This window comes from Nomascus leucogenys, chromosome 14 (genome assembly GCF_006542625.1).
Source record: "Nomascus leucogenys isolate Asia chromosome 14, Asia_NLE_v1, whole genome shotgun sequence".
Lineage (NCBI taxonomy): Eukaryota > Metazoa > Chordata > Mammalia > Primates > Hylobatidae > Nomascus > Nomascus leucogenys.
In genome coordinates, this window is record NC_044394.1 from 22530596 (window position 1) to 22818953 (window position 288358).

The window sequence follows — 288358 nt, forward strand, 5'->3', positions numbered from 1 at the left end:
AATACTATTAGTTGATAAAAATCAAGATGTGAAACAGCAAGTAAGGTATTATCTGATTAACGTAAAAATAAAACAATTTTAAAAGCTATTATACAACCTACATCATCCTGGCCAGTTTATACCCTCATTTTGAAAAGATCCTCACATAGGATCATATTCCAAGAAACAACTCTCCTGCAGCCAAAGATAACTGAAAGCAATGTGCATCCTAATTGCACTTCCTCAGAACATTGCCAAAAAGGGAAGTACATTCAACTCTTAAAAATGCTCTTTTTCTTTCTCTTTCAGTCTCAGTTATCTCAGAGCAGCTGTTCTCCACAAAAAACTTTCATATTCCTCTCTCCTTATTCCCTAAAAATTTCTCCTACATCCAATAGATTGAATTCTTGTCTTTTCTGTTTCTCCTCTAGCCTTCTTAATTATTTTTCTCCCTAGCATTTCTTTTTAGTTCAATATGAATTCCCTGGCTTCCTGAGATCACTCCTTGTCTCTCCCCAACTCATTACCCCCATAAGCATATTAAAGACTCAGGATTTAGTGACTAATTGTTTAAGGATAGGGGATAACGACTGATGACTGGAGAGGGGAAAATGTGTTATACTGTTAATTGAAAAAAGCAGAATAAAAATATTATATACACACAATTTGAGTGTGACTATGGAAAGCATATAACCTAAAACCTTTTACGGGATAAAAAATAAAACACTGAAAGGAAATGCACTAAAATGTTAACAGAGATTATTTTAAAAAAATTTTTATGGGCAATTCCCCCTCTATAATTACTTCTTGATATTTTCTTAAATATTTACTATAAGCATGTATTTTATTTTTATTTATTTTTTTTGAGACAGAGTCTCACTCTGTTGCCCAGGCTGGAGTACAGTGTTGTGATCATAGCTCACTGCAGCCTCAGTCTTCCAGGCTCCCAATCCTCCCACCTCAGCCTTCTGAGTAGCTGGGAATACAGGCACACACTACCACACCTGGCTAATTTTTTTTACTTTTTATTAATAATTTTTGGTAGAGACAGGGTCTCGCTATGTTGCCCAGGTAAGCATGTATTTTATAATAAGTAGATTTAAATATTGGTATATCATAAGTAATTTGATAATTGTATATCTCTCAGCTGGAATCTATATTTTTCACTCATTTCTAGATCCACAGACATCTGAGTTTATTTGCCTGAAATAACAAGGAGTCTTCAGTGAGATAACTCAATATAACAGGTAACAGAATGGGAAGTCAGGAAGACTAGGTTTGTCCAATGACTTTTATGATATCTAAAGGAAAATAAATCTGAATATAACATAATATCTTTCATTTGTTGTGTCCACTAGCTCCCAACTGCATGCTTAGGTCCTGAAATTGGCAGTGAGACTTAGAAGAAAACCTAAATGCACTGTTTACATTAAAACATTTGTTAGCCCCTGTAGTGGAAGTAGTAAAGCAGTAAGAGAAATTGTGACCCAAAGGGACAAGAGAAGCCTTTGCTTCTGTGTGGACCACAACTTGGTTTAAGTGTCTTAAGGGCTGCAGAAAACCCAGGTCCATTTTGATACCTTGCAAGCTACAGGATGTCAGAGATACAGCTGTGTGGAGGAAGGCAGCTAGCAACATTAGCCAGGTACTTCCACCTAGTTTGTTAGGTAAGCTATGTCTCAACAGTAGATATCAACCAAAAGGTTCACAGTAGGAGAGACAAAGTGATGGAGCACATCTGAAATAGTCATTGGGAATGGCCAGGAATATTTGGGGAATAGCAGGTTCTTTCAAGATCCTTAGAGGATGTTGTTGCAATTGCATGAAAGGTAAGCCTAAAAGCATGACTTACATGACACACAGGAAAACTATTTCTTACCTCTCCTCTGAAGGCGTCAACTCTATTCTTACTGAACATTCAGCTTCTGCTTAAAAATCATTCGGCCAGGAGGCTGAGGCAGCAGAATGGCGTGAACCCGGGAGGCGGAGCTTGCAGTGAGCCGAGATTGCGCCACTGCACTCCAGCCTGGGCGACAGAGCCAGACTCCGTCTCAAAAAAAAAATCATTCGGCCAGGCCAGCTCCTCTTCTCCTCCTTATCCAGCTCATGTTTGTGGTTACTGCAGGGATGTTAACTGGGGGGACAAAAAGGATGTAGAATGTAAATATAGTCTTATAGTTAACCTTCTATGGCGCTCATATTTGGGGAATGGACAGGGTAAGAATCATACCACTTTTGGCTAGTCAATATTTAGTTTACTACATTCAATTGTTTGAGAGATAATCTGATACATATTTACATTTACATTGTTTGGCAGCAGGTTCTACAAATTAATATCCTTTTTATTGAGCCTTTTAACTATAAATAAAAAATAAAATTTTAAGCCCCCAAACTAACTGAATGGACCCCTTTTTTCAGCCAAGGGCATTCCAAAGTTAACTGGAAACACCAGTTCAGGCCATGATGGAAATGGGTGGTTGGGTACGCATACCCTCTTCCCTTTGAAATTCCCACACAACTGACCAGCATTAATATTAAAGCACAGACCTTTAGACTCACAAGACAGACTTTTTGTAGCAATAAGATACCAACATGACAGATAGCAGGCCCTGAAAAAAAATGAAGCAGTTTACCCCCAAATATATTTCTTTGACATGTTTTGAAATGGCCCTGCAAACTTTCTCTTGTGGAAAAAATCTACATTCTATAGAGAATCCCCTTCCCTTTCCAAGTCTTTTTCCTGATCCAGAAGAGAATTAACTAAGAATCTGGCATCTTTTTAAGTCTGATAAGAAACATTTAAAGTCTATTCTCTCTGAAGCCTGCTACCTGGTGGCTCCATCAGTAAACTAATACACAACCCCTTATCTTAACCCAGATATTCCTTTCTGCTGATTCCAGGTCTTTAGATAAACTCAGAAAATCTTTGAATCCACCTATGACCTGGAACTCCCCCCTCCCACCCCCCTTTCAAGCTGTTGGCCCTTTCCAGACTGAACCAATGTACATTTTACAAGTATTGATTGATGTCTTCTGTCTCCCTAAAACATATAAAACCAAACTGTAGCCCAACCATCCTGGGCACATGTTCTCAGGACCTCCTAAGGCTATATCCTGGGCACGTACTTAACCCTGGCAAAACAAACTTCTAAATTGAGACTTAGCTCATATACTTTTTGGTTTACATGACATATTGATATGACATTTCAAATTATTTTTAATATTCTAATCCTTCATTTATATATACAATCAAGAATTATGTCATTTGGATGATTAAGTTTATACTTTGTAATGATCTTATATGTAAAGAATGCAGAGGACATAGATATTTGGTCTGATTTTATATCTAATGGGCTTGGAATTCCATTTACCTGAATTCTATTATTTTCAAAATTATTAATTTCAAAATTTCTATGTCAGGAACTGCTTAGCTGTTTAGAGATTGTAAGTTTATGAGTGCAAATGGCCTCCTGATTTTTATAGAACAAAAATACTAGCTCTTCTTTGGCAGGCAAAACACTTTCACTGATATGATCTCCTAATCTCACTTTAAATAACAAAAATTGGCTTTTTCTGAATGTTTTGTCTATGCATCATCTTTAACATTTTAATTGATTTGAAATGATCTTGGCCTTGTAAAGTATGCTTACTAAATGGTTGGGTTTTTCTTTTTCTTTTTAACCAGTGTAAGCATTTTATAGCACCCAGTTCTTTGAAAAGCAGAACCCATGCCATACCTACAAGTTGGCACACAGCCAAGAAAGTCCTTTTGTGTGTGTGTATTTGTGGTAAATCATTCATAGCCTGTAAGATCTATCAAAATAGCTTTGTTTGAAAACCTAGTTTTCCCCATATTTTTTTTCTGATGACTCACACTTCAGTGCTTTCATGTCTAGATTCTCTTTTCTTTCTTGTTTCTCATCATGTTCATTCAGAAGATGTTCTTTCACTAGTTCCAAAATTTGTATTTCTATATTCTGTCAGTTTTCATCTTGAAACATACACACAGCAATATGCTCTGAATCATAAAATTCTGCATTAAATCCCAACACTTAAAAAAAACCACATATTCTCAATATAGGTTTACCTGCTCCTGTTGCCATTTTTATTTAGTACAAATTTATTAACATTTAAAAATCATTGGCACTTATGAAACTTGAAACTTTATTTTACTGTTAGGAAGATTTTGGCTGCAAGAAATATAAAAACCAAAGCTAAGTGGTTTAAATCATAAGAACACTTAACACTTCATGGATGAATATGAAAATACGGTGATTCAGGATTAGTTGAATTAGTAGTTCAATTATGGCCTCAAAGACTCAGGATCTTCCCATCTTTCTCTTTTGCCATTCTTTTAAATCAATTTTATTAAGGCATAATTTATATATAATTCAATTTTAAGTGTATAACTAGAGGAATTTTGACAAATGTATAATAATGTATCTATTACCACAGTAAAGAAATTTAACATTTGCAACGTTTCAGCTCCTTGCAGTCAATCCCAGCTCTTCGATTTCGAATAAATTATTATATTGTATATACTCCTTTGTGTCTTCTTTTACATAGCATCGTGTTTTTGATGTTCATCCAGCTTATTGACTGTATTGGTTCTTTGCTCCTTTTTATTGTGAGTGATAGTTCATTGTATAGTAGATATATTATAATTCGCTTATTCATTCACCAGTTGATGGAAATTTATTTCCAGTTTTTGGCTATTATGTATGAAGCTACTCTAAAGATTCCCCTACAAGTCTTTGTGTGGATACAGGTTTAGATTTATCTTGGGTAAATATGCGAATGCTGGGTTGTATGTTAATTATATGTTTGACACTGTAAGAACCTGCCAAACTGTTTTCCAGAGTGGCTGTACCATCAACAGCAATAAAAGAGAGTTCAAAGTTGTTCCAAATCCTTGGTAACTTATTAGTATTTTTTGAAAAGCAAAACTTTTTCATTTTGATGAAGTTAAATTGTCTATTTCTTCTTTTAGGTTTCCAGCTTTTAAATTTTTTATACTTTATAAGTACACACATTTAAATATTATATAGAGTTTCTGCTAAGTTTTCTCTAAAAAGTTTTAGATTTAGATCTTGTATTTAGATTTAGCTGTATGATCAGTTTCAAGTAAATTTTTACATGGGGTGTGAATTAAGGGTTGAGGTTTCTTTCTTTCTTCTTTTTTTTGTATATATGGATGTCTAGCTGTTCTAACATTTGTTGAATATTCTGCCATTCCTGGGGCTTTAGATTAGTACTTTTTCCACCTTCGTGGTCACACGATGACTGCAGCCATTTTAACCATCATATCAGAGACTATCTCTTTCAAGAATGTGTCCAGGAAACTTCTTTTCACCTCTTGTTACCTAGACTCAGCACATGCTTATTTCGTACTGTCTAAACCAATCATGGGAATTGGAATGGGGCCAGCATGATTGATTTATTCATTGAAGAAGGAAATGGTTGTCCATATTCTTTCTAGGGGTTGGGGATACAGTAGTGATGAAAACAGGCAAAAATGTTGCCTGACCTCGTGAAACATACAATTTACTGAAAAAGATTATTTGTCTTTTGTCAAAATAAATAATAAACTGTATAATATATTGCTGTATAGCAGTAGGTACTGGGGAAAATACAGGGAAAGAGGCTATGAAATATTGTGGGTGGGCTGAAATTTCAGATAAGATGTTTAGGAAAGGTCTCACTGAACTGACTTTTAAATAAAGACCTGAAGGAAGTGATGGAGTAGGCCATACAGATACCAGGTTGGAGAGTGGTCCAGGTGGCAGGAAATGTGAAAAGTTCTTGAGAACAGCAGGCCACTGTGGTTGAAGAGAGTAATAGGAGATTGGGGAGTGGGAGTGTATAATAGGTAGATCATCACTGTTGTTTACAACGAGTGGCAATTTCGGCAAAATTTGGTCATGTTGGGGGACATTTTGGTTGTTATAACTTGTGTGGGAGGGAGCACTGAGGAGACCAGGGATACTGCTAAATATCCTGCAATGCACAGGACAGCCTACCTCTCAATCCTCCTCCTCCTCCTATACCCCCAACAAAGAACTATCCAGGCTGACTCTCAATAGTGCCCAGGTTGAGAAATGCTGTTTAAAGTCATAGTGAAGACTGGCTAATTGTGAATAAATTGGAATAACACTGAATTGTTTTAAGCTCAGTAATTATTTAAGCTTTAAGGATCATGTGGCTGCTTGTTGTGAACAGACTAAAGGGATAAGAGGGTATAAAACATTTAGGAGGGTAATACAATTACCTAGAGAAAAAATATGGTTTGGGCCAGAATGCAGGTAAGGGTGCTAAGTGATAGATGCTGGATATATTTTGAAGGTCGAGCCAACAGGATTTACTAACACTGGATACATGCCTGTAGGGAGAGGAACCACCTACAAGTAATCTGCTGTGGCTGCTACTGGAGTTGTGTCTTCTCAAAAGGGAGCCGGGGAAGTGGTGGAAAGCGGAATAAATTTGGAAAAGAGGAAAGAGTACCCAATATGGATATTAGGATCAGTAACCAATTGCATCTGTTACATAAATATCTTACGAAAATAAGAAAGGACACTGTTGGACCAGTGAATGACTAAGGGCACAATTATTCCTAGGCTAAGTTTCTTTAAAAATACTTTTTTGTTTGTTTTTAGAAACGTCTTCTCATGCCATCTTTCATTTTGGTGACAGTCTGAAAGATGTAGGAAGTCCCAATTTCTTATTCTATCAAAGTCGTTAAAGGGCTCCAATTTTCCTTTCAGTATTTGCATCCCAACCAATTATTGGTGGTTCCTATGTAGAATGCTGACGTATTAATAATCTGTTTCTAAGCATTTGTTTGGTTTAGTCTAAAATATAAGCTTACTATAAGTCTTTTTTTTCTTTCCTTCGAGACGGAGTTTCGCTCTTGTTGTCCAGGCTGGGGTGCAGTGGCGCGCTCTCTGCTCACTGCAATCTCCGCTTCCCGGGTTCAAGCGCTTCTGCCTCAGCCTCCCGAGTAGCTGGGATTACAGGCGTCCGCCACCACGCCTGGCTAATTTTTTGTATTTTTACTAGAGATGGGGTTTCACCATGTTGGCCAGGCTGGTCTCAAACTCCTGACCTCAGATGATCCACCCACCTCGGCCTCCCAAAGTGCTGGGAGTATAGGCGTTAGCCACCGTGCCTGGCCCCTATGAGTCTTTATGTATTAGAAAACTGCTTAATAAAGTCCTCACCTTATTGTCATAATCTTATAACCAATAGCCTTATAATCTAATAACTAGGGTTATTTCCATTTCACAGACAAAAAAACCCTTAAGTTCGTTAATTACGGTGTTAAATTATCCAACGATTAATGGCAGAAATAGGTCCTGAACCAATATGCCTTTGAGAATTTAAACGCGGTGAGTTACATACAGGCCCTCCTAAGTCTTCGCTAGTACTAGTTAGTTGCTCGGCGACAGCTCGATAAGGACTAGCCATTTGGAAGCTCGTAGTACTCAGGTTGTGGTACAGGAGATCTAACACTCCTCTTACACAAATGCATGTCGTGCTTATTTCGTACCAAACTGGTCTGGCGGCGGCTCTTCGTCCAGACGCTGGCGGGCCAGGGTGGAGGTAATAACACAGCTCCCATTCCCCATGTAGCCGCGCCCTCTCCTCCCCCTGGGCGTCTCCGGGGCGTGGACAGGTCGCTGAAAGGAACCGGCTGCGGCCTGTGTGAGGCTCCGCGGGCCGCTGCACTGCGAGGCCGACGCAGCTGCAGAGAGGTTAGGTCCTAGGGAGGGCCGGCTCGAGTGCTGGGCCCGCCTCCCCGCGGGTCTGTAGGCCCGGGGGCTCCGCCTCGTCCCAGCAGCAGGCAGGAGGCTGTGCGCGCGGCCCGGCGGCGGGGGATCCTGAGGACTGGTCAGTCTCTTGCTCTGGGGTCTTGGGTGGCGGGCGGCACCTCCGCTTGCAGTGCCGGAGCCGCGGCCCCGCCCGGAAAAGGGCTGCCGTCGGAGTTAGATGCCGGGGACTCCGGGCCGTCCCAGCCCCCGGACCTCAGCCCGGGCCCGGGCAGAGTCGCTGCTTCCGCGTTTGGTTCCTTTTTCCCCGCTGGGAGTGAGAACAAGGCGTCCCCTTATACTCGCGTTTGCCAAAAGCGGGGTCCGACGTGTTAGCGGAAAAGTGGGTGGAGTTTCTCTTTTTCCTGGTGCAGAGAGAACTTGTGGCGGGAAGTTGGGGCGCGGGGCTGGCCGTAGGTCCCCGGCGTGCTAAGGGCGGACGGACCAGGCGGCTGGGCCGCGCTGCTTCTCGTTACCTTCCGCAGGGTCAGGGGCCGCGGCGGGGTTGGAGGTCAACCCAGGCACATGTTAATCCCTGGGTACGAGTTTGCCCGGAAACTCGTGTTGAGGACTCATCTTGGCCCTGGGAAGGTACCCAGACCCCGAAGGGACACCCCTGACAGGGACTGGCCCTGAGAGGCGACTGTCGTTTCCCTTGGCAGATGAACTCGGGACTCGCCCCCAGGATGTGCGTTTCGTAGTCAAGAGTCTCCCTTACCGCCTCAAGCCCTGAAGCCACTGCCTTGCCCCAAAATGTATTTATCCTTTTTATAATTATTTAGAATTTATTCCTTAATCAGTAGTTTACACTTCGGAGACTTTGTTTTAAATCAGTAAATCTGTAATAGGCACCAGCCTATATAATGTACTGGTCAAGGGAAACCTCCACAAAAACTTTTCCTGCTTTATGATACAATCAATGCTCTAGGCATAGTTCACCATCCAAATTCCCAGCTTCCCTTGTGTGCCTATCAGGAGGAGGAAGGTGAATATTCTTAAAGATACACGCAGCGACTCTACCTGGGACGATGCTGCTAAGTAAAAAAGCAGTTAAGTGAAGGAGGAAAAACCTGTTAAAGGAAAAACAGATACTTTCTCTTATGGAAGATAGGAAGATCATATTAAGAAAAGTTTACATTTACGTATATATGTTTTTAATTAACTTTCATGTCAGAAACTGTTAATAGTTTAAAATACTTAGAGGATCATGGTTACCTTCACATTTAAATTATTTTCAGGCATGTATGCTGGCATATGTATATTCCCCTAAGAAATTTTCTCTTTCAACTCAGAATTTCCCATTGAGAAATTTGCTAACCTATGTACAATTATAATTAATTGATTAAAGTTGCATGGCTGTGCTATGGAGATTATGCTTTTGTTGTTGGTGGCACAGTTGTAATCTCTAAGGCAGGACTATTTTCACTGTGATGAACCTCAGAGAGGGTAAGAAGACAAATGCTGAGAATATTTTGGCAGCCCGGGAACTGATGGCCTAGTATTCTGCTAAGTTGCATATCCATGAAAATCCCTGGCTCATTTAACAAATGTTTACTGAGTACCTACTCGGTGTCACGTGCTTTGCTTGGTGGTGATGATGTCCATTGCCATTGTCTGTGTCTTCCCAATCCAATTCTGTGTTCTTTTCTAGTGAGTGAGGACCTTCTCACTTTTAATATTTTACATTCTTAATGAAAGCAATATTTCCATGTACATGAAATTTATTTTCTTTTTTCATTGGAAATTGTTAATTTCTTGTTTCTTAAGGTGTATCCTGCACTGTTAATATGTGCTATAGACCCCCAAAATGAATTTTGGATGAAATTTGATTAGTTTGCTTCTGTTTTTTTAAAATATCCATACCTCTTAGATCTCAGTATTGTAATGTATGTGAATTTCTAATTTGAATATAATGTGTGGGCTTTTCCAAACTGAATTAACTTTAGAATCCTAATTTCTGGGAACCTGGGAAAGTTCCCCATTGAAGACATTTTGGGAAATGTATTTTAAGAGTTTTGTTTGTTTGTTTTTATTTTTACCCATTTATCTCACCCTTTCTGCCAACAGAAGTGATGCCACCAAAAAGAAATGAAAAATACAAACTTCCTATTCCACTTCCAGAAGGCAAGGTTCTGGATGATATGGAAGGCAATCAGTGGGTGCTGGGCAAGAAGATTGGCTCTGGAGGATTTGGATTGATATATTTAGGTAAAGTAAAACCTTAAATTACCAATTATTCTTATATCTGTGACTGTAACTGTGATTACTTAGTGATATTTTAAGAATGGAAATGTGGAATTCATATGTGTACTTTATTAAAATTCATGATTGTACTTGATTAAGTAATAATATACTACAGTGTCTAGGTTCAAGACATCACTGACCCACTCCTTGTTGTCCATGTTTTTCTGAGTAAATCTTAGAAGTCTTTTTGGAGCATAATTATACAATCTGCCAGACAAAATGCTAACTTTTGTTTTTTTGAGAGTTTGTTTACTTAGAAACATGCTTTTTTCAGATGAGAAACCACAACTGTATAGATAAAAACGCTTTCTGTTTGTGAATCTTAATCATTAATATTTAGGCAATACAAGAGTCTAGTCATTTCTTAACTGGGCCCTACTGGAGAATTCATAGATAAAACTTAAGGCATCTATTCTGTGAAATGAATTAACTTCTTGTGCATCTAGAGTGGTCCTAGGGATGTGCCATTCTTGGGATAACTGAAAAAATAAACACTCAAAATTATTTTCTGTGATCTGTGGTACAGGTAAGGAACCATGGGCTGGGTAGGCCTTTACATTGCATTTAAGCATTTAAAAATTACACTGAACTTTAATGGATCATTGAGTTAGAATGAGGAGGGGATATCCATGAAAAGATTGATGAATAAAATAAGGAAAATAGTAGTGATTTTTAAAAATATGCCCTCAAGGATAAATTCTCCTAAATGTACTGACTTGAGATCACATCTATTTCTATAGGAGTTTAAGGAGTTGATAAAATACCTCCGTTGAGGGAATCTTGGGTTCTCATCACATATTTCCAGAAAAACATGCTTCATGGATCCTGAAACATAAAGATCCTCTTCTGATAAAATTAAGATTGTAGTTTTGAATGAATGAATGAAATCTGGTCAATAAGTAGCTGCTTATTAAATACTTAAGTGTCTAATCTAGTTGGAAAGACAAGATCAGCACAAAAAATTGTATGGGTCGAGTAAAGGACCCATTTAAAGGGTTTGAACTTTCTTGAAATTGCTTGAAAAAATACTATGGTTATTAAGTGCTAGATTGAGTGACATAGTCAACACTGTTCAATAGACATGTAATACAAGTTACATATGTAGTTTAAAATTTTCTAGGAGCCACATTAAAATACGTTGAAAGAAACAGGTGAAATTATTTTAATAATATTTAATCCAGTATATCAAAAATATTATATCAGTATGCTCTCAACATAAACAAATGAAATATTTTACTTTTTTAAATGAAAGTCTTTAAAATCCAAGGTGTATCTAGTCTCAAGAGCCCAATTAGCACATGTGGCTCATATGCTCAGTAACTACATGTGGCTGCTGTATAGAATAGTGCAAATAAAGACTATGTGAGGATAAGTATTGTTTGAAACTTGAACTTAGTGAATTCTCTTTCACAGCAAAGAGTTAAGATCTCTAGTATACTGTCTTGACTCAAGGTTGAGGTACAGTGTTGAATAAATTATTTCTGATGTGGCTGAGCTATAGCCTTGGATTCCATAGCTTATCACTATTGGTTTTCTAATGTTTGTATTATTTGAGTAATTTCAAAGAACTAGAGAAAAATATTGAATGTGTTGATCTTATCTCTTCGATTTTCTTGAAATGTAAATATTATATGTATTTAAATTCAAGTGAATGTTTAAGATTAAATAGTGTGTGTCTGTATACCTGTATGTATCTATGTGTACACATAGTCACTATTGTTACTGTTATAATAAAGGAATATACTTGCATAGGCATGTGACTTACTTGTCCCTATTCAAATGCAGAAAAATATTTGCTTCTTTCAGTCTAAGTACAGTGTCACATATTTTTATTTATTTATTTATTTTTTTGAGGCAGAATCTCACGCTGTTGCCCAGGCTGGAGTGCAGTGGCTCAATCTCGGCCCACTGCAACCTCCACCTCCTAGGTTCAAGCAATTCTCATGCCTCAACCTCCCAAGTAGCTGGGACTACAGGCACCTGCCACCCTGCCTGGCTAATTTTTGTATTTTTAGTAGAAACGGGGTTTTGCCATATTGGCCAGGATGGTCTCGAACTCCTGACCTCAGGTGATCCGCCCACCTCGGCCTCCCAAAGTGCTGGGATTACAGACGTGAGCCACTGTGCCCAGCCTACTTATTTTTTTTTTATTACCAAAATAATACTATTTGTTTTACAATATATTTTCAGGGTTCAGTATGTAATGGAACATTCTCTAGTATCTGAACTTTAGAACCTGGACCCTACCTAGGAAGATTAGCAAGTGCACACCATTGAGGAAGGACTTTAAAGAAATATTTAGCTATTTTCAGAAAAAAGACTCCAATACTTCAGAATTTATAATAAAGATGTGTATTCCAAATGTTGTAACTGTTCCATTAAAAGTGATGCTAATGAATCATAGAATCAGTTTAACTTCACTAAACTTAGTTTTTACTATTTTCAAAGCTATACAAACAAATCAATATGAAATTACATCATGTTTTTGCATTTTACCATGGTTCTCATCACTTCCTCTATATAAATGAAGAGAAGAAGCAGTAAAATTCAAATTTTCCTGAATACTTTTGTGTCCAACGACATTCATTGCAGTTCTTTCCAGATACCCTCTTTCAGCAGACACTTGATCAGCATTTACTGCCTAAGGCTGAGAAGAAACTAGCCGCTCTGTCTAGCTCATTGTACATGTACAACTGTCCTCTAGCTTTGAGATCAGTAGCCAGGGCCTTTTGGTAATCAGCAGCTTACAGTTAAGGGGAAGGGGCAGAGAAGTTTGGTATTTACTCTTGACTTGGAGAAATAATGTGCCTCTAGCATTAATAGAAATAGCTATAAGAGTGAAAAGAAAAGTCTGAATACAAGAACAAAGTCAAAGTTCTTTCTTTGAATGTGAAAAGAGAAGGGGAGGAAAAACGAAGAAAGGAAACTGGTTTAGGGGATGGGAAAAATTGCTGTCATTTTAGTATCAAATGAGTGAAAAAGTTTTTTAAACTTCAGGAAGGAGAGAAAACTGAGGGTTAGAATTTAACTATAATGCTGGGTATAACATAGAACCAAGTAAATTAGGGGAGAATTGCATAAATAATAGCAGAGGTTTTGGCATTAGGCATATCTGACCTGAATCCTGACCTGATGAAGCCACTTATTCATCTGGTTACTTAATCCTTTGGGTTCTTTGTTTCTATTCTGCATAATTGTGATAATAATAATTGTGAGGAGAATTAAATGAGATTTTTTTTAAGGAACTTGGTAAGCATTTAATAAATGTAATTTATTTATTTATTTCCATAGACTTTCCCATTCTTAATACTGGTGCCATAGTGGGGCCAGGCACAGTGGCTCATGCCGGTAATCCTAGCACTTTGGAAGACCCAGGCGGGTGGATTGCGTGAGCTCCAGCCTGGGCAACTTGGTGAAACCCCATCTCTACTAAAATATAAAAAATTAGCTGGTTGTGGTAATGTGTGCCTGTAGTCCCAGTACTCAGGAGGCTGTGGCATGAGAATTGCTTGAACCTGGGAGGAGGAGTTTGCAGTGAGTCAAGATTGCACCAATGCATTCTAGCTTAGGTGACAGAGTGAGACTGTCTCAAAAAAAAAAAAAAAAAAAAAAATGCTGCCATAGTGGATTAAGATGATGACAAAGAACTCCATTGGAAGGATGGATTTTCTATTTATTCTACTATGAATTTTGGTGGATTTAACTACAAATGTGGTAAAACTGAGAACATAGAGAATGTCAGCATAAGACTTTATGACATTTTACTGACTGATAAAACCTCCCCCTAAAATTTGCTATAGTAGTGGAAAGTTCTCATATAAGCTGTATTTAATCTGCCTCAGATATTAAAGCTATTGGTTTCAGAAATTATTCAAAATTGAGAATAACAGAATTACAGGATAAACTTTAGCCACATTCTTTTGAAGGCTGATTATATAAGTAAAAGATATGATTTATCTGTAGAAGTTTTAGTTTTTTGAAGGTGGCACGGTGATGACCATTTAGCATCTTTGAAGTGTCAAGCACAGAATAGATGTTCAACAGTTATTTGCCTGAGAAATTGAGACTGAGATTGGAGTACTTAACCCACACAAGCTAGTTTGCTTTGTTCTCTTCCATAATTATAGATGTCACTCTTCGATCTACTCCTACAGATTAGTATCCTTAGTCACCAGGAAAGTTGAGACAAGGCAACTATCATGACATCATCTAAAAGAATGTGCATATGCTTTATTGACAGGACATCAGTAGCAATATCTTTTATAAAGATATTATTATCTCAAAGCTTTTATAAAGAATAACACATTGTTATAACTAAAGTTAACTGTGGTGAAGCCTGAAAATCAGATCATTTATCCATTGACAGATGTTTAAATTTCATCAAAGTGACTGCCAGACATTTTTGGATCATGCTGTCAGATTAGCCTAATTTTGTACTTTAGAAACATAGAAGGAATCTTTTGTTGGGGGATAGGTTTTTAGAAATTACCAAAAGTTTAAATCATTTATTTTACTGATAAGGAAACATTTATATTTAAAACAAGTAAATATAAACCACATACATAGAATTTTTTTACTTCTTCATAAAATAATTTTTTATTTTCTTTATAAATAGTGAGCTGTAATAGATTGATTTTAAGGTATGCAGAATGAAGTTTAGAAGAGCCCAATGATAGTGCTAGCAACAAAGTAGTGTGTTGGAATACATATTGCTTCATTACATATTACGTTATTAAATGTTATTTTGGTAGTGTTTTATAGAGAGAGCTTTGAGATAAATAGCCTTATTTGACACAATGCAACATTGCGGTGCCACTGCAATTGTTATTAGGCAATTCTGCAAATGATACTGTGGGAGTGAAGAGAAGAATAAATGTGAAAATGAGAATAATTTGTACTAGGAACTATAGTGTGTATGATAAATTAGTCTCCAGAAGGTGTAAATAATAGGTAATATAAACTCAAAACGAGGAAGGGATCACTTGGAATTTTGTAAATTTAATACGTTTGTTGGACTTACAGACAAGAAATAAAAGTCTCTACAAGATGTATTTTAATTTTGTTTATATTTAAATTTTGAGTTTTTAAAGAGATAGCAGTACCCAATTATCTATCAGTTAAGAAATCTAGGTGTTTAAGAAAGTTTGGGTTCCTTCCATTAAAAGGGAGACTTATAAGACTTGGCTTTTGCTTGGCTTTTTCATTTTTTTAAATATCCATTTTTTAAGCATATTTTGTATTACGGTTCTTCTTCATTTTCAACATTTTACTGTCAAATTCTTTTGCCTTAAGGGAAGATTTATAAAATACTCTATTCTTCAGTGCATTTATATATTATGTCTCTTCCACTGGACCTGTTACTATCTTGTAACTGTTTACAGTGGTCAAGGTGTTTTTTTTAATTTGAAACCTATTGCTGTGGGGAAATTTCTTCTTCCTGAAATGAGCTCACCTCTATTGCCACACAATAAAAGAATTCTCAGCTTTTGAGAGCTTCTGGCTTCCTTATGAAATATGGATAGACTTCTGCTTCTGAAGTGTTTTAGGTTTTTTTTTTCTTTAGATGAAGAAGAGGAATAAATCGTATGAGGTGTGTTTCTTCTTTTAAGACACAGGAATATCTCTATCAGATAAATGAGAAGAAAATTAAGAAACTTTAAAGCTCTAAATGAGAGAGCTCATTAGAAATTAGCTACTTGGATGATGAAAATTTGTTCATCATCTACACTTAAAGGCACTTACGGTTTTTATACTGCTTAGATACTTGATTTTGCAATTAGTATTTCTTTAGAATGTTTGTCCCTGATAGCTCCATCACATGGACTGAGTTATTCCTGAACACTCTGTTGTATTCTCCGTGAAAAAATATTTTAGGAGAAAAGATAGAAAACTCAGCAATTATTTCAAGATAATTGTTGAGGACTTCCCTTGTTTCTTTTAAAAGCATAGCCTTTTGTTAGCCAGGTGGATTTATCTTTTCTTTAACATCTTCGATCAAGTAATACTTGAGGGAAATATTCTGTAGAAAGACATCCATTGAAGGCCAGAAACATCTACAGATGCAATGTGATCCCAAGCAATGAAGCATGTGGCCCTTCATTGGCATTATATGATAACAGGAGGATCTTCTGGCAGAAGAACTGACTTTTGCTGCGTTCTGCATGCTGCCCCTCCAAACCCATCTTTGATTGGCACCTATGCCCTATTGAAACTGGCATCACACCTTCTGAATGGGCACAGTGCCAGGCTAGCAGATGGGTATGGGCAAAAGCATGCCAGAAACCCAGTATGTGAATCACGTTTAAGTATCAGGGGCCCAAATTCCCATCCAGGGATATAAAAACTACAGTCTGTTGAGAGCTTTTTGTGCTTAAGGTTAAAGGACATGCCATTTCTACTCCAGCTTAGAAGTTGATTAATTTTGAAAGTCAAACAGCAGCTCCTGTGGCTGTGTCAGGCAAAATCCTATCTTTGGTGACTGAGAATTACTACTTCATGTAGGGAAGAGAAAGTATTGTAATGAAGTTTCCAATGAGAGTTACTTTCTTGCAAGTGCCTCCAGCACTTAAGCAGCATGCATTCAGTGGAGATGAATATTTCCATTCTCCAGCAGAGCCAGGTGCAGTCAAAGCCAGATCTTCAACCTGCTGCAGTAAAGAACCCTAAATTTAGAAAGGGCAGGCAAAGTTTAGAAGAACTCCTTGGTGGCAGGCAGCTCTTTCCGCTATGAGCTGATGAAGCTTCACAAAATTGTATAAAGGAGATGAAGGGAAAACTCCAAATAAAAGACCTTCAGAAAATTTCATCCTGAAACAGAAAGATTTTTAACAAACCAAAGGAAAAAGTTTAGTCCTTTCTCCTCAATGCAGAAAATCTTCTGAGTTTTCTATCAATAAAAACTTAGTTAACCAAAATGTTAGAACCAACTTAATGCATAAGTAACAAAACTTTCTATTTTTACATTTATTTCATTGCATGTCTATCATGTATATAAACTTTGCTTCTTGAATAATGGATTTTGCATAAAATTGAGTTCTAAACATCGTATTTCCTTCTGATTGTCTCACACCCACTACAGAACTCCCTTCCCCCACCCCCTGAAAGAGGGCACTCTTCCTTCTGATCACTTTAATCATATCTTCTAAATGCTCTAAAATTTACAGGAATGCGTGTAAGACCAGCTGTGGCCAAGAGAAGCTTTTCCTAATCGCCTTATAGCCGTTGCTTTTGCTTTTTCGCTGTGTAAACTTTATCTATGGAACAGATTCCATGAGACCGTTGTGAATACTTCAACGTATTCAAAACATATAACTGCCACAAATTAAACTACTAAAACTAAAGCTGGTGCATTGTAACTGCCAAGTAAAACTGGCACGTCCCTCTGTCAGACTGCAGGAGAGTGTGCCATACAGTCCTCGGAAAACACAATTCATCCAGAAGCACTCTTGTCACTTGCTCTGATATTAAACCAGAGAAAGTGACATTAATTAAAGAAGTGACTTGAGCCAACAAAGGCAATGAATTCTCAGCTTTGGCTCATGTGCAGACCTTAATCCAACCTGTTCTGCTTAGGTAGTGTGGCTATTTCTGAAGAGTAACTAGTGTGACTACTCTCACCCCACCTCCTCTCATCTTCCCATTCTGCAACACATTTTTGAGGAACTAACATTTTATATCCAGAGTTGGACTGGTTAATTGGTATACTGGTAGTCATTGCAGGGCTTCCCAAAATAGTAGTGTGGTGGCATGTGATGCTTTTATTGTACTTAGTAACGGTGTGAGATGTACAACTAGAGGTAGAGTAGAGTTGCTCTAACAAAAAGGCAAGCAACAGCCAAACAGCAGAATACCTAGACTTGGTAGAGTGGAAGCGAGGAGGGTCTGCTGCTAGGACTGGTTGTGGAAACAAATGGTGGCTTGGTAGGCTTTATGAAAATTCCAAAATGCTAAAGAGGCATGCTAGGGAAGTGTTCATAACTTCTCTCTTTCTTTGTTCCGATGGTGTGCTTTCACACAATGCTCACCTCATTATTTCAGATGGTCACTATTTTGTATGCTGTCTTTTTAACCTGTTTCCCCCAATATGTGTGCACGCAGACACTACATTATAAACTGCTTACAGGCAGTCACTCACAGTGCTTAATATGGCCTTGCATGTTATAGTTCTTAAAAAATGATTTGTTAAATTAGCTCTAGAACTGTTCTATTATGATTTTCCCAATAAATAGGTTGCCTGAGACAAAAAAATTCCATGCTCTATCCTACATGTGACCTGTGTGTAGGGCACTGTACTTTCAGATTTAGATAAATTCTTTTGTATCTTTTGGGGAGTTTGAAGGGATAAAAGTATGTGTTTATTCTCTTTTCAAGTATATTTTTAAAATACAAGAAGCTGTGTACTTAATCCATAGATTATAGAATTTATTGTGAAGGGTCTACTCTGTTAATGCATAGTATGGAGAGGGTACTAAAAAATGGACATTGTGTTAAGACAAATCAGTTTTCTCTTTCTAATAAAACAGTTCTTCTGAGTAGTATTTAATTGAAGTAGACCTAATAGCAAGTATAAACGTTTGTGGGGAAAAGCATGGTGTTTACTATAAAATGGATTGACTTACGGGCACGTAACATGCATAAGAAATCAACTTTTAAAGAATGTAAGCACAACGTTAACAGAAAATAAATTATTGGGATTTCTTTTAATCCAAGTCTGTGAAAGGTTTGATTAAGGGTTTTGTACATAGTCAGAAGCTTTTGTTACGGTTTCTGGGCAGGGGTATTTTATGTTTGAGATCAGGAGTTTTCTATCCACATAATTAGTCATGAGGTTTAATGTACATTTTTTTTATATGAGGCAGACAATGTCTTCAAAGAGACAGCAGTGCTGCAAAGGAGCAAGAAAAGAAGGCCAAAGTTGACACACAGAGAGGCAAAACAGTGTAGGAAAAATCAACACGTTTTGCAAAATCAATCATTGAAAATGTGTCAGCATTCAGGAGACTCTCTTTAATTTGCAATCCAAGTGAAATAGAGTATTTAAATATGAGAGGCAGTATTATTGAGCCCAGCATGCCTGCTACCACTTGTTTGACTAGCTCAGAATAGAACACTGAGAGGCAAGGGCTCAAAGTTAAATGAACATTTATACATTTTAAAATCAAATGAAAGATTCAGAGTATATTCATGAATTAATTTTTTTTTCAAAACCCTAAATTTAATCAGCTGGAATTACTTTAAAAGTGTCATTCTATTTAACTTTTGGGAATGATGAATTTGCCTTTTAATAGGGATGCTGTATTTTATCATGAAGATGAAACAAACTGTCTTTTGTTAATTATTCCCCAGAGACACTGGCCATTTTTCTCTCTCCAATGCTTAGTGTGGAGTAAAGGCAGCTTCCCGCAAATTTATTTCAAGCAAGAGCAATCGGAAGCTTCAACATGTGTGAAAGAGGTGCATAGAGAACATAGCTTCCATTTCAGGTATTCTGAGTGCCACCTAATGAACCTCTTAGAGATAATGTTACCAAAGCCTCACTGATGAGGCCATGAACATAGAACACAGAAAAGTAAAAAAGAATGAAAGAAGAGTCTGGTAAAGAGTAGTAGATGTGTCAAATGTGTCTGTAGTATCTGATAAATGCTGGGACTAGTTTTTGAATTCTTTTTTTAGGAAATTATCATATTTATTATCAAGTACTAAAATCTTTCACTTAGTATGTGCCAAGCTCTGTGTTAAGTGCATTGCATGAATTATTTCATTGAATCCTCTCAGCAGCTTAACTAAGGAAGACATTGAGGCCTAAAGAGGATACGTAAATTACCTCCTGGCCACAATTTTAAAAATGTCTCTTCTATATTTGAACTCCGGTCCCTGCCCTACTGATGTCCCTTGTCAAAGAACACTTGAATTTATTGTTAGCCAGATAAAATAGTGACAAATGGCATGCTTATGACAAGCTCATTTCTAAAGTAACAGCAAAATATGTAATTGATAGTATTGGCAGCTAATTTAAGAAATCTGTTAGTGATGATGCTAATAATGGTGTCATTTTCATTCAGATTGACAACTCAAGGCATAGAGCATCAGTGATATGTTTTTGATATTATTAAGATCTCAAAATCTGTGAAAGAACATCTGATATTTATAGTAAACCTAATGTTAGGCACTGGAAAAATTACATTAAAAATGTACCATACCTCAAACAATATTTTTATGGAAAAAAGTGTGAATAGTCATCCAATAGTTCATGCAATCTGATGAGAAAGATTTGTTGGATTTTCATGCCTTTGCAAAACTGAATACATTTGTCTAGTTTTATACATTTTATACATTTGTTTTGAGTCAAATAAGCAACAGGAAGATCTAAATAGACCTGTTTAAATCCCTATGATATGATTTCAATAAGCACCATATAAAAATAGATACCTTTATAAATATTGAATGATTCTTGACTTTTTTTCATTGGATAATAATTTAAAGATACACTGCTTAGAAAAGTAGCTCTTTTAAAGAGTAAAACAAACAGAAAATACTTAGGATAAATAGGATCGTGTTAAAGAACATATCCCTTTACAGAATTTGTTTCAGATACCAATATATTTTATTTATAATAAAAGTCTAGGTTTTGGAAAATTATTTTTAAATAACTAAAATTAGTTATTTCAAGATATTATACAGTAATAATGATTTATTACATACTCAAGGGTGATTTCATGAAGAAGTTAGAACATTTCATGTAGCGGTAAACCTTTGGGTGTTTATAATAGAGAAGAGATAGTTATTAGCTATTACAATGCAAAATTTTATACTAGAATACTTTTTTATTTGGTGTATACATATTTAGCAAGGAATAGAATGAACAAACACAAGTTACTACATTAAATACATGTTCTTGAGCAGTTACAGGGATATGGGATTATTAATTTCAAATTCTGGAGAATGTAAAGAAAAGCTATTCATTATACTTGATCTTGTTTCTATTAAAAAATCATGTATTACAGTTCTGTCTTACATCTCCAATGTCAAATGTATTATAATTGAGAATGGAGAATTCGTTATGTAAACCCTTTATCTTACACAGTGTAAGGAGGATAGTAGAAGAAAAAGTAGTAAAACTGACAAAAAAAAAAAAAAAAAAAAATCCCACACAAGACACTTCAAGAAAAGTGAGAAGAAAACAAAACAAACCTGTATAGCTAGCAGGTAAATGTTGCTGTGTGATGAAAAGAGGAAGAAAAAATTGTATAGTCTTCCAGAATAATCAGAATGTCTACTCTAGCAGAAAGCTTTTGAGCAAGATAAATCTTCTGAAATTAACTAGTTTAATGTAGATTGACTATAATAAAGAATTGCTGTAAAAAATAAGTATTTTTTGGGGGGGGGAGGGAGCACTTTTAAGTTCCTTCTGACTGTGAAAACCTGTTAAATCCTGAAAGATGGAGTTAAATTTATAAATGATCTGTTGATATTGGCACATGGATAGAGGCCTTAAGGAAATAATGGATGCAGCTGGTAAAGAAGCAGATCTCAGTCACAGAAAAATGAGATAAAGAGACCATCAAGAAGAAAAAATAATGGTTCTATTATCTGTTTATGTAGTGTATCTTTGGATAGTAAGAATATCACATGAAAATGTAAAGACATGCAAAATAAAGACCATAATGAAAAACGTAAGAAAGATTTCCCTTATTTACAGCCTAATTTCAGCATAAAGATTAGAAAGTGCTTCAAAAGAGCAGGAACAGGGCTAAAGATTCTTACATACTAGGTTTTTAAACCTAAATTACAGAATTTACAGTATTATTTAAGGAAGGGAGGTCAACTACTTCAGCCCTCACTTCATACACTTTGAAAATAGAATTTATGATGGCTAAGAAAAATAATAGCTCTCATTCTATTGTATGGCCAAATTGAATGTCTCTTAGGAGGTAGAAGGAAACATTTGAGGTCTTAGTAAACCTGAAATCATTTCTTAATAGATTATCACTAAAATAGGCTTGAAAGGAGTGTATGATTGAAAATGACTTACAAGAGATAAATGAGTTAAAATATTAAGAAAAGATTTGATGATATAAAGCAAAACCAGTTTAGTAAAACTTGGGGGATTTAAGAACTATAAGTTATGAATATAGAATTTCATAACAAAGTTCAAATTTCTAAATTGATGAACTGTGGTTCAGAATTATAGGGTTAACAGTTAAGTTACATATCAACCCTTTAGGGAAGCTCAAAATGTATTTAGTTAATAATAATAAAAACAGCTAAGTTAGAGTTTATTAGTGTTAATGTTTGAGAAATAGATAAATGGGTTGGAAGATATAATTTGTGGTAAAATGAAATAAGTATGTAATATAAACCACAACCAGTAAGTAACTGGCCAAAGACAGCAAAGAAAAATAACAATTATATAAATTAGTATATTATAATAAAATTGTCAGTTAACTACATTGGAGAAAAAGTCTGTAAGCCTCAATTAAAGAAGATCACTGACAGAACTTCGTAATCGGTTGCCAAAAGAGCAATACTTAAAATGATAAGATATAAAGACACGAAAAGGTTAAGGTTTTTCATGCACATGTAAGTAAACAGTAAAGCAATAGTAGGAGCTGTTATTATTTTATATGCCACAGTGAAAATCATTAAGAGAGCTAAACAAGGATGTATATAGGATAAAAGGTTAGTAGAACAAAGTGAAAATGTAATGATAGAATATAATATAATGAGAATGTTATTGTTTATTTTTATCCTTGAAGAGAAAGCAGACCTTCAATAAGAAATTATAAATATGACTGGAGATATTATAAATAAATTCAGAAAATGACAAACCAGTTACCACTAAGTCTTCACACTGGTCTCTGTGGAACCCAGGTGTAGAGGTGAAAGGGGTAAGGGTTCTGGTCTCCTGTCCCATGTTTCAACTTTAGCATTTCTGCTTTATCTGTTCCATATTCAGGCTTACCTTGTCTTATTGCACATCACTTTATTGTGCTTTGCAGATACTGTGTTTTTTTACACGCTGAAGGTTGTGGCGACCCTGCATCAACCAAATGTATCAGTGCTATTTTTCCAGCAGCATGTGCTTCATGCATGTCTCTGTCACATTTTGGTCATTTTGACAATATTTCAAACTTTTTTGTTATTATATCTGTTATGGTGATCTGTGATCAGTGATCTTTCTTGTGACTATCATAATTGTTTTGAGGAATCATGAACTGCACCCATACAAGACGGTGAATTTAATCGGTAAATGTAGCACATGGCCTGACTGCACCACTGACCAGCCATGCTCCCATCATTCTCCCTTTCCTCAGACCTCTCTATTCTCTGTGATACAGCAGTTTTGAAATAAGGCCAATTAATAACCCTAAAGTGGCCTTTAACTATTCAAGTGAAAGAAAGAGTTATGCATCTCTCACTTTAAATCAAAAGCTAGAAATAATTAAGCTTAGTGAGGAAGGCATGTCGAAAGCTCGGATAGGTTAAAAGCTAGGCCTCTTACACCAGTTAGCCCAATTGTGAATGCAAAGGAAAAGTTCTTGAAAGAAATTAAAAGTGCTACTCCAGTGAACACATGAATGATAGGAACGTGAAGCAGCCTTACTGCTGATAAGGAGAAAGTTTCAGTGGTCTGTATAGAAGATCAAACCAGCCACAACATTCCCTTAAGCCAAAGCCTAATCCAGAGCAAGCTCCTAACTCTTCCATTCTGGGAAAACTGAGAGAGGTGAGGAAGGTGCAGAAGAAACGTATGAAGCAAGCAAAGGTTGGTTCATTAGGTTTTAAGGAAAGAAGTCATCTCCAAAACATAAAAATGGAAGGTGAAGTGGCAAGTGCTGATGTAGAAGCTGCAGCAAGTTATCCAGAAGTTCTAGCTAAGATCAATGATGAAGGTGGTTACACTAAAAACAAATTTTCAGTGTAAATGAAACAGCCTTCTATTGGAAGAAGATACCGTGTAGGACATTCATTGCTAGAGAGAAGTCAATGCCTGGGTTCAAAGCTCCTAAGGACAGGCTGGCTCTCTTCTTATGGGCTAATGCAGATGATGACTTTAAGTTGAAGCCAGTGCTTACCATTCAGAAAATCCTAAGGCCCTTAAGAATTATGTTTACTATCTATTCTGCTTGTACTCTGTAAATGGAACAACAAAGCCTGGTTGACAGCACATCCTTTTACAGCATGGTTTACTGACTTTTTTTTTTTTAGTTTTATTTTTCTTATTTTAAAAATTGTGTATATTTAAGGCATATGTCACAGTTTTTTTTTTTTTTTTTAACATATGAGTGAGAACAACTGTCCCTCACCCATTTTGGGAGAGGAGGGGAGATGAAGAAGAAGTAGGTTAAAGGGTACAAACATACAGCGAGCTAAAAGGAATGAATTCAGTGTTTGATAGCAGAGTAGGATGACTATACTTAATAAAAATGTACTGTACTTGGGTAATGGGCACCCTGAATACCCTGACTTGGTCACTATGGCTGTATGCATGTAACAGATTTTCTCATGTACCCCATACATTTGCACAAATAATAGAGTTTACTGAATATTTTAAGCCTGCTGTTGAAACCTACTTTTCAGAAACAAAAAAATTACTTTCAAAATATTACTGCTTGTTGACAATGCACTTTAGTTACCCAAGAGCTCTGATGGAGATGTACAAGGAGATTAATGTTGTTTTCATGCCTGCTAACATGGTGTCCATTCTGTAGCTCATGGATCAAAGGAGTGACTTTAACTTTCAAGTCTTAATATTTAAGAAATAAATTTCATAAGCTTCAGCTGCCATAGATAATGATTCCTCAGGTGGATCTGGGCAAAATGAATGGAAAGTCTTCTGGAAATGATTCACCAGTCCAGATGCCATTAACAGCATTCATGATTCAGGGAAGGAGATAAAAATAGCAATGTTATCAAGAGTTTGGAAGAAGTTGTTTCCAACCCTTGTGGGTGACTTTGCGGGGTTCAAGCCTTCAGTGAAGAAGCAACTGTAGATGTGACAGAAATTGCAAGAGAACTGGAATTAGAAGTGAAAACTGAAGATGTGACTGAACTGCTCAATCTCATGATAACATTTAACTCATGAGGAGTTGCTTCTTAAGAATGAACAAAGAGAGTGGTTTCCTGAGATGGAATCTATCCTGGTAAAGATGCCATAAACATTGTTGAAATGACAACAAAGTTTTAGAGTATTACATAAATTTAGCTGATAAAGCAGTGGCATGGTTTGAGAGGATTGACTTCAATTTTGAAAGGTCTGTTGTAGATAAAATGCTAACAAACAACATTGTGAGCTACAGAGAAATCTTTTTGTGAAAGCGAGAGTCAATTGATGTGGCAAACTTCACTGCTATCTTTAGAAATTGCCACAGTCACCCCAGTCTACAGCACCCACTACCCTGATCAGTCAGCAGCTATCCACATCAAGACCCTCCACAAGCAAAAAGATTATAACTTGCTAAAAGTTCAGATGATTGCTAAAATTTTTTTTAGCAATAAAATATTTTTAAATTAAGGCATGTACGTTGTTTTTTAAAAGATACTGCTATTGTACCCTTAATAAACTACAGTATAGTGTAAATATAACTTTTATATGTACTGGGCAACCAAAAAATTCACACTACTTGCTTTATGGCAATATTCATTTTACTGCATTGTTGTGGAACCGAACCTGCAGTATCTCCAAAATATCAGGATTCCAAGAAACATTCCATTACTAAAAGAGTTTGAAGATAACTGATTGTGCTATAATAATAAGTTATAAAGTGAAATATGTAATAGGAAAAGTTTTAATTTGAAGGGTTTTTAACAGTGTTACAGAGAATACACTTTTTTTCAAGTATGCAAGAATTTATTTTAAAAATATGTGTGATTTAGAAAATATAAAAATTTTTAACATGTCATAGTTTTGGAATCTAATCCAGGAAACAAACACCAGTATCACTTTGCTTGTTCTGTTTTTCTCTTTATCACTTACCTTCTTTCTTATTTCTACATATTCAGTTTGTGCTCATTTCAAGTCCACCTTCCCTTGAAGCCTGCTGCTTTTCTTTGTGCATTTTCTACCACAGTTTTACATTGTGTATTTATTTTCTGCAATATTTTTGCTTCTATTTTATAACTAAGCATATTCTATTTTGTATTATGATTATGTAGTTGTATCTTTTTTCTTATTTATAAAAATAAACAGAAAAATATCTTTGTACATTTCTGTGAATTTTAACACACCCACCAACATAATTAGGATACAGAACAGATTCATCACCCCTAAAATCTTCCTCATACTATCCCTTTGTGACCATAGTCTCCTTTTACCCCTAATCTCTGGCAGCCATTGATCTATTCTGCATCACTATAGATGTACCTTTTGGGGAATGTACGGGATTACTATAAATGGAATCACGTAATATGTGTCATTTGCGATTTTTTTTTCCAGTTAGTGTAATGCCTTTGAGATTGACCCAAGTTGTTGTGTGTGTCAGCAGTTTTTTATTGTCAAGTAGTAGTCTGTTGTATGAATGTGTCACAGTTTGTGTATTCTACCATTGAAGGACATTTGGGTAGTGTGATTCTTTTATCTTTTTCTTCAAAATTGTTTTAGCTATTTTAATTCCTTTGCTTTTCCATATACATAATGAATTTATATTTCCAGAACAACGACAAAAATTGCTGGGATTTTAATTGATATTGAGCTAAATCTATTGATATCTATTGGGAAAATTAACATTTCTACTATGTAGAGTCATCCAAACCGTAAATACAGCATGTGTCCCCATTTCTTTAGGTACTCCCTGATTTCTTATATCAGCTTTTTGTAGTTATTAGCATACTAGTCCTATACATGTATTGTTGGGTATATATTAATATATACATTTTTTGGAGCTGTTGAAAATGTTCTTTGTTTTTAATTTTCAGTTTCCATTTGTATATTAGTAGCATATAGAAATATGATTGGTTTTTGTGTGTTGACCTTACATCCTATGAATTTGGTAAACCCAGTTATTCTAGGATTGGATTTTCTTTTGTGGCAGATTCTTTGGGAATTTCTACGTAGACAATCACATCATCTGGAGATAGGGATACCTTTCTTTCCAAATGTGTGCTTTTCATTTATATTCTTAACTTACTGCATTGACTAGGACTTACAGTGATTTATTGAACAGAAATAGCGAGAGTGCTCATTTTTTACTTGTTCTCATTTTTAGGGAAAATGTATTCAGCTTCTCACTATTTAGTGTGATGTTAACTGTAGGTTTTCATACCTGTTCTTTATCAAGTTAAGCATACCGAGTTTTGATCATAAAAGGGTATTGAATTTTGTCAATTGCCTTTTCTACTTCAATTGATATGATCAGGTGGTTCTTCTTTAGATTATTAATATGGTAGATGACATTGATTTTTGAATATTGAAACATTCTTGCATTCCTCAAATTAACTTGATCATGGTGTATTATTTTTATATATTTCTGGATTCCATTTGCATTTGCTTATATTTTGAGAATCTTTCCATCTTTGTTAAGGAGGACTATCAGTGTATACTTTTATTTATTTATTTATTTCCCCTACCATCTTTGTCTAATTTTGTATCAGGGTAATGCTGGCCTCATAAAATTAGTTCTGAAGTATTCTTTCTTTTGTTTTCTGGAAGTGAATGTGTAGAATTAAGTGTTACTCATTTTGAAAATGTTTTGTATAGTTATACAGTGAAGCTAACTGGGCTTAGAAATCTCTTTTTCAGAAAGGCATTTTAAAAAAAAAAAAAAGGTTTCACTTTTGTTAGTATTTATTTAGGACTAATCTGGTTATTTGTTTTAGGTAACTTAGTAGTTTATGGTTTTTAAGGAATTGCTCCATTTGTCATCAGTTGTGATGGTTAATATTGCCAACTTGATTGGATTGAAGGATGCAAAGTATTATGCCTGGATATGTCAGTGAGGGTGTTGCCAAAGCAGATTAACATTTGAGTCAGTGGATTGGGAGAGGTAGACCCACCGTCAATCTGAGCGGGCAACATCTAATCAGCTGCCAGTGAGACTAGAATAAAGCATGCAGAAGAAGGTGGAAAGAGCAGACTTGCTGAGTGTTCCAGCCTTCGTCTTTCTCTCCTGCTGGATGCTTCCTGCTCTTGAAGATTGACTGACATAAAGACTGCAGGTTCTTCAGCTTTTGGACTCTTGGACTCACACCAGTGGTTTTTCAGGGGCTCTTGGGCCTTCAGCCACAGATTGAAGGCTGCACTGTTGGCTTCCCTACATTTGAAGTTTTGGGACTCAGACTGGCTTTGTTGCTTCTAAGCTTGCAGACGGCCTGTTGTGAGGCTTCACCTTGTGATCATGTGAATCCTTAATACACTCCTTAATAAACTCCACTTCATGTATACATCTATATGCGTCTATTAATTCTGTCCCCCTAGAGAACCGTGACTAATACAGTTGTCAAATTTGTGGGTATAGAATTAATATTTATTATATTTAAATGTAATTAGGTTTTATAGTGATAGTCTCTCATTTTTGATGTTGATCTTTCAAATCAGGTTTTTTTTGTCTTGATACAAGCTTATAGATTTTATTGATCATTTCTGAGAAATAGCTCTTGGTTTCATTTACTGTATTCCATTTCATTGATGTCTGGTTATTTTCTTTATAATTTTTTTCCATTAAGTCCTACTTAGGCTGCATCTCACAGATTTTTATATATTGTGGTTGTCTTATGTATTATATCTCCATTCATTGAAAATCCCATCAGTTCATGTTACACGTTTTGCTCCATCTGTTAAATATATTTTGAAGAACTGAAGAAGAGACACACAGTCTATTACATTTTCCCATGTTTTCTCTTCCTTTATTCCTAATATTCCAAATTTCCTTGTATAACTTTTCTTTTTCCTCAATATCTTTTCTTTTCTTTTTTTTTTTTGAGGCAGAGTATCACTTTGTCACCCAGGCTGGAGTGCAGTGGCACAATCTTGGCCCACTGCAGTCTGCACCTCCTGGATTCAAGCAATTCCCCTGCCTCAGCCTCTCAAGTAGCTGGCACTACAGGTGTATTGCTACCACGCCCAGCTAATTTTTGTATTTTTAGTAGAGATGAGGTTTCACCATGTTGCCCAGGCTGGTCTCAAACTCCTGACCTCAAGTGATCTGTCTACCTCGGCCTCCCAAAGTGCTGGGATTATAGGCTTTTTTACTTCAATAATTTTCTTTAGAAATTCTTAACACAGCAAGTCTGCTGACCATTAATTCTCTTAGTTTTCTTCACCTGAAAATGTCTTCATTTAGTCTTCTTTTCCAAAAGGTATTTTTGCTGGATGTTGGATTGATAATTTTTTTCCCATCTTCATCATTTCTGATGATACATTTGCAGTCATTTGAGTCATTGTTCCCCTATACATAATGCATTGTTCACTCTGGCTGCTTTCAAGATTTTTCTTTGTTTTTAGATTTTAGATTTGACTATAATGTGTCTGGGCATTGATTTCTTTGGGTTTATCCTATTGAGGGTTCTTTGACATTATTGAGTCTATAGGCTTATGTGTATATAAAACATGGAACATTTCAGTCATTATTTCATCAGATGTTTTTTCAGTATCACAAGCTTCCTTCTCTTCTTCTGGGATTCCACATGTTCAATGTTTTGTTACTGCCTATAAGTTTCTAAGGTGGTGTTCAATTTTTTCGTAGTTTATCTCTCTGTTGTTTAGGTTGGATCAGTTTCCTTTGATCTATCATCAGGTTCAGTGACTTTTTCTTGTGTCATCTCCCTAATTGTATTGTGCCCCCTCAGGAATTAAAAAAACAAAACAAAACAAAAAACTCGGTTATATACCTTTTAGTTCCGAAAACATCATTTGATTCTTTTTTGTGTTTTCTGTCTTTGTTGCATTTTTCTGTTTTTCCCTTTGTTTCAAAAGTGTTTGTCTTTATTTGTTGAAACATTTTTATAATAGTTGCTTTAAAGTCTGTCAGATAGTTTCAACATCCCTGTCATTTTGTCATTATTATCTATTCATTGTCTTTTCATATATGAATTTTTTTCTGCTTCTTTGTATGCCTAGTAACTCTGAATTATATCATGGATATGTTGAATATTATGTTCTAAGAATTTGGGTCTCTTATTTCTAACAGAGAATACTGATATTTTGTTTTAGCAGATAGTCTTCCTGGTTGCATTCAGGCTTCAAGTTTTGACAGGTCTGTGTTTGGGGTACAGTGTTCGTTTAGTTTTCAATAGCAAAAGTATTGTTCAGGTCATGTGTGTTCCATTCAGTGACCAGCCTGGGACTTGGGTATTGGTAGTTTACTTATCAAAGTCTGTATGTGCTATTTAATGTTAGCTCCACGTATACACAGCTTGTGAGTGAGTCCAGGAGTTTATAAACAACTTCTTGTGGTGACGTTCCCAAGCTCTTCTCCCTCCATAATCTCCTTGGTACTTATTCTCTGGGATCTCCTTTTTAGGTTCTCTGACCAGAAATCTGGGCTTTTATTTACCCTGCCTTGCCATGCACCTGTGTCTGGGGAAAATGGCAAGAGGGTATAGAGTATAAAAAGTTATTAGATACCCTTCTCTTTTGGGACCACAACTCATTTGATTGGAGAGGAAAGTTTCCTTCCTTGAGAGTTTCAGATCTCTGTGTGTCCCTGCTGCTGCTGCCACTGTCGTCACCACAGAATTGTTTGGGTGCTGGGATGGGAAAGAACCCAAAGGTGAAAAATAGGAAAAAAGAATAATGGCATTTTCTGCACTCTCTGACTGTTAGGATAGTCATTTCCTACTCTTCTTAACTAGAGAGCTTCTACTGGGGCATTTTTTGTTTGCCCTAATGTCAACTTTCAAGGTTTGGGCTTCCTTGAGTTCTGACCGAAGGATACCAGAGGGGAAGAAATGGAATATCTGATTCAAGTATGATACTACTGTGAATTGTGACCTTTTCTCATAATCTACCTGCTATTTTATTATTTTTAATCAGGAGACTCTCTTAGAGCAGTTTCAGGTTTGTGGAAAACTGAGCAGATAGTACAGAACTCTCATATACTACCTCTTTCTCCCACTGTTGTTATAGTTTTCTTTATTACTAACAACTTGAATTAGTGTGGTAAATATGTTATAATTTATTAAACATTATTGATACATTATTATTCACTAAATAAAGTCCATAATTTAAACTAGATCTCATTAGTTGTGTTGTATAATTTTTTTGTTGTTATTTGTTTTTTCTTGAGATGGAGTCTTGGTGTTTTGAACTCCTTGCTGGTCTTGAACTCCTAGGCTCAAGTGATCCTCCCACATCAACCTCTCAAGTAATTGGGGTTATAGATGTGCATCACTGTGCCCAGGTTTTATGTTATATAGTTTTAAGGGTTTTGGTATATGTATAATATCATGTGTCCACCATTACAGTCTCATACAGACTAATTTCACTGCCTTGAAATTGCCTTGTGCTACATCTATTTATTCCTATTCCTCCCTGCCCCTAAACCTCAGGCAACCACTTCTCTTTCTCTTTTTACTGTTTCTATAGTTTTGCCATTTTCAGAATGGCATATAGTTAGAATCCTACAATATGTAACCTTTTCAGACTAGCTTCTTTCACAAAACTGTATGTATTTAAGGTTCCTCCATATCTTTTTGTGGCTTGATAGTACATTTCTTTTTATGGCTAAATAATAATATCACAATTTGTTTATCCATTCACCTATTGAAGTATGTCTGGGGGTGGCTTCCAGTTTTTGTCAGTTGTGAATAAAGTGGATATAAATGTTTATGTGCAGATTTTTGTGTGAACATAGCTTTCAACTCATTTGGGTAAATACCCAGGAGTGCAGTTCCTGGATTGTACAGTAAGACTGTGTTTAGCTTTGTAAGAAACTGCTAAACTGTCTTTCAAAGTGGCTGTACTATTTTATATTCTCACCAGCAATGAATGAGAATTCCTGTTGTGCTGCATCCTTGCCAGCATTTAGCATTGTCTGTGTTTTTGGATTTTAGCCATTCTGATAGATGTGTAGTTGTATCTCATTGTTTTAATTTGCAATTTCCTGATTATGTATGATGTTAAGCATCTTTTCGTATGTTTATTTTATACCTTTACATCTTTTTTTAGAAGTTTCTGTTAAATCTTTTGCTCATTTTATTTTTTATTTTATTTATTTATTTATTTTATTTATTTATTTATTTTTTCGAGACGGAGTCTCGCTCTGTCACCCAGGCTGGAGTGCAGTGGTGCAGTCTCACCTCACTGCAAGCTCCGCCTCCCAGGTTCACGTCATTCTCCTTCCTCAGCCTCTCCAAGTAGCTGGGACTACAGGCGCCCGCCACCATGCCCGGCTAATTTTTTGTATTTTTAGTAGAGACGGGGTTTCACCGTGGTCTCGATCTCCTGACCTCATGATCCGCCCACCTCGGCCTCCCAAAGTGCTGGGATTACAAGCGTGAGCCACCATGCCCGGCCTCTTTTGCTCATTTTAAAATGAGTTGTTCATTTTTTATTATTGAGTTTTAAGAATATTTTGTATATTTTTGATATGTCTTGTCAGATGTTTTGCAAATATCTCCTCCCAGACTGTCATTTATCTTACTATTTTCTTAACAGTGTCTTTGACAGAGCAGAAAATTTTGAATGTTAATGAAGTCCAATTTAACCGTTCTTTTCTTGCATGGATTATGCTTTTGGTATTATATCTGTAAAAACTCATTACCCTTACGTCGCCCAGATTTTCACCTGTGTTATCTTCCAGAAGTTTATCGTTTTTGCATTGTACGTTTAGTTTTATGATCCATTTTGAGTTAATTTGTATGAAAGATCAGTGTCTAGATTCACATTTCTGCATGTGAGTGTCCAGTCCTAGTACCATTTACTGAAAAGACTACACTTCCTCTATTGAATTGCCTTTGCTTTTTTGTAAAGATTGACTGTCTATTTATATTTGACTATATTGGGTCTATTTCTAAGCTATCTATTACATTGATCTATTTGTCTATTTTTTTTTGCAGTACCACATTTTCTTAATTATTGTTTATAGAAAGCTTTGAACTTGAATAGTGCAAGTCCTCTGACTTTGTTCTTCAGTATTGTATTTGCTGTTCTGAACCTTTTGCCTTTATGTACAAACTTTAGAATCAATTTGTTGATATCCACAACATAACTTGTGTTTTTATTAGTATTGCTTTCACTTTATATATCAAGTTGAGAAGACTGACATCTTAAGAATATGAGTGAGTCTTCCTATTTATGAACATGATGTATCTCTCCATATCATGAAGAAGATTTTCTTTCATCAGATGTTTGTAGTTTTCCTCTTTTTTTTTTTTTTTTTTGAGACGGAGTCTCGCTCTTTCACCCAGGCTGGAGTACAGTGGCGCGATCTCCGCTCACTGCAGGCTCCGCCCCCCGGGGTTCACGCCATTCTCCTGCCTCAGCCTCTCCGAATAGCTGGGACTACAGGCGCCCGCCACCTCACCCTGCTAATTTTTTGTATTTTTAGTAGAGACGGGGTTTCACCGTGTTAGCCAGGATGGTCTTGATCTCCTGACCTCGTGATCCGCCTGCCTCGGCCTCCCAAAGTACTGGGATTACAGGCTTGAGCCACCGCGCCTGGCCAGTTTTCGTCATTTGTATGTATTTTGTTATATTTATAACTAAGTGTTAATATTTCTTTTTTGGTGCTAATATAAATGGTAGTGTGTTTAATTTCAGATTCCAGTTGCTCATTGCTGTTATATAAGAAAGAAATTGACTTTTGTATATTAAATTTGTATTCTGCAACTTTGCTATACTGATTTATTAAGTCCAGGGGTTTTTTCATTGATTCTTCTGGATTTTCAATGTACAAGATCATGTCATATGTGAACAAAGATGGTTTTATTTCTTCCTTTGCAGTCTGTTTACCTTTTACTTCCTTTTCTTGTCTTATTGTATTAGCTAGGACTTTCAGTATGATGTTGAATAGAAGCAAGAGGAGACATCCTTCCTTTGTTCCCAGTCTTAAGATGAAAGCATCTAGTTTCTCAGCAGTAAGTTTAATTTTAGCTGTGGTTTTATTTGTAGATGTTTTTTATCAAGTTGAGAAAGTTTCCATCTATTTCTAGTATTACTGTGAATTTTTATGATGAATTAGATTTTGCCAAATGGTTTTCTGTTTTTTAATGTGATTATATGATGTTTCTTTTGTGGCTTATTAATGTGTTGGATGATGTTAATTGATTTTTGAATGCTGAAGCAGCCTTGTATACCTGGAATAAATCCCATTAAGTTATGGTGTGTAAATCTTTTTATGCATTGATGGATTTGATTTGCTAATGTTTTGTTGAGGATTTTTGTATCCATCTTTATGAGAGATATTGATTTGTAGTTTTTTTTTCTTTTAATGTTTTTATCTGGTTTTGTTATTAGGGTGATGCTGGTTTTATAGAATTAGTTGAATGTTCCTTTGCTTCTCTTTTCTAGGAGAGCTTGTAGAGAATTGGTATTATTTCTTCTTTAAGTGTTTGTAGAATTCACCAGTTAGCCCATCTAAGCCCACTCATCTCGATTTTCTACTATGTAAGTTTAGATAATTTATTTTAGATCTTTCTCCTAATCAGATATATGTATTCAATGCTATAAATTTCCCTTTAAGCACTACTTCTGCTGCATCCCACACATTTTTAGAAATTATGTTTTCATTTTCATTTAGTTTGAAATACTTTTTAAAATGTACTTTGAGTTTTTGGATCCATGTGTTATTTAGACATATATTGTTTAAATTCCAAATATTTTGACTTTTAGTCATTAATTTCTAATTTAATTCCGTTTTGGTCTGAGAACATAATTTGTATGATTTCTATTCTTTTAAATTTGCTGAGGTATGTTTTTTGGCCCAGAATGTTTTCTGTCTTAGTCAATATACTATGTGAGCTTGATAAGAATGTATATTCTGCTGTTGTTGGATGAGGTATTCTGCAAATGTCAGTTAAATTCCTTGATTGGTGGTGCTGTCAGTTCAACCATATTCTTACTGACTTTTTGCCTGCTGCATCTGTCAATTACTGATGGAAGTGTGTTTAAGTCTCTGGCTATAACAGTGGATTTGTCTATTTTTCCTTCCAGTTCTCTTAGTTTTTGCCTCATGTATTTTAACATCCTGTTGGTAGTATATACACACTAAGGATTATTATGTCTTCCTGAAGAATTGACCCCTTTATTATTATTTAATATCCCTCTTTATTCCTGATTATTTTTCTGGCTCTAAGTCTGCTGTATTAGGCTTCTGTAGAGGGGCAGAACTAATAGGATATATATATATCCTATTTTATATGTATATATTTATATAAAAGGGAATTTATAAGGGAGTATTAAACTCACATGATCACAAGGTTCCACAATAGGCAATCTGCAAACTGAGGAGCAAGGAAACCAGTCTGAATCCCAAAGCTGAAGAACTTGAAGTTGGATGTGTGTTCGAGGGCAGGAAGCATCCAGCATGGGAGAAAGATGTAGGCTGGGAGACTAAGACAGTCTAATCTTTTCACATTCTTCTGCCTGCTTTTATCCTAGCCACCTTGGCAGCTGATTAGATTGGGCCCACCCAGATTAAGGGTGGACCTGTCTTTCCCAGCCCACTGACTCAAATGCTAATCTCCTTTGGCAACACCCTCACAGACAGGTCCAGGATAAAGTCCAGTCAAGGTGACATTCAGTATTAACCATCACATCTGCTTTGGTTGATATTAATATAGCTACTGCAGCTTTCTTTTGATTTGTGTTAGCATGGTATATCTTTCTTTGTCCCTTTACTTTTAATTTATCTGTGTTTTTATATTTAAAGTGGGTTTCCTATAGACATCATATAGTTGTCTTATTTTTTTAATCTACTCTTTCACTATCTGTCTTTTAATTGGTGTAGTTAGACCATTGACATTTAAAGTGATTGTTAGTATATTTGGATTATTATCTGCTATATTTGTAACAGTTTTCTATTTGTTATGCTTGTTCTTTCTTGGTTTTTTATCTTTTTTTTTGCCTTCTCTGTTTTTAATTGAGCATTTTATATGACTCTGTTTTCTCTCCTTTCTTGGCATATCAATTCTTCTTTAGAAATTTTTAGTGGTTGATTTAGAGTTTGCAGGGCAACATTTACAACAAGTCAAAGTTTACTTTCAAATGACACTATACTACTTCACAATTAGTGCAGGTACCTTATAATTATTCTCTCCTGTCTCTTGCTGTAATTCATTTCACTTATTCATAAGCTATAATAACTCAACACATGGTTATTTTGACAAACTTTTTGCCAATTAAAATTAAAAAATAAGCTTTTATTTTACCTTCATTTATGTCCTCTCTGGCATAGTTCATTTCTTTTGCAGATCTGAGTAATAACATGTATATTATTTTCCTTCACTCTCAAGAGCTTTTTAGAAACATTTCTTGCAAGGTGGGTCTACTGTTGATGTGCTGGTAAGGTGTGGGAGAATATGAGGCCTTTTATAATCTTATGACTAAATCTGTTTTTTATTTTTATTATTTAGTTTCTTTCCAATTTTATTTTAAGTTCAAGTGGTACATGGCAGGTTTGTTACATGGGTAAACTGTGTGTCATGGGAGTTTGGTATACAGATAATTTTGTCACCTAGGTAATCAGCATAATAGGTAGTTTTTCAGTCCTCACCCTTCTCCTACCCTATACCCTTAAGTAGGTTCCATTGTCTTTTGTTCCCTTCTTTGTGTCCATGTGTACTCAGTGTTTTCCTTCTGCTTATAAGTGAGGACATGCAGTATCTGGTTTTCTATTCCTGTGTTAATTTGCTTAGGACAATGGCCTCCAGCTCTATCCATGTTGTGGCAAAGGACACAATCTGATTCTTTTTTATGGCTGTGTAGTATTCCATAGTGTATATGTACCACACTTTCTTTATATAGTTCACCATTGATGGACATCTAGGTTGATCTTTGCTATTGTGAATAGTGCTGCAATGAACATTCATGTGCATGGGTCTTTTTGGTAAAGCAATTTGTATTCTTGTGGGTATATACTCAATAATGGGATTGCTGGGTTGAATAGTATTTCTATTTTAAGTTCTTCAAGAGTCTTTCAACTGTTTTCCACAGTGGCTGAACTGATTTACATTCCCACCAGCAGTGTATAAATGTTCCCTTATCTCTGAAACCTCACCAACATCTATTGTTTTTTGACTTTTTAATAATAGTCATCCTGACTGGTACAAGATGGTATCTTGTGTTTTTGATTTAGATTTACCTAATGATAAGTGTAAACCTGTTTTTTTTTGGGGGGGGGGTGGCCTATGCCCCAGGATGTGACCTCCACCAGTATTTCTCAGCTTCCTATACCCTACTTAGGTGAGATAGGAAAGCTAGAAGAGGCTGGAGTGGTTATTTTTCTTCTCCCATGTTGATTAGGTTCTGGCAAAGTAGTTTCCCCTTCCCCTGCTGGAAACAGGAGATTTTTCTGATATTCACTGTGAGAACATGGAGGGCTTATGGTAAAACTCTGCCCCAATAAGATGTGATTCTCTGTATTCACTTGTCTTTCCAGTTGTTGGGCACTGATTTGCCTTGTAACCTCAGTTCTCTGATAGATAGATTAAAGAAAAGCTGTTGATTTTCAGATTGTTCAGTTTTTTTCTTTTTTTTCCCCCTTGAGAAGACAGGAGTAAGGACCTCCAAGCTCTTAATATGTTGAGTGGAAACCTCTCTTTACTTTTTAAGAGCCTTCTAATAGCTACTGTCTTTTTTTTTGGTCTGTATTTTATAGCTGTTTTCAGTGGGAGAGCTACAGTTGAGTGTTCCTACTCCATCTTATCTGTACAGATGTTCCTCACAGTGGGATTGTGTCCTGATAAGTCCATCATAAATTGAAATTATTGTAAGTCAATAAGGCATTTAATACATCTAGTCTACTAAACATCATAGTTTACCCTAGCCTACCTTAAATGTGCTCAGAACACTTTTATTAGCCTACAATTGGGCAAAAACACAAAGCCTATTTTATAATAAAGTGTTGAGTATCTCTTGTAAGAGTATCATACCTCATATCACTAGCTTGAGAAAAGTTCAAAATTTAAAAATTCGAAGTATGATTTCTACTGAATGCACAGTGCTTTTTCACCATTGTAAAGTTGAAAAACCCTGTTGAACCATTGTAAGTTGAGGACTGTCTACATTTTTTTGAAATACTGATTTGTTTCCTTTAATGATTATGTTTCTATTTAGGTTTTTTATTTTCTGAATTATTTCAGTAAATTATATTTTTTTCTAGGAAATTGTCATTGTTTCCAAGTTTTTAAGTTTACTGATGATAGTTTTTATCAGTAGTTTATCTTTTTCAAAATCTGATGCGTATCTATGGTTTTGCTCTCTTTCCAGTGCTCGCACAATTTTTTAAGAGGATTGTTACCTTTTTAAAGAGAAATCTTGAATATCACCTATTTTGTTTGTTTTTATACTTTAACATTTTATTTTGTAACTTTTTTTAAATTTTAAAGAGCTTGCAAAAAAAGAATGTTTCCATATTCTCTACTCGACTGCCCTAAATGGTAATATATTACAAAATAGCGCATAGTACATTACATAGTTATCAACACCAGAAAATTAGCATTGATACAATACTATTAACCTATTTATATACTTCATTAAAATTTTGCCAGTTGTCCTACTAATGTCCTTTTTTGGTTCAAAATCCAAGATGACACAATATGTGTAGTTATCATTGTCTTTGTAACTCCCTCTGGGAAAATTCTTCAATCTTTTTTTGTCTTTTATGAGCTCAGCACTCTTTTTTTTCTCCTCTAAATTATTTATTGAAATATTTTCTTTATAGGCTTTAAATACCTTAGTGTAAGCAGAACTTGAAATACAGAGGACAAACATTGTGTAGAGCCTAGAACACCCTATCAGTTCATTGAATCATGATTTCCTCCACACAAGTCCTTGGAGTCTTAATTCGTTGAATTGATCCTGGGCCTTTGTTGTCTCAGGATATTTTTCCTAAATCCCAATTGATTGACCAGTCGTAATCTGAAGAATTCCTGCCCCCTACCCACAATCCATGTAGGTGAGTTATTTTTCTGTCTCTTAGAGAAGGTTAGACTAGGCTGCAAAGAACCCATACCTCTAAGGCTCTCCTCCATTTTTTTTTTTTTTTTACCATCTTTAAATATATTTTTGGGTGTTTAAATGGGATTAGAAGTGTCATCTGGCCCCCAAAAGTGCCCACTCTTAAACTAAAGATATTTCCATAATAAACAAAGCATAGTAATTTTCTGGGAGACTTCTCACTTCATCACATCCTTCCATACCCTCTCTGGCAGTTCTCTTGAACTTATCCCAGTGATTATTCTTCCTATTGAAAAAGATAGCGTACTGCCACAATTTACTGTAGAGTTCTGTTGTTAGTGGGATAAGACCAACAATACCATACAGAATTCTGTTGCCCTTCCTTCTTCATTCATGGAAATTTATCTAAGTATTGTTAACTCCCTAGATGTCTCTATGCTTCCAGCAAAGAGATAGCTGGCAACATAGTTTCGTCATTTCTTGGACAGAACTCTTTTTCTTCTCAGGCCAATGTGATAGCTTCTTAGCTTGCCCTTTTTCAGAATCCTTGTCTTTGGTAGCCCGTAAGGCTGCAGAATTTTTAAAACTGTGTTTGTATATACAGTTCAATAGTGTTAAGTATATTCACATTGTTGTACAGCAGATCTCCAGAATGTTCCCATTTTGCAGTACTGAAACTCTATATTCATTAAACAGTAATTCTCCATTTTCCTCTTTTCCCAGCACCTGGAAACCAACATTCTACTTTTTTGTTTCTATGAATTTAACTACTCTAGATACCTCATAAATGTAGAATCATATGGTATTTGTCTTTTTGTGTGTGATGTGGCTTATTTTACTTAGCCTAATGTCCTCAAGGTTCATTTATGTTGTAGCATGTGACATAATTTCCTTCTTTTTAAAGGTTGATTAATGTTCCATTCCATGTATATGCTACCTTTTGTTTAATTATCTGTCCATGGCCATTTGGGTTGCCTCTACTTTTGGCTAATTGTCTGTAATGCTGCTGTGAGCATGGGTGTGCATGTATTTCTTCAGTATCTTACTTTTAATTATTTTCAATATATACCCAGAAATGGGATTGCTAGATCATATGGTAATTTTATTTTTTTTTTTGAGGAGCCGCCATACCATTTTTTATAGTGATTGAGTAATTTTATAATCCCATCAACAGTGCACAAGAGTTCCAATTTCTCTGTATCCTTGCCAGCATCTGTTATTTTCAAAACTTAAAACAAATTTTGTTTGTTTTTATAGTAGCCATCCTAATGGATACGGGGTGATATTGTGGTTTTGATTTGCGTTTTTCTAATGACTAGTGGTGTTGAACATGTTTTCATATGCAAGTTGGCCACTTGTATATATCTTTAGAGAAATAGGTGTTCAAATATTTTGCCTATTTTTTATTATTTTAGAGAAAGGGTAACTCTGTGTTGCCCAGACTGGTCTTAAACTACTGGGCTCAGGCATTCTGCCTGCCTTGGCCTCCCAAGTGCTTGGATTACAGGCATGAGCCACTGCACTGAGCTGATTTTGCCCATTTTTAAACTGGACTTTTGTTGATGTTGAGTTATAGGAGTTATTTATATATTCTGTATATTTACCTCTTCGGTGATTTGCAAAGAGGTTGACACTTTTGAAGAGTACCAGCTAGTATTTTGTAGAATGTCCTTCAATTTGGGTTTGCGTTAAATTCAGATTATGCGTTATTTAGTAAGAATATCATAGAAATGATATTATGCTTCTCCCAGTACTATCAGTAGGTGCATGCTTTATTGTATATCATTAATAGTGACATTAACTTTGATCCCTTTTAATAATTAAAGTGATATTTGCCAGGTTAGCCTGCCATAAATTCATTATTTTCCATTTACAATTAATAAGTGTCTTGTGGGAAGACATTGAATGTATTTGCATTATGTTGCTTTTAATCATCCATTTGCCTGTTTTAATATCCATTAACAACTTTTGCTTGCCCCAGTTATTACTGTGATGTTTTCCAAATGATGATTTTCTATTTTTATCCTTTCTTCTACATTTCTTAATTTATATTTATTAATTTATTTCAGCTGCAGGAAAGAGCTGTATCATCTCTCTCATTTATTTGTTTATTTATTTACTTACATCAGTAGACAATGGATTTTTTTTCCTATGGGTTATAGTTCATTACTATTAGGTTGGCACAAAAGCAGTCATGATTAATTTCAATGGCAAAACCATGATTATTTTTGCACCAACTTAATATTATAAATTTTATTGCTTAATTTGCTTAGTTTTATTTTCTCTGTCTCAACTCTGGAATCAGCCATTTCTCCAAGGAGCCCTGATTCATTTTATTGAAAATGATATTTAGAAACCGTCATATGGGTGCTAGGTGTCCTCATTTCTACTGAGAGATTATTCCTGTAGGCCTTTTCAGTTTCTTAATAATTTCTGGTTATGTTGTCATTTTTCTAGTTATTAAGGGGAGCACTTAGCTCACTAATTTTTCAGTTTTCTTAAAATCAAAATATTTAGTGCTATAAATTTTTCTCCAGGTAACTTTTTTATTCATTAATTTATTCACCAAATATTTGATACATGCCTGAGGCTCTATTTTAGGTGCTTGGAACACATCTGAATAAAGCAAAAATATTTCTTTATTTGTGGAGTTTACATTCTAGCAGAGGAAACAAGTAATAAATACACATTTTAACTGCATTCTAACTAGTTTTGATATGATATTTTTACTATTCAGCCCTATCTATTTTCTAATTTCCATTGCGATTTCCTTTTTCCCCAGAGAACGTAGCCTTAATAATATGCTTTGATATTTGTTGAGGCTTGTTTTCTGGGTGAAAATATGAACAGTTTAAAAAAATATTTTAGATGGGTTTGAAAAGAATGTTTTTAATTATTAGTGTTTTTAAAAATCTGGCATGTAGAGAAAAAACTTAATTGCATTGTTTCAATGTATTTATTGTCTGCTTGTCTATACATTATGGGATTGTATTAAAATCTTTCACTATTTTTGTTGCTATGTTGTTAATTTTTTTCCTGCTAGTTATTCTGCTAGTTTTTGACATGTATTTTGAAATTACATTTTTAGATGATTTCAAGTTCATAATTATTATCTTTCTGTTGCACCATTCCTTTTGTGATTAGGTTAGACTAAGTTTATAACTAATAGTTCTTTTTTCCTGAGATTTATTTGGTTTTGAAAATATTTGTTCTAGTCTTTTAAAGTTAGTTTGTACTTACTAATTTATTTTCTATATTTTTACTTTGTTCCTCTACATCACTAGATTCTAGGTTTGTCTCTTATAAACAATATACATTTATATTTTTAACAGTCTGACAGTTTATTTCTTCAGCTGGTGAACTTAGTGTATTTAATTTTATTAAATGTATTATAATTACTGACATATGTAATCAAACCTAAGATATTATGTACATATGTGCAGCCCATATTAGATGCTTAAAAAGTTCAGAATTGTTACTTCCTCTTGAATAATTTCTTTTGTGTTTCTGTAGGACCTGATTGAGATCTAATACCTAATGCTGCCCATTAAACTGTGACAGAAAACCCTTAAAATTTGTCTTACTTAAGGAACTCAGAATACTCAATTGTTGCAATCATATCTTAATAAACATTTTTTTCACTGATATCAAATTCATGGCCTGCTGCTCTGTTTTGGGCTGGTTAATTACCTTTTCTACATACACAAGAATTTTTCTTCTCAGTGCCAAATCATTAAGTTAAACTCCACATGTAATACTATCAGCTTTGTACATAACTCAGTTAAGTAAAGACAAATGGACAGGCAGGATTGAGTGTGTGTGTGCATAAGCAATAAAAACTATGTCATAACTGTGTGTGTTCAACAGCAGCTGTAAGATGTCATCACTTTTAAGATGCGTTCAGATTTCAGAGATGTTAAAATACGAAAAAAATGTATGGCTAAAAATTGATTTATTCAGATATTTTAAATTTTATCATATTTTGTATCTTCTTATTTATTCTAAATGTGTTTTTTTTTTTCTTTAAACCTTTTTTTCTTGCCATCTATTAAATTGTTTAGATGTTCTTTGTTATCTTCTTTTCTCCTCTACTGATTTTGGAGTTACGAACCTCTGTTATTTTAGTGTTTACCCTTAAAATTTCAAGGTATTCATTCTATTTAACAAACCGTAAGGTTAATCACTTTCCTGCTTTTTTGGATAACTCAAGGGCATTATAGCATTTTAACTCTGATTATGTTTTTTATACGTTGTGTATTGTTTTTGTCAATGTTTTCAGTCTACTGTATTCTAGATTGCAGTTGTACATTTGTGTATGAGTATTTGATGAATGTGTATTTAATGATGCGTCTTATAATCCAAGACATCTTAGATTTCTCCACCAGACAGCAAAAGCATATACCATGTCCCTGTGTGTGTGTGTGTGTGTGTGTGTGTGTGTGTGTGTGTGTGTGTTTCATCATTTAATTTCACTAGCTATAATGGGGCTTGGCTTACAGTAGAAAATAATTGTTTTATTAATTGATTATTTATTCTACTATAAAAAGACCCCTGTGGTAACCAGAACAATCTCTTTGTTCATATGAAGCACCCGTCTCTAAGAGCTTTCTAGTCTATTGATTTTAGATTTAGACCCTCCAATATAATCTGACTTGGAAGCTTATAGAGAATATTGTGTAGCTATCAAATCATGACCGTAGAGATTTTCAGATATGTATCAACACATGATTATGTTCATTTGAAATGTGAAAGGAAAATTCAGATTATAAAGTATTAGGGATATAATGATTGAAATCGGCAAGGAATCAGGCCTTGGACTGGTTGGACATCTTTTTTTTCCAGTGGTAACATAATCTGTTATTTATCTGTTTGAAACTCCCAATTTTCTTCTGTACTTTTTAGCTTATTACATTCTGTTGGGCTTAAAGATTTATTTGCTGCTGTGGTCACTTGCTTTTAGACAAGAGGCAAAAGTTTCTACTGACATCTACCTCAGGTAGCAAAGACAATTGCCTAGAGTAGGTACTGTTTTATGTGGGCCAAGATTGGAACAGGGTATTTCTCCTTAGCCTTGGAAACCATACTAGTAAAATAGTTTGTCATAGGGTGGGAACAAAGGTTTTCTCACCACTTCTTCTATACCAAGACTGGACTCTGTGCCCTGTGTATACTTTCTTAAGTTTTCTTCTTAGAAGAAAGCAGATCTAGCTAATCCACTCTTCCTGCAGTTTCCTTGGGACTATTGCATGGGTAAAAATGAAATAACATGAATGAAGACAAAAAGATCATTTTAAGTGCTATAAGTAAGTTTAGTTTCTTTGTTATTGTAGAGAGGTCTGGGTTTACCATTTAATATTAGCTAGAATTGAAATAATACTTTCTTCAGCTGGTTAGTAGCATTACTGATATTTAAAAACTTTGGAGAATGGTTAAAAAATGGTGTATGATTGGCTCAACTGTAATGTACAATTTATATATTTTAATAAATTTGTGACATATTTATATCTAAGATGTGAATTAATGGAAAAAAGAGAACAGCTGATAGAATTAGAAAAGGACAATATTAATAATAGGACACAGCATTTTAATAAATATATTGAATATGTAGAAATACGTTGTATCTCAAGAATTTGATCCTGTTCTCAAGTCTGTTTCTTACTGATTTTCAATTGTAGTCAATACTAGTTCCACCTTTTTTCCTTTCCCTTTCCTTCAGATATCATCCAGACATTTAACACAGTGCCTGGCATATTCTAGCTTCTTGATAAATATTTTAGCTATTTGAATGAGTAAAGGAATGAATGGATTGAGAGTGAACAAATGAACGAATGAACGAATGATAAAGTTTTAGTCTTTTGCAGTACAAATAAGTATACATGTAAATTTATTGAGATTTGAAAACAGTAATCTTTTAATAATTTAGGTAATGTAGAGGAAAAGATTAATTTGTTTTAAAATGTGAACACTGGAGTTTTTAAAAGTAAGGTTATACCATCTGAACCACAAATGGAAAATAAGAATTAAATGAAGGTAACTTGAAATTGAAATGAATTTATGAGATATGTATTCTTTAATGTAAAAGTAATTGATTAGTAGGTTCAGAAGATATTTTTACAGACTTTATTCTCATTTTAACCTTGCTTATTCTAGAATTTTGTCAAGTATAAATTGTTTTGAACTTTCTACTTAAATTGAATCAATTTTTATTTCTGAATCATTATGAATTCTAATTTAGTGCAATTGAATCAATGGATTTTACTGTGTATTATATATTGGGTTTAATGCTATATATCTATAAAATATTTCCCCCCACATTTTGGATCTATATGGTTCATATTGTCTATTGATTCTGTATTTAAATATTTGAATATGGTTTATGATCAAGTGTATGGGCTGTGATGTCAGGCAGATTTGAGTTTCTATCTCTAATATATTACCTCTTAGTGAGCAATTTATTCATTCAACGTCTCAAACTTCAGTAGCATCTTGTATAAAATGGGGATGATTGATTCCTACTACCATAAAAGGTTGTTGGGATGATATAATAAACTTACATATGTAAAATGCTTAGCATAGTGTTTGGGATATGGTAGGTATTCAGTAATTGGGAATAACTATTTTTCTCCATTGTGTTTTTTTTTTTTTTTCTGCAGCTTTCTCTACAAATAAACCAGAGAAAGATGCAAGACATGTAGTAAAAGTGGTAAGTGTTGCTCATAGATTTGTATTTCACATATATTTGACTTTTTCCTTTTCTGCTTTAAGAATGTTTTTCACATTAATTTTTATAACTGTTGCCTTATCAGTAAACCTAATGTTATGATCTATTTTCACATTGTTAAAACATTGAAACTGGAGAACCTTTGTTTTTCTGTATTGCCAGCTATTACCCTGGTGTGTTATCTATCTAGCTATTCTTTCTCTTTCCCTCCCAGATGCCCTCCCACCCTCTCCACCTCTCTAATCAAGATGGTAAGGTCCTTAAAGGCAAGCATAGGATTTTATTTCTTTTTGGTGTCCCCTGTACCTAGTATAATGAATGAAATACAGTGGACCATTCAGTAAAGGTATCATGTGTGAGTGGACCACAAGGAGAGTTTGCTGTGTATCACCTGGACGTATATGTTGGTATACAGTGAGTGTTGTGTATGTTTATGTATACAGTTCTCAGTACTTCTAGTAAGTGTTTTCTGTAAGAAAACTACTTTTATGTGTAAGACTGTATAGGGATAGTGGTACAATATGTTGTTTAAAAATTAGATGCTTCAAGTTTATTTAGTGTTTTCTGAGATTTTTAGTGGAAATCTGGTGCCTATGTTTTATAAAAAGTGATTCAAGTACTATTATATACTACATATATATGTTCATATTTTCACAGTTTAAATAACAATTCCATCTTTGGGATTATTTTTTTCTAGTAAAATTAATTATTCTTTTTTTTATAGGAATATCAAGAAAATGGCCCGTTATTTTCAGAACTTAAATTTTATCAGAGAGTTGCGAAAAAAGACTGTAGTAAGTAAAATTAGCAAAGCAAGCTACTTCCATATATGTGCTTGCTAAAGTGAGTGTTGATATTTTGGTCTTTTTCTGGCCTTCTGGAAAATTCTTTTCAATAGAAATTTTATTGTAAAGTGATACAGTTAACTGTTACAACATATAAAAGCAAGGCAGATGGTATACAAATCTTGACATGACATACATAATGGGTTATATATTTTAAGTCAAAGTTGTTTCTACTACTTTACATAAAATGTTAGGTTGTTAATCTAAGCTACCAAGAGTTCCCTAAGTGTAAAAGATAGTAGAATGAAATTATTTCTTTTACAGTAAACCATTTGGATAGGATGGCTATAAGGAAAAAACATTAAAATGGGAAGTAGGTATATGTATAAAAAAGGAACGATTATAGAATGGATTGGGGCAAGGTGTGTGGAAATGTGGAAATGATTAAGATGTTTAAGAAAATGTTAGAAACTTGAATGCTGGAAAATTAATTGGAGCTGAATACCAAGTGTAAGAATGACCAGTTAGAAGATTTGAATGGGAAATGAATATGAGCAGAGAGGAAAAATAACAGCATTTTATAAATGTGATATAGATGGGCTAAGGAAAACATTAAAGAAGTAGACAGAAGTAATGACTGTATAGTCAAGGTCCTTTACATCATGTTTAAGAATAAGAGTGATGGGTCTGGCCTCAATATTTAACTTAGTTTTTCTTAGTAAAGTCTTCTAAACATTAAGACTGTAGTCTTTACTAATTGCTTAAACTATGTCAGAGTGACAAATAGAATCCATTAAACTTGATTGTTTATCAGTAGAGCTGTCTTAAACATAAAAAACATAGGCTAGAGTCATGAAACAAATGATGAAAGTTAACTATTTAAGTGGATTTGATTTTTTGTAAACTAATCAAAACCAGTTTTTGTATAAAATTATTTCAAAGTAAGATGGTTTTTCTGCCCAGTTTCTGCTTTTTTTTTCTTTTTTTTTTTTGGTCCATTATGGTTTTAGATTTTGAAGTAATAGGGAAGAAAAAGCCATCTCTCTACTGATCCTTTGGTGGTTAATATATGTTATATTTAGAAATTTAGCTAGCATATAAGATAATGAATTCTTTTTATAGATTGAAACATTAATATATGTTTGTATATGGTATCAATATACCAATATATGGTATCAATATACAAAGACTGACTGTTTTTATTGATTTAATTTAAAAATTTCTAATTTTTTGTTAATTATAGTGGTAACAGTTTGAGGCCATTAGATAGGGATGTTTGATTGAAAAAAAAATATCTTCTAGGAAGATATAATTACTTTTTTGGTTAGCTAAATAAATTTGTCTGTAGAAAGGTGACAAGTATCTTTTCAAATAACATGAATCTTTTTAAAAATAAATTTGTCTTTGTAGTCAAAAAGTGGATAGAACGCAAACAACTTGATTATTTAGGAATTCCTCTGTTTTATGGATCTGGTCTGACTGAATTCAAGGGAAGAAGGTAAAATGGAATTATTATAATCAAATATTTCTTTATAACTATTCCTTATGTGGTCTATGAGTTAACTATTGCCATGTAACAAATCACGAAAACATATTGGCATATAACCACAAACTTGTATTGTCTTAGTTTCTGTGGGTGAGGAGACTGCAAATGTCTTATCTGGATGATTCTTGATCAGGATCTCTAATAAGGATATATAGTCAGCTGTCTGCTGGGTTACATTCATTTCAAGGCTCATCTGGGGAAGTATTTGTTTTCAGGGTTCCTCATGTGGCTACTGGTAGGCCTAAGAAGATCTGCTTCTAATTTACTTATGTGATTGTTGGCAGGCCTTCTTACTTCCTGATCATGTGGGTCTTTGCATAAGCTTACCTGAGTGTTATGAAAAATAGCTGGCTTTCTCTAGAGCAATTAATTGGGGGGTAGGGGGAGAGCATGCACACAAGTGCATTCAAGAAGGAAGTCATCGTTTTTTGTAATCAAATCTTAAAAGGGATATTATCACTTCTGCTTTATTCTCTTTGCTAGAAGCTAGTCACTAGATAGAGCCATTGGTTCTGAGAGGGGAGAATTAAGTTCTATATCTTGAGGAGAAGCACAACAAATAAGTTATAGAAATATCTTTAAAACCCACCAAATATGGCTAGTCCTATATATAATTTATTAATAGTGTTTGAAAAAAGAAAAAAAGTCTGTCATTTTTTATTTACCCTTTTGTGCCAGAGATTTTTATATACTTTATCTTGTTTTGTCCTTTGAATAGCCTATTAAAATAGGTGATATTTTTATTTCATAGATGAGAGAATAAGCTCAGATGTCAGTACTTTGTTGAAATGGTCTCTAAATGCTTTAAATAAAAAAAAAAAAATGAGCAAACAGTAATCTTGAAGTAAAGGACTGCCACTAGGGGACTGAATGGCTGATTGAATCATGGTACATCCATATCATGTCATATGTACCCCATTAAAGAAGTCCGTTAGAGCTATACTAGTTGCCTTAGAAGGATTTTGATGAGATACTATTGAAAAAAGTAAGATGGGGAAAATACTTATAATATGATCACATTTTTGTAAAACAAATTCTTAAACGTGTGTGTTTGTGTATGCATACATAGATATAGAATAGGGGCTGATGTGGATATATAAATGAAGGGAAGGAAAGAAGGTATGGAAGGTGCCAAACAGAACAGAAAAGGAAGAAGTGCACTTACAAAAAGACATGTTTATAAATGTATAGAGACGGTAAATATGATCTTGTCAAGAAACAAACAAATATAAAATTCATGTGGCTGGGCACGGTGGCTCATGCCTGTAATCCTAGCACTTTGAGAGGCTAAGGCAGGCAGATCATGAGGTCAAGAGATCGAGACCATCCTGGTCAACATGGTGAAACCCCGTCTCTACTAAAAATACAAAAATTAGCTGGGTGTGGTGGTGCACACCTGCAGTCCCAGCTACTCAAGGAGAATCGCTTGAACCCGGGAGGTGGAGGTTGCAGTGTGCTGAGATTGCACCACTGCACTCCAGCCTGGTGACAGAGCGGGACTCTGTCTCAAAAAAAAAAAAAAATTCATGTGTGGACGATAATTTGTTCAAGGCCATATGGCAAGAAAGTCATGGAGTCAAAATGAATTGCATTCAGTACCATCTAATTTAAAAAGATTTTTTCATTATGTAAAACAGTGTGAATGGTTCAGTACAGCATTCTGTTATAGAAAACCAGCTGCAAAGTAAATATTGAGCAGTTTCTGCAAAAGAATAGCAGAATTATGAATGTGCATTCATTCTCTAATGGTTTAGATTGCATTATACCTAGTTGTTAGGTTGAGCGTAATTTTTCTTGTTTCAAATTAAATAGTTTCAAGCATTACTTTCTCAGGATGATCTCTTTTTGATGCTTATTTCTTACAGTTACAGATTTATGGTAATGGAAAGACTAGGAATAGATTTACAGAAGATCTCAGGCCAGAATGGTACCTTTAAAAAGTCAACTGTCCTGCAATTAGGTATCCGAATGGTAAGAAAGAATTACTTATTTCGCATGCTCCATTTCCAAATTATTTACTTCTTACAATATAGAAATCTTTTCCTTTTGTGGAATTATTAGAGAATGAAGGATTATTGCCCTAGAGACATCAGTTATTAGGAGTAGAGGCTATTTTGGTGAAATTGATAACAATGGGCTCTGTAAGTGACAGAATATGCTGTATCTGGCACTGCAAACTCAATTAGGCTTTCGTTCTCCAGTCTGATCTTATTTTTCCTTAGAACTTTGTTTTACATACCAGAACAAGCTTTCATTGCTGTAAGAATAACCTTTCTTTTGTCAGTTATAACAGTGCAAATTATGGCAAAATATATTGTCAGCCATTTTAACCATGTGATGGTAGGGGTGTGCTATAAAGTTTTTATTATGAGTTTGGGATGGTGGCAATAATTAGTTGTGGCAGTGAATAAAATATACTTTGCCAAATCAGAAGCAATGAACTCTTAATAGCACTCAGGCACACATTTGTTTATACTACATATTTGTCTTACATATTTGTATTTGGTTTAAGTCTTATTTTTTCACTTTGAGTAGCATGAAGCTGCTTATGCCAGATTGGAATGCAGCAAATAGAATGCATTAATTTTCTCATTTATCCATCCTCGAAGCCAGCAAATGTTTATTGAGTACTAAGTGTATGTAACATGCAAGGCTGAAGGGCTTTAGAGATGAAGCTAAGGAGTTTTCTATTACCATACAGAGGAAGAAAACCTTTCCCTTTGCTCATGGACATGGCATTTTTTTCTGAGACTCTCAAGGCTTGATTTATAATTATTGCTTAGGTGAGGAATTGCTGAGTGGGCTTCAAGATTATTTCACCATAGATCTCTGATTTTATGCTATGTTTTTCCTCTTTGTGCAGTGCGGTTTGGCTACTGGGCTATCAGGAATTAGGCATAAGCATCTTTGAATCCTGATTTTCTTCCTTCGGAACTTCAACTAAAATACTTGATTTTTGAGGATCGTTTTACTTTTTTCTAGAATGAGCAACCAGAGATGTGATGTTTTAGAATAATTAACCAGTAATTGTGAAATACATCGCTTTGTCATTGTTAATATGAAAAAACCCATGTTATTCTATATTCAAAATGTTGAAATTGATCATAAGTTCTAAATAAGTAGCAGTATAACCTTATTTTATCTATTTATTTTCACAGTTGGATGTACTGGAATATATACATGAAAATGAATATGTTCATGGTGATATAAAAGCATCAAATCTACTTTTGGGTTACAAAAATCCAGACCGGGTAAATATATACTTTTGCTTATAGTAAAGGTCTTGAATTATGAAACTGAAACATTCAGAAAACAAACTTCTAATCCAGAAGAGTTTACAAATGAGGGCATAACATGATGAATGTTGTAATTTATCTTACCTGCTTATCTAATTTAATCTTTGTACCAAACTAATGAGTAATTAGGATGAGAAACTGAGAGTCAGAGGGGTTAAATAATATGTTAATGGGCACATAGTTAAGAAGTGGCTGAGCAGGAATTTGAGTTTCTGAGCAAATATAGATAAACAAAGAACCATCAAAATCCAGTGGGAGTAGAGATGGATTTATGTAGAGTTTAAAACGCTGTCATATTAGTTCATCATTTCCTACTGTATAACCAATTAAGTTTTAAGCAGAGAGGCCAGGCACGGTGGCTCATGCCTGTAATCCCAGCACTTTGAGAGGCCGAGGTGAGTGGATCACCTGAGGACAGGAGTTTGAGACCAGCCTGGCCAACATGGTGAAACCCTGTCTCTACTAAAAATACAAAAATTAGCTGGGTGTGGTGGTGGATGCCTGTAATCCCAGCTACTCAGGAGGCTGAGGCAGGAGAATTGCTTGAACCCAGGAGGCGGATGTTGCAGTGAGCTGAGATGGTACCATTGCACTCCAGCCTGGGCAACAAGAGAGAAACTCCATCTCAAAAAAAAAAAAGTTTTAAGCAAGCTTTCTTAAAACTTTGTGTAATGATGAAAATATTCTGTTTGATTGTCCAATATGGTAGCCATTAGCAATATGTGGCTAAGTACTTGAACATGGTCAGTACAGTAGCAACTGCTGATGAGTATTTGGAGTAACAGGAACTCTTATTTGTTGCTCATGGGAATGCAAAATGATCCAGCCACTTTGGAAGACAGTTTGGCAGTTTCTTAGAAAGCTAGACACTCTTAACATACCAAGCAGCAATTGTGCTCCTTAGTGTTTACCCAAATGAGTTGAAAACTTACATCCACACAAAAACCTGCACGTGAATGCTTATAGTTGGTTTATTCATACTCATCAAAACACTGAAGTAACCAAGATGTCTTTGAGTAGGTGAATGGATAAACTGATACATCCAGATACTGGAATATTATTCATTGCTAAATAGAAATGAACTTTTGAGCCATGAAAAAACATGGAAGAAACCTAAATGTATTTTACTATGTAAAAGAAGCCAATCTGAAAAGGCTAGTTACTATATAATTTCAACTATATGACATTCTGGAAAAGGCAAAACTATAGAGACAGTAAAAAGATCAGTTTTTTACTATCTCCATAGGTTAGAAGGGAGAGGAAGGATGAATGAGTGAAGCACAGTGGATTTTTAGGTCAGTGAAACTATTCTGCATGATACTATAATGGTGGATACATGTCATCATTTGGTTAAGATTCAGAATGGACAAGACCAAGAGTGAACATAATGTAAACTGTGGCTTTTTTTTAATTTTTATTATTTTATTTTTTGAGATGGAGTCTCGCTCTGTCGCCCAGGCTGGAGTGCAGTGGCGCAATCTCGGCTCACTGCAAGCTCCGCCTCCCGGGTTCACGCCATTCTCCTGCCTCAGCCTCTCCGAGTAGCTGGGACTACAGGTGCCCGCCACCACGCCCGGCTAATTTCTTGTATTTTTAGTAGAGACGGGGTTTCACCGTGGTCTCGATCTCCTGACCTCGTGATCCGCCCGCCTCGGCTTCCCAAAGTGCTGGGATTACAAGCGTGAGCCACTGCGCCCGGCCGGCTTTTAGATGATAATGATTGTCATTGTTGGTTCATTCACTGTAAAAAATGTGCCACTCTAATGAGGGATGTTGATAGTGGAAAGACTTTGTGTGGGCTTGAGGTATATGGGAACTCACTGTATTTTCCACTCAGTTTTACCTTCATTGCTCTAAATTTACCTAAATCAAACCTAAAACTTCTCTAAAAAATATAGTCTGTTTAAAAAACGTAGATTATATTTTTAATATTAAAATATTAATATTGAGAAACTGAATTTTTAATTTAACTTAATTTAAACTTAAATAACAATATACCTAATTGTTACTGTATTATCACGTTTAAAGAGTTAAATGATTGAGTCTATAAAAAACTAGGAAAAATGTAATTGAATATTTGATCTCTGCATGGGTTAAATTTCCAAATAAAAATTTTTTCAAAATGAAAGGTGAATGAGAAACTGGGAAATAGATATATAACAATTATTTGAGAATATCTGGCCGGTGCTAAAAAAAAAATAAGAAAAACACTAAATACCTTGTTAAAGCGATGATCAAAAAGAATGAATAAACAGAGCAGAGAAGGAATATGGACTGTCCTAGAAACAGGAAAAAAGGCCACCTTTGTGAAAAATGAAAAGATAAGGAGACCAAAACAGCAAGGCACCCTTTTTAAAGGACTTATCAATTGGAGAGGTCTAAAATAATAGTCTGATAATATTGAGGCTGGTAAAGGTACCAGCACTTTTAGAATGCCCTTTGGGAATGTAAATTAAATGGTATAAGAAAATAAAGTTAGTGGAAGGGAAATTTGGCAATATCTGCATACTTTTTAAAGATTAGGTTTTTTGAGATATAATTTACAAACAGTAAATGTCACCCTTTTAAATGTACAGTTTGATATCTTTTGACAGATGTATATATCATGTAACCACTACTGCCACCAAGATGTAGAACAATTCTTTCATTCCCAAAAGTTCTCTCATTCCTGTATAGAGTCAGTCCCCTTCTCCTGGCATTGCTCCCAGCCCCAGGAGATGATTTCTGTCCCTATATTTTTACATTTTCAGGAATGGTATATAAGTGGAATTATAAGGTATGTACTGTTTTGTGTCTGTCTTCCTTCACTTAACATAATGCTTTTGAGATTTATCTTTGTAGGTCATTAGTAGTTCATTCCTTTTTATTGCTGAGTAGTATTCTATTGAAAACTGCTACAATTTCTGTTCATCTGTTGATGGCTATCTGGGTTGTTTTCAGTTTTTGACAATTATAAATAAAGTTGGTATAAGCTAAGCATTCACATACAGCCTTTTGTGGAGACATATGTTTCACTTTCTTTTGAGTAAATAACTAGGAGTGGAATTTCTGGGTCATATGAAAGTGTATGTTTCACTTGGAAACTGCCAAGTTGTTTCTGGAGTGACCGTACCATTAAACATTCCCATCAGCAATGTGTGATATTTCATTTGCTGCACCTGGTTTCATTTTATTTTTCATACTTTAAGTTCTAGGGTACATGTGCACAAAGTGCAGATTTGTTACATATGTATACATGTGCCATGTTGGTGTGCTGCGCCCATAACTCGTCATTTACATTAGGTATATCTCCTAATGCTATCCCTCCCCCTTCCCCCAACCCCATGACAGGCCCCGGTGTGTGTTATTCCCCTTCCTGTGTCCAAGTGTTCTCGTTGTTCAATTCCCACCTATGAGTGAGAACATGCAGTGTTTGGTTTTTAGTTTTTGCAATAGTTTGCTGAGAATGATGGTTTCCAGCTTCATCCATGTCCCTACAAAGGACATGAACTCAACGTTTTTTATGGCTGCATAGTATTCCATGGTGTATATGTGCCACATTTTCTTAATCCAGTCTATCATTGATGCACATTTGGGTTGGTTCCAAGTCTTCGCTATTGTGAATAGTGCCGCAATAAACATACGTGTGCATGTGTCTTTATAGCAGCATGATTTATAATCCTTTGGGTATATACCCAGTAATGGGATGGCTGGGTCAAATGGTATTTCTAGTTCTAGATCCCAGAGGAATCGCCACACTGACTTCCACAATGGTTGAACTAGTTTACAGTCCCACCAACAGTGTAGAAGTGTTCCTATTTCTCCACATCCTCTCCAGCACCTGTTGTTTCCTGACTTTTTAATGATCATCCTTCTAACTGGTGTGAGATGGTATCTCATTGTGGTTTTGATTTGCATTTCTCTGATGGCCAGTGATGATGAGCATTTTTTCATGTGCCTGTTGGCTGCATAAATGTTTTCTTCTGAGAAGTGTCTGTTCCTGTCCTTCGCCCACTTTTTCATGGGTTTATTTTTTTCTTGTAAATTTGTTTGAGTTCTTTCTAGATTCTGGATATTAGCCCTTTGTCAGATGAGTAGGTTGCAAAAATTTTCTCCCGTTCTTTAAGTTGCCTGTTCACTCCAATGGTAGTTTCTTTTGCTGTGCAGAAGCTCTTTAGTTTAATTAGATCCCGTTTGTCAATTTTGGCTTTTGTTGCCATTGCTTTTGGTGTTTTAGACATGAAGTCCTTGCCCACGCCTATGTCCTGAATAGTATTGCCTAGGTTTTCTTCTAGGATTTTTATGGTTTTAGGTCTAACATTTAAGTCTTTAATCCATCTTGAATTAATTTTTGTATAAGGTGTAAGGAAGGGATCCAGTTTCAGCTTTCTACATATGGCTAGCCAGTTTGCCCAGCACCATTTATTAAATAGGGAATCCTTTCCCCATTTCTTGTTTTTGTCAGGTTTGTCAAAGATCAGATGGTTGTAGATGTGTGGTATTATTTCTGAGGGCTCTGTTCTGTTCCATTGATCTATATCTCTGTTTTGGTACCAGTACCATGCTGTTTTGGTTACTGTAGCCTTGTAGTATAGTTTGAACTCAGGTAGTGTGATGCCTCCAGCTTTGTTCTTTTGGCTTAGGATCGTCTTGGCAATGCAGGCCCTTTTTGGTTCCATATGAACTTTAAAGTAGTTTTATCCTATTCTGTGAAGAAAGTCATTGGTAGCTTGATGGGGATGGCATTGAATCTATAAATTACCTTGGGCAGTGTGGCCATTCTCATGATATTGATTCTTCCTATCCATGAGCATGGAATGTTCTTCCATTTGTTTGTGTCCTCTTTTATTTCACTGAGCAGTGTGGTTGGTAGTTCTCCTTGAAGAGGTCCTTCACATCCCTTGTAAGTTGGATTCCTAGGTATTTTATTCTCTTTGAAGCAATTGTGAATGGGAGTTCACTCATGATTTGGCTCTCAGTTTGCCTATTATTGGTGTATATGAATGCTTGTGATTTTTGCACATTGATTTTGTATCCTGAGACTTTGCTGAAGTTGCTTATCAGCTTAAGGAGATTTTGGGCTGAGACGATGGGGTTTTCTAAATAAACAATCATGTCATCTGCAAACAGGGACAATTTGACTTCCTCTTTTCCTAATTGAATACCCTTTATTTTTTAAACTTAAAGCTGTCTTATTCATTACAGTTTATTATAAGTGGTTTTCCAGTTTTTCCAACACTATTTATTTTAAAATATGTCTTTGCTTCAGTAATATTAGTTGCTACTTTTATCATATACTCAGTTTCCTCATGTCCTTGGTTTTATTTCTGTACTTTCTGTTGAATCCCACTGATTTGTCTATATAACAATACCAGCCATAAATACTGGTGCATTAATTTCTGAAGCTTTATAATGTAATTTAACATTGGATTGGACTAGTAGTTCCCTGTAGTTCTCCTTTTTCAGTGTTATCTTAGCTATTTATACTGGATTTTCTGTATTATTTTGTTTAGTTTCATTTAAAAAGAATACTTGTGCTGGGCGCGGTGGCTCACGCCTGTAATCCCAGCACTTTGGGAGGCCGAGGCGGGTGGATCACGAGGTCAGGAGATCGAGACCATCCTGGCTAACACGGTGAAACCCCACCTCTACTAAAAATACAAAAAATTAGCTGGGTGTGGTGGAGGGCAGCTGTAGTCCCAGCTACTTGGGAGGCTGAGGCAGGAGAATGGCGTGAACCCGGGAGGCGGAGCTTGCAGTGAGCCAAGATCACGCCACTGCGCTCCAGCCTGGGTGACAGAGGGAGATTCCGTCTCAAAAAAGAAGAAGAATACTTGTTGGCATTTTCATTGAAATTGTGTGAAGTTTTAAAATTGATTTGGGAGAGACCTCTCATCTTTATGATGTATAGACGTTCATGTAAGAACAAGGAATGTTTTTGTTTTTCATCAATTTTGCATTAGGTCATTAGGATTATTTTAAAGCTTTCCTCTTACTAGTTTTGCGTATTTCTTACTATGTTTGTTTTAAAATATACCTTTTTGTTGATATTGTCAGTGGATTTATTCTATTATTTCTTATGATTTTTGTTTATATATATGAAGAATTTTTATTTCCATGCATTAATTTTATATCCTGTTAATTTATGGAATTATTTTGTGGTTCAGAGTAGTTTTAGTAATGGTTCTTTAGAGTTTTCTTACAAAACTGTCATATGCAAGTAGATACAGTAGTTTTTCTTCTTTTACAGTTCTTGTATTTAATTTGTCTTGTCTAATTGCATTGTCTAGTACATTCAATACAGTATTAAATAGTAAGAAACGTAATCATCTTTTACTCTTCCTAACCTTGTTGGAAATACCTGAAGTATTACCCCGTTAAATGTGATGGTGGCTTTAGGACTAAGGTTTGTGTATATGTTTGTGAATATATGTGTGAATATGAGTGTGTGTGTATCTGTTTATAAAGTCAAGAAAATGTCAGCGCTTATGTTCTTGAATGTGTTTTATTTTTATGGAATGGGTATTGAATTTTTTCAGAGCCTTGTTTAACATCTATAGAAGTAATCATATTTGTCTCAAATCTTTTAATATGGTATAATATATTGCTGAGCTTCTAATATTGAACCAACCTTACTTTTAAGGAATAAATCTCAATGTGTTATGGCATAATATTAGTATAGTGTTGAAGTTCACTAATATTTTATGTGATTTCATATTGATATTCATAAGTGATATTGATCCATAGTTTTCTAATTTTGTTCTGTTTTTATCATATTTTGGTACCAATATATTTGGTTCATAAAAAGAATTTGGAGGTTTCATTTTCTGTGTTTTAGAACTATTTCTGTTACATTGGAACCATCTGTTCTTTGAATGTGAAACTATTTGATTCTTTTGCTTTTCTGCAAGGTAGTTCTTTGTGATTCTCTACTTTTTTCTATGGAAATTGATTAAGTTCTTTATCTCTATTTGAGTGTCTGTTTTAGTTGTTATTCATGTTATCTATTTTTTCAATTTTATTTGTGCGGCGGTCTGCATTGTAGTTTCTTATGACTTAAATTTTTCCTACTCCAATGATTGTTTCTCTCTAGTTATTTTAAATTTTATTTTGCTTTCTCTCTTTTTCTATCCTTACGAAGGTGGCCAGTAGTAGTCCCTTTTGTTAATTTTTCAACGAAGTTTAATTTTGATTCATTAATGAGTTTTTTCTTTTTTCTTATTATTAATTTCTGACTTTTTCTTTATCATGTCTTCATAGGTACTCTTTTAGTTTTACCTTTCTCTTCTTTTTCTAGTTCTCCAATTGGGTGTCCTTCCATAAGAGTTTAAGGCTATGAATTTTCCTCCCTTATTGTTTTATATTATGTCTAATTGATTTTGATATGTAATGTTTTTGTTCTCTTTATTCTTTTGGAAAGTTTGTATTTTTCTTTCACCAAAAAAGTAGTTCAGTAGGAAATACTTAAATTTTTATGTGGAAGGGCCTTTAAATATTGTTTTTATTAATGCCTAGACTTATCACAATATTATGATATTGTTTATAATAAGTTTACTCTTTGGAATGCACTGATGCTTTTTTATTTTATTTTATTTTATTATTATACTTTAAGTTTTAGGGTACATGTGCACAACGTGCAGGTTTGTTACATATGTATACATGTGCCATGTTGGTGTGCTGCACCCATTAACTTGTCATTTAGCATTAGGTATATCTCCTAATGCTATCCCTCCCCCGTCCCCCCACCCCACAACAAGCCCTGGAGTGTGATGTTCCCCTTCCTGTGTCCATGTGTTCTCATTGTTCAATTCCCACCTATGAGTGAGAACATGTGACGTTTGGTTTTTTGTCCTTGCGATAGTTTACTGATTTCCAGTTTCATCCATGTCCCTGCAAAGAACATGAACTCATCATTTTTTATGGCTGCATAGTATTCCGTGGTGTATGTGTGCCACATTTTCTTAATGCAGTCTATCATTGTTGGACATTTGGGTTGGTTCCAACTCTTTGCTATTGTGAATAGTGCCGCAATAAATATACGTGTGCATGTGTCTTTATAGCAGCATGATTTATAGTCCTTTGGGTATATACCCAGTAATGGGATGGCTGGGTCAAATGGTATTTCTAGTTCTAGATCCCTGAAGAATCGCCACACTGACTTCCACAGTGGTTGAACTAGTTTACAGTCCCACCAACAGTGTAAAAGTGTTCCTGTTTCTCCACATCCTCTCCAGCACCTGTTGTTTCCTGACTTTTTAATGATGGCCATTCTAACTGGTGTGAGATGGTATCTCATTGTGGTTTTGATTTGCATTTCTCTGATGGCCAGTGATGATGAGCATTTTTTCATGTGTTTTTTGGTTTAATTGTGACTTAAAAGCTGCTCAGTTTTTGTCAATCTTCCATGTTTGCCTGAGAAAAAGACAGTCTTATTTTCAGAGTGTAAAATGCAGCAAAAATCAAAAAAATCTACCTTATTCACTGTATTGTTAATGTCATCTCTATCTTTATTTACTTTTTGTCCACCTAAGCTGTTTTGTACTAAGAGTGGTGTTTAAACGTCTACTCTTATTAGTGTGTTTCTCTCTGTCTCCTTGTTCTCCTGTAGTTTTTTTTAAATAAAAATTATTGCTGTGTTATTTGGTATACATTTGTTACTATATTTGCTGTGTTTTCATCTTGTTTTATGTGTTTTTTTTTAATCTTCTTTCAAGTTTTTTAGGGGGAGAGGGACTATTTATGAAAGTTTGTAATTTTTATTGTAGTACTTGCTACAACAACAGTGGTCGTATCATATTTAGCAGAAGAAATGTAGTTTGTCCCCTATACTAGTTTGGTTAAAAATGTAAATTAAAAATTAAAATTTAAAATTAAATTATACAGTCATGTACCATATTATGATGTTTCAGTCAACAACACACCACATATACAACAGTGGTCCTGTAAGATTATAATGGAGCTGGAAAGTTTCTATTGCCTAGTAATATCATAGCCGTAGTAATGCCATAGGGCAACACATTACTCATGCGTTTGCAGTAATGCTTGTATAAACAAACCTGTGCTGCTCTTTGTATGAAAGTATAGCACGTAACAATTATGTACACTATATAGTACTTGATAATGATAATAACTATGTTACTAGTTTATATGTTTATTTTACTATTATTATTTTAGAGTATATTCCTTCTACTTATATAAAAAAAAGTTAACTGTAAAACAGCCTCACACGGGCCCTTCAGAAGGTATTCCAGAAGATTGTTTGTTATCATAGGAGAGGACAGCTCCATGCATGTTATTGCCCCTGAAGACCTTCCAGGGGGATGAGATGTGGCAGACAGTGATATTCATGATCCTCACCATGTGTAGATCTAGGCTAATGTGTGTGTGATTGTGTCTTATTTTTTAACAAAAAGGTTTAAAAAGTAAAAAAGAAAATAAATATAGAAAAAACCTACAGAATAAGGATATAAAGAAAGTATTTTTGTACAGCTATACGTGTGTTTAAAGCTAAGTGTTATGACAAAAGAGTCAAAAAGTTTTAAAAAAATAGTTTATAGTATGGTAAGCTAAGGTTAATTTATTATTGCAGAAAGAAAAAAACTTTAAACACATTTAATGTAGCCTACGTGTACAGTGTTTTATAAGCCTACAGTAGCATACAGTAATGTCCTAGGCCTTCACATTCACTCACCACTCACTCACTGACTCATCCAGAGTAACTTCCAGTCCTGTAAGTTCTATTCATGGTAAATGCCCTATACAGCTATACCATTTTCAAATCTTTTATACAGTATTTTTAATATACCTTTTTTATGTTTAGATATATTTAGATACACAAATGCTATTGTGTTACAGTTGTCTACAGTATTTACTATAGTAACATGTTATACAGGTTTGTAGCCTAGGAGTTGTAAGTTGTACCATATAGCCTAGGTGTGTAGAAGGCTGTACTATCAGGGGTTGTGTAAGTACACTCTAGGATGTTCATACAATGATGAAATTACCTAACAATACATTTCTTAGAACATATCCCTGTCATTAAGCAATGCATGACTGTATTAAGAAACATGTACTTACAGAAGTGATACGTCTTTAGAAAAGACAATAAAAATCTATTTTAACTAACTTTTTGGTCATTTATTGTGTTAGGCATTATGTCGTATGCTTTAATAATATTATGTTTATAATTAAAAATTTGTGCTTCATTGATAGGTAGGTAGATATTATCCTCTTGGACCACCTAACCTAAATTTTTAAGCTCTCTTTGAAACCTTGCTGATTTTGGAATATGATATGGTGTTGCACAATTGATAACTAGAACGATGGCCTTATAAGGGCTGATCTAGTATTTGGAAAACAAATATATCCTTCTGGTTTCCTTACTTATAATGGAATTATCAAAAATGATAGTGGTGTTTTGAGTAATGCCCACTTGCCTGTATCTCCCAGTATCACTTGAAGGAAGTTGATGATATGGTGTTGCAGAATTGATAGGTACAAAGGTAGCCTTATGAGTGCTGATGTAGTATTTGGAAAACAAATGTATCTTTCTGATTTCCTCACTTATAATGAAATTACCAAAAATGATAGTGGTGTTTTGAGTAATGCCCACTTGCCTGTATCTCCCAGTGTCACTTGCAGGAAGTTGATGCAGTTTGAGATTACAACTTTTATTTCAGTGGTGCAGATGCTCACATCTGGAAAGGCACCTCTTTGTTTATCAGAGACATATTCTTTTCATGCAACAGCTTATATGAAGCCTTAATGATTCTGGTCTATACTGAACTTTTCCTTTTTCTAATTTCTTATAGCTCCTAATGTATATTTTAAGCCTGTGAGTGCTGAGGTCTCACTTGCCTTCGTGTTGTCTTACATTCCGAACTAGAGTGAACTCCTTGAGATATACTTCTTTTATATTCCTCACAGCATGTATATTTGTATTCCTTTCCTATAACCCTTTAAGAAATACTTTATTGACTGCTTAAGGCATGAGGCCAGTCTTGATGCAATATCTGTCATCTCAGTGCCAGGAATACCTTGATTGTAGAGCTCCTTGCCCCATTATGCTGCACGTGTTTCTGTTCTCAAGCTGCCTAACTAGGTCAAAGAGGATGGCCCTCACAGATAGAGAATAATTCTTCATGTCAACATGTGGATGTTAGTATACCTGTGTTCTTTAAAAACACTTGTCACAGTGCCTTCTTGATTCCTGGGAATTGTGGTGGACTAAGAGTCAAGAGACTAGGTTCTAGTTTCAGCACTACCATTAAGCAGAATTGCAGATTACTTAACCTGTATAGGTTTTGGCTTTCTAGTGTATAAAATATGAGATTTCAACTAAGTGATCTCAAAGGTTCCTTCTAGCTCTAAAATTCTGTGATTTTATGAAAATGTGTTCTCCAAATACTTAAAGCTCATTGCAGAAGGTAATGTTTCTTATAGTGTTTCCAAGTGTCTTACCTATTGTTGTACAGTTAAGGAAGTTGAAAAGTAGAAAAAAATTAGTGATCTGGAAGAAGGAATTGTAATACCTGACCTGTATCTGGTGGCAAAATACTTACTTTCAAAGTTCCTAGGATATTCATAGGGCAGGGTCATAAGCCTCATTAAATCCACTTGTTTACTGTTTGCTAAAGGGAATTCTAACACAATCCATTTATCAATCCAGGTTGCTTGTAAAATGGAGTGTGAATGTGTTTGTAAGAATTTTGCATGGAATGTGCACATAATATGGTCACTATTTAGGAGTAGTGTTTCTTGTGTTGAACATCTATAAAATTTAGTTTTAGTCACTTCTATATATAAACAATATAAAATTTACTTACTGTAATATCTCTGTATTTTATTGTCTCCAGAATAGTGTTATATATTTTAGCTTAATGATACTATAATATTACTAGGTGGTATAGCTGGTGAGACTCCTTTAAAGTGGATAGGGTTTATGTGGATAGGGTTGTAGTATAGATTAACATGCATATTATTCTTCCCTTCCTAGTGAGGTTCTGCTGTATATTTTCAGATAAGCAAAGAGACTTTGGAAATAGTTCCTGTGATTTTAATTATTTGGACTTTTAAAATTAATATTTTATGAATTTTACATTAATAGGATTGTTTTAAAATTATATACTTTCACTGAGTTTTTCTTTGACTCAGTATAACTGTCATATGAATACATTGTTTTTGAACTTTGATAATTTGCTATATATCTAGATTTCATGGATCAGTTCTATAAACTGTTGTAAGGTTCTCTCAGTATTATTTTTCAAATAAAAATATACTCTATCCTAAATTTTATTTCCATCTAACTTTGTGTAATGTGTTAATACTGTTTTACTAAACATCAATTTGTTTATTAAAGTATTTTAAAATTGTTTAATCAAACGCATTTTTTAGGTTAATAGGGTTCCTATTGTCCAAATATATTCTTAACATGGGCCAAACCAGATTAGAGCCATATTAAAAAATTCTTGTTTTGAAATCCTATGTAAATGATAGCTATCTGAATATGGGCTACTAGAGTCTTATTATTATTGGAGGGTAGTGATGGATGGAAAATATTGAAGAAAACAGCATAATAATTATGATTTAGAATCCATGGTTTCGATATTTAAAATATTTTGTGAGGCTTCTTTTCCAGTGCTCATAAGAGTCCGAGACAAGTGAGAAGCTGTTAGATATATAATTTTCCCTGTAGAACAAAATGATTTTTTCAGTTTTTTATTTTGAAAATTTTTAAACATAATTGAAAAATAGAGAACTCCATATGACTATCACTTTTAAATTTTTTATCTGTTTGATGGAAATAAAGTAAATTATAGATATCATTACCTAAATACTTTAGTATGTACGCATCTCCAAAAACTAAGGATAATTCACTATATTATCAGAATGTGATTACTACTCTTAACAAACTTCACAGTCATTCCTTAATGTCAGGTACAGTTTTATCTTCCATTTTCTTCTTTATCGTAAAACATGAGAATATAGAAATACAGATAATTATTCTAATTGTACTTAAGCTCTCTTTTTCTTTTTTTTGTGACTTTTTTAGTGGACTTCTCTATGCCACACTTTCTGTAAATCCAGCAGCCTAGATCATGTGATTTCTTTGGTCCCTTTTATCTCTCATAGCCTCTGTCTGACTCACTGGGTAGAACTGGTTGTTAGCTAAAATCTGATTTAGGAAACTACTGGTATAGAACCAGGTGAATGTGATTTCTTTGATATATATGTACATCAGGAGAGCATGTTTCTTATCTTATAAATAGGAAAACAGGGATTGTGTTTATTTCAACTTACATTTCCAGAAGCTGGTATAGAGCATGAAACATAATAAGCATTCAATAAGTGATGAGGGCACAATGAGAAATTAAATAGATTAATGCATAAATGAATTTATTAATCAATGTTCAGGAGTAACAGGTCAAGCCAACCAAGTAGAGTTGGATATAGTGTCTATAGCCAGGTATAGTAACTAAGTCATTTGTAGATTTCTTAAATTCCCATTGGGAAAGATGTACCCAATGTGTCAAAAGATCTTAACTATTTAATATAGCCATTATGACTATTTCCTTGCAGAAAACTCTATTAGCACCTTCACATAGAGAAACTGACAGTGGGAACTGCTGTGGGTTGAATTGTACCTTCTCAAAAGCTGTTAAAGCCATCATGAGGAAAAAGCCCTCACATATTAATATTAACCTTGAATATAAATGGATTAAATGCTCCAATTAAAATACACAGATTGCCAGAATGGATTTTTTTTTAAAAAAATGAACCAACTGTATACTAGTTACAAGAAACTCACCTTGCTGGTAAAGACACTTATAGACTAAAGGCCAAGGGATTGAAAAAGATATTCCATGCAAGCGGAAACCAAAAGCAAGCAGGAGTAGCCATGCTTATGTCAGATAAAACAGGCTTTAAATCAAAAACAGTTAAAAAAAAAAAAAAAAAGACAAAGGAGGTTATTATATAATGATAAAACAATTCAACAAGAGGCTATACCAGACATAAATATACATGCCCTGAACTCAGGAGCAGCCAGATTGATAAAACAATATTACAAGACCTAAAGAAACAGATAGCAATACAATAATAATGGGGGACTTCAGCACCCCACTCACAGCACCAGACAGATCATTGAGAAAGAAAATCAGCAAGGAAACTAGACTTAATTGAACATTAGATCAAAAGGATGAAATAGACATTCTAAGAGCTGCAGAATATACATTTTACTCATAATTACAGGAAAGATTCTCCAAGATAGACTGTATGTTAGGCCACAAAACTAGCCCCAATACATTTTAAGAAATCAAAATCATATCAAGTGTCATGTCAGACCACAGTGGAATAAAACTAGAAATTAATACCATGAGTAGTTATTGAAACTATACAAATACATGGAAATTAACGCATTCCTCACTGATCTTTGGATCAATGATGAAATTCAGATAAAAATTTTAAAATTTTTTGAAATGAATGAAAATGGAGACACAACATACCAGCATCTCTTCATGATAGAAACCCTCAACAAACTAGACATAGAAGGAACATACCTCAAAATAACAAGGGCCATATATGCCAACATCATACTAAACGGGGGAAAGTTGAAAGCAATCTCCCTACAAACTGGAATAAGACAAGAATGCCCACTTTTACCACTCCTATTTATCATAGTAGTGGATAGCCTAGCTAGAGCATTCAGGCAAGAGAAAGAAATGAAATACATCCAGATTGCAAAAGAAGAAATCAAATTATCTCTATTTGCCAACAATGTGATCTTATATTTAGAAAACCCTAAAAACTCCTGCAAAAAACTTAATTTTGATAAATGAATTTAGCAAAGTTTGAGGATATAAAATCAATGTATAAAAATCAGTAGTATTTCTATACATCAATAACAGTGAAGCTAAGAACCAAATCAAAAAGGCAATTTTATTTACAGTACCTACAAAAATGAAATAAAATACCTAAGAATATATTTAACCAAGAAAGTGAAAGATCTCTACAAGGAAAACTACAAAACAGTGATGAAAGAAATTGTAGATGACACAAACAAATGGAAAAACATTCCATGCTTATAGATCAGAAGAATTGTTAAAATGAGCACAGTGCCCAAAACAATCTACAGATTCAGTGCAATCTCTATCCAAATACAAGCATCATTTTTCACAGAATTAGACAGAACCGTCCTGAAATTCACATAGAACTAAAAAGGGGGCCTGAATAGCCAAAGCAACCCTAAGCCCAAAGAACAAAGGTGGAGGCATCACATTACCTGACTGCAAATTATACTGCAAGGCTATAGTAACCAAAACAGCATGGTTCTGGTATCGAAATAGACACATAGATCAATGGAACAGAATAGAGAACCGAGAAATAAAGCCACATATGTACACCCAAGTGATTGTCGATAGAGTCAACAAAAATGTATACTGGGGAAAGGACACCCTGTTCAATAAATTGTGCTGGGAAAATTGGATTGCCATATGCAGAATAATGAAAATGGACCCCTATCTCTCACCACACACAAAAATCAACTCAAGATGGATTAAAGACCTAAATGTAAGGCCTGAAACGATAAAAAATACTAGAAGTAAAACAAGGGAAAGCTCTTCTGGACATTGGTCTAGGTAAATAATTATAGACTAAGACCTGAAAAGCTTAAGCAACAAAAATAGACAAGTGGGATTTAGTTAAACTGAAAAACCCCTGCACAGCAAGAGAAACAATCAACCGAGTGAACAGATGACCTGCAGAATGGAAGAAAATATATGCAAACAATGCATATGACAAAGGGCTAATATCCAGAATCTATAAGGAACTTGACAAGAAAAAACCCCATTAAAAGGTGGGCAAAAGACATGAACAGATATCATTTAAAGTAAGACATAAAAATAGCCAATAAGTATATGGAAAAAATGCTCAACATCACTAATCATCAGAGAAATGCAAATTAAAACCACACTGAGATACCATCTTATGCCAGTCAGAGTAGCTATTATGAGAAAGACAAAAAATAACATGTTAGTGGGGATGCAGAGATAAGGGATTGTTTATACACTGTTGGTGAGAATATAAGCACAACCTCTGTGGAAAATAGTATGGAGATGTCCCAGAGAACTAAAAATATAGAACTACCATTCAATCCAGCAGTCCCACTACTGGGTATCTACCAAAAGGAGCAGATATCATTGTATCAAAAAGATACCAGCACTTGTATGTTTATTGCAACACTATTTACAATAGCAAAAATATGGAATTAACCTAAATGTCCATCAATGGATAATTGGATAAAATGTGGTATGCATGTACTATGGAATATCATTCAGCCATAAAAAGAATGAAATCCTGTCATTTGCAGCAACATGGATGGAAGTGGATACTATTGTTATCTGAAGCAATTTAGAAACATAGTCAAATACAAAATAATATTACACATGGACATAGAGTGTGGAATACCGGTCATTAGATATTTGGGAGGGTGCAGAGGAGGGAGGGATGAGAAATTACTTCTTGGGTACAAGTATGACTTGTGTCCATATAAAAAGGGGAAATTTGAACATGGAGACACACATGCATAGAGGGAAGACAATGTGAAGAGATGGGAAAAATACCGTCTATAAGCCAAGAAATGCCTGAGACACCAGAACCTAGGAGAGAGGAATGGAAAAGATTACCCCTCACAGCCTTCCAAAGGAACCAACCCTGCTGACGCCTTGATTTCAGACTTCTAGACTCCAGAATTCTGAGGCAATACAGTTTCACTGTTTAAGCCACCAGGTTATGATACCTTGTTTCAGCATCCTTGCAAAATTAATACAGGAACTTAGAAGTCTTTGGGTGTGGAGGTTAATATAATAAAATTTCCAAGTAATTTTAATAGAAATCTCAGGATAATGTTCTGTTCCATGTAACTTCCTCACACATTACCATGAATACCAGTTCGTACACACACACACACACACACACACACACACACACACACACACACACACACTGTGGGCACTAGGATAGGGAAAGAGAAAGGAAGGGGAGAGGTGAGAACAGAGGGCAGAAATAGGCATCTGCTTTTATTTTGCCTGTAGCCACGTGGGACCAGACCAGGTAGTGTTTCTAAAACGATTTGTTTTACACGTAAGGCCTGCAGGCACTTCTTTAACATGTGTGTTGGGATCTCCTCTTTATTATATAGTCTACTTATTTATTCTAAAGTTGTATTCTTATACAGGATCAGAAAGAAGATATAAAAAGAAGGGTGTTTACCTTCTCTTAATCCCAGGCAAAAGGTTCGATAGAAGAAGGTTGGGACTATTTTCTAGAGTCATATTTTATGTAACTTTCAATTTTCAGAATTCAGTCTAGGATATGAGTTCTGGAATCAGACTCTCTGTGTCTAAGTCCTGGCTCTACCTCTTGTTACCCCTGTGTTTTTAGCCAAGTTATTTCACCTCTTTGATCTGTTTCATCATCTACAAATAAGGATAATAGTATCTCACTCGAAGTGGCATTAGAAGAATCAAATGATTTAAACATGTACAAGTCTTCAACCAGCATCTGGCATGTAGTAAGCACTCAGTAACAGCTGGAAATAATAATATTTTTTATGATTGGTAAGCTGATAACAAAAGACACCTTTTCTTATTTTGCCCTATAAGAACTCTTTAGATTTATGAAACAAGACATATATTCTGGTCAGATTAAGAAAATGGTAATTTACTAGACTTCGTAAATACAGTTCTTCCCAGGTATGTGGTTTGATGATAGATATCCCTCTAGTTATAGGAAATGGAACTATAAGGGTTTAATTGCTATCATAAGGGGAAATGTGTTTACATTTTAGTAGTGTGTATACTTTAAGTAGATTGTGGTCTACTTAAATCACCTATCCCCAATAATAAAGTGTAGTTCCCAATAAAGTTAGTGCTTTGAAAAGTTAATGTTTGATTGTCTACACTCAGTACCTGTTTATTGAGTGTCCACTGAATCCACTGGTTATACTTCTATTTTCTAAAAGCCAGATGCATACATGACCAAAGAGCAATTTATGACCAAAATATTTGAGCATCCTGCTTCACAAAGTGTTACATATAGGCTTTTTTTTTTTTTTTTCAGTTAGTGTGGGAAAATGGCATTTCTGATTTTTCAATTACTCCTTGAACTGTGTACATTAAATGAATTAAAAGGTGCCCTTTTTTAGTGGCTGTTAAAAATCATGGAACTCCAAGGGGCTATGCAGGTAGCACTATTCCTAGTGACCTCAAATACTGTCTTTGCATTTAATAGAATATGTAATTAGTGTAAACCAAGTAGGCTACTTCCAATGCTGGTTAGTTGTTTTATGTAGACACAGCCTATGTATGTTGAACCTTTTTACAATACACCAATGACAGTTGAATTGTATCAGCTAACATTTTGTGAGTGTCTGCTGTTTACAGATATACCAAGCTCTGATAATGCTTACTGATATACTGAAAAGTCTTGATTAGGTTCAGATTTGAATCAGACAAAGAGGAAGACCATTAAGCCAATGCAATCCAGATTCCCCTCTTCCATTGCTTTTTTAATTTTGTTAATATACACACAGGTTATGTGTCTTGATTAGGTTGGAAATTGAGAGTATCATAGGTTTTTTCTTAAAATCCTTGAGAACTTGTGTCAGAAGGACAAGTTGGAAATAGACTGTAATTGGAAAGATTTTCTATAATAGGTAAAGGTATTTTTAGTAACGAGGCAACTGCTAGCCTATGAACTATTGAGGGAATTTTCCCCAGAAGTCTGGAAAGCCTATTAAGTCACAGTCCTATTTAATCAAACAGGCTTTGATGTTTTGCTAAAAGAACCAGGTTAGAATGGAAAAGCAGATCATGAGGTCAAAATGCTATTATCATTTAGAATATTACTAAATATACATCAAGGTTTTGTTTTGATGCTTGAATTTATGGCAGTATATAAGGCAGTCATAGTCTTGGTCCTAATGGGGCAGTAGATGGAATGACGCAGTAATAGCGGCACAGCTTTTCTGGTGGTTATCCAATATAATCACTTCATGAGCATGTCATTAAGTCTTTCACTCTCAAAAAATATGAAAGGATAAAATTTTCAGTTTGTAAATATGAATAGATAGTTACAAGATCTGGGAAGAAAAAGTGATCCAACATACAAAGCAGATTATTTTTAAGAATAAGCACATGTTGCTTCCATCAGAAAACAGAAACTGCTTTTTACAGCTCACTAAAAGATAAAAGGTAAACTATAGTTTTGTAAACTATATCTTCATGCTTATTCTAATAAACCTCATATTTGAAAAGTAAGCCAGCACCTCTTTAAGGTTCTGTTACTTTGTCTAGACGGAATTGTGATAAAGCACTAGTATCATTTGTGGGGTTTTATTATTGGCAAACAGGGCAGGGAAATTGAGGAGAAACAAGTACTGTATGATAATACACAACACAAATTTTCATTAAAACATAGTAGCATCTCTGAGGCTACATCCATGTTTTAATAGATATGAGTGATTTTTGTGAACATAAACATGGTGCTGCTTCATTTGGTCATATAGTGGTTTCATAAGTATGCATGTAATTTATTGTGAAGATTTTTGCCTTATGGTATCTTGTGGAAAAATATGAAAATATTATTCTCTATTCAAATAAGATAAATGATGGCTTTTTGTTTTAAAGAAAAGCTTTAAAGTTGCTGAATACATGTATATACTCTTCCCAATGGGTTTTTTAATTAGTTGAAGACCTTTTTTTTTTTTTTGTAAAACAGCTAACTACAATGCTGTTCATACTGCAAAGTAACTGGCCTTTTTCAGTTTCTTGTGAATCCATTCAGTTTCAAGGTCTTCTCTCTTTACGCATGATATTTTCTGGAACAATTTATGAAGTTTAAAAAGTGGTGTCTAGCGTGCCATTTTTAAAAGTCATGAATAGTGACTTTCTCCCTAGTATAATTTTCATCAGTCTCTCATTATAAGACCTTAATGGACACATTTCTTATTACAGCAAGGTGTGCTGATTAAAAAGATTTAATTGTACAAAATTGTCTAAATTATAAGGTGGTATATTGTACAACAGGAAAAATTAGTTTATCTACTTAATATTGTTCTTCATAAGCGACCTCATTTTGAGAGCTGTATATGCATCTATTCTCTCGTGAATCTTCATGGTGGACATAAAATAGTAAACAAATGTGATTTAATGTGTGGTCACATCCCAGTGGACAGTGACATTTGTTCACATTAGTGTCCTGCTTCTTTCTCTGCCAGCTCCAAATGTTTTTCTCCCTGTCTTCAGCTTATATTCTCCTACTTCTTATATCAACATCATATCAAGCATTGAGAAATGCTTCCATTTGAGCCAGTCCGGCTGCTTGCTACTCAGGATTCTTGGTTGCATGAGAAGCAGGAAAGCAGCAGATTTTACCCTTGATGGGAAAGAGGCCCTTTACGTCTTTCCATCAACTTTTACTCTGTCACTCAGTCTTCCATAAACGGACAAACCAGGAACTAGTTGGATTAGGGTGTTAGTCACCAGTCAGCTAGTTTGCTTTTGGTACAAAAGTGATTGAATCATTTTCTTACCAAATCTCCCCTTCCTCTTCTTACTCTCTTTTTCTCTGTTGATTGAATCATCACTTACTCAGCCAGTTACACTGTTTTCAGAGTCGTCTTTGACTCTCTTTCTCTCAACCCTCTTATCCAGTAACTTGTGGATCTCTTCTTTGTCTCCCTTCTGCTCACCACTGTCCTAGTCTGACCTCCCATTGATTGCCTGTATTGTTATATTCTCCTAAATAGACTCTCTGCATCCATTTCCTCCTTATGATGCTGCCAGTGCTGATATTATTATTCTTTGCCAAAAAACCCTTCCATGACATCTATTTGCTTACAAAAATTGTGCCCCACCTTCTTAGCATGGTTTCCAAGGCTCTCTGGAAACTGATCCAAACCTTTCTTTCTTTTTTTTTTTCCCTGGCTTGTGTTGTGTTTCCACCAAGTTTTCCGCCCTCAACACACACTGACGCATGCTCTGGTTGCCCTCTTGTATGTTTCTTCTTCCCTGTCTCCATCTGTGGAAATCTTAGATATTATTCAGTACTCAACTTAAATGTTGCTTCTTTCTCAGAGTCTCCCTATTAGAAATAGCCTTTCCTTGCTGTAAAATTTCATAAGACTTTTATGCTTTTGTCAGAGTATATGTTACCTCTAGGCCTGTAGATGTGCTTATGCCATCTCCCTTTCTGCTATGTGAGGCATATGGAAAATAACTCAGAACTTCTGGTCAGATTGATTTAGGTTCAAATCTCAGCTTTGCCAGTTATTAGAATTTATTTGTTTTACATAGATCACCTAGCCTTACTCATCCTTTTTTCTCATTCTCAAAATATCTTAAAATAACTTCTTAGGGTCATGAGGATTAAATGATTTGACTTATGTAAAGTATTTAATGCTCTGACAGCAAGTATTTGATAAGTTTGCATTCATTTTTCTTTTTCTTTCTTTTTTGAAGTGTATATTTCCTGTTTATTTTGCTTGGCACTCAGGTATCTGTTAAAAAATTTAGTTCAGTTTGTCTAATTATTATCAATTAAATCTATTAAAATTTATTCAAACTGTGCACAAGGCCTTAGAGTGGGTGCTGTTATGGATACAAAAATGTATATGTGACATTATCCTGGTCGCTCAACCCCTAGGAGCCTACAGCCTTTAACTGTGGAGCCAAAGCATAAATTTTAAAAAGCTAAATAACTTTGTACATTGTTAAAATGGCAAATGCATGTGGACAAGGTGAAAACCCAGTAAATTGCCTTGTGCTTAAAAGGATCTGTAGTAGTCCATTCCCATACTGCTGTGAAAAAAAAAAAAAAAAATACCCAAGACTGGGTAATTTATAAAGAAAAGAGGTTTAATTGACTCGCAGTTCTGCATGGCTGGGGAGGCCCCAGGTAACTACTATCATGGCAGAAGGGGAAGCAAATATGTCCTTCTTCACATGCTGGCAAGAGAGAAGTGCCGAGGGAAAGGGGGAAAAGCCCCTTATAAAACCATCAGATCTCAGGAGAACTCACTCACTATCACAAGAACAGCGTGGGGGAACCGTCCCCATGATCTAATCACTTCCCAGGAGGTCCTTCCCTCAACACATGGGGATTACAATTCAGATTACAATTCAAGATGAGATTTTGGGTGGAGACACAGCCAAACCATTTCAGGTTCTACATATAAAGGCCCTTCTCTTGTAGCTCACCAGAGAGAGAGATTTCACAGGGTTCTTTCTGTGTGTGTGTGTGTGTGTGTGTGTGTGTGTGTGCGCGTGTATATACACACACACACACACACACATATATTTGGAGATGGGGTCTTACTCTGTTGCCCACAAAATCACAGGGTTCTTTTTAATCATTAGCTTTACCCATCCATCTGGAAAAGTAAAGCAGTGTAAAAGCCTTCAAGCATCAGGAAGCAAAGAAGACTGGAAGTACAGGCTTAACTAAGTATAGAACTTGGGAATATGGCATACCTGTGTACAAATCTGGCCAGGTAAAATAGGAAGGTGATCTGGCCAGGTGAAATACGAAGGTGATTTTCTAGACGGGCTGCTTAGTATATGAAACTTGTGTTTTTCATGATCATACTCAAAGGCTAATTTGCTTTTCATCTTCATTCCATTCTTTAATCAAGGCTGTGATTTATTGACCCCTCTGTCATAAATTGGGGAGAACATGTATATACATGTATGTAGCAACTTTAAAGGCTTTTCTTTAAAACAGAAAGCAATCATTTATTTTAATAGGGCATAATATATTCCTATTTTTTCAATAAGATACCATAATGCAAAAATCTTCACAATAAATCAAATGCATATTTATGAAAATAACTATATGACAAGGGAATGAAGCATGGAATGAAGCAGCAGCATGTTTATGTTCACAAGAATCATTCATATCTGTTAAAAGATATATGTAGCCTCACAGATGCTACTGTTTTGATACAAATTTGTGCTTTGTATTATTATACAGTACTTTTTTGTTTCTCCTCAATTTCCCTACCTTGTTTGCCAAGAATGGGGTTCTTGGGGAGGCTAATACTGAGATAGAATTAGGAGGGCAAGGGCTTTTTGGAGGCAGGAAATCTAATGCCCATGTAAGATAAAAGGAGAGGAAGCAGGATTGAACGGGGAAGGCTTCCAGAGCAGGATGTTGATCTGACACTTGTGAAAGGAAAGGGAACAAGAGGCAGAATTGAGGAGGGAGAGCTTCAGACATGATGCAGATCTGACAAAATCTCAGTGCCCGCTCCCGACATTGGGGAACTCCAGAGCAAAGCTTGCCCATTGGGAGAGACCCCAGCTATGTAGAAATAGTCACACACTCTCCATGATCAACTGCCCAGGAAGAGTGTGGCCTTGGTGCACATGCTGTGGTAGGACCCAGTGGTCCTGCCCCTAGTCGGTGTCAACTTACTGCATTCCTTACAAGTAAAGGGCCACTTCTTTCTTGATGGTATTACACCTCAGTGGCTGCAACACTACCTTTTCAATCATAAAGTATCAAAATGGAAAGCCCATAAAAGCGTTAGTTAAAATTAGTTGTTTATTGGAGGAGTTGAGAAGTTCACTAAAATAACAAAACCCTTGGACAGGCTGGCCTTAGTGAGTGTTGAGTGGCTTACGTTGTTTGGGAATATATTTTTCATCTGTTAAATGTCGATAGTGACATCCATCTTCCCTATCTACCTCACAAAGTTATAAAAAAAATAATGTCTAAGAAAGGCAAGAAAACCATGTGAGAGTCAATACAGTGTAATAGAAAAATCTCTGTGTCAAGGTGAAGGGAAGCAGGTAAGGCTCTCCCTTGTTTGTACTCATGGAGAAGGGAAATGATTGCTACATTCAGAGAAAGTGCATAAAAGAACAATCATTTGAAATGCATTAGGGAGTCTGGGCACGGCATCTCATGCCTGTAACCCACCATTTTGGGAAGCTGAAGCAGGAGGATTGCTTGAGCCCAGGAGTTCAAGACCAGCCCAGGCAATAAAGTGAGACCCCATCTCTATTTTAAAAATATAAAAATAAAAATAAATGCATAGGGGGTAACTATTTATATATTACTGTGGCTAGTCTTACTGCAACGCAAATAATCACACCTACCTGTTCCTGGTATAAATCGTGAGTTCCCTAGACAGGCCTGTTTAAAACTAGGGGTATTACATATATTTACAATTAAAATGAAAAATATTAGCCAGTTGCTTTTGATTTCACAGAAAAAAAAAAGGTAATGTATAAAAAAAGTTGAACCAAAACAAGTTTTATTTTAGATTATAGATTGGCAACTTTTCCTGTAAAGAGCCAGATAGCAAATATTTTAGGCTTTTATGAGTTCTGTGGGTCACATATGGTTCTCTGTTATGTTTTCTTCTCTTTTTCTTTCCCTTTACAATTCTATAAAATGTAAAAATTATTCTTAGCTTTAGGGTGTATAAAAATAGGACCTAGACTGTGACCCCTACTGTAGATTTAGTTCTGCACAAACTCATTTTTGACTTCAACATAATTTCAGAAGTTGACAGAACCCTTAATTCTATATTGTATTTTTGAAAAAAGAGAATGGAATTTGGAAGTCATATCAGCCAGGATTCGAATCCTGCTTTCATCCTTTGCTAGCTCTGTGACTTGAGCAAGTTATTTAACTGCTGGGATGCTCAGCTTTCTTATATGTAAAATAAAACCAGTGCTACCAGGCTGGATGGATTTGTCTAGATTTAATTAAATAATTTGAGAAAGGTACTTTGCCCAGTGATTATTAGATAATAGAACCTCAAAAGATATTACTTCATTTCTTCCCTTCCTTTACTTATTTGATAGTATTTTCTAGCCTTCCCTCCACCACACCTCCTTTGTTCTAGCAAAATTCTAGACTGTCTTTCTCTACTAAGTTATCTTAGTAGAACTCTCAGTGTGACCTAATTGTAGTCTGTGGGGGTGGATAGAAAACTTCTCTTCCACTCTCTCTGAAGGGTCACTGGAATGAGCTGACAGTATAGTAACAGAAAAAAAAAAAAAGGCCTACAAATTTATTATGTACGTGGACACGGGAGTCCTGAAAATATGAGACTCAAAAGAAGGTCCAGATGGTTGAGGCTTAAATACCCTCTTCATATGGAAGAGGGAAGTGGGGAAGTATATGCAATTTTAGAAGCAAATGACTTTTAGGGGAAGCGAATGAGCCCAAACAACAGACTATTGGCCTCGGACAAAGTTGTTCTGAGCTCTTGGGGACATTGCAGCACATTGTGGGAAGCTGAAGGGTGGAACTTCATTATGAACACAAGTTGTCTTATGTAGATAAAGTCTCTTAGGTAATCTCTTGGAACTGCCCTCAGAAGAATAAAAGCCTGTCTGGGTGTGGTTATGACTTTTAGTCTTTTCTTTGGTGACTAATCGTTCCTGGTTATTGATGAGATTCCTAGAGAAGGAGTTTTAAGACAATTGCATTCCTAGGCCAGGCACAGTGGCTCACGCCTGTAATCCCAGCACTTTGGGAGGCCGAGGCGTGCAGATCATGAGGTCAGGAGTTCGAGACTAGCCTGGCCAACATGGTGAAACCCCGTCTCTACTAAAAATACAAAAATTAGCTGGGCGTGGTGGCACATGGCTGTAATCCCAGCTACTTAGGAGGCTGCAGCAGGAGAATCACTTGAACCCGGGAGGCAGAGGTTGCAGTGAGCTGAGACTGTGCCACTGCACCACTCCTCCTTGGGCAACGGGAGCGAAACTCCGTCTCAAAAAAAAAAAAAAAAATACAATTGCGTTTCTTCTGGAAGAACTTCCCTTAATCAGATGATGGGACACAGAGAGAGCCCCTCCTGCTGCTTCTGGAAAGAAAGAGGACCATAGAGACAGCAAGCAGAAGTACAGAGAGAGACCTTGGTTCTGAGGCTTATTTCTGAGGCCTTTCAGTTTCCTTTAATTCAAAGTTCTGGCTGGGTGCAGTGGCTCACGCCTTTAATCCCAGCACTTTGGGAGGCCGAGGTGGATGGATCACTTTAGGTCAGGAGTTCGAGACCAGCCTGGCTAACATGGTGAAACCCCATCTCTACTAAAAATACAAAAAAAAAAAAAAAAATTAGCCAGGCATGGGGCTGAGGTGGGAGAATCTCTGGAACCCGGGAGGCGGAGGTTGCAGTGAGCCGAGATCGCACCACTGCACTCCAGCCTGGGTGACAGAGCGAGAAGCTTTTAGCGTGCCAAAGTGCCGTAATTTGGAATATTATTTTCTGAGCCCCAACAAGTCAAATTAATTTGTCAACATTTTGATTACTTGGGACAGATTAGTGACTTGACTTCTTCTTACATATAGTTTCTTCTCACCAAAGGCAGTCATTCCTAGATCTCTTTGGTAGTGGCCCATAATCTATATTTTAAAAATATATTAATATATACTAGTGACAAAACTTCCATGAGAATCTTAGAGAATATTTCATAGAATTTTCTAAAGGATATTTATATTCGTTTATATTTATATTTATCTTTATATAAATATTTTGAACCGTATGCTAAGCTAGTGGATAAAAGTCCAAACTAGGAAAAAAAGGTTTATATGAAGGTTGAGGGTGGGGATGGATGGTTGTTCATTTTGCTAAAGGAGTCTCAACTCTACTGTTTTCTTCAGTAGCTTTTCGTGATTATTTGAATCCTACCTGTAACTTCCTATGAAGACCTCCAAGAACATTTCTCGTTGGTTGGAAAACAGCAAGTGTTGTTGGAGAGATTTCTTTCTTAGAGTGCATGCTCCTCAAGGTTGCACCCATGCATGTTGTAAAATGTTTTTAGGTCTGAAATACTCATGGACTGAAACAGTCAGTAAATAGCTAATGTATGTCTACTTTATTATATTGTTAGCTTTTTGTCTATGTGTTTTTGTTTTGTTTTGTTTTGTTTTTGAGACGGTCTTGCTGTGTTGCCCAGGCTGGAGTGCAGTGGCACAATCTTTGGCTCACTCAATCTCAGCCTTTTGGATTTAAGCAATTCTCCTGCCTCAGCCTCCCGAGTGCACCACCACGCCTGGCTAATTTCTATATTTTTAGTAGAGACGGGGTTTCACCATGTTGGCCAGGCTGGTCTTGAACTCCTGACCTCAAGTGATCTGCCTACCTTGGCCTCCCAAAGTGGTGGTATTACAAGCATGAGCCACCATGCCTGGCCAGGTTTTCATCTTTATATTAAATGTAAACCCTATACTGCCCTTCAAGGTTTGAGCAACCTAGCACAACCCAGAGGCCTGTAGCTTAGTGATGACAAAGACAGCCTTAATATTCCCCTTAGCTTGACACAACTTGACAGTCTTCTTCCTGACTGTAGTCCCCTGACGTCTCTTTTCTTAGAGCATTAACTTAAGAATACTTGAAATTGTAAATTCTTTTCTTTCCCTTTGAGATACAAGTTTTCTATCAGCCACCTGCCCGTTGTATAACCCAAGATGGTCATTCCTTTGCAGGATATTGGTCATTGCGGGGAGGTAGGAGCCTTAGTACCAATTAGCAAACATAGATGGCATGATCACATTGACCAGCCTTGCTGTAACATCCTCTGGTACTTTTCTACTATCTCACCCCAGTGCTTTAAAACTCCACCTTTTGTTTCACTGAAGTTTAGTTCAAACTTTCATCTATATTGCACGCGCCTCTCACCTATTGCAGTAGTCTTGAATAAAGTCTTGTTTTTAACTTGTCTGGTACTATTTCCCTTTGACAATGACTGAGAGTAAAAGCTCTAGAGTCAGAATTGCCATAGATTCCTGACTTCATTTTACTACACAAGCCACATAACCTCACTAAACTTCAGTTTCCAGAGGAATAAAATGGAGATAATGGGACTTACAGCGTCAGTGGATGTAAGGCACTTAGCATACTGCTTGGTGCATAGTAGGCACCTCATAAAATTTAAGTCTTATTTCTTTGTGCTGGTGAGTACATAAAACAGCTTCTTGATAGCTCTTTTTTAAAATAGTAAACTATTATATTAAAATACAGTTCCATTTGTGTAATTATCAACCTGTTCATTTTTGTGATATCTGCTTTGTAATGTGAAGCCTGTTTAGTTCTCAAAATAAAGACAAAAATGCATCAGACACAGTAAAAGCAAGCAACCTGTTCCATATCTGATCCTGATGTGTCTAGTTGAGTTAGGGCAGAGAGATCAATTAATTCTGAGGCCATGTTAAGAAACAGCATCTGTGGGAGAGAGAGACAAACTGAAATATTTGTTTTCAGACAGCCTTGCAAGTTACTCCAACAAATGAAGAAAACTCTGTGCTGTTTATATTTTAAAGTTTAAAATATCTCTTACTGAGCCTATCCTAAAACCAAAAACTTAAACTAAAATTCAAATGCAGAATTTCATCTTAATAGATACATTTTAAAGCGCAGATTATATGGTAAATACTTTATTGTCTTGAAGCTGCATTATGAAACACTGCCTAAATCCCTTAATTTTAAAGAAATGTGTATGAAATGATACATTTTCCAAGTTGAAATTTCTTTATTTTTCTGGGGGAGGGGGAATGGTAGCCACATTTGGGAACTACTATTTTCTGACTACATGTCACAGTAAATGTCTAGTCAAAACACTTCTCCATTCAATATATGCTCTGTCTGTAAAACTACTTCTCCCCCTTCCTTTTCTCTCCAAAAGTAATCTGAGGTAAATTCACTTGAATTGCTATCTGACTTTTAACAATCTGTATTCTGTTTGGAGACCCTGCTTGCAATTCTAACTGACTTAGAAACATAACAGTGATAATATGGATTCATATGAAAGGTCAAAAGTTCTGCATTAATGTTCCATTCATAAATACAGATAACATAGTGGTGTTTCTTGTGTTTTGGTTGAGTCATTACCTCTTACAATCTCTTCACTATCATTATGTTTCCTGTTAAAGGAGACTCATAACATTAGGTTTACAGTTGACCTATGACAATGCCAGGGTTAGGGGTGCTGACCCCCACTCCCCTGCACAGTCAAAAATTTGCATAATTTTAATTTTTGACTCCAAAAGCGTTACTAATAGTCTACTGTTTACCAGAAGCCTTCCTGATAACATAAACAATCGAGTAATACATATTTTATAGTTACATATATTATACATACCGTATTCTTACAATAAAGTAAGCTAAAGAAAAGAAAATGTTAAGAAAATCATAAGAAAGAGAAAATATATTTACTATTAAGCGGAAGTGGATCATCATGAAGGTCTTCATCGTCTTCACGCTGAGTATGCTGAGGAAGGAGGGGTTGGTCTTGCCATCTCAGGTATGGCAGAAGCAGCAGAAAATCCACATATAAGTGGACCTGTGCAGTTCAAACCCATGTTGTTCAAGAATCAACTTTATCTTTTTAGAATGTTTGCTCTTATCTCCCTTCCTGCTTGAAATAGTTTTATGTTTCAGGGAGGGGTTACAGGAAAAAGCAGAGCGTCTTCAACTGTGTGAATACAGATAAAAAGACATATTGTGGTTTATGATGTCTAGATGCCCACCTGGAGGGAAGGGAATTTAGGAGCAAAATAAAAAGATTAAAAATCTAAGTCAACTCAGAAATAAGATATGCCAATGATGAAGAAAGGATTTAAGTTGGAAAGTTAGTTGTTATGGCCCCCAGTTGTACATATTTTATCCTAAGGCACCATTTGGTTTAATAAAATGTAGATCTGAGGCTGTTCTTAACCTATCAGTTTCTTAAGACTTAATTATAAAGGTTATGTATAATTTTCAGAGGACAAAGGCATTATTCATTTGTCTGTGCTTGTCTTCCAGGTTTATCTTGCAGATTATGGACTTTCCTACAGATATTGTCCCAATGGGAACCACAAACAGTATCAGGAAAATCCTAGAAAAGGCCATAATGGGACAATAGAGTTTACCAGCTTGGATGCCCACAAGGGAGTAGGTGGGTTTCTTTTTTCTTTTTCCTATTTTTATTTCAGAAGAATGACTAGAGACAAGGGTAATGAGGCTGCATGAAATGACCTTTGCATAGTCAGTTTGAAGCATAAGAGCACTGGTGAGGTTTTTATCAAAAGCAGTGAATTCCTGTTATGCCAATGAATATTTCTTCTAACAGTGGAAAGAAATATAGACTGTGACAAGTGATGAAGGAGCAAAAATGTGTCAAGTAAGCAAAACTTGCTGCTCATTTTAGCCAGAAAATCACAGTTTGTATAGGTAAAACTTGGAGGTCAGCACTGAATGTTTATACTGAAGTGAATATTACAGATTTGGTAAAGGTGCACGTGGGCCAGGTGCAGTGGCTCATGCTTATAATCCCAGCACTTTGGGAGGCTGAGGCAGGAGGATCGCTTGAGCCCAGGAGTTCAAGACCAGTTTGGGCAACATGGTGAAACCCCATCTCTACAAAAAAATAGAAAAGCGTTGGCACTTGCCTGTGGTCCCAGCTGCTTGTGAGGCTGAGGTGGGAGGAGGATCACTTGAGCCAAGGAGGTTGAGGCTGCAGTGAGCCATAATCACACCACTGCTCCCCAACCTGGGCGACAGAGCAAGACCCCTCAGAAAAAAAAAAGTTGCACATATGAACAATTATTCCTGTTTTTCCATTGTACCTTTACCAAAGCTCTAGAAGATATCATCTCTCAGCAATAAGGTTATTTTTTCTGAAACTATAAAGTGTTAATTTGTGGAAATCTCTCCCAGTCGCCTTTCATATATCTTACTTATTTAAACTCACTTTGATGGTATTGGAAACACATTTGCAGGTAAATTACATACATAGTCCTTTTATTGGATATTGATTGCACTGCCTTGCATTCCAAGGCAGACTTAATTCAACAATTCCCTAATTAGTTAAAGTCATAACCTATGTCTTGTATTCATTTACCATTAATTAAACCTTAGCTGTTTATTACACTGCAGTCCAAATCCAATAGCCGACCCAGAAAGCCATGGAAAAGGAAGTAGGAGGTCAATATTGAAAATATATGGTGCCGAGTCCCACTGATGGTTGCTTTGTTCCCAATCAATATGGTCAATGCAACTGTACTTTCTTAGTTGCTCTGTCCGCAAGACAAAAAGTCAATTCTAATGTTATGCTAGTGAAAAAATGGTGATTATTGAAAAACTTTGGCTTTCAAAATTATATTCTTCGTAAACTTTGTTTATAAAAGTATTTTCAAATATGCTAAACCAAACAAATAATTTTTAACAGTTTTGAAAGGACCACATTTTTACTAAAGGACAATTAGATATTTGCACTTCTTAATGGTTGTTGAACTGTTACTCTAAACTGATGCCTTCTAACAAGTTTTAGTTGGTGAAAACAACTGTATGTTATTGCCTTTTCTCTTAAAAGGACCACTGACCATGTAATGTAGAGGGTCTTGATCATTTTGCAGGGCATTAAAACCCATACTAGCTTAAGGTAGGCCAATGCAAAAGTAAAACAAGTATAACTTCTTCCTTTCAGAAAGATTCATAGGCTGGATTTTCTGAAACGGAAATTATCTTTTATATTCCTGATCAAAGTAAAAGAAATGACTACATTTTTTTTCAAGTATAGTTTGGTTAGAAAAGTAATGATCAGTAAGAAATTTTGTAGTGTTGTGTGATTTTTCAGTATTCATATTGTTAATAAATTAGTGAGAATTTAAAGATAATATGGGACGTATCTTACATTAAGAAATGTGAGAATCAAATACTCAAGAAATATAAGAATTAAATACTCATTAATAGTGGGGTTTTTTTTCCCCATCTAAAGTTCTTTCACTCTCGGTGAATTTTGTTTTTCATCTTTGCCAGATTTATTCTGTTATACCTAATAGAATTTTTAGAAACAGTAAGTACTTTTTTGATAATGGTATAACTGGAAAGTCATCATACAGATTCTTAAGCATTGGTCCAGTTATATTAATAATGATACCAACTTAAACAGTACTTTTTTGATAATGGTATAACTGGAAGTTCATCATACAGGTTCTTAAGCATTGGTTCAGTTATATTAATAATGATACCAACTTATGTTTGAGTCATTTATTTCAACTGGTAGTTCTAAACTGCTCTGATCTAGTTTTGAGTAGTGGAATTGCTAAGAAACCACTGTGATTGTGGAAGGAGAAGGAGAGTTTTTATGTGTTGGTCAGTGTTTGGACTGTGGTAAATCTGAAAGACCTATTCAATTAATTTCATTGTTTAGGGTGTCGTTTTCATTTTGTTGTCTTCTTGAAAGATTTGAACACATTTTTATTTTTTAGTCTGCTTATATTTTTTATTCTAAAATCTTAATACATGTTGAATATGTTGGTAAGATTTCACCACCCTCGGTCTTTGGGGAGAAGACTGAACTGAGAATGATCACAGAAAGATGGTATTACATCCCTGGGAGGTATATTCAGGGAAGAACCTACATTAAATATTTTTGGGATTTGCTGAAAAGTTACATGATAGAATGAACATTCATTTTTATCGAAGGTTTCACCAGTTTCCTATAAAATAGTAGATTTCCTTAATGCATTTTAAATAGGATTTACACTAAAATTCTGGGCATATTGATATATATATATATATGTAGATACAGATATAAATATAGATATACACATTACATATATGTGCACATATGTACACATATATACACACATATATAGATATATACACCCACATATATATTTGCTGGCATTTTAATGTGAAGTTTTAGTCTGGGATATAAAATGGAGCTTATGACATCCTCAAATGTCTGAATACTGTTCACTCCTATGTTTTACATTTAATTTTCCAAAGTAAAACATTTCAGTTGAAGATTTTATTAGAAAATAAATAATCATTTAGCCATATCTAGAAACCAGAATAAACAATGCCATAAAGCCTATAGGAAAATGCAGGTCAGATTCATAAATATTCATGTGTTTACTTTCAGTACAGCCACTATGTAGTTTAATCTCAGAAAAATCTTTTTTTCAGTCCAACTATGAGATCAAATACTGAGGAAAAACAGTGCAAAATAAAGTATAAAAAGCAAAAAAAAAAAAAAAATTCACTAAGATATGGAACTTCTAGGTGCCAGAGCATTTGCCAAGTGTCAGGTCTGTCTCTTGGTCAGGCCAAGAGACCTGAAGAGAAATACTCAAGCTTCAATATAAAACTGACTTATGACTTAGCCACTCACTGGAGACTACTATTAGCCTGATCAGACTGTCTGTTCTGTGCTACTTTTTGTAGCAGGTTATTTAAAAACTCAAGCTAAATCTTATTTTTCTGTGGATTGAGTTTTTATAATGAAGGAACTTGTATAAGCTGCCATTCAGCCATTACATCTAAGCATTTTCTAATTCAAATTTACATAAAAGGAGGGTAGTTGAAAGGGAAAAAAATTAGCTATTATGTTATTACAAACCAAAAGATACGCATGGAGATGTATAGAGATGGATGGACAGATGGATTAATGGATGGATAACTATTCCTAGAACTCCTATACATCTGCATATCTGTATGTTTTTTTAAAAATTGTGTTGATTCTTCCAAACTCAATTCTCTTGTGTGACCTACAGGTATTTTGTAAGTGGCTAAAGTGCATCATTTAGTATAAAATTAAAGTAATAAATGTTGGGCTTATTTCTTCTATTATTAATTTTTTTATTCTTTATAAAAACTAACATGTATAAACACTGACATATTTTGGGCTTATTGCCTGATAATTAAAGAGAATTATATTTGTGTCAAATATAGTATTTTAAAATTTGTTACATTCTTAGTAATGTTAAAAAGCAATATTTGAATCAATGTGTGGTATAGATTTTTGTAGATTTTTCTACTCACTGAGGCATGCAGTCAATACCTAATTTCTCTAGAGATATACTGCATTTAACATATTGAGCTTTTTTAAATACTTCAGACCTATGCATTGAGTCTGTAATACCTATCTTAATTTGACATCTTTGATGACCATAAAATACGACATCTAAATTGTATTTTAAATGTCCATTTGTTTATCTAATATATTTATTATCAAATAAATATATTGCATACTTTTTTTTTTATTTTTGCCAATTGCTATGGTATGTGAAATCCAAGTCTTGTGTTATTTCTTTCATGGTTTCATTTCACTCTAATCTAGCACTCCAACTTAAAAATATATGTGAAATAAACTGAGAATGTATTTTCATGCTACTAAACTTGGGGAAATGACATGGTTTACACAATACTTATGTCTTGGCCTTTTGGCTGGGTTAAGAATACTTACAGTGGCCAAGTCTAAGATACATTTGCTTTATTGAATGACTTTTCCTAAGCTTCACACACACAAAACTAGGGCTTAATTTAAAAGTACTGAAAAAATAAGAGAGGCCTGGGTTTAATATTTTATCTGAAATATGACACATTGCATCCTAATATTTCCTTATATCCTTTTTGAAATTGCAGTAAGTCATGGTCACCATAAAATATTCTGGATCTTTATACATCAGAATTGACAAAATACTGAATTACATAGGTTACCAGTTGGAAAACTAAGAATAAACTTTAAATTTGTTCTGCAGATAGTCACCATTCACTTTGTCAGGTGAGCATCTTATTGAGATGTTTTCTGCTTTCTTATTGTCTTTCTAAGCACACATTAATATTTTGGGCATTTGAACTCTGCTTGATGCAGAAATTTTCAAGTTCACCTTATTATTTCCTACTGAACCCTGTTTTTCTTCATACTCCATAATGTTACTCAGTATAAGAAATGAAACTGAAAACGCTTTAGGCAAACAAGGAGATAAATCTTGGAATTAATACTTAGACTTTTCTTTTTCTCCCAGTTCCTCTTTCAGTCCGTTTGGTGAATTGGGCTAGTTAATTTTATTCCAGTTTGTCTTTAAACCAAGGACTAGTTCGCTAAGATAACTTATCTGTTGTTCTTATACCAGTTTAGAAGGACCATTTGTCACTTTATAATTAAATATTTTAACTAAAGATCCTTCTTTATTGGAATGAAATAACTTGAAAGAAATAGTTTCATGAAAGGATAGTAACATGAAAAATTTGGTCAGTGATGCAGCTTAGATATCCAGATCTTCCACTCATTTATTCCTTGCCAAAACAACTATTTTTGTGTCAGTATGTCTTGATGCTTTAAGTTTAAATGCCTGCTTCAAATACCTTCCTCACTATGGAAGTCGTGTGTGTAATGTTGTTTGAATGGTATTAAAACTAACAATGGAGGCAAAGTAATTATTTTTTTTTCTGAGATGGAGTCTCGCTCTTTCGCCCAGGCTGGAGGACAGTGGTGCTATCTCGGCTCATTGCAACCTCCACTTCCTGGGTTGAAGCAATTCTCTTGCCTCTGCCTCCTGAGTAGCTGGAATTACAGGCGTGTGCCACAAAGCCCGGCTAATTTTTGTATTTTTAGTAGAGACGGGGTTTCGCCATGTTGGCTGGGCATGTCTTAAACTCTTGACCTCAGGTGATCTGCCCACCTCAGCCTCCCAAAGTGCTAGGAACAGGTATGAGCCACCATGCCTGGCAACGAAGTAATTACAAGATTGAGCATGGGCTTTGGTTTTTGAAAGACTTGGATTTCAGTGCTGAGCTCTGTTAATTTTTGCTCTGTGATATTGACCAAATTATTTAACCTTTCTGAGACTCCATATTGTTATTTGTCAGTAGGGCTAATACTTACTTTAAATTGTTTGAAAGATTAGATGAAATAATAAAAAGCAGGTAGAGTGCCAGGCACAGTAGCAGCTCTCCATAAATCACATTAACTGTTTTTATTTTAATTATGTATTCTACTATCAGCCATTTCTAAAATTTTCTTTCTAGTTAAATATAATTTAAATCCTCACCTGTGCTTATTTCTTTCTAATTGTTTTTACTTTGGCAATACTTTATAATTTAGAAATATAGAACAATTGAGAATACCACAGGCTTTCAACAAAAAGAGTGATGTATATTACTCCATATTAGTAAACTCAATATAAGTTAGATGCTATTAATAATATTTAGAAACTTGAGAAAGTTTAGAAATAACTAAATCTCATTACAGTTCCAAGCAATAATAAGTAAACACTTCATTTTTGGACATGTATATGAAAATATACTGTCAATAATTACATTAATTACCAAATGCCACTGAAGAACCCTACATATTACAATAAATTGTGCAAATACATGACTCATAAACAAAACAATCCATAACGTATTTTCTATTCAAATGAATGAAAATATATTAAAAAGAAATATATTGCACAGTATCATCTGATTTTAGAGCTGAAAATATAAAATATTAGTGGCAGGAATAGAATTGGATCTCATTCCTAGTCCAGAGCTCTATTTACTGCTTCACTTAATATTTTTTAAAATGAATTTGAAAATTGTATAATTAAAGAAGCAACTTTCAAATTAAAAAAAATTTTTTACAGTTAGACAATAATCTCTGACTATAATCAATTCTTTGTGTAAACTATACATGCACACATAGATTTTAATATTGTCATCTAGAATATTTGTTTTTAATTAATTTAACAGGTATTAAAATTACTCCTCTGTGTACAGTAGATGGAAAGAAGACAATCATTGGCAAAGTCTAAGATTTTAACTTCACTAAACAAGTCAAACTTTTCAATTTGTTTTTCTGAGAGGGAATTTCAGGTAGAGGTATGTAGTCAGAAACATTTTTAGTCGCTCTTCAGTGGGGGGAAAGGAAAGGGTGACTATTGGGTGTTCTTTTTATCACTGCATGCATTTATGTAGGACTTACCAGAAACAGTGGCAAAACATTCACCTAACCATAGTTAATACCTATGTGCAAAAAAGAAAATAAAAGATTGAAAAATGTGATAATATATTTTAATTAGGTAAGACCAAACTATAATAGTGAAGTAAAGTTAACTCTCAAAGGGCTATTTCAAATGAAGACCAGTTTATGAAAGATTGGCTTCAGAAATCTAAATGACTTGTCATTACTTACAGCTTCGTATCAATTAATCCCTCAATTGGGGGGTAGGGGGAAATGGTTAGGAAGGTTCAATCTATTTTAATTCTGATTATTTTTCCTCAAAGGGCCTCTTGTGTGTGGCTTATATCATCCAAACACGGTGCCAGAATATCATTTTTTGAAAATTAGAGGATATGAGATTTTTTAAGTCATGGTAATCAGGAATTGCCATAATAGAAAGGAGACTTGTGAACACATCTGTACAAATGGAACCATTCCATTATTAATGGGAGATTTATTACTGAAGAAATCACTACAGAACACTGTGGTAGAGATTGTGTTTTTATTTTAATATGAGAGCCAAGTCTTGCATTAGGACATTGTTGAAGCTTGTACAGAAAGTAAATGGCACCCATGGGACTGCAGCATTCTGCTAGATTGAAGGGCCTTTAATAATCCAATACGCTAATAGCAGTTAGGGTGTAAGAGCTAATCATGTCTTCTGCTTTTATAATAACTTACACGTGGTAACCAAAAGTAGTTACGATGTGCTGGCATCATTGTTCTTAGTAGATGACTTTTTAAATTAAAAACTAAGTTCACTGAGTAACTTTTCAGAGTTTATTTCATGAAAGATAATAAAATAGGATACCTGTTTATAGCAGGTTTAACAGCCACTTACTGCTCTTAGGAGATTATATATCCCTACACAGATGAACATTCGAGTAATGACAGAAATGTAAATACCAGCCTATTGTTTTATAACAATTTTGAATGACTACAAAAATGAGTTTATTTTACTGGTATTTGCTGATGTTTTAATCATTATTTCAGTGGTTTGTTAATAAGTATCAGTTATATTTCATACATTTCCTAGGTTTCATTGTCCATCTTCTTATATAAGGTACTTACACATATATATTAAATTATGAAATTAGACTACAGCATTTAATAGCTTGATATAAAATGATACAAGGGCCTGAAAATGTGCTTTTAATGTACTTTTTAGGAAAAGCCATCTTATTCTAAATTTTGAAGGCCTCTATTTGGCTCTCCCCCCAGCCTCTAATACCATTGCCTCACTTTTATGTAGATATGGGACCAGAATTTTAGCTTGCTGCTGCTTATATCTAAAAATAGTATTTGTAAAATTGTAGAACCCTGTATCCAAAGCAGTAGATATATTTTTATTGTATTTTCATGTGATTGAAAAATCTTCAGAAAGACCCGTTTTTTAATACTGCACACTAGATGGCAGTTTTGTCATATTCTTCCAACTTCAAATGCTGCTAGTGTGAGTGGAACAGGAAAGGCCATCAATGTTTAGTCTGCACTCAGAGGGTCTCTGCATGACCAGTGCAGACCCTATGGACTTCCTGGAACATATGTTAGCAATTTAGCTGCAGACATTTATTTCTTTGTTTTACTGCTTGGCTCTTTGAGAAAGTGTTGGTGTTGGGTTATGGGTTGTCTGGATCATGTCAGAGGCCATGGGGATCAAGTTCATGTGACAGGCCAGACTAAGGAAAGATGAAGTTGGAGGAGGTGAGGAAACTGACCCTTACTTTCAACAGCAACCAGTCACTGCCTGTCTGTGGACTGGGGCCAAATGCTTGGGCGTTTAAGTTTTATTCCAGCTGAACAAATAAAACACTTTGCCGATTTGGCTTTTTCATATTTCATCAATAGTAGTTCAACCAAAGATTTCTCCATTTCTTAAGGACTTGCTTATCCCTCATCTTTCTCTCTAATGCTTACTCCTATAGCCCTGTCCAGACGAAGTGACATTGAGATCCTCGGCTACTGCATGCTGCGGTGGTTATGTGGGAAACTTCCCTGGGAACAGAACCTGAAGGACCCTGTGGCTGTGCAGACGGCTAAAACAAAGTACAAATTTTCAAGTATTTCATCATGTACTGCACCAGGTCTGAAGGGATACATTAAAGGGAGCTAACAACACAGAGAAGATTGGCATTCACCCAACATGACAACCAAAGCAAATTTCTTTAGTTTGAAAAATGTTTTAAAAAAACCAAACAACTAACACATAAAATCCATTAAGATAACATTGTAAAAAGACACGTACTTGAATTACAGGGCAAAATATAAAGTGAAATATCTGTTCTTTTACATGGTATTTCCAAAGCTTAGATTCTAGGTGGTAGTGTTTTCAAGGAAGAATATTTTCAAATTAGCATTGTACAAGTATGTTAAAGTAGTCTGAGCTTGGTACGATTGATATTAACTGTGTAAAACAGCACTGTGAAATGGGACAAATAGGGTTTATATTTTTCAAGTGAGAGCAACATACCTCTTCTTTCTGTCTTGAAGGAAGTATGTTTTCTTAAGAAACAAAATTTTTACATGAGCTATTTATAGGAGATAATCTTGTAGCCACATAAACATTTTTAATATTCTACATTCAGTTTTTATTACCTGGATTTGGCTAGCATAAAAATTAGGTCAGACTAAGAACAGAGTGTGTTACTGTTTTACAATTCTCTCACTGATCAGGCCTAAGAAAAAGTCAATTGCATAGAACACAGAATAACCAGTTTTTCATTATATACCAAGATATGCTCAACAGTAGTTATCCACAGGTAGCAAAAGCAGCAGTTAAGCTAAGTTTTAAGTAGGACAGTCACAACAGAAGAGTACAAAGCTAGGGGAAAATTAGCTGATTCATAGAAATCTATCTTTAAATTCAGTGTGGCATCAGTTCTTAATACTGAGAAAGATTAGCCTGCAGATTCAGAAAAATACATACACTACATTTGTAAATACTGACATACATGAAATATTTCTCCACTCAGAATTTTGATCATCCTAGTCCCTTACCCAAAACTAAAACATTTATATAAGTCTATATTAGAACTAAATCAGTTATTTACTGCAGTGATTGATGTGTCCATATTAACTTTCATGTAACATTTCGAAATATGGGTCAAGTCAAAACACGGTGATGGGAATACATAAATAGTCTTTGTATTTAATTTTCCAACTAGTTTACCTAATTAGAATAATGTAATAAAGTAATGATGCTATTTTTAAAAACTAACATTTTAATTCTAATGATTGTATATTTGTTTTTTTAATAAGACTAATATGACTTGCTTTAACTTTTTATCAATATGCATATATAGTTACATTCATTGTAGGTATCTATAATGAATATACCTACCTAGGCATATTTATGTATAATAGGATGTCATGTAAAATTATTATTTTACATGTATAATGCTAATAAATCAAACATAACTTCTATTTACATTTTGGGGACTCTTACATATGTTAATATCTTCATTTTGACTTGATTAATAATGTAAACCTATAGACTAGTAAAGCCAATGTCATATTATGAAGTTTATAATTCAGATAAACCATAGACATTTTCAAACTTGTTATAGTACATAATACATAATCATAATTTATTCAGCTTGCTGAGAAGGTATGACACTGAAATTCCCCGTAAGGGCGTGATTGTATATTCAGCCAAGACACTGTATCTCCCTTATGCCTTTTATTTTCCTGACATAGCATGCTACTGGATCAATGTGTGTATTGTTGCTACTCTGTCTTTGCCAGAGGTGGTGACTCACTCACACATATAAATAATTTTAGTTGAATGTTTTTATAGGTTGTGTATTCCTTACTTGAAATGCTTGGGACCAGAAGTGTTTCAGATTTGAGACTTTTTTAGATTTTGGAATATTTGCATTATACTTACCAGTTGAGCATCCCACAAACCTGTTTAATCATGGGACAGCATAAAATATTGCCCAATGGAGAACAATGCACATATATACTTAGATACAACGTTTGCATGAATTTTTTATTGTTGTTTTTGAGAAAAAAAATCATGGTAAATATTACTACTACTGTGTTTCTGCATATATAAACTTTGAGTTAAAGCATTTATAATTCCTGTAATTCCATCTTGTTTAGTATTGGGGCCCAGAGAACAATACCCCAAAGTGTGGTGCTTTGGCATGCTGAGACCTTTGAACTGAAAGAGACTGGATGGCCCCAGAAGCCCCACCTCAGAAGCCAAGTCTCGCTCTGACCTTCTCCTGCCCTCTTGTCTCCCATCCCTTCTCCTCCCAAGAAGAGAGTCATAGAAACCAGAATTCCTCTTCCCCAAAGCGGGTTATAGAAACTAGAACCCCTGTACCCCAAGCAAGGCATTAAACCTAGAAAGGTCACCCTCTCCCTTCTCCCTTTAAGACCCTCATGCCAAAGGGGTCCTGCCCCATCCCCAGGAGGAATAAATGCTACACACATCAAGAATATGGACAGGCCTTGCTGGATCCCCCCGCCCCAGTTCAGTACCATTAGAACATACCCTTTTGTCCAGTCACATGCCTACACAGCTGTCTATTCTTCATCAAACCTAAGCATAAAGATAGACTTCCTTGGGTCTTTGGTCTTCATTTCTCAAGTTGTGTCATAAAAAACTTTAATTAAATAAATTTATTATGCTTTCTCCTGTTAACCTGTCTTTTGTGTTAGGAATGTTGGCTGCAACCCTTATGGTGGGTGAGAAAAGAGATCACACTTTTCTGCCCCTATGTTAGTCTAGGTTATTGATATAAAATTAGTTTATGGGCATTGACGGTTCTCCTCTACTTCTGCTTACTTTCCTATCCATTATAGTTGGGTGACAAAAAAGCATTGAAAGTCACAATTTTGGTGACCTACCAACACATAGAGAGTTTTGTTTTCTAGTCAAAATAATCACAGGGTTGAAAACATGTTCATTGTGCATTACTTTATTTTGTTTTAGTCTGTTGGACGAGCTCCCCCAGTCAGTGCTTAAATGGGCTCCTTCTGGAAGCAGTTGCTGTAAGTCAAATAATAACCTCAACCTTCTCTTAAGATTTACAGGTCACCACATTTGTCGTTCTCGTTTGGTAGCTTTTGCTTAACCCACTTGCTCCTATTCCCATCAGGGTGGGAAGGAGGGAACTCTTCATGTTGCAAATAAGTTGCTAAAGAACACAATGTTTAGATCATCTTTAACATTAGAACACAAGAACCTCAAAAGAAGATATTGAGGTGGAAAATTCTAGGTTCTGCTTAGTGCATTTCCTTTTTTTTTTTTAAGATCTCTATTTTGAGAATCATGCACAGGTTTAATAGTCAACCGTATCTGGTATTTCTAGAGTTAAGACTGCCTGGTTTTGTTCCTCTTTATATTGTTGAAAGAAGATAAAGTTGACCTAAGGAAAAACTACTTTAAATCAGTCATTTAAAAAACCAAATCATTAAACACTGAATGCTGTTTAGACCAGAATTATGCTGACTGAACTACCAGCAAAAAAAATTTTTTATTAGCAAAGGCATATGATTTTGGGATTTGGAGGTATATTTTGTATTTTCATATTTTCAAGTTAGTATACAATGGAATTTTTAATTGACAATATTATCAATACATATTGTATAAAATAGCACGTCAACTAGTAATTACCCACATTCCTGTCATTTTATGTGCATATGCAACACGTTATTCAACACTAATTTAACAATTGAGTTAGACTGTCTTATAAGAAAAAGCCACTGCCCACTATCAGTCTTGCTTTTTTTCAGAGACAGATAATCAGAGTGAATCTTGTTTTCTGTTTACACTGGACAATCTCAAAGTTAGCTTTGAGCTGACTTCTGAAAGTAGATATGTACACTGACCTCTCTAGCTAAGGTCTAATAGCATCTGTTTCCATCTGGTTGAGAACTAGAGAGTTAAGTCATCTTAAACTTATATTCACAGCCTTTCTTTCACTAGAAACCAAAATTTTCATTTGTGTAGGAAAGGAAAGAAAAAGCCAGTTCTACTTCCCCCCTCCATTTGCAAGTCCAATAAGCCTGTCCCCACATGAGTCTTTTGTTTTCCCCTTTCTCTAGTACTTTTCATCTGATTGAGGGAGCCACACAGGAGAGATCCTCATTGTGGGAATGGGTTACAAGATGAAATTTTTGTTTTCATAACTGTCAATAACTTGGTCAAAATGGTAACACTCCTTTTTGGCTAATATTCTTAATGGCATTTTTTTTTTTTTTTTGAGACAGAGTCTCGCTCTGTCACCCAGGCTGGAGTGCAGTGGCACGATCTCGGCTCAGTGCAACCTCCCCTTCCCAGGTTCAAGCAATTCTTCTGCCTCAGCCTCCCAAGTAGCTGTGACTACAGACACATGCCACGATGCCCAGCTAATTTTTGTATTTTTAGTAGAGACGGGGTTTCACCATATTGGCCAGGCCTGGTCTCGAACTCCTGACCTCGTGATCCCCCCCACCTTGGCCTCCCAAAGTGCTGGGATTACAGGTGTGGGCCACCGCGCCAGGCCCTTATTGGCATTTTTACCAAGTCGTATAGTTTATCTTTTAATCAACCGGACAGAAAGAGAGATGGGAAGATGTCATTAAAATATATATATATATCTTACCTTTCTTGTCAATCCTGCAGAAAAAGGAACTGTTCAGTTTAGAGTAAGAAAGCCCAGATGCCCTGAATTGTACAAGACAAATGCTTGTGGGTAGTGTATATTATGTCATACTCCATTGTTAAAGATTTGAGTCAGATGAGTAATCTAGATGGGGGACACGCCCAGTTTTTGTTTCTCAGCACAAACCATTTTATTGAATCCATACTATTTATAAAATGCAGATTTCTGTTTCTAAAGCAAAAAGTGTTGAAACTTTAATATTACATGAAGGTCTCTTAAATTAGGAGGTTGTGCTTAGGAAGAACACAACCATGAAAATGAAGGAACTGATTTACAAAAGTTTATTACTGAAACATTTTATGAAATAAAACAGCCAGAAGTTTGCAGCATAGATGTCCAACTAAGCATAATAATAATAGTTTCAAAAGTTTCTATCTCTTGATAGTAATGATACTTAATACTTCACTGGCTTAAAAAGCAGATGATTAGAAATATCATAATTTCATACTAAAGGCATTTTGCTTTATAGTTCTGGCAATATGCTAGTAAATTTTAAAATGTACTTAATAGAATAAATCCAGATCTTGAAAGACTAACATTTAAACCAGTATTACATCACAATAGTCTGCGCTTCAGGTTTGTAATAATAAATTTATAATGGAAATGGCTCTTTTTATTTTCTCCCCCTCCTACCTCACTGGTACCTCATTTTTCCAAACCCCAGTCCCATGAAGGCTTTGCAGCACAGCTGCTCTCAGTTGGTGGAGTGCCAGGAGTTTTCCATTGTCTTGTAACAGTGATTTGTTCCCAACACATTCAACTCTTTTCCTCATTTTGGATATTCTGGTTAATGGAATTTTAATATGTACCAAACTTGGCTTACCAATCTTCAAAGGACCATAAAATGACAATATTTATATTAAAATAGTAGTGAATGTAATTTAATCTTTTTTTTAATCATCCCTTTAGAAATTGGATACCCCCGAGCCCCTGTGAAGGGGCTGCATGAAGCATCAGTTATAAATATGGTGATAAAATAGCAGCACTTGCTAGTTAACAGAGATCTGGTTGACCGAATGCTAGATAACAGAATTTGATAAAAATAAAAGAGATGAAAAAAATAGGTTGCATAATTGCTACAGTGTCAAGGAAAAAAAGCCCAGAGCCAAGAGTTCACATTTTAATCACGTTAGCTTCATGTTCCCAGGAAATAGCTCTGGACTATATGGTGAAAGTGGTCACTCTTAACTTTAATAGGGAGAAAGCAATGATGACTATTCCTTTTGGAATTTTTCTCTATAGGGAGTGAAACCCAGTGCCTCTGCAGTTTTCCTTTCTTTTGGGTGGAGGTAGGCCTAGAGGAGAAGTGAAGGATTAGGAAGTCACTCCCGCCAACCCATGAAGTTTCCCAGGTTTTCCCACCATGGATATAAGCAACTAAGTGAGAATGTAAGAAGTACTTGAGTTTGAGTCAGTGATATATTTTTGAAAGGGAAAGGCATATCTAAACATCTCTGTGAACAAATGAAAACCTGCCAGTTTTTAAATAGTATTTGCTATTATTACCACTTCTATTCCAATTTTAGGTTGAACCTCAACATGAAACAGAAATGCAAACTACAAATATTTTAATGCAGTGATGTTTGTAACTGTTGGTTACTAATTCTGTTTGTATTTAAAAGTTGGTAGTTCTTAACCTTTTTGGGGAAAGGGGATTTACTATGTAGTTCTAGGGGAACATTTCTTTACACTAGAGAAAAAAATAAAAGATGGCAACTCCTCCTCCCACTGCTCTAAAATAAAAAACACGAGGCTGTGTACCAGGCTAGCTAGGTATGGAGGACATGAGGGAGGTTTCATGCGTTCTAAAGTCAATCCTAGCTAACAACATGGAATTCAAGGTCATTTCTAAATATACGGTTATAATCCCAAAATCAAAGTCTTAATTAAAATTTGCAGTTTTTTTTCCTTAAAAATAAAGAGGTTTATAATAAGTAACACTTTAACTGAATTTTTGGAAGTTCAACATAAAGTATGAAGTATGGTCAATTGTATTATTTATGTAGTCCTTAATAGTTGCACCTCATAAAATCACTATAATTATTACAATATACTTCCTCTCATAAGATCAGTGAATTGTAAGCGTATCAACAAAAATATGTTAAAAACATTACTAGTTTGTCTCATCAATTCTGTAGGTCACTATATTTCAGTCATTTTTGAATATCATTTAAAAAGTTATTTTCATTGAATTGTTCATTTTTAGTTTCTTCAGGAGATGTAAATGTGTAAAAGACAAAGATAACAGAAAGATTTTGAGATTATTGGAGTCTTGACAATTCTTGCCAATTGTGAATGACGTGTAAAAAATTTAATAATTCACAGGTGAAATAGCCCAATTTTTGGTATGTGCTCATAGTTTAGCATATGATGAAAAGCCAAACTATCAAGCCCTCAAGAAAATTTTGAACCCTCATGGACTACCTTTAGGACCACTGGACTTTTCCACAAAAGGACAGAGTATAAATGTCCATACTCCAAACAGTCAAAAGGTAAGTAACATAATCCCTGCTATCCTATGATTACCTTCTATGATACTTTTCTATCGAATGAAGTTGTTTTAGGTCTCAAAATGAGTCTGACAGCTTTCTTCTTCCTTATATTTAACTCCCATTTCCCCTAACTCAGCACCAAGAAAGTTTGTTCCAAGTTCTTTTGACCTGTTGTCTCACAGAGAAAAACAGGATCTGTGGCCTACTATGTACTATGAAAGAAAGCAGTCACTACTGTCATAGAGATGTGACTAGGGTAAAGGCTAATCCGATGTTACTCATGAGAAAGCCATCATTTGCTTCTTTTCTCCATATTTTCTTTACATATTGCCCTCTGTTTTTGCCTACCAGTTTGGCCATAAGTTGGTGATAATAGTCTTTGATTTAACCAGGTTATTTGAATGTGCTGATATTTCAATCCATGGAAACAGTTCTTTACAGAAAATAAACGAGTTTATGCCAGAGATCCAGGTTAAAAAAAATCATTTTTTAAAAGTTACACCTCTTCTTTTAGTCTGCCATCTTCCTAAAGGTCAACACCAACTTAAAAAAAAAATTAAGATTTCGAGCATTTTTAAGCGGGTGATGGAAGTCTTAGACTGCTGTTATTAGCAAGATTAGTGGACAGGCAACGCAGCATCCATGTCTTCCTTGACCACTATCCATATGCAAAAATAAAGTGTGGAGGGCATTTTTTTCCTGATGCATGTACAGTAAGATAGGGTCAGGATGCCATTCATTTTTAATATTTCTTATGAACTTTGGATCATCACACATGTTCATGAGCCAAGAATGCAGGATGCAAACTAATGTGACTGATAGGCTGCTAGATGAATGGTGAGTCAAGTATCAGTGCACAGATGGTTCTGATTTGCTGAATTTTGTAGTTGCTGCAACTGAAGACATAAAATATCCTTCTAGTCATAAATTAGCTCTTTGGAAGCAAAACCTTGGCACCAGAGCTTTACAACCTTCAATTAGTAGGAAAAGAAGTATTTGAATGACTGTAGTATTGACATCTGTAGGCCTGCATAGTAATCATTCCTAATAGAAGAGAATATCTGTTTGAGGAGGTTTTGCATGGCTAATTAACTACCAGTGAGAATATGTAATTTTTTCATGATCTCCTGATTGTCACCTTTCTCTCATGATACAATTAGATTTTATTGTAGCAAGTGTCTCACAAACCAATTGTCAGCACTATTTACGTATTGCAGAAGGCAGAACAAAAGTTCATGTTTAATAAAAAGCCACTGGATTTTGATCTTGGTAATTACTGAGACTTATTTTAACAGTTTTATTGACTTTTGTGTTTTTATCACTTTTGCAACAAAACAAAGAGCCATTTCCTTGACATAGTATTTTCGTTGCAATAATGGTCACCACTTAATCTACGCTAATTTAAGTAGATTTTTCCCTTTTTGTAGTTTTTCAGTTTCATAAACTTAATTGAAATGTAAAAGAAACCACTTTAAAAACCGATAGCTATATCCTCTGATATAAAATTCTGATTATTATCCACCAGAATTTTCAGTTTCATCAAATTCAAAGGGTGTTTGTTGTGAAACCATTTTTATATGTAGAGAAGAGAACATAAAACACTTTTTCCAATGAGCCTCCATCAAGAATATTTTACTCCTTTTGATTATTTTGATTATGAGTAAAAAAAGCACTTAAAAATAATACACGCTTTTAAGACCTACGCTAATTTCTGTTAAGAAATGTGATCAGCCTGGATGTATAGACAGTAAGATGATTTGGGGATATATTTTGCAGCAGATCAATATTTATTTATTATAGTATTTTAAGCGCATACATATATTTAATAATGATAGCATAAGATATGGGCTCACCATATGTGGCTAAACTTTAAGTATCTTAATTTTCAAAGTTTACAGATTTTGCAGTGCTACAAAAACCAAACCTGAAAATGTTCAAATGCAAGGTATAACAGTATAAACTATCCTGTTCCCAGTTCCCCTGAATGATGCACATATAGGATGATTTCCACAATAGATTGCTTCCATAACAAAAATCATTCCAAAATGCATATCAGTCACACGGCTCCATATTTCTTTTTAGTCACAGACAGAATCCTCTGATTAGTAACTAAAATCATTTCTTGTTACTTTATAAATGGGTTTATAGTTATATGTAGTTAAGTAGTTATAGAGATATTTAACAGACTAGTGAATGAACTCTGGACTAATACATTTTTTGGACAAAGATATTTTAAAAGAAGACATTGGACCAGAAAAGGTATACATAAATAAATAAAATGTTACCATCATTCAGTATTCAAGGGAAAAAAGTTGTAACTGTTTACATTTTTAAATGTTATTTTGCTAATAACAAGTGAAACTTATACAGAGGGAAATATAGTATTTTTTTAAAAAACGTATTTTGATTAGGTATTAGAAGGTAGCACATTACCCTAAGAATCTCACCAAACTTACATCACCTTTTTGCAAAAGAAAAAGCTTTTTTTTTTCCAATACTGGATTTTACTAGACATTATAAACTGTTCTCTGTAAATCTGGACAGAGAAGTCCTCAAATATTGTTATTGGAGTTAAATTGGAAATGAATTTTTGTCAAGAGAGTAGTGATATTGATATTTTTTCATGAAAAACAAATCTTTTGGGGTATTTGCCTGAATCAAAATGAGGGATGTAAAACTGAAGTCACTTGCTAGTAGTTCTGGGGGCTCCTGAGTTAGCACCGCCAATCAAATTAGAAGACTGTCTCATCAAGACCATCACAGTCTCTTTATGCCACCCACTAGGATTTAATTTCCAAAATTCACTGAAAGAAACAATATTTCAGTAACAATGCTAACTGAGGTGAGCTATAGCTCTAGAATTCCCAGATGAGAATGTTAGAGCCAAGATGGAAAACAGCATTACTAAAGGCCCCGTTACGACCCTTGAATAAGCTACTTTTCAAGAGCCAGAGGATCCTTTTATCCGTTTATCAATGACTCCCACCTTATTATGGTGCTTGAATCATATATACAATATACAGTAATCAACTATAATATGTTACTATATTGTAATAGTGTAGACACGTGGGCATAATGAGCCCTCCCATCCTTCCTAAATGCTTTATCTAGGCAGAGAAGTAGCTGCAGGTCAGAGCTAAAAGGTTGTCCCTTCATTCACCTTAAATCTGAGGCTCCCATAGCATATCCAGAGTTGAATATATTATTATTTGTAGTAATATTATTTGTATAGAATTTAACAGTTTACAAATTATTTTCCTAAGCTTTAGGTCTCAAAATAATTCTATGAACTTCTCTTTATTTTCTGTATATGAGGATAGTGAAATGCAGATTCTTAATTAGAAGCACATTTTTGGTTTATTAATTTTTAGGAGTCCAAAGGTATTCTTGATTTTATAGAACAGTGTGAAGTTCCAATGGAAAATTAAATAAAAACTACCTCACTTTCATAGCTACTTTCTTGAAAATGTCACACATTTGTGTAGTATCCTTCTATTATAAGGGATGCCCAGGGTGTTTTCTATATTTGCTTTTCTATCTTTGAGCAAAAGTTTCACTGTGTTCACTATCATCCACTTCACTTACAATTTTAAAAGTTTCCATAGAAATAAAATTTTCCGTTAATTGGCTATCATTTTGTTTAGTAGCTAGCAGTGCCCACGGCAGTGCAGCCTAACCAGCCAACTAAAAGCAGATCCAGGAGGCATCATCTCTTCTAGGAACCTTCACAGAGGAGTGAATCTTTTATACCAAATTTTGCTTATATGTCAGAGGCTCCCAGGGCAAAAACTCTTATACCTAAAATGCCTAGCATATAGGAGGCACTAAAAACTTCAGTAATATCTTAGCTAAAAATAAAACTACCAGCAACCTTGCTTCTGGGTATATATCCAAGGGAAATAAAACCAGATGTCAAAGAGGTATCTGCATTCCCATGTTCATTGCAACACTATTCACAATAATCAAGATACGGCACAACCTAAGTGTGTGTCAATGGGTGAATGGATAAAGTGTGGTCCGTAACCACAATATTATTTGTGGTTATAGAACACATTTTCTTTATCCACAAAGTGTATTTTATTCATATATATTGTGTCTGTGTGTATATATATGTACATATATGTATATATGCATATATGTACATATATGCATTTTCTAAAGAAATACCAAAAGTTTTCATTATATATTATTACTTACTCTATACCAACAGGTTGATTCACAAAAGGCTGCAACAAAGCAAGTCAACAAGGCACACAATAGATTAATCGAAAAAAAAGTCCACAGTGAGAGAAGCACTGAGTCCTGTGCAACATGGAAAGAAGTGCAAAAAGAGGAGAAACTGATTGGATTGATGAACAATGAAGCAGCTCAGGTGAGAGGGTTGTTTGTGTGTGTTTTTTCTAACTTAATGTTACATTAGAATATATGCGCGCATATATACATATACACATATATATACATATATATATACATATACACATATATATACATATATATACACACACACAATGGAATATTATTCAGCCATAAAAAGGAAATCCTGACATTTGCAACATCATGGATGAATCTGGAGTACATTATGCTAAGTGAAATAAGCCAGACACAGGACAAATACTATATGATCTCATTTATAGGTGGAATCTAAAAAAAATAATAATAAACTTATGAAAGCAGAGCATAGAACAGTATTTGTCGGGATGAGACTTGGGGAAAATGAGGAGATGCTAGTCAAAAGGTACAAACTTCCAGTTATAAGATGAATGAGTTCTGGGGATCTATGTACAGCATGGTGACTGTAGTTAGTAATACTGTATTGTATTCTTGAAATCTGCTAAGAAAGTAGATCTTAAGTATTCTCACACAAAAAAATGGTGACTAACGTGAGGTGATGTGTTAGTAACTTGATTGTTGTATTCATTTCACAATGTATACATGTATCAAAACGTCACATTGTATACCTTATATATAATTTTTATTGTCAATTATATCTCAATAAAGCTGGGAGGGCAAATCTCACCCTTTATAACATGGAACACATTTTCACAATGATTGATAAGCCAATGTTTTAATAGGATAAAACAGTATGCAAGAACCATTGGAGACCCTTTGTTTCACAGTAATGGTATCAGGTACATTTATTACCAAGATGACTTCAGCAGAAAGTGGCTCAGAAGATGGTGACATAAATTTTCCCAGTAGTTTGGGAGGGTTGAGTGGTGAAAATAAAGAATCCCTGCATGATTAAGAAACATTTCCAACTTTCAGGTTACTGAAAGGCAGTGGTTTTGAGCTGGGATCCTGGAGGATGGTAGAATAGAGTGGTGGTGTGACAATTTAGGCTTAGCCACAAAACACCAGCATATTTTAAAGGGAAGGAGTGAACACACTGGGCGATAAAAGCTAAAAATTGAGAGACTACAAATTAAAGCTCTGCTTGCCCAGCCAATGTAATTCATTCTCTATTTTGGCACTGGCTACTCCACTATTTCCCCTTTGTGCTGTTCCTATCTTCTGCCCCTTGTTTAACTCATGAAAAAAAGGTGATGGCACTTTCAGCTGCTATAAACATGAAGCTGCTGAACAAATACTTCATATAAGGACCTTTGCTGTAGCTTTCAATCTTCTAACAGTGTCGTGGGTTCTGCCCTTCTATTTCTGAGTCTACTTCAAGGTTATTGACGTCAGGCATCCCCCAGATATCACCATGGTGTGAAAAAGAAACCTTAGAGACAGCAAGCTTGTTGTAGAACTTAATCTCTGATACCGGTACACAGTATTTGATGACATGAACTGTTATTCATCTTGCTCAAAGGTTAAACTACCTGCACAAAAATGTAAGCAACATCACAAGCTCCTTTTATATATTCACATTTATTAGGCTCTCTTCAATGATAGAAAACTAAGATTTTAATTAATAAGAATTTAAACTACAAAGATATACTGGATACACTCCCAGCAAAGGTTAATAATGAATTCATGTGCAGTTTTAAAATGTGACAATTTTCTCTAAAAATGTTGTTTTCAGTAAGCAGGTTATCTGTAGAGATAATTTCTAAAGAGTACCTAACGGTGACACTAATTTTATTTTTTATTTTATTTTTTTATTATACTTTAAGTTCTAGGGTACATTTGCACAACCTGCAGGTTTATTACATATGTATACATGTGCCATGTTGGTGTGCTGCACCCATTAACTCATCATTTACATTAGGTATTTCTCCTAATGCTATCCCTCCCCCTTCCCCCACCCCATGACAGGCTCCGGTGTGTGTTGTTCCCCACCCTGTGTCCATGTGTTCTCTTTGTTCAATTCCCACCTATGAGTGAGAACATGCGGTGTTTGGTTTTCTGTCCTTGGGATAATTTGCTCAGTTTCCAGCTTCATCCATGTCCCTACAAAGGACATGAACTCATCCTTTTTTATGGCTGCATAGTATTCCATGGTGTATATGTGACACATTCTCTTAATCTAGCTATCATTGATGGACATTTGGGTTGGTTCCAAGTCTTTACTATTGTGAATACTGCCTCAGTAAACATACGTGTGCATACAGTGACACTAATTTTAATTGGTTTTGTCCCATTGATGAGAAAGGGTCTGGATCTTGCCAACGACTATAGTTTTTCTGTAATGTCCATTTGCTGCTTTCCTCTTTGTTGCCTTTTTTAAAGCTTGGCAAGTTTAGAATTTTTCAGAATCTGGACATATATGCATTTTTTAAAGAAATACCAAAAGTTTTCATTATATATTATTACTTACTCTATACAACAGGTTGATTCACAAAAGGCTGCAACAAAGCAGGTCAACAAGGCACACAATAGGTTAATCGAAAAAAAAGTCCACAGTGAGAGAAGCACTGAGTCCTGTGCAACATGGAAAGAAGTGCAAAAAGAGGAGAAACTGATTGGATGGATGAACAATGAAGCAGCTCAGGTGAGAGGGTTGTTTGTGTGTGTTTTTTCTAACTTAATGTTACATTAGAATATGCCCTTTGGGAATAAAAATATCTTATTTTCTCCTGAGGGCCAAGGTTGTATGGTTTTGTTAAATGAGAAGGGACAGAAAATATCCTAGCCAGCTGATAAAATTAAAGCGGCCAACACCAGTTATCATAGAAACAGAATAGCAGTAAGCACATTTGCATACAGATCTGATTTCTTTATTCTAAGAATGTAATGAAGTGCACTTAAATTTCTTTTGCCATCTATGATCCATTTAGGGACTCAATGTATTCTATACTTCTACATTGGTTCCTCAAGTCTCACCCTTATAATCAAATATAAGTGAAGTGTTTCCCTGTCAATGTGGTTGTATTTTAAAATGTATTTTTTACATCACTCAATCATTTGGGCGGAGAGTGACTCACCTTTAGCAGATGACTCATTCAAGTAACAGCAAAAATCCTCCCTAATCTAACCTTTTTTGACAACAAGGAGCATACAATGTATTTATTATCTGAAGTGAAAAAATATTTAATTTTGTCAAAATGACCAACATTTTATATGATTTATACACTATCATTTCCCCCAAATGATTTGAGGTAGTTTACAGTATGAAACAGGATAATTTAATACCCCACCTTGTATACCCTACCCCAAGAAAAATTGATGTATCAGACAGCTGGGATGTTAATCACTAAACTGAGCACTGAATTTGGCTCTGAACTTCTTGACAGCCGAGGCAAAAATTAGAAGCATAGTACTTATGCATTCTTCAGCCAGCCAGCAAGCCTACAAGTTTATCCAGAGACAGAAATGCTTTTTTTTTTTAGTACTAATAGCAATCTTTTACATTCTTTCGAGTATAAAATAGTGGCATTATTTGTTGTTTCATTTTAAATTTACGTAAGGAACTACTTCACTTAGGCATATTTTAGTTCCTATTTGTAAAATTAAAGACAAATCGTGCTTGGTGACAAAACTTAAGAGATTCTAAAAATCTCTAGTTGAGAGATTCTTTTTCAACCCTTACTTAAGTCCACCAAAATCACCTGGTGTACAGGGATAGGGAGGCACTACGAAAATACTGATGCAAAGAAATTGATTCTTTTTTGGCTGTGGTGGCAATGAGATATGTATATATAGATTTTATCACTTTGGGAAGTCTTGGTTCTTTTCCCCAGTCAGTCCTCTTCCCCCAGGGAATGTTCTGCCATTTTGATTCTCATCACTAGATTAGATTTGCCTCTTCTAGAATTTCATAAACATGCAGTCATATAGTATGCATTTATTTGGGCCTGGTTTCTTTCACTCAGTGTGTTTTTTGAGATTTATCCATGTTCATGCATGTATTAGTAATTTGTGTTTTCCATTGCTGAATAGTACTCCATTGTATAACTATATCATAGTTCACATGTCTGTTGTATAACTACATCATAATTCACAAGTCCATTCTCCTATTAATGGACATTTGGGCTACTACTCATTTCTGGCCACCATGAATATAGTTGCTACAAACATTCTGGCACAAATCCTTCAATGGACGTGTTTCATTTCTCCTGAGATGTAGAATTGCTGGGTCGTAGGGCAGGTGTATGTTTAATTTTATAAAGAGCTGACAAAAAGTTCTTAAGTATCATTCTATATTCCCACCAGTAATGTACAAGAGTTCTGGCCATTCCACGTCCTCCCCAGTATTTGGTATTGTCACTCTTTTTAATTTTAGCCATTCTAACGTGTGTATTAGTGTATTATTGTGTTTCCAATTATTCACCTGATGTCTAATTAAGTTTGAGCACTTTCACATGTTTTTACCGACCATTCATATATCTGTTCTTATAAAGTTTCTTCTTCGAGTGTTCTAATTTTTATTTGGATATTTGTCTTTTTATTGTTAAGCCACAGAAGTCCTTATCAGATATCTGTATTACGGATATCCTCTCCTAGCATGTGGCCTGCCTAATCATTTAATTCATAGTATCTTAGGATGTGCAGAAGCTTTTTATATTTTTTTTTATTTAAAGTTCAATTTATCAGTCTTTAATAGTTTTTTTGTTTGTTTGTTTTTCTGTAAAGATACCTAAGAAACCTTTGCCTACCTCAAGGTCACAAAGTTATTTTGCTATATATTTTTATACAAGGCTCATGGTTTTAGCTTTCATTGTTGGTTCTATGAGCCATCTCAAATCAATTCATGTGTATTGTGTGAGGTGGAGGTTGAGGTTCTCTTTTTCATATAGTTTGCACCATCATTTATTGAAAAGATGTTCCTAATGAATTTCTTTGGAGCCCTTTTCAAAAGTCACTAACTGTAAGTGTGGGCCTATTTCTGGGCTCTATTTTCTTCTATTCTACTTGTCTCTCCTTACACCAACACCACACTGCATCAGTTACTGTCGCTTTACAGCAAGCTCTGAAATTAGAATAGTTCTTTAATCCTTTTATTTTCTTTCAAAAATGTATTGGCCATTTTAGGTCCTAGTCTCCTCCATAAAATTTAAGAAGCAGCTTGTTAGTTTCCACCAAAAAATGCACAATGGGATTTTGATTGGGAGTACGTTAAGTCTAAAGATGAGTTTATGGAGAACTGGCATCCCAACAATGTCAACTCCTCTAGTGCATAAACCTGGTACTTCTCTGCATTTATGTGGAACTTCTCTGCATTTATGTGGATTTTCTTTAACTTCTCTCAACAGTGTTTTGTAGTTTTTAGTGTAGATGTCTATACATCTTCCATTAAAATGATCTTAAATATTTTTGATCCCATTTTAAGTAGTAATTTTCAAAATTTCATATTCCAGTTATTTGTTGTTGGTATATAGAAATAGAATTTATTTTCTATTTCTATATCAATTATATTTGATATACAATATAATCGTGTGTCTTGGGATCTTTCTAAATGTACTTATTCCAATAGGTTTTATTATTTTTTAAATAGATTCTTAGGACTTTCTACACAGTTAATGATGTCTATGAATAGAGACAGTTTTACCTCTTCCTTTCCAATATATGCCTTTTATTTATTTTTTATCGTTGTCTTATTACACCTGCTAGCAGCTCTAGTATTAGGTTGAATAGAAGTTGTGACAGTGGCCATCCTTGCTTTGTTCCTGATCTTAGGGGGAATGCATTCATTCTTTCACCATTAAGTTACCTGTTTTTTTCTAAATACCCTTTATCAGGCTGAGGAAATTTCACCATATTTGTTGAAAAATAAATGTAAATAATGAATATTAAATACTGTTTTGAGATCTCTTGAGATGATCATATGATTTTTTCCCTTTACTAGTACGATGAATTACATTGATTTTTAAATGTTAAATCAACCTTTTATTTCTGGGATAAACCCCCAGTTAGGCATGATGTGTTTTCCTGCTGAATACTGTTTGCTGAATTTCAGTTCCATGGAAGGTTTTTATACCTAGACTGATGACAGATACTGGTCTGTAATTTTCTTTCTTTTTCTTTTCATTTCTTTTTTTTTTTGCAAAGTGAAAGCAAGTTTATTAAGAAAGTAAAGTAATAAAAGGATGGCTACTTCATAGAGCAGCTGTAATTTTCTTTTCTCATAATATCCTTGTATGGTTTTGTTTTCAGGGTCATTATGAATTATACCAGTTGGAAGTGTTCCCCTCTGTTTTCAGAAAATGTTTTTGTAAGATTTACCTTTCTTAAATGTTGGATAGAATTTAGCAAGAAAACCATCAGGGCTGCTAATTTGTTGTAGGAAATTTTTTAACTGCATATTTACTTTCTATAATATATAGAGTGATCATTAGGTTTTTTTTCTTCTTGTGTCAGTTTTATATTTGTATTTTTCAAAGAATTTGCCCATCTCATCTAAGTTTTCAAATTTATCAGCACTGTTAGGATATCCTTTATTATCCCTTTACCATCACCAATATCTATATTGATGTCCCCTCTTTCAGTCCTGATAGTGGTAACTTTTTGGTTTCTTTCTCTTTTTCTTTTTTTTTTTTCTTTTTTCTTTTTTGTATTTTATTATTATACTTTAGGTTTTAGGGTACATGTGCACAATGTGCAGGTTTGTTACATATGTATCCATGTGCCATGTTGGTTTGCTGCACCCATTAACTCGTCATTTAGCATTAGGTATATCTCCTAATGCTGTCCCTCCCCCCTCCCCCGACCCCACAACAGTCCCCGGAGTGTGATGTTCCCCTTCCTGTGTCCATGAGTTCTCATTGTTCAATTCCCACCTATGAGTGAGAACATGCGGTGTTTGGCTTTTTGTCCTTGCGATAGTTTACTGAGAATGATGGTTTCCAGTTTCATCCATGTCCCTATAAAGGACATGAACTCATCATTTTTTATGGCTGCATAGTATTCCATGGTGTATATGTGCCACATTTTCTTAATCCAGTCTATCGTTGTTGGACATTTGGGTTGGTTCCAACTCTTTGCTGTTGTGAATAGTGCTGCAATAAACATACGTGTGCATGTGTCTTTATAGCAGCATGATTTATAGTCCTTTGGGTATATACCTAGTAATGGGATGGCTGGGTCAAATGGTATTTCTAGTTCTAGATCCCTGAGGAATCGCCACACTGACTTCCACAATGGTTGAACTAGTTTACAGTCCCACCAACAGTGTAAAAATGTTCCTATTTCTCCACATCCTCTCCAGCACCTGTTGTTTCCTGACTTTTTAATGATGGCCATTCTAACTGGTGTGAGATGGTATCTCATTGTGGTTTTGATTTGCATTTCTCTGATGGCCAGTGATGATGAGCATTTTTTCATCTGTTTTTTGGCTGCATAAATGTCTTCTTTTGAGAAGTGTCTGTTCATGTCCTTTGCCCACTTTTTGATGGGGCTGTTTGTTTTTTCTTGTAAATTTGTTTGAGTTCATTGTGGATTCTGGATATTAGCCCTTTGTCAGATGAGTAGTTTGCAAAAATTTACTCGCATTCTCTAGGTTGCCTGTTCACTCTGATGGTAGTTTCTTTTGCTGTGCAGAAGCTCTTTAGTTTAATTAGATCCCATTTGTCAATTTTGGCTTTTGTTGCCATTGCTTTTGGTGTTTTAGACATGAAGTCCTTGCCCATGCCTATGTCCTGAATAGTATTGCCTAGGTTTTCTTCTAGGGTTTTTATGGTTTTAGGTCTAACATGTAAGTCTTTAATCTATCTTGAATTAATATTTGTATAAGGTGTAAGGAAGGGATCAGTTTCAGCTTTCTACATATGGCTAGCCAGTTTTCCCAGCACCATTTATTAAATAGGGAATCCTTTCCCCATTGCTTGTTTTTGTCAGGTTTGTCAAAGATCAGATAGTTGTAGATATGCGGCATTATTTCTGAGGGCTCTGTTCTGTTCCATTGATCTATGTCTCTGTTGTGGTACCAGTACCATGCTGTTTTGGTTACTGTAGCCTTGTAGTATAGTTTGAAGTCAGGTAGTGTGATGCCTCCAGCTTTGTTCTTTTGGCTTAGGATTGACTTGGCGATGTGGGCTCTTTTTTGGTTCCATATGAACTTTAAAGTAGTTTTTTCCAATTCTGTGAAGAAAGTCATTGGTAGCTTGATGGGGATGGCATTGAATCTATAAATTACCTTTGGCAGTATGGCCATTTTGACAATATTGATTCTTCCAACCCATGAGCATGAAGGGCTGTTGAATTTTGTTGAAGGCCTTTTCTTCATCTCTTGAGATAATCATGTGGTTTTTGTCATTGCATCTGTTTATATGATGGAATACATTTGTTGGTTTGCGTATGTTGAACCAGCCTTGCATCCCAGGGATGAAGCCAACTTGATCTTGGTGGATAAGCTTTTTGATGTGCTGCTGGATTCAGTTTGCCAGTATTTTATTGAGGATTTTTGCATCAATGTTCATCAAGGATATTGGTCTGAAATTCTCTTTTTTGGTTATGTCTCTGCCAGGCTTTGGTATCAGGATGATGCTGACCTCATAAAATGAGTTAGGGAGGATTCCCTCTTTTTCTATTGATTGGAATAGTTTCAGAAGGAATGGTACCAGTTCCTCCTTGTACCTCTGGTAGAATTCGGCTGTGAATCCATCAGGTCCTGGACTCTTTTTGGTTGATAAGCTATTGATTATTGCCACAATTTCAGAGCCTGTTATTGGTCTATTCAGAGATTCAACTTCTTCCTGGTTTAGTCTTGGCAGGGTATATTTGTCGAGGAATTTATACATGTCTTCTAGATTTTCTAGTTTATTTGCGTAGAGGTGTTTGTAGTATTCTCTGATGGTAGATTGTATTTCTGTGGGATCGGTGGTGATATCCCCTTTTTCATTTTTTATTGTATCTATTTGATTCTTCTCTCTTTTCTTCTTTATTAGTCTTGCCAGTGGTCTATCAATTTTGTTGATCTTTTCAAAAAACCAGCTCCTGGATTCATTAATTTTTTGAAGGGTTTTTTGTATCTCTATTTCCTGCAGTTCTGCACTGATTTTAGTTGTTTCTAGCCTTCTGTTAGCTTTTGAATGTGTTTGCTCTTGCTTTTCTAGTTCTTTTAATTGTGATGTTAGGGTGTCAATTTTGGAACTTTCCGCTTTCTCTTTTGGGCATTTAGTGCCATAAATTTCCCTCGACACACTGCTTTGAATGTGTCCCAGAGATTCTGGTATGTTGTGTCTTTGTTCTCGTTGGTTTCAAAGAACATCTTTATTTCTGTCTTCATTTCATTATGTACCCAGTAGTCATTCAGGAGCAGGTTGTTCAGTTTCCATGTAGTTGAGTGGTTTTGAGTGAGTTTCTTAATCCTGAGTTCTAGTTTGATTGCACTGTGATCTGAGAGACAGTTTGTTATAATTTCTGTTCTTTTACATTTGCTGAGGGGTGCTTTACTTCCAACTATGTGGTCAGTTTTGGAATAGGTGTGGTGTGGTGCTGAAAAAAATGTATATTCTGTTGATTTGGGGTGGAGAGTTCTGTAGATGTCTATTAGGTCCACTTTGTGCAGAGCTGAGTTCAATTCCTGGATATCCTTGTTGACTTTCTGTCTCATTGATCTGTCTAATGTTGACAATGGGGTGTTAAAATCTCCCATTATTATTGTGTGGGAGTTTAAGTCCCTTTGTAGGTCACTCAGGACTTGCTTTATGAATCTGGGTGCTCCTGTGTTGGGTGCATATGTATTTAGGATAGTTAGCTCTTCTTGTTGAATTGATTCCTTTACCATTGTGTAATGGCCTTCTTTGTCTCTTTTGATCTTTGTTGGTTTAAAGTCTACTTTATCAGAGACTAGGATTGCAACCCCTGCCTTTTTTTGTTTTCCATTTGCTTGATAGATCTTCCTCCATCCCTTTATTTTGAGTCTATGTGTGTCTCTGCATGTGAGATGGGTTTCCTGGATACAGCACACTGATGGGTCTTGACTCCTTATCCAATTTGCCAGTCTGTGTCTTTTAATTGGAGTATTTAGCCCATTTACATTTAAAGTTAATATTGTTATGTGTGAATTTGATCCTGTCATTATGATGTTAGTTGGTTATTTTGCTCATTGGTTGATGCAGTTTCTTCCTAGCCTTGATGGTCTTTACAATTTGGCATGTTTTTGCAGTGGCTGGTACCGGTTGTTCCTTTCCATGTTTAGTGCTTCCTTCAGGAGCTCTTTTAGGGCAGGCCTTGTGGTGACAAAATCACTCAGCATTTGCTTGTCTGTAAAGTATTTTATTTCTCCTTCACTTAGGAAGCTTAGTTTGGCTGGATATGAAATTCTGGGTTGAAAATTCTTTAAGAATGTTGAATATTGGCCCCCACTCTCTTCTGGCTTGTAGAGTTTCTGCCGAGAGATCAGCTGTTAGTCTGATGGGCTTCCCTTTGTGGGTAACCCGACCTTTCTCTCTGGCCGCCCTTAACATTTTTTCCTTCATTTCAACTTTGGTGAATCTGACAATTATGTGTCTTGGAGTTGCTCTTCTCGAGGAGTATCTTTGTGGCATTCTCTGTATTTCCTGAATCTGAATGTTGGCCTGCCTTGCTAGATTGGGGAAGTTCTCCTGGATAATATCTTGCAGAGTGTTTTCCAACTTGGTTCCATTCTCCCCCTCATTTTCAGGTACACCAATCAGACGTAGGTTTGGTCTTTTCACATAGTCCCAAATTTCTTAGAGGCTTTGTTCGTTTCTTTTTATTCTTTTGTCTCTAAACTTCCCTTCTCACTTCATTTCATTCATTTCATCTTCCATCAGCGATACCCTTTCTTCCAGTTGATTGCATCGGCTACCGAGGCTTCTGCAATCTTCGCGTAGTTCTCAAAACTTCGCTTTCAGCTCCATCAGCTTCTTTAAGCCCTTCTGTCCATTGGTTATTCTAGTTATCCATTTGTCTAATTTTTTTTCAAAGTTTTTAACTTCTTTGCTATTGTTTTGAATTTCCTCCCATAGCTCAGAGTAGTTTGATCGTCTGAAGCCTTCTTCTCTCAACTCGTCAAAGTTATTCTTCGTCCAGCTTTGTTCCGTTGCTGGTGAGGAACTACGTTCCTTTGGAGGAGGAGAGGTGCTCTGCTTTTTAGAGTTTCCAGTTTTTCTGCTGTTTTTTCCCCATCTTTGTGGTTTTATCTACTTTTGGTCTTTGATGATGGTGATGTACAGATGGGTTTTTGGTGTGGATGTCCTTTCTGTTTGTTAGTTTTCCTTCTACCAGACAGGACCCTCAGCTGCAGGTCTGTTGGAGTTTGCTAGAGGTCCACTCCAGACCCTGTTTGGCTGGGTGTCAGCAGCGGTGGCTGCAGAACAGCGGATTTTTGTGAGACCACAAATTCAGCTGTCTGATAGTTCCTCTGGAAGTTTTGTCTCAGAGGAGTACCTGGCCGAGTGAGGTGTCAGTCTGTCCCTACTGGGGGGGATGCCTCCCAGTTAGGCTGCTCAGGGGTGAGGGACCCACTTTGGGAGGCAGTCTGTCTGTTCTCAGATCTCCAGCTGCGTGCTGGGAGAACCACTACTCTCTTCAAAGCTGTCAGTCAGACAGGGACATTTAAGTCTGTGGAGGTTCCTGCTGACTTTTTGTTTGTCTGTGCCCTGCCCCCAGAGGTGGAGCCTACAAAGGCAGGCAGGCCTCCTTGAGCTGTGGTGGGCTCCACCCAGTTCGAGCTTCCTGGCTGCTTTGTTTACCTAAGCAAGCCTGGGCAATGGCGGGCACCCCTCCCCCAGCCTCGCTGCTGCCTTGCAGTTTTATCTCAGACTGCTGTGCTAGCAATCAGCGAGACTCCGTGGGCATAGGACCCTCCCAGCCAGGTGCGGGACACAATCTCCTGGTGTGCCGTTTTCCAAGCCCGTTGGAAAAGCGCAGTATTAGGGTGGGACTGACCTGATTTTCCAGGTGCCGTCTGTTACCCCTTTCTTTGACTAGGAAAGGGAACTCCCTGACCCCTTGCGCCTCCGGAGTGAGGCAATGCCTCACCCTGCTTCGGCTCGCGCACAGTGCGCTGCACCGATTGTCCTGCACCCACTGTTTGGCATTCCCTAATGATATGAACCCGGTACCTCAAAGGAAAATGCAGAAATCACCAGTCTTCTGTGTGGCTCATGCTGGGAGCTGTAGACCAGAGCTGTTCCTATTCGGCCATCTTCCTTTCTCTTTTTCTTAATAGTCTAGCTAAGAGCTTATCATTTTCATTGATCTTCTCAAAGACCAGCTTTGGTTTTTTTTTTGTTTTTTTTTTTCAAAGACGAACTTTGGTTTTGTTGATTTTTTAAAAAAACCTACCATTGATATGTTTTCTATTTCACTAATTCTTTATCATTTCCTTAATTCTACTTATTTTGCGTTTATTCTTTCAAGCTTCATAAGGTGAAAGTTTAAATCACTAATTTTTTCCTTCGTTTTTTTTCTAATGTATATAGTTAAACCTGTAAATATGTAAGCTGTGCTTTGGCTGTATTTCACAAATTTTGATATGTTGTGTTTTCATTATTATTCAGTTCAATATATTTTCTAATGTCCCTTGATTGATTTGACCCATGGATTATTTATTAGTATGTTGTTTAATTCCTAAGTATTTTTAAGGTTTACTGGGTATCTTTTTTGTTATTGATTTCTAATTTAATTTTGTTGTCATCAGAACACATCCTGTATTATTACAATCTTTTAAAATTCACTGAAACTTATTTTGTCACCCAGGAAAAGGCCTAGTTTAGTGAATTTTCCTTGTATACTTATGAAGTTTGGGGTTAAGTTGTTTAATACTGTTCAAATCTTATATATTTACTGTTTTAATTTGTCGTCTTGTTTTATCATTTAATGACAAAGGAATGTTACAATCCCCAACTGTAATTGTGAATTTATCCATTTGTCTCTTCTATACATTTTTGCTTCATAGATTTTGATGCTGTTATTAGGTATATGCAGATTTAGTAGTTACATGTTCTTGGTTAACTGTCCTGTTCATCATTCTGAAATATCTTACTTTATATCTATTAAATACTCTATCTTGAATTCTACTTCATCTGACTTTTAACAATTCCAGGCTTCCTATGATTAATATTTATACATTGTATCCATTTCCATCCTTTGTTTAATCCACCTGTGTCTTTTTATCTGTGGCTTTTGTAACTAGCATATAGTTGAGTCTTGCTATTTTATAAAATCTGGCAAACACTATCTTTTATTTGCTCCGTTTCTATTTCATGTAACTATATTTGCTGCATTTCCATTTGAGGTAACTATTGATACAGCTGGGTTTAATCTACCATTAAGCAATTTGCTTTCTTTTTGCCCCATGTGTTCTTTGTCCCTTTTTACTTCCCTCCTGCTTTATTTTGGACTAATTGAGAATTTTTTTTAAACTATGCTTCTATGCTTGTTCTTTTTTTTTGGTGGTCACTCTAGAGCAAGGGGTCAGTCAGCTCCATAGCCTATGGGCCAAATTCAGCCAACCACCGATTTTTGTAAATAGTTTTATTGGAACATAGCCATACTCATTCCTTACATATTGTATTTGATTGCTTTTGTTCCATAGTGGCAGAGCTAACTGCAACAGAGACTGTATGATCAAAAAAGCCTAAAATATTTACTCTCAGGCATTTTACAAAGCAAGTTTGCAAATCCCTGCTCAGAACAATCCTGCCTAACAGAAATATAATGCAAGCCACATATGCAATTTAAAAAATTCTACTAACCACAGATCAAAAAGTAAAAAGAAACAGGTAGAATCTATTTTAATAACATCCTCTGATTAAACCAGTATCCACAATGGTATAATCAGAATAATATTACTGAGATATTTTACATCTTTTTCTATAAAGTCTTCAAAATTTGGTGTCTATTTTATAGTAATAGCACATCTCAGTTATAACTAGCCATATTTCAAGTGCTCAAGTCATATTAGACAGCATGGCTCTAGAAGTTACCATGTGCACATTTAACTGATCATATTACATTCTATCTTGACTTAATGTTTAAGAACCTTACAAATGTATACTTCCCTTTATCCCTCATCCTTTGTGCTATTGTTGTTATACATTTTGCTTTTGCATGTGTAATATATTTCAGAATGCATTGTTATTGTTGCTTTAAGGAGCCATTTTTCATTTTAAAAAAATTAAGAAAGGAAAAAAAAGTCTTAACATATCCCAATATTGACAGTTACTGAAATTCTTTATTCCTTCAATAGATCTTAGTTTGGTATCATTTCTCTTCAGCCTGAACAAATTCCTTTAACATTTATTGTACTGTGTATTTCCTGGAATCGAATTCTGTCACGTCTTGTCTGTCTGAAAATATTTGTATTTCACCTTCACTTTTTTTTTTTTTGTAGTGGTGGATTTATATTTTATTTCTGCATTTCTTTTTTTAACAGTTTATTTTGAAGTAATTGTAGACTCTGAAATTGTAAAAATACATACAGCCTCCATATACCCTTACCTACCCTTTCACGCAACTCCTGCAAATGAAAACATTTTACATAACCATAATATAATTTTACAAAGCAGGAAATTGACATTCATATACTACCATAAAATACAGACCTTATTAGGATATCACCAATTTTGACATGTACTCGTGCATGTCTGTGTTCCTTAGATATTTTATTACATGTATGGAGTAACCACCACAATTATCCTACAGACCTGTTCCATGACCATGTAGGAATTGCTCATGCTATAGTGACACCCTCTTCCCAATCTTAATCCTCTGAAAGCAGTGGGTTTATTCTGCATCACTATAATTTTATCATTTTGAGTGTACCATATAAATCAAATCCTATGTAACTTGTTGAGAATGGCTTTGTTTCATTCGTCATCATGCCCTTGAGATCTATCCAAGTTTTGTGTACGTGAGCAGTTCATTCCTTTTTATTGCTCAGTAGTAATCTGAAGTATGGATATACCATTGAAGAATATTTGGTTTCTTTCCAGTTTTTGGCCATTCACTATTTAGTAGGTTAGCTGTAGACATTTTTATAGATGTTCTCTATAAAGTTGAGGAAGCTCCCCTCCATTTCTAATGTACTAAGAGTTTTCATCATGACTAGGTGCTGAATATTGTCAAATGCTCTTTCTGTGTCAATTAATATGATCATGTGATTTTTCTTCTTTAGACTGTTACCATGGTGGATGACACTGGTTTGTGGTTGAATATTGAACCAGTCTCCCATTCTCTGAATCAACCCCACTTCGTCATTGTATATTATTCTTTTTATAGGTTGCTGGATTTAATTTGCTAGTATTTTAATGAGGAGTTTTACATCTGTGTTCATGAGAGCTGATGTCTGTTGTTATCTTTTATTCTACTGTTTTTGTTGGTTTTGGTATCAGGGTAATGGTGACCTTATGAGTTGAGAAGCCTTCTTCCTCTTAATTTCTGGAAGAAAATGTATAGAATTGATATTGTTTGTTTTTTTTTTTTTTTTTCCCACGTTTTGCAGAATTCTCTAGTGAAACCATCTGGGTCTGGAGATTTCCTTTTTAGCTATGAATTCAGTTTCTTTAGTAAGACTATTCAGATCTTTATTTCAAGAGTAGGCAAACTTTTCTGTAAAGAGCCAGATGGTAAAAAATTTAGGTTTTGCAGGTCATATGGACTCTTGTCACAACTATTTATCTCTTGGATTTTTATTATTTCATCTTTAGTTTTGGTAATTTGTGATTTTTCCAGGAATTGGTCCATTTCATCTGAGCTATCAAATTTTTGTTGGTGTAATTATTCATAGTATTCCTTTACTCAAATCCCTTAAATGCCTGTGGGGTCTGTAGTGATACTTGTTTCTTCCCAGATACTGGTAGTTTGTGTTTTCTTTCTCTGTTAGTTTTGCTAGTTTGTCATTCTTATTGGTCATGTCTCAGAACCAGCTTTTGATTGATCATTCTGTATTTTTTAATTGCCAATGTTACTGATTTCTGCTCTAATTTGTTTCTTTCTGCTTGCTTTGGATTTTAATTCTTTTTTTAACAAACATAATTATATATATCTATGGGGTACAATGTGATGCTTTGATATATGTCTACATTGTGGGATGCTTAACTCATACTAATTAACAAATCCATCATGTCACATACTTGTCATTTCTTTTTATAATTTCTTGGGGTGCAGATTGTTAAATTGGGACTTTCTGTCTTTTCTAATACAAGTATTTAGTATTATAAATTTCCCTTCTAGCATGACATTAGCTATGTCCCATGTTTTGATATGTTGTATTTTCATTTCCATTCAGTTCAATGTATTTTTTAATTTTCCTGGGGTCTCTTTGACCCATTTAAAGGGGTCTTTAAATTTTAAAGCATTTGGAGATTTTCCTATTATTTCTTTCCTTCAGCTTGATCTTGGTGTATTTTCTTCCCTTTTTTCCAGTTTAGGTAGAAGCTTAGGCTATTGATTTGAACCCACTATTTTTTCTAACGTAAGTATTCCATGCTATAAATGTCCTGCTAAACCCTGTTTGTACTGCATCCTGTAAATATTTATACATTTCAATGTTGTTCAGTTCAAAATATTTTATATTTCCCCTTGAGACTTTTAATACCTTATTTAGAAATGTGTTAATTTCCAAGTATCTGAAGATTTTTTTTTCAGTTATTGATTTCTAGTTTAATTATATGATGGTCTAACAATATAAATTTGTTAGGGTTTGTTTTATGGATAGGATATGACGGTCTGCCTGGTTGAATCTTCCAGTTGCAGTCGAAAAGAACATGTATTTTCTTGTTTGGGGGTGAAGTAGTCTATAAATATCAGCTAGATCCCATTATCTTGTGATGTTACTAATTTATTTTATATTCCTGCTGATTTTCACTCTAGTAGTTATATCAATTACTGAGAACAGAGCTTTCTAGTTAGGGAGATGTGTGATGCCAACTCTTTGCTGTTTAATGCACAGCAGGCATGGTCAAAAGGGCAAGCGCCTCTCCAGTTTCTGAGGCCAGCGTGGAGGGTTGCTGTTGCTCTGATGTTTGCTCAGTGCAAGGTGGAGAAGGTTGGTAGGACTCTACTACGGTCTCTACAGTGTCTGGTGGGGAGGAAGACAGGCACCACATCTGCCCGTGTTAGTGTAGGGAGGAACAGGCTATATGGCTCTGCCTTACAGTTTTGGTAGTCTCCTGGTGGGAAGGAACGGGGACCACCTCAGTAGTACAGGCTGGGAAAGGTTGTCAGAGCTCTATCTCACAATTTCCCTAACACCCAGTGGGATAGGGTATTACCTTGTTAGTTTGAGGACGGTCAATAGGGCTCTACCCGTCTCCACAGTGCTTGATGGAGGAAGGGTAGGTGTGCTCTCTGGTTAGTGTAGGGTGATGATACTCAACAGGACTGTACCCTCCCTCTTCACCCCACCCTCACCACCCCCCATCCCCCCCTGCCGCCCTGTTTCCACAGCACCTGGAGAGAAGTAAGGTGCAGCTTCTTTCATGGTGTTCACCTAGGGTACAGCAGGTATAAAAGGATTCTGTCCTGTAGACCTGTCCTCCCCCAGGGCTATTGGTTAGATAGAGCATGTTTTTCATGTTTTTTTTTTTTTCCAGTCTGTGCATATTGCTGTTTCCAGACTGCCAGGCTTTTATGGCCCAGGCTGGGGTAATAGGAGGTACTAAAGTACATGGCGGGTGGAGACTCAAGGGAGGGTCATTTTTAGAATTTTCATAGTGTTTTGATTGATAGGCGCTTTTTGTCCACTCTTTAATTAATAGAATAAGGTGGGATGCTTACCCTTTCTTGTCTATAACTGGATGCCCCTCACTTTGATTTTGAAAGCTTCATTGAATATAGAATCTTTTCTTTAAGAACTTTAAAAAGGATGTTTCCATGTTCATAGGTCTGGTTTTTTTCTGCTAAGAAGTTAGCAGTTATTCTTATTGGCCCATTTATAATGTATTTCTTTCTGTGGCTTTCAAGATTTGCTTGTTATTTTTGGTTTTGTAAGGATGGCTGTCTTTTGTTTATTGTGCTTTGGGTTCGTAGAGCTACTTTTATCTATGGGTTGATATTTGTCTTCAAATTGGAAAGGTTTTGTATGATTTCATCAATTTGTTTCATGCCTTAATCCCTCTTATTTCTCTGAGTTCCAAATACATGCATGTTAGAATACTTTACCTTTTTCATAGGCAGCTAAATAACTATTTCTTAAAATCAGTGTTTTATGTTGCTGTACCTCAGGTTGGGTGTTTTTTTTTTTGTTTTTTTTTTTTTGCCTGACCTCTAGTTGATAGTCAAATCAGCTGTTAAACCTAGCCAATGAATTTTTCATGTTATACCTTGTATTTTTCAGTTCCACAAGTATATTTCTTTGTATGTTGAGATTCCACCTCCCCCATCTCTGTTCATTAATTATGTTCAACTTTAATTCTTTGAACATATTTATGTAGATGTCTTATAGTCCTTGTTTGATAAATTGTACCATCTGGATCAGCCCTGAATCTCTGTTAATTTTTTCTCCTGATTATGGGTCACATTTCCTGCATCTCATTTGTAGTAGTTTTATTGTATGCTGAATATTGGGGATGCTGTGGTCTTTAGACTCCAGATTTTATTGCATTCCTTTAAAGAGTTTTGAGGTTAGTTCTGGCAAACAGTTAACTTACTGGTGATTAAACTTCATCATTTTATAACTTCTGTTCAGGCTTTTTTGATCTAGTCTGCAGTAAATCTTAAATTGTGGCCTTTCTTAGGTCTGTGTTATTTTCCCTTCCTGAGCTTTGTTTTAGATCCCTAAGTTATTTCATATATTTTGACTAATTTTGTTTTGTATTTATTTATGGGTTTTCACAGCAGAAGGGAAGTCTGGTATCAAATTTTCATGGCCAGAGTGGAAGTAGTGTTGATATTTTTCATAGCTTCCCAGTTGATTCTGTTGTGCAAAGTTAGTAACAACTATTCTAATGCACGGTTTCTTGACAGCTGCACTATTGACATTTGGGAGCTGAGCTGTTATTTGTTGTGGGGGTGCTGTCCTGTGGTGTAGGATGTTTCGCATCATTCCTGGTACTTATCTACTAGGTGTCAGTAGTATCTCTGCCTAGTTGTTACAACCCAAAGTGTCTCCAGAAATTGCTAAATGTCCTCTGTGGGGCAGAATCATCCCAGGCTGAGAACCAATGCTCTATCAGAGTAGATTATTGCACTGCCTTGAGCCCTTGCTACTCAAAGTGGGGTGTGCAAACCAGCTGTATTGGCATCATCTGGAGCTTCTCAGAAATACAGACTCTCAGGTCATACTCCTAGACCTTTTGAATGAGATCTGCATTTTAACAAGTTATGATGATCTGTTTGCTTTCTAATACTCAAAGAAAGAATAATGCCGTAGAGCAGGGGTCAGCAAACCTTTTCTTAAAAGGCCAGAAAGAAAATAAAATATTTTCAGTTTACTTTCCATACAGTTTTTGTCAGAACTATTCAACAATGCCATTGTAGTGCAAAAGCCCACATAGACAATACATAAACAAATTGATGTGGCTCTGTTCCAATAAAACTTTATTCACAAAACACGCAACTAGCCAAGCTAAATTTTATCAACTCCTGTTATAGATTATCCCAATCAGACTCTCTCAGTGTACTGAAGACAACAGGTGGTTAAATTCTCTGATGAGTGCCTTGCCATATGATGTCATTTGCTGATGTTCAAGAGAGATTGTGTATAGATTACACAGTAGATGATTCTGGAAATTATAGTAGCTTGACTTCTATCCTTACCTAAGTGGAGATATCTCCCAACCTTCCACATGTGAGCTATATGTAAATGCTGCTCTTACTACCTTACCCTTTAGAAATACATGATTTGACGATAGCATAATTATTTTTATTTGTATTATGCTTTATAGGCCCACTGGAATAATTATTCACTTACTTTGACTTTAGTTAATAAAGCTGGCAAGACAAACTTATGAAAAACTGCATTAATGTGACTTTGTTAGCTCAGAAAGAGTAGTTTAAAATGAGTTATTTAACTCTAAAGTGAGTCATTTAACTCTCAAGTAATTTCTTTCTTTTTCATAGGAAAGCTAGTTTTTAAAACATCCTTTGTTTTATGTAGGACTCCTTTCTGACACTTCCAAAACTCTGTATCTAGAAAGGGGAGGGCTGTTTGTTTGTTTGAAGGGTGGCAGTTTAAAGGTTGAGAAGGTAGTAGCTATTCTGAGAATGATGGACAGTGAACAAGCTTAAAGTAATTTCTCCTCTTCTAAGTTACTTGATAAATGGTGCTGAGGGGGCATGCCAGATGTCACCAAAGTGAAGCAGAAAAACTAGACTTTCAGCCAGTTAAGTGGTGATCAGGAAACTGATTCCTGGGACTTTGGCCAACAGGAATGATGAAAACACAGATGTAGCTCCCGAAACTTGCATAAGTAACCAGTTAATTTGTTTTATATTAATATCTACTCGGTCTATACTGGTTAGTCTGTGTAGCTTTTCAAGAGACATAACACTATACCCCTGAGGCAGTTTTCTTTGGCTGTGTACAGCCTCATCCTTTACCCACTGTACAGTGGACATCACTTTATGGAAACAAAAGGTAAAGAATCACATTAATGACCAAAATATTTCTAATTATGGCTATCTTACCCCCTTAAGATTAAGCCCAATTTTTTTGGTTTTGCCAGGAAAATTCAGTTTTCATATTCTATCCTATTTTTAGATTATAAATTATTTCAGAGATGGCCTACTCATGTGGTTTAAAAGAACCACTCAAATTATATCCAGATTTGCTTGTTGGATGTTTGTTTATAAACTCTTAAAAAGTGTAAATCTTTAAGATCTTTACCTAAAAATTACTTCTCAGGAAAAATAACATGCAAAAACTTGATTTGTGTAACATTTTATTTAGCATTCTTATACATTACACAAAATAAATACTTGGATAACTCACATCTAACAAACTATATATGTGTTTTTTCCATAGGAAAGCACTAGGAGAAGACAGAAATATCAAGAGTCTCAAGAACTTTTGAATGAAGTAAACAATTTCCCACAAAAAATCAGCTATAGACAACTCCCAAACTCATTTTATGACCCTCATCAAGATTTTACCAGTCCAGATATATTCAAGAAGTCAAGATCTCCACCTTGGTATAAATACACTTCCACAGTCAGCACGGGGATCACAGACTTAGAAAGTTCAACTGGACTTTGGCCTACAATTTCCCAGTTTACTCTTAGTGAAGAGACAAAGGCAGATGTTTATTATTATCGCATCATCATACCTGTCCTTTTGCTGTTAGTATGTCTTGCTTTATATTTTCTCTGAAGATATCAAAATTCCTTTTGATAATTTTTTAAGTTTCCAGCTCTTCACCGAAATGTTATATTCTTATTTCAGTGTTTCCTTCCAGACATTTTTAAGGTAATTGGCTTTAAAAAGAGAACATATTTTAACAAAGTTTGTGGACACTCTAAAAAATAAAATTGCTTTGTACTAGAAATAGTGTCATAGTACAGTTTGGAAAACACTTCTGAAGTTTCAGATCACCTAGGAAATCTAGAAAAGGAGTTTAATGTTTTTGATCAGAGAATTTGAAAAATAAAAATACAGAGAATGAGTTTCAAAAGTTTTAGATAAGCTGATATACTATATAGATCTATCTTCTAGAACATATTACTGAAAGCTAGGCACATTTTATGAGATGTGATTAACAATTTGCTTACCTTACTACAATATGGACATTCACCAAATATGATGTTAAAACTCTGTCTACTAGTTTGTAGTCCTCTCAGCCACTGCAAATTTTAAAAGATAAAGGAGAAGCGTCAGCATGATTACAAATTACAGATACTCCAAATGTCATTCCCTTTGTTTTTAAGTGCATTATGTTTTTATTCCAGAAGACTTAGATTAATTTTGTTTGTTTTGCAAGAGTAAGGGATGTATTTCCTGAGCCAATAGCAGACTATTAATATGTTGAATAACAAAGGAAATCAACATGGAATTGAAGGCCTAAACCACTGGTTTATAACCAGATTATGGGCCCCTTTAAGAATCTGATAAGAATTATGCATTTTCTTTATCCCCAGAGTAGACATACATAAAAATAATGCATACAAGTTCCTGGCGTTCATAGACTTTCCCTAAATCCGTTAATCACAAATTAACAACTCCTGCTGTTAAAGATACTATAGGCTCTTGAAAATTTCCCTCTTAGTTCTGGTCTTAATCACTAACAGTGGGTTAATTTTCAACCCATTAATTATAAGCATGAGCTAGTGAATTTTTAAAAATTAAATGAATATTCATAATTACAAAAGAAAGCACATGTTCCCTTAGAGTATTTCTGTAATTTGACCTGATATTTCATGATTTTATATAAGGTAAATACATGTCTCTGCCTAAGTTCTCCATTGGCAAAGTACAGATGGCACCAACTGCTACCTCTAATCACAAAAGTAAAGATGTGATATTAAGGAAGACTGAAACCAAAGGCAACATACAATTGCAAGGTGTTCTGTATATAGTTGCACACAGTTTATCATGTATCAACTAGGCCCAAAGGTGAAGCCAAGAACTAAAGACAGGAATGAAAGTAGACATCACAGTAATTAATTAGTAAATAAAGTGGCACTGCCTGAGTGCTGTGAGATACTCAGATCACAAAAGGCATTCTTCTCAACATGAAAAGTAGTATTACTGGATATATTCTATTCTTAAATGCAGCCTGAAAAGTAATAGGTACTACATAGTACTAATTTCATTTTCACTTTATTGCTGCCACTTTCAGCCACCTCCACCTTGGGTAAATCTATGAAGTTTACATTGTGGTAACAAGGAATTTATAGAAAGATTCCAATGTACCATCAGTTTAATTTGTTGTGTGTCAGTAAGCTAGTCCATGGATATATTCTGGATAGATTTTCTCCCTTCTTGGATACTTCAGAACATTTCTCCACTCATGAGTAACTGTGATAAAGAAATGAAGCACATAAGCATCTGGAATAAACTGGTAAAAGGAGTTAATGGCAAAAGAGAGGATCACTATTGACTAAACAGATTTTAGATTCTGTGTATTTCAAACCAAGAATACTTCCTATGTTGTGTTAGCTGAAAAAAGTCTTGACAATATTTTTATTTTTTACCTCATATAAACATATTTGATGGAAAGGTTGTCCACACTGGGAATTATCACACACTTGATCAGGAGTGGTACCATCAAGTTGATAAGCGTAACAAATTCCACAATCCATAGTAAAATCCTTCAAAAGAAAAATATTTATAAAAAGCATATGTGTCTCACTAACTTATTCGTTGTACATATTTGGGAGGGTATGTGTGATATTTTGATACATGTATACAATGTTTAATGATCACATCAGGATAATTAAGATACTCATCACCTCAACATTTACCTTTTATGTTGGGAACATTACAATTCTCCTAACTACTTTAGAATATGAAAGCATCTATGTGTTTAAAACACAAGGTAAGATCAGGAAGAATGTTTTATAAATATAGTTTTTATAAAGGTGACTATATTGCTGTATTACGGGAAATATAATTACATTACTATTTAACACCTAGTAAAAGCTATTGTAGAGTGTTCCCTTTTTCACTCAAATATACACAGCTAGGCTAAAAAAGAGATTCCATTTTTGGTTGGCAAGATGTTTGGGCATCAGTAATTTTCCCATATCATACGTTGTTATAATGTCCCTGATAGTGTTTAAAGAAAGGAATTGATATTAGCTAGTGATTACTAAACAGCACAATTCTGTAACTAAAGGAAAAAAAAACTCACTACCATCTAGTAGTCTACAACCTTAGCAGCCTTGTCAAAAATCAATTCTAAGTTTATTATTTTTGCAATACAGTGGTATCTATTCAATTTTGAGAAACTATAACTGCTTCACAAACACTTATATCAAGCTAATCAGTACTTCAGCCATCCATAAACAGACTGTGTAGAAAAGCCAAACATCTCATTAACTACTTTGGAGTTTTCCCCTTATTTTTAATAAATGTCTGTCATTAATGACTTCACTACTGAAGACCATGAAAAAAGTATATAGTTGACCCTTGAACGACATGGGTTTGAACTGCACAGGTCTGCTTATACACAGATTTTTTTTTTAACCAAATGCAGATCAAAAATACAGTACTGACAAGATGCAGAACCTGTGTTTATGTGAAATCTCTGTATACAGAGGGCCGACTTTTTCTATATATGGGTCCCGCAGAGTAACTGTGGAACTTTAATGTCTGTGGATTTTTGTATCCGTGGGCAGCCCTGAAATCAATCCCCCTGTTCCAAGAGACAATTGTACTTAACAACCAATCAAAGGTAAACAAGTTTTTTGATGCAGTTCAGAAGTCTGTGTTATAATATTTTTCTAATTCCGTCCTTTTTCAGCCTCATTTTTCACTGAGAGAAGCATTTAAACTTCATTATGCAATACTGTCTGGAATATCAAAGCACTGATAAAACTTACAGATTTTTCCAGGATAGCACGAGCTGGAAAATCAATTTCTAAAACATCTTTCAAATTTTGTAACACACTGTTTTCTGGATCCCTGAAAGCATGGGGAAAAAAATTATGCTGTGAACTTTGTAAAATCACCAAAAAGTAAAAATTATATTGCCAAGGTACCTACCACAAATGTATGTTCCTGCTCAGCTTAATTCCCAGGGGTTTTACCACTTCAGATTAAAAAAAAAAAAGTTTAATAATTGCATGCTCTACTCTTGGTTTGTAAAGCCACATTTGATACAGAATGTTTCTTAACTACTTGATTAGAAAATCAAAATGATATGTATTATGTTAAAAAAACAATTATACAGTTCAGAATGCTGAGACATTTTCATTTAAAATAACTATCATTATTGCGGTGAACCGAGATCATGCCATTACACTACATACTGGGCAACGAGCAAAACTCCATCTCAGACAAAAAATAAAAACTACCATTAATATACTAATATTGTCTAATAATTTAACAATGGTAGGCAAGGATTTTATGACTCTATTAAAAAACGTTTAAATCTCAGATGTCATACCATGGTCAGCTCCAAGAAAGAAGCACTCAGGAAGCATAGTAGGATGCCTGGGGTCTACCTCTATATTTATGGAAACATTATTCCCTAGAATGAAACAAGATTAAATCTTTTAGAAGTAGAACAGCTCATCAAACAAGCCAATAAAAAATAAAGAGGTGTTGGTCTGGCTACCTATTTCACTGTATACCCACGGAAAGATTAACCAAATGTTTTGTAGTTTTATGTAATGGTAAATATAATTGAACCAAAAGAAGTAATTTTGATACGATTATCATTGAAGGGATCTGATCTTAAATTTCAGCCAGTCAACAAATTGATATATTTAATTAGATTGCAATTCTGGTCAACTGTATTAAAATTTAAATAAAAATGTTCTGTGGAGTGATACAGGTCTTTAATATCAAAATTATCACAAGTCATATGTTTAAGAAATAATTATCTAAATTATTTTTCATGGCTTTCCTGAAAAAGTTTACATTTCATAGAACTATCGCCAAATGTAAAAAGACCAACAATACAGTAAATGGTAAAAACAAACATTAAAGACTCAAGTTTTATAAAAATTTATAAAAACATTTTCTGAATTATTTTGCTGCATGTGAAACTTTCCCTTATAATTTAACAAAAGATTTCATTCACATTGGCAATTGTTCATTAATAACCAAAACGATAAGTAACCTAATTTCGTAAGACCTAGGAAAATTGGCACTGGGTTCTTTTATACATTTTAACTGTACTGGACTACAGCATAAGTTTCAGAAATTTTACTTCTATTTTTTGAAGGTACATAGTGTAACTGCTTAAGATCAATTTGGATTTCATTTTCATGGTAAAAATGTCTTGATAAATTCCATACACTGTAGAATAAGCCTTTCACTAAGGCTGACATCAACATAAATGCAGTTATTGCACATCTGGCAAAAAGAGGTCATTAATAGAAAAAAATGACTAGCCATTCAATGAGACAAAAATACAAAAAGTTATAATTTCATTTGGTAACACATTATTTACTATGAACACAAATTTCTTAGTAGCCCTCAACACTGTCATCTGGTAATGGCTCCAGACAGTACTTTCACTTAATATGGGCATATTAACTAACTTTTCCATTCACTCGTTCAAAACTTGGTCTTAAGAAAGTAAATCATGCCTAGAGGAGAAAAAAGAAGCTAAAAAGTAAATAGGGAATGAATTAAAAACTCGGCTATGTATGCTGAATGAGAAATATAATAAGTATATTTAATCATAACCTGATAATTATTTTAATGGGGCCACGAAAATAATGAATTACTACATTTCTTTGAAGAAAATATTTTCATTCTTAGTATCTACTTGTTCACAAATATTAAACACGGTTAGACTTTTTGAAACCAGGAAAGTAACAATACTATTTGTAGAACTGCTGTACAACTATAGTTTCTTCTCATAATACCATGTATGTCACATTCTCCCCCCAGATAATCTATATTATACCTAGGTATAAAGTATAAAAATTGCTAACTTGGATGTGATTCACATCAGAATTTCAAAATACCCTTGAACAACATATCTATTTAGAAAAAAAGAAAGAAATGGGTATCTTAAAACTAGCTATGGTATTTAATGTGAGCTTATAGTTTAAAATCTTGAGAAAGGCTGAACTCTAAAAGTGACTGTTTTGCTTGCTTATAATGAAAATACATAACCATTTTATAGTCAAGAGAACATGATAACATTGCACAGGTATTTATGATTATACCATATCTCACTCATAAATTTCATGTACCTGTAGTGAAGAAAATACTTAAAACTATAAATTCTTTCTCTGTGCTTTCTGTTTACTCTTCAGTGGCATGGTCTACTACAAGTTCTTTTATCTTCCTCTATTTCTAACAGAAAATATTCCCAGATCTGAGCACACTAATCTTAGAAGATTGTAAGTTTCACAAATGAAGACTTCATTATTCTAACACTTTTTTTCTTGTTCTAAGTAATGTAAATTTTGAATTACCTGTTCCACGATTCCTGTGCTAATTAGCAGCTAATTAAACTCTACTTCTGAATGTTACCTCCATTGGATCATCACCTTTTATAATGAAACACCTCAGTACTTCTCCTTTTCACCTAAAATATTTACATTTAAACGTGTAGCCAAAAAAAAAAGTTACTAGAAAATTTTAATAGTTGACTTCATATAAGAAGTCTGAGTCCAACTGTCATTGTTAGATTTATTTTCATAATACAAAATAAAACACCTAAAAACAAACCCTTAATCCTCTTTGTCCCTACCTAATGCAATTCTGCGTGCTGTTGCACTCCGTGGAGGTTTTTCTGGCTCAAGTACCCAGGTCTTCTCATCGATTTCATCCATAATATCCCAGAATGCCTTTAGTGATTCTACTGCTGCCAAAAACTGACTATAAATGCTTATTAAGGAGCTCTGTGAAAAAATGAAAGTTGAATAAGTTATACGGTACTCTACCAATAGCAGATAATCTTTTAGTTAAAATACACTCAATTTAGAAATTTTAAGCTGTTTCATTTTAGCTACAAAGGACACTCCAGTAAACAGCAGTCAACTCTCCCTGCTTCACATCTCTTCCTACAGCATTAACAGGATTCTTTCTTATTGACAGAAGACTATACACCTGAGAAAGAATGGTTTTTTAAAAAATCGTAATTATTTTTTATAATGCTTGATATACTACATGTATGCAATAGTAATGAGTACTACAAGGTGTATGTACACACAACTTTAATAAATATTAATGACATGATATAGCTAACATTGGACCTATACAAAGTGTCTATACGATTTTAGTATGAAAATCTTAATTTCATGTTTGCTGCAGCAATCAAGTTAAATGCAGTGCTATTTGTAATTTAGTGAGATTACCTTTAAATATTATTAAAAACTTTGGAGACCTAATTAGGCAGAGTATGAAAAGGTTTTACACATTTTTAAAGAATTAAAACAAGGTACAAACGAGGTTTTTCCACATTTAACTTTTAGCCAATTCTGAATTCAGCATTTCATATATTAATCCTTTATAGGAATTAGCTTAAATATAGTTTCACTAAATAATAAGTAATGCCATCACTGACTTTAAAAATCAATTTTTAAACAAAGGAGTTTTTCATAAAACAATGTGGTATGTTTAAAAGATACAACTGCTTACTAAATACTTTTGATACAAAGTCAAAACAGTTTAATAAGAATTAAGGGTTTATTGTTTCAAGTAAGCAAAATGTAAAGTCAGATACTACAAATGTTTTCAATCTGAAATAACTGGCCACACCAATAATTTAAGAATATGATACACCCTAAGATGAAAAGAAACTAACCACTTCCTTAAACATGTATTTTATACCTAATACTTAAGGAAAACCCATCCCATTTTGTCACTTCAGTCAAGGTTTACACATGGATGAATTCATGGCTCAGTTCCACTGAGCTGGATTCGACTGTTCTAACCTTCTACATATATTTTTTTAAAAAGTGGGCCAGGTGCAGTGGCTCATGCCTGTAATCCCAGCACTCTGGGAGGCTGAGGTGGGCAGATCACGAGGTCAAGAGATAGAGACCATCCTGGCCAATAAGGTGAAACCTTGTCTCTTCTAAAAATACAAAAATTAGCTGGGCGTGGTGGCACGCGCCTATAGTCCCAGCTAGTTGGGAGACAGAGGCAGGAGAATCACTTGAACCCAGGAGGCAGAGGTTGCAGTGGGCCGAGATCGCGCCACTGCATTCCAGCCTGGTGACAGAGCTAGACTCCGTCTCAAAAAGAAAAAAAAAAAGGTGTGAAGTAGGAATTAGAGCCTAATATCTGAAAAATAAGCTTTGAGGATATTGACGGTATAATGTCTGCTCTCTTCTGGTATACTTTACTCACCTATAAGTTTAGATGACAGAATCCAGAAATCAGAAAATTAAACTCCCAAGAAGCTAGTTTTAAAATCAGTACAATAGTGTATCTCTGTCTCTCCTTTCTCTATCTGTTTCTACATGTGTATTTAAAATCCGTAATTACCTATTCCTTTGTACACCAAAGACAAGTTTAACTCCCCTGCCAAAAAAAGAGTTATAAAATATTTTCACAGTGGCATCTTTTATTTGAAGTTTTTTCCAATGGCATTGTCCATTTCTCTTATGCACAACTGCAAATAAAATCCTAATTGCATTTTGAACAGAAAAATGTATTTTTAACAAGAAAATAGCCAAAAATAAAACATCCCTGGAACTAGAAGTTACTTGGTAATTACAGAAAAAGTGAATTTTAAACCCTAAAAGCCATTATATGATTTTACTAGCTAGCCATTTGAGGTAGATACATTAAACATTATTTTTACATTCCAGATGGGGAAAAGAAAGACCAAAAATGTGACAAGTTGGACACAGAAACACATCTCTCAGCAATTTCAATGAACTTAGGGGGTAGACATCAAAACTATTATATCAGTAAGCTATGCGATTAATAGATTTTTCTCCAACTGCTTATTTTGTCCATTAAATCACTAAAAACCCTTATTTTGAATTTTTTCCCCAAATTGAAAAAAATACATTATTTCTAAATATTACCAATGGAATTAAATACTTTATATACAGCACCAGAAATGCCAAGGAATAATATGGCCAAAATTAAAATCAAAGTTCAGTAAGTATTATGCAGGGAGATGAGTTCTCTAAAAAATATTTTTAAAAATAAAAATAGCTGACATTCTTGGTGGCTGGCAAGATGACCGAATAGGAACAGCTCCGGTCTGCAGCTCCCAGCAAGATCAAGGCAGAAGGCAGGTGATTTCTGCATTTCCAACCAAGGTACCCGGCTCATCTCATTGGGACTGGTTAGACAGTGGGTACAGCCCACGGAGGGCGAGCCAAAGCAGTGTGGGGTATTGCCTCACTCAGGAAGCGCAAGGGGTTGGGGAGCTCCCTCCCCTAGCCAAGGGAAGCCATGAGGGACTGTGCCATGAGGAATGGTGCACTCTGGCCCAGATACGCTTTTCCCATGGTCTTCACAACCCGCAGATCAGGAGATTCCCTCCGGTGCCTATGCCACCAGGGCCCTGGGTTTAAGGCACAAAACTGGGTGGTCGTTTGGGCAGACATTGAGCTAGCTACAGGAGTTATTTTTTAATACCCCAGTGGCGCCTGGAACACCAGCAAGACAAAACTATTCACTCCCCTAGAAAGGGGGCTGATGCCAGGGCGCCAAGTGGTCTATCTCAGTAGATCCCACCCCAAGAAGCCCAGCAAGCTAAGATCCACTGGCTTGAAATTCTCGCTGCCAGCACAGCAGTCTGAAGTAGACCTGGGACACTCAAGCTTGGTGGGGGAAGGGACATCCACCATTACTGAGGCTTGAGCACATGGTTTACCCCTCACAGTGTAAACAATGCCACCAGGAAGCTGGAACTGGGCAGAGCTCACCGCAGCTCAGCAAAGCCTCTGTAGCCAGACTGCCTGACCAGATTCCTCCTCTCTGGGCAGGGCACCTCTGAAAGAACGGCAGCAGCCAAAGTCAGGGGCTTATAGATAAAACTCCCATCTCCCTGGGACAGAGCACCTGGGGAAAGGGGCGGCTGTGGGCACAGCTTCAGTAGACTTAAATGTTCCTGCCTGCTGGCTCTGAAAAGAGCAGCGGATCTCCCAGCACAGCACTCGAGCTCTGCTAAGGGACAGACTGCCTCCTCAAGCAGGGGTCAAAAGACAACTCATACAGGAGAGCTCCGGCTGGCATCTGGAGGATGCCCCTCTGGGACGAAGCTTCCAGAGAAAGGAACAGGCAGCAATCTTCACTGTTCTGCAGCCTCCGCTGGTGATACCCAGGCAAACAAGGTCTGGAGTGGACCTCCAGCAAACTCCAGCAGACCTGCACCAGAGGGGTCTATTAGAAAACTAACAAACAGAAAGCAATAGCATCAACATCAACAAAAAGTACATCCACACCAAAACTCCATATGAAGGTCAACAATATCAAAGACCAAACGTAGATAAATCCACGAAGATGAGGAAAAATCGGCACAAAAAGGAGGAAAATTCCAAAAACCAGAAAGCCTCTTCTCCAACGGATCACAACTCCTCGCCAGCAAGGGAACAAAACTGGACAGAGAATGACTTTGACGAACTGACAGAAGTAGGCTTCAGAAAGTAGGTAATAACAAACTCCTCTGAGCTAAAGGAGCATGTTCTAACCCAATGCAAGGAAGCTAAGAACCTTGAAAAAAAGTTAGAGGAATTGCTAACTAAAATAACCAGGTTAGAGAAGAACATAAATGACCTGATGGAGCTGAAAAACACAGCACAAGAACTTCGTGAAGCATACACAAGTATCAATTGCCAAATCAATCAAGCAGAAGAAAGGATATCAGAGATTTAAGATCAACTTAATGAAATAGAGTGTGAAGACGAGATTAGAGAAAAAAGAATGAGAAGGAATGAACAAAGCCTCCAAGAAATATCGGACTATGTGAAAAGACCAAACCTATGTTTGATTGGTGTGCCTAAAAGTGATGGGGAGAGTGGAACCAAGTTGAAAAGCACTCTTCAGGATGTTACCCAGGAGAGCTTCCCCAACATTCCAATTCAGGAAATACAGAGAACACCGCAAAGATACTCCTCCAGAACAGCAACCATAAGACACATAATGGTCAGATTCATCAAGGTTGAAATGAAGGAAAAAATGTTAAAGGCAGCCAGAGAGAAAGGCTGGGTTACCCACCAAGGGAAGCCCATCAGACTAACAGCAGATCTCCCTGCAGAAACCCTACAAGCCAGAAGAGAGTGGGGGCCAATATTTAACATTCTTAAAGAAAAGAATTTTCAACCCAGAATTTCATATCCAGCCAAACTAACCTTCAGGAGCGAAGGAGAAATAAAATCCTTTATAGACAAGCAAATCCTGACAGATTTTGTCACCACCAGCCCGGCCTTACAAGAGCTCCTGAAGGACGTGCAAAATATGCAAAGGAAAAACCAGTACCACCCACTGCAAAAACACAAGAAAACGTAAAGACCATCGACACTATAAAGAAACTGCATCAACTAACAGACAAAATAATCAGCTAGCATCATAATGACAGGATCAAATTTACACATAAATGTAAATGAGCTAAATCCCCCAATTAAAAGACACAGACTAGCAAATTGGATAAACAGTGAAGACCCACTGCTATGCCATATTCAGGAGATCCATCTCACATGCAAAGAAACACACAGGTTCAAAATAAAGGGATGGAGGAGTATTTACCAAACAAATGGAAAGAAAAAAAAAAATGGTTTGCAATACTAGTATCTGATAAAACAGACTTTACACCAACAAAGATCAAAAGAGACAAAGAAGGGCATTACCTAATGGTAAAGGGATCAATGCAACAAGGAGAGCTAATGATCCTAAATGCATATGCACCCAATACAGGAGCACCCAGATTCATAAAGCAAGTTCTTAGAGACCTACGAACAGACTTAACATTCCCACACAGTAATAGTGGGAGACTTTAACACCCCCACTGTCAATATTAGACAGATCAACAAGACAGAAAATTAACAAGGATATTCATGAGTTGAATTCAGCTCTGGATCAAGCAGATCTAACAGACATCTACACAACTCTCCACCCCAAATCAACAAAATATACATTCCTCTCAGCACCACATCACACTTATTTTAAAACTGATCACAAAATTTGACGTAAAACTCTCTTCAGCAAATGCAAAAGAATGGAATTCAATAAAATCTCTCAAACCACAGTGCAATCAAATTAGAACTCAAGATTAAGAAACTCACTTAAAACCACACAACTACATAGAAACTGCACAACCTTCTCCTGAATGACTACTGGGTAAATAACAAAATTAAGGCAGAAATAAATAAATTCTTTGAAACTTAAGTTACTGAGAACAAAGACACGATGTACCAGAATCTCTGGGACACAGCCAAAGCAGTGTTTAAAGGGAAATTTATAACAAAATGCCCACAGGAGAAAGCAGAAAAGAACTAAAACTGACACCCTAACATCACAATTAAAAGAACTAGAGAAGCAAGAGCAAACCAATTCAAAAGCTAGCAGAAGACAAGAAATAACTAAGATCAGAGCAGAACTGAAAGAGATAGAGACACGAAAAACCCTTCAAAAAAATCAATGAATCCAGGAGTTGGTTTTTTGAAAAGATTAACAAAATAGACTGCTAGCCAGCCTAATAAAGAAGAAAAGAGAGAAGAATCAAATAGACACAATAAAAAAATGATAAAGGGGATATCGCCACTGATCCTACAGAAATACAAACTACTATCACAGAATACTATAAACACCTCTACACAAACAAACTAGAAAATCTAGAAGAAATGGATAAATTCCTGGACACGTACACCCTCCCAAGACTAAATCAGGAAGAAGTCAAATCCCTAAATAGATCGATAACAATTTCTGAAATTGAGGCAGTATTTAATAGCCTACTAACCAAAAAAAGCCCAGGACCAGACAGATTCACAGCCAAATTCTACCAGAGGTACAAAGAGGAGCTGATACCATTCCTTCTGAAACTATTTCAAACAGAAAAAGGACTTCTCCCTAACTCATTTTATGAGGACTGCATCATCCTGACACCAAAACCTGGAGGAGGCACAACAAAAAAGGAAAATTTCTGGCTGATATCCCTCAACATCAATGCGAAAATCCTCAATAAAATAATGGCAAACCTAATCTAGCAGCACATCAAAAAGCTTATCTACCACGATCAAGTTGGCTTCATCCCTGGGATTCAAGGCTGGTTCAACATAAGCAAATCAATAAACGTAACCCATCACACAAACAGAACCAAAGACAAAAACCACATGATTATCTCAATAGATGCAGAAAAGGCCTTCAATAAAATTCAACACCCCTTCATGATAAAAACTCTCAATAAATTAGGTGTTGATGGAACGTATCTCAAAATAGTAACAGCTATTTATGATAAACCCACAGTCAATATCATACTGAATGGGCAAAAGCTGGAAGCATTCCCTTTGCAAACCAGCACAAGACAAGGATGCTCTCTCTCACCACTCCTATTCAACACAGTATTGGAAGTTCTAGCCAGGGCAATCAGGCAAGAGAAAGAAATAAAAGGTATTCAAATAGGAAGAGAGGAAGTCAAATTGTCTCTGTTTGCAGATGACATGACTGTATATTTAGAAAACCCCATCGTCTCAGCCCAAAATCTCCTTAAGCTGATAAGCAACATCAGCAAGGTCTCAGGATACAAAATCAGTGTGTAAAAATCACAAGCATTCCTATACACATTAATAGACAAACAGAGAGCCAAATCATGAGTGAACTCCCATTCACAATTTCTACATAGAGAATAAAATACCTAGGAATACAATTTACCAGGGATGCGAAGGACCTCTTCAAGGAGAACTACAAACCACTGCTCAAGGAAATAAGACAGACACAAAAAAATGAAAAAACATTCCATACTCATGGATAGGAAGAATCAATATCGTGAAAATGGCCATGCTGCCCAAAGTAATTTACAGATTCAATGCTATCCCCATCAATCTACCACTGGCTTTCTTCACAGAATTAGAAAAAAACTACTTTACATTTCATATGGAACCAATAAAAAGCCTATATAGCCAAGACAATCCTAAGCAAAAAGAACAAAGCTGGAAACATCATGCTACCTGACTTCAAACTATACTACAAGGCCACAGTAACCAAAACAGCATGGTACTGGTACCAAAACAGAGATATAGACCAATGGAACAGAACAGAGGCCTCAGAAATAACACCACACATCTACAACCATCTGGTCTTTGACAAACCTGACAAAAACAAGCAATGGGGAAAAGATTCCCTATTTATTAAACGGTGTTGGGAAAATTGGCTAGCCATATGCAGAAAAGTGAAACTGGACCCCTTCCTTACACCTTATACAAAAATTAACACAATATGGATTAAAGACTTAAACGTAAGACCTAAAACCATAAAAACCCTAGAAGAAAACCTAGGCAAAACCATTCAGTACATTGGCATGGGCAAAGACTTCATGACTAAAACACCAAAAGCAATGGCAACAAAAACTGACAAATGGGATCTAATTAAACTAAAGAGCTTCTGCACAGCAAAAGAAACTATCATTAGAGTGAACAGGCAATCTACATAATGGGAGAATATTTCTGCAATCTATCCATCTGACAAAGGGCTAATATCCAGAATCTATAAGGAACTTAAATTTACAAGAAAAAAGCAACCCTATCTAAAAGTAGGCGAAGGATATGAACAGACACTTCTCAAAAGAACACATTTATGCAGCCAACAAACACACGAAAAAAAGCTCATCATCACTGGTCATTAGAAAAATGCAAATCAAAACCACAATGAGAAACTATCACATGCCGGTTAGAATGGCGATCATTAAAAAGTCAGGAAACAACAGATGCTGAAGAGGATGTGGAGAAATAGGAATGCTTTGACACTGTGGGTGGAAGTGTAAATTAGTACAACCATTGTGGCAGACAGTGTGGCAATTCCTCAAGGATCTAGAAGCAGAAATACTGTTTGATCCAGCAATCCCATTATGGGGTATATACCCAAAGGATTATAAATCATGCTACTATAAAGACATGCACACATATGTTTATTCCAGCACTATTCACAACAGCAAAGACTTGAAACCAACCTAAATGCCCATCAATGATAGACTGGAAAAGAAAATGTGGCACATATATACCATGGAATACTATGCAGCCATAAAAAAGAACGAGTTCATGTCCGCTGCAGGGACATGGATGAAGCTAGAAACCACCATTCTCAGTGAACAGAAAACCAAACACCGCATGTTCTCACTCATAAGTTGGAGTTGAACAATGAGAACACATGTACACAGGGAGGGAAACATCACACACCAGGGCCTGTCGGGGGTGTGGGACTAGGGGAGGGATAGTATTAGGAGAAATACCTAATGTAGATGATGGGTTGATGGGTGCAGCAAACCACCATGGCACGTGTATACCTATGTAACAAACCTGCACGTTCTGCACATGTATCCCAGAACTTAAAGTATAATTAAAAAATAAAATACACTATAATAAAAATAGCCACCTTCTCATTTTTTAAAATAAGCAGTCTCACATCTCAGCAGAGCTACTGTGCCATTGTTTAAAGGTTTTGTGTGTGTGTGTGTGCCCATTTGTAATGTGCAAAGTAATCAAAAAAGAAATCGAAACTTTTCAGAAAAAAAGTGAGAGTACTAATATTAATGAGATAACATTAAAATAATAAATTTTAATAAGGATGTAAAGCAACTGAACTCTCATATACTGTCAGTGGGCATGTAAATGGCACAACTGTTTTGAAAAGATTTCACAATTTCTTTAAGAACTAAATATATTCCTACCTTAACCTGGCAATTCTACTCCAAAAAAAGTGAAAAGATATATCCATAAAAATACTGTTACCAGAATGCTCATAGCAGCTACATTCATAAGCACCAAAAACTGGTAACAGTCCAGATGTTCATCAACAGGCAAAAGGATAAACAAACCTCAGTATATTCATGCAATGGACTACTACTCAGGAATAAAAAGGAATGAACTATTGATCCATGTCACAACATGGATAAATTTCAGGAAATGGATGGGTAAAATAAGCCTATGTAGGAAAGAGTACATACTGTATGCCTCTGTTTATAGTATCTGGAATAGACATAACTAAGCTTTGGTGGAAAACAATCAAAATAATGGGGATTTACTAGGATGGGACAAAACCCTGTGATGATAATAATGTTCTGCATCTTAACTGTGGATTGCACTGGTGTATCCATTTACTGGAACTTACGAAACACTTAAGATTTATGCACTTTACTGTTTCCAAATTTTACAAAGAACTGAACTCTAGTTAAATGTATGCATGCTGATGACATATTTTGAAGAAAGTACTCAGATACCTGCAAGTTACTTTGTACAGAACTAAAAATGGCTGGATTTATGGGTGGAAGAAAGGATGAATAAATGGAAAAACATATGATAAAGCAAATATAGGAAAGATTAACTATCAAATTTAGATGGTGGATATATGGGTATTCACCATAAACTTTTTCAATGTTTCTTGTATGTCAGAAAATTTGTAATAAAACATTGGAGGGGAGAATGAATCTCAAAAATATTAAATAAATGATATAAATTACATACGAGTTATTTGTTATAACTGAGAAAGCTGACCCAATTATTATTTCTGGATTAGGTTATAGACTAATTTGCTTCATTTAAAAAAATATTTAATAACTGGCCTTTTAAAATTAATCTTCAAATCTATATATTTAAATATTTAAAACCCTCTCTAAAACACACAAATATGTCTTCTCAGAAAAAAAGCTCACTATATAAGACAAATTATAATCTTTGAAATGTCTATGATAAGCATTCTGAATCAGAGAATCTTAAATAGGTTAAAAAAATACATCTTAACTTTTTATTTTTTTATTATTATACTTTAGGTTTTAGGGTACATGTGCACAATGTGCAGGTTTGTTACATATGTATCCACGTGCCATGTCGTTTTGCTGCACCCATTAACTCGTCATTTAGCATTAGGTATATCTCCTAATGCTGTCCCTCCCCCCTCCCCCCACCCCACAACAGTCCCCAGAGTGTGATGTTCCCCTTCCTGTGTCCATGAGTTCTCATTGTTAAATTCCCACCTATGAGTGAGAACATGCGGTGTTTGGCTTTTTGTCCTTGCGATAGTTTACTGAGAATGATGGTTTCCAGTTTCATCCATGTCCCTACAAAGGACATGAACTCATCATTTTTTATGGCTGCATAGTATTCCATGGTGTATATGTGCCACATTTTCTTAATCCAGTCTATCGTTGTTGGACATCTGGGTTGGTTCCAACTCTTTGCTATTGTGAATAGTGCCGCAATAAACATACGTGTGCATGTGTCTTTATAGCAGCATGATTTATAGCCCTTTGGGTATATACCCAGTAATGGGATGGCTGGGTCAAATGGTATTTCTAGTTCTAGATCCCTGAGGAATCGCCACACTGACTTCCACAATGGTTGAACTAGTTTACAGTCCCACCAACAGTGTAAAAGTGTTCCTATTTCTCCACATCCTCTCCAGCACCTGTTGTTTCCTGACTTTTTAATGATGGCCATTCTAACTGGTGTGAGATGGTATCTCATTGTGGTTTTGATTTGCATTTCTCTGATGGCCAGTGATGAGGAGCATTTTTTCATGTGTTTTTTGGCTGCATAGATGTCTTCTTTTAAGAAGTGTCTGTTCATGGCCTTCACCCAGTTTTTGATCGGGTTGTTTGTTTTTTTCTTGTAAATTTGTTTGAGTTCATTGTAGATTCTGGATATTAGCCCTTTGTCGGATGAGTAGGTTGCAAAAATTTTCTCCCATTCTGTAGGTTGCCTGTTCACTCTGATGGTAGTTTCCTTTGCTGTGCAGAAGCTCTTTCGTTTAATTAGATCCCATTTGTCAATTTTGGCTTTTGTTGGTAGTGGTACCACAACAGAGACATAGATCAATGGAACAGAACAGAGCCCTCAGAAATCATGCCGCATATCTACAACTATCTGATCTTTGACAAACCTGACAAAAACAAGAAATGGGGAAAGGATTCCCTATTTAATAAATGGTGCTGGGAAAACTGGCTAGCCATATGTAGAAAGCTGAAACTGGATCCCTTCCTTACACCTTATACAAAAATTAATTCAAGATGGATTAAAGACTTAAATGTTAGACCTAAAACCATTAAAATCCTACAAGAAAACCTAGGCAATACCATTCAGGACATAGGCGTGGGCAAGGACTTCATGTCTAAAACACCAAAAGCAATGGCAACATCTTAACTTCTAAGTAAAATTTAGCATTTCCTTCAACTATGGATATAGGTAAGAAACCACAGAAATATTATCAGTAACTGTAACTTTCTCCACAATGAAAATCATACTGGAATCACCTAAGGAACTTAAACGTTAATACACAAATTCTATTCCACCCATTCCTTTTTAATTGATATTAGTTCAATACAGCCTTTATACTGGTACTTTTAAAAGTTTCTCAAGTGATTCTAATGTGCAGATAAGGTTAAAACCACTAGTGGAAGAATGAAGAATAGCCATGCTTGTTTCAGTCCAAATATTACCAGAGTCATACTTCCATACAATTCACAAAAAGAAAGGCATCCTTAAGAACATTTTCATCATAACTTTGACTTTTGTTATTAATGTTTAAAATAATACTGTATTTTATTCCTGTGATAAATTTTGGAAATTTGAGGGGTATACAATAAATTTGTAAGAAATAAAACGCATTTTATACAACTAACCCATGGAAGAAACAGTTTTATCTTCAACTTAAAATAGTCAACTTGTAACCATATTCAACAAACTACATGAGTCAAGCACTGAAGAATGCAAGTCCTCACTTACATCACATCAGGTTATACAAAATTAAGTAAGCAAATATTATATAAATGAATGATGTCCTAATACAATTCAATACAGCAAATCTGAATAATGTGTCTACTGAGTGTTACAATCAATACTAGATACTGGTGATACTAAGAAAACAGAAGATGCAATAGAGTATGCTGATTAAGATCACAAACTAAAGTCAAGTAAGCCTCATTCCTAGCTCTACCACTTAACATTAGTTGCATCTTTTTAGCAAGTTACTTACCTCCCTTAGCATTTGTAATATGGAAATAGTGTTAATCCTCACAAGATCTGAGTGAGATAATGAAGATAAAATGTTAACTTCTTAGAAGAGAGTAAATGTATAAAAATTGGGAACCATTATTATAAGACATATAGTACTCGTCCTAGAGAAGTTCACAGCCTAATGAAACAATCGCAAAATATCTGTACCATATTAGACAAAGGATTGACACTCTTAATATATATAAGGTTACTAAAAAATATTTAAAATAAAAATGAACAGATAATAGAAAAAAATGAATAAAGACATAATTCCCTAAAAAGTATATACATGACCAAATAAAAATATCCAAACTCTTAAGTTTAGACATTATTTCACTAATTGCAGAGCTTCAGTTACAGGATGGTGAAAAAAAAATTAAGTATATGGGTGTAGGTCTGAATTCTCCAAAGCAGCTTTTCCATCATTAACTGAGATAGCTTAATCCTATGGTTTGGCTCCTTTCTTACAGCACTCCCCTTATTAGTTACTGCTTTTATTACCAAACCTCAGTGAAGAGGTCAGCATTTTGTAGGTCCTATTGAATCTTTATCCGTGCTCTTAATCTATTGCAGAATAATCAAGAGTGGTTTTGTTCTCACTCTGCTTCAATGATTTTATTCTAATCTTTCACTGATCCCTAGTTAGTGTGGTTATATTTTAAAAATCCTCTTTTATGACAATGATGATTTTTTATTCTCTTCTTTGTACCTTTCCATATTTTCTATGACATTTTTATAATCCTAGAAAAGCACATGTAGAAATAAAAATAAGTGATCTGTTACCCATCCTTTCATTTCCTGATGCTCACAGTATAGCAAAAAAATACATTAAAGTTGATTCAATGAAATTAACATTTTAGCCATGTACAGGACTATGTTGGCTTCTCTGATATAAAGATAAAAGTACCCAGTTTGCAAGGAAATCACAGCTCTCATATTGATAGTAACAAGGTATTTGATCTTAAGCAAGACATACTCAGCCTCTCTAAGCTTTAACATTGCACCTATAATTGTGGATGGTACAGGAGACAACTTCTAAGGTGACTTCCAGGTATAAAAGTCAATTCTAAATATAACTGTTTGAAAATCCATGAAGTAGGTATTGCTTTCCCCTCAAAAGTACCAAGATTCCCTTTCAAGATGCCAATTATTACAATGTAATCTCATTTATTACCAATTCTTGTTTATAAAGAGATTTTAATAAATATGAATATATCCATTAAATATCATGTCTATTTATATGATTTAATATACAATAACAATTTACTCTTTGATCAAAATAATTTTCACATCAGAATCAAAAATATTTTATATGAGAATCAAAATATTTGGATTACATTATACTTTATATCTCCATGTATTTAAAGAAGTAAAAAATGCATTATAAATCTACCATTATTGTCTAAAATATAGGAGAAAAACTGCAACAGTCAAAAAACTCTTGAGTTTTGGAATAGGTTTTGAACCACAAATTCTTAACAGGAATAGCAAAACAACTGTACAGCTTCAATACAGTGAAGAACCAAAAATTACACCCAGAACTTTGCAACTGTTAGATCTGCTAATCAAAGGAAAATGCCATCTGTTTTGCGCATACATACAATAATAAGAATAAGGAAATGAAGAATAAAAATATAAGAGAAAAATTAAAGACAACAGAAATTAGCAACAGAAAACAACCCTTAAACAGACATACATAAGGCTGCATGCCCCAAAAGCAATAAACTGTCTTACAGAGAAGAAAAGTATCCTAGAAATCAAGTTAATACAGAAGCCTCTCAGCTAAGCCTTAGCATGGTATGAGAAGGAAAAGAAGACGATTCTCAGCAACATCTTGTCCTTAAAAAGTCCCCCAAAAGGGGAGGAAACATCGTGAGAAAGTTAGGAAACATAAAACAAGGTGAGAATAAATAATAGCCAAGTACGTTCTACTTCACCTTCCACAAAAGGTTTGCAGCAAAGGTCCGTGTTGAAGGCACACCAACCCACCACAGACTTTAAAAAATCTATTTGTTGGTCTGCTTTAACGTGGGGTAGGATTGCAGGAGAAAAAAGAGGCACAGGCCAAACAAGAGAAACTAGAAAACTACCTCTGTAATACCACATGCAGAGGGAGCACAGAAGCTAAGTTTAACAGGGAAATATTCCCTGATATGGAATCTAATCTTCCTATGGTGAAAAATCAAAGGTCAGAAGAATAAAAAAAAGAATTAATCTTAAGGAAAAAATAGACATCTCCACATCATTTGAAAAGAGCAAGCATAAAGATATTAAGAGATCAATCCAATATTAAGTTCTCCTAAGGCACTTAATGAAATCCTCTGCACCTAAATCAGAATTACCTGGACTGTTCCGTATATGGGCTCGTCTGTGAAAAGATCTGTATTTGGGATCTCTGTGTTAATGCACCTGAAAGTTTCTGAACACACATACTGAAAAGATTTGTGAACAAACCATCCAACTAGCATATCTGACATTTAAACCTTGAGATCATAAACCATTAGAAAGTTACTCTATTCAAAGGTCACCAAATCATGACCTTACAAAAAAACTAAATGGCTTATTCTACTTCCTGAATAGTCTTATAACACTCAAGCACCATCAGTTGCTTTTGGCAATGCTTGCCAATTTTTATGCTGGAAGTTATGAATGAGTCAAAGACCCCGATAATTAAGCAGGGTAAGGACAGGGTTGGTTATTCTTGCTCATGTTTAATAAATGAAATAAACCACTCGAAAACTGGGTATCATTATTCTAAAGCCTTAAAATGTATCTCATTTTTAAATTATTGCTTAAGAAGCACAAGTCAATGAATAAGGAAATAAACAAAAATTTTGTTAGTTCCATGACTAGGGAATGTAATTTTAGTCAAGGTATCAGTAGTTTGGCTTGTACAGTGTTATTTTCCACTGCTGAATTACTTGTACACTTAGGTGTAAACATTTTAAAAAACATATTAGTACCTATCACTGAAATATTGAGAAACACTTTTCTTACATTCTACAAACTAGGTACAAGTGCAGCTAAGAAGTCAGTGCCTATTACCCACTGTAGTTATACAGAAGTCACAGAAAATTTTTCAAATAGTGACAAGTCAAAGGAAGCCGACAGCAACTGTGAAGAAGATTACAATTTTCTAGGGGTAAGGAAATAATTTGAGAGAAGCCTAGCACAGCCTTTGATTTATAAATTGATTTTAAAGAAGGCCTGCCAAGTTACACTGCTTAGGAGGTCATATATAATTGCATAGGTTTTGTTCAATCTTGAAAAATAAGTCAAATAACCAAAAAGCAAACATCAGAATTTTCTTTAAGAAGGTAAATTTCTGGGCCATAAGTATGACTGGTATATTTGGACCCTTGTCCTACATACCTTCATCTGTAGCATATAACAATGACAATTGGCCCAAGCTTGAGATTTCCCCAGAGAGCAAAGCCAGAGACAAGGACATGTATGGGGAAGATTTATTGGAAGTGAACTCAGGGAACGAAGAGTAGGGACTGGAAAGAGTGAAACACAGTAGGGAATGCCAAAATAAGGATGTGCTTTCAAGCTGGTTACAGTAGTCAATGGTAGCTCTGTAAGAAGCTGTAGAAAAAGTTCCTCAGAATTCCTGTACAAGAACCAGAATGCAAGAGCATTTTTTTCTGGCTTCCATGCCACTGGCTGAATTGCCCTAATGGTGATTCAGTCTCTCACACTTACAGGTGTAGATATGTATGTATGCCTTGTGGCTCCCACAAGCATCCTTGGTCTTACAGCATTAGAAAATCCCTGGGGCAAAAAGAAGTAAAGTGGCAGAACTGCGGTGAATTGTTTTGTCAACATACACCATCAAGCTGACTGAAGCAATGTGGTTGAGCAAAAAGTGTTGCAAAAATCAAAACCTCATAGAATGAGGTATCATCTCACACCAGTTAGAATGGCAATCATTAAAAAGTCAGGAAACAACAGGTGCTGGAGAATGTGGAGAAATAGGAATGCTTTTACACTGTTGGTGGGAGTGTAAACTAGTTCAACTACTGTGGAAGACAGTGTGGCAATTCCTCAAGAATCTAGAACTAGAAACACCATTTGACCCAACAATCCCATTACTGGGTATATACCCAGAGGATTATAAATCATGCTACTATAAAAACACATGCACACATATCTTTATTGAAGCATGACTCACAATAGCAAAGACTTGGAACCAACCCAAATGTCCATCAATGATAGACTGGATTAAGAAAATATGTCACATATACACCATGGAATACTATGCAGCCATAAAAATGGATGAGTACATGTCCTTTGTAGGGACATGGATGAAGCTGGAAACTATCATTCTCAGCAAACTATCGCAAGGACAGAAAACCAAACACCGCATGTTCTCACTCATAGGTGAGAACTGAACAATGAGAACACTTGGACACAGGGCAGGGAACATCACACACTGGGGCCTGTCATGGGGTGGGGGGGACGGGGGAGGGATAGCATTAGGAGAAATACCAAATGCAAATGACGAGTTAATGGGTGCAGCAAACCAACATGGCACATGTATACATATGTAACAAACCTGCACATTGTGCACATGTACCCTAAAACTTAAATAATAATAATAAAAAAAAAAGTGTTGCAAAGAAAGTGAAGTTGGAAGCAAGAATTACCTGATTTCTAGGCAAAAAAAGACAAGCAATTGACAGAAGTTCAATTCTCTAAGAGCTAAGTAAATATATTTTGAAAACTTTTTACACATGAAATAAATTTATATAAAGCTTTGATGGTAGTAAAAGTGTTATCCTTGAAAAATCTAAAACGTGTGTATACATAAAACGTCCATTTTGAGTTTTATTATTGAGCTTTGAGAGTTCTTTATATATATATATATATATATATTTTTTTTTTTTTTTTTTTTTTTTTGAGACGGAGTCTCGCTTTGTCGCCCGGGCTGGAGTGCAGTGGCAGCGATCTAGGCTCACTGCAAGCTCCGCCTCCTGGGTTCACGCCATTCTCCTGCCTCAGTCTCCCAAATAGCTGGGACTACAGGCGCCCGCCACCACGCCCGGCTAATTTTTTTTGTATTTTTAGTAGAGACGGGGTTTCACCATATTAGCCAGGATGGTCTCGATCTCCTGACCGCGTGATCTGCCCGCCTCGGCCTCCTAAAGTGCTGGGATTACAGGCGTGAGCCACCGCGCACGGCTGAGAGTTCTTTATATATTTTAAACACATCAGATATATGATTTGCAAACATTTTCTAGTCTAGCTTCTAATTCTCTTCATGTCTTTCAAAAACAGAAATTTTTAATTTTGATGAAGACCAACTTATCAATTTGTTCTTTTTTGGACCTTCCATTTGGTGTTATACTTAGAAATATCTGCCTAGCCTAGAGTTACAAACACTTTTTCCTGTGTTTCTTCTAGAAGCTTTATATTTAGGTTTTTACATTAAGTTTATAATTCATTATAAGTTAATTTTTGTATATGGATCAATGAGCTCATTTTCACTTACAGATATCTAATTGTCTCAGCACCATGTGTTGAAAGACTGTCCTTCCTCCACTAAACTATCTTTGTACCTTCGTTGAAAACAGCTGTCTGTATGTGTATAGGTCTATTTCTGAATTATCTATTCCAGTGATCTACTTGTCTACCTTTATGAAAATACTGTATTATCCTGAAAAAAGAAGATTTTTAAGTCTTGAAATCAGGTTGTGTTAGTCTTCTAATTTTGTTCTTTTTCAGAGTTATTTTAACTATCATAGGACCTTTGCAGCCTTTGCACATAAATTTTGGAATAATTCTGTTAATTTTTTTTTTTTTTTTTTTTTTTTTTTTGAGATAGGGTCTCTCTGTCACCCAGGCTGGAGTGCAGTGGCATGATCACAGCTCACTGCAACCTTGAGCTCCTGAGCTCAACTGACCCTCCCACCTCAGCCTCCTGAGTAGCTGGGGGACTACAGACACGCTGCCCCCACACCCAGCTGTTTTTTGTATTTTTTGTAGAGACGAGGTTTCACCATGTTGCCCAGATGGTCTCCAACTGCTGGGCTCAATCAATCCTCTTGTCTCGGCCTCCTAAAGTGTTGGGATTACGGGTGTGAGCCATTGCGACCAGCCATAATTTTGCCAATTGCTTAAATTAGGAAAAAAAAAAAAAAAGAGCTGTTGGGATTTTAATTGTGATTGCATTGAATCTCTAGATCAATTTGGAGAAATTTTTACTAGCCAAATTCTGAAAACAACCCACATGCCCATCAAAAGGTGGATGGCCAATATGTGGCACATCCATCAGTACTTAGCAAAAAAAGAATGAACTATATTACATGCTACAACATGGTTCAATCTCCAAGTAATTATGCCAACGAAAAAAGACTGGCATAGAAAAGTACACAGAATTATTTAAGATTCTGTAAACTGCAAACAAATCAATGGTAGCATAAAGCAGATAAGTAGTTGCCTGAGGCCCTGGGAGAAGGTTGAGAAGGACTAAAGGGAAGGACAATAATGAGGAAGGAGGTGACTGGGATGTGATGGATGTGTTCATTATCCTGATTGTGGTGACAATTTAATGGGTGTAGATATTCGTCAAAACTCAGCAAACTGTACACCTTAAATACATTCAGTATACTGTATGTCAATTATATCTCAATAAAGCTATTTAAAAAACCAGTCATTCTGATTTCTGAACAGTAATGGATCTACACAGCAGTAGATGTGTAGAAACTAACAGCTTCTCGTTAGTTTTCTCAACAATTAGGAACTTAAAAAACACAAAATAGTAACAATCCTCACAGTAAGGACAAAGAATGCAGAAGAGCTCATACACCCAACACTTAAAAGAATAAAACTGTATTACTTTTATATGTATATACAGATATATAAATGTGTATATATTGGAGAAGGGGGAAAGATATATGTGGGAACTAAGATGTTAGCTATATCCCCATAACTGTTATTAAATTATGTTGAGCTAGGAAAGCACTTAAGCAGAAAAGTATGAACACTGCCAATCTCAGGATGTAATGCTTATTATCTTTAAAAGCATTTTGTTACTTTCATAATACCTGAAGTGAAGTAATAATGTCAGTCACTTAACCAGATCTTAGAGTATAATATCTTCATCTTAAGTACTATTATTTCCAGTATCTTAATAATTTCCACAAAGTGCCAGAATGTGATCTTTTGTGCTCTGATGACACTTAAATTAATAGCATAATTTTCTGGTACTTGCAACAGTTGCTTTCCATTCTGATCTTTTTTATTCTTCCCTATAATACTTGCAGATAAATCCTCTAATAATCCTTTTTTTTTCCTTTGGGGGATTCCAAAAGTATAAATAGAGTAAGAGAATATTAAGAAATAAAGCTTTTTAAGAAATTTAATTTTAGTATTACTTGCAATATCTCCATCAGGTATCTTTAAACAGGTGATAAATCTAAATATTCAGTTCATCTGAAGTTACTTACAGGCTTCATTGATGTTTTCAACTCTTTCTACAGGTATATCTGTAACTGAATTTGTTTGGTCAAATACTGTTATCTGTCAAGCAATCCATAAAGAACATATCACCTCTTCTATATTTAAGTTTTTTGACTATAACTGATCACTGATCACTGATCATTTAAAAAATTTGCTAGTGTTTTTCATGCATGTGAAAAGGGTATCTGCCCACAGGACCAAATGAAACATAGTCACCTCATGTGTAGCCATCACAGAGTAACTGTAGCAATTCCACTTTTGAAGAGTGAAAGAAAGAAAGTTCCTCAAGCACACGCTGAAAATAAGTAGGTACTTTCAATCTTATCCTTAGCATCCTATATTGTGGACTATTCAAAAAGAGGAAAAAAAAAAAAGTTCAAGCCAATTAGTGGACCAGAAAAAAAGAAAGAGAAAAGAAAAAAGACTAGCTTTTTGTTCCAGTTAGGTTATACCCAAAAGGGTGCTACCATCCCTAAAGAAAAAAGTTAGCGGTATCTAATTTTTCATCACTCTAAAATCAGTGAAATAAAAAAAAAAGATCATAAAAACCTTTACACCAGGTAAGTTCAAAACTAATAGAAAGAATACCAGTTTGCTGCTAGCTGACAATGTTATTCTCACAGCCAGAGCCAAGGAACTAACAGTGACATCATTTAATTGATTAATACTGTCTCAGTGTCTCTACTATTTACAAACTCCAATATTTTCCAACTCTATATCTATCTAATAAATTGGTTTGGCTTCTAATATTCAACTTTTATTTTGGCACAAAAAGATGAGGGGGGAATATTTTCTAGCTCTAAGTATTAACATTTCTTAGTGATGCTAGGAGGTCATATTTGAATTAACACTTTTTGTCACTGAAGTATCTATCATTTCTGTCTTCAACCTATTGGATCTTTATTCTCCAATGGGCATGTTTTTCAGAAGTGAAGTTTTCAAACATATACACACATACATGCATGCATGCACAAGCATATAAACACCCACATATTCCAAATTAGCCCCTGGATTATAAAAAAAAAAAAATTCAAATAGACATATAGACATAGTGTATCAATTTACCAGAGTCCCTGTCAGGAACAAAACATGAGAGAAAGAATGTTAATAAATTATACTCGCATTAAAATAAATTTGCTTCACTAATATTGAAAAAACAATTTTTATCCAAAAGTATTTTAAAATATAGATCACAACATTAAAGGAGTCATTTGGAGACTGATACATGTTTTCTCTTACTTAGGACACCTGCTATATAAGAATATTTTACTGAGTTACTCCAAACCATAACATTAAGCATTAAGTTCATCGAAGTACTCACAATATATTAACCAATAAAACTGTGAAACCAAGTAGTATTTCTCTCAACATCTCTTATCTCTGTTATTTATAGTACAATGTATATGTAGTCACCTTCCACATCCATGTAGCCTGGTGAGATTGACCGTGATTTTTCATTAATCATCCCTATTTCATTTTTGAACACAGAAAATTCCTTGTTTATTGCACGTAAATAAAATGCTGTCTTTAAAGTCTTTAACGTATACATAATTCAATATATAGATAATAATTGCTGTTTGACAGATATGTGTGTATAAATCTACAAATATACAATATCATTACACATGGAGAGAGATCACTTCTTTGCCCATATTAGCTCTCACTATATTAAGAGTTCACCAATTTACAAACTGCATTAACTCTCTACATCACTTTGTACATTTGTACAGCATTTTACTATTCAAAAGGATTTTCATATACAACACCTCAATTTGTTCTCGTAAGTACTCTATGACACAGATATTATTTCTCTCTTTTTATAAATAATTTACACAAGGTCATGCACTGGTAAAGACAGAGCCAGAATTTGATCCAGACTTTTAGACTCTGTATTCTCTTTATACTATGCTACAGTGCCTGAGCAGATATGAAGCCTACTGTGAAGGTCTATAATAAAGTCATATTTATTAACATTGGCAAGTAAATCATTAATGTACCAATGAAGGCATTTGATTAAAAAAACCTGTTCCATGTAACTAGTCTCTTTGGGTCTTTAAATTCATGGGAGAGCTTTGCCATTCCACAAGTATTTCATGTGCTCAAAATGCACAGATCTCAAATCTTCTACAAAGCTTAAACCAATTTTTATAATCTTAGAAATCAACTGAAACTATAGCGATATAACATCTTCTTTAATCTGGCAAGTAAGTGAGATTCAAAGTCATATATCCATCCCACTGCCCATGAAACACATTTACTTAAGAAATACCATTGGTATTTTAGTATATGGAGGTTGAATGAGTTATAACAACTTAGAAAACTAAAGAAATGGAAAAGTTTTTAAAAAGTGACCTCTAGGAATAATAAAAACCAGGGTGACAAAGGAAAATTAATCACAGTTAACCACATTACATTAGATATAAGTAACCACATTACTTACATCTACATAGGATACAAATATCTTCATAATAATGTAAACACTGAATATTATTATCCAAATTACAATATAGTTATTTGGGGAAAGCAGGAAGGTAGGACGGAGTGAGGGTAGGTAGAGAAAACAACAAACTCCTCATTATCTACAGTGGAATTTAGTAGATAATGCCTAAAACAAAAAGTAGTATAAATACAAAAGCATGAAACGACAAATTAACTACTGAAAGAAGCAGCTAACAGCCAAAAGTGTTTGTCCCTGGAGAAACAGGTGAGATGGAGGCTATGCTGCTTTTTCTAAAAAGAAAACAAAAACAACAACAAAAAAAACCTTGCAAACTTAACTTCTGAAGCTATGTTCACATTTGATCAAAATAAAACATTTAAATTAATAGCTTGCCCGCATTCTGATGATCAACTAAAAAATACAATTAAAAAGATTGCATTAAAAATAACAAAAATTTTAAAATACTAGAAAAAATTCAACAAAAATATGTAACATGTAGATTAAGAAATCATTGCTACGTTACTGAAGGACCTAAGTAAATGTAGAGATAATGTTTTTCTAGATTTTGGCCATATTAATTTTTAATTTGCTGGATAAACGTAAACCCAATTGTAACTAAAACCCAAGTAATTCTAAGAATTATCTGGAATAACAAATGCACAGTATTATCAATGATATTTTTAAAAGGAAACTTTGTTAAGTGACAAGCATAGTTTCAAAACAATTATACAATGATGCCTCAATACTACTGCCTAAATAAAAGCATTAATGGTAACTTTACATTTTAATTTTAGTTGCTTGTATTTTTCCTCTTTCTCTTCTTTTTTAGAATCAATACAGGCTGCTTTTAAAATAAATAATTAGCTATCAAGAAAGAAAAATAAAAGAAAGGCAGCTGATAGGTGACTAAGTCTATAGGTCAAATGACTCCTATGCTGATACTTTTTCTACCATATCACATAATCTCAATAATAAATTTTGTTTTGATCCCTTTGATGTCTTTTTAGCCATACCACTGTGGCAACAGTAAGACTGCCAAGAAAGAAAAAGCATATGAAATTAACCAATTTAAGAGTGAATAAAATTCCACTACTATAAGTCCTCCAACAAAAACAGCAGAGGTACAACTACTGCACAAAGTGTTTAATAAATGTTAACATCCATTCATCATAAAAATTTAGCAAATGAGGAATAAAAGGAAATTTTCTTAATCTTAAAAAAACAAAACAAAACAAAACAAAAAAAACAGCAGAGGTAAAAATGGAAAGAAAAAAAATCCAGTTGGTCAAAAGAACTTCCACAGGATCATTAGGGTGAAAAACTGGAGGATTTGCCCCAACATTGTGTTTGTTTTAAACCCGATTTACTTTTCTTTATATATCCATGAAAGAAAAAAGGTTCACCATTTCCATATACAGTACATATGAACTGAGGCAAAGGGCAGTTATGTGACTTGTCTGAACTAATACAATTAAATTAATGGCTGAACTGTAAACACAACTTAGAATACTCAACTGCTAGTATACTGCTCTAACTAATGGATCATGCTCCCTGCTATGTAATAGGACTGCTTCCTTTAATTACAAATTCTTCATTCACCATCAGATTATCAGCCAGAGGCTTTATCATTAGTTTTGCTCTTCTTGCATTCATGGCATTACTCCAAGAATATAAGATTTCCATGATAAAAAATATAAAGACCACTATTCACTACACCACACTGAACCTGAGGATTCCAACCGCCCATGGCAAGAATACTTCACCAAGCCTGCACTTAGTGGCACACTTAAAGGCAAAATCGCAATTTTAACATCCATTTTTGCTTGATCAGTGACCTGGACAAAAGGAATTTCATTTTTTTATAATCATAATATCAGTGCACTTAAAATCTGATATTAGGGCATTCTATAGTCTCAGTCAAGAGTATTTACACATCTGACCAGTATGTAAAATTCTAAAACAATTATTAAATATATATTTTGAAGCATTTGTGATGTTAGGAAGTAGAATAAAATTATGAGATGTTCTCATCGTCTATGCTAAAATCTATAAAAGATTAACTGAGCAAACAAAGTAAATATCTAGAAAGAGGTGCTTAGACACTTGTCTTTGAGAAGCACTTTGTGTTTCTTTGGCACGTATCATGGCAGCAATAGTAGCAGCAGCCTTGCCCTTGGTGCTGATTTCTTACTACTATAAATGTCTCCTCTGAGCCAGAATACACTGGCTGTTGCTGATCATGCTGTGAGACACCTGCACTGGCTACTAGGCTTGTCATGACGCACAAAACCCTACCATCTTCAGCTTGACATTGTGCAAGTTATAATTATTCATCCAAATGAATATGTCAGAGCAGCAGCAGCAGACCTCTCATCAGAGCAAAAGAAAAATACATCAAAACATTATCAACCCAGCAGGAAGACAGGGACCATAAGGAAAATTACCCATTTTTAATATGGATGCCACAAAGCCATGTCTATTATATTACAAAAAAAAAAAAGAAAAATAAAGATCTTCCAAGTTTAAAGTCCAGAAACACTGACTCCAAAGAGGGAATACACAAAAGCAGAAAGGGATTTTTAAAAAATCAATTATCTGAAATCTGTTTACCATATCTTAAATCTAACTCTGCTATTAAACGGTAACATTTATATTGCTTAAGAGAAACAACTGTTAAAAAATTGTTTTAAAAAAACTCCCACAAGCAGAACTGTTTTCAGCCAGCCAATTAAAAAAGATCACACATAACAAAGAAGTCTCACATTTCTTCTCATTTTCAAAACATAAACTACCAACACTCTTATCATGTCTAAAAGACTCAGAGTTCACACTGCTGGTACCATCCAAAGTCCTTATGATATACAGCCGGAATCTTATAGGTAAATGATATGTATTTTAAACTTTCTAAATATTAATGGCATGTGTAAAAGAAAAACTGTGAAATCAGCCCCCAACCCGCACAAAAGAAGAAGACACATTCAAATTGCATAAGCATATAGAAAATAGGTGCTATCTCATACTTAAATACTTAAATAGTAAAAATAACTTTCTGAACTATAGCAGAATATCTTTTCAGAAAAATATATGAAAGATTTTATTTGAAACACAACAGAAACCACAAGAGAAGGATGTGACCAGACTGAAAGTTAAACTCTGTATGACAAAATGTATACAAAGTTAAAAGACATGCCACAGAGATATTTATATCCCATTTAACTAACAAAAAATTATATCAAAATATAGATAAAATGTTTATAATAAAAGGAAAAAAATATAGGCTAAGGCTACGGACACAACAATAACTATAAACTTATAAGAAGGTCAGACTAAGATGAGACTAAAGCTTGGAAAGAATATGCATTGCTGAATGGGAATATAAACTTATACAACCAATTAGGGAAGGCAATTTGTCAATATTGCGTAACCCCAAAGAGGCACATAGCCTGAAATCCAGCATTTTCACTTCTAGGAAAAACCCATACTAAAAGTCTCATACATGTGCACAAGGAAACATGGAAGGATGTTCACTGCAGCACTGTTTGTCAGAATTTGTGAATAACCTTATCAGTAGTGCTACAGATAAATCAAGCTGCTGATTAACATAATGGAATAATATAAAGTATTTAAAATAAATATAGTAGACAGATTATGGATAAATCACTGAAATTATATAATGTTAAAAAAAGAGACTGCAAATATGGCATAAACAAATATGGCAAAAAAGTATGCATGGATGGCCTATATACCAATTTTGGGTAAACAGTTACTATTTAAAGGGAGAGAAGCAAAGAAAGGAAAGATTGGGAGGAGGGACAGAAAAGGGGGTCAGGTCTTAGCATTCTTAAAACATTTTATTTTTGAGAGAAAGAGAAATATAGATGTATCCGAACCAAAAGTGACAAAATATTAACATTTGTCAAATCTGAGTTGTGATAAAAGGCTGTTTTAATTTATCTGTATTTTGCTAAGAATTTCAGTATATTCCACAAATTAAGAATTTATAACACTCATTACTACTAATTCTACATTTTCTTAGAGTTACTACAAAACAGAAAACTTGTATGACCCAATTAAACCTGAAACTTAAATTTGAATTAATATTAATATTTATTCCATGCTTATATGAATAAGGCACTAAGCATGTGGATATAAAATTTAAAAGAAATTGCCTTCAAAGACTTTCCAGTCTAGTAGAGAGTCACAAACTAATTTTTTTAAATAACAAAATAAAGTAAGTACTAAACAATCTTTTCATGGTATTGCAAACTTTTCCACAGATACATGCCTGGGGAAACTTCTAGAATTATCTACATCTAAAACACAAAGAAACTCATAAACAGTGTATTTTTCAACCTTGGAATTGTGATAAATATTAAAGTATAATTTAGAAATAACACCTGGAAAGAGTAACACAACCTAGCTATGATATTTTCTCATGATCTCACTTAAAAAATCAAGATTAAACTTCCAGAGCCAAATAGAAAATGTGTATTTTAAAAAAAGGGACATGGGTTTCATGAAATTTTTTTAAAGTAAAAAAAGAAAGCTATAAAATCTATGCATAATTCCAATTATTTAATAGAAAAAAAAATCAACATAGTATTTTACTTATTGCATACATCAAAATACCAAAAGCAAATTACAGGCTCTCTCTTCTCTATTTTGCTATGTTTTCTCAACTTCCATTGTGGGGAGATTCGGTCTTTAAAAAAAAACCAAAAAAAGAATATGAGAAAAATAATTTTTGGATAAATACAATATATAATTAAAATGGCATTTTGGCCTTGACAAGACTATTTAAATCCTATTAGGCTTTTTATTTTTCACTAATTTCTTATATATTTACTTTACTCATGTATTTATGTTTTAAAATACAAGCAGAATTTTTTATTTAAATCTAACCAAAATTTTATAGCCAAAATGAGTAGCCTCCATTTACAGAATATTTGTAAAATGTCACTAGAAATGTTTTTTCTCTTTGCCTAAGAATAAAAATGTTCTCTCCATTTTGCTATCAACTGCCACAATTTACTTGGTGAAAGAACTATGCCCTAACTAATCACATCGTGCCACATCCTTAAAAATCACACACATGAAACGGTGATAGTACTACTAATAATCATACCACCTTGTATCTATGTTATAGTTTACAATGCACTTCTAAAAAACATTATCTTGCTAATATCATCAATGTACTGCGAAATTCAACTGACAGAAGCAGGAGAATCTTCTGTATTCTTTACTCAAAATATTGAACGTTCTAAAGCACAAAATAAAAGAATATAATCAAAGTTCAAAAATGAACTAAGGACAAATACTTTAAAACAATAAAAATGGAGTAGAAATGGCAAGGTTTATGTTTTCAGTCATAATTCATTCTCCTCTGAAAAGGATTCTCTGATATTATGTAATCAATGTCAAAAGTTTTAGCAATATAAAAAATTTCACTCAACTTTTCAGTTACCATTCACTGCTTTCTACAGAGTTCTTTGGAATTTAAATTTAAAGAAAAATGTCTGTCAAAAGTGCTTCTGCATGTTTACTGAAAATGAAGCATAAATATCTACAGGCTGGATGGTGTGTGTGTGTGTGTGGGTGTGTGTGTGTGGGTGTGTGTATTTATGCGTGGGTGTGGGTGTGAGTGGGTGTGTTTGTGTGTGCATGTAGAGAGGGAGAAAGAAAATGGACATTAACTGTAAGGAAATATAAAAGAAGCATTATAGAAGGTGTGTTTATAAATAAATGCTTAAGGAAACTGAAAAAAAAAAAGATTACTTCATAACCTATAATGACTACCTGAGTAAAAACAGTTACAGTTGGCCCTACCCACGGATTCCACATGTGCAGATTCAACCAACTGCAGACAGAAAATATTCAAAAATAAATAAATAACAAAACTATTTAAAAATACAGTATAACAACTACTTACATGGCATATGCATTGTATTAGGTATTATAATCTAGAGATAACTTAAAAGTATAGAGAAGAGTGTGCACAGGCTATAAACAAAGTCCCATTTTATATAAGAGATTTGGGTATCCATGGATTTTGGTATTTACAGAGGGCCCAAGAAATAATCCCCCCATGGATACTCTGGGACAACTGTACTTTTTAATTACTTAAAACAAATTTAAGAATTTACCTGAGGAGAATTTACCTGAGGTGTCCAGGAAGCACAAAATGGAACAGGAAAATCCACAAAATAATCTGGTGATTCTGCAGGATACTATTAAAAAAGCATAAAATTAGACCATTTTTGCTTCTGTGTGTTAACATCACATGAGGTATTTTAGAAAAACTGGATATATTAGGGGCCGGGCACGGTGGCTCACGCCTGTAATCCCAGCATGTTGGGAGGCCGAGGCGGGTGGATCACAAGGTCAGGAGATTGAGATCATCCTGGCTAATACGGTGAAACCCCGCCTCTACGAAAAAATACAAAAAATTAGCCGGGCATTGTGGTGGGCGCCTGTAGTCCCAGCTACTTGGGAGGCTGAGGCAGGAGAATGGCGTGAACCTGGCAGGCAGAGATGGCAGTGAGCCGAGATCGCGCCACTGCACTCCAGCCTGGGTGACAGAGCGAGACTCTGTCTCAAAAAAAAAAAAAAAAAAAAAAAAAAAAAGAAAAACTAGATATATTGGGGGAAAACATATTATTATAACTGCAAATGTATTACATATAAATATTTTTGCTCCACTTTCATAGTGATGTGAAGAGCTTAATTATAGTCAACCTACGGAGGTGCAAGTTTGGTGATTTGGAAGTGCCAAGGCAATTGGTGTTGAGTAAAAGGTCACGAATTAAGTCAGTGTTGGGTCAGCTGCTGAAGTTATAATTTCAGGAATGAACCAAACTGGATCTCTGTTTACCTTTAAAATAAGAGGTCAAATTAGTTGATATTTAATTTTCTTCTAGTCCTAAATTTAATTTCAAATAGCATCAGTCTCTATTTATATAGGCAGTATCAGTTAAAGGAATTAAGAAATACACAAAAATGAATACATATAGCTGTCAATTTAAAAAATTATTTTCCATATTAAAGATATTAATTTTAGCAAGAAGATAAATAAAAAGAATGAAATATCTTGTGGCTTATTAAGAAAAAATAAAAGAGTTTTTAGCAAGAAAAACCTTTGAAAGATTGCTAAATACAAAATTATTCCTTCAACTAGTCATAAAAAAAGTGGCAGTCATGAGGACAAACCAAGTTTTTAAGTTAACAAAGGCAAAAGATAAAATGTCTTAAAATCAATTTCCTTATTAGAGAATCATACTTAATGATTTCTCTATAATCCAATTCTGATTCTTCAAAGTCACATGTAATTAAAAATACCCACTTCTTTCCATTAAAAAGCTAAATGTACTGAAAGAAAATCAGTTTTAGGAAAACTTTCATTTGACAAAATATTTAAAAGAAGTTTCAGGCTTTCACTTTTTTCAGCCTCTTATTTTTCAGTACTCTGCTGGGTAAGTAAAAGGGAACAAAAAAATCACTATAGTATTTAACAAACATTTGAAATCAACACTTTCAAAAAAATTAACATTTAGCTGCAATAATAAGTTGGCTAAAAAGACTTACTATCAATATACACTCTGACTAATGGTATCTGGCTATGTAGAACTAATTAACACAAAGGCAAATATGTAAGAAATCATATAAAAATATTCCAGTGGTCTACTTCTGGAAAAAAAAAAAAGATCATGCTGAAATTAAAAGAGGAAGTCCTATTTCAGACAAAAATATCAGATGATGTGCTTCAGAGTATCATTGCTGTAATCACTGGAAAAACAATTTGTATACCATATTTTAAAATCGTGATTATCTCAAAGTAAATGTAGACAGAGACCTCAGCTTTCTTTGGTTCCAGCTCTGCTAACTAACTTGTTTGATCTTGAACAAGTCATTTAATTTCTCTGGCTGTTTCACATGTAAAAATGACAAAACTCAACTGAAAGTGTTACAAAAATCTCTGTTCCCTCTAAAATGTCAGAATTCTTTAAAGATAATAATGTGCACTTGAAACCTCTATGGGTCAAAAATGGACAATTTAGTTCATTTTGAGTTGCTGCTATTTATCTTGGTGATGCTGACAATGAACAGTATCAACTCTCTAACTTCAATGAATCATCAATCTAGATAAAATAAGACATTAATGAAATGTTTACTGTATTTGGAGTAGATAAACAAAGTAAAGTATCTGTGGTCCCTACATTAAGTACATACATAGCTCATTATGCTAAAACAGAGTAAGATACTACATTCAAGTAGGATTCAGTATAGTAAATGGTATCAATGTACTGATATGGAAAGAGATCCACAAATAGTTAAACAAAAAAACAAGTTAGAGTAAATATATGATCCTACATAAATAAATGAGTCCAGTATGTAGTTTCTGAGATAATGACATCTTTCAAATATATTTTTATATTTGCAATACAATATGTATACAATAAATTAGACTGATCTTTACGCAAGTGGCTTTACTTCATATCTGAGTTAAGTGAACATTTGCAATATGTGTTAATTACATTCATGTGCAAAATCAATTTTGTTTATATAACAAACTTCACATAATAGTACAGAGCTTAAAAAGAACATTTATATAAGTCTGGATGATTTATCATAAATATTAAAATATAAACTAGCATACTAGATATTCATTTTCAGAATAGCTTCTGAATTATAATAGTATTAACTACAATGTAGATGACTAAATACAACATAACAAAGTAACTTGATCAAAATTAAGATACTTTTCAGTAGTAAGTTGTATAGGTATATATAAAACCACTGGCAACTAATTGTCAAAACTTTTCCTTTCAAAAGTAATTTACAACAACAAAAGCTCCACATCATATAGGAATATTAACTGAAAGGTAAGTATAGTATTCAATTATTTTCAAGTAAAACATAGTTCTCCAAATCTCATTTGCAGAAAATCCAATCAGTAACTAAAAAAAAAAAAAGATTACATAATATTAAGTATATATTTTTATCACACAGTATTTTTTAGACTCTATAATACTAATATATTCTAAGACAAATTTTAACCAAGTCTGTTCTGTGATTGGACTACCTATCCAATCACAGAACTGTAAGGCTGATCCCCAAGTAAATACATACACATTGTAGCAGAGAAAGAGTGCCCACCCTCTGATACATATTTGTAATTTGTTTTTCAAGTAGTACTGATCTTGACCAAAGCTGAGAAAGCCCTGGGCTACTTCTTTTGTAAAGCAAAGGTAATTCAGTACCGAATGTACTGTAAGTATTACATAAAAATATACCTATAAAGACCACAAAATTTATCTGGTTTACTTCTACTTATTTTTTATTTACATATTTACTTTTAATAAAGGACATCTAGTCAAAATAGGTATTTGTTTTCTTTGTGAGTTTCTTGGAGATCATGAGGGGAAGTGGTAGAATTGGGAGAGTATGTATTCCGGAATAAATAAAACAAATGCATTTATTTACTGTATATTTAAAAAATCAAGTAATAGAAATAAAGGTTTGTGTATTTATGAAAAAAGCCTACTTTGAGGTATGTTATTAATAAAAAAAAATTCAGCATTCCACTTAAAACTTAGTTTGGATTAAGATTTTGCATAATATACTCTTAACATACAGTTAACATTTCAGCTATTAGTGTAGTTGACTGACAATCCCAGGCCCAATTTCTTTTTTTTTTCCCTAAAATTTTTGTTTCCTAAAATATTTTTCAGTTAATATTCCTATATGTGGAGTTTTTGTTGTTGTAAATTACTTTTGAAAGTAAAAGTTTTGACGATTAGTTGCTGGTGGTTTTATATATACCTATACCTTTTTCCTAAAAAAAAAAAAAAAAGATGTCCTGGTTTTCTTCAAATTCTCATGTTTCCCCAGGGATTACTAGGTAAATGACTAATATGCTGAACTTGTTTATTCTACTTATTTGTCCAAATTCACAATCTAGAACTAACTTTTTTTTCCTAAAAAAAAAATTATCACATCTCAAAGACAGCTGTGGTGTATATATAAAAGCTAAACTAAATTGAGAAATAAAGATTCTAATAAATCATACCAACATAAGATTCAGTGACATGCTTTTTTCCAAAACAGTTTTTTTTTTTTCTTTTTTTGCCACATTCCTTCCCAGCTTAAATAAAGCTTTCTCTTCTCTTTTGCGAGAGTATCCATAAAAGTGCTTCTTAACTATAGATGCTGCAAAACTGACCCTGGAAAACATTCTCCAGAGAAATACTAAAAGCATCATCTTATCTACCTTGAAAAAGTATAGAAAAAAGCAGACAAAATGGACCACATTAAATTGTCACATCCTCACTCTGAATACTACCAATAAATGAACTAAATGTCATCAACTTGGATTAAAATCTTGTAGTTATAGTTAAAGGCAGCACAAATTTACAGCAACATCTTCTTAGGAAGTAGAAGAGCTTGTAAAAATGAGGACAGGGTGTATTTAAAATCTTTAGTTTTGGTCCTCATAGAAAAACAGCTAATTTTACTAAGGTATGAAATATAAACAGAGCTTTGAAGGAAATGACAGAACCCTTGACACTGGCAACATGTGACCCTTCGGAAGGATAAAGACAAATTTCTCTTAAAAAAAAAAGCACACCTTTACAAACTAAAAAAGAAAATAAAAATCTTTTCAATTTAATAAAAATAATTATCTAACTTATTTTACAAATAATGAGATTTCCATCCCACTAATTTTTTCCAAGACTTATCACATATGGATCTTAAAATTAGACCTACACATTCTGTGTGTGAAAGAGAGAATTAGTCATTTCTCAATCTGTCTGTTATAGAAACACTGTAAGATATCAACTTTTCTGTGTCATCAGTACAACTTTATATATTAATTTTCTCTTGTGGAAAGCTTAAATGCCAGACACATTTTTAAAAAGGACAAACACAATTGATCTTTTCATCACTACAATCGTCTGAAAAGGAGTTGATTGATGACTCCAAGAACAATAAAAAAAAAAAAGTTGGACGTCCTGGTTTTCTTCAAATTCTCATGTTTCTCCAGTGATTACTAGGTAAATGATTAATATGCCAAACTTGTTTATTTTACCTATTTGTCCAAATTCACAATTTAGAACTAAAAAATAAAGATGAAACAACCATGTTTTGTGCCAATAAAATTTGTGATTATAGATCACTATCCTATAAGGGATCTATAAATAGAGGCATAACCTCTGCAAATTCTTAAAATACTTAAGCCAAAAAACCCCAGCCAAAGCAAACAAAATATAAAAAAGTATGCATATATGTTGTTTGTGTTAGGGAGTGGGGATCACAGATAAGAATAAGAACTACAAAAGAAATTTATAGTAACAGTTGAATGCAAAAGATTTTTCTCAGTACAACTTGGGATAGTGGAAGTGTCCACTGTCTTCTACACAGGATGTTACAAAATTAACACCATGGTACTCTGAGTCTATAAAATTGTATTTGTAGTATTTGTCATAAAGTCTGTATTTTGATCAAACTTGGACTAAAATATGACATAAAACTGTCTAGGCTTTTGGAAACGTGGTGAATAAATTCTTTGAAGCTTTCCAAAATCAATGTTTTAAAGCATGATATATGTATTTTTAGATGCAACTAGCACTTCTTTACATTGAGAGCATTCACAGAGTTCATTTCACAAAGTATTTCCTGATCACAATAACAGTTTAACGAGGCACATACCTTTGCCTTCAACTTGAGAGTGATTAAATGCTCTCTACCAGAAGCATCTTCTGCTTTTAACTTGATGGTACTGAAGCAGGTATCCGCATACACAAGTCTGGTGAGCAGAGGAGAATAAAAAATGATCACATCGGGGAGAGTTGGAGAGGGGAACTGGAGATGGTAGAATTTGAAATGAAAATATTTGCTATGTTCCTATTAATCCATTATAAAAATTAATCAGAGGAATTTCTGCATGCCAACCCTTTCTGCTGCTATAGATTTACTGCCGTTCATACACCAGCCTAGCACTTAATGCAGTCATATATCTCTGGATTATTTACAATGTGTGTCAAGGCTCATGCTGTGGTCAGTGAGCACTATGTTTCAGTTTTCCATCACTGGAACCTTTGGCACACACAGCATGTTCCTGTCAGCCTCTACTTATGTACACATTAAACTTCCTGTCAAACTCTTTGATCCATTTCTGTAGTTTCATACAGTATGAGACTTTTATGCTTCCTTTGTTTTTCTCCTCAATGAACTTCTCCTATATTATCAATAATGTTACCGTGCAAAAATCTAGCTGGTACTTGTTCATATACTCAAATTGATCCTCTAAGGAAAATGCTGTATAAGCACAGGTACAGCCTGGTCTCCTAACAATAAATTTTCTTTCTGCACGATATATAGCTTCTGACACTTAACCTATGCATGTATTCAAGGTGACTAATATTCTAAACACATAGCACAAGCACAACTGTTTTGGCTTTAAGTTACTCTAAATGCATGAATTTTCTATAACGGAAACCAATATCCTTTGAAATATATTATTCTGTAAAAATACGGTCCCTTGAGTAGCATAAGCTACTGCCAAAAAGGTTCACATTTAGCAGTATATTTACTAGTGAACTGGGCATATGGATATTTTTGACATTTTTACAATATTATTCTCTTATAAAGATAAAAAGTAGTCTAAGAGTATTGCAAAACTTATCACCCAGGCTGATAGTAAGACCCATTGGAGTTCAGAATATAAGCCTCCTAACTTAGGAAATATATTTTTTTAATATCACTATATGCCATTTAGATACTGACCAGGTACTATATAATGATAAAATGGGCTGATTTCAAGAAATGCACAATGAAGTTGTGAAACACTGTAATGAAAATATATCTAAATCTGAAGATATCTATCTTCAATAATAGAATGGAAATTTTATCATAATCTGTAAAAGGTCTAGGGTCTTAGAAAACAAAAGTAAAACTATTCTAGAAAGTGTTTTATACACATAAAAATAACAATGACTATATTTTCTTTCAGCTATATCTGTAAATGCTTCACCTCCAAAAAAAATTAGAATGTCTTTATCACGTTTTACCATATGACTCTAAAGTTCAGATATATCAATACCTGACTCTTAAAACTTCCACACTTCAGATTCAAGATGTTAAGCACATGCATTTATATTCTCTACTTCCAAAAAAATTAATCATTTAAAAAAATGTTTCAAAGGTATAAACCTACAGTTATAAAAAAAAGAAGGAATAGTATTAATTAAAGCAAATTTTCAACAACTTTTAGGAAAATGTAGAGTAGTTAAAAGAGCACTGGCTGATAAAACCGAAAAGAAGAGAGAACAAGGACTCCAGGCAGAAACAGCTGGCAAAAATGCAGTGTTCAGGATAGAGAGTATGACTGATATATTGGTAAAATTTATGGGAATTTTTAAGTGCATGATAAAAGGGGGAAGAAGAAACTTTAAACCAAATTATAAACAATAAAACTGCGTTAAAAAATTGTAATTACTCTGCCACTAACTTTTCAGTTAAAAATATTTATGTAGTCATAAAAAATTAAACTGTTACTAGTTACAATTTTTAGAATCCAGGAATATGCAATGCTAAAAGACTTAATTATAGTTAGAGAGACTAATGTAAATATATTTGACTACTGCAATTTAAAATGAAGAATTGACAAAAATTGGGAAGTAGAAATGGGAAAGATACCAGAATGGAAAATTAGAAACAATAAAATCTATAATTGCTAATTTGAAAGTCAAGAGATACCATCTTGAATTGAATGGACGTGAAAGAGGTTTAAGAAACAGTAAAGCTGATGGAAAAATAAAAAAAAAAGAAGAAAAATAGAAATAATACATTAGCTAAATTATTTTTTATTATAGTAATCAGTTCATAATTCCTAAAAAATAAAGAAATATTGCATGTAGGCAGATTATTTTGAAACATGGAAGTTGTAAATATGAGTATTTCAAAGTATTTGTCTCAAAGAATAAGACTGGGGATAGAAAATAATATGGGAGACTGCTTTCTTTATAAGCCTTAAATAGTTCATAACCATGATGAATATACAGAGGGAGAGAGAAGGCATGTATGTTTAAGAGGGGTGAAGAAAAAACTAAATCACCACCTACTACTTTCTGTACTTCACATTGTTGCTCACCATCACAATGTTTAAAATCATTTTTTAACATCTATAAAATAACACAGAAATAAAAGCCCTTTAGTTCTTTGTTTGTAATCACATAACATAAAATTATCATCATCCCACAATGTAAGTCAGAGAGGTAATACACTACAGAAAAAGTACCCCGCTCAAAAATATGGCCTGTAAGCCAAAATGGCCATGAGGTTGATTTTGTTAAACTTTAAGACGTAATTTAAATAAAGCAGTAAAAAACATTTATAATTCCATGTTAATACCAGCATGGCCATTTAAAATCAAGGTACATTTTACCCATGCTGCTTCCTGGTCACTTTGGGGGATGGAAAGAAACCTTACTGTGATTATTAATAGATTTGAGTATATGTGACCTTGATTGTCAATTGCCCTCTAGTATTTAACTCATCTTCTCCAGTTTGGTAATGGGATCCCTGCCCCCACCCAACTCTCAACACAACCAAGTTTTAGCAGGATCCAGTTCACCCAGCTAGTGACTTGTCCTAGCTGTCCTTGCAAGGAGGTGTCTGCATATAACTACATTTTGGCCAATGGACTACAAGCACAAGTGATGTGTGCTTTTGGGGGATCATTTATAACAGAACTATGCTTTCCTCTCTTCCCTCCTCTTACTCCCCTTTCCTGAAGACTAGAACTTGGACAGGCCAATATGAGCTAGCAAAAATCATGAGGATAGGAACAACACTCTATAAAGCACTAACCAACAAAACACTCTGCGATGATGAAGTTATGAGATATCTGCACTGTTTAAAACAGTAGCCACCAGCCATGTGTCTATGAGGGACTTAAAATGTGGCTAGTGGGTTTTTTATTTAAGTTAATTTAAATGTAAATGTCAACAGCCGCATGTAGCTACTGAACAATGCAGTCACAGCGGATGGCTGAGAAACAAAAGCAATCTGGATTCTTGAATGTCCTTGTGAAGAGAGGCACCAACCCACTCTTGACCATCTGCCTACCTCTGAATTGTTAAATGAGAGATGAATAAAATTCTACCTTGTTTCAACTACTGAGGATTTACATTTCTCTTTGTTAACAGCAGCCTAGCCTATGATATAACTAATAGAGACTATTTGTATCAATTTATGACAGAAAAAAATATCTTGGTGTTTGGTGTATGGAAGAGATCTTAAAGGAAAAAAAGAGTGACAAACTCTTACAAGTGATATCAAATCAGTTTGTCTAAGAAAGTCTATTTCATGTCAGGCGCAGTGACTCATGCCTGTAATCCCAGCACTCTGGGAAGCTGAGGGGAGGATTACTTGAGCCCAAGAGTTCAAGACCAGCCTGGGCGACACAGCGAGACCTCATCTTTACAAAAAACTTTTTTAAACTAACTCGTCATGGTGGCGTGCACCTGTAGTTCCAGCTATTCAGGAGACTGAGGCAGAAGGATTGCTTGAGCCCAAAAGTTTGAGGTTGTAGTGAGCTATGATGGCACCACTGCACTCTGGCCTTGGTGAAAGAGAGAGACCACGTCACTAAATTTTTTTTAAGTCTATTTTAAGTTGGACATCTCACTTTAGACAACAGGAAATAAATAACTTTTATTCACTTAAATAAAATATAAATCACTCAAATAATGATTTAGGAAACTATCATCATTGGAAAGCTCAAATTTTTAAATAAAATGCTAGCAATAAGCCCACAAAATAAGAATTAAGATTTGTATTTAGAAGGAGTTTAGATATTATCACTAAGCTAAGCATATTCTAAAATTGACAAAGCAAATATAAAACTGAAGTATAAAATCTAAAGAAATAAAATATTTTACTTTTGGCACTCCACTTTGTATTTATCATTTGCTATATTTCTTTATAAGTTAAATTTTTTAAACATTTAAAATGTTTGTTAATAATAAAGCTTCAGGGATGTTTCTGTCGTTGTCCCTGTTAATAGCTGAATGTTAACAAGTAAAACAAAGCAGAAGAAATGTGTTTTATATAGCTCATAAAATACTGCACTTATATTGACCAAGAGTTTAAGTTATTTAGCTTTTATTTTCTTTAGCCATCTAGATGCATTTAAGTAGTATTAACATCAACAGGCAGACTGCTTCAAAAGACAGACTGAAGACCTTCATGTTTGAATAAAGCATCCAAGTTTCCATTTTTATTGCCACTCTCAAGTTTAAGCATTAACTACTTCATATCTAGATTACCAGAAACAATCTTCCTAATGGGTGCCTTTACTTCCTCTCTGTACACCAATCCATTCTGCCTTCTGTGTCTAATCTTCCTAAATACATTTTTAATCATATCAATCCCTTGCTCAAAAATATTCAATGAGTCCCTACCACTTGCATATAGAGAATCATTAGCCTCCTAGTCAAGACCCCTCAGTTTAGCCCTAATATGTTAATCGCCTTATGTGAGCAACTGATCTACTCCAAAGTCAAAAAATAAATAAATTGCACATTTCTACTGCTACAACCTTGCCTTCACCATTCCTTCCCTTTAAAGGCTCTGTATATTCCTTCAAAGCTTATCCCAACATTCACCTCCTCTAAGAACTCTCCTAAATTATTTGTAGCCCAAAATACTTCAAACTTCTCCAAATTCACATTGCTCCTTTTCATATAAGTTTTAGCTTGCCAAACGCATAATAAACTTTTTAAAAAGGAATATGAAAGTTTTATATTCCTACGTATGTGTCAGTGTACCATGTTCCATGTATATATGAAAATGTAGAGGATGTTGTCAGACTGGTTCACATTTACTGATTCATGTGTAAGTTTCAAACAATAGCTGAAAGCAAACTGTTTTAATTAAATACTGTTAAGCATATTACCAACCTAGAAAAACATGATTATTTTTACTACTAGATAATTTGCAGTTATTCAATGACATGGATTTATGTATGAAGAAAAATCATCCTATTTATAAAGGTTTTCAGTTTAACTGAAAACCATACTGGTTAATGTTTATGCTCTTACGTCTTACAGAACAAAAATTATCACTATTGGTTGTAATTAAGTCATAACACTAATTAAGTACTATAAAACTTAGACACAGTCTGATACTGTCAGTTGAACTAGTATCTCAACAACCTGATACACCTACTTTACACTAGGAACTATATGAGTCACATAACATGCCTCTTTGAAATCTTTATTATTAGGCATTATTAGCTTCCTTTAAAAAATGAAAAAATGTGACTTAAAGAGATTAAGTTTGCCCAAGATCACACAGCAGATAAGCCAGAATTAAAGCTCTGGTATAATTATTGGAATGAATTTAGTATGAACAAGAATCTCCATTTCCCCAATATGTTATAAATCTTCAAAATGCATTAACAATTATACAAAATATCACCATTAATCAGCTTCTAAGATAGTGGGCTTAATCAGAAACCTAACAATATGTGCTGACAATCTCCCAGTTCGCACATCAGATTTAGTAAAACACAGTTAGCTCTTTCCCAAGACAAACTTGAAAAGTTCAACTAGTTGAATGGTACTCACTCTAAATGATAAATAATATATTGTCTAAAAAGGACAAAAGTATCAGCACATTTCTACTAGAACCACTTGACTTCTGAATTATCTAGGAACATATGATTATTACAATAAATGTATCTTATAAAGTGTATTAGTCTGTTTTCAGGCTGCTAAGACATACCCAAGACTTGGCAATTTACAAAAGAAAAAGGCTTAATTGGACTCACAGTTCCATGTGGCTGGGGAAGGCTCACAATCATGGTGCAATGCAAGAAGGAACAAGTCCCATCTTACACAGATGGCAGCAAAGAGAGAATGAAGAAGATGCAAAAGCAGAAACCCCTAATAAAACCATCACATCTCGTGACACTTATTCATTACCATGAGAACAGTATGGGGGAAACTGCCCTCATGATTAAATTTTCACCCACCAGCTCCCTCCCACAATACATGAGAACTGTGGGAGTACAATTCAAGATGAGACTTGGGTAGGGACACAGAGTCAAAGCATATCATTCCACCCCTGACCCCTCCCCAAATGTCCTCACATTTCAAAACCAATCATGCCTTCCCAACAGGTCCCCCAAAGTCTTAACTTATTTCATCATCAACTCGAAAGTCCACAGACCAAAGTCTCATCTAAGACAAGGCAAGTCTCTTCCACCAATAAGCCTGTAAAATCAAAAGCAAGTTAGTTACTTCCTAGATACAACAGGGGTATAGGCATTGGATAAATACAGCCATTCCAAATGGGAGGAATTGGCCAAAACGAAGGAGCTACAGGCCCCATGCAAGTCCAAAATCCAGCAGGGCAGTCAAATCTTAAAGCTCCAAAATGATCTCCTTTGACTCCATGTCTCATATCCAGATCATGCTGATATAAGAGTTGAGTTCCTATGACCTTGGGCAGCTCCACCCCTGTGATTTTGCAGGGTATGGCACCCCCACCCGGCTGAGTTCATGGGCTGGTGTTGAGTGCCTGTGGCTTTTCCAGGCACAGTGTGCAAGCTGTTGGTGGATCTACCATTCTGGGGTCGGGAAGATGGTGGCCCTCTTCTCACAGCTCCACTAGGTGGTGCCTCAGTAGGGACTCTGTGTGGGGACTCCAACCCCACATTTCCCTTCCACATTGCCCTAACAGAGGTTCTCCATGAAGGCCCCACCCCTGCAGCAAACTTCTGCCTGGGCATCCAGGCATTTCCATATATCTTCTGAAATCTAGGCGGAGGTTCCAAAACCTCAATTCTGGACTTCTGTGCACCCACAGGCTCAACACCATGTGGAAGCTGCCAAGGCTTTGGGTTTGCACCCTCTGCAGCCACGGCCCAAGCTCTACACCGGCCCTTTTCAGCCACAGCTGGAGCAGCTGGGATGCAGGGAACCAAGTCCCTAGCCTGCACACAGTTCTGGGACCCTGTGCTCACTTTTTCCTCCTATGCCTCCGGGCCTGTGATGTGGGTGGCTGCCGTGAAGACCTCTGATGTGCCCTGGAGACATTTTCCCCACTGTCTTGGGGATTAACATTTGGCTCCTTGTTACTTATGCAAATTTCTGCAGCTGGCTTGGATTTCTGCTCAGAAAACGGGATTTTCTTTTCTATCACACTGTCACGCTGCAAATTTTTTGAACTTTTATGCTGTTTCCCTTTTAAAACTAAATGTTTTTAACAGCACCCAAGTCACCTCTTGAATGTTTTGCTGCTTAGAAATTTCTTCCACCAGATACCCTAAATCATCTCTCTCAAGTTCAAAGTTCCACAAATCTCTAGGGCAGGGGCAAAATACCACCGGTCTCTTTGCTAAAACATAACAAGAGTAACCTTTGCTCCAGTTCCCAATAACTTCCTCATTTCCATCTAAGACCACCACAGCCTGGACCTTACTGTCCATATCACCATCAGCATTTTGGGCAAAGCCATGCAACGAGTCTCCAGGAAGTTCCAAACTCTCCCACATTTTCCTATCTTCTGAGCCTTCCAAACTGTTCCAACCTCTGGGCACTACCCAGTTCCAAAGTCACTTCCACATTTTCAGGCATCTTCTCAGCAGGGCCCCACTCTACTGGTACCAATTTACTGTATTAGTCTGTTTTCATGCTGCTAATAAAGACATACCCAAGCCTGGGCAATTTACAAAAGAAAGAGGTTTAATTGGACTTACAGTTCCACATGGCTGGGGAAGCCTCACAATCATGGTGGAAGGCAAGGAGGAGCAAGTCCCATCTTACATGGATGGCAGCAGGCAAACAGAGAATGCAGAGAATGAGGAAGATGCAAAAGCAGAAACCCCTGATAAAACCATCAGATCTCCTGAGACTTATTCATTACCATGAGAACAGTATGGGGGAAACTGCCCCCGTGATTATCTTCCACCAGGTCCCTCCTGCAACACATGGGAATTGTGGGAGTACAACTCAAGATGAGATTTGGGTGGGGACACAGGGGATACAGAACCAAACCATATCATAAAGTGATACACATTTCTTCCAAACTGGGACATTTTTGAGACTGACTGGGGCCAAGACAAAAAGCATAAATTAGGGCTGTCCTAGGCAAAATGGTATGCATGATAAGCTACTCAAAGCAAAAGTATTTGGTACTTTCAACTCCAGGATACTCTTAATACCAAACAGAAAATCTTGTTAAACACAAAGGACTGTTTAATTCTTATTTTTTTAATAGGCCATTCTGTAAAACAACATGGGCACAAGTTAACAGAAACCCACCAAGACATCATTTTGTATCGCTTACCTTTGTGAGCCAGTGTTACACCCAAAAGAACCCAGACCTGTCATACCATCTTCATGTTAACCTTTGGGGAAGTTGCTGTTTTGACTGTGTTTTTATAGAAATTGAAACAAGAACAGAAATTATAACAATAGCAATCAAACTTAAGGTCAGCTACTAATTCTCAATATTATTTCCATATTTCTTTCTAAGAAAGGGAAGCTTTCATCTCATTTTAAATATTTCTTTTTCTTTTCCAACTTAGAATTTGTTTAATGTCTAATCCTATAGAGTTGATTAGAAATACCAAATATGTAATTAAAAAACACAGCAAGGCCAGCATTACCTAACAAGGATTTTTCTTTATCAGATTTTATGATTATACTGACAAATCTACAAGATTATTATTTAGAGTGTAAGGAAAATATAGACTTATTGTCAGAGTCTAGAAATCATTAAGATTCTGAAAATACATTTAAATCAATCTGTCATGCAAATCACTGTGTGTGTCATTTCAAAATATAATTTAAATTAAGTATTCAGCCAGCTCCTCAGGCAGGGCCTTAAACAGTAGCAATTCTAGTATGTGGACAGCACAGTTCAGGTCTCAGCTTTAGATCAGCAGGTCCTGGAACCCAATTTTATCAGTCTATGTGTGTACCAGACCTAATTTAAGAGTTAAGCCATAAAAATAAAGTTGATAGGTTTTGTGACTCTACCAGACAGTGATGGATTAACACTAACAGAATTATCTTCTTTGGCTTCTCACAATCCATGCACACCACTTTTCTTCTGCTAACACATTCTTTATTTTTAAACAGTATAAAACAAATGATTAAGTAACAGCAGCTAAATCGAAAGTCATTTATTCATCCTAGGCCAGGCATGGCAGCGCACACCTGTTAGTCCCAGCATTTTGGGAGGCTGAGGCAGGAGAATCATTTGAGCCCAGGAGTGTGAGACTCGCCTGGGCAATACAGCAAAACCTTGCCTCTTAAAAAAGAAAAAAAAAAAAGAGAGAGGGAAAAAAAAGTCATTCATCCACCTTAGTAACTATAATTAAACTATAATCTTTCACAAATCTACGCAACAGATTTTGAAACTCTCCAAGGGTGTGTTAATTTTGCAAATCATCCATTTTATTCGTGGTAAGATACTTTTTATTAGTTTCACCCTCAATGTGTGACTATCTCCAAGTAGTTGGGGAGAATTTATTACAGGTTCCATATTGGAGCTGCCCTATGGGACAACTCTAGGGAGCATCATTCACACAGAATGCCTGAGTTGTGTTATGTACCCAGCCCTGTCTATATTTTATAGAAAAAGTTGGAAACAAAAATATTTATCTTAAAATTTGTCCTGAGAAATTAAATAAGAATACATGAAGCATCTAGCAGAGTCAGTGGCACACAACAGAAACTTCGTAAACAACAATCCCTGTATGTAACAATATTACTGAAAAAAGGAGGCAATTATATTGTGATAAGTGACATATGATAGAGCTATTCATATCCTTATTTTTGGCTTTCATCTATTATCAAAGTTAGAAATCTGTTCCTTTTTCTCCTATATTAGAACAATGGGTATAATACAAAGCAAAAGACAACGCTTTCTATTTAGCTCACAAAACACTTACTCCATAAAATATTTTATATACTTGACTATTTCTCTTATAACTCTCAAGAATCCTATAATTATACTCTACCCTTCTTATTGTGGTCATAATTCAGTATTACTATGATCAACTACCTAAATTCTGACTCTTCCACTAGATATAAGTTCCATGACGAATCTCTGTTGTTGCTGTTCTTGTTGACAGGGTCTCACTGTCACCTAGACTGAAGTGTAGTGGTGTGATCTCAGCTCCCTGCAGCCTCGACCTACCCAGGCTCAAGTGATCCTCCCACCTCAGCCTCCCGAGAAGCTAGGTGTGTACCACCACACCTAGCTAATTTATTTATTTATTTTTGTATTTTGTAGACATGGGGTTTCACCATGTTGCCCAGGTTGGCCTCAAACTCCTGAGATCAAGTGATCTGCCCCACCTCAGCCTCCCAAAGTACTGGGATTACAGGTGTCAGCCACCACACCTGGCCCATGAGAAATCTTAAGTCTTGTCTTATGTATCTTTAGTGCCTTACATTATAGGAAGTCCATAAATATTATTAGCAGGGTAAAAAAATGAGTGATTCAAAAATCTCGTATCACATCCTTAATGCTTCAACTGATTTTTCTTCTTGGACTTCTCTCAACAATGTCAGATCCACTGAGGTAGGCTGCCTCAAACTCACTACCTCAATACAACAGAAATAAAACTAGAACATTTCCTCCGTCCTTGCCAAACCCTTTCTACATTTCCAACTATGCTCTAAAAAACAAATATTAACATTAAGCATCTGAAAATAAGTCAAAATAATATTTCTTTATTCCATCCATCTATAGCTAAAGAATGACTAGGTCCATGACATCAATGCCACAAAACTAATCATAACCTCAGCAGGAACTGCTGCTAGGGCATCTCAACTTTTTGCTTGTCTTCCCTGTCTCCCCTCACTATTGTTATGCTTAATTTTATTTAAAAGGCTCCAACCATCCCAAATCACACTCAAGACTAATGCCTTAATAAATAAAGCCTGATCTCATGAATAAATACCAACCAGTCCTCAATATCATAATACAGTACACTTAAAATTATATGTAACATCTATTTCTGGCATAAATGGAATAGCTTGCTAAAGACCAACACTTCTACAGTGAACAACTCAAGTAGGCTGATAAAAGGAAAATGGGGGAAAAAAAATTGAAAGCAACAAAGAATTGCTAAACTGACCAGGCCTTGAAGGGCCAAAGTCCTAAAGAAGAGGTAACAGAAGTGCAGTAAGCCAACATTCTGAAGCCATTTTCCTCAATATATTTATCAATTCTGGCACAGGGCAAGAGAATAAGGATCTGGGCAAAGAGCCCAGAGAGAGAGCTGCTATTAAGTGGCAAAAAAAAGCAGCATTTCTGCCAGTCTCTTGAGGATAGAGAGATAAAAATAACAAACTTGAAAGGCCAGAATCTGGGGAAAGGTAGGCCCAGAACCTGGCCTAACATTCTGCCAATATTCCCTCAAAACTTCTGATAAATCCTTAAACTGTAGGGAATAAGAGGATAAAAAGTCAAGCAGAAAGGCAATGAAAAACAAGATTTAGAAAGCTCATAATACAAGGAGAAATTAATTGGAATTCACGGTCTACCAGTGAGACAAAGAATATAGGACTTAGAAAAAAATACACACACACACACACACACACACACACACTATATATATATAAAATATATAAACATATAATATATAATATATAAATATATAATTTATAATATATAAATATATAATATATAAATATATAATTTATAATATATAAATATATAATATATAAATATATATATAAATATAATATATAAATATATATAATATATATAAAATATATAAATACATACATATAATATATATATATTTGGCTAAAACAATGAGAATTTATTCTCTCATAGTTCTGGAGGCCAGGGGTTCCACATCCGTTCACTGGGCAAAAATCAAGGTGTCAGCAAAGATGTGCTCCCTCTGGAGGCTCTAGGAGAGAATCTATTCCTTGCCTCTTCCAGTTTCTAGTGGCTGCCAGCAAGAAAAATATTTTAAAACTATGAAAGAAAATAGAGAAAAAGATGAAGAATTTCAACAGAGCATTAAAATCTGTTTTAAAAGATGAAAATGGTAAAGAGTAATTTTTAAAATATGTAACTAATTAGCTTGTGTAGTTATAACAAAGTAGACATTAAGACAAGAATATTTCTAGAGATGAAAAGAAACATGTCCTAATAATAAAGGAGAAAACCAACAAGGAAGATATAGCAATTATAAATCTGTATGTACCCAATAACATGACTGCAAATAGACATAAAGCAAAATTTTGGGGAACAAAAACAATTCCAAAAATTCACAATCATATTGGGAGAATTTAAACACAGCTCTCTCCAGAAATCTTAGGACAAGCAGACAAAAAAACAAATCATTAAACATATTGGATATCTGACACACATAATTAATAAATGTGAGGAATGAATAAAAGTAAAGCACTGTACCCAACAAGAGATTACATACTCTTTTTAAGTGGAAATAGTACCAAAATTGACAAGGTGCTGGGTCATAAAGCAAGCCTCAGTAAACTTCAAAGTATTGAGATAATTAAAAGGATGATTTCTGACAAAAGTAGACTTAAACTGGAACTCAATAACCCAAAAATCTCCAGTTGTTTGAAAATTAAGAGATACACTAAATAAGTCAAAACAAATCACAACGAAAATTAATATTTTTAACTGATAGTAATAAAAATATAATATCAAAACTTACGGGATCTAGCTAAAATTGCTTACAAATTTACAGCCTTAAATTAATATATAATAAAGTAAGATAAATTGGAAAAAAAAATCAATGACCTACATATCCATCTCAATAAATTACAAAGGAAGCAAATCTAAAAAAATTAAATTCAGAATAAGCAGATATTAATGATAAAAAAATATACAGTAGAGAAAATTCACAACGCTAAAAATTGGGTCTTTGAAAAAACTTAAAAAATTGATATGGCTCTTGCAAAACTGATTAACAAAAATTAAAAAGGCACAAAAAACTCATCTGGAAAGAAAAAGGCAGCATCACTATAGATCCTAAAATCATTTTTTAAAATGAACGTAGGATGAAATGGAGAATGTGACAAAACAATCTGTGTTACAAATATGGGAAAGAAGTACATTGAAGAGGGTGGAGGAAATGGTTGTAACCTAAGTAACTGTGAAAATGAGTGAAGCCTATAAAAGTTAAAAAAAAACTATAAAAATAAGCACTGTAAAGTTGATAGAGTTGTTACCCATGGAGGTACAGATTAATAATTCTAATAGTGCTCTGCACGTATACTGCAACTGAACAATTAAGTAAATGGATAACAGATAATGGGAGCTCGGTTTCTCCCTGTTGGAGTATGAGATTTCAGATATACCAAGCAAGTGGGCTACAAAACTACATACGGTAATGGACTGGAGTTGCAAACATCAGTATAAAATCATGTTTACCTAAATACAGATATAAATGGTTATATACAAAAACATTTACAAGTATGTATATGAGTTAGTATAAACACTTTTTTTTTCTGTTTTTAAGCTAAGAAGGCCTAGAAACAACAACACACCAATAGCAACAAGCACCCATAGTGCCCACATCCTAGTTTCTAATACCACTCACAAATAAAAGCAACCAGGACTCCTTGGAAAAATGGCTGATTCCAGGAAAGGGCAGGAAATATACAAAATTTCTTTCAGTGCCAGAAAGTAACGAAACGCTAAAAAAAAAAAAAATATATATATATATATATATATATATATATATCCATCCACAATGATGGGGCCTGTCAAAAGGACATAGGAGTCAACTGAAAGAGCTCTCAATGGCCAAAGCTAGAACAAATTGAGCAAGAAAATAAAATAGATTATAACCCAAAGTATAAAATAAATATCCATGAGTCCATAGTATTTCAAATAAATGACTGAAAAAATAAATAAATGAGAACAAAATCTGAGCAGAAAAATTCTAAATCTGTGTAAATACTCTGCCCTAAAGGAGGTGTGAGCGTAACTGCCCACTCCTTAAGTGTAGGCTACGTATAGTGACTTCCAAAGAGTGCAGTCTGGAGAGAGAGAAAAAAAACAGTAACTTTATGGTGCAGAAACCTGACAAATACTACCTCAACCAGGTAATCAAGATCAAGATCAACAGTGATGAGTCACAGAGACAACATGTACCCTTGATATGAAGAGAAGAATCACAGGAGAACAAAAGTCAGGATAAGATTAGCACACAGAAATATAAATCCTATATCCAGCATGGCTCTAAAAAGTGTGCCAAAAATTTGACTCTAACTTTCCTAGAGGCCAAGTCAAAGAGAACATAGTCAATTACATAGTTCACATTATTCATTAAGTGGCAGGTTGGATAGTCAGGCAAAGCATGACTTTTCTAGCATCTGAAACAGAATAAAACTTCTTTCACGGCTTCTCATAAAGATAGTGCTATTATCATAAAATGGAAGACATCCAAACATAAAATCCCTACTGCATTTCTTAGGACAATTTCATACAACATCCTTTAATCCAAGTCAGTGGCATCCTCAAGAGCAATTATACAAGAGAACAAAATAAAGTAGTTCGGTTCTAATATCGATGGGTAAAATTGAGAAAATATATAAAATAAGATTACAGAGACTTTAAGCAGTCCATCTACAGTGAAACACTGTTACATGCAATCGTGATTTTAGTAAGTTTTTAACAGTTGAAATCTGAGGCTGTAATTTTTATCAAGACCAGTATTTAAGTAACTTGGCTCTTAAGTACAGATCGTACACACTTTGACTCTTAATCAGGGAGGCGGTAAGGTAAACGGTAAGGTAAAGAAGTATTCATAAAAAATTAAGTCTACATAAAGTCATGACCGAAGGAATGGCTAACCCATCTCTGCACATAGGTGCACCAAAAGAGGTATGGCCCACTCAGTCAAATTTTAGTGGTTAAAACAAAAGGGAAAAAATTGATCTATATATAAGAAGAGAAACTGTTCTAAATAAAAGCCTTTTAAGGAATATAAAGGGAAGTAGAAGGCAAAGGCAATGAAAATAATTCTTATTTCTGTAATAATCACAGTGCATTTTTATCACCTTTAGAAACAAATTTACATGGGAATAATTTGGAACTCTAAAATATGTTTAAGTTATCAGGTAATGGTATAAAATACATGAAAGGATATATATTCTGCACTTAAGATATGTTCCTTGTTCTCTTTTAAATGGCGATTTGATTTCCTGGTTCTTTTTAGGTTAGTTATCAAAAGGCCAACTCATAGAAAATAGCTAAAAAACAGATGAATAATAAGATGTTTAAAACATATTAAGAAAAACTTAGTGGTGAAAAATTGCACATTCCTTCCACATTGTATCTAAGTTAGCCCTTGATTTATCTTAGTAATAGAGCAATCTAAATGGAAATAATAAATGAATACTAAAATACTATTGATAATGGTTAAGAAGTGATAAGAACTGCCGGGCGTGGTGGCTCACACCTGTAATCCCAGCACTTTGGGAGGCCGAGGCTGGCAGATCACGAGGTCAGGAGATGGAGACCATCCTGGCTAACATGGTGAAACCCCATCTCTACTACGAATACTAAAAATTAGCCAGGCATGGTGGCGGGCATCTGTAGTCCCAGCTACTCGGGAGGCTGAGGCAGGAGAATGGCGTGAACTCAGGAGGCGGGGCTTGCAATCAGCCTGGGCGACAGAGTGAGACTCCGTCTCAAAAAAAAAATAAGAAGTGATAAGAACTAAAAATTGGCATATCTTTACTGCTGCTTTAGCTCAAAGTAGAAAGGTTATAATACACCTAATAATAAATGTAATGTTTCAAAGTATCCACACTAAGAAGGAAGCTAAATTCATAAACTGAATAGCAAACAAATCATCACATACTTTTTCCAGGTGGTATGTGGATTAAGTTTTAACAACTTGCATACACGTCTACTGAACTTAAGTTTCCTTATGCATCAGTTTAAAAAAAAAAAATCTTTTTTTTTCAAAGAAAGCTAGATGATTCTTACAAACCCTAGTTGCTAAAATTTACTACTCAAATTACAAAAGCACTTATAATGTTACATATATGCAAATTTAGACATGCCAAATTGTATATTAACCAAAAATAACTACAATTATTCCAGAAATACTGCAATTTTTCCAGTCTCTTTCATGTGTCTAAGCATTAGTCTTCAAACATGGAAAATTTAGAATACAGTTGTATGTTCAGTGAAAGTATCTATTACGGTAACATCTTACTGTGTACATAAAAATGTCATTTTTTCCAAATTATATTTAGCATTTTACTCTAGTTACAATGAAACTGACTAAAATCAGGAATAAATTGCTAAAACTAGAAATATATTAAGTAAAAATGTATAAAACAAAGGCATTTAAAACATATTTTAAAACAGACATACTTATCCCAACCAAGAGTTCCTATCTCTTCAATAAGGCTTGAGTAGAACTGGGGAGGAGGAGGTAGTGCATATAGCTCGTGTCTATTCTTTAAGGCAACTTCCTGTTTAAAAGAAGAAAACCTGAATTGGCTGAGGAATGCAAGACAATGAACTGTTAATACCTGATTGCAAAAGATAATTTCATTATCTTCTTAGTGTCTAATAAAAGTGCCCTTCTTTTTTTAATAGAAAATCTGGCTGACTCATTCCCCTGCTCATGAAAAAGAGACAAGAAAAAGTTAAAGGACTGCACTGAAGGTCATGCAAAATGTCAATTTTTATGCCATGAAAATAACTTAAGATTTTAATATTCTCCTGGACTATTATGCCTATCGGAGATTAAAAAAAACTTTTTATTAAATTCATCCTCAAGGCTTCACTATCTCTCTATTCCCATGAATATGATGTTTGATATATACATTTTTTAAAAAGTACCTCTAAAGAAAGGCCTGAACTCTAAGTTCATTACCTAAACTGACATATTTGTATACCATTATGAACCACACCCTAACAAACAAACTCATTATCAAAACAAATATCTACATGCTAATTTCTTTCACTGACTTACACTCTGTACTATTCTTCAACCAGGTAAGTTGCAGTATTATGCCGTCCATCTGGCTAGATTACAGTCCCGTTCCTTGCTAGGCCTATCTATGATGGCTTTAAAATATTTATGTTCTCCCAACCAAAACTAAAATTTTTTACAAGATACATAAACATCACTAGAATTGCTGAAGCTAAAATCACCAATTATTTTGAAGTTACCAACCTAGACAGACAGCTTATTTGGAAAGTAAAAATAAATGTATCTACAAATTACTTAGACGTTCATATGGTCTGAAGTATCAAACGGTATTACAAAAAGTAAGTAAATAAATAAATAAATAATTAAATAAATAAATGTATCAGCCACAATAATGAAAGTAGATAGGGACAAGTTGAAAATTATAAACATTTCTGACAAATATAATCCTAATAAAATGTTGCAATTTTTATTCTTTTAAGTATATGTTTAATCTTATTTTTAAGTATATATCAATTTTTTTTAACCAGGATAGGATACTCTTAAATTGAGATCATATTAGAAAGAATAGCTATTACAAAACAGCACTTCAAAAACAAAACTATTAACGGGAACTACTTCAATTTCATTCTGAATCTGCTTTACGATTAAAAAAAAAAAAAACTGGGAAAGCAGATCCGTACAGCTGAGAATATCAATATGGATTTAATTAGAGGGTAAGCTCCTAGAAGACAAGGTATATACTGCCTTTTTTATAATATAAATAACTAATGTTGCCTAAAAATAGACTGATGGTCCACCAAAATAAATTCATATTTAGGTTGTGCACCAACCTAATACTAGTAGATTGTGCTTTACTAGTTATTAAATAAAATGCGTTAATATAGTATAGTACTTCTTTCGAAATGTTTTTATTCTGAAATATTAATTATTGCTATCCACAAAAATTGAAGGTAAAAATAAACCTGGATAATAGTAAAAACACTTTTCAATCCTAGGTTTATGACATTTACACACTCCACCTTCTATTCTGCATCAGATAAGTTACTCCTACTCTAGAACCGTAACAGCTAAAAAGGCAAAAGCAGTGAAGCAACACATTCTTCATAGAAAAGAGGCAAAGGTACATAGCGGAAAGGCTTCACAAAGAGAAGTTTTAAATCCTGACTTTAACAATTCCCATTTTGAGGCCTTAGGCTTCAGTGGCTCAGCTCCAAAATAGAAATAAAATAACCTACCACTTAGGATTATTTTAAAATATAGGTAATTGTTCACTTATTAAATATATACTGAACTCCCACTATATGCAGTTATTACTAGGAAACTCCATGGAAGATTTACAACATTTTCTGAATAAGTTCAATAACTACTGATTTCATGTGAGCATCACTCTCAACATATTTATTGGTGATTATAGTATAGGAACCCTATTACTTACAATACAGCCTAACACTAATAATTCTTTTATCTTTAGGTATACTATCTTAAATGAGCAATAAAATCACCAACTTTGTCCGTAATTTCTGAAGAAAGCTAAAATACAGGATTTCATTTTTATTCAAAAATTGAATAAATGTACTAAATAGATATTGTAAATCAGAGATCTCAAAATTTTATTTTAGTTTTAAACTAATAAGTGTTTCTTCAAAATTAAGTGGCCAAGAGAGCTGTGACTTACAATTTAATAAAGTTATTTTTGATAAGAAGAGATTAACGGGACATGATATCTATACTTTTATTCTGGTTCCCTTAGTCTCTCCTTGTATTTGTATTGTTTATTAAAATTATAATAAAAAGATAAAATAAATGTTTCAAACTTTTCTCCAATGTCAAGGAGATGTAAACCAAATATGCTTCACTTGTTCACTTTACCTTTTTAAGGTTATTACATTAAGGCCTTTGATGTAATTTGTAATCAAGTTTGATAACCCTTATTAATTAGGATTTATAAACTCATAAATCAAAATTCAAACTTTAGAAATTAATTTTAAACTATTATTCTAATCTCACACATTTAATCAAAGTCCTACCTTAGAAGGTTCTTATTAGCATTAAAAAAGGACTCCAGAAAACAATCTAGCAACTAAGTTATCAACATGTAGTAGCTGCTGCTAGGAATAAAACGGTCTCAACAAGAATCACAAAGAAATATCAAAACTTTCCACTGTTAGCAATATTAGTATTGTAATTTTTATATAAACTAACAAACATATAAACAGGAAAAGCATAAGTGAAATATGACAAGTAGAACATAACAAAAAACCATACTACAATGTTAACATTAGAAAACAGCATTTTCAGAGTAAAAGTGATACAAGCAAAGAAGTAAAAATTCTATAATGCCAATTTGAATTGTAAATATCAATACAAACTCATAATTATATTCTTTCCAAAAAGTATTTTTTCTCAGTTTTGTCCACTGAAAAAACCTAGAAGTAACAGCAATGCACACTCAAGTTTCCAGATTGAGGCATCCAAATACTATTTCCCACAAAGAAATCATGATTCTTTGGAGAAATGGCTGATTACAGTTATGGGATAAAATGAATAAATGAACCTGGGGCAACTGGTATCAGAAGGCAAAGAAGCTTGGGTTATATTAAAAGAGCCAATATGAAGGGGCTTGCGCTAACCAAAAAAATGGGACAATTTAAGCAGCAAAAAGAAAACGACTACAATAAAAAAAATTAATTAAATATATAAAAATCTATGAGTTCTTAAAGATACCTAAAAAAAAAAAACACTTTAGATCCCTGTGACAGTTGCTAGGCACCAACTCATTATTCTAAAAATTGGTTTGTTTTAAAAGGAAAAGAAACAAGCACTTATCCAGTTTCTCCAGTATAAGCTGTATCTCAAATTAACCAAACAACTGATGAGAAGTTCTCTACAGAAGATTTTCAACTAATAAATGCAGATGATGGAATTTTTAAAATTGCCATTTGTAAATCCTAATGAAACGTTAGATATAGGCAATGATTGTTATTAGAGGCTAAAATCATTAGGTGATAGTCTGATGGGAAACTTTATATTGAATAAACCTAAACCTATTGATCAATCCTAAATTTACTAAAAGAGGAACCAAGGAACCATCAGACATCACGCACATCCTCATGTAATATAATAAATACAGAGCACCAAGTAATCCCATGAGAACAAATGAATCCAAATCTGCTGAAGCCTCTAGATCTAACTGCCAGATTACAAAGAAAGTAGAATATGCTAAAAGATAAACCATGAATATCTTACAAGCCAAATCCAGAATGTAGAAGATTTTATAGGACACCTAATTTGTTTTATTCAACAAATACCTGGCATGAATAAAAAGGGTGAGGTAAAGAGGAGATGATGTTATACATAAGTACCTTATAAGTCTGATATAAGGCTTAAGAGACAAATCAACTAAATATAATGTGAGGACCCTGTTTGTATACTAATACAAACAAAGCAGCTGTAAGAAATTATTAACTTTGTTGAGGTTATAATAATATATTTAAAAACAGATAAAAAGCACTTAGCTGTTAAAGAGATACACACTGACATATTTACAGAGGGATACATACAATATCCAGAATTTCCTTTAAAATACTACGGTGTCTTTCTTCTATAAAAGTAGAAGAGGAAATAAGATTGGCAAAATGTTCAAATTTGGTCAGGCCCAGCAGTATTCACTATAATCTTCCCTCTTCTTTTGTTTATGTTGAAAACTTGGGTAATAAAATAAACTTGGGTTTTAAGAAAATAATAAAATATCTACAGGATAAACTGAATAATCAAGTATTTTATGCAACATTGATTAAACAGTATATATGTAGCAGTATACATAAAATGAAGCCTAATAAGTTTTTCAGGTATCTGTAGCTATATACAAAATTATTTACACATCATATTATATCTTTAAGTAGCACTACCTAATCTCTCCTTAGATGTTAAACTCTCTGCTGACAGGCCAGGAGTGCATTTTATTTCTTCGCCACCTGCCCAACACTAGCATCAAGAATACCTAGTTTATGATACAATCAAAGAGGTTCCTTCACACAGTTATGTCCCTCAGGCAGTTCAAGAAATGCGTCATCTATATTTATGTACACAGTAAAAGAAAACATTAAATGACTGGGAGTGAAGAAGACAAATTCTAATGTCAGTTTTTAAAGGAGTTACAGAAAAGAAATCAAGACTTGCAGTATGGTAACAGTGTCAGAAAAAACTTACCAAAAGCATCTTCAACTCCATCATAAAGCTCATTAGATCAGGAGAGTGCTGCATTCTCTAGATCAAAACATTTCCAATGAATTTCATTTGCACAATAAATATTCCATCCACTAAAACTGTAATAAAATGTAGGCCCAAGTGAACGTGAAAAAAAGATTAGCTATATCTACATCTGAAAAGTGTAAGAAATGAAGTATTGGTCATCAACCTTACTACTCCTACCAATTTCATTTTGAAACAGTAATTAATGTCCTCAAATCTATTTTGCTGAGATATATTAAACTGTGTTAGAATGTCACTTAAAACCTCACACTACTCTGTTTCTTGAGCACTGTTTACTACTGAATCCCTTGTCCCCCCTGCAGGGCATGCAACGGGAGTGTGGCTTGCTTCTTCAGTGCCCTGCTGCTCAAACCTCTAGGGGAGCATACAGACGGGCAGGCTGTGGGGCTCCAACCCCACCGCAGTGTCTAGGGGTGAATGTTTACAGCTACTGAAAGCCCAGTGGGTGTGTGTTACAAGGTGCTCTTTTAGTTTAGCCATCCATAGGCAGCTTGTGTTAGTCAGCTCAATTAGACCCCTGCCTTATTGCAAGAACAGAGAACTTTCTGTATCCCGTGGTTCCTGCCTTGGTGTGCTGGAAGATTTGGATCACATGTGGGCTTGGAGAATGAGTGCAAGGTTTTATTAAGTGGAAGTAGCTCTCAGTAGATGTGAGAGACAGAAGGGAGATGGTTTTCCCCTGGAGTCGGGTTGCTCAGCGGCCCAGGCTCTCCTCCAACCACCCTGGTCAAACTCCACGTCATTCTGGCGGTCAATGGCCTGCCGGCATGCTGGAGCCTATCGGTGTGCTCTTGACATGCTCTCGATGTCCAGCCACTTGTGTGTTCCTCCACTTAGATATTTCTCTAGACGTCCAGCCGCTTCTGTGTGTGTGTGCCTGCTAGGGTCTCGGGTTTTTATAGGCACAAGATGGAGGTATGGCAGGCCAGGGTGGTCTTGGGAAATGCAGCATTCGAGCGTGAAGGCAGGACTGCCTGTCCTCACCTAGGTCCGTGGGCACAGGCCCGGGGGGGGGGGGGGGTAGCCCTCACCAGGGACCCATCCTTCTCTACCCCAGCACTTCCCTGCCGCCCTTCTGTATCACTACCATGTCTAGCAAATCTAACAACCTCATCATTACTTTTTTTAAAGAAGAGGAGAAAGAGGAGGAGGAGGAAGAGAAAAAGAAAAGAGAAAGAAGAGGTATACGAGTGATGTGAGTGGGAAGAGGAGTATAAAATATAAAAAGCAGGCAACTCTATATAATTTTTAAAATCCAGTTAGAGCAATAAACTAACAATTATTAATTAACAATATGGTCTTTATTTTTCCCTTGACCTTAAAAACTACCTATAATTGTGATTTTTGTCCTCTCACAACTAATCCATATTAGTCAAAATGGAGACAGTCATTCATTAAAGTAAAACCTGTTATAATAAAATGGCAAAAAAGAAATAATCTCTAAAGTAGAATAAATATTTAAGAGTTATGATTCCATTTCCTAGAAATCCTTCATTCTTAAAATAACTACAGAAAAAAATATTCTCAAGTTTTATATTGTTTTCAACAATGCATGAACACATGATTCACATCTTAACATAGCTTTGAGTGGGTCTATGTAGAGCAAATCCTTGACTATCCCTTCTTCTACACTGTATTTTCCCCTTAGTTTATTGCAGATGATCAATAAATGACAGGGTCTGGAAACTAAAGTCCAGAGGCCAAATCCAGCTCAATACTGTTTTTGTAAACAAAGTTTTGTTGGCATGTAGCCATACCCATTCACTTACCTCTTGTCTATGGTTGCTATAAAGGCAGAATTGAGTAGTTGCAACAGAGATCTTATGGCCTACTAAGCCAGAAAAATTTATTATCTGGTTCTTTACAGAAAAAGTCTGTTGACGCCCTGGCCCATATTTACTAAAATTAAAAATGATACAAGAAAAGAATAGTAATATTCACTGGGACTGTAAAATAAAAAGAAGACTTTAACACTGGGTTCTACTTAACCAATTGGGGGGCAAGGAAAGATAAATAATTGGGATTTTTTTCTAGGAATCCTCTTGATAACTTGCTGGCGAAAAACAGAGTAATAGATCTTAATATTAGACTACATAAACCATTTTTCCCATGCTATTTCAATATGTCAATAGATTCATTTCTTAAATTTTAGTGTACAATATAAATAGTCAAAGAGACGGAGACAGGGATGGAAAGAAAACAGAGAAATAATTTGAACATATCCTTAAAAAAACTTCTGTAATTATATTGCCAGGATGACAACCTTCATTCTATAAATCAAATAGTTTATCTCCTATACTTCTTTGCATCTTTAATGCTTTATGGGAGACTGACTGTGACTGTCAGTTATCATAGATAATAACTTGCCTTTAAGACACAGAAATATAGAAAATCAGGAAAAAAAACACACAAATGCATAAAGCATAAAAGGAAATGCAATTCTAACAACTATTTTTCTAAAAGAAGAATTGTATTATGTCATTATTTTGCTTCAGTAACTGATTTTTTTTCTAATCTTTAAAGGAATTTTCAGGTAGAGGAACCTAAACATTAAGAATAAAGAAATTAATCCTGCCTATTAACACACTAAGCAGCCTTTATCTCCCCTCATTATATAAGTACACATGATCCTAAATTATTTCTACCACATCTTTTCTGTTGCTAATCTAGGACTAAAATCCCATTTTTGCCACAGATATCCCACAGCTCTAAATGGGTCTGATTTTTTTTCCCTATCACCACCATTCAGTCTCAGAAGAAAAATCACTCAAGAAGTGATGGATATGGATAAGGGTGAATGCATTTGAGAACCTAAAGTCTCAAAGGTGGAAATCGATTTCAACACAAAGGCTGCCTGGAGATCTCCTGAGGACACTGAGATTTAAAAACACACAGAGATGAAACCTACAAAACTTAACAACTATTAAACCAGTTTGTTACAACATTCTGCAAAGCAGGTCTTTAAAGAACAATAAATTTAGTAATTTCTTATCTTCACTGAAAACATAAACCTTTTAAAAAGGACTTACCTGTTGTACTATTTGATGGTATCCACTAAGTATTGTTCTCAGCTGCCAACTACATAATAATCTAAAATTTTAATGAGACAAAATGGTTTGTTCATTGTTCAGAATTAAAAACTGATTTGTATGCTAACACAAACATGCATGCACATACAAAAGAATGACAAACATAATTTTGACAAGTTAATAAAATTTTTACCACTGACACTGTTCAAAGTCTTGTCTTCAAACTGTCGGTACTAATTTTATTTCAAAATATAAATAACTGCAATCAGTAAATGACATGCAAACAGTACATCATGTTTTTTAACTTTAACACATCTGAAGCGAAGTTTTCCACTGAAGTAGATTCTTTTCCAAGACAGGTTAAATAAAATCAACGTTTTGATAACAATATATCATCAAATATAATGTATCAAACATGTATTTGAAAAAGCATGTGTAGCAATATTATCTTCAAATTTCCGATTAATATAACTAACAGGATACATTTTATTTTTATTTTTTATTTTTTAGAGACAGTCTCGCGCTGTCACTCAGGCTGGCTGGAGTGCAGTAGAAGAATAGTTGACTGCAACCCGAACTCCTAGGCTCAAGAAACCCTCCCGTCTCAGCCTCTCAAGTAGCTGGGACTACAGACACCCACCACCAAGCCTGGCTAGAAAGATACATACTTCTAATTAATTGTATAGGGAGTGATAAGTTAATGTTCATCCACTTACTGGCTGACCTCTGCTATGCTCCCGATACTATTAAGTAACTCTTCTAAGGAATTACTTTTACTTACCTACAAGTAGGAAGCCTCTCTGAGTTTTCCCCAACATGGCCTTTTCAAACTATCACAATTCTCTCCATTCTTGGTCTTCAAATCCCCATAACCATCCCTATCTCCTCTCTTAGTGGCAGAGTAGTTCATTCAAATGTCCATTGGTAACCCCTGCTCAAAATGTGCTTTCTCTCCCTTGCTACCAACTTGGCGACTTCAATTATCTGTTTATTGTGGTATCCTTAATTTATGTTCTGCTAGTTTTTTCTCCTTAATGAATTAACTTGCTCAAATATATATCTTTAAAGAACATCATAACTCCTTCTTGAATGTATACCATTCTCTAACCACCTCTTTTTCTTCAAAATACTTTATATTTTCCTCCCACTTATCCAGTCCAAAATCCAACACAAATGGCTTCTGCCACCACACAAAACTTACTTGCACCTAACCTATCTCTTTGCAATCCTCAGCATTGCTAACCATGCCTTGCTTAAGCCTCTCTTTATTTGGCTTGAAAGACTCTGCTGTCCAAATTTTCCTCTTTTCTGGTTAATCCTTAGTCTCCTTGTAAGTTCCTCTTTAGTGACCAGTCCTTTAAATGTTGGTATGCCCCAAGGTCTTGTCACTGCCTTTCTCTTCTACCCCCCTAGATACAGCACCAAAAAGCCTATTCATAATCAAGGTCTCAAATCTTTCATGTGTTGTAACTTCCACATACATCTGCACTCCAGGTCTCACACTCTACTTCCACACCACTACATTACTACCTACTAAATAGCTCCTCTTGATATTTCACACCAAATATGCCTTAAAACAATCTCGCTTCTACTTTCCCATCTGTGACCTCTTCTCTAGCTTAGTGATCTGAGCCGGGAATTTGAAAAGCATCCTCTATTCCTTTTTCCCTCTTAACTACACTTCTATTGGTCACAAAATCCTCTCAATTCTACTCATAAATATCCCTGGATTCCTTTTCTTACATTCTTCTCCAGAAATATTTAGAGGCAGAATTGAGATTTGGGGTGGTACCTAAATTTTCAGTCTCATATCCTGACTAGTTGTACCTACCAGCACTCAATGTTGGTACCTAATTTAAGCCAGGACTGAACTGATGTGAGTCTTCTCATATAATGAATATACACATTAATAATATCAGTCAAAAGTTGGAAAAAAAGTTTTCTAATCCTTTTGTACTCTCCCTTTATATACCTGTTCAGTATTTGTTAGTGAAGTGTACACAACTGCTGTTTACTGCTTTAAATTTTTTTTAAAAATGAGAGAACTAATGTTTAAAAGCACTTTAGTAACAGGTAAATATTTACAAATGCCGCATTGGTTTGGAAAAATCAGAAATGTTTCTTTTGGGGCAAATGACTAATAAGCATTTTAGGCAAAACTCTAGCCACTAGAATCAATTTATACCAAATGTACTGCCTGTCCCACCAAAATGCAAAAATGCACGTTTATAACTAAACACCATATCACCTTGCATTCTTCAGTTGTAAATCTTCAGGCAACACTATTCTAAGGTGGAAGTCTCTTCCCTGTGGAAAATATTGAAAAGGATCACTCAAATTTGTATCTTTCACTTAATGCTGAGAAGTTAAACAGAATCACATAGAAAAGACAATGTTTTCCTTTATTTTCTAAAAAGTATCAACTTTATCCACATCTTTATACTTGCTAAAATATATGCAACAGAATATTGCATTTGAGGGAAAATAACTCAAAACTGTCTTACGGAAACTTTGTAGTTACTGGGAAGTCAAAACACTCAGATAAGACTTTGTTTTTAAAGAGAAAGTCACTCACAAACACAAGAAATATTACAAAATTGTTAATACAGGCCCATAGAAGAAATTTCAGTGCTATTTCTTAGTAAATAAATTTATGAAAAGAGAAATTCCTTCAAATTGCTTTAATGGAAGAAAAACATCACAATATAAAATAAGGATATATAACATTACATAGTCTTGTTTTCAGCTTACTTTCTAAATTTTAATAAAATGAAAATGTATTTAGTTACACAATCTGTACAGACATCAGTGAAATACTTTCATAAATCAGAGTATATTTAATTCTCCCATTAGTGGGCCTCTAACTTTTTTGAAATCAGTAACATATTAACTATACATTTGAACAAAGAGAATTTTACTCAAGAGTCTTTCTAAGAGAAGAAAAACCTCTGAGACATTTATTCCATTTTACTTTCTTGGAGAAGTGAATGGGTAAGTAGTTTAAACTTTGTAACTTAAATAGGATAATACACATGAAATTTGAGCAAAAATAGCAGAAAAAGACAAACAGAAATGTAATCTTTTACTCCAACAGAGTAAAATGAAAAAGAGTAATAAAATTCTCAAAAAACAATTACCATGTGGAATTTTAGCACAGTCTCCCTCAAAGCAGTTTCAAAAACAGAGGAACACAATTAAATGTACCCCATAACCTTTACTTTCATGGTAATATTACAGTTCTGACTTTCATTACATTTAAATGTCCTTTAAAAAAATGAAACAAAATGTACTACTGACCTTTTCAAAAGGTCAAGTAACAATAATTCACTATTTCATTAAAGCACTAAAAGGTATTATGTAGTAACTTTAACCTAACATTATAGACATCCCACACATAGGTGTAAGAACAATTTGGAATTCTTAATTTACACGAAAAACAGAAGAACTATTCTACTATAGAAATCTGTGCTGTTATCTGAAAGAATAAAATTCCAAAGTCCCTTATTTGCAAAGCCCAGCCATTTTAAAAGGTCAAATAACAGGTCACATGCCACGATACTTTCCTGATTCAAGAAAATGTCAAAAATTAGCTTTTTAGTTAAAGCATCTAGAAATATTAATTGTTCTCAAAAAAAGCCAGATTTTCCAGGCTTCCAGGCAACAGAAATACTAACAGCTGCCTAAACCTCCATCTCCCCACACATCATCCCAAAATGCTACATCAATTAACATATTAAGAATAAATAAAACCACAAAAATCCCATGTTTTCAGCCAGAAGACAGGGTACATAATAAACCTCAAATTACCTACAGGAAGAAAAATATGAAGCACTTTCCAATAGAACCTACTCTAGGACTCCCACAGCCATTCTTCTTAGAGTGTTAGGAAGGTCAGGAAAAAAATGCATGGGAGAGAGACTGCGAGGACTAAGTTAAGTGTAAAAAAAAAATAGTAACAAGCTCTGGTAAATCAGAACACTGACCTACAAAGAGAAGACTTAATGTGAACACAAAAGTCAAGGAGCCAGTCCTGGGAAAGAATGCTTTAGTGGTAGAAGATAGGAGAAAAGATAGGTAGAGACACCTTTTGGAAACTGGGTATTAGGAGGAAAAAGAAAAGTTGGAAACTTAGGCTCTTATATGAGTAAATAAAAAAACAACTCCTTCCCACCCAGCACTTGCCAACATTTCATCCATTAAATAAATTGCATAAATAAAATACCCAACAGAAGAGGGTATTCTTAAACTAGGAATTTTATAAACTATTGCAAACAGCCAAAATGTCCATGAATACAAAGATACTGTCTTCATCAATGCAAAGCTACTATGAGACAGAGAAACAAAACGAGACTCACAAGATTTCAGGTGGATAACAGACCCCATGCAAACAAAACCCAGAAACCATAAACAAATTATAATAATAAATGAAATAAGTGAGCATTTGTATCCAGATTCAGACATTTTAAAACTAAAATGAGAAATTATATTTTAAAAAGTGAAAAGAAATGAATGAGCTGAATAAACGTAGGGTGAAATGAAAATAAAGAAAAACACAAAATTATATGAAAGTGAAGGAATAAATTTAAAAAGAGTCCAAGGAAGAACAAAATGAAATACAAATGTCATAAAGGGCAAAGAAAAAGCAAGAAAATTGCCAAATAAGTTAAATGAGAAAAAAATTAAAGACCATCAGAGAAAAGGAGTTGAAGTGGAACACAGACCCAAAAAAGTCCAGAGTACATATAATTGGAGATCTTGGAAAGAAAAATAAAATAGTAGAAAAAAATATTTAAAAATATAATCCAAGTACATTTCCTGGAGTTCCACATACCAAAAGGGATAAGTGGCCACATGATAAAAGTGACTCACAATGATCTACTCTGAGATTTATCTTAATCAACAGATTTTCAAAATAAGAAAAAAGTCCAGAGTCTCTAGGTAAAAGATCAAATATATAGAAAACAGAATATAATTGGAAACAGACTTCTTAAAGCAAATTAAAAAATGAAGCAAGAATGAAATAGAAAATGTTAAGAAACTGAAGAGAACTGCTTCTAGCCATTATGGAGTAAAAGAGACAGGATTTATCTTCCCTCCTTATTTAAAAATTGGACGAAACATATGAAACAATGATTTTCAGACATTAAACAATAGGAAGTGCAGGACAGTGATCCTTGAAAGAAGGGAAACAAATGTGAAAATGCCTAAAATTGTCTGGTTCTATGATGGGAGTATTTTCAGGTTGGAAGATAGGGATGGACAAACAAATAAGAGCATAATATTCTCCCTGATTTGAGAAGAAACAGGTGATAGAGGAGGCCAACAATTGCACAATTCGCAAGGTATAGTACCAAGCAGGAGAGAAATGCATGGAGAGTAGAGAAATATACACAGAGAAACTCCAGCAAATTTCAGAGGATTCCTGACAAGGAATCTTCAGCTGAGTACTGCTTGCTCCATGGATATGAGGAAAACACCCAAAGGTGGGAATGTACAGGAACAGAGTCTGCAAAACAATCTCAAAGCTCATACAAGGCTGGGTATAGCCATGTTCCAACCAGCCAGAGTGGAAACCTTGTAATATAAGAGTCATTAAATAGAGTGCTCAGAAGGTGTTGCTTCACTTGTAGAGACTAACTACCTTAGACTAAAGTCTGCTCTGGGTCTACCTAGCAATGCTTAAAAGCTTAAAGCTTAAAATTACTTGGAAAGATCAAACTGTTTCCAAGTAATTTAACTGTAGCTCACTACAAATCTCAAGAATACTTGGAGAATAAATATATCTAGCATGCAACAGGTAGAATTCATTATGTCTAGCATCCAATCAAGATATACCAAGCACATATATTTCCTGCAAAGAAGCAAGGCAATACCCACAATGAAGAGAAAAATCAAGAGAAACAGACACAAAAATGGCACAGATGATAAACCTGATTTAAAAAATTAAAACAATTATATTTCATAAGTTCAAGGTAAAGGAAAACATGAGCGTACTAGAGACAGGAAAAATGTAAATAAAGACTCCCTCAAAAAACATAATGTTTGAGATTTTTTTAAAATATGCTAGATAGTATCAACAGCAGATTCCACCTTACAAAAGAAGGTATTAGTATACCTGAAGACATATCCCAAATAAAGAGAAAGACATTGAGGGAAAAAAAAAGTGAACAGACCATGAGTGAGTTGTGACAACTTAAAGTGACCTAAATGCATGTATTTGGAGTCCCCAACACAGAGGACAGTAAAGGAGGAACAAAAAAAAAAAAAAAAAGAAAGAATGAAAGAAAGAAAAAATAGTGGCAGATGTTTTTTCCAAATAAAATGAAAATATATACTCACAGATCCAAGAAGCTCCACAGACCTTACGGAGGAAAAGCATGCAAAAAGCTACACCAAGGTACAACACACATCAAAGTGACTGAAACCAATGACCAAAAAGAAAAATCTTAAAAGCAGCCAGAGGAAAAAAATATTCTATTTACAGAGGAACAAAGAAAAGAGCAGAGATTTCTCGTAGGAAACAGTGCAAGACAGTGAAGTAATATCTTTACAGTATCAAAAGTGACAAAATTATATAGCTGATAAATCAATAGTGCATAAAAAATGGAAGCCTAATATTACTTTAAGGCAGACCATGATAGATTTAATATGTATATTATAAACCCTTTAAGCAACTAGTTAAAAAAAAAAAACACACAGCCAATAAACTGGCAAAGGAGATAAAACAGAATTACAAAAAAGGATTCCAATAATATAAAATACAGAAAAATAGGAAAAGAATTAAAAATATGTAAGACAAACAGAAAACACACAGCAAGAGTATATTTAAATCCAACCATATGAATAACCACGTTAAATGTAAATAGTCGAAGCACCTCCAAGTAAAAGGCAATGACTATCATATTGCATAACAAAGTAAAGCACAGAAGAAACACACTAAATATTAAAACACAAATAAGCTTAAAATAAAGAGGTAAAGATAAACCATGGTAACATCAATCAAAAGAAAAATGGAATCTATATGTTAATATTGGAAAATACAGATTTCAGAGAAAACATTATTACTAAAGATAAAAAAGGTCATTTCATAATCCTAAAGGAGTCAATTCATAAAGAGTGCTTAACAATTCTAAAAGTTTATGCACATAATAACAGAACTTCAAAATATATGAAGCGAAACTGACAGAAATTAAATAGAAATTGAAAAAATCAACAAAGATCGTTGGAGATTTCAACACCCCCCCTCACTAACTGATAGAAAAAGCAGACAAAAAAGTCAGTGAGCATAGTGCTACCCACTAAGGGCCTGGGTAGCACTCTGAACCAATTTGACCTAACTGGCATTTATATAATACTCTACCCAAAAGCAACAGAATATTTATTCTCATAGAGTACACACAGTATATTCACCAGGATAGGCTACATTATTGGTCATAAAATTAAGGCTCAATAAATATTTTAAAAATTCAAATCATACAAGTTATATTCTGTGACCAAAATGAAACTAAATTATAAATCAATAACAAAAAGATATCTAGAAAAACCTTAATATTGAGAAAGATAATCATATTTCTAAGTGAGCCATAGATCAAAGAAGAAACTAAAAGGCATTTGGAACTGAATAAAAACAAAACTACAGCACACCAAAATGTGTGTGATATAGCTAAACCAGTATTCAAAAGAAAATTTAAAGCACTAAATATCTGTACTAGAATAGAAGAAAGATCTCATATCAATAATCTTCCATCTGAAGAAATCAGGAAACTTAAGATCAGAAAACTATCAGATAGAAACATAAAAATAATAGAGAGAAAAAAATTAATGAAATTAAAGGCAGGTTCTTTGAAGAAATCAGTAAAATTTATAAACCTCTAGCTAGATGTATCGGGGGAAAAAAGGAGACATAAATTACCTATATTAGATATGAGGATGAAAGCTATTTTTAACGTATATCCATAAATTATTTGACACTCCTACCTCTAGGAGTTGGTGCCTTATTTCCCTCCTTTTGAACATAGACTAAGAAACTTGCGTATAACACAATAAAGCAGAAGTAAAAGTGTGTGACTTCAGAGACTAAGAGATTAAAGAGAATGCGCATCTTTATTGATCTCTCTGTTGTATCACACACTCAGGAGAAGCTAGCTGCCATGTTGTGATAACAGTCAAGCAACACTATAAAGATCCATGTGGTGAGGAACTAAGGCCTCCTGTTAAGAGCAGTAACAAACTGAGGCCTCATGGCCAATAGCTATGTGAATGAGCAATCTTGGAAGCAAATCCTCCACCTCTAGCTTGACCAACTGGCAGCCCAGGACAGCTTTGAATGCAGCCCAACACAAATTAATAAACTTTCTTAAAACATTATGGGATTTTTTGTGATTTTTTTTTTAGCTTATCAGCTATCATTTGTGTATTTTATGTGTGCCCAAGACAATTCTTCTTCCAGTGTGACCCAGGGAAGCCAAAAGATTGGACACCCTGTTTTAGATCATCAAAGTCTTGGCAAATATCTTGATTGCAAGTTCATGACAGATTTTGATCAAGAACTACCATCCAAGTTGTTCGCAAATTTCAAATCCACAGAAACAGTGAGACAATAATTGTTTTTGTTTTAAGCCACTAAGGTTTGAAGTAAATAGCAGCAAAAGATAACCAACATAGAGAGCATCATTACAGATCCTAAAGACATTAAAAGGATAATAATGGATTATTGTAAATAACTTTAAGCCAATAAAATCAGAAACCTAGATGAAACTAACAAATTCCTTGAAAGACACAAACTACCAAAGCTCGCTCAAAAGGAAAGAGAAAATCTGACAATAGAGACAACACCTAAAACTAATTATGTATTAGGTCACAGGAAAAAGTACCAGTAAGTTCCATGGAGACTTTTTTATAAACAATACTGTCTAATTACAATACAAGAAAAATCAGAAATCAGCAACAAAATTAAAAACCAAAAAGGACCTTCCACGAGAAAATTTTTACAACCTATTAAGGTGCATAGTAAATTGACATCATATAGCTTCTAAAAATGGTGGTGATAAGACTACATGTCAGCATCTATAGGATACTTTTAAAACAGTGATGAGAGGAAATGCAAAGCCTTAAAAACTTACATACATAAAACCTGCTCACTGGCCAAATCTGGGACAATTTGAGGACCAAAATAAATAATGATTATAATTAAATAAATTTTTAAAAAATCCATGCATCCATTCTAATATAATTAAATAAATGAGAAAGCAGGCAATGCTACTCCTTCAAATGAATTGACACTTCATAAATATAGAAATGACAAGAGTTAGAAAATCATCATTTGGCAACCGTGATAGTAATAGTTGACTCAAGCAAAAGTCAATGGACGCTAAAACCACAGAACGTGTGTGAAAGTTTGATGCCTCAGAGTACCTCCCCAAAAGTACTTATTAATTACAAACGAAGACTCTGGCAGATGATACCTTAACCAGGTGATCAAAGTTAACGTCATTAATAATGGAACCAACCAGGTAACCTCACAAGCCTTGAGAACGACAAAACAATCTTTCTGTAGTATCCCTGCCAAAAATGCATTATCTGAATTTAATAGTGAGGAAATATCATTCAAACCCAAATTGAGATACATTCTACCTAATAGCCAATCTGTACTCTTTAAAAATGTCAAGCTTATAAAAAACACAAACAGACTGAGAACTGTTCCAGGTTAGACGTGACAACTAAATGTAATGTGAGATCTTAACAACAGATAGTAGGGGATGGGGGTATAAAACATACAACTGTATCATAAACAAAATTTGAAATATGGACTCTATCTTAGATAATAGTGTATCATTAAATATCCTGATTTTAATCACTGTACTGTGGTTATGTATGAGTGTGTCCTTGTTGTTATGAAATGTATGCTCAAGTATTTAGGGATAAAGGGGAACTATGCCTGATTTAACCTCAAATCGTTCAGGAAAATAACGTGTATACACGCCCACCCACATACATATACTTAACAATGATCAATAAAATGGAGAAAATGTAAACTGGTGAATCTAGGTAAAGGGTATACTGGAATTACTTGTACTGTATATCCTTGCTAGTTTTCTGTAAATTTAAAATATATACAAAATATTTTTAGACACGTAAAATGTTTAGGTTAAGATTTAAATAAACTGCTAAGGCAGGTACAAACTGGAATTCTAGCTATAGCAATGATCATAAAAGAAACTTTCATCTAATCTCAATTCTAATGGCTGTACTTGTTTTCTAAGAGGCCTTAGCAGATATAGACATACATAATAGTATTTTGCCTAAAATTAGGTATAACATGCTTCCTGTAAAAAAAAAAAATGTAACTTAAAATTTTTCAACTTTTCTAAATGTTGTCTACAAGAGAATCATATTTTCAGCTAGGTAATTCAAGAAGAATACTTCTAATTGGAGAGGGAAAAGTGGATTAACTTTTTTCCATATGGAATAATGAATTTTTAACCTCTACTTTCTGTGATGGTCATATGGTAATTCCACATATACTCAAAGACTATGCGCGATGGTGGGGAAGGGGGCACAAGGTTGAGTGTAATGGTCAGAAAGGAAAAGTCTACACTCAAAATCCTAACCTAAGGTATCCTGGTGCAATGTAGAGAGAAAAAAATCCAGGACTGAAATCACACAGCCTGCGTTTAAGGGATTCTGATGCGATCATGAGCAAATAACGTCTCCGGTTTCCCATACCTTGATTTCTTCAACTAGAAAATGGGAATGATGATTCTTTTAAAAATTTCTGCCTCAAAGGGCTGAGGATTAAGTGAGCTATTTACCTGGAAAGCGCTCTGTAAACTTCAAAACCCTACACATGTGTTAGTATGTGTAATAAACTACATATGAGAGGCCACTGGAATCAGCAAAGGTAATTAATTCCATTGCTGTCATGCTTCTAAAAGATATTGTAACTGTGGGTGTACAGGTACATACGACTTGGCAAAGGGCCAAAATAAGGTTTTCTTCCCGAATGTTCTTTCTACGGGAAACACGAATATAATTAGCCCAGATTCCCGAGTGAACTCATCAACATTCGTGGAGGTGGAGGGTGTTAAAATCGAGTTAAGGCAAAATTTACCAAAAAAAATTAAACAGTCAATTGCGGGACACTCAACGAAGAAGGAAGCCAAACTCGGGGAAGGGCTAGGGAGAGAGGAGGCGTGGCCCCAGCCCCGCTCCACGCCGCGCGCCTCCTCGCTCCCCACTCCGCGCGGCGACCACCGGGGTGGCGGCGACAGCGGCGCTTCTCAAACCTTTAGTCTCCCAAGAGCCGTTACGCGCCGCCCCTCTTAATCCCCACAAGTCTGGGCCCCTAACCTCCTAGCCCGTCAGAGACTTCTGCGCGCAGCTACGCTGCAAGAGGCTCTCTTAGCTAGCGAGCAACCACTGGGCGGGTACCTGAGCCGAGATGAATCCCTCATACACGGTTTTCGACCGGTTCTGGGGCAGAAGCAGCGGGCACTGGCGCAACAGGCTCACTTCCGTCACCGCCATGGCTCGAAGTCCGGAGAGACACAGAAAAGCTCTAGACCCGCTGGGTCCTGCACATGCGCAGTCCGATTGCGCTCGGACGCCGCGGAGCGGAAACCCCAGCCTTGGCGGGAAGATCCTAGAGGATTCCGCGGGCGGAAATGAAGGTGAAGCGCAGGCCAGGCCAAGTGGCGCTCTGCGAGAGGCGACATCGGGGCTCCCCAGCCGGTAGTGGGAGGGAAGATTGCTCTCAAGTCCACAGGACTAACTGACCAAGATCATTCTAGCCTCGATTGTCCCAGGAGCCCTTTCGATTATTCCGTTTTACTTTATTGAAAGACTGTTACAACTTTTGGTGTTGCATTTCCTCCAGAATAAAATGACTTTTACAGCCTGGACGTTGTAGCACTTCTGTCTTGAACCTCTCGCACCCCCTTCTTTGCTGTTGTCCTCTCTCCCTTAACATACAGAATAATGTATTATTTTGTGTATAATTATTGTAATATAATGTATAACACATTGATTATATCATATATATTACAGTTCTGTGGCTTACTAAGTTTAATCAGATATATTTGAGACACACACATGTATACGTATATGTGTATTGATTAGACTCAAGTCAATACTGGACTCAGTTCTGTGTACGGCACTCACAAATATATAAAACAAAACATGAGTAAAGATTGCTGATGGACTTGAACTTAATTTTCCTCTGACAGCCCTTGCAATACGTTTTTCTAACTCAGGAATGTTATCCATCCCATCTGATTAAGAGTTGATTAAATAAGAAACTTACTAAAATATTTACCATATGATTATTTGATTTTCCAATTTTCCAAGGCATCACATGTTTGAGCCCTACTATTTGAAAAACATCATTGTAATGTGCCAAAGGTTGTGCAAAGATTATTTCGTCCCCTACCCATCTTTATTGCCCTCAAGACAGAATTTGACATCCTGAAGATTCTTAAAGTTTGACAAGAATTTGTCACAGCATTCTGGATGCTTACAGAAAAGAATGCTGGAGCAGTGGTTAGATATAAATTAGATTAAAGCAGTGGTTCTCAAAATGTGATCCTAGAACCTAGCAGCAGCATCACCTGGGAACTATGCAGAAATACAAGTTTTCACTACTGATGGGGTTCAGGATATGCTACCCCAAAATATGGCCCCTTGACATTTGAGAAAACAGCAAAACCTAAGATCACTCTCTGACCTTCTCCCATCCTTCTTCCCTGAGGCGGGTCATTGGATCCTCAATCCAGAGGTGCTCTTCCTATACCCACAGGAAAAAAATATTCTTATCTCTAAAGAAACAGGGACATAGAAAAGAATCTGAACAAAAAGACCTTTGACAACTTACCCCAGTTTATTACCATTAGACCATGCTTTGTCTAACCATACTTCCCCACAACTGTCCCCTGTTCCTTCTAAAAATGCACAGGTTTTCCTTTTTCTTTGGGCTTCATTTCTGAAGGCTCCCATGCCACATAAAACTTAAATAAATTTGCATGCTTTTCTCTTATTAATCTGTCTTTTCTTATAATGGACTCAAACAGGAATCTAGTAACAGGAAAGAAAGATGTTTCTCATTCCCTACAGGCCCCTATTTCAAACCTCGGGAATCCCAAACACTGGGAATAGGGCCCAGCAGTCTGCGTTTTAACAAGCTCTCCAGGTGATTCTGATGCATGCTAAGGTTTGAGGATCTCTGCAGGGGCAGGACTTAACACCTGCTTTATTTTGCAACTCAGTGATTAAGGACCGCCATGCTACATGTTTTCTGATAAGAATAAAGTAAAGGCTGTGCAAAAGTGGGATCAACACAAAGATTAAGAGGACATATAGTCCCTTACTTTAAGCACTTTATAATTTATCTGTGAATTAAGATCTTTATTGTATCTAGTACCTTAAACTTCCCCACCACCACACTTTCCCCCATGGAACTTCTACCCTTTCTTGAAAGTTCTTCTCAAGTGCTATGTCTTTTTGGAAACCTTTTTTTTTTTTTTTTTTTTGAGACGGAGTCTCGCTCTGTCCCCCAGGCTGGAGTGCAGTGGCGCAATCTCGGCTCACTGCAAGCTCTGCCTCCTGGGTTCACGCCATTCTCCTGCCTCAGCCTCTCCGAGTAGCTGGGACTACAGGCGCCCCTCACCACGCCCGGCTAATTTTTTGTATTTTTTAGTAGAGACGGGGTTTCACCGTGGTCTCGATCTCCTGACCTCGTGATCCGCCCGCCTCGGCCTCCCAAAGTGCTGGGATTACAAGCGTGAGCCACCGCGCCCGGCCTGGAAACCTTTTTTTTTGTTTGTTTGTTTTTGTTTTTTGAGAAGGAGTCTCGCTCTGTCGCCCAGGCTAGAGTGCAGTGGCGCAATCTCGGCTCACTGCAAGCTCTGCCTCCCGGGTTCACGCCATTCTCATGCCTCAGCCTCTCGGAGTAGCTGGGACTACAGGCGCCCGCCACCACGCCCGGCTGATTTTTTTGTATTTTTAGTAGAGACGGGGTTTCACCGTGGTCTCAATCTCCTGACCTCATGATGAAACCTTTTTTAATCTTCTGAAAATTATTGCTCTCCCTAATCATTTAGCATATTTCCTGTTGCATCATATGTGCTAATAAATTATTTACTAAATATCTTAATTTGGGTTGTTATAGCAGAATACCATAAACTGGATAGGTAATCCACAGAAATTAATTTCTCAGTTATGGAGACTGAGAAGTCCAAAATCAAGATGCAAGGACAAGATTTGGTGTCTGGTGCTGAGTCACTTCCTAGAACACAGTCTTTTGGCTGTGACCTTACATCACACTCACCTCTACTATTGATACGCTGGACAGTGTAACCACTTGCCAAAAGCAGTTGGCTCCTTGATTCAGAATCCCCATAACTAGGTTAGTAGACTTAAAGATTTCCAGCACATTTATTGCTAATTTACCATCTTAGTTTTTAAAGAAAAGACATCCAAGTCACTGTTATTGGTAGTTGAACTTATAAATGAGCATTCCTTATCAATAAAATCTATAATTGAAGAAATCCAACTACCAGGGAACAAGGTAAGATACCATATAAACACTTTTTAATTCAATTACTCGGCTATTATCCTTGGGTGTTCAAGACTGAAAGTTGGATACTCACTACCATCATCAATTCATACGTGGTTGTGCTGGAACCATTGTTTATGTATAGCCCAGTTGAAGTCAGCCACCCCAAAATCCAAAAAAATTTTAAAAATGCTCAATATGTTTAAAGATCAGGAAGCCAAGGAACTACTTCTACCACCATCAGCATGATTTCAATTTTGGAATCACTCTGACAAACTGCACGAAGATCCTCATTAAAGTTCAAGTTCCACCAGGTATCCTAGGCAGGATTTCATTTATATACTTTGCCACAAAAATTGCTACTATTTAAGTGCTATTGCCTGAGAAGAACTGTATATTCTAACACAGAAAAATATCCAAACATTGTGATAAATAAAAAGCACAAATTCCAGAAAGGTATGCTTACTATTATAACATTTATATTCAAATATATAAGTAAAGTTGCACTGTATTACTAGCAATGATTACTTTGTGGGAGGGAGATGGGAACAAAGAATGGAGATAATGGCCCATGGAGACTTTTATCTTTTATATTTTAATTTTTTAAAGGAGAATTATTAGTGTTAAAATTAAAAATTAAAAGTTAAAATGCTTATACCATTCCAATTAGCATCTGTTATCCCTATTATATAGCCCAAATGTTCAGCTATGTCCCCAGAGTTTCTTCTCCCAGTTCCCATTAGTAATGGAAGAAGATAGGACGCCTGCCATTAACATTAATAAGATTAATAAAGGAGAGATTGTTTGAGTCTGCTGAGAAGAAAGATGAAGGAAGAACCTTGGGAAATGTGAAAATAAAGGGAAAATGAAAATTAGGGGAAAGTGGAGGAAGAATAGCCATTTAAAAGAGTTTTCAAAAAAACTGGAAAAGCAAGCCAATAATATCCTATTCTCTGTGGCACTGTGTCATAGAATGGAAAAGAGAGCAGATATTCAAGGCTAAGGCACGATCAGGAGTGTAAAATGCTACCTAAAGGCTGAAAAAATTGAGAATTATAGAGAGACCTTTGGATTTGATCATGCAAAAGCATTTATTAATTTGAAAGATCAGTTTGCTCTTGCCTGTTTTTCTATCCGTGCACTAAATAGCGGTTTATAAATTGTGATGTAGTGAATAATTTTTCAGCCTTGAAAAGAGCATATTCATAAGAAATAAACTACAAGGACTTAATTATGTGACCAAAGTCTGGTAGGGTGATATATGGAGAAGACAACCTGGTTCCTATAACCCTACCCCAACTCTTTTGCAGCACACTCCCTTGGTAGGCAGGTTTTACCAATAATGAGTCTAGATCCATTGCAGGTACAGAATAACAATTTCTGCTTCACTCTGGGCTGTAGACTTGAGGAGCAATGATACCCACAACCCAACTACAGGTAAACAAAAGACCATTTAAGGGTTAAGTCTGCTAAAAGAGTTGATGGATTACAAAGATTGGGCTGGAATCAGAAGAATATTTATGGGGTCATCATCTAAAGAAAGGATAAGAATGTAAACGGGCCATTCAAAAGTATAGAAGAATCCAGATTACTAAACAACCCTCTTCTTAGCAAAGCACGAAGACCCTCTTCCCAGGAAACATCAACCCCACACCCAGTGAAAGCCACTGATTAGAGAGATTAACAGCTCTTTTGTACTTTTTAATAAGCCACTGGGAGAAATGTCCTCAGATTACTAGCATCTAACAAAAATTACAGCTCGGGAAATAAATGTTGCAGTTGACGGTGGCAGAATAGAAGAGACCTATTTACAGGGGGTGCAAACTTGAAAAGGCCACAGTTGTAGAGGTTAGGAGAAAACAGAGAATAATAAGTACATAGGATTAGAGAAGAGTAGTTGTTAAGAGGAGGATGAAGGATGCAGCAAGAGAAATCAAAGGGAAAAACGACTCTATGTTTATTTTGAAATTCTGCTTGAGGCTAGTCAATCCCACTTGCCCTAAGATACCAGAAGGAAAGCAATTCCATCCCTGAGAAAAGGACTTCTGACATCCAAAGAGGAAAGAAGATGCACAAATCCCTCACTTTTACTCTGGAAACTCGAGCTAATAGATCAAAGTGAATGAGAGGAAACAGGTTTAATCTTACTCATTCTCAATAAAAATTTCTAATACTGTCCCTAAACCATCAAAATCATTTTAAAATATTTTAATACATAGGTGCCTAGGTGATGCTGAAAGTTTCTCAAAAGTATGATCTCTGGACCAGCAGCATCGGCATCACCTTAAAAGAACACACCAACTGCGATCTACTGGATCTCTCATTTCAGGAAGAAGGGTTCAACAATCTGTTTTAACAAGTATGTGTGTAACAAATTCATGGGCCAGGTGCGGTAGCTCATCCCTATAATCCCAGCACTTTGGGAGGCCAAGGCAGGCAGATCACTTGAGGTCAGGAGTTCGAGACCAGCCTGGCCAAAATGGTGAAAGCCCATCTCTACTAAAAATACAAAAATTGGCCAGGCATGGTGGTGCACACCTGTAATTCCAGCTACTCAGAAGGCTGAGGCACAAGAATTGCTTGAACCCGGGAGGCGGAAGTTGCAGGAAGCCGAGATCACACCACTGCACTCCAGCCTGGGTGACAAAGTGAGACTCTGTCTCAAAATAAAAATAAAAAACAAAACAAAACAAAAATTTATGTTTTAATTGGGCAAATCTGATACAAGCTAACACAATTACCCTAGACTTAGTGAAACCAAATTCTCATATCTGGTTTTATTGTGCAGCTATAATTGAAAGTTATTGCATTAATCAAATGAATAATTGTTCAGACAGAAGTTTTACAGCGCCAAACTCAGAGTTAGCCTGGCACATATTTAAGGCTTAGAGGATATCAGCTAAATGAATGTAGTTTGTTAGTGTCAAACCATTATTTAAAAGAACTTCTTAATACAAAAATTATTTTAGTTATAAACAGATAAACTTTTTTTTTTTTTTAAGCTAAAAAATCAATTTCAATTTGGATCAGACATTAGGGAGCTGAAATTTTCTTGACCTGTCCATTGCAGTCCCAGATGGCTGCCAGAACTCTAACCATCACTAGAGGGAAGGACAATAACAGCTTTCTCAGAGGTCCTTTCGAACACTGGCCATTCTCATATGTAAAGGGGCTGGGAAATACAGGTTTTTTTAGCTGAATATATTACCTAGAGTTCTATTAGTAAGAAATAAAGAAGAGAATGTTTACGAGATGCACTACTGTCCATTTCTGCAACACTATGAAATCCTTCTAACATGAACACAAAAATTAAAGCTTTTTTGGCATAGCATTACTAATAAAATGTATACTCTATATGACAAATTTTCAGACTGGAGATCCAATACGATCACTGTAATTCCAAAGATATTACAGTATGTTTTCCAGGTACTTTCTATTTTTTCAGAACAATTTTTTCTTTCGTGAGACTACTAAAATTAATTTATATTTTGTTGCTTACCTGAAGTGAACATCATCTATGAAAATACTAAAGATGGATGGGTAACATTATAAGAAGCAATAAGGAACCAGTTTTACATTTTAGAGAATGTGTGATCTATACAGTAATGAAATATGCTCAAATAAATAAGGAGATAATGAAATTATAGTTTTTTTATCCTAAAATGTCCTTCATCTATGAAAAATAAATAAGATTTGGTTATGGCCTTTGCCATCTCTTTTAAACAATCCTTTGTTGATTGGGATAGGATTTGCTGAAATAACAATTTGGTTTCTATTTAATGTTGTTTGTTTCTAAATAGAACAAACAAAATAACATGTATTACCTATAATATGAAAATACCTGACTTTATGAAATGTTGTTAAATAAATTAATAAAAGTTAATTAACTTTTGATCCAAAATTTAAAACGGATTTTTATAAGTATACAGTAATTTCAAAATAACAAAAACATTTCAAGTATCTTAGCAACACTTTCTTATATTCTTCAAAATCTTAAGTATATAAAAGTCATTATTAGCAGATATAATTATGCATTTGCTGATGGTTATGTGTAATTGGCAAAAGGTTTTTTTAAAAGCAATCTATTTAAATATAGCAGGAAACATAAAAATGATTTTCTTTTGAGCAAGTACCACATATAGAAGTATATACCAAGAAAATAATCCAGAAATGTTCCTAGAAATAGGAGACAACCAAATATCCAATAAGTTGGAAATGGCTAAGTTATAGTAACATGGTAGAATGTCTAAAAGCCATTAAAATTACATGTAGGCATACAATATTGGTACACAAGAAGTATATATAAGATACTAATGTGTGAAAAAGACCAAAACAATGCCAAGATGAAGAGAAGGATATATAATTAGCTGATATTTTAAAAGTAAAGAATTTTTCATTTTTCTATGTAAAGCAAGTTACTTTACAGTGAATTTTTAAAAATAAGACATTAGCAAAGATTTTTAGAAATCTAAATGCTGTCAGAATTAAAATCATCTATTAAGTTGAAGGAAGCACAGTAACATGAAAAGAGAATAAAGAAACTTGGGTTCAAATAGTCGATTTTATTGTTTTCACCTAATATATCTTAGAGTTTATTGCATACCAGTAACTATAGATCAACCTCATTCTCTCTAAAGGTAATATAAGGTTTATTTTGAGAAGACTAATACTAACTTTTCTCATTTTAAAAAAGTAACATATGATTTACATAAATTTTACCCTTTTTAGTGTGTGTAAGTTTTGACCAATGTATACATTTAACAGTAATCTTTATTGATAGTGCAAAATTGCCCTCTTGAGAAGTTGTACCAGTTCACTTGCCCACAGTTATTTATGAGTACTTGCTTTTCTATAGCATTATCAATTCAATGTGTCATCAAATGCTTTGATCTTTACCAATATGTCAGTGAAAGTGGCATTGTGTTATCATTTAAATTTTTATTTCTTTTATTATGATAAAGCCAAGCATCTTTCATATAAGATCCATTAATATTTCCTTTTCTTGAATTCTCCATGTTTTTTTTGGGGGGGTGCTCATTTTCCTATTGTGGGTTGGCCTTCTTTTCATGAATGCTAGACTTTAGTTTTGGGGGGGTTTATTTCTTTGTTTGAGACAGGATTTCACTTTGGTGCCTAGGCTGGAGTGCAGTGGCAAGCTCATGACTCACTGTAGCCTCAACCTCCCTGGAATCAAATCATGCTCCCACCTCAGCCTCCCGAGTAGCTGGGACTACAGGCACCCACCAACACACCCAACTAATTCTTGTATTTTTTTGTGGAGATGGGGTTTTGCCATGTTGCCCAGGCTGGTCTTGAACTCCTGGGCTCAAATGAACCACCTGCCTCGGCCTCCCCGAATGCTGGGATTACAGGCGTGAGCCACTACACCTGGCCGAATGCTTGACTTTGGATAGGTTACTTAATGATTTCTGAGGTTGTTTGCAACTCTAAAAATGCATTTGTGAAAAATGAATGGTTTTACAAAATAATTACAGTTAAATATGAATTATCTGAATGATAAATCTAAAAAAAAACTTACTTTGAAACTGTTATTCATATTGTTTGTTACTCTGCTTAATAAAAATGTTTGTGAAATCTAAAGTGAAATGCCAACATTGGGTATTTTCACTATTTTGTCAACAACAGAGAAGAAAGTTCAACCTTATACATTTTCAGTTGGAAAATAAGTACTTTCGGGAAATGATGTTGTAAAGTTATGAACCAATTATTGCACTGGGAGATGAAGTTCATGTTCAGTATAGAGTGAGCCGCAACAAGCCATTGAGGCAAAATATCTTTACGTAAAGTTTTACTATTTTGTTTGATGAAATGAGAATTCCCAAAATTTATTAGATGCTTATATTCAAATTATGAACATAAAAACCTTACAAATTCAGATGTAGATAATCTCCTTTCTGCAGGCTTATATCATTCAAAAATGATTATATATTATCATTTTAAAATGACAAAAACATTTTAAGTAACTATTGAAAATTAACAGGAATTTAAAACTATTCTTTAAACTCTTCCTAAGTACATAAAGTTGTTTTTTTAAAAAGAAAAATGGTTATTCTTCAAATAGTCCACTTGAAGAGGATTCAATTTAATCTCATTTCCTTTATGGCCTGAAAAATAAGGCACAAAGAAAAAGATATTATGAACGGAAAAAGGCACAAAGGAAAAGATATCACATGTCAAGGCTGACTAGTCCAAGTTTTATAGCTGGGCTTCTAAATGAAAACCGGACTGACAAAGATAAAAGATAAAATCATACAAGTTTTAGGACTCTTAGAATATTGATATTTATCCTAGTAAACAAATATAAATAAAATCTGGTAACATTAATATAAAGTTATTTTCTACATTTAAAATTTGTTCAATTTTCTAAAACTAAGTATTTTTACCTTACCTTAGTGTTCCATCATTTCATAGACAGCACAACGTAAATTACACACTCTTCCTCTACTGTCCTGAGACTGAAAAACAGATGTAGATTCAGAAGAATGTGAAATTTTAATGGCCCCATTGGATAAGCAAATGAGTTCACTCAATGAAGATAAATCCCCATAGGCAATTCCTTCCCAAGAATAGTCTTAGCTTTTTCTTTATTTAATTTTCAATGAATCTAATTTTATTGAAGTACAACTTTATATACTGTAGAGGATGTATTGAGCTAAAACCCTAAGTCTTTAGGCCATTTAAAAATGGAGTAACAAAACCCATGTTAGATATGACTATGGATAGTAATGGACAAAGATAAATCTTGCAAGAAAGGGTAGTGTAGAGCCAGGGACCACAGAGAACAATGGACTTCTTTCCAACGATCAGAATTAAAATTGGTTCAAGAAATACTTTCTCCTGCCAGAGCAGAGGCTTTTTCCAGTTTTTACCCTGTAGGATTTCATTACTGCTATGAACCAGTAACTGCTCTGTATTTTCTGCTATTCCTTTTTCAAAATAGGTAAGCTTATTGTATTTATCCTACTCCTGCTGTACCACTGCATTTTGCATCTCCCATGTTGTATGTGTGTCTGTTTGTGTCAGGTGTGTGTCTGGGTGGCGGAAGGGTAGTTGCAGTGACCAGAGGAATCTAAATCCAGATTCTCATAGAAGGACATGCACCACCAGCAGTCCTGGAATTTGAGATAAATATAGTTGGGTTGTTCACTTTGGGAAGGGGATGAGTAAACTTTATGCGGGGGAAGAAGAAGGCTATTCAGCTATCAGAAGGGTAAACTACAGTAGAGTCTGTTAAGTGGTAATCAAACTCATTTCCTTTTCCTCTTGGGCCCATAGCTAAGCTACATTTTCCCACCTTTCTTTCAGGTTGATGTACAGGTGATTGAGTGGCAGCCAACGGAATGTGGGTGGTCCATTAAAAACCTTCTATGCTTGATTCAACATTCTCTCCTCCTATCTGCTAGTTTGAATAAAGGATTCTGGGGCCCTCAGAATGATAAACCCACAAAGTAAAAGTTGTGTCTCAAATGTCTTCCAAACGGCTTGATACGAACTAGGAATAAACTTTTTTGTATTAAGGCACTGAAATTGTGAGGTTCATTTGTTACACTCGAATACAGCATGCATTACACTAAGTAAAATGGTGAGTATCATATTTAGATTCCATTTGAACATTTGAAAGTAAAACTTTATTGTAAAAAGCTTTATTGTAAACAATTTTATGTAAAAAGCCAAACATTTACAATACGCCTAAAGCATATCCTTTGGAACTAAACTTACAATGAAAAATTTTAGATGTCAACAGAAATATATGCAGTTAAAAATATTAATTTAGAGAATATTCATGTGACTGAAAACATTTAAAGACCACTGCTCTGATGCACCATAATTATTCTTCAATTTGTTTCTATGATACAACCTGAATGATATAGTGCAGATTAAGGATGGACACTCAGACACATTCAATGAGTCTGAAACAACTACTCTGTGATAAACAATTATAAATAATATTATCTATTTATCAAAGTTTTTTTCTGTTGAACTTCCATTTGAAAACACTTCATTAGCCTCTTGTTACTGTGGAGTAATGAAACTGAATACCTTTAAGAACACTAATTACTACAGACTGGTAACAAATTCATGCTGAATTTCTGGAATATTTTATTACACCTAAGTTTGCTCTTGCTTTTTTATTCCTTATTTCTAAGGTCAATAATTCTGAACATCTAAAAATTTCAGAAAGGGCTGGGCATGGCGGCTCTTGCCTGTAATCTCAGCATTTTGGGAGGCTGAGACCGATGGATCACTTGAGCCCAGGATTTCGAGGTCAGCCTGGCAACATGGCAACATTTGTCTCTATAAAAAATACAAAAAATTAGCTGGGTGTGATGGTGCATGCTTGTGGTCCCGGCTACTCTGGGGGCTAAGGTGAGAGGACTGCTTGAGCCTAGGGGGCAGAGGTTGCAGTGAGCTAAGATGATGCCACTCCACTCCAGCCTGGGTAACAGAACAAGATCGTCTCAAAGAAATAAAAATAAAAACCCCAGAAGGTAGAAAAAAGTCATTAAAATGAGAAAAAAATGTATCAAGAATTAAAGCTTTTAAGCTTTTGGGAAAAAAATGCATTTTACACTGACTTTTAAAATCTTTGCAACAGCAGTCCAAGTGGATGATTCCAATGGACAAATATGTTAGCATACTTTTATTGTTTAAGAAAAAGGAAAAAGGCTTTCGTGTTAAAAGGAAATTAATTTATCTTATGATATAATCAATTTTCTATGTGCCTCAGATTTGTTTATTATCAAAGTATTTTAAAACCCACATTATTTTGCTATTGTAATTATCTTTAAGTAGATTGTTTTCCAGATGTATACAAAACTTCGAAGTAACTTAATGCCGGTAAAATAGAAATATATATCTGATGCAATCAATAATTTCTCTGTACCAAATTTTCCTAATGAACTTATTTCATGAAAAGAAATTTTTTTTAGCCACTAAAATGATCTAATGACTACACTTAGATATTTTGACTACTTATCTTTTCAATAATCATAAGTCTTTTTTTTTTTTTTCTGAGACGGTGTCTTGCTCTGTTGGCTAGGCTGGAGTGCGGTGGCACAGTCAGGCTCACTGCGGCCTCAATCTCGCAGACTCAGGCAATCCTCCTTCCTCAGCCTCCTGAGTAGCTGGGATCACAGGTGTGGGCCACCACACCCAACTAATTTTTTTTATTATTTGTAGTGACAGGGTCTCCCTATGGTGCCCAGGCTGGTCTCCAACTCCCCAGCTCAAGCAGTCCTCCCAACTCTGCCTCCCAGAGTGCTGGGATTATAGGCATGAGTCACCACGCCAGGCCAGTCTTTTCTATTTAAAACATTACCAAAAATGGACATAGTTAAAATGATCTTAGTCATTGAGTTACATAGGAAGAAGGTGGGTTTTTTCTGAGTTAGGTAATTGAGACAAAAACAGCACCAATTGGCCTGATTTATCCAAATGGGAAACTTTTTGGTAGAATTTACCTCATGACTGGCAAACTTCTACTTTATCATTTTTAAGGATGAGGTGCTGTGCTGCCCACATTCTCCTCAGGACTGATTGACATTGCCTCACCTGCTGAGAAGGTTGTCCAGCCACAATGCTCAACTGACAGCTTTTTATGTGAACTGATCTTTGCTGAAAAGTGAGCTGAATGCTCAAAGTCAATGCTCAAGTTCCCAGGTTGGCACTGATTTAATGCCTGCCAGTGCAGGAGTAAGAAGGCCTTGCCCCCTCCTTCCAATAAAGAATAACTCTGAAGGGCTTTCTCAGCTTCAGATCTCCTTTTACAATCAGATGATGCCTTTTTGTGCCTAAATCCCAGTCCAACTTCTCCCTCCCCCGAACCCGGCTTCCTTCCCTTTTCCCACAGGTGCTGACTCCACCAGGGGTCCCAAGAAACTTCCTTCTAAGAAACTCTCTTTCTTTTTTTTTTTTTTCCTTTTGAGACAGGGTCTCACTTTGTCACCCAGGCTGGAATGCACTGGCACAATCATGGCTTACTGCAGCCTCAACCTCCTGGGCTTAAGCAATCCTCCCACCTCAGCCTCCTGAGTTGCTGGGACTATAGGCATGCATCACAACACCTGGTTAATGTTTTATTTGTTGTAGAGGCAGAGTCCCACTATGTTGCCCAGACTTAACCCAAACCTCTGGGCTCAAGGAAATCCTTCCACCTCAGTATCCCAAAGTGCTGGGATTACAGGTGTGAACCACCACACCTGGCCTAAACATTCTCTCTCGCAGTCTGCTTCATAGACAATCCAACTAGTGATGATCATAAAATAATATTTGAGTAAATATACGTGCAGTGTAGCTGATGCTGTTGTTTAAGACTAACAATTTAATAAGGGTGATTACTTTCATTTGTATATTTTTCAAAACTCTTTCATATACATTATTTGGGCTTGCCAGGTATTCTGTGAGGTAGCTGGAGCAAGGATTACTATACATTTTACAGCTTTGTAAACTGAGGCTTGGAGAGAAGTGGCTTCTTGATTCCAGGCAGACATAATTTCTATTTTCTCCTAGTTTTATTATTTGCCTATAGCACCATTTCTCTAAAAGACTTTTATTCCTAATTGTTATAAAACTCTAGCTCAAAATTTCTCATCATATTCCCCAGCCCAAGAATGCATAGTAAGTTCCTACTCATCCTGGCGGTATGAAATTCAATGCCATAACTCTATTTGAATGTTTTTCAAGATCTTACTCCCAATTCTTTGTCCACACATGTTATACTGCCTTCTTCCATTTATTTTTTAACATGTTTATTGAGCAACTGCTATAAATGCAGCATAACATTTCTTGAGAACTTACTATGTGCTAAGCACTATAGTGAGTGCTTTTCATGCATTATCTCATTGAATCTCTGTTGACAGTTAGTTCTATCATCTCCATTATATAAATGAGAAAACTGAGGCTTAGGGAACTTAAATGATTTTCCCAAGGTCACACAACTAGTATGTCACAACACTAGGACTCAAACTTAGGTTTATCTAATTCTGAAATCCATGCTCTTTGCCTCTGTACTAGACTTCTATGATACAAGAAAAAAGATAACATAAGATGTAGCTCCTACTCTCTGCTCTCTAACTACACTCTACTATGCTCCTGCTCGGACTATACTATATAGTGTCTTCCTAATATAGGAAGATACTATAGCACTTGATTGTATTTTTATAACAGTTTTATTGATATATAATTCATACATCATATAACCCCCCTTTAAATTGTATAATTCAAGCATTTTAACTAATTCACAGAGTTGTGCAACCATCATTACTATCAATTTTAGAACATTTTTTATCCCCCCAAAGAAACCCCATACTTATTAACTGTCACTCCCCATTTCCCCTACCTGCACTCCCAGGCAACCAATAATCACTTTGTGTCTCTATAGATTTGCCTATTCTATACACTTCATATAAATTGAATTATACAGTAAGTGGTCTTTTGCAACTGGCTGCTTTCACTTAGCATGTTTTCAGGGTTCATCCATGTTGTAGCTTCTATCAGTCCTTCAATTATGATTGAATATTGTTCCATTGTATGGATATGTCATATTTTATTTACTAACCACTTATCAGTAGATGGACATTTGGGTGGTCTCCACTTTTGGGCTATTAAGAATAATACTGCTAAGAACATTCATGTACAAGATTTATGTGGATATGTTTTTATTTCTCTAGAGTATATACCTAGAATGTGACTGCTGGGTCATAAAGTAATTCTGGAAATATTTAACCTTTTAAAGAACTGTCATCCTGTTTTCCAAAATGCTGCACTGTTTTACATTCTCACCAGCAGTGTATCAGTTCCAATTTCTTCACATACTCCTCAAGAGTTGTTATTATATCCCTATTTGATTATAGTCATCTTCGTTAGTGTGAAGTGATGCCTCAGTGTGGTTTATTTGCATTTTCCCACTGGCTAATGATATTGAGCATCTTTTCATATGCTTATTAGGCATTTATATACCTTATTTTTACCTTATGGCTCCCTTTATGAGACCAACACGGTATAAGCAAGCTGAAGTGCACGATCAGAGACCCTAATGTTCCGTGCCATGCTGCAGCTAGGGTAGGACCTACTAGTAGGGGCTGGATGGAGGAAAGGAGTCTGACTTCTTAGGTGCACTCACCAGAATCTAGGCTCTGCAGCTTGGAGCTAGAGGGGATAAGAAATGCCGGTGGCGGCTGGGCACGGTGGCTCACACCTGTAATCTCAGCCCTTTGGGAGGCCAAGGCTGGCGGATCACGAGGTCAGGAGATGGAGATCATCCTGGCTAACATGGTGAAACCCCGTCTCTACTAAAAAATACAAAAAAAAAAAAAAATTAGCCGGGCCTGGTGGCGGGTGCCTGTAGCCCCAGCTATTTGGGAGGCTGAGGCAGGAGAATGGTGTGAACCCGGGAGGCAGAGCTTGCAGTGAGCCAAGATCACACCACTGCACTCCAGCCTGGGCAACAGAGAGAGACTCTGTCTCAAAAAAAAAAAAAAAGAAAAGAAAAAAAAAAAAAAGAAATGCCTGTGGCCTACCTCTCCCAGTGAGATTTTGTACCCATAACTGTGAACTGAGGGGATAGGGAGCACCATTTTGCTGAAAATCATCCAAAGTAGAGTTTCTGTCATGTTGAGCTAGAAGGCAGGAGAGAAACAATGTGTTACGGCTCAAGTGACACAGATGCCATCATTGTTGAGATTTAGTAGAGTTTCTTGAATAACTGTTTCCTACTTTAAGAAGAAACTGTATGCCCTTAAGACAATTTCCAGAGACATTAAATGTTTTGTTTTTAAAAATAATTTTCACCAGTTGTGGTAGTATCACTGGGGAATGGTCTCCAACAGGTTCTCCTGCCTTTTTTCCAGAAGTGCAACTCTCACTTGATTATATTTTTAATGTAAGGAGTTCAGAGAGGGGATCTTGGAAGTCAAACTGAATGAATGGACTTGAGTCCAGACTCTGAAAGTTACTAGTGTATTATTGGGGGAAAATTACTTAACTCCTCTTTCCCCCTATTTTCTTATCTCTTAAATATGGAATAACAAAATATATACCTTTAGGACTGTTGGGAGGATTAATAAGATGTATGTAACATGGCTTAATACATAGCTCTCAACAGATGTTAGCAATTATTAAAAATAATGTTAGTATTATTATAGTTATAATTATTAGGATACCTCACCAGAAATCAAACTTGTAAGGTTTCTTCTTTCTTTCCCTTTGAGAGAGATGCCCACAGAGGACAAGTTACTCTGAGGCATTGTGAATAGTTCTACTTTTCAAAGGGAAGTGTTTGGCTTATCTGGAGTCCCATAAGTTTAGCTAAGTCAAAAATGGCTTGGTACATCTACTTTCCTGAAAAGGATGTACATGAATTAGATATTTTTTTCAGAGTCAAAAATGATAGCTATACCATCTGATATGGTTTGGCTGTGTCTCTATCCAAATCATCTTGAACTGTAGTTCCTGTAATCCCCACGTGTTTGTTGTGGGAGGGACCCAGTGGGAGGTAATTGAATTATGGAGGTGGTTACCCTCATGCTGTTCTAGTGATAGTGAGTTCTCACAAGATCTGATGGTTTGATTAGGGGCTTCCCCCTACACTCAGAATTCATCCTCTCTCCTGCTGCCCTGTGAAGAGGTGCCTTCCACCATGATTGCAAGTTTCCTGAGGCCTCCCCAGCCATGTGGAACTGAAAGTCAATTAAACCTCTTTCCTTTATAAATTGCCCAGTCTTGGGTATGTCTTTTTTAGCAGTGTGAGAATAATACAGCATCCCTAATGATACGTATCTCTGAGGTTAGTTGATACAGGATCACAAGAAGCAGACAGAAGAACCAGCTCTAATGCCATGATTCTGGGATGGCTGGAGTGAGGAAGGGAGTGTTTTTTGCGCCATGGACTGGAAGAGCCACACCTTAAAAACTCTGAATCTGGGAACCCAATCAAAGGCACACTGACAGAACTCAGGATTGGCAGGGTGATATTTCTCCCTCTAAGATCTATAGTAGCCTGTGTACAGTGTTTCAACAACAGCAGACCTGAATGCCCTAAAACAATGGCTTTCGACTGGGGTAATGTTGACCCCCAGGGGACATTTGGCAATGCTTGGAGACAGTTTGGTTATCACAACTTGAGTGTGTGGGGTACTACTGGTGTCTAGTAGATAGAAGCCAAGGATGTTGCTAAACATCCCACAACGCACAAGGTGACCTCCCTCAACAAAGAATAATCCCCCCAAGATGTCAAAAGTGCCTAGGTTGAGAAACCCTGCCCTATAGGGATGTACATTAAGACTCTCCAGATGCCGGGCTTGGTTACTAGCCTTACTTGTGACAATCATGAGACTCTAGGTTCTCCCTGTTTGGTGTGTATGTCAGCCAGGATTGGCTCTGTTTTCCAGTGCTAACAAACAATTCTAAATCTCAGTGGCTTAATACAACAAAAGTTTATTTCTTGCTCATGCTGCATTCCAACACAGGATGAAACACCACCACAGCAGCAGAGGGCAGGGAAGGACAAATCAAGTAGTAGGCTTTAAAGGCTTCTTCAGGGAAGTGAAACATGTCATTCCTGTTCACATTTCATTGGTCAAAGCAAGCACCACAGCCACTTCTTTCTTCAGGGGAGCAGAAAAGTACATACCCCTTTGTGCTTCGGGGAACCAGTATATTTGGTTAATAGCTCTAATGACTATTGTAAAGTGAATATCTTTCTGGTTACCCTTTTTAGATTGTGTAAGCCTCTGGAGCCTTGGAAAATTAGGAGGAAGAAGTAAGAGGAAAATATTTTTTATTTTTATTTATTGTACATGGTTTTTAAGGTCTACTTTAGGTATTACTTTAGATGTCTAATTGTCATCTCAAATTGTCTCTGCCAAAATTGAACCTCCAGAAAATAACCATTTAATAATTCCTGAAGAAATAATTGACTTAGACAATAAGCCTCAAGAGATGCTTAAACTGTTACATGAAAGGTTGTAATGAAATATATACACATAAGATACAAAATTGTCAACTTTATAATGGTATAATCAGGACATGACATTCTATAACTAAAAGCAGGACATTATGTGTCAACTGATATGCTGCAATGTAAAGTACAGCACCAAAAATAGATTTGACCTGAATCCAATCATGCTTTTGGATATAACTCCTAGGTTACAGAAAAAAAAAGGAGGGGGTGGGTGGGTAAAGGAACCAGTTAAATGACATGAGGAGGAAGTAATCAGGCAAATCCGGAATGTCAAATATACAACTGGACAACTGACCCAATTCCTTCATCTGGGCAATGGCATGAGGAGAAAAAAGGCAGAATGGGACAGGACTGCTCTAGTTTAAAAGAGACTTAAGAAATATAAGACTCAAAAGCAATATGAAACTTTGTCTGTTTTCTGCTGCTATAATAGAAAATCACAGACCGAGTAATTTATAAGGAAAATAAATTTATCGGCCAGCGCAGTGACTCACACCTGTAATCCCAGCACTTTGGGAGGCCAAGGCAGGTGGATCACCTGAGGTCAGAAGTTCAAGACCAGCCTGGCCAACATGGCGAAACCCCATCTCTACTAAAAATACAAAAATTAGCCAGGTGTGGGGGCAGGTGCCTGTAATCCCAGCTACTTGGGAGGCTGAGGTGGGAGAATCGCTTGAACCCTGGAGGCGGAGGTTGCAATGAGAAGAGAACATACACTCCAGCCCGGGCAACAAGGGCAAAACTCCGTCTCCAAAAAAAAAAAAAAAAAGAAATTTTATCAGGAGTCCACTCCTATGATAACTAACCCACTCTTGTGACAACAGTATGAACCCATTCATGAAGGCAGAGCCCTCTAGACCCATTTGCTGTTTAAGGGCCTCACCTTCCAATACCATTAGGTTGGCAATTAAATTTCAAATAAGTTTTGGAGGGGACATTCAAATCATAACAGAAACCTTGTTTGAATCCTGATTTGAACACACCAGCTCCATGAGAATATCCATTTTTCCCAGGAAAGACAGAGTTCTGGATTGGTGAAGTATTGATAATGGTATAAACATCTAAGATTAGGAACAATGGAGGAGAAATGAATATATCTTGTACGTAACAAGTTAAAATGTAGGTTCTTGGGAAACCTTTATGTCCAGATAACCATAAGCCAATGGTTCTCAACTGAGAACAAATTTAACCCCCAGGGGAAATTTGATAATATCTGAATTCAGTTTTGTTTGTCATAATGGGGGTGTAGGGAATATTAATGGCTTCCTGTGGGTAGATGGCTAGAATGCTGCTAAACACCCTACAATGCATAGGCGGGTCACCACAACAAAGAATGATTCACCCTAAAATGTCAATAGTACAAAGGTTAGGAAACACTCAATAGGCAATCAAATGTAAGCACAAAGAAGATAGGGACTAGGATTGGTTTACTTGCTGTGAGCTTGGGCACACATCCTGGCATATAGTAAGTGTGAAAATATCTGATAATCTCTTTTATATTGTGTAAGCCTCCAGATTCTTGACAAATTAGAGGGAGAGAAGGCAAAGAGACATACTGTTTTGAGGAGGGAAGCTCAGAGAAAGATCTTAGAATGATTTATAAATGTATGTTATCAGCATATGGGTGGTACTAGAAACCTTGGGAGTTGATGAAAGAAAAACTTCAGCTGAATTAAATTTAATTGAGCAATGAATGACTCATGAATTGGGCAGCCTCTGAGACAGAATAGGTTCAGAGACTCCAGCGCAGCCACATGGCAGAAGATTTACAGACAGAAAAAGGAAAGTGATGTACAGAAAACAGAAGTAAGGTACATAAACAACTGGATTGGTTGTAGCACCATGTTTGCCTTACTTGAGCACAGTTTGAACAGTTGGCTACATTTGATTGGCCAAAACTCAGTGATTGGCACAAGTGTAGGCTACAGTCTCTTTACATCTTCATGGATGTTATAGTTCACAATGCACGGAGATACCTTTAGGCTGAACTTAAAATATGTAAGGAGTTTAGCCTTAGGTTAAACTTGATTTAATAAGAGTGAACGAGGATTTCTATGGCAGTGGTTCTCAAACCTCATTGTGGATCAAAATTATTTGGGCAGGTTTGAAAAAATGCAATGCTTGGTCTAACCCCAGAAATTCTTATTTAAATTTTTGGGAGGGGGGAGTGTGACTAGCATCATATTAAAACAACAACAACAACAAAAAAAAAACCTCCTTTTATTATTTTAATGTGCAATCACATTAAAATGGTGTTGAAATCTAAGATTTCTTTTTTTCCCCAGAACACAAATAAGCTGTATTCATTATGATGGCTTCATTCATAAGACATACTACATTCAATATGGTAGCTCAAGCAGTTGTCTGTACTTTTAACAGTTCTTTTTTTTTTTTTTCCTTTTTGGTTTGCTAAAGCAAACCCTTGGCCTCATTTGGTGAAATAAAAGGCCAGAAGTCCTTGGCAAACCATAGAAGAAAGAATGTAAAGAATTTGGGAGATAAGAAAGTAGATTAAATGGGTCATGTGCTTCACCCCTATGTCCTGCTAGGGCCGTAAAAAGTTCTCTCCCTTGCCAGTAAAAATAGAGCAAAAAAGAGAAATACCCAAATATTTAAAAAGTGCTCTGCTGGCTTTTTTTTTTTTTTTTTCTGGGCTGGGAATGCTTGTGGAAGGAGCAACAATAAAATTTGTATTCCTAATCTCAGTGGGGCTATGAGAAGCCAGCTGGGGCACGGCCCAGGTGATGACTATTAACAGTCTGAAGCAAAGAGGGTATAGTTTTAATAGACAGATGCTACACTCAGGGATCAGGGAATGGCTTCAGTAGCAGAAATCTCTGGCTGTGGTTAATTAATCATGGGGTCCCCAGGAATGAAATAGACAGACAGCCAATTAAGGTGTGTCTTGATTTATTTAACCAAAGCTATTCTAGGTCTGGTGAACAGAGGCCTCGCTGGAGCCAATATGCTAGAGAATTTTGGGTTCACAGACCTAGTACCACCCAATGCAGGCGAGGCTAGTACCTATGAGGAAAGATCCTGCTGTAACACTACACAGGCACATTGTGAACCTTTTGCCTTGTCTTTCCTAATGGGGCTGGCAGTTGTTAATCTGAATATTTGTGCATTGAGGAAAGGGAAACACTTAAACTCAGGAAATACTGGATATTGGCTCAAAGTTATCACTGATTCTTAGGGACCTATAATTCCACTGTAGTCAGCAGTTCAGAGTTGGGGATTATTATGGAGCTCAGGTGATAAATGGAGTTCTGATCTGAGTTTATTGCATGGTAGGCCCAGTAGGACCCTCCAAAATATATTCTCAGATCCTGAGTGAATTGTTGGAATCGGTATTTTAGGAAACTGGCAGTTTCCTGAATCCCCACACAGTTTCCCAGACCTTTAAAGTAGGGACTGTTGTTTTAGGAAGGGCCAAAGGCAGTCATTTGACTCTCCTTACCTGCCAAAATAGCGAATGAACAAGAGCACTACAACCCTGGAAGCTGCCTCCTGAAAGGGGAAGATATGGTGATGAATTTAATAGGCTGGCTTGGCTTTTGCAGTCTGATAGGTCTTGAAGAATGATAGCAGATTATTGGAAACAAAATTAATTGAGGCTCAAATTGTGGCTGCTATTGCATTTTTTTCCTCCTTGTTAAAATAAATTAATGTATCTTTTAGCACTTATGAGGCAGTTCTTGATCTTGCCAAAACATTTTTTTCCCATTTTGTTTTACATGAATCACCAGAAGTTTGCTATCTTTGACAGAGGAATGCATAATTCTTTATTGTCATGCCTCAGGGATATGTCAGCTTTCTGGCTGTAATCTACAGTCTAGTTTGCTGAGATCTTGACCACATTACCTTTCACTTTGATCCAACACCCACAAAACATCATGCTAATAGGATATGAAGATCAGGAAGTAGAAACAATTCTGAATGCCTTCTTAAGTCATATGTTTGACTATGAGATTCTGTAAAAGTAAAGAGATTTGATGTGACGGTAACAGGCCTGGTGTTTGAGGATTTGTGGCATGTCCGGCTACTGCTTTCAAAATGGTATCTAAATCTTAGATGCAACATATTTGTCTGCATTACTCTTACCACAAACAAGGTGATCCAAATTTTGTCCATCTATAATTGAGGTCCACAGTAAAAGAAAGCTTAGCACCTGGTCCAGGGTTTCAGTGCAAGTAACTCTGTCAATTGGTCCTTATGACCTCCGATGGTGCTTGAACTTCTGTAATAAACTGAGATACTGAAGTGAGACTTAGTAACTCCAGGTAGGAAATACAAAGAGAACTCTCACGTTTGGACAAAGACCATGCCCTATTCAGTAGCCAATATATAGTTTGGCTCTGTGTTCCCACCCAAATCTCATCACGAATTGTAAACCCCATGTATTGAAGGAGGGACCAGGTGGGAGGTAACTGGATTATGGGGCAGGTTTCCCCCATGCACTTCTCCTGGTAGTGAGTGAGTTCTCATGAGATCTGATGGTTTAAAAATATTTAGTAGTTCCCCCTGAAGCTCTCCCTCTCCTACCACCATGTAAGATGTGCCTTGCTTTCCCTTCACCTTTCACCTTTTCCTCTTTCTTTCTTTTTTTTTTTTCAACATGGGCAATTCCTGGAACTGAGGGTTCTTCCCTTTTAATTTTTTAATTTTTATTTCTTGAATCAGGGTCTCACTCTGTTACCCAGGCTGAAGTGCAGTGGCATGATCTCAGCTCACCGCAGCCTCCATCCCCCCAGGCTCAAGCAATCCTTCCCCTTCAGCCTCCCAAGTAGCTGGGACTATAGGTGTGTACCACCACACCTGGCTAATTTTTGTATTTTTAGTAGACATGGGATTTCACCATGTTGCCCAGGCTGGTCTCAAACTCCTAAGCTTAAACTATCTGCCCACCTCTCCCTCCCAAAGTGATGGGATTACAGGCATGAGCCACCATGCCCAGCTTCAGGTAGTTCTTTATAGCAGTGTGAAAATGGACTAATACCATTCCTGACTTGATAATATCTCTGCAGGAGACTGTTTACCATGGGATTCCATTTGGCTTATGCTGCCAGTAGTGAACTGGGTACTACCCAATCAACACAGCTATAAAGCTTGTGGTGCCCCGTAAAATTAGATAACTGCACACTTCCTACACTCCTATGCCTTCTCCAAACTCCCACACTGGCTTCAACTAACATCTATAGCTTAAAGGTAGTTTCCTATGAGCAATTGACTGAGAAGGTCAAGCCTTAAGACTGATTTAAGGACTGTTCCACACACAATATGCCTATACCGGATAGAACAAGACTGCTGGCTCTTAGAAAATTGAAGAATAGAAATCCCTTTGGTAGGTAGAACTTGTGCTTCGCATGCTAGATATTTTTCATGGAAGCAGGTCTGGCCCATAAGTCAGATCATGTAGTGATTCCTGGGCAGGAACTAGTGATATGGGGTATTTGGAAGAAACAAGATCAAATGATAAGTAAAAAGCAAGCTTATGGAATACATGTATATAGAAGGTGGATTTCTTAAAATTGTCCTAGAGCCTAAAAATGGTTATGCCTCAAGTAGATACTCACCAGAAGGTCCCCAGTGGAAATGATACCACTTTATATAATCAAGTGGCAGTATAATCTTTGGACTCAATTTGATCAATGATCTTATCAATAGAGTGGTGTTAGGGTAGGAGATCTGAGGAAGGCAGAAGGGAGAAAATGGAAAATGGGGGAGGACCTTGAAAAACACAGGAGACATGTAAAATTTCTGCCAAATGCCTCTGAAAACCCAGATGAATCCAGAGATGATAGATTTGTAGCTATGGCAGGAGCAGGTATAAATTTTTTTCTTCAATATTCTGAGAGTAGGAACAGAAAAGCAGAATTGATCCAAATTTCAGAGTTTACAGGTGGCTGTAACTAGTACCACAGCTTGAGGTGAGAGTTGGAGAGCAAGTAGGTGAGCATTGCTCTCTCTGAGAAAAATCCACTGTTTTCCAACATTGGTAGTAGCTCTTTAAAAAAAAATTTGCAGAGTTAGTAGTTTGACTTGGAAGTTGTCAAGATTATGATGAAAAGGCATGAGGAAGTAGTTTGAGAGTAGGATTGTGATTCACATTAGAAAGATAATTCAGGTTTAATCATCTGTTTTTCACTAGCATCCACTGCACAGAACTACAAAATTTGTTGTTCTGATGTCTGAAACTGGCCATGCCTGCGGGTAGTCAAGCAAGACAGGATCTAAGGCATTGAGTGTTCTGGCCACAGAGTGATTGCAATGTTATATACTACAGGGCCTATGCTAAATAATCAAAGTAAACAGTGGTAGACTAAATAAATAAATAAAAGATGAGAGGAGTGCATGGGTCAAAGTGGCATAGTCTTGCCCACTCTGCTTTATCCGTTAGTATTTTCTTGACCAGTATTACAATAGTTTCTTTCTGTATCTTCACCCTACTCTTCTCATTGGAAATTCTTGCCCCCCCCTGCTGATTCATACACTAAAACTTTTCAAAACCTTTCTCAAAACTCATCTCCAAAATCATCCTAATTACACCCTAATTTTAATCCATCCTTAATCTAGCACTATGTGAAGACTCTGCCTTATAATAACTTGACTTGATGTTTCTATGAAACTATGGTTTTACTTGTTTCATTGTTCCGTTTCATATGTTTCATTTATTCTGTTTCCCTACCCAAACTAAACTATTGCTGGCAAGTACTCTGGCTTGGTGCATTCACCATTGTGCATGTTGATACAAAAGAGATGTTAAAAATGTTTTATTTGATTTGAATCATATGGATGGATAGGTTCTGATTTGTTGAATCCAAGATTTTACTGATAAATCTAATTTTATATTTTTACTGGAGATGAAAAGTAAAAGTTTGAATGTTAGTTTTGCACTTTTGCTTTTTCAAAACTGAATAATATTGAAAAGCTATTTTTGCCAAAAAATAAAAATTGTGAACTTTAAATGAACTTTAAAACCCAGAAGCATTGAAACCAATAAAATGCACCTTTAGAATGCTTTAATTTAACTTGAGATTCAGCAGGAGAGTATGAACTGTGTACAATTAAGACTATACCAGAGAAGAAGTAATACTAATCATTTTTTAGAGGAGATATCATCCATAATTGAAAATTATATGGAAAAATATTGAAATACTGAAATTGTTAATAAAGGGAATGCAAGTTAATCTATGCTGCCATTGGAATAGTTCTAATACCATAAATTGTTTTATTGTTTTAATACTGACACTATTAATTAATTTAGTACTAACATTTTTCATGGGGCCTTCTTATGAACTGAATCCTTGAGTTCAAATAGATTTCATTTTGACAAATGCTGTTTTGTAATGTCACATAAAATATTTCCTCTGGAAAAAATACTTTGTTTACTCTGTTCATAAAATATTCTGTCAGGGCTTGATAAACTATCTTTTAAACAACCTCAAAATAATATGTTATTTGTTTTAGGCTTACATATTTCATGGAAGTTGTCAAAGATTCTGAGCATTACATATTAAAAGACTTGTTCAATGGCAGCATATATAGGTCTAAAAATAATCTGGCACTTAAGAAACTGGACCATTTTAACCATTTCCAAATAAGATTATTTAAGTCTGATCTAGAATAATATTTTTTAAAAGGCTATTTAACATAATTTATATGGCCAGTTATAAATTGTGGATGGATTACTCATTGGTGCTGGGTTTTACAGAGGGAATGCTGCATTGACAGGAAGAAGGACAAGATAGATGATTCTTCTGATCCTTTTGTGCTTTGAGTTCTATAGATGAGTGAGAAAAGATACCAGGCTAGGCATCATGAAACCCAAGTTAAGCCATGATCTTCCTTGCAAATATAAATATATAGATATATATATGAAAAATGTTTGTGGTCCATGCATCAATTTTTATTATGTGGTTTGGTGCTTATTATAAATTTGCTTATTATATCAAATGTTAAAATGAGATAAACAAAATATGGATCACTCACCAATGCTTAGAAAAATTTTCATTATTTGGCCTCTAGTAAAATTTAAATTTTATATTAAATTTTAGCTATTTTAAGATATTTTAGAACTTAACTTTGAAGTCTGGAAATTCTGAATGAATTGCTCCAGGTTGCTACTTTATGTTGTTAGTGTAGATCCTGTCTGTTTTTTATTTAACCTTTAATAAAACATTGCAAAGACTGTTTCTCATCTCTCCTATAAGCAACAGATACTCTTTAACAGTTATGCCTTTTATTTTTGCAGGAGCAGTCTATATCTACACTGAAGGTCAATTTCTGTTGCCATACGTAATGGTTAGGCACAAAATCTGGTGAGATTATTCACTGAAATAAGTTGATTATAGTAACTTTTCATGTAAAACTTTAGGAAATTAGACTGTATCAGATCATACATATGTGGTATGTTATCATAAAGTAGGTAATAATTCTGATTCCCTATAAAAATTATTCTTATTCCATTATAACCTTCTCTCATGAAATTACCTTATATTAGAGCAGATGCAGAAAGACTATTTAAAAGGCTATGGAAGAACCTGAGTAAGGTATGGCGATACTTGGACTCAGATGAAGTAATACAGATGGGAAGAGTAGAAAGATTCAAAAGACAGAAAATAGAATCAATAATGCTTATTGATTAATTGGCTTATTACAAGTAAGTTTCTTAAGGCTGCGAACGTGTATTAAATTTGTTTCTGTTTCTTAAAGCAACTAAAAACTGTGTTATGCAATAATAAAAATTCAAGAAATGACTATAATAAATTTATGAATGACTATCATAGGTTTCCAAGCTATCTGAATGGCATGATAACAAAGTGACAGCCTTTCTGCACTGTACAAAACATGGCTATGTGCTTTAACCCAGCAGTGCCCTATATATATGTATCTGCCAGCCACAGAACTGCTATTAACATTTCTCAGGTTCCACAAGGAAATTCTACCACTTCTAGAAAGGCAAGAATAGTTATGCTAAGCTTATTTAGTTTATGTTTAATCCATCTCTACCAGGTCCATCACTATATGAAAAATAAGATTTAAAAGTCATAACTTAAGGCAATTCACTTAGAATTGTCACTGAAGATGTAATAACATCGCCAGGAAGTTCAAAAACATAGTTCCCTAACTAGTACCTTAACTGATTCCTGCTTGCACTCTTGCTTTTCTATTACCAATGTGGACGCTGCTAAGATCATTTTTATGGAAATCATATCATGTCACTGTACTGCTCAAATCCCTCCAATAGCTTCCCATTTCAATCAAGTAAAACCGGTTTTCTTAATATTTCACAAGGCCCCACATGATCTCTCTCACTGTCTCTTTTTCCTCTCTAATACCATCACCTATTATTCTTGCTCACCGTTCCAGGCACAATGGTCTCCTTGTTATTCCTTAAACATCCCAGGCATGTTCCTGTCTCAGCTGTGTACTGGTAACTCGCACTGCCTGGAAAGTTTGTCTCCCAGATGGATTCTCCCTCTGTCCCTTTCATCAGGTCATTGTACGAATGTCATATTTTCAAAAGACCTCTCAGTCAACTCTATTTAAAATTGTAGCTCTCTACCACCACACCTCATACCCCTTAGCTTGCTTGATTTTTTCCCCCTTAGACTTATTATCTTCTAATAGCTATAAATGTAACTTGTTTATTTTGCTTATTATCTATCTCCCCTCAATAGTGTATATAGACTCCATAGAACAGGATTTTTTTTCTGCTTTATTTTCTGTCATATCTCCAGCACTTAATCTAGTCCCTTAAACATATACAAACTCACATAAATATTTGTTGAGAGAATTACCACATACAGAAATTTTGCCTGAATTTCATCAGTTTTCAGTAATGTTAGAAACACAGAAACATTAATGAAAAGATGAATAAATGAGCTACAAAATATTGAGTACCACGTTTTCCTATAAATTGCAATATATTGGAACCTTGAACATATTTGAGGAACATATTCAACAGAATGAATCACACAAGCACCCATTCTGAGCAGGACCTATGGCCCTGAGGTGATGGGAGAAAGTCTGATTCATCCTCACACTTCCCAAACTGCAGTTCAACTGGGAATTGTTCTGGCTATAAGATACAGATACAGATGATTGTGAATTTTTAAGAAGTTAAATTAGTTTGATCGATCAGTTGGGCCTAATGGTTACCAACTTAACCCAGGCCTTCACTCATGGAAAAGAATGCTGTGTGCAGGTGACCATTGTTGAGTACTTCATCACTTGCAGGCTTTTCACATTCCCTATTTGGACTTTTCTTGAATCATGGGTCATGTGTTGGTATAAAAGGCATTCGTCAGTTGGATAAAATTAGTTATGAAATAGTCTTAGGGAATATTGGCAACTGAACCCACTGTACTAATTTGATAAAGTGCAAAGTGTACTACTTGATAAAGCTATCCAACACTTCACAACCTGTCATGGCCTCATGAACTTACAAATATGTCCTGGCCTCCTGCATACCTATTTACACCAGATGCCAGAATCCTTTGAAGCCTATAACTTTATGTGTGGCTCATATGGAACAATGGAGGATGAGAAGGATGTTTGGCCACACCAGCCATACCAAACTTGGCAATCAGTGGGATGATGGAGCTCAAAGTCCTCTCACCCAGGCATAGAGTCATGTCTGATTCTTCTGCATCCCTAGAATCTAGTATACTCTACTTATTCATTCCTTTGGTACTTTATTTCTTCATTTGAAATATTTATTAAGAACCTACTTGTATAAGGCACTTCTGGAGCTAAAGTAGTGATGTGGTTTGGTTCTTCGTTACCAACCAAATCTCATCTCCAAATGTAATCCCCATGTATCAAGGGAGGGACCTGGTGGGAGGTGATTGGATCATGGGGTAGTTTCCCCCCATGCTGTTCTTGTGATAGTGAGTCAGTTCTCATGAGATCTGATGGTTTTACCAGGGGCTCTTCCCCCTTCGTTCTCTCTTCCTCTCTCTCCTGCTGCCTTGTGAAGAAGATACTTGCTGCTTCTTCACCTTCCTCTATGACTATAAGTTTCCTGAGGCCTCCCCAGCCATGAAGAACTTTGAGTCAATTAAAACTCTTTTCTTTACAAATTACCCAGTCCTTGGCAGTTCTTTATAGCAGTGTGAAAACAGACTAAGACAAGTAGTGAACAAGAACCAACATAATCCTTCCAGGATGGAGCTTACATCTAACTGAAGAGGCAGATATACCATACAATTGCAATATCTATCATAAAAAGAAATAGAAATTGGTGAGAAAGCATATTACTTAGACCTGGCCTAGTCTAAAGTATAAGACATAAAGTCTCATAGGAAGTGACTAATCTGAGATTTGAAAAATGGTTAGGAGTGAGCTAGGTAAGAAAGGATACTAAATATGGGAGTACCAGCCAGGAAGACACACAGTATTTTCAAGAAACTAGAATGTAAAGAACAGGAGTATGCAGAGGAATGAAATGATTGTAACATGCAAGGCAAGAGACAGGTCTTAGGGAACCTTGAAGTCAATGAGTCAATGTAAAGAATTTTGATTAAGGGAAATAGGAAGAGTTTATGGGACTTTAAGGGGGAGAGTGACGTGATTAGATCCTAGTTTTTAGGGGGAAAAATCACTTACTATAATATATACAGCATTGCTTGGTATGTGAAATCTCAGTGGCTGTGTTATAAATATAGAAGGACCAGGGATCAGTTAAGAGGCTAGTTAGAGAACTACTTTTGCTAACTTCTAGCTAGCCCGTTGAATGTCTCCAGTGATATTTTGAAATGAACTTTCCTAAGGCTATAACTTGTGCTTTTCATACATTAGAGCAGATACAGAAATATTATTTGAGAGGTTATTGAAGAACCTGAGTAAGCTATGATGATGCTTGGGCTCAGGTGGAGTAATAGAAATAGGAAGAGTAGAAGAATTCAAAAGACAACAAATAGAATCAATAAGGCTTGCTGATTAATTGGTTATGAGGTAAGATAAGCACAGCTGAAAGCAGAGTTGAATTATTTACTGCATCGATGAACATCAGAGAAATAACTGGCTTGAAATGGAAAATTGTGAGTTAGCTATTGAACATATTGAGATTGAGTTGCTTGGGAGACATCCAAGTGACCTGTAAAATGAGCACTAGATATATGGGTCTTGAGCATCGAAGAAAGATCTGGGCTAGAGACAGAAATGGGAGTAGTTGGCATATACGTGGTAATTGAAGCCACCAGACTGCTGAGAGAATGGAATCTAGAAAATATATTTAGTAAGTAAAGAAGGGGTTGCCTTGAGAAATTCAAACATTTCAAGAATGGGGAGAAGAAAATGGCTGGCAAAAGATATTGAAAATAAGTTATCAGAGAGATAGGATGAAAACATCATCCTACGTGTTTATGGAATGAATGAGTGAAAAAGAAAGCTGGAAACATGGTGCTAGATTCCTCCCTTATCAGCCAACCAAAGTGTCTTTGGCAGTAGACTTGGATATCACATATGGTATAGAGATATCTCTACCTGCTGGGAGAATCCATCCTTGGCTATAGAAAGCAGAAGTACACTACCCTCAGCCCCACACATGTGCATTTATTGCCCTTGTGTTTGGTCTTGGGTGTGGCTGGCCCATGCTAGTTCCTTATCCAGGAGGCAGGCATTGTTGGCCAACAAGTTGGCCTTAGTTGGCATATCATCATCACTACCTAAGTCAGGCTGAATGGTTAAGGCATTCTAGCCAGCTTATCAAGAAGTGACCTGAGTCATGGGAAATGATATCATAGTGAGAGACAGGACTAGCTGGATTTCCTAGGCCGACTAAGAATCCCTAAGCCTAGCTGGGAAGGTGACCACTTCCACCTTTAAACATGGGGCTTGCAACTTAGCTCACACCCAACCAATCAGATAGTAAAGAGAGCTCACTAAAATGCTAATTAGGCAAAAACAGGAGGTAAAGAAACAGCCAATCATCTGTTGCCTGAGAGCACAGCAGGAGGGACAATGATCGGCATATAAACCCAGGCATCCAAGCCAGCAACGGCTATGCTCTTTGGGTCCCCTCCCTTTGTATGGGAGCTCTGTCTTCACTCTATTAAATCTTGCAACTGCACTCTCTTTTGGTCCGTGTTTGTCATGGCTTGAGCTGAGCTTTCACTCACCATCCACCCACTGCTGTTAGCCGCCGTGGCAGACCTGCCCCTGACTTTCATCCCTCCAGATCCGGCAGGGTGTCTGCTGTGCTCCTGATCCAGCGAGGCGCCCATTACTGCTCCCGATTGGGCTAAAGGCTTGCCACTGTTCCTGCATGGCTAAGTGCCTGGGTTTGTCCTAATCAAGCTGAACCCTAGTCACTGGGTTCCACGGTTCTCTTCCGTGACCCATGGCTTCTAATAGAGCTATAACACTCACTGCATGGCCCAAGATTCCATTTCTTGGAATCCGTGAGGCTGAGAACCCCAGGTCACAGGACACGAGGCTTGCCACCATCTTGGAAGCAGTCTGCCACCATTTTGGAAGCGGTCCACCACCATCTTGGGAGCTCTGGGAGCAAGGACCACCCGGTAACAATAGGCCAACTACTATACTGATAAGGTATGAAAGCCAATCCTCTCATTTCCACCTTAGACATTACATGCTGTCTATTCATGAGTGGAGGTTGGAGAAGTACAAAGGCAAAAAAAAAAAAAAAAAACAACAAAAGGAGCAGAAATATATCTAGAGTGCTTAGAGGTGACTTCATCAAACAGTACTCTCAACTTTTAACGTGCACATTAACTGGGGATTCAACTTTTAATGTGCACATGATTCTGATTCAATACATCTGATGAGATGGCTGGGATTGTATGTTTTCAAAAAGTTCTCAGGGGATGTGACTGTTTCTGCCCCAAGAACCACACTTTGAGTAGCCAGGGTTTAAATGATATTTTAGCACTAACACGGAGGAAAATAAAGTAGCCCCCCGTAAGCAGCTAGGGCAGAAACTGATCAAGAGAGACACAGGATGCTATGCAAAGCCCAGATCTGACCTCCAGGTTTGGACACAAGTCCTCTAATAAAGGATGTGGATGGCAGTGACCAATTAATGTATACTGGACCTGGTTACTTGAAGGATCCCACCATGGTGGACTTCATGGTTCTTAGGTGCCTTTAATTTTTTGGATCCCCAAACAGAGTAATTCTGGGACAACTTGAAGCATATACATTTGTAAACATAGATATAAAGCAAAATTTCCATGGGTCAGCAGGCTCTTTAGCTGTGATTTTGATTTGGAATATAAAGACTTTTCCTAGTGCTTAATGCAATAAAGAAATATTTATAGTGAGAAAATTGAATCTACTTAATTTTTGAAAGTTTAATTTTATAAGGTATACATTATAATGAGTATTTTTGTGTGTGACAGAGCCTAGAAGCATTGTATTTGGATCAGCACTTAAATTTTAAAATAAAATACAAACTCTACACTAATATAGATTTTGCCTTCTGTAAAGTATGTTCAAAGTAAAAGTTGAAAAAATATGACATAGAGAAAGAGACATAAGAACTAGAGAGTATATAATATAAAGTGAAGCAGATAAGGCAAACTAAAAGAAGGATTTTTACAGGGGAAAAACAATTTCATTTTATTGTAAAGCCCTAAATGAATAAAAGAAGACTTTGAATGTGAAGATGATTAAAAAGACAAAATCATTAGCTAAAGATATTTACAAATTTAGACTCTTTCATTTTGATTGTAATTTTAATTAGCTGGACACAGGGGGAGAAGAAAATGAAAGCCTACATCATCTACTTACTCTTTAGATGGCATTCCACCTTAATTTTCTGCCTTTCAGTTCTTAATTTTCTCTATTTTTGTTCTAAGTAATCCGGTTATCAGGCTAAAGTGATTTTTTTCTCAGCCAGGTTTAGCATTCAGTATTTGCGTCTATGAACAAGAAAAAGTTCGCCCCATTGCTTTAGTTTTTATTCTTTCAATAGCAAAAACTCTCTACAGGTAACTTTTTTCAGTCTTTTGTTTATTCAGCAGGGGGCTTCGTGTACCATGACAGTTAGATGGCTAATAACAAAGGCTCCTATTTTCAAAATAATTATGCTCTGTTTACAGAGTTTTCCACAAAATTTACTCATAAAATTTAGAAGGCAGTAAAGCCTTAAAAAGCTGTAGTTTTACTATTCATTAAAGCCATTTTTCTATGTACAAGCAAGTTGTTTGTTTCTGTATCTGATAAAATGGAAGCCAAAAATTCAGTATTAGTTAAGTTCGGGATTTAAGTATACGTTAATAAAAATTTTAAAACTTACATTGAACACCTCTGTTTAGAATAACCTACTTTCGAAAGAGTTTATCTTCAAGATATTATCTGGCTTTTTAGTAGGGCTATTTATTTAGCATTTGTTAAAGAAAACAAGGCTGGGTGCGGTGGTGGGCGCCTGTAATCCCAGCTACTAGGGAGGCTGAAGCAGGAGAATCGCTTGAACCCGGGAGGTGGAGATTGCAGTGAGCCAAGATCCTGTCACTGCACTCCAGCCTGGGTGACACAGCAAGACTCATTCTGAAAGGAAAGGGAAGCAAAGGAGAGGGGAGGGGAGGGGAGGGAACAAAATTAGCATAGCTAACCATGTATTATGTGTTGTTCAGTTTATCCCCTCTTCCAAAACATATTCACTCAAATAATGTAAAGGAACAATATTGAAGCATCTTGAGGTCTAAGGATGAAAGGCACTATTTAAGTGGTGGTGACAATTATTATTATTATTCTGCCATAGATAAAAAGTTAAAATTGGCTTTTAAAACTATTGTGGACAATTTCATTTTGCTTCCCCATAAGTCAGAAACGATCACAGTACATAGTTCTCAGCACATGAGCTATACACTCAAACTGGAACTAGTAGGGAGTATAAAAGGAATTATCCTAGTAATTAAATACCCACAAATAAAGCATTAGTTGCCGATCGTAGCCAACCAGGGTGGTTGTTAAGGGACAACTAGAAAACTCAGCTCTACCTCATTAGTTGTCTTCTGTCTAAAATTCCAAAATATATTTATATTTTTTAAAAAGCCTTTCTCACCTTAAAATACAAATGTTCCTTGAGAGACATGATGCTTTGAAGCTTATAATTGTTGCATTATTTTATTTTATTTTATTTTACTTTTTTACTTATTTATTTCGAGACGGACTCTTACTCTGTTACCCAGGCTGGAGTGCAGTGGTGCAATCTCAGCTCACTGCAACCTCCACCTCCTGGGTTCAAGCGATTCTCCTGCCTCAGCCTCCCAGGTAGCTGGGGTTACAAGTGCGTGCCACCATGCCTAATTTTTGTATTACTAGTAGTGGCAGGGTTTTGTCGTGTTCACCAGGCTGGTCTTGAACTTCTAACCTCCAATGATCTGCCCAACTCAGCCTCCCAAACTGCTGGAATTACAGGCATGAGCCACCACACCTGGCTAGTTGTGTGATTTTAATGAGTATGAGCTCCACATATTTTCTAGACAAAGAGTTTGAGAATAGGGTAGAATAACAGAGAGGAACTAAGAAGTTGAGAGAGAATTAGAGAGAGTTGCAAGGGTGAAAAATCTGCAGAAAATGAAATACAGGAGCAAAAGAGACGAAGTTCCTAATCTTGTCCAAGAATGTGATAAGAATTAACATTAAAATTATTAGAAAGTGTCAACAAGAAATGCCATAAAATCCCTTTCTCTGGAAGTCTTTTAAAATAGAATAGTTGGGTCTTTCCAGCATGGTTTAGATGTACTACTGAATATAAAGTGATGACATTAATTGTCCTGTCTAGGATTAATATCTCTCTGAAATGCATCATACCTGAAATGTCTTTTCTTTAATGCAATATTGGGATGTTTTACCAATTTGTTTATAATTTGGATATGCTGTAGCAGCGCTGAGATTTTATTCCAATATTTCTTGTCTTGCTACTCTTGTCCATTTTGCCCAACAGTTATTGCTCAGTGTTCAGACTCTTGCTTCAAAATCAACTGAACTGCTTTGTTAGTATATGGATTTTTGAGGCCCCATCCTTTTTGGGGGGTCAAATAACCCAATTTGTGAATCCTCAGGGGCCTGCTAAGATGAGGGAGGGACATGTTTTCAGAGTTAGAGAGTCAAACAGAGAGTGGCAAGGCAGAGTATTCTCCAACAAGATGATATTACTGTCACCTGGTGGGGGTCCCCACCAGGTACATTTCTCAACGTGGGTTAGGTGTGTACCCTCCAACTCTGTAGCACCCTCCACCACTCTAGTTATAACACTTAGGAGCACTGCATTGTATTGTATTGTTTAGTTGGGTAGCCCTTCTTAGCTCTCATATTAATAGAGGGCCATGTGTTTCTTGTTTACTTTTAAGTCTCCAGAATCTAGTTCTGTTTCTGAAACATGGCAAGTGCTCAAATAATATGTGTTGAATAAAAGAATAAATCAATGAATAAATAAAGAAGTGCTGGTCGAGTAAATTAAAAAGACACACAAAAAAGGAAAAAGAATATATGTATCTTGCTAGCAAAATGAAACAAAAACAATATCAGTAACTAACAACTATTAAATTCTTATTATGTGTCAGGGGTTCTAAGTACTTTAAATGTCGTATTTAATTAATACAACTGTATAAGTGGAATGCTATTATTATTAGATTTTTCAGAATAAAGGAAGGTCTAGTTACTTGCCCACAGCCACACATCTAGTAAGACAGGACTAGAGCTGAAACCAAGGCAGCTGGACTCTTGAAACCATGCTCTAAGCTATTACTCCATGTAATGTAGACAGTGGTAAAGGTACTGTGCTAGGAGTGGTGGAGGATGCTAAGAATCAGCTCCTGCTTTCAAGGGGGCTTACGATAATTAACAATACATGTTTATCTGAATAATTTGCTCTCCCTTTTTCTTTGCAATTTAAGAGAAGAGAGAAAGAAAACAGGGAGGCAAGGATGAAGAAAGGAAGAAAAGAAGGAAATAAGGAAGGAAGGGAAAAGGAAGGAAGGAAGGAAGGAAAGAAGGAAAGAAGGAATGATGGAAGGAAGGAATGGAGGGTAGGATGGGGAAACAGCCCTAGTTCTTCAGCAGGTTTTTGATCCAATTTACGTCTGTTTGATTCTGTTCCAGAGAAGGAACAGTAAATAAAAAAACTCTCAAGCCAGCACTTAAACCCACAAAAACTTTTCACCATTCTTTGAGTATTAAAAAAAATCCAACTTCTAACACAAAGAAATGATAAATGTTTGAGATGATGGATATGCCAGCTACCCTGATCTGATCACTGTACATTATCTGTATTGAAACATCACTATGCACCCTAAGAATATATAGAATTCTTATTTGTCAGTTTAAGACCGTATTTTTAATGGGAGAATTCGTCTCTATTAGAAAAAGGAATCTGTCCTTTGTTAATAACTTGAAAGAAAAAAAATTTGCTGCCAAAAAACCCAACACATACTTTGTATGTGTATAATATATTTACATTTATATGTATGTATAATATATATTTCATTTTTTCCTAGACTAATCTTACACTACAAATTTCAACATTACCACCATAGCATTTACATACATTCTAAAACTATCCAGTGATGTGGCATAAAATAGCTAACTCATTTTTACTGAGGATCATAAAATCTTAGAAGAATTTAGTTTGAAATCTCTAAACAAAAATTGCAAAAGTTAATATAAGGTAGAAAAAGAGAAATAAATTTTGACTTACTAGAGAAAAGGGTTCAGGTGCAGGATGAAGCATATCAAAGGCATATGAAATGTCATTACTTTGAAGAAAATAAAAGGATGACAAGTTTAGAAAATTAACTATCAAATTACATTTTTTTTAAGAGGGGCAGTTAAAATGTTGATGAACAAATATAAGATGATGACTCAGGGGCACTAAAAATACAAAATGTGTGGGTTTTACTAGATAATACAATAAGTACTGGGAGTTTCACTTTATAACCCGTCGTGATTAAACAGCATACTGCTGAAAATGCAGACGTGATACTACCATAGTAAAACCAGCCTTTTAAAAGATGTTTCTAATTAAATGATGAAAAATCAAAAAGAAAATGTTGAGAGAAGCCATTTTGAAGATTTTATTAATGGTGCATTCATGGAGAGGGCTTTATTAGATTTGAACTAGCAAATGCTAATGCTAGTGTACAAAATGATAGATAACCATTTTTCCCCTTAAAAAGTTATTTCTTCTAGGGTAAAAAGTTTGTTTGTAATATAAGCGTCCTTTGATTCAGTTAAATTCTAGTAATGAGGTACTTGACTATTTGAGTTAATAATACTTTAATTAATCCTGTATATGATCTAGATGTGTTTATTGTTGCCATTTCTCACTCGGAATTTTACTCCTAAATAGAGGACTCCTTTTAATATTCAAATAGCTTTTATCAGGAGTCCAGAAGTCATTAGTTTTACTCGATATTAATACCAAAACATCAGGTGTAAATTGATCCATTATAGAAGCTCTTGTTAAATGCTTTCTAGTCAGAGCACAGTGGCTCACACTGTAATCCCAGCAATTTGGGAGGTTGAGGCAGGAGGACTGATTGAGCCTGGGAGCTTGAAACCAGCCTGGACAACAAACACAGTGGGACCTTGACTCCACGTGCATCTTTACTTCCAGCTACTCTGGAGGCTGAAGTGGGAGGATCACTTGAGCCTGGGAGATGGAGGCTACAGTGAGCTGTGGTCTTGCCACTGCACTCCAGCCTGAGAGACAGAGCGAGACTTTGTCTCTAAACAAATAAATAAAATGATTTCTAAGGAAACCCAGGGAAGACCTAAATTAAGATTAACCCATGAAATATATGAATAATTCCAGAAGATGAAAGGTAGATTTCTTGTTTTGAACACTATTATCTCCTCATTCACCTGGCTAATTACTCATTATCCTTCAAAACTTAGCTCAAAATTCACCATAGCTGGGAACCTTTTCCTAATTCCTTCCTCTTTTGGCTTCTAGATGCTCCCCTATCAACTTGTGGACATCTTGCTCTTTGCAGAATATCTCTTACCTGCAATTATAAAATCTAAAAACTCTAAAAACCAGAAGCCTTTTTGTTTGGTGCAAATTTATTTGGGGGTAAAACTTGACCTATAAATTTATTTGCAGAAATAGTAAAATATTTGTTTGATTATGAGAGTGCTTCCCCAGACCATACAAAGAAGTTAGCATAATATATGGCATATGCACACTATAGTTCACCCTTGGTATCCTTGGGGGACTGGTTCCAGGAACCCCTACATAAAAATCCTCAGAAGCTCAAGTTCCTTATATACAATGGCATAGCATTTGCAGATAACCAACACACACCATTCCATATACTTTAAATCATCTCTAAATTATTTAAAATACCTAATACAATGTGAATGTTCTGTAAATAGTTGTTACACTTTTTGGAAATTTGTGTTATTCTTTATTGTTGTATCATTATTATTTTTTCCCAAATATTTCTAATCGTGGTTGAATCCACAGATGTGGAACCCACAGATACAGAGGACCAACTGTAGCATTTTTTTAAAAATGCTCTCAGATTTTAGAGGTTCCATTGAGGCTTGGGACCTCAATGCCATCTCACAATTCTTAAATTGCATCCTACCAGCTCCATTTCCCATTTGGATTCCATGACTCTTCAACATCTTATCATTTTCTTTAACTTTCTTACCCAAATGGACTTGCCTTCTATTTTGCAGAAAAAATGAAGCCATGAGGTTTGAGATCCCAACCAATTCATTGGCCATCCCCTGCCCTCATGACCACTAGTTGATCTATACTTGCCATTCATTCTTAGTTGCTTTTCTCAAGTCTCAGGGGTGTAGGGGGAGGGAAGTAACATATTTTTCTCACCCATCACAAGAGTCGTGGTTCAGGCATCTATAATAAAAGACAGACTGAGAAGCAAAAAGCTTACAAATGTATTTAATATAAATTTTATGCAACTCACAAGCTTTTGGAAATAAAGACCTAAAGAAGCAGAAAAAACAATGTGATATAGTTTGGCTGTGTCCCCACCCAAATCTCATCTTGAATTGTAGTTCACATAATCCCCATGTGTAGTGAGAGGGACCCAATGGGACGTAATTGAATGATGGGAGTAGTTACCCCCATGCTGCTGTTCTCATTTTAGTGAGTGAGTTCTCTTGAGATCTGATGGTTTTATAAGGGGCTTTTCCCCCTTTTCCTCAACACCTCTCCTTCTTGCCACCATGTGAAGAAAGACGTGTTTGTTTCCCCTTCTGCCATAATTGTATGTTTTCTTAGGCCACCCCAGCCATGCTGAACTGTGAGTCAATTAAACCTCTGTCTTTTATAAATTATCCAGTCTTGGGTATGTCTTCATTAAGAGCATGAAAATGGCCTAATACACTCTCTATTTTATATTTAGATTTGATTGAGAGTGGATAACAGTATAGAATTATGATTGGACAAAAGGAAGTATGATCTAATGGTAACAAACCAGGGGGAACTTAGTAAGACCTGTTTGTACAAATTCTTCTTTGTATCTCTGTGTCTTCGTTCTTTCCTCTGGGTATAGGGAGGACCCCTCTGAAATGAGTGTCTTATGACCTACTTTAAAGGATGGTCAGAGAATTATTTTATAGTCTGCTTCAGGGGAGAGCCACAGTAGAAGGTCAGAAAGACCTTCCTGCTTCTACTCTTTTCTCAAGTGCCAAGGTGCCAAATTTGGGGATGGTGTGTCCTGAACCCTGTCAAAGGTTAAAGTCTACTTCCCCAGTTTAAAACCTACATTTCTTATTCTTTAGATCTTAGTACTTACTGTCTACTCCAAAATTGTACTCTTTTGTTATTTCCATGCTTTATTTTCCCTTATATGTTTTTATTGTCCTATAAATATGTTTAACTGTCTCCAAGTCTTAAATTACACCCCTCCACACCAATCCCACATCCTATGCTGTCTCCTACTTACTTCTCCTACTCTCCTGCATTGCTTTATTAGCTGCTTTTAAAGAGGACATAATTCTTGCTTCCTCTATGACTTTCTAATACTCAAACTTCCTGCAATTAGTTTCTGCAGGGACTAGTGTTGGAAAAAATTACCAGTGATGTCCAGATAATCAAGTCCAATGGTCATGTTTGTTACCTATCTAAATGAATCCCCCTATGCCATTTAACACTATTGACATTTTCTTGAAACTCTCTACCCTTTGGTTGACATTTTACTGTTATTTCATTCTCTTCCACCTCTGTTCATTCCTTTTTCATTTCTTTGGGATTATTTCTTCTTGCCTGTCTCTTTCATACTGATGCCCCACAAAGTTCCAGTTTTTACTTACAGTTATTTATTTTTTTCTTTTATAAATTCTTTGTGTAAATGTGTGGCAATCTCATCGTTTTCATGACTTCAATTCTTACTTATAATGCTAATGACCTCAATGAATGTATCTTCAAACCTAACCTAGTCCCTCTCCTTTATATTTATAGATGCAACTGCCTATCAAACATACTTCTTTAGATGTCTTATAATCACAATATATGTAACATGTCCTAAACTGAACTCAACTCCCACTCCCACCCCCATATTTCTTATTTATTCCTGCCACATCTATAGCAATGATGCTATATCCAAAACACAATCTAATTTTGTTAGATTAACCTCTGCTTTTTTGTTAGATTAGCCTCTGCTTAACCCTTCCTGGCTCTTCATTACCTAAAATCAGAACTTCTTAACTGGTATATCATGAGACCCTCCCTGATCTGCACTTCCTTACCAATTTCCCTGGTCTCATCTCTAGCCACTCCCAGCTTCATGGTTTAAACATTAGGAACTCTAAGCTGCTTATAGTTTTCCATGTTCTCTATGCTGTTTTATGATCTGCACGCTTGCTCGTGCTTTTTCTACAGCCTGAAATGCTATTCCAACTTTTCTTACTCTGTATAGTTATTAATCTTTCAAAATCCCAGACATTATTTCATCTAGGAAACAACTTTTATTGACCAGTGATTTTGAGAATAGGAAAAGCCAAAGCGATTTACTTCCAAAGGCAAGATCTGCAAGCCTAGTGTTGGGTGATTTTTATTTTATATTTTTATTTATTTTGTTTGAGACCGAGTCACATTCTGTTGCCCAGGCTGGAGTGCAGTGGCACGATCTCAGCTCACTGCAACCTCCATCTCCCAGGTTCAAGTGATTCTCTCGCCTCAGCCTCCCAAGAAGCTGGGATTACAGATGCCTGGCACCACGCCTGGCTAAGTTTTGTATTTTTAGTAGAGATGGGGTTTCACCATGTTGGCCAGGCTGGTCTCAAACTCCTGACTTCAAGTGATCCACCTGCCTAGGCCTCCCAAAGTGCTGGGATTACAGGTGTGAGCCATCGCACCCAGGCCAATATTTTAAATATCCTCAATGCTCCTTTGTGGGTATTTCAGAAGCGTGCAATGATTATTGAGGGCTCATTCAAGAACAGCTGTTGCAAAAGCAGTATTTTATTCTTCAATACTATTATGATAATATATTTGCATACCTAGCTCTTTCTAGGTTTTGTTTCCATTTCCTTACATCTTTCACTTGGGAACAAAAAATGTCTAGGTGTGAAGTAGATTAACTGTGCACCAGTTACCAAGTAGTCTGAGTCCAGTGAGACAGAACACCTCCACACATAAGTTACATGAAGTGGGTTTATCAGTTATAGATAGGTAGCAAGGGACAACAGAAGCCTTGGGTTCATTACCAGTTATTCTCTCAAGGCTCAGGAAAGCTGCCTGGGGAGCATGGAGTCTCAGCTGCAGGTGTCCCACTTCTGCCACAGCTGAGGGTCTCCAGAAAGCATCTAGCCCTGGGTTTTGTACCTCAGGAACATGTGACACTCTGGGCTAAAGCACTGAAGGACATCCTGTCTCCAGGATTGGACCACAACAGAGCTTGGGCTATTCTGGTGAATCCTTTCCTATCTTAAGATGTTGCATTTCCAGATCATTCTACAGTTATTCTTGAGAACTACAAGAAAGAAAGGGGGAAGAACTTGGTTAGTATAAGGCTACTTGGAGAACTGTTCTACACTAGGCCAAAAGTTTGTCTTTATGTCTTTCTCTTTTTATATACATATAGCTAAATCATTTCCAGAGTTGTACGAATCTGTAATACCACAAGCAGAGTTTGACTGCATTTTCCCCAACACTGAGTATTTTTATTAACATTTTCTTTTACTCTTGTTAATGCTTAATAGTGAAACAGAGCAGAGTATTTTTGTGTTAATTTGGATAATTTGCATACTCATGATGCTGTTCATTTTCCCATATATTTTTTATTAGTGATAGTTCTTTGTTTTGCCATCATAATTTAATTTTCATGAGTTCTTCTTGTTCTCTGAATTACCATCCTTTTTAAATAGCATTCTGTTTATACCTTATGGTTACAGTATTTTCTGAAATATTTGTGAGGTATTATTGAGATTGTTTTTTTTTTCTTTATTTTCTTTAGCTTGAACCCTATTCTTCTTTGATGGTCATTTCTTTCTGGTTGTACTTCTTGATCATTCTCTTTCGTAATACATGCTTCACTCAATTCCAAGTGATTCCTTCTTATCCGTCGATGTTTCAGAATGTGACAATGAAAATAAGTGACTGTGTGCTGTGTACATGAGCAGTTTATCCACTGGCATGCTTTGCTTTAGGGTGAGTAGGGTGAGTAGGGTGGAGGGTGAGTAGGGTGGAAGCCAGCCATCATGCTGGGAGGCCCTAAGGCAACAAAAGAAGGCTTTGCTCTGGAACAGCCTTATCATACTCCTGAATTCTTCCCAGAGAAGTGGTTCATTTTCTTTGGAAAAGGAAACACTGATTTTGTTTTCTTTTTCACTTGGGAAATAAAAGCTTGACTTCTGAGGATTCTGCTTGCATGTGTATGTGTATGAAGGAGAGGGTGAGATGGGGGTGGAGAGAGACAACAGTGACTGAATTCCTTGTACACCCTGTCTATGAACCCCTGTCTTTAGAGTCCCACGTGTCATTCATGGGGTTTTGGAGGCCAGCTTCTCTCTGGGGCTCAGTAGGGCAGATCAGTCAGCCCGTTCTGTACTTTCTAGGTTCAGGCTCCCCCTTTGCTCTTTCATCAGTAACCACTCTTTCACCCACTTTCTATCTTGCAAAAATTGGTTGAAATTTCTCATCCAGTATCTCTTTATTATTATGATATTTACCTGGATTTTCCTTCTGGGACATTGTTGCCCACATAATGTGCTTTTTTTTTTTTCCCCTCAAATTAAGATGTTTATAGTTTTAATTCATAGGCTTTTTAAAACTAAGGAATTAACACATTTAAGTTCATATGTGATACAAATATTTTTGTCATCTTTTTACTTTGTTTTATTTTGATGTAAAGAAAGTTTTAAATTTCATGTAGTCATCTCTCAGTCTTTCCTACACATATTTTTCTTCTATTGAATGTATATTTGGAAAATTCTACTTATTTCAGATATTTGCTTCTGGTAAATTACATGTTCCTTTGGATTTTCAGTGTTTTATTTTTAATAATAAATATTTTATCTGTCTAAATGTATTTTGGTATATGGCAAATTTTCAAGCCTTTTTGTTTTCTTTTTAGTAGAAAAATTTTTTTCAAACAGAGTCTTAGATGGAAGTTTAATTTATAAAAATTGGAAAGTTGGGCCGGGTGCGGTGGCTCAAGCCTGTAATCCCAGCACTTTGGGAGGCCAAGGTGGGCGGATCACGTGGTCAGGAGATCGAGACCGTCCTGGCTAACAGGGTGAAACCCCGTCTCTACTAAAAAAATACAAAAAAATTAGCTGGTCGTAGTGGCGGGCACCTGTAGTCCCAGCTACTTGGGAGGCTGAGGGAGGAGAATGGCTCGAACCCAGGAGGCGGAGCTTGCACTGAGCCGAGATCGCGCCACTGCACTCCAGCCTGGGCGACAGAGCCAGGATCCGTCTCAAAAAAAAAAAAAAAAAAAAAAATTGGAAAGTTGACCAGGTGCAGTGGCCTGTAATCCCAGCACTCTGGGAGTCTGAGGCAGGAGGATCGCTTCAGCCCGAAAGCTCGAAACCAGTCTGGGCAACATCATAAGACCCCCCTTTTTTAAAAAATTAAAAATCAGAGGAGCACGGTGGCACATGCCTTTAGTACCAGCTACTCGGGAGGCTGAAGTGGGAGGTCACTTGAGCCCAGGAGGTCAAGGCTGCAGTGAGCCATAATCACACTACTGCACTCCACTCCAGCCTGGGTGACAGAGTGAGACCCTGTCTCAAAAAAAAAGGAAAGTGGAATGGTCTAAGTGAATTTGTGTGAGAATGAAAATTCAATCAGTCCATCTGATTCCTTCAACCATGGTCCTATATTTGAAGTATCTTTAGTTTTTCAGAAGTAAATTTAAAAACAGTGGTTGGTATATGGTATAAAGTAAAAGTCAAAATTGATCCTATTCCTGAATTGCCAACCAATTATCTAAAAACTAATTATTGGTAAGCCCTTTTTTCCTGATTGAGTTGGAAAACGCCTTTCATATATTAATTTACTACCCATCATAGATTCTATTTTAGGGATATCATTGACCTCTCTGTCTACTTTTATACCAGAATTCTACTGTTTTAATTAGTATAGAGTTACATGTTTCCATTTGTAGTAAGGCTGTGTGTTAGTCTACTTGCACTGCTCTAAAGAAATACCCGAGGCTGGGTAATTTATTAGGAAAAGAAGTTTATTTTTGCTCATGGTTTTACAGGCTGTACAAAAAGCATGGTGCTGGCATCTATTCCTGGCAAGGCCTCAGGAAGCTTACAATCATGGTGGAAGGTGAAGGGGTCGTGGGCATTACACATGGCATGAGCAGGAGCAAGAGAGATAATGGGAAGTCTCAGAATCTTTTAAACAACCAGATCTCACATGAGCACAAAGAGGGAGAACTCACTCATTACTGTGAGGATGGCACCAAGTTATTCATGAGGGATCTTTCCCCATGACCCGGACACCTCTCACGAGGCCCCACCTTCAATATTGGGGATTACATTTCAGCATATTTGGAGGAGACAAACACACACTATATCAAGCCAATTCCCTCTTTCTTTCTTTCTCTATCTTTCTTTTTCTTTCTTTCTCTTTCTTTCTTTCTTTTCTCTTTCTCTCTCTTTCTCTCTTTCTTTCCTTTTTTCCTTCTTTCTTTCTCTCCTTCCTTCCTTCCTTCTTCCTTCCTTCCTTCCCTCTTTCTTTCAAATCATCGTAACTTATATTTTCAAACAATGGTCCTAGTTTCCTGCTTTGCTCTACCCTATCTAGTCAGGTGCACAGGGAAAGTCAGGTCACCTACACAAAATGTGGTCAACCCATACAATCTTAGGGGTATTGATATTTTAATTCTGTAGTTAATTTTAGAACCATTTTTACTGATTTCCCTGTATTACAGCATTTGACTCATTTGTCTTTCAAAGACTAGTAAACCTTAATTTGCTTTAGCAGCTCTGAATGGATTTTTATTGTTTCTTACGACTGCCTTTCAACTCATGTAATTTGAAAACTAAATGCAAACTGTAAAACTCAATCAATCTGGTAGTATTCTTTTAATATCAATTTTTATATAATTAGCCTCCAAACTGTGTTCAATTACTAACAATTAATCTTATGCACTTTCAGGGACAACACTAATTTCACACTTAGCAGCATTTAAAAGAAAGGTAGTGTGAATACCATAGGGAAAAAGTCCCTCCTCAAGGAGTTATGTTTTATTATCACTGACTAGAGAATAAACGTGCTTTCCCATTGCAGTCTACTGTAGGGGCCCACATTTTCTTTAACTGTAGACCAGGAGAATTATGTAACAAACACACAAGCAAAATCACACATACTTTAATTACAGTTTTCAGTGAGACAGCTAGCCTTTTAAAAATGATCCTGAATGTTCTATGTTCTTTTGACAATTTTCTCGAGTTAGTATTTTTATCAATGCTGTATGGTTAATTGCCCCATTAAGGCTGACTGTGAGAAACCAAACAACGGAACCATGATGGGACAAAGAATGAGAACAACAAGAGCTGAAGGTAGAAAATTGTAGAAAACTTCTTATCATAGAAGAAATGCTGTTAGAAATCAAGAAATTCCCCAAACAGAACGTAGTCAGTGCTTAATACATGTTGTAATATGGAATAGCTTTTTAAATATTTATTACTGACTTTTTTCTTTAATAGTGCCAATTTCCAATTGACAAATTACACTCTATCTTAATACTGACATCTATATGTAACTCCCTTAATATTTGCTATCTAAAGATCATATCATGTCTGAATCATATGAAAGTAGTTTTTTTTAAATATCACTTTAGTTTCTTCTAATAATTCAAGGTCAACTACAATGAATAAACCAAGGTTTAAACTATTTCCTAGCGTCAGAAATATAATGAATACATGTTGGATTATATGACTGGTATTTAGCAAAAGGTGCACACGTATCTGTTTACTTTGGTATTTCATGATTTTGACCTTTTAGGTGCTTCTTGTTAGTAATTGGTTGATGAGGAGTTGTAGCCAATTTTAATGTTTGTAATTCATACTCAGATATGCAAATTGATGAGCACATTATAAATTTTTAAAATTATCAGAACAATTTATAGTGCAAAGTGGCATTGCTCCAGGGGCTGAGCAGTGGCCTGGGAACTCAGAGCTGTGCATTTTAATTTTGATTAACTCTCAGTGTGACCACAGGCAAGTGCCTTAATCTCCCTGTATCTTGGATTATTCATCTATAATATGAATGTAACAATTTTCTTGCTGTAGCTAAAGTGAGGAATAACTATGAAGCATAGAGTGGCTTAAAACTAAAGAGCACTATATACATCACACAAAAGACCAATATGAGGCTAACGATTTTTTGGGTTTAATAAACATGTGTCATGTCATTCACACAAAGATAAGACAAATGGCCCAACAGGAAAACTATGGAAATCACCATATCTCAATCTAGAAATTTTATTAAAATGTACTTAGCATAAGAAATAAACATTTGTAATGGTGTCAGACTTATGTGGACATTCATTATTAAATAAACTTTATTCCTTATTCTGTTTTCTTCAATGCTATATACATCTTTCAAAAGTATAATAACGAATTTTAAAATGCTTTACTAGATACAGTCTTTAAAAGAAATCTTTCTTTTTCTCTCGCTAACAATGAGTAGGTTTCCATTAGGCATTTTAACTTTACACCAGGAAAACAAAAATTATACAAAGGCATTCAGCTTAAACTAAGACGTTAGAAAACAACACTCAAATTCACAGTAATTCATAGCAAGGGGTAAATCTGTATTTTTAAACTTACCTAGTTTTTCCACCTGTTAAATAATATACTGTATCCTGAGAGCCACAGATACATAGGTGCAACTGGTGAGTTGATGATGGAATTCGAGTCTCTTTACTTTTCCATATATTGAAACATCAATCTTTTTTGCTTAATAAATAGTTCTGCAACACTGAATTTCAGCAGGGAGGCCATTCTCCAGTTGTGTATGAATACAATTTGAGTTCTAGTGTCTTCCCAAGCCTCCCTTGCATTGGGAAGCCAATATTTAGAAAGCTGTAGCAAACTAACACCTGTTAGACATAAATCACATGCAGAAATCTACAACTGGACAAGCTCAGGAAGATGTAATAGATCAAATCCATGAAGAACCTCACAATGAATTAGGAAAATCTTAAACTTAATCCTATAACCTGACAGGCAGTCAGCAGACTGACTTATGGAGAGCTATAATGTGGGAATTAGAATGAATGCCAGATGGCTTCTAGAAGTCAAATTTGAGAGAAAAAAAAAAAGAATAAACTGCATTTGATGATAAGCACAGGGAGGGAGGCTGACAAGGAAAATGCGGTCACAAAATAACACACAAGGATGAGCTAATATTTTACACTGTATTCTCTTTCTTTTGTTTCTCCCAGCCAGCTTGACAGAAAGTAGTAATATTTGACTAGTCACAAGCCTAATACCAGATGCCAGTTTGAACAGGTGCAAAAACAAAGAACAGAACACTTGCATTTGGAACATCAGCTCTTTATGTAGTCCCTGATATGTTTTGTGGGAACTCACCTACTAAGTTTCTTATTGCTATTTCCCTGATTGGGAGAAGTTCTATTTGATGAATACATAGCATATTCTGTTAGTTAATGGAAACAATTAAATAGGGGGAATGACCAATTCATCTGGGACTTAGTCTAATTCAAACAGTCCACCATCATGAGATGATATCAGTGCTGGAATTTTAAGATCACCTGGGTAGAAGAAAATGTGCCTGTTACCTGTTACAATTACCACGCAATTGTAACGCGTTACAACATTCTTTTACTTGTGAAAGATAGTGGAAGTTGGCACTGCCAATTATCAGTGTTAAATGTATGACCAATCAGTATGAAGGCCACAAACAAACCAGCAGCTTGTTCCATAGAGTCAGTTGGTAAATTGGATGCAGGAAGACAGAGGAACACACTATCCCTCCGCTGTAGGTGGTCTCTGTTTCATTAGGTTTCCAATTGATGTTGCTGCACAGTAATCCAAAAATGTGTGATGGGAACATCACTCTTATTTTTCATTAACACTCCCTCACAAATGTGTTGGAGGCAGGTACAAAACAGTGATTTTGCCAGGCTTACTTTTATCCTTTTGGAGACTATTTCTTATCCAACATCGCTGCTGGATGCTTCGTTTCTCCTTGTTTAGAATCACCGTAGTGACTCAACACTGTTTGATATGATCAACTTCCTTTAGGATGCTGTGGAAAGAGTGAGAGAGCTGCTAATCTTTAAAAGACAAGTGATTTAGGAAAATCAGCTTATATATAATAATGAATATTGACATGACTACAAGATAGGTGAGAAAAGAAAAAGTAGAGATGATGCCTATTGTTTCAGGAAATCTACCAGCAACGTATAAAGCATGGAATTTTTGAGAGATCTTAGAGATCATCTTGACTGAATTCCTCATTTTCATTTTATAAATGGGGGAATTGTGGCTCATACTGGCTCTAGCTTTTGCAAAGCAATGCAATTACTGGCAAAAGCTAAGTATGGAAAGCAGAATCTATGACTTGTGCTCTATTCAGTATACCATGTTCAGTCTATAATATGTGGATGCAGATAACTACAAAAACTACACAATTCACATCTTCTGCTTCCTTAAGCCTATATCGTAGCTTTTATTAATATAATTTCATCAAGTTATTATCTAAAATATTCTTCAATTTGTAATTTTTGGAGAAATCATTCAGCATTATGCTATAAGTAGCAGTGTTAATTTCCTGGTAGAAAGTGTTACACTTTTTAGGTCGATTTCCTGAGACATTAGGTTCATCTGTTTTTCTTTGTATTACCTAACTTCAATTCCTGTGTTGTTATTAGCTTGAAAGGCTGCCCTGAATCCTCATCTATTGATGGAGATGGTGTCATCTTGCCTTGATTGTATCCAGAAGCTTCATCCCCAAGATAAAGGATGGACACCTCTCAGATGACCAGCTTCTTTTGCTCGACTCTAGAGAAGGTTGCTTTCTGCATTCTGGCAACTGCTCTCTGTCTACATGATTAGACTAGTTGGTTGCAGTGCTTTCTGGAGCAATGAAAGGATCCAGTGCACAGGGCTTAACTTACTGGGCACAGTCTCTAAGCCACCTCCGCCTGAATGGGTCCCCTGTTTTTTTTCTTCTGCTCTTGAACCATATCGCTGTTCCTTGTGCTCCAGGGAATTTCTTGCTCTGGTAAGTGGAGAATCACCATGCCTCAGTCATAGGCAACATATACCCAGAATGTTGAATCATGACACTTTTTTTTGCTCAGGATTATTTATCTAGCTACTTTGATAACTAATGTAATCATTCCAGAATATGAATCTCAAGAAAAAGAATGACTGATTTCAAACTATTTAAAATTATTCAGAGTACTTGATATTTTATTTGTACAAATACAGAATAGTTTATAGATACATCACAGTTTGCTAAAATTTTCCCGTCAGTCTTATATTTATTTCTTTACCACAAATGCTAGGAGTAAATTTATTCTATTCATTGTGATTCATCTTTGTTCTATTTTAAGAGCATTGAGCCCTCATCACCAAAAAGAGAGTTCTAGAGGTAACAGTAACAGATACAGAAAAAATACGTAGCAGGTTTTTGTTGTGTTTTCTTGTTGTTGCTAAAAGTCATGCGATTAACCATATCCTGTTTCTTATAGTAAGGGTAAATAAGAACATGCTAACCAAATAATAAAAACAAATGGTAAGTATACTAAGTGCATTACGGTGCTGCCAGACAAATGTTAATTTCATTTGTAACATTCATCTGTCTTCTTAAAGTTGCTTGCAAAGTTATCAGAAAAAATGTAAAAAACTAAATTATTAGTCAATTGAGGAACTTAAAAATAAAAAATGTAATAGCCACTCAGTTTCTTCAGAAAAGTGTTTCTTTGATTCCTATCAATACAAATATTGTTTTTATGATATGATTAATGGAATGATTTAAAGATGGCTCTTTGTCATGCCACTTTGTTTAATGACATGTATGTATATTTTTAAATGTATCTTAATGAAATTATACATATATATCTATTTTTTAAGGATAATGTTCAAATAATGTTACTTTGCTTATACTCTTTGCTTGAGTAAAAGGATTTATTGTGCACAGAGTGTGCACGGTGTGGATTAAACCTTCTGCTCTTATTAAAGGATTTCTCTATCAGGGCTGTATCTTTTATGAAACCTTAACATCCCCAGGCTCAGAGTTGCTTGGGAGGCAGTCAGGTCTAAAACAAGTGTTTTTGAAAATGTAATTCCATATTGACTATGATATTAAAACTAACGAAAACTCAACTGAGAAAATGAATTTGGAGTTTAAATATTCAAATAGTGGAATTTGGGGTGCAGCTATGTTGCCACAAAAACACACAAAACATAGGATTTGCCATAAATGATTTATGTCCCTTGTGGCAATAACAAAATAAGAAAGAAAATATATTTACATAGTGAAAAGTTAGAGAATCAGTTAGCACCTGTAAAGCTGCAAGTAACAGAAAACTCAACTCAGGAATGTCCAACTGAGAAAGAGGATTGATTCTTCAAGCAAAGAAAATAAAGAGGTAGGGCAAACTTCAGGGCCACTTGATCCAGAGACTTCAGCTTGCCTCGAGTGCTTTTCTACCTCTCTAGTCAGTTCTTGTGGGTTTCAGGAAGGGCTCTACCCCATGGCTGCTTCCCACTGTGGTGAGATGATGCTTCCAGCTTCAGTGGGAGTCCATGCTTCTTCAATTCATGGGAGAAAAAGTTTTCAAGCAAGTCTACAGGACTGTCCCAGAACTGGGAGTAGCGTCAACTTTCCCTAAAATTATGGATTATATAGCAAAGGGGTATGTAAGGATTATGTAGGGAAGGATTATGTAGATATGTAACACCCCCCAACCCACAAACACAATTTCATATTTATTTTTCTTTTAGATTCAGAGGGTACATGTGCAAGTTTGTTCAATGGATATAGAGTGCAATTGTAAGATTTGGGCTTCTAGCATACCCATCACCCAAATAGTGAATATTGAGGGTAATTTTTAACTCTCGTCCTCCCCTCACCATCCCCCATTTTGGAGTCCCCAGTGTTTATTATTTCCGTCATTATATCCATGCGTACCCATTGTTTATCTCCCACTTATAAGTGAGAATGTGTGGTAACAAACTTTTATTTCTGAATGAATGGGGAATCTGATAGGTAATCAGTATTACTGCATTATAGAATTAGACAGAATTTTCAAGTTAGATTTCACATGTACCAGTGAGATATATTAGCCCAGTGCCCATCATTTTAGTTAGGAAAATTATCAGGGAATCTAAAACCTTAAATCTTAGGATATGAAAGGAATTCTATTACAGTAATAATAATAAGAGATGTGTAAACTGAACCTTATAAAACAAGAAATGTTGGGAAAATATAGAGTCATACATTTATTAACAATAATATTAAGGAAAGTTATATTAAATACTTTCTATTTCTTGCTGGCATCACTTTAAATTTTCACATCCAATAACTCATCTCAGTGTTTTTTTCTTCTTTCTTTCTTTTTAGGTCATGAAAAAAATGGAAACTCTCTCAAGGACTAACAATCAGAGCTGTCTGGTTGACAAGGGACGTTATGGTTGCAAGAACACCCTGAAGCAAGGATTCTACATCAAAGATTCAGGGGCAATCTGAGTTTGCATTTAAGATCCTTCTGCCTATAGCAGTAGCTTATATGTTATGTTCAATTGACATATAAACACTGTGAAGAAATATTCTATTACAACCTCTAATAACATTAGTATTGTGTATTTCATAATGTAATTGTAGACAGAAAGTTGGTATATTTAATTCAAATTATGATTATTCTTTAAAAACAAAACCTGAAAATTCAGTTTATCTACATAATTGGCTTAAGTATTTGTTGCATACCTGTTCCATACCAAGCAATAAGCAAGGTGTTATAAAATAAAACATACAAAAACTATGTCCCTTTTTACAGATTAATTTTTACCATTTTAAGTAAGAAATATAATCTAATGCCCTGAAGAGTTATTCAGTTTATTTTGGGAATATCATTACTTTGAATAGAAGATTTTACAAAAATAGATTATAACTGTGAGAAATTCTCAAAAAAATTAAATGACCATAATATTCTCATCTCAGAATAAGAGAAGTGATTTGGCTTAAGCTGTGGAAAATAAGTCCTTTAGAATCCACATTTCCAAGGAGTTGCAGTTGGCTTTGCATGTAGTGGCTACTCCTTTATAAAGCATACTTCTGTGTTCAAAGTCTGTAGCTAGGGAAAAGCAAATTTATCCTTTAGCTAAACAAAAGTTCAATGATGAGAAAGAAAGTACAGGAATTTGTGAGTATCTTTTTTCTCTTCGTGCTTAGGGAATGCATGTGCATTTCTGCAGCAAATAAGAAAATTAAAAGAAAGCATTCTCCTCAAGAATCTTTCTTTGAATTTCATATGTAGACTCAGAAAACAGTATTGTTAGCGCTATTTATTCTGAGTAATACTTTTCAGTCAGATGTAAGCTGTTTTTCAATGTTTTGTTTTGGGGAAGGGTGTACTAATTTAACTAAAACTTTAAAAGGCAAATATAATGATTACAGTGAAATATGTGCTTCTGAACTAAATTTTCTGTTTGGTCAAATATCATTTGGATGGAATTTTTTCCCAGTCTCCATTTTCAAAATCAGTATAATTTGTGAAAAACTCTTTTGCTTATCAATATAACTAGACAACTAAAGTTCTAATCTGTCTAACACCTTAGCATTTTAATTTGTATTCATCTCCCTGTTGGTGATATATTGATATTCTTGTTTAATTAGTGGTATGAATGATAGAATTTGAGGTCTCAAATTATTTGCCAAAGTCACTGGGTTAACTCCTTAAAGCTGATCAGATGGGCTTTCTTTCTAACATCCTATTACAGGAGGTTTTTGTAAACTAGTGTTATAAACGATTATTTTTAGTTAAGAGAAGCCCCAGGAAAGATTAAAAAAATGGAATAAAGACATTCCAGTTCTTGATCTTATCTTTTTCTCATCTCAACCTTTAGAGAGTCTTGCTGGAAGAACACAAGGAAAGGCAGGAAGGCTTCTTACAGATCTTTGAGACCTCCTTCCACTCAAATCCCAGGGGAGCTAGAACGCTATACCTCTGTGGTTCAAAAAGTCTTTGGACCAGAAAAGGGGCCTTTATCTGCCAACATTTCAAACATATTCAATCAAATATTGATCTAGAAAATCAGTTACTTTTTCCTCTAGCAAAGAGATTAAATTAGTACTACCTACTGAAGGCCTACACATGGTCCTCGGGAAGATAATGATGGTACCCTAGGCTATTCCTAGGATCAAAAGTTTATATGGACACCAAACTGATTTAACGTTTTCTGTAATGCATGGAGACAAAAGGGTGAAAGATCTGCTTGCCAATAGTAATGTGCTGGAGATTATCTCATGTGGCGAGTCCTTGCATCAAGAAGCCAGGTTATGGTTTTCAAATCCATCTCATCTCTGAAAATAAAAGAAATGGAACGTGGCCTGTTTCACCTCACTGAAAGGTTTTCATCACCAGAAATATCTGATGCCTCTTATTCAAGTTGACAGTAGCACATGTTCCTCTGACTCATAAACAGTCCTTCTCTCTATTGTGTCCTGTTTCCAAGAAGTACTTAATGTTATGTTATTAAAGAACAGGAGGTTTGTCTGCCTGTTTGTCCCCAAATAGGAGGCTATCAAAAATGACAAAAAGCTTTCCAAATTGTAAAATCAGTTGGAATTTCATGCTTAACTTATGAAATAATGTGTTCAAGTTGGTGTGTGATATAAAAGGTAAACTTTAGCCTCCACATACTACACAATAGGGACAGCTCAATTTTAATTAGAAATTTTAGATTGCAGAGAAGCTCGTCTCTTCCAAAGTACCTATGATTTATTTATCAGTCACCTTTGTACTCTAAAAAAAAAATGAGTTTTTTGAGTTGTCTTTGCGTTTACATTCACCTAATCAAGGAAACAAGAAAAGATTACATATCTTACAAATTATACACACTCAAATCAAAATTTCATGAGTTAGTAAAAGTAGGAAAATAAAACATTACCCTTTTTCCTATGGCAACAATGGCATCAGTATAACGAACCTATTAATTAGAAGCTAATGTTGTAGAGACTAGACATACGAAGAGTCATTATACTCAGTAAAAAACAATAATCTTTCAGGTTATGAGACTTTAGTTGTTTGACACAAAGGTTAGATTCTTAGGTAAGATGGGGCATATTTTGGAAATGTGGCTTTGGATTTTTATGGCACTGGCCATAATACATTTATTATTAAGAAGATTATTTCAAACATTGTCATCATGTGGTCACTCAGTTGTTTTGGCTGAATTGACTGCTAATGCAACCAAATCAGTTCTCTGAATTCACTGTTGTTTTCAGCATCATGGCAATGCAGTCAAAGAATTATGGAAATTCTTGAGCAATTACTCTATGCTAGCCACTTTGCTAAGTGATGAGAATATAGTGATGACTAAAGATATACATGGGACCTCCTCTTAAATAACCGAATAATAAACACAATATTACTTCTGTAATAAGTGCTGTGAAAATGAGGTACAGACATCTGCTGAACACCTGGTTTGTGTAGGGCATTTTGATTATTTCATAAACTAATATAGAATCTTGTATGAAGGTTGAAAAGATTAATTGCAAGTTTAAGAACTAAAGACCTCTGATTTCACAGGATCCTTGCATGGAAAAAAATGTCAGAAGGGTTCAGTTTATGGCAAGCTTAGTAGAAGACTGTGGTGTGATATGGCTTTCAAAATAACTCATGTAGCTTTAGTCCCATTAACAAAGCCCAGGGTATAGATTAAGGAAGGAAAAGGTATTTGTGTAATTGACACCAGTCACATGTAGTGGGTTCCATTTCCAGGAAGTACAAATTAAAGTGGATATTAAAAATCTGGTGATGTCCACAGGAGCTGAATCCACATGATAAAAGGTCCAGAAATCGTGTCTATGAGAAACATTTGAATAAAATGGAAAGCTTGGCACAGAGAAAACAAGGGGTGTTATGATGGTGTCTTTAAATAATTAATATGTTGTCATGGAACATAAATTAGATAATGTATAGCCATACGTGACAGATCTTAGACCAACAAAAGGGAGGAAGTTACAAGTTTAGATTTAACATTAATGATGAACCTTTCAACAATAAAAGCTGGTTGAAAATGCAATGAATCACTTTGTAAGGCAGATTCCATGGCATTAGAAGTATTCAAATGGTGGCTTGAATAAAGTGTTTTTAAGAAATGCTATGGAAAGTTTTCTTATATTTATTGATACATCAGACCAAATATTTTCTAAGGTTTCTTTCAACTCTAAATTTTTGTGGTTTCATGTTATAGTTATTAGAAAAGCTCATCTTCTAGAACACGCAAATGTAAAATTTTCATTCCTTCTGCAGAAATTTAGTGAAGGTCTATAATTGTGGTAAAATACGGATAAATAACACATAATTTCTGACCTCAAGGTATTTATCATCTTGTGGAGATAACAAGTGCTTGAAAATAAGGAAATAATTCAGGATGGAATAAATACTGTGATGCAGTTAGATGGAAAGATCTCTGAGAAGACATGATAGTATTCAATTCTGAGGGAGGTGGTAATGAAGGAGAGGCAGACAAGCTTAACAGAGAAGCCAGGAGTTAATTCTTCCTGCTTTTGTTTCTTTTTGGAGGATGAATAAAAAATAAGAAAGGTCAATAACCCGAAGGAAAGAGCACATTACATTACCTCTCCCAGGTTACTTCCATTCACTATGAGAAATATTTATGCAATATTAGAAAAGTAGGGTTCTGTATCTGCCCTGAATTAAGTCCTATACTCAAAACAGAGGATAGAGTTATGGAGCATAGGCTCTGCTATAGAGCCCTGTACATAAGCTATAGACTTATATACACATTTTGGGCATAAAATCCTTTATAAATATATAAATAAAATTGAATATATCCTAACACCACTATGTGGGTTTTTACCAAAAGTATTTTATTTATTTTTATTGAAGATCTCTATCTGAAGATGCATAATTTCCTTTCTCTATAATGGATTTAAAAAACCCAGCTTTTAAAAATTTAATTCACCATACAATTCACCCACTTAATGCACATGATTAATTGTTTTTAGTATACACACAGATACCACAGCTAACTTTAGAACATTCTTATCACCTCAAACTGCATCCCTCTAGATATGACCCCCACTCCCTCTTAGCTTCCTCATCCCCAAGAAACCATTAATGTTTTCAAGGTCCATGTGTGTTGTAGCATGTGTCAATGCATCATTACTTTCTATGGCCAAATAATATTTCAATGTATGTACATACTACATTTGTTTATTCATGAATTGGTGGGAAACTTTTGACCATTATAAATAATGCTGTTATAAACACTTGCGTACAAGCTTTAGTATGGATATATGTTTTATTTATCTTGGGTATTTACCTAGGAGTGGAATTCCTGTGTTTTATGGTAACTCAGTGTTTAACTGAGAAACTGCTAGACTGTTTTTCAAAGTGGATCTACAATTTAATATCCCACCAGCAATTTTTCTATATCTTAGCCAACACTTGTTATTATCTGACTTTTTGATTCTAGTCATCCTACTAAGGGTGATGTGGTATCTCACTGTGGTTTCAATTTGCACTTTCCCAGTGACTAATAATGACATCTTTTTATGTGCTTATTGGCTATTTGTATAACTCCTTTAGAGAAATCAAAATTCAGATTGCTTGTCCATTTTTAATTAGGTTTATCTTTTTATTACTGAGTTGTAAGAGTTTTTTGTATATTCTAGTTACAAGCTTCTTATTAGATATGTGATTTGTAAATATGTTCTTCCATTCTATGGGTGGTCTTTTTACCTTTTTGTAGTGTCCTTTGAAGAACTAAAGTTTTTAATTTTGATGAAGTCTAGAATTATTTGCTTGTACAACAATAGAAAAAATAGATTGGACTTCATCAAAATTTTTGTTATATCGAAGAATCCACTGCCAAATCTGAAGTCATTAAGATTTACAGCTATGTTTTCTTTTAGTAGTTTTGTAGTTTTAGCTATTACATTTAGGTCTTTGACCCATTTGCATTGATGTTTGTATACAGTGTGAAGTAAGGTTCCACTCTTATTCTTTTGCATGTGGTCATTTGCCCGAGCAACATTTGTCAAAAAGGCAATTTTTCCCTATTAAATGGTCTTGGGACCCTTGTTAAAAATCAGTTGACCGTTGGCATATGGATTTATTTCTGAACGCTCAATTCCATTCCATTGATCTGTACGTTTATCATTGTGCCAGTACCACACTCTCTAGATAACTGTGGCTTTGTAATGAGTTTTATATCCTCTAACTTGGTTCTTCTTTTTCAAGATTGTTTTGGCTAATTTGAATCTCTTGCAGTTCCACGGACACTTTAGAATCAGCTTGCTGAGTTGTACAAGGAAATCCGCTGAGATTTTGATAGGGATTGTGCTGAATCTGTAGATTTGTATTGGGAGTATTACTATCTTAGCAGTATTAAACCTTCCTTCCAATTTATATATATGGGGTCTGTTTCCATTTGCTTAGATCTTCTTTAGTTTGTTCCAACAATCTTTTATAGTTTTTGGAGTATAAGGTTTGCGCATTTTTTGTTAAATGTATTTGCAAGTATTTCATTCTTTTTGGTACTATCTTAAATGGAATTTTTTTAAAATTCCATTTTCAGATAGTTCATTGCAAGTTTTTAGAAATAAAACTGATTTTTGTATATTGATCTTACATCTGGCAACCTATTCATTTATTCTAATAATTTTTAGAAGGTTTCTTAAGATTTTCTATACACAATACCATGTCATCTGCAAATAAAAATAGTTTTATTTCTTCCTTTCCAATCTGAATGCCTCTACTGTGGCTTATTAAAAAATAATCTATAATTGAGAGAAAAAAGAGAAGGAGGGGGTAAAAAGGCAGATACTATGTTGAAACATGCATACGTAGGTTTTTGTGAATTTACACTGGAACAATAATAGTCCAGTTAATAACAAGTAACAGTTTTATAGCACTTACTTTGTACCAAGCATTTTACACTTATTAAATTATTTAATAACACAACAATTCTATGAGGTTGTTGTTTTCATTTGATAGATGAAGGTGCTGAGGCATAGAAGTGTAAGTGGTTCCATAGCCCATAAGTGGCAGGGCTGGAATGAAGGAGTTACTAATAACAGCTAACAGTTGGATGAATTTCACAATTTCTAAAGCATCTTCAAATAGTGTAATTAGTTTTTCAATTAATCCTCAACATCACTAAATAGAACATATGTCTCTATTTTACCCATAACAACACTGATGCTCAGAGATATAAAATGATTTGAAAAAGGTCCAGAATTAATGAGACAAAATCAGAATGGGAATTCATAACTTTTGACTGAGGCTTTATTTATTAGGTCATATCTATACTTCTGAAAGCCTTTTCTATATATTGGAAAAGGATAATTTTCTAGAGCAGCCCAGTGACTTGTACACAGGGCAGAAAATATTGCAATTTCTGTTAGGGTTCTTTGGTAGCATGAAACAGAAAGGTATTCTGGCTAGTTTAAGCCAAAAGGAAACATTAGAAATTTATTGGAAGTGTGTAAGGCAGCTCATGGAACTGGAAGAAAGGCATAACTATCAAGCCTTGCAAAGTCAGATCCCATGGTAATATGGGAATCTGGTACACAGGAACTAGTGAGCAATTTTTCCAGGGTCTTGTGATTAGGAGAAGTCAGTTTTAACTATTTTCCATTCTGGTGACACTCTGCTTGAGATTATAATTTCATGAAGAGTTTGATTTTGGTTGACCTGACATGGTCTATAGGCCCACATGTGGGCTTCCAAGTACCACAAATAATACGTTAAATGAGGTATGGGAGATAGCAAAGAATTGGGACACTACTATCAAGAAGAAGTGGACACTGGGCCAGCCTAGCTCTAATCTCTAAAATATGGAAATAAAAAGTGATCATACTTTCAGCATTAACCTTTTAAAAGTTCCTTAGAAATTTATGCAGAGAAAGTATACTATGAATATGAACCCAATACTTAATACATTTTGTCTTATAGTCTCCCCTCCCCAAGATACTACACACATATGTATAGATAGATAGATAGAGAGATAAATAGATATGGTTTGGCTGTGTCCACACCCAAATCCCATCTTGAATTGTAGGTCCCATAATCCCCATATATGGTGGGAGGGACCTGGTGGGAGGTAACTGAATCATGGAGGTGGGTTTTTCCTGTGCTGTTCTCATGATAGTGAAAAAGTATAATAAGATCCGATGGTTTTATAAAGGGCAGTTCCCCTACACATGCTCTCTTGCCTGCTGCCATGTAAGACACACCTTTGCTCCTCCTTTGCCTTCCACCACGATTGTGAGGCCTCCCCAGCCATATGGAACTGTGAGTCCATTAAACCTCTTTTTCTCTATAAGTTACCCAGTCTCAGGTATTTCTTTATAGCAGTATGAAAATGGACTAATTTGTTAAATTGGTACTGGTAGAGTGGGATACTGTTATTCAGTTACCCGAAAATGTGGAAGCAACTTTGGAACTGGGTAATAGGCAGAGGTTGGAACAGATTGGAGGGCTCAGAAGAAGATAGGAAAATGTGGGAAAGTGTGGAACTTCTTAGAGACTGTTGAATGGCTTTGACCAAAATGCTGATAGTGATATGAACAATAAGGTCCAGGCTGAGATGGTTTCAGATGAAGATGAGAAACTTGCTGGGAACTGGATTAAAGGTCACTCTTGGTATGCAAAGAGACTGGCGGCTCCCATATTGCCCCTGCCCTAGAGATCTGTGGAACTTTGAATTTGAGAGAGATGATTTAGGGTATCTGGAGGAAGAAATTTCTAAGCAACAAAGCATTCAAGAGGCAGCAGAGCATAGAAGTTTGGAAAGTTTGCAGCCTGACAATGCCATAGAAAAGAAAACCCCATTTTCTGGGGAGAAACTCAAGCCAGCTGCAGGAATTTGCTTAAGTAACAAGGAGCCAAATGTTAATCACCAAGACAATGGGGAAAATGTCTCCAGGACATGTCAGATAACTTCTCATCAGCGCCTCCCATCACAGGCTCAGAGGCCTCAGAGGGAAAAATGGTTTCTTAGGCTGAGTCCAGGGCCCTCTGCTGTGTGCAGCCTCAGGAGTTGCTGCCCTGCATCCCAGTCACTCCAGCCATGGCTGTGGCTAAAAGGGGCCAACACAGAGCTCATGCCATTGCCTCAGAGGGTGCAAGACCCAACCAAGCCTTGGCAGCTTCCACAAGGTGTTGGTTCTGCAGGTGCACAGAAATAAAGAATTGAGGTTTGGGAACCTCCACCTAGATTTCAGAGGATGTTTGGAAACACCTGGTTGTCCAGGGAGAGATGTGCTGCAGGAGCCCTCATTGGAGAACTTTTGCTAGGGCAGTGCAGTAGGGAAATGTGGAGTGGGAGCCCCAACACAGATTCCCCACTGAGGCACTGCCTAGTGGAGCTGTGAGAAGAGGGTCACCATCTTCCAGACTCCAGACTCCAGAATGGTAGATCCACCAACAGCTTGTAGCGTGCACCTGAAAAAGCTGCAGACACTCAAGGCCACCTGTGAAAGCAGCTGAAAGGGGGACTGTATCCTGCAAAGCCACAGGGGTGGAGCTGTCCAAGGCCATGGGAGCCCACCCTTTGCATCAGTGTGACCTGGATGTGAGACATGGAGTCAAAAGAGATCATTTGGGAACTTTAAGATTTGACTGCCCCACTGAATTTTGGACTTGCATGGGACCTGCCCCTTCGTTTTGGCCAATTTCTCCCATTTGAGATGGATATATTTACCCAATGCCTGTGCCTCCATTGTATCTAGGAAGTAACTAACTTGCTTTTGATTTTATAGGCTCATAGGCGGAAGGGACTTGCCTTATCTCAGATGAGACTTTGGACTGTGGACTTTTGAGTTAATGCTGAAATGGGTTAAGAACTGGGGACTGTTGGGAAGGCATGATTGGTTTTGAAATATGAGAACATAAGATTTGGGAGGGGCTGGGGTGAAATGATATGGTTTGGCTGTGTCCCCACCCAAATCCCATCTTGAATTGTAGCTCCCATAATCCCCACACGTTATGGGAGGGAGGGGTTGGGAAGTAAGTTTTTGAATCTTGAATCATGGAGGCAAGTTTTTCCCATGGTGTTCTTATAATAGTGAATAAGTCTCATGAAATCTGACGATTTTATAAAGGATAATTCTCCTACACCCACTCTCTAGCCTGCTGCCATGAAAGACATGACTTTCCTCCTCCTTTGCCTTCCACCATGATTGTGAGGCCTCCCCAGTTAGGTGGAACTGTGAGTCCATTAAACTTCATTTTCTTTATAAATTACTCAGTCTCAGGTATTTCTTCATAGCAGTATGAAAATGGACATATATATATAATATATATATGCACACACACGTGTGCATATACACATACACCCCCCCACACATACATATATACACACAAGTGTATATATATAATATATAGACAAGAAATGTATGTACTATATATACAAATATGTACACACAAAACTACATACAAAATAAAGAAGGAAAATAACAATTTATTTAGAGGCCACAAAAATTTAAATGCATTTTTCCATTTTTCAGTGAGAAAAAAGTATTCCCATGATCACTTTACCTTGATTTTTATTTTTATCTTCACTTCAGAACACATGGTATAGTTATATTATAGGGAAATAATTGTGAGTGCACTCTATGTTCAATAGTTCATCAGCATAAAAATTTAACTTAGAACAACAAAAGCTTTTCCTACAAGTATGACCAATATTGTAAATTGCCTCCAATACTTCATGCAGAAATGTGGCATGGATCGCTTAATTATAATTTTTTCCCATTAGTTTTGTTTTTCTTTATTATCATGCCCTCACTGTAAGGTTCTATAATGCAATTTACAAAAGACAAGCCATAAGATGCTGGGGAGAAAATGAGAAAAATCAAGAGGAGGTATTAACAGAAAAACGGGTAAATGAAATTATTATTATGAATGGTGCATTGTAAGATTTCTGTACTGTACTTTTATATATAAAGGAGAGGAGCTGTTTTTTAAAGTTGCATTTTAACTGTGGCAAAAGTGCAGATTAATTGGTTATAAGTAAATGTTTAAGATGAGTGCAGTTGTGTTGCTCCTGGTGAAATCGATTTGTATTCCATTGTTTCTTAAGAAAGACCTTTATTTTTCTGGATGGGCATTTCTATTGGTTTATCAGTGAAGATATTTATAAACTTGGCTGCAGAGGATGCAGAGTGGACCGTGAACAAGGTGCAGAGTATGTGGGTTCAATAATTATGAATTCCAAAGGATTTTTCAGGTTTAGTTGAGTGGTGACATCTATTCTCTTCTCTGCTGCCATGGCATGGAATATAATTTTTGCACTGGCGTGTCACACTGGCCCATGAAAACAAAGCTATTTATTTCAAAAGAAACAATAGCAACATGATATGACAACTTGAGCTGGTCCAGTGCAATTCAATTGTGTTGTTTTCTGATAACAGGGGTATAGCTGTGTCATTGCTTTGTATCACTTTATCCATATAAATTTGGGTTTTTTAAGTCTAAAATACAAATCCAGCTTTTATTGGTTTTATTAACTTTAATAACTTATATTGTAATAACTGCTCTTCTTTGCATTAAACTTACATTAAAAATGATATAGGGAGACTTGAATTAAAGTTAATATGATTGCAGTCTATAATAAATAATTAGGCTGCCTTCAGATAATAATATTGTCTACTACTTGGGTCTATTTTTTAATTCTTTTTTTCAAAACTCTTATCAGTTGAGATGTTTATAGTTTAGAGAATACAGAATAGCAATTTTCTTATATAAAAAGTATAGAGAGCTTTTGTTTTTGCCTGAAAATCACCAATAATCGCACCTAGATTTTCAAATAAAAAGAGTACATTTAAATTTTATTCAACCAATTTAAAAAATTATTTTTCTGTTGTTTCCATAATACAAAGGTAGACTTTATCAGAAAAAACTTCCTGTGTTTTAATCTTTTTTCCACCTGCAGATAAGTACAAGCATGTATACTACACCTTTGAAAGTATAACAAATATGCCTGTTTTCATTTTCAGATTCTGCTATAAATTCTCTTCACCACTGTGTTGAGAAAGCCCAGGTGCCCATAAAAACCAGTGAATATATGCAAATGTTATATAGTTACAACAATCTGGTATTAATAGATATTGTATATTAAATGCAAAAAAAACAGAGGAACTTGAAGGGCAGAAATAAAACACACAAAGAAAATGCATGTTTTTGCTGATTAAGAAGTAACATTTATTTACAATCATTGTAATCTAGTCACGAGTGGTAATGAAATTTGCTACTGGGTTTTGACCATAATATTGCCTTCCCGAGTTGTCTTTTTCAGTAATATACGTTTACCCTTCAAGGCTTAATTTTAGGTATTTGTTTCTTCCTTCTGAGATTACTCATATCCACCCATGATCACTTTGTTTGATTTATGCTGGGTTAAAACATTTTGCTCTGGCAACCACACTCTATGACTGGGTTGGAGTTGTAGTAACAGTGGGGAAAGGAACATGAGACAACAAGCAAAATCAAAAACAAAACAAAACAACAGTAACAATAAAAACTGGCCATTATGGCCACATCTCTATTCTGGGAGAGGTGCTTGACTGTATTTGACTCCAAGAGGTGATGTGGTTAAGGGTGAAAAGGTGGTTCCCATTGTTCCTCACCTGAAATAGGTCAACTGGAAATGAGTTTCAGAGGCTGGTTAAAGTGGTGGCTTTCACTTGCCTCCCAGGCTCCTGAGACAATGAAGGCAGGAATGGCAGGGTAACATTTGGTCTGTACTCCTCAAGGTAGATGGCTGCCCCAAATAGCTCATTCAGTGGATGCAAGGCCAGGGTGAGCCCATAAAAATCTGTCAAACATGTTTTTTTTTTTTTCTCCTGCCATTCTTTGGTTGGGGAGCATAGGGAGAGACGTTTCCTTCTTTTAAATCCCAGTCCAAGGGAGGAAAGTGCCACATTGCCAGAAATATACGGCCTTGAGAAGTGCATTTACTTGCTCCTAAGGCTTTTGTGAGACCAAAGGGTACCTACTTATAACTTTGGAGAAGTCACACCAATTACAAGGAGAGTGATTGTTTAGAGTAAATGAGTTGATGTAGATGATGTTTTTCTTATAATAGAAGAATAATCACTTTTAGTATAAGGGAGCAGATAACATGATTTATAAGATTCTTTCTAGCTCTGTTTCATATAGTGTTAATGACTTAATTTATTGCATGTTTCTGGATGTGTAGTAAGGAAAATAATATGAGGTTTAAAAAGAGCTTATTAAAAATCAGAAAAATGTGAAATATGTATTATTATTTCTAGGCAAAGAGTTGGAGCTCCATCTGTTACTAACCAAATCTATGACCCTTAACCTTTCTAAGGGTGAGAAGGTGGTTCCCATTGTCTCTCCTCGGAAATAGGTCAACTGGAGATGAGTATCAGAGATTGGTTGAAGTGTGGCTTATACTTGCCTCCCAGGCTCCTGAGACACTGAAGGCAGGAATGACAGGGTAGCTTGTATGATAAGTGATTATATGATACTCCACCGTCATAGACAGGTCTCCTGGGTTTCCATTCAAGCAAAAGCTCTCCACTTACTGCACATGCTGTTTTCATTTATCATGACATCTATTTCTGGAACTTTTTTCTCCAACGTGCTCAAGAACTTCATTCACTCATTCAACAACTACTTTTCAGACATCTACTTTTTGCAAGGCAAAAGATGATAATACTTTGCAGACAAGACAAAATTCCTGTCCTCAAGAAATTCATATCACAAAGAGGCAAACTATGAAAACTGACCAAATGATATGTGACAGTTACTAGAAGGAAGGTGAGCATAGGTACAACGGGAGTGTAGTGAAATTCACACCTTGAAGATTCAAACAAACTGACAAGACTCAAATTAACAGGAGAAAAGGCACACAAATTTATGAATGTGCATAAGCATGAGATCCATACGAGATATGAAAATCAAAGAAAGGTCAGATGGTTTAAGCTTATATACCATCTTCATAGGGGAAAGGGAGATGGGGAAAATGTAGGCACTTTGAGGGGTTGTAAATGATTTTTAGGGAAAATGAACAGGCCCAAAGAGCAGACAATAGTTTGTAAATGATTCTCTTTAAAAGCTGAATGGGACCAATAAGTTATGGGAAGGTAAGGGGTAGAACTGCACTGTGAACAAAGGTTGTCTTCTTATGAAGATAAAACCACAAGTAATCTCTTGGAACTGCTCTAGGAAGAATAAATTAAAAGTCTCTCTGGGTGTGGTGACGACTTTTATCTGTCTTATTCTATGAGATTATTTAATGAGATTCCTAAGCACGGGAACTTAAGAGAATTTCATTTCTTTTGGAAGAAGTTTTCCTCAGTCAGATAAGGGAACTGTCAGACAGTTCCCCTTCCTGAACTTGGGGAAATGGAGGCGCATTAAGAGAAAGAAAGTTATTGGTTTGAGGCAGCTTCGAAAGTCTTCCAATTTCCTTTTATTCAAAATTGCTCAGAGGTGGGTGCTGTGGCCCACTCCTGTAATCCTAGCACTTTGGGAGGCTGAGGCAGGAAGGATGGCTTGAAGCCAGGAGTTCAAGACCAGCATGAGCAACAGTGGGACTTCATTTCTACAAAAAGAAGTACTCAGAATGTCATACCACCTTACTTTAAAATATTGGCCTCTGTACCCCAACATTAGCCATGAGAAAGAAGCATCCTTCCTTACATATTTTAAGTACAGCCTAAAAGTTTCTCCATCCATAGTGAACTGTAACCTAACGGACTGTGTAAACAGACTATAACCTACTCTTTTGGTTGAGTTTTGGCCAATCAAAGGTGGCCAACTGTTCAAACTGTATTCAAATAAGGCAAGGGCTGAGCTGTAACCAATTTAATGTTTCTGTATCTGACTTCCATTTTTTTCTGCATGTCACTTTCCTTTCTCTGTTCATAAATGTCCTTTGACTATGAGGCTGTGCTGGGGCATCTCTAATCCTATTCTGGTTCGAGGGCTACCCATTCACAAGTCATTCTTTGCTATTGTCAGTTAATTTGCAGGCCCCCAATCACTGGATCCAAGTTGGAAAAAAAATTTTTTTCTCCCAACAGGGACATAGTGAATGATCGACTGCAGATGGGAGTGTGGCATAGGACAAGCAGAGAGAGCAGTTGCATAATAGAGAGCTTCAGATAAACAGACTCCTGATCCACAGCACAGCAGAAGAAAAACACGGGGGAAGGCCAGCTCATGTCTGGAAATGGCTCCTCAGGGAGGCTTTCCATGATTAATTCATCACAATTCAGGATTGCCATCAGTATTGAAAATCCTGTTGATCATCATGCTTATAAGGCAGCCACCTCTCATAGGTGAACTTAACCTTAACTAAACTCTTTACACTAATTTATAAAACCTGAATGTCATGGTAAATTTATTATTAGAAACAGCTCCCCTTTGACTTTGCAATCTAATCCTAAGACCTGAGAAAAACAAAAACACATGTCTACAAAAAATAATTGTACATAAGTGTTTATAATGGATTTATTCCTGGGAGCAAAAAACTCAAAAACAACCCAAATATTAGGTGGAATATCCATACAACAGAACAGTATTCAACCATACAAAGAATGATCTACTGATACAAATAACATGAACATTCTCAACAATTTCAAAATATTATGCTAAACTAAAAAAGTCAGAAAAAGAATTTACTCTATATAGCTGCATTTACATGAAGTACAAGTTCAGGCCAAAACTAATCTATGATAACAGATTGTATGGTATGATTTTTAATTTTTGCTTTGCAGGAAGGGGGAGCGATTGACTAGAACGTCCTTGTGGAAACTTCCTGGAATGATAGAAATGTTCTAGATCTTGATTAGAGTGGTAATCAAGATATTTACAGCTCATAAAACTATATATAAAATCTGGTTCTTCTGTAAAATGTAAGTTTTACCTCAAAAGATTACTGCAAACAAACATACACGAGAGAAAGAGATACCACCATGGAGTTGTCAAGGTCAAAATAAAAATGTAAATTGATCATGAAAAGAACCAAACTCTGTAAAATATACAAAGAGATTTATTCTGAGCCAAATACAAGCGGCCATGGCCAGAATCACAGTCTCAAGAGGGCCTGAGAACATGCACCCAAGGTGGTTGGGTTAAAACTTGATTTTATACGTTTTAAGGGAGACAGAAGTTACAGGCAAACCTCAGCCAATACAGTAGGGTGTACATTGGTTCAGTTTGGAAAGGAGGGACAACTTGAAGCAGGGGTTTTCAGGTCATAGGTGCATTCAAAGACTTTCTGATTGACAATTAGTCGAAAGCATTGAGTTATTATCTAAAGACTTGGAATCAATAGAAGGAATGTCTGGGATAAGATAAGGGGTTGTGGACAACAAGGTTCTTATTCAGTAGATGAAGTCTCGCAGGTGGCTTAGAGGCAATAGGTGGCAAATGGTTTGTATTTAAACCTTTCAAATGTGTTAGATTCTTACCTAATCTCTTCAGGATCAAAAAAAGATCTGGAAAGGGAAGGGGGTTCTCTACAGGATGCAAATTTCCCCCACAAGAGACAGCTTTGCAAGGCCATTTTAAAATATGTCAAAGAAATATATACTGGGGTAAAATAACTTCTTTCAGGGCTTGCAATGTCATGGGATGCTATGCTAGAGCCAGGTTGAAATTTGGTATCTTATTGCTACAAAGTCTGTTTTGTCAGTCTTAAGATTTCTGTTTTAACGCTAGTGCTGGTCAGCTGTGCCTGAATTCCAAAGGGAGGAGAGTACAATGAAGCATGTCCAACCCCTACATCCCATCATGGCCTAAACTAGATTTTCAGGTTTACTTTGGAATCCCCTTGGCTGAGGGAAGGGGTCTATTCAGTTGGTTATGGAGCTTAGAATTTGATTTTTGGTTTACAAGATGTGTTAGGCCATTCTCACACTGCTATAAAGAAATACCTGAGACTGGATAATTTATAAAGAAAAGAGGTTTAGGCCAGAGGTGGTGGCTCGCACCTTTAATCCCAGCACTTTGGGAGGCCAAGGTGGGCGGATTGCCTGAGGTCAGGAGTTCAAGACCCACCTGGCCAACATGGTGAAACCTGTCTCTACTAAAAATACAAAAATTAGCTGGGCGTGGTGGCGGCTGCCTGTAATCCCAACTACTTGGGAGGCTGAGGCATGAGAATCACTTGAACCCAGGAGGCAGAGGTTGCAGTGAGCTGAGATTGTGCCACTGAACTCCAGCCTGGGTGACAGAGCAAAACTTATTCTAAAAAAAGAAGGAGGTTTAATTGGCTCACAGTTCTGCAGGTCGTACAGGAAGCATGGCATCATCTGCTCGGACTTTGGGGAGCTCTCAGGAAACTTACAATCATAGCAGAAGGCAAAGGGGGAATGAGATGTCTCACATGGCTGAAGCTAGGAGGAAGAGAGAGAGGGGAGAGGTGCTACACACTTTTAAACAACCAGATCTCATGAGGTGGTCTTCAGTACGTCAGAAGAACAAAGAGAAGGTTGGAAATTCCAGGAAAAGAAGAAATGTTAGATATCGTTTCTCCAGAAAGTTCAATGGCACTAGTAAAGTTTTCAAGAGCTGGCAAGCGATGGTGGTGGGTAAAAGGAGGCTTAGAGTTGCAACAGTTTATTTCAGAAACCAGTAAATAAAACTGGTTTCAGGTTACAGCAAGCAGTTTCAGCAGCCAGTCTTGCAGAGAATTAAATTCTTGGAGCAGCATCATATGCCCTGAGGGCTTTTGCCACCTGGATTCTCCACTCTGTTTTAGTTGAGTATGACAAGAATGGCCCAATTATTATTCCTTTTCACAGAGTAAATGTGAAAAAGTTAGTAAATAATGCAGGAGAGTGATTTGCAACTGAATTCAAAGTTTCTGAAAACAAATATAAGGAATTAACAAGAGAAAAAGCAGGCAAATTAGAATAGAAAAACAAGACCACAAAATAAAAACAGGAAGCACAAACCATGTATTGAAGAAGTAAGGTGGCTAGAGGAATTTGTATATTGTTCATCATCTGGGATGTCGTGGCCCAGTAATGGCCATGACTGGCTCCTGGATGGAGGTATTGAGAAGGCTCAGGCTCTCAAAGGCTGACTCAGCCTTATTTAAGGTGTAAAATATCACTGCTCAGTTAGAGTCATGGCAGGCCTTGCCTGATTTTGGAGATTTAGGGGTATTTGAATAAACATAATTCACAATCTTATCCAAAACCTAATCAGTACACTCCAAACAATTCATGCCTGAAATACTCAGTTAAAGATCCCTTGAGATGTTCTCTATTTCTGGTTCCCAATTAAGCTGAAACAGGAACAGCTATTTGCATAGTATTTTGGCATATTCACTCAACCCAGGTAGAGCAGAGATTACTGAAAATGGAAACTAATAGAAGAATAAAACTGCACTACCCTCTGGAAAATAGTAGGTATTTGTTTTTGCAGTATTGGTAAATGTTTGTGAGGTTCTGACTTTTCCAAATGGGTGGTGTGATTTTTACTTTCTTTTTTTTTTTTTTTTTTTTGAGACGGAGTCATGCCCTGTCACCAGGCTGGAGTGCAGTGGCATGATCTTGGCTCACTGCAGCCTCCACCTCCCGGGTTCAAGAGATTCTCCTGTCTCAGCCTCCCGAGTAGCTGGGACTATAGGCGTGCACCACCACGCTTAGCTAATTTTTGTATTTTTAGTAGAGATGGGGTTTCACCTTATTGGCCAGGATGGTCTCGATCTCTTGACCTCATGATCTGCCTGCCTTGGCCTCCCAAATTGCTGGGATTACAGGCATGAGCCACCGTGCCCAGCCTTTGCTTTCATTTTTATGCTGAAACAGCTCACATCCTAGAAAACCCTTCTACATACAACAGATGAATCCATAGGATTTAATTCTGACATTTCTTGTCATTGCATTCTGAAATCTTAAGTCATTGTTTGTTAAAAAGATGAACTCAACCTAGCATTTCTTTTTAGGTTCCCCGGAAGTTCTCATACAGAACTATACTACTGCTTACTTCAATTTACAAAATGAATTTCATGTTAGCTAGGTTTTTCCTAATATATTTTCACATCTGTAACTAAATATATATTTTCATAGATTCACATATCATGACAGAATTTATGATTTCAGTTATTGTGCCCCTAAAATTTGTGATGCTTTAAAAACATTTTTGATAAACAAAATTCATACTAGTCTTGACATACATAGAATATACGAATTTCAGCTTGCAAAAACCTAGTGGTTAAAATTTATAATCTATACAGTTCTTAACAGTTTTTATACCTGTACTTTCCTAACCTTCATTACAATTAATTTCAATTTATTTTACATATGGACATTTTTAATTTGACTTAAATTATATATTTTTTATGTATAGTGACATCTATAATGTGATCTAGCTTTTGCATTACTCATTTTCACCTCTTTAAAAAATATATATAATATTTTCTGATGTCATTACAGTATTATTCTTAAAGAATTCTAAAGTACATAGATATTTTGCATTAGTAACATATATATTAAGTGCAATAAATAATTATAAATTACACATAATTATAGATAATTGCACTTTGAAAAATGGTGACACACACTAGCAATTATGACTTCTAAGGTTTTTTTCACTTATTCATTGTTATTCACACTAAGTAATCATCATCATCAGGGATAACTGGTTATTTTTTTCTCCTTCATTACTAGAAAGAAGTTTCTTACTTATGATCAAACTATGTTTAAAATTTTATTGACAAATTGGCTATTAGAAACTTTAAATTTCTTAAGAAACAAAATAAAACAAAGTTGTAAGTACTGATTGGACTCCACTGAGGGTACTTTCTCAGTAACAATCCCTTCTCTGAGAACATTCCCTTACCATAGAAGTGACCATGATGTTTCAATGTGACCATTACTCTATGACAACAGTTGATGGAGCAAAAGTAAAGATGTCTGCTTAGAATGGTTAATTATGTCGTTAGAATGGTTAATTATGTTAACTACCAGTAACTTACCACGTGGTCTTGGTCAAGTTTCTGAACCTCCATCCACAGTCTCCATATCTCTAACTTAGGGATCTAACCATTTCACATGTATCTTTGTGATTTCAGTTAAAGTCACCCAAAACTTTGACTCAATTTTTAAAAAAGAAATGCAGATGTATTCACTATTCATCAATATAACACAAAATTCCAAGAGTGTACAAGTACTGGAATATTTAAATTAGTTACTAAATTACACGGCAAAGGACCCTAGTACTTTTCATCTTTCCGAAAGGCATTTCAGAATGCTTACTTAGCAACCTCCTGGTTGAAAAATGACTTCTGCCATTCTGGTTTTATCTCTTTCTGAAGTATAGCTTCACTTAGAAATATAACTATATCTGATGGAAGAAGGAGGACTTATTTCTTCCTGTGCATTCTTTTTCTTCTTTTTCCTTAGAGCAAAAAGTAACCTTTTCCGGAAGTACTTCAACAGCCCTCTCCCATATCTTATTGACCAGAAATGAGTAACATGCTCTCCCCAAATCACTTATTGATAAGGCAAATGATAAAGTATGATTGGGTTAGATTTATCTTGTTTTGAACTTGAGTCAGATGGAGGTGTGGGCTATACCCCAACTCAGAGTTTTACGTACAAGAAAGAACAAGGGAATGCCTTTTAGGCGACGAACAGTGTTTTTCATATAACATGGCATTTATGGGCAGCAAACTAGATAAAGTATGTGACAAATCTTCTTAAATTTTAAGGATATGAAAAGGTATGCATATTTTGTGTTTCATAACAACTCATAAATAAAATCTACCATTCTGCCAGGTGCTCACACCTGTAATCCCAGCACTTTGGGAGGCCGAGGTGGGCAGATAACTTGAGTTCACAAGTTCGAGATCAGCCTGGGCAACATGGCAAAACCCCATCTCTACAAAAAAATACAAAAATTAGCTGGGTGTGCTGGTTCATGCCTGTAGTCCCAGCTACTCGGGAGGCTGAGGTGGGAGGATGGCTTGAGCCTGGGAGGCAGAGGTTACAGTGAGCAGAAGTTCTGCCACTGCACTCCAGCCTAGGTAACAGAGCTAGACCTTGTCTCAAAACAAACAAACAGTAACCATTCTGACAGTGTAGTTGTTTTTGATTATTAGGAGAAAAACAATCATACCAAATATTCTCAAATTAATTCACACTGATTTGTGAATAACTATTAGCCTTCTTATGTCTTAAAAGTTATTCATATTTAAAAAAAGGAGATGCTTACAAGCCAATAATTCAGTAACAAATAGATTTTCCTGTATAAAACAATGTAACCTAAAAAATGTTTGAACTGTGGAAGAAATTACCAAGGAATCTGGTGAAAACACATTTTTCAGTTGCCTCTGGAACCTACCTTCAGAGTTAAAACCTAAATTGTTCCTTCTTACCAGCTTCTTCCCTTCTCCTAGTTCTGAACTCAAAGATCCTGCATAGTGCCAATGTTAATGTGCAACTTTCATGCATATGATAGAGGAATCACCAGTTATCCATGGAATTCCCTTAATGGACCATTTCAAAATTGCATTTGGATTTGATGGCTCAGTTTATCATATCTGACACAGTTTGAAAAGATGGGAAAATGTTACCTTGCAGGGCTTTAAGATTGGGAGGGGAAATTCAGAGCTACTTGTGTTATTTTTAACACCACCTGGAGGAGGCTGTACATCTGAAGACTTGATTGTTCAGCCTAGGGAGAAAATAGGTGCAATTATTTACCTTTGTACAATTTTAAGTTTGGGTCCAAAAGATATGCGGGTCACAGTATTGTTACCAGTATGCTTTAGGTCAGAACTCGATTTTGCTGATCACTAACTGAGCTGAAATTCCCCTATTGCATTTGCTTATATGGCCTAATATATTGTCTGTAGCTCTGGCACAGTGGTTTTCACATAATAAATACTTGTAGATTTGAATGGAAAGGAACCGAATTGAAAATACTCATTTTTTATAAGCCTTCTAAAATTGAATCGGTAACAAGATTCCATTCCTTAGATATTACTAAAGCTCGGTTTGTTGTCATTTTAGGATCCAAATTTATATCTGAGTCCATCATGTACTTATAACAAACTTCTGAAATTTGTCTTCCTGAAACCTGATTAATTATAGAAGGATTAAATACTTTTGCTCTTTCTACCTAGTGTGGAACACAATTCAAATTTCTACTCCCAACTATAAAATGCTTTTTCTGTTATCCCTGGGTTGTTTCTGAAATATGGACTCCTTTATTGTGTATTATGCATTGGTTAATGAATATATATACATATACATAAATGTATGTGTGTATGTATCATGATGAATATATATACGTACATAGACATAAGTATATATGTATATATATTTATTGTGATATGATAATACTTATCTTTAAGAAAGAAAGATACTACTCCCAGTGAAATCATTTAGAGCACCTACGAGCAGGAGGGAGCAATATGAGATGGATCATAACACAAGGCCTATATGTATGTTTTCATTACTTTTTTCCAGGTAATAATTAAGTCTATGTGCCCACTAGGGAGAAGTAACCCCTTCTGCTTGGCCAACAAAGTTCATGAGGCAGATGACTTTACTGAATAGATCAACAGTCTCCCATTCGAACAGTTATGTTTTAACTATCTACCATGTCCAGATTGAGTGTAACTTGGACAGGAATTGGCACTTGTCCTCGATTTTTTGGTTGGGATACTTTTGCTTCAAAATTGAACATTTTAGCTGAAATAAATGTATATCATTTGTGAAAATTGGAAAGGTATGGGGAAAAGGTCTATTCAAAAAAGAAAATTTTAAATAAAAATTAATGAGTTTGAAAAAAATATTTAAAACATAATTTATGTCTTTTAATAGCCCTATACATTTCAATTATATTGAAATATATATGTTATATATATATATTTTTTTTTTTTTTTTTGAGATGGAGTCTCACTCTGTCCCTAGGCTGGAGTGCTGTGGTGCGATCTCAGCTCAATGCTACCTCCAACTCTCTGGTTCAAGGGATTCTCCTGCCTCAGCCTCCTGAGTAGCTGGGATTACAGGCATGCACCACCATGCCCAGCTAATTTTTGTATTTTAGTAGAGATGGAGTTTCACTGTGTTGGCCAGGATGGTCTCGATCTCCTGACTGCGTGATCCGCCTGCCTGGTCCTCCCAAAGTGTATTTTTACTGCCTTTAAATTAGGGGTAAGCAGAAACACCCTCAGTAACTTGCTGGTTCCACTTCTTAGATCTTTTTATCCAACATATTTTCATATTTTAGGTCTAAACAGTGCCATTTTCATGCAAAATAAGCAGATAAATAAATAAATAAAATAAACAAATAATTAAATTTGGGGGAAGCACTGGACTCTATAACCTAGCTTGCTTTGAGGTGAATTTTGGTTTTGAATTATTAATTTTAGTCCCTTTGTCTGCTGACCTAGGATAGACAGATAATGGAGGAGAGTTGGATCACTTTTCAGAGAAAATTTTCTTTTTTCGTTGAAATTGCTACTGGGGCTGTGAATGGGAAAAGAGGGCAACTGCAAATGGGCATGAAAGATCTTTTCGGGCAATGAAAATGTTTTAAAACTGGATTGTGGGGTGGAGCCAAGATGGCCGAATAGGAACAGCTCCAGTCTACAGCTCCTAGCATCAGCGATGCAGAAGACGGGTGATTTCTGCATTTCCAACTGAGGTACCAGGTTCATCTGACTGGGGATTGTCGGACAGTGGGTGCAAGACAGTGGGTGCAGTGCACCAAGTGTGACCCAAAGCAGGGCGAGGCATCGCCTCACCTGGGAAGCACAGGGGGTCAGGGAATTCCCTTTCCTAGCCAAGGAAAGGGATGACAGACGGCACCTGGAAAATTGGGTCACTCCAACCCTAATACCGCACTTTTCCAATGGTCTTAGCAAACAGCACACCAGGAGATTATATCCCGCGCCTGGCTCAGAGGTTCCTACACCCACGGAGCCTCGTTTATTGCTAGCACAGCAGTCTGAGATCAAACTGCAAGGCGGCAGCGAGGCTGGGGGAGGGGGGCCCACCATTACCGAGGCTTGAGTAGGTAAACAAAGTGTCTGGGAAGCTCTAACTGGGTGGAGCCCACCGCAGCTCAAGGAGGCCTGCCTGCCTCAGTAGACTTCACCTCTGGGGGCAGGGCATAGCCAAACAAAAGGCAGCAGAAACTTCTGCAGACTTAAATGTCCCTGTCTGACAGCTTTGAAGAGAGTAGTGGTTCTCCCAGCACACAGCTTGAGATCTGAGAACAAAGAGATTGCCTCCTCAAGTGGGTCCCTGACCCCTGAGTAGCCTAACTGGGAGGCACCCCCTAGTAGGGGCAGACTGACACCTCACAAAGCTGGGTACTCCTCCTCTGGAGTACCCAAAACTTCCAGAGGAACCATCAGGCAGCAACATTTGCTGTTCACCAATATCCGCTGTTCTGCAGCCAGAGAGAAAGGTCGGGTTACCCACAAAGGAAAGCCCATCAGACTAACAGCTGATCTCTCGGCAGAAACTCTACAAGCCAGAAGACAGTGGGGGCCAATATTCAACATTCTTAAAGAAAAGAATTTTCAACCCAGAATTTCATATCCCGCCAAACTAAGCTGTACCTTGAGATGCAGGCTTAGCCAGAAAAATTTTGGGGTAATCTATGCATCAAACTCACTAGACACTATTAGCTTTCTTTGCTGTCATCTTCCTGTGAGTTCATATTTCACATAGGTTGATATTAGAATAAAAATTCTGATACTTGGAGGAAAAAGAAAATCAGGTATGCTACACATCTGAAAGGCTAGTGTGGGGAGACCTGCTTATCTTTCTTGGCCACATACAGCAATACACCAATTATTAGGGGCAAGCTGAATTACAGCATCAATATCTGAATATCTTCTACCCTCCTCCTTTCTTTTCCATTGACAGTGAATTTATGAAAATAACAACACCAGTACATCGCCATTGTAGAAAATGTGAAGAAGACTAAAGAATGCAAAGGAGAAAAGAACATTCATAGATAATCTCACTGTATACATAGAATCACCATTAATATTTCATTCAGGAATTCCTAGGAATGCCTATTGTATACAGTCTACTCTGCTGGCAGTATAAATACAGAAATGACTAATAGATACTATCTGTCCTGAAAGTAGGGGAGAGAAAAGGGGTTTTACCAGCCTTATGTAATGTACAGATTCAGAATTCATCTTATATTCTCCATGCTGTTTTAAGTCTTTTGTATAAAGCTTAGTATTAACATTGTTTGTATGATAGGAGAGTGCTTCTGCCTGGCCTTTCTGCGCTTCCAAGAGATACACGTTCAGAAAGTGAAAGCACGTTATCCAACCAGGGCGCCTCAGGAAGGGGGTGGTCTGAGGTGAAGGTTACTCGTGAACACCTTTGCCCTGCTCCACAAGCCTGGCATATCTCATCTGGGTTCATCTTTTAAGATGTCAAAGTGCTCTGCAATGTTTTACAGTATTTTCCACTAAAAGTGTGTCATGTAAATCAATCATGGCTTCAATTTTCCTGTCAGACTTCAGTAACCTTAAACTGAAGCTTTTAGAATTAATCAAAAGAGTAACTTAATTTAATTTTTCATGAGAGAATAACAATATGGGGCTTGTCTTCAACTGTCTGAATTATAAATATTTATTAATAAATGTTGTTGAATAAATTTTTACAAAAGGAGTTTAAAAGATGGATTTTTTAAAAGTCTAGCCTTGTTTTTTACATAAATAGCCAGCTGCTTTTCTTTTTCCACCTGAGGGTAAAGGGAATTGAACCTCCCTTCAGTGGAAACTCAGTGTCTTCACTTGCATAGAAAATTTATTTGTGTATTTATTTAAAGAGAGTCTGCCTACTTAAACTGTTAACCTTGTGGGAACCAGCACAGCTCTCTATAGCCCAGTATCTAGCACATTCTGGTGTTCAATAATTATTTGGCAAATAAATAAATAATTGTGTATAAGAGTAAGGGAGCTAGGCAGAAGAGTTGTCTTGATTAGTCATTGTCATATAAACAAAAGAAAAATAGGAAATAAAGCTGTAATCTTCCAGGAAGCCCCCCAAAATAGTCTTATCATTTAGCCAGCCATTACAAGCTCATTGATAATGTCTTATAAGTTTAGAAACTAAATAGGAGAAGCGATATTTTTCTTTACCACTCCTTCCTTTATTTTATAAGCCACTTCATTCAGGTATGATTGGCATATGAAAAGCTGTGCTTATTTAATATATACCTCTTGATGAGTTTAGGGATAAGCATCACTGCCATCAAGGCCACAGACATATCTATCACCTTCCAAAGTCTTCTCCGCCACCTTTATTATTATTGCTGTTTTGTTTTGATAAAAACATTTAAGACAAAGTCTAACCTCTTAGCAAATTGTAACTACACAATTCAGTATTCTTAGCTGTAGGACTATGCTGTTCCAAGTGTAAATCTCTAGGACTTATTTATCACAAAATTTTCCCATTTCCATGCAAAACACACAAAAAGTTAAAAATCCTCAAAGCTTCCCATCATACGTTCTTGATATATTCATGGGGAAAATTCATTCATTTATTCATCTATCTATGCGCGCAGTCTACACATATTTATAGAGCAGCTATTCTCTGCCAGAACTTTGATTAGGCATTAGGAATACACAGACTAATAAGAAGCAGTTAGTCTTTGTCTTCAAAGAGCTCACAGTATCATGGGAAAGAAAGGCACATAAAGAGATAGTTAAAACACCATCAGTTACAGAAATAACTATGGTTATTGCAGGTATATAGAGGAGGGGAGCCGGCACGAACTTGGGGAGCTACAAAAAAAATTATGGGAAGGCTTCTTGGAGGAGCTATGCCTGAGCTTAACTTTAAAGGGTGAGTAGGATGAAGCTACAAGTTGGGAGAATTCTGAGCTTTCCTATGCAGAGAACACCACACAAGGCAAAGCAAATAAGTAAGACAGTGTGCAATGTGGACAGAGAACATGTGAGTATTAACCAGTGAGCCCAGAGATACAAGGCCAGGGGGGTGACAGGAGCTGGATTGTGAAGGGCCTTGTTAATTAAAAACTACTTGAAAATATCAGTTTTAGTAGCTACATAATATTCTATCATATCAGTCAATCACAATCTATGTACTTGTTTTCCTAATATTTTAACATTTGAATCATGTATATTTTTTACTCATTAAATATTTGTGATAACAATTATTGTACACATATCCTTGTCTACGTTCCTATTAAGAAAAATATATTAGTGGGATATCTTCAGTTGCAACTAACACAAAAACTGACTCAAAGTGGATTAAAGAATAAAGGAAATTTATTGGATATTATACCTGAAAATACAGAATAAGAAAGGTTTCAGGGTTGGTCTATCCGTCAGCTCAATGATGTCACCAAATGCCTAATTTCTCTCTGTCTCTCTCCCCTGCAACCTCAGAGTAAGCTTCCTCTGAAGGCTAGTTCCCCTGGGGTTATGGAGTAGCTGCCAGCAGCAATCACAGCTGTGCGATTTCTCTACTTTGTCCAATGGGAGAGTCAAACAACTGTTAAACAGGAGGCTGCAATTGCTCATCCATCCTGAGCCAATTCCAGAGGCCACACAATGCCATACACTGATCAAAGGCTCAGGTTGGGATATCTAAGCCAGTATAGGTTTCTGTTTCATCATTTTTTCAACATTTTTGATGTTCCTATAGATAATCAAAAAATATGAATGCATAATTTCCAAATGAGGAAATAAAAAAAGATAGCAAATACCAAAAGAAAAAAATTTCCTCATAACAAACCGAGGATTTTTCCATGGCTTCTCTGTTTAAAAACAAGCCGACAATAAAGGAATGCTGTTTTCCTTAAAGTTTGATAGAAATTTTCTGAGACTCTCTCTGATCTTTGTACCATAAAAACTGTTTTTAAAACAAAACACCGCATGTTCTCACTCATAGGTGGGAATTGAACAATGAGAACTCATGGGCACAAGAAGGGGAACATCACACTCCGGGGACTGTTGTGGGGTGGGGGGAGGGGGAGGGATCGCATTAGGAGATATACCTAATGCTAAATGATGAGTTAATGGGTGCAGCACACCAACATGGCACATGGATACATATGTAACAAACCTGCACATTGTGCACATGTACCCTAAAACCTAAAAGTATAATAATAAAAAAAAATAAAATAAAAATAAAAAAATAAAAAAACTGTTTTTAAAATGCTCATTGTGATAATTAAAATAATACAAATAAACAGTGAATGTTTTCCTCCCCCAAGAAAGATATGTATTTATTGAGACTTTTTTCTAGAATATATAAATATATGTATTTTTATGAAAAAATGACATAATACCTTATGTATGTTATGTATGTTTCTTTTATAACTAAAATATTTCACTTCACAATAACATTTTATTGTCAATTCATACAGAATTACCTGATTCTTTTTAACAGCAACGTATTCCATTATATGCATCCATAATTTCTTTAGCTACTCTCCCTTTGATAGACATTTACGTTGTTTAAAAACATAAGCACCTACAAGAGACAATTTTAAAATTTAGTCTAGGTTTTTATGCAGTTAAAGAAGATAATTATATACATATTTAATATTACATAATTTATTTTCTTTATTGATTAATTCACTCTGGAGCCAGTGTACTGCTAGAGGAAAGCAGTATCCTATAGATAGCCTCATGGAGAAAAGGATAACATCCACTCTTATGAAAAAGGGGTATGTTTTCCAAAACGGAGGTGGAGATACTTGTCAGGATTAAAATAATCTGGCATGAGAACATACCTTCATTATTCACCAAAAATAATGAATTAGTAAAGGGATTACCTATTTTGAGTTATGTTTTAGTATTACTATTATACACGCAACATGTTTAAGTAAATTGACAATTCTTTTATTTATTTGTACACAGGTTCCTAATTACTGTGTGCATCAGGAATTATGTCAAAAATTGCTTATTTCCATTCTTCAATAAGGGAGTCAAAATAGTCATTGTGTTCAGCTGCCTCTGGGTTAGCCCTGACAACTTTACTTGCTATAAACATTATGAAGACAATCACCCTTATAAAGTTGCTGAAACCAGTTCTTTTTATTCCCCAAAGAAATAGTCTACCATCATTTACTTTCTCTAACCCTGGTTTCAGAAGCTCAAAGCAGTAGCAACATTAACAGACCTAGACTTTTATTCAATTTCTCTTACCTGTCACCCCTCTGATGGTAGTGGCCATGAGCATATGCATGAACCAGAAGTAAATTGATCTTCCGATGAAGGGAAAGAAACAGAAACCTAAAAATCAGTGTCTGGAGGAAGAAAACATTATCATTTAGAGAGGTGTTAGTTCATGGTGTAAAGATTTGCAGAGTTATTTTATACATCCTCATTATTATGTTTTCCAATAGCAATGTAATATAATTGAACAAATACCCGAACAAATATGAATTTGCTAATGTTTGTAGTATACCTTATCAAACAAAGTCCCCAAGTTTTATTGAAACATTTGGCATGTTGTCCTAATTTTAAAATTTGCTTGTTCTTTGCAGGTAGAACTAGATGAAGGATACAAGTATGAATAAAATGTTAAACTACTCACAATTTCTTTGAAATAATGCAGGTGTGTTGAATATTCTGCATATTCCCAACTATGCAGCACCGCCTGCCGCAATTCATATTCCTTTTTGTGCTTCAAAGACTTGTTTAGGTCATTCTTCTAATTATGTTTATATTGTAGAGTTGCTTATCCTACGACAGCATTATGAGTGGTTATCACATTCTGAAACGCCAGATACTTTTTAATTGTAATGGTGCCTACTTTTTTATCGAAACTATTCATATTTTATTACTGTAAACAACTTTGATCATAATGATGCCATTCAAAAGAGCTGATCAAGCTGAGAAAAATGACAGTACAGTCGTAAAGTCACTCTATATGTAGCTATTAACATTTTATAGTGTATACAAGGAAAAGTGTTTTAAGTTGTAACCATAGACAAATAAGAAAATTAATTTTAAACACAAGGCTATGTTTTTAAGATTGGAAATAGTCTACTTAAATAATTATTGCCAACAGATACTTTTACATTTCAACACATGACCTTCAATACAAAAAACAACATATAGTGGATTGTGCATTAGAGAAATTCAAATCATCTTACTTTGCCAGGGTAGAAAACAAGGTCTTTCATTTCTAGAAACAAATAAGAAAGAAACACACCATAACCTCACTTCAAAGCTATTCTCTGGTTACATTCCAGAAGGGACAAGGTTATAGATGAGGATTTTTAAGAGACACATTCTTACAGCACTTCTAGGATATAACACTCCCTTCAAATGAAATCAAAGACACTTACCGGGTCCCTACTATGTATGTGATATGTTGCAAAGTATGGCAGAGAACATGGCCTGTGACATAAGGAAGCCTATAATCGAGTTGAGGAGAGATGAGATAAACACATGAACAATTAAATACTAGAATCTCAATTCCACAAATATTTAAATAACAGTATGACAACAATAGAAGAAATACAATGCCGTGTGTACACCTGATGGCCAAGAAAACTAAAGAGAAACAGCCACTGCTGGAATTCAGAGGGAGAGTTCTAGGTTGGGGTGGTGAAATAATTTTTTATAAAGGAATTCTTTAGCTGGGTCTTGAAAGACTGGTAATAATAACATTTCATGTTTGCTTAATGTTTTGTAAGGTGTTGGAAAGTATTTGAAGCTGTAGGACAAACATGACTTAATCTTTCTGAAGTATCAATTTTACTTAGAACATTTTAAAACATATAAAAATAAACAGGGATTGACTATTACTATTATTTATTATGTAAACCATCAATAATGGTGACTAAAATTGTGAATCACTTTGGTCTTGGCAATGACTAAGTGCTACACATATATGTTATTGCTTGTCATGGAATCTGTCACTTATAATGAAATTGAAACTTTTATTTTCACAGAGAAATAATGGGCCTAAGAGATTTTATGGGTTGCTATAAAATATTTTTTCTCCTTCTTGGGATACCTTTTGCTCAGTAAGCCTGGCTTGTCAGGTGGTTTCACTGACATAATTGGCTTTGATTCTCATGACAATCTCTGTGTAAGAAGCACAGGGTTTAAAGATGAACAAAGTAAAGCTCAATCTCTTAGTGGCTAACCAAGACTCATTCAGGTAAGAGCTGTCTAATGACTCCAAGTACAGTGCTTCTACTCTAATGGCAAATGAACTCAGGGCCAGGTAGGTGATACAGTGGATTGCAGTGGGGCTGGGGGTGAAACAGTAGGTAGAGATCACAGAGAACTGGGCAATATCCTCCTAAAGGCATGTAGCTTCAACAAAGAAATTTCAAGCACTGGAGAGCAGGATTGGGTGGGGTCAAGGGGAACTCTGAGCTTTATTTAAATTGTTTGTTAAAAATTTACAGATGGGAGTGGCTTCAAGATGGCTGACTGAAAGCATCCAGCACTCATCTCCTCCACAAAGAACCAAAATAGCAAGTAGATAATCATACTTCAAATAGAACGTCTAAGAGAGAACACTGAAATTCAATAGAGAAATGACAGGAAAGAACTGAGGCATGGAAGGAGAGGGAAGTGAGCAGCCAACTCGGCCAGGATCATCTGAGAACCCAAAGATAATCCCCAGTGTGGGGAAAGGGTAAGAGAGAACCCAGAAGTCCATATTCCTATCCTAGATTCCTGCAACCCAAGCCATGGGAGAGCCTCATGATCTTTGTGGGCCCTGAGATTAGCGTAAGGAGCTGCCTGGGAGCCATGAACAACATTTCTCCAGAGAGGGAGCTCACACAGGGTTCCACACAACCCCAAAGTCCTAAGCAGCTGCAGCGTGGTGTCATTTTGAGAGCCCAGCCCCCACCAGACTGCAACCTGCCATGAGACCCAATAGCCCCTGCATCTCCATATCCCTGCAGCCCCACTGATATTCCCCCTTGTCTTCCTGGAAGGCTATAGTGGCACAATGCTAGTTGCATCCAGCAGAGCAGCAGGATCCCCAGCTAGCACAAACAACGTTGTGCACCCCATTGAAGGGATGGTGCCCTGCACTGAGAGGCTGTCTCTGGGACAAAGGGAGCCAAAGCATGTGTTCTTCAGAGACTGAAACCTGCCTGCCTGAGTCCACTGCCACTGATAGCAATCTTCTTCCACCAGCAGCAGGGCTGCTGCATTCTTGCACACTCCCTGAGAACAGAGTCTCCTTGCCCACAACACCCACCACTGCTGTTACTAGGGACATAAGCGCATGCCGCTAGTAGTGACACCCTTGTCCCACCACCAGCAGCAGGGCCTTGCATACTTGCATATGCCAAAGGGCTGGCTATCCCACCCTCTGCCACCAGTGCTGCCATCACCCAAGCACTCTGCTGGGGACCTGGGATCACTCTGGCCTGCCTACAACAGCCTGCACCTGTGCACACCACCAGGGGGCCTGAGGACAAGCCCAGCTGGCCGGGCACCATCCGATCCTAGAGCCCAAGCTTGCTACCTGGGAGCCTGGGGATCACTGCAACCCATCGACAACCACTGATATCTGAGCACTCCTCCCAGAGGCCTAAGGATAGTCCCAACCAGCCTGCCACTATGATAGCCAGCACCCAACTACGTGCACCACCTGGGAACCTGGGGACTGGCTGCCTTGACCACTGGAGCCAATGCTAAAACCAGCATGTGCTGCTTGGGAGCCCAAGGTTTATCCCGTCACTACTACTACTATCATCCATGCCACACTCGCTGCCCAGAGGCTCAAGAACCCCTCCATCCACTTGACACACTGTTGCCCACTGTCAGCACCCAAGCAAGCTGCTTGGAAGCCCAAGAATTGGCCTGCTAGAAACTGCTTACAACAGTGCCTATGTATACTGCCTGCGATCCCAAAAACAGGCACAGTTGGCCTGCTGCTTCCACCACTGGGGCCTGACATTCACATCCCTAGAAAATCCTCACCACAGCCTCCACTAATAACCATACCCTAAGCCACTGAGGAAGTCACAGACAGCACCGAAGCTATTTACAGTGAAAAAATAACATGGAGACTATACTACTGCATGCACCCAGAATCAAACTAAAGTACCCTACCGAACTAACACCATAGATAGAACTTCAACAAAAAGTCTCCCCCAATGAGAGCCAATCCAACAAGTTGGAAGAAGCAATTGTTATACCACATACATGGATATAAACATCAGGACACAAGAAAATGAAAAAGCAATCAAATATGATACCTCGAAGGGATCATAATAATTCTCCAGCAATAGATTTCAATGAAAAAGAAATTTATGAGATCCTAGAAAATGAAGTCAAAATAATGATCCCAATTAAAGAAGCTCAGTGAGATACAAGAGAAAATAGTTAAGCAATACAAAGAAATCAGGAAAGCAATTCAGGGTATGAATGAAAAATTCACCAAAGAGACAGATACTGTAAAAAAGAACCAAACGGAAATCATAGAACTGAATAATTCAATGAATAAAATTAAAAACATATTTGAAAGCTTCAACAATAGATTAGATCAAGCAAAAGAAAAAATTTAAGAACTTGAAGTGAGGTCTTTTAAAATAACCCAGTCAGAAAAAAAAATAAAGAATTAAAAAGAAGGAACAAAGCCTACATTACGTATAGGACACCATAAGGTAACTATTTAAATTTTGGTTATTTGGGAAGGTAAAAAGGCCAAATACATAGAATACCAATTTAACAAAATAATAGCTGAAAATTTCCCAAGTATAGCAAGATATTTAGACATCCAGATATAGGAAACTCAGAGAATCCCAAATAGGTGCAACTCAATATGTCTTATCCATGGCACATTATAGTCAAACTGTCAAAAGTCAAGGACAAAAAAAGAATTCTCAAAACAGCAAAGAGAAAAGCACCCACCCCCACATCAGATTAACTACAGATTTCTTAGCAAAAATGTTATAGGCCAGGAGAAAATAGAGTGATTTATTCTAAGTGATAAAAGAAAATTTCTGCAAACCAAGAATTCTATACTCCAGTTATCATTCATAAATGAAGGAAAAATAGTCTTTCCCAGCCAAGCAAAAACTGAGGGAATTAGACCAGCCTTACAAGAAATGCTTAAAGAAGTCTCACACCTGAAAGCAAAAGGATATCTACCATTATGAAAATACATGAAAATATAAAATTCACTGGTAGAGCAAAAACACAAATGAGGAAGAGAAAAAATTCAAATGTTACACTACAGAAAACAACCAAACCATAATGATAAACAACAAGAGAGAAAGAAAAGAAGGGCATTCAAAACAATCAGAAAACAATGAACAAAATGACAAGAATAAGTCCCCCAAGTCAATAAAAAACTTGAATGTAAGCCGACTAAATTTTACACTTAAAAGATATAGACTGGCTGAATTAGCCAGGCATGGTGGCATGCACCTTGGGAGGCAGAGGAAGGTGGATCAGTTGAGACATCGAGTTTAAGGCTATAGTGAACTGTAATTGCACCACTGCAGTCTATCCTGGGCAACAAAATGAGACCCTATCTCAATAATAATAACAATCATCATCATCATCATCATCATAAAAGATATAAATTAGAGGAATGGATAAAGAAAAATATGGCCACTATATATTGCCTAAAGGAAACTCATTTTACCTGTAAAGACACATATAGACAGAAAGTAAAGAGACAAAAAAAGATATTCCATGGAAATGGAAACCAAAAGTAAGCAGGAGTAGTTATATAAAACAGACTTTAATTCAAAAACAGAAAAAGTATACAAAGAAGGTCATTATATAACGATAAAGGAATTAATTCATCAAGAGGATATAACGATTCTAAATATGTTTGTACCCAACAATGGAGTACCCAGATATATAAAGGAAATATTACATCTAAAGAGAGAGACAGACTCCAATACAATAACAGTTGGGGACTTCAACACCACAATCTCAGCATTAGACACATCACCTACACAAAGAATTAACAAAGAAACCTTGGATTTAAGCTACAATTTAGACCAAATGGAGCTGAGAAACATCTGCAGAACATTTTATCCAATAGCTGCAGAATACACATTTTTCTCGTTAGTTTATAGAATATTCTCTAGGATAGATCATACGGAAGGTAACAAAATGTCTCAAAATATTTAGAAAATTGAAATCATACCAAGTATCATCTCAGACCACAGTGGAATAAAATTGGAAATCAATAACAAGAGGAACTTTGGAAACAGTACACAAACATGAAAATTAAACAACATGCTCCTGGATGACAACTGGGTAAATGAAAAAATTAAAAAAATTTAAAAAAAATTGAAACAAATGAAAATGGAAGCACAATCTACTAAAAGATATGGGACATAGCAAAATAATGTTAAGCAGGAAGTTTATAGCAATAAATGCCTACATCAAAAAAGTAGAAAGATTTTGGCTGGATGCAGTGGCTAACACCTGTAATCCTGATAACTTGGGAGACTTAGGCAGAAGAACTGCCTAGGGCCAAGAGTTTGAGACCAGCCTGGGTAACATAGGAGACCTCTCTCTACAAAATAAATAAATAAATACAAATTTTTTAAAGTTTAAAGATATTAACTAAACAATCTAACAATGCATCTCAAGGAATCAGAAAAGCAAGAACAAACCAAGCCCAAATTAGTAGAAGGAAAGAAATAATAATGATCACAGTAGAACTAAATGAAATAGAGACTAAAACACACACACACACACACACACACACACACACACACACAAAATCAATGAAATGTAAAGTTGGTTTTCTGAAAAGGTAAAATCAATAAATCACTAGCTAGACTAACCAAGAAAAAAAGAGAAGAACCAAATAAACAAAATCAGGAATAAAAACGGAGACATTACAAATGATACACAAAAACACAAAGATTATTTGAGACAATTATAAACTGTATGCTAACAAACTGGAAAACCCGGAGGAAATGGATAAATTCCTGGATACATACAACCTACCAAGATTGAGCCAGGAAGAAGCAAAAGCTGAACAGACCAATAACGAGGAATGAGATTGAATCAATAACAAAATCTTTCCCAAAAAAGCAAAGTCAGGAACCAGATGGCTTCACCACCAAATTCTACCAAACTTTAAGAATTAACACCAATTCTCAAAAAAAAAAACAAATTAAAAATCATCTAATCAGGCCAGCCACAGTGGCTCAACCCATGTAATCCCAGCACTTTGGGAGGCCAAGGCAGGTGGATTGCTTGAGCTCAGGAGTTTGAGATCAGTCTGGGAAACATGGCGAAACCCTATCTCTACAAAGCATACAAAAATTAGCTGGATGTGGTGACATGTGCGTGTAGTCCCAGGTACTTGAGAGGCTGAGGTGGGAGGTTGGCTTAAGCCCAGGAGGTAGAGGCTACAGCAGTGAGCTGCATTCCAGCCTGGGTGACAGAGCCAGACCCTGGAAAAAAAAAAAAGAAAAAGAAAGAAACAAAAAGAAAAGAAGGAAAGAGAACACATCATCTAATCAATCACAAATATTAAAGAGGTATTGTGTGGCCAGGTACAGTGGTTCATATGTGTAATCCTAGCACTTTGAAAGGCTGGGGTGGGCAAATTGCTTGAGCCTAGGAGCTTCAGATGTGCTTGGACAACATGGTGAAACCCTGTCTCTACTAAAAATACAAAAATTAGCTAAGCATACTGGTGCATACCTGTAGTCGCAACTATTCAGGAGGCTGAGCCTGGAGGATAATTTGAGCACAGGATGTGGAGGCTGTAGTGAGCCATGATTGTACCACTACACTCCAGCCTGGGTAACAAAATGAGACCCTGCATCAAAAAAAAAAAAAAAAAAAAAAAAAAAAAAAGAAGTATCTTACATTCTTTTAAAAATATTGTCTTCAAAATCTTATGTGTATTTTGCACTTACAGCACATTTCATTTCACACTGTTCATATCTCAATTTACAAAAAAAAAAATATAGTTTTTTATTTGGGAAGACAGGAGGCCTCACAATGTTGCCCAGGCTGGCCTCAAACTCCTGGGCTTAGATGATCCTCCTACCTTGGCTTCCCAAAGTGCTGGGATTACAAATGTGAGCAGACTTGGCCTCAAATGTTCAATAACCACATGTGGCTGGTGGCTGCCATACTAGGTAGTGCTGTTCTAGCATATTAACTATGAATGATTTTTAAAGTTAGAAGGAATAATTGTATGTGTATATAAAATAAAATCACATCCACAGGTTACCCCTACAAAACAACACATGCATGCATACTGTCAAACATATGGACTTATTATTAGCTGAGAATAAAAACACTATCTTGCCCCCTTCAGGATGCTACTGTAAGGCAAGCAAAAATTAATACATGAAAAGTGCTTGGAACATCCAAGTACCACACCATAAGCACGATTAAATATTAGTTACTATTATCATTAGATAATCTACTGCTTTGACATTTTTCCACTACTGCTTGTTTCTGCTCATCCATTCATGTTATTATCTGCTAGCAAGTTTCTTGTGAAATAGAAGAAAGGCAATAACAGTTATCAAAGGTTTAAGAAAAATGCATTGGGGCAGGTTGCTTAGTGTGGGAAGATCAAAAATAAAGTAAATACTCGCAATTAAAAAAAACACCAAGTCTCCTCAAACTATTCCAAGAGGAGTAAATTCTCCCTAACTTGTTTTATGAGGCCTGTAATATCCTGACACCAAAATCAGATGAGGACATGACAAAAAAAGAAAACTACAGGCTAATATCC

The 288358-nt window shown here is 35.6% G+C and overlaps 2 protein-coding genes and 1 long non-coding RNA gene across 6 annotated transcripts; 2 read left to right on the plus strand and 1 right to left on the minus strand.

The window, feature by feature from the left end:
* The first annotated feature begins 7643 nt into the window (after positions 1-7643).
* VRK2 (VRK serine/threonine kinase 2) lies at positions 7644-123104 on the plus strand. 3 transcript variants are annotated; one of them, XM_030827031.1, is made up of 15 exons: positions 7686-7866; positions 9852-9992; positions 45735-45784; positions 46527-46596; positions 47998-48085; positions 49999-50104; positions 51292-51384; positions 81230-81362; positions 90104-90224; positions 93121-93179; positions 97160-97326; positions 101537-101698; positions 104099-104260; positions 118050-118093; positions 122585-123104. In XM_030827031.1, the coding sequence occupies exons 2-14, from the start codon at positions 9857-9859 to the stop codon at positions 118059-118061; spliced, it is 1359 nt and encodes a 452-aa protein (XP_030682891.1). In that variant the 5' UTR covers positions 7686-7866; positions 9852-9856; the 3' UTR covers positions 118062-118093; positions 122585-123104. The 3 variants fall into 3 exon arrangements, with proteins under 3 accessions (XP_012356668.1, XP_030682891.1, XP_030682890.1); XM_030827030.1 differs by lacking the exon at positions 118050-118093 and having other exon boundaries at positions 122585-123102; XM_012501214.2 differs by lacking the exons at positions 104099-104260; positions 118050-118093 and having other exon boundaries at positions 7644-7866.
* On the minus strand, positions 122490-199106 carry FANCL (FA complementation group L). 2 transcript variants are annotated; one of them, XM_030827032.1, is made up of 14 exons: positions 198950-199106; positions 189768-189826; positions 187520-187580; positions 184428-184484; positions 179651-179751; positions 162956-163052; positions 157408-157476; positions 128934-129084; positions 126666-126749; positions 126263-126308; positions 126100-126181; positions 124750-124866; positions 123328-123399; positions 122490-123033 (listed from the first exon to the last, which is right to left on the minus strand). In XM_030827032.1, the coding sequence occupies exons 1-14, from the start codon at positions 199043-199045 to the stop codon at positions 122998-123000; spliced, it is 1128 nt and encodes a 375-aa protein (XP_030682892.1). In that variant the 5' UTR covers positions 199046-199106; the 3' UTR covers positions 122490-122997. The 2 variants fall into 2 exon arrangements, 1 of the variants encoding a protein (XP_030682892.1); XR_004033253.1 differs by lacking the exon at positions 122490-123033 and adding an exon at positions 124469-124573.
* A 31195-nt stretch (positions 199107-230301) lies between these two features.
* LOC115838216 lies at positions 230302-251207 on the plus strand. The gene is made up of 3 exons (XR_004033233.1): positions 230302-230607; positions 248358-248710; positions 251057-251207. It is a non-coding gene; the product is annotated as an uncharacterized LOC115838216 (long non-coding RNA).
* The last annotated feature ends 37151 nt before the right edge of the window (positions 251208-288358 follow it).

Excerpts from the sequence above, each read along its gene's own strand:
- VRK2 (XM_030827030.1), top strand. The coding sequence starts at position 9,857 with ATGCCACCAAAAAGAAATGAAAAATACAAACTTCCTATTCCACTTCCA. Across the intron at positions 51,385-81,229 it reads GTTACAAAAATCCAGACCGG|GTTTATCTTGCAGATTATGG; the intron begins GTAAATATATAC and ends CTTGTCTTCCAG. Across the intron at positions 81,363-90,103 it reads GGATGCCCACAAGGGAGTAG|CCCTGTCCAGACGAAGTGAC; the intron begins GTGGGTTTCTTT and ends TTACTCCTATAG.
- FANCL (XM_030827032.1), bottom strand. The coding sequence starts at position 199,045 with ATGGCGGTGACGGAAGTGAGCCTGTTGCGCCAGTGCCCGCTGCTTCTG. Across the intron at positions 189,827-198,949 it reads AGGGATTCATCTCGGCTCAG|GGAAGAGACTTCCACCTTAG; the intron begins GTACCCGCCCAG and ends TATTTTCCACAG. Across the intron at positions 184,485-187,519 it reads ACCATCAAATAGTACAACAG|AGAATGCAGCACTCTCCTGA; the intron begins GTAAGTCCTTTT and ends GTTTTGATCTAG.